This window comes from Python bivittatus, unplaced genomic scaffold, assembly GCF_059951505.1.
Source record: "Python bivittatus isolate LINGU-HERP-01145 unplaced genomic scaffold, Pbiv_v1 ctg000080_np1212, whole genome shotgun sequence".
In the NCBI taxonomy this organism is placed as follows: domain Eukaryota; kingdom Metazoa; phylum Chordata; class Lepidosauria; order Squamata; family Pythonidae; genus Python; species Python bivittatus.
The window spans coordinates 22,360,090-22,648,447 of record NW_028277035.1 but is presented as its reverse complement, the minus strand read 5'-3'; the positions used below and the strand labels follow the sequence as shown (position 1 = coordinate 22,648,447).

Below are 288,358 nucleotides of genomic sequence, written 5' to 3'. Positions count from 1 at the left end.
CACAAAGTTTGCAGCTACTAAGAAAGGCTTCTTCATGCAAATTGATTGCAAAATTACCATGGCTACCAAGCCATGGTATCTAGAGGTACATTTACATTTTCACACTCAATTACTTCTCTTATGTGAGCTACTTCTGTGAAGGGATATTGCTTTGTTTTGTTCTGTTTTACAAAGCACACCAAAAAATATAGGCAGCTACCCTGTTTGGGCAGGGGAGTGTAAGCACATCATTTTATTTTATTTTATTTTATTTTATTTTATTTTATTTTATTTTATTTTATTTTATTTTATTTTTGTAGAGGAGGAATGAAAGGATATTTATCAGTTACAACACTATTCACAGGTGGTGGTAAGAAGGACTTCTGGGCCAGCGTAAAGGCCTATTGCCTCTCTTGGAGGTAGCTAAGGGGATCACTGGTTGAGCTACTTTTCAGGTTCTAGACTTGCAGAAAGAAAGGCATGCCCATGGTCAGAGCACTCTGAATGCCATCACAGACCTTGAAAAAGAGAAAGCCAACTCAAAACGATGCCACACTCACTTCAATATGTTCTGTGAAGTCTTGGCAAACAAATGGGCCAGTGGTCTGGAAGGCCTCCAAGACTTTTATTGAAGCTAGAGCATTGAAAAGCCTAAACCTTCATACTGATGGAATAGAACAAGGGCTGGTTTTACTGAATTACCAAGAACTTGAGAGCAGGATGTACCAGCCAGTGAATCATAGCGATAAGCGGAAAGTCATTATATTCTCAATCATAAAAAGAAAACAAATGATCCTATTCATAGGGACAGTTTCCTGGAATGCTCTGAAAACCCTTTAAAGAGGAATTGGACCTAGCCACAGAAACCACCTTTATAAATTGTATTTGTTCTTGCAACATTTGACCCACAGAATTGCCATTGAGAATATGCACACATAATGGAGGCACTTAATGTCCTCATAATAACAATTTCACAATGAACCCAAATGCGTATAGGCCAAGAAATATTGATGTGGATGAGAACACTTGCCTGATCTCAGGTCTATTCTCATCAATCTTTTATTATAACAACACAAGAATTGATGGTATAATTTAAACAGGTGTATAACCAAGCAGTGAGAGTGACATTCACTGTGGTTTGAGAAACTAGATATTCCCAGTAATAAATGAAAGTTGTCACACTCACCACTCTGCTGTTTATTATTGAAATATGTAATCCTTTAATTGTAAAGAGCCGTAACTATCTGGGATATTCCATACTGTGAAATTCTAGGTGCGCTTCAGTACATACAGGCAGCCTAGAGGGGGATCTGGCTGAGAAGTGATAGGATCAACTTAGTCCTATCTACAGATTTCATATATTCCATTAGGACATGATGCACTCAGGGATTACCCATTTCAGAGTGACCTTTAATTCCATCTCTAATGTAGTAGTAACTTGACATCCAGTTCCAATAGTCACAAAAACAATGTGGCCTGTTTGTTGGGATGTCTGGTTCCAGAATGAAGGTGCATGGGGGCAGGGAGAGTATGAATTTAGCATTTCAGTGTTTACAAATCCACACATATGGAAAATTAGCACATCCAGAAGAAAACTTGGATCAAAACTTTATGAAGTTTTGGGTCTGCATAAAAGGTTAGTGACTCCCATCAGTCTTTCTGTTGCTTTCATTTTATCATGCTCTATGTAATGACTGCAGAAATGACTAGAAGCCATCATATAGACTCTTAATACAATGTAGTGATGAGATGTACTGATGAGAAAATCGTGATTTTAAATCTAATTGAGTTTTTTTGGTCAATGCACCCTCAATGAATCATTATTTTAATAATGCTTAGTTATCTTTAGTTTTGGTGATTAGTAAATTTCAATTTTCAATCTTTAATTGAAAAGAAATCTGTTTAAGACCATTAGGTCTTGTGGTTACTTAAAGATTAGCAAAGTTGTTATCACATTAGTCCTTGTACATTAGAGCCCTGGAGAAAGAACTGTTATATATACAGTCAACTTGGTTATGAGGTGGGGAGTAGACAAAGGAGGATGGTGAAAAAGATAAGACACAGAATTTCTTATAGATAATGGTTATTAACAAACCTGAATGAGATTTAATTATCTGATTCTGACCTGATTTCTCATTAATTGAGGAGAAAATGTGGTAAATCTCCTGATAACTTCTAACTCAACTGTTTTGACTATGAATTCAGGCTTTGTATTTCCATTTCTGAAGGATGGTCATCTTGAAGTCAGTCACTGAGGGATCTGGGGAGCTGAATCTTCCCCCACTGGTTTTAGGCTAGGGGGCCAGACTGAGTTCATTTCGTCCAGTATGGGGCATAATTGACTGATGCTGCCGGTTTGGAAGATGAGCAAAGGTAGGCTTCTCTGCTGCTGTGCATAATATTATTAGGTCTCAAACAATTTTGCAAGACAGGATGTGCAGGCAGGGTTGGCAATGAGTATGCAACAAAGTTTGGTCCCTATGTATATATCACTGTGCCACAATCTGTTGCTGCTCTTCCATGCATCTGTCAGTAGAATGTGATCCACAAAATGTTATGCAATAATTAATAAGCTGGACTAAAGTGTCACAATATTCTTTTTTGGTTTTATTGCAAAAAAGAAACATAGTTACTCTTCTGGAAACTATTTAAGATTGCACTAAATATGCCATTTACTCAGAACATAACATATTGATTGATTGATTGATTGTGTGCCATCAGTCATTGTTGACTCTTAGCGACTACATAGATAGTTTTTCTCCATGACAATATGTCCCTAGCCTAGTCTTTCAGGTCTTCCAATGGTGCACTCATTGCCATGATAACTGAATCCATCTACCTTGCTGCTGGGCATCTTCTTCTCTTTCCTTCCATCTTTCCCAGCATTACAGCCTTCTCTAGAGAGCCAGGTCTTTGCATAATGTATCTGAAGTAGGATAATTTGAGACTGGTCATTTGTGCCTTGAGTGAGAACTCTGGGTTGATTTGTTCGATGACCCATTGGTTCATTTTCGTGACTGTCAATGGAATTCTCAGGAATCTTCTTCAAAACCAAAGTTCAAAAGCATCAATACTTTTTCTATCCTGCTTATTTAAAGTCCAACTTTCACTGCCACAGAATGTCACAGGGAATACCATGGCTTGCATGATTCTGATCTTTGTAGTTACAGACAGATCACAGCATTTGAATATCTTTTCCAAGGCCTTCATGGCTGCTCTACCAAGTGCTAGTCTGCAGCATATTTCTTCATTGCTGGATCCTTTACTGTTGATGGTTGATCCTGAAAGGCAGTTATTCACCACTTGATACCTTCATTGTCAATTCTAAGACTGGTTGTTGTACCTGTTGTTATTAGTTTGGTTTTTGTTATATTTAATTTTAGTCCCATTTTTTCACTGTGCTCCTTGGCTTTTATTTAAGGAGCTTGCAGATCCTTTGCATTTTCAGCTATCAGGGTAGTGTCATTAGCATAGGGCAGATTATTGATGTTTCTTCCTCCACTTCTAAAACCATGCTCATCTTCTTCCAATCCAGCTTCCCTTAATACATATTCAGCATAGAGATTGACTAAATAATGGGAGGGTATACAGTCTTGTTGCATTTCTTTGCCAACCTGTCTTTGCCAGTCAGTCTGTTTCACCATGTTCTGTCTGTCCTGTGGCTTCCTGACCTGTATATAAGTTTCTCATAAGAACAATGAGGTGTTCTGGGATTCTCCTTTTTCTGAGCACATTCCACAGCTTGACATGATTGACACAATTAAAGGCCTTTCCATAATCATTGATGCACATAGTGACTTTTCTTTGGCATTCTTTGGCTTTCCCAATTATTCAGCATGCATCAGCAATGATGCATTGTGTTCCTTGGCCTTTTCCAAAGCCATCTTGAACATCTGGCATCTCTTTTTCCATGTAGGGCTTTCATCTGCATTGGATGATCCTAAGCATTATTTTGCTAGCATGTGAAATTAAGGATATTGTATGATAGTTTGCACATTCTGTTAAGTCTCCTTTTTTCGGTAATGGAATGTAGATTGACCTCTTCCAATTGGTTGGCCACTGTGTGGCATATTTGCTGGCATAGCTTGGTTAGAACCTTGACTGATTCTTCTTCTGTTGCTTGCCATATTTCAGTGGATATTCTATCAGTTCCTGTAGCCTTCTGACTTGGTAATGACCGGAGTGCTGATCTAACTTTGTCTTCTAGTACTAGAGGTTCTTGTAAGTAGGAAATGTCTTCTAAGGTATCTTGGATGTTATTTTGTATTTTCTATCCTTGTGGTTTTCTTTCTAAAAATACAGGAGTGGTTTACCATTGCCTTCTCCCATGCAGTATTAATTGATATCATGGACTGAGAATGAGATGAAAGCAATGTCTGGAGTACACTGCAGAAAAAAGTATATTGCTAGGGCATGTTTGTGCCAGAGTTAGAATAAAGTGGGGACACAGCCATAGAACTGTGCTATTAATCTAAATCAGGAGATAGAATGATAAACTAAATCTAAATCAGTCCATGAATATAATAAACTTTAGTAGTCCTTAGTTGTACAGAGACAGAAATTGGCCTGTCCACTCTTGATGAAATACAGCATGCCCAGTGATGAGATTTGCCTGACGCTGTAGTTAAACAAAATCTGACAGGTTGCAGATTCCCTCCCTGACTTAGACAGTTCAATATCTTGCATATTTACTCAATAGTAAATCTTAGTAGCTTAAATAGGGTTTGCTTATTGGCAAATTTATATAGAACTGCTATCCTTCAGATATCAAGCAATTGCTCAACAAATTCAACACAATCTAGTAAAATATTTAAAGAAATATATAGCTCAGTTGTGTCACAAATTTCACGTCAGTTGTGTCACTATATTACCTTAGTTTTGAGTAAGAACCTTTTTTGTGTGACAGACAGATGAGGATGGAAGGTTTTCAAAATATAATTGCTGTGCAGTTGGAACATGACAAATAATAAGTACAATATCCAGACCATTTAGAATATTAGTATGAGACACACACCTGTATCTGTGGTTGAAGTAGAAGGAGCTGAAAAGTCCATATGTTTTTGATGACCAACAATGTTGCAGACTCCAGTTTGTTACTTCTGTGCAAAACTACATAGGTTCAAACCAACATTCCTGAGTTTCTGTATATTACGTAGATGTAGGGTTGTTTTTTAAAAAAGAGCTTCCAAATTCATCAAGGGAGCAAAATAGGGGGCTCTTCCTTCCTCTCATCCCTAGGTTCCTTTGCCCATTCTCTAATACATTTCATAGCCCCACCTCATTAGAGAAACTGATCTAATCAATTTCAGAAAACTTACATAAATTTTCTGGCTCATATAAATAGCATATAGCTTCCCACAACAGAACCCCACAAGTAAAACTTGTAGTGCTTGGTTTTAACAACTTTGAAATCTATTGTATTTGGCAGTGCACAGAAACCGGAATTGCCTGAAAGACTTGTCATCAAAGCAGGGAGAGAGTAAACCTAGATTTTTGTGGGGAAAATAGCCTCACAGAAGAAGAAAATGAGTTGAAGTGGATCTTGTGTGTTCTGTGAGCAAGGCAGCCTGACTTGATAAAATGACTATTTTGTGTTTCATGGATGTGAATGTATGTACTGAAATGATTATTTAGCAGACACAATCTTGCCAGGTCTCTGTTCCACAAACAATCCAGGTGGGTTTAAGAGAAATAAAAAATGGATGAAGTCGCTGCTGAGCAGAATCCACATGATAAAATGGAATTGCTAATAATCAACAGTGCATGAAATAGCAGAAGTATTGGATACTTTCCCCCCTAAATTACTGTTCTTGCCTTACATTCAGTCCATACTGAGTTGCTGATAGATTTTAATTTTTTCCATTTCTGGTGCTTAGGTCTAGGGATTCACAGATTACTGATAAATTGATACATTGAGTTTACGTAGTGGTGGAATAGTTAGAAGGTTTTGATTTTCAGTGAAGTTAAATGTCACCTCAGGGATCGTGAAGACTGCAGTCATTTTTTAAATTATTATTGCACAGAGCTAATGCCAGTTATATATTAATGCAGTTTACTCTTTAGTGTAGCACTGGGTTTATAAAACAAGAAGTAAGCTGTGAGCTTGAGGTGTATGGAGAGCACTTCCCAAAGGTGATTTTCCTACCTATACTTCTAAAATCGCTCCTCACAACCTGATTAGAAGCTTGTTTTAAAGATATAAAAGCTGTACATCTAAAACTGAATGTGGCAAAGTGTACTTTTTAATCATAGAGATACATTTTTCAGAGAGCTGGAATTGGAAGTTCACTGGTAAATTCTGATTCAAGAACATCTACAAGCCTTGTGTGGATGGAACACAAATATTGTTCAATATTACATGAATAAACTTAGGCACATAGGCTTTTGCTGTCCACCTTTTCCTTCAGTGCAGCTGTGAGGAGATCTGGAGGACTTGCTTTAGCTTTCAATTAACTAGCTTGTTAGTTTATTTAAGCTGGGAACTCTAGCTTGTTTAAACTGTATTTTAAACTGTAACACATAAGTTAGACATCATGGTTTCAAGCAGCCATATTTTGTTCCTGTTCAAATGAAGAGGCAAATTGTAATTTATTGGTGGAAACCTAAATCAGTGCTAACAGTCTCCTCCTTGTAGCCCTGTTAGAGGAGGAGAAGAAAGGTAAGGCTTCTACATTTCCCTAAATTATGGTTTTGTGTTATGTCTGATGCAACAGCCCTAAATTTCCAACAATTATTGCTTTCCAAGACAAAAGAAAGCATTGGCTTTGCAATGAGCTGATATATTTATGCCTGCACATGCATTTTCCATCACCATGATGAATTCCAGTGAACTTAAGAAGGGAAACCTATACCTCTAGGAGTGCCAGAATCTGAGATGATAACAAACCTTGATGATGATGTGCTTCAGATGAAGATCAGAAAATCTATACTGACATTGCATGCATATACTACTCTTTTATCTTAAGCCTCAGTTCCTAACCACAAGGATGCCCAAATGACAGAATGTGTGTCCTGACATCATGATAGAAGCTCTGCCCTTTTGGACTTGCATTTCAACACATACAGGCAGGTAAAGGGTGGAGTTTGCATTGCAATGTCATGACACTGTCTCCCTTTGTCCCTCTGTGCACACACATCTCTTGTGAAGCTCAATCTGCAAGTCTGCTATTTGAGAGCTCAGAAAGTAACAGTATTAGTGCAATAACAATGTTATCTCATCTCCAGGCCTGCTATTCTAGTATGGCATTCCTTGACTTACTGTGTCCCTGCTTACAACATAGCTGAATAGTTTCCAGCTCTTTATTAATAGTCTGCAATGTCATTGTTTTGGGCTTTCACCTTCCAGCTTTCATGGCATTTCAGGAGGTTGTGGGTTTTATATCGATCTAGGCTTATACATGTAAAGGATAAAGCAGTTACACTTTTATGTCAATATTAGGCAGATACCTCCCAGTCTCAAGACCACAAAGAGAATGGCCAAATTTCCATTCTCTCTCTCTCTCTCCATCCCTCTCTCTCTCTCTCTCTCCTGTGATTTCTGTTTACTGCAGTACACAGAACTTCTGTGTCCATATGGCTTTATACCTATCTGTCATAAAGCAACTAGTCTTAGCTGGTCCATGTCTTGCTAAATGAATATTGAGCGAGAGAAGTGCCCATGCTAGCATATGCTATAAGTGCTATAAGCAAGTATCTGAATATGGGGAGTGTTAAAGTTCATTCTTAAGTTTGTCATGAAGCTTGACATAGTGGGCCTATTCATTGGTATCATCTTCTGAGGATGCAGCTTAATGACACAGATGTATTTTTATTTGGCATTGAATAAATAGTATGAAGAGTGTATTTTATGGAAACTTTCTTTGGCTTTCAAGGTTAGTTTGGCATAGAGAAGAAGAAATCTATTTCATTTTTTACCATGTTTGCATTTTCCCCAAACATAAACACATCCCGGCCAACTTCCTAGTTAGCTTGCAAATGTTTTCAAATGTCCTTGAAAATTTCACATGGATTTCCATGCACACAAACATATATGTATATTTTTGTCCAGGATTTTTGCATTTTTTAAAGAGTTAACTGCTTTGCCCAAAACAGAATATGTGTATAAGAAAGGATAATTGTTTTCTGGTTATCAGATCAGGTCACAAAGTCTACACAAGATTAGTTTTATTAAAATTGGAACCAAATTAATTTCAGCTCCTTCGCTAGTTCAGTACAATGGTTATTGTTCCACGAGTGCTGTGTTTCTCATTCTGTGACATCAACAGGGTTATACAAAGTCTTATTCAACACCTTTGTGTTCCTCAGCACCTATGTTTATTTCATGGGCACTTCTCTCGCTCAATATTCATTTAGCAACAGCATATTTAGGAGCTTTGTGTTATTCGGGGTTAGTACAAAATCAGCTGAACAATATGAGGAAAGATTGGTTTGCTGCCACATTTGGTAATAAGAAGACTACTAATTAGAGGTGATTTGAGGTTAAATACAACACAGGAGGTAGGGAGGCAAAAAGTAAACAACACATGTCAAGGTTGCACTGAAAACAAAATAGTTGGGCCTGGAGCATAAAAGTGGATGTTATTCTGCTCATGTTTTACCAAACTAAATAACGGTGTAACTGGATTTGCATCTTCAAAGAATAGCAGGAGTAAAATTGTAGCTATCTTGTGCAGTCTTTCACGTTGAGAGTTTAAAGGCATTTGAAGGCATGTTGAATGTTCCAACATCACCTGGAATATGCTACCAAAGACAGAGTTGATTCTCCAGTCAATAAAAACATACATGAGGATGCTTCAAATACTGTGCATTTCTATTAGAAACATATCTGATCTCTGCCTTGTCTCTTAATATCTGGGGCCTTCTGAAATTAGGTGTCTGACAATTTCTTCCCTGGTAAATGTGTTCTCTGGGCGTTATTCTTTAGATGTCACTACTATTCTTCAGGTTCCAGATAAGATAAACCTTGAATGTACTTAACTGTGTTTTATAATCCCTAGCTTCCATTTAACAAGGTCATGATTAAAAGAAAATTAATTATCAACTTACTGTGTTCTATTTAATGGGTATGTTTTTTTTTCTTTTTTCTTTTTGAACTGTTCAACAAGAATAAACTCTGTTAACCGAAACATGTGGAGGGTGCATTTCCTACATTGGTCTAAGTTCTGGTTTTGAGCATTAGGTTATTTTACAAACCTGGATATTAGCTAGTAAAAGGCAATTTTTAGGAGTGGAGTCAAGTCTTTTTTTAAAAAAAATACTTCTTGCCGAGGCTTTACAGATGTAATATCTAAATATAACCTGATGGTGCTTTTTTGCAATAAAGAAGCTGCTTCTGGAGGGGGATTAACAAGACCAGAGAAGTAGTAGGTATTAACTATGTTTATTATCCCATTTACTTCCATCAAGCTAGACCCAAGGATCTATAGAAACTTTCATTCGAATGTCTTCCCTTCCCTGATTATAGCAAATATCATATTTTACAAATCCCACCAAAAATTATATTTTCTATAAAGGATAAGACAGAGGGACTTTCCTTTCTAGTGAATTAATGCACCGCCCTCCCCATGTCTCCAGAAATGGAGCTATCTAGATTGTGGCTTCCATCCTGTGTTTGTAATGCCTGCTAACCAAACATACCCTCATGAGTTGGGTGCCCACTGTTTCTGCCCAGTGATTAGTCAATGTCTGCTCAGTGGCACGGCTGGTTTATCCCACCAGTCAGTGATCTAATGGAGAGAGGCTGACCACAATTTCCCACATACCCAGGCCATATTATTGGTCACTACTGCACAAGAGGTCACTGACTTTGCCTTCCCAAAAAGCTAAAAAAAAAAGAAAAGAAAAGATCAGCACAAGACTATTTCAGTTCTGGGCTGGTGGCAAGATAAAATCAATGTCATGTTTTCCAGAAAGAACACTGGGTTGCTGAGGTTGTCTCATGCTTACCTTGACTGCAACTTTTATGCCCAATTCTGAGAATCCAGTCTAAACTTTTCCTATAGCTTGGGCTATTGGCTTCCCTGTTTCATCATAAGGCAGATGGGTTCTTTATGTTGCTGCCTGGAAAAACAATTATGACTATTCATTGCATTAAATGAGAAGGTCTAGGCACGAATGGGAAGAAAAGTACCTTTCTTTGTTAAGAAACAGGAAGACTCAGTATTTCCTGTCCTTCTCTGTGCTTCTGGGATGGAGATACCCTATGGAATTCTAGAACTCCAAAAACAGGAGCCAGGAGGAAAACAGGAATTTACAAGAAGAAAGGAAATGAACAAAAATCCTCTCAGTATTGATCTTGGGCCAATTAAGCAGGAATTGTATATTCAGTTAGCCCTCTTAAATTCAATGGGAATAACTTAGAAGACATGTAGCTTCTTCTCATAAGATAGCAAATGCACGTGAAACTCCAGTACACTACTTTCAATAAACATTTTGGATTTTTTTCATTTTGTAATTTTTTGTAATCCAGTGCTTTGGGTTTAGAGGTGCCTAAGTATTCAACTTTCTATTCATTTTGTAAGTTACAGAAACCACATATGCACAATGTACATGTTCTTTTTAGAGGTTTATGCTACATACAATTCCACAGCAACATATTGAGGAAGTGCCTGGCATAAAACTATGTCAGAGATATGGTGCATGTGGTTAGTTTCTTCTCCAAAACCTTGTTGAAAAGATACCAAGAAAGGAAGAGAGAAAGGTGTGACTGCAATAAGATAAATTGACTCATATTTGTGTGTATGTGTTTAATGCTCTTGCTTTGGAGAATTAGGTCTGGGGCCAAGACTAGAACATAAATTATTTGATGTTATTATTCCTGCCTATTTATTACAGACTGGATTTCCACGAACAAAGATGTGACGCTAATTTTGCTCATAAAAGTGTGTGGTCTGCGTCACCTTGACATGCCTGTTCAGGAATTTGAATCCGATCTGTAGTTTTGAGACTTTGAGACTTATGGCTGTAATACAACTATCTTTATAATTTCATTGCCTCCTGAATCAATGAGAGGAATATACTGTGTGTGTGTAATCTGTCTAATCTTAAATGCATTTTAATTTATAGAGTTCAAGAAAGTAGTTTATTTTTTAACATGATCTATGCTTGCTATTCAGTCTAATTCCAGAGTTAATTGATTTTCAGTGATCAGGTTTATGTATACAATATACATAAACCTGAATATACATATGTAAATTCAGCTTGCCTTCTGCAAGTGTGTGTGTGTGTGTGCGTACACATACATACATACATATGACAGCACATTCTATATATGGATGATAGTCACTCTTATGCAGTAGTCTACCCATTGCCCTGAAGAATTTTACAGGGCAATTTTCTAGAATACCCTACAGCAAATTCTTGTGTCCTCTCTAAAGAAAGCTTTGACTTTGATTCGTCAATCTGACATTTTGATATACTCTTATGAGATACTACCTTCTCAGATCTTATGAAGGAAACACAAGACATAAAACTGTCAAATACTTGTGAAAATTTAATCATGGGAGGTGGGGTGGTAAGGGATATTGTTTCGAATGTTCTAAAGTTACATGAAGCCTGCTTTGAGGATTTTCTAGTACTCTGTCTTAACTATGGGCATTGCTTTACAAAACAGAATGTAATGGATTGGTCACAAGGGAAAAAGAAATCATATGACATCAAGTTGTGGGAGGAGTGGGGAATGCTCCTGAAAGCACTTGGAAGCTTGTTTTCATGTGGACCAAGAAAAAAAAATTAGTACGATCATCTAGAAGTCATAGCTGGTTGTAGCTATGTTGTAGAAGCTAGCTTAGGAAGGTTTATCTCTTTTGAATCAAATACACAGATCATCAGTGTAGTACTTGTGCGTCTGCTTGGTCTATATTTTAGCTCCTTAAATTTGTTCACAGCCAGATGAGTATCCAAAGACTTGTGGAACTGAGGCCAAGATGTGGGCAGCCACAAAACAAATCTTCCTAAGGAAGAGAGAGCAACCACGCAGGTACTCTTCTACTGCTTCTAAGTAGCCAATCAAGGCGTTGATTAATCCAGAATTCTCCTTTTGATAAATGAAAGTGGTGAAACTGTTTTGTTGGTACAGTATGTAAAGAGTACATTTCCACAGATCCTAGTAAGTGAGGAATTATGTACCTAGGAGGCTCTGCCAGTTAACCTAATTGCCTCTGCAGCAACAGGTAAAAGTTATTGCCAGCCATCTGGTCATCTACAGTGTGTCCATCTGCTCAGAGTGAACAACTATTTATAACAGTGAAGTGACCTTGAGCTTCCTGTCCTTTTCTCCTCTGGGCACAATTCAGTTTCTAGGAACTACTCCTGAGTTGCGATTTTTTAAAAATCAAAATGAGCGTTATTGTAGAGAAGTAATACTTTCAAACACATTTGCCTTATTTCCCCAGAAAGTTAGAGAAGGGGGGCTGTGAAATATAAAGTGTTTTAATACACAGTGCTAAAAACATCCTTAAGGCTTTTGTTACAGCTGGGAAGAAATCTAGAGCCTTACCAATGAGGGCAGATGGCATTCAGTTTTCTTCTCTTGCTTTGCTATTTATTATTCTGCTGACTTGGAGGCATGAATGGGCAATGCTTAAGGCATGTCACTGTTTGGAGACTTTCTGTTTAGATATGGCGGCTGCCAAGCTGGAAGCTGCTTGTCCTGTCTGGATTATATGTCACCACATGCCTGGCACTGAACCAAGCACACCCATTTCTTTTAATTAAGCTTCCATTTAGCTGTGGTTGAAAAAAGTCTCTGTCCCCAGTGGAACAGCTGCTAGCCTCCTCTCTTCCTTTTCTTATCATCTTTTGAGAGTTGGCATAAAAGCCAAGTACCAAAGGATGAAAGTCCTGGCAGCATCCATTAAACTATGTGAATTGAGCTTGTCCATGCTTCCTGGGCAGAGAAGGAAATCTGCACTGTGTCTTTTCTGAGAAGAATGCAGATCAATTTTAGAGGCAAGTAATTGAGAGTATCTGTCTATCTCCAGTTTCTATCTCTCCTGACAGAATCAATGGATATTAAAAAAAAATGGCTGCACAAGGGAAACTTGTCTTAAACACTATTTTCTTTCTAACCTTTTGCACCACCACTTTTTATACGTGGTTTGGTTAGTAGATCTTATAAATTAGAACTGATGCCTCAAAGCTGGGTGGAGCACCAAACAGGGCAGGGAATGAATTTAAGGGAATTCTAACATTTCTCAAGGCCAGTATGAAAACTCACATGTATTTATTTCACATGGATAGACACTGCTGTTTATGTACAACTACAAGCATGGCATAAAACCTTTCCTACCCAAAAATCCATCCATTTAGTACTCTTTGATTCTACTGTCTCTAAACCAAAGAGGCTAAAGCATATGAAGGGGTATTTAATCAGGATTAATTGATCTTGGCATTCTACTAGGCGGAATAATTGGTAGTGAAAGAGTTAAGATTCAAATCGAAAAGAGAATTTAATTCAGAGGTTTAGTATGAGTGCAACTTCTAAAAAAATACACATAATGCCTGATTGAATAATCAAAGGCACCTTTTGGAAAAGATGTTGCCTAAATGTTCACTCTGTGCTGAACTGTATTACTGTACTGAAATATCAATCACAGTAGGAATAGTACAATTGAAATGCTGGTAGTTCTTCAAGAAATAAATGACTCAGTGTGCTGCATATTAACAACAATTTTGTTAGCTGCTGTTAGAAGTCAATATTTTTCATAGGTTATAACTTTTCATGGAGGCTAGGAATATGATCCGCGCAAGGCAGATACCATTTCACACACGTCCTCTTACAAAGCAATGAAAATGATTCATATTGTCTTTGTAACAGAGCAGATTCAGATACAGTAATTACTGCTTTTTAGATTTCATAGCTTTATTCCTTCATTTGTAGTTCTGGGTTGCACAACCCATTTTACTGATGTTGAAGAAAGGTTCTGCTCAAATCTCTCCCATTTATAATATTAGGAATTCAGAGTGCTTAGCTTGGCTGGATCCTGCTACTTTCTAGAGACAAAAGCAAATTACAGAACTTTTTGTTAGTAACTATGAAGCAAGCGAAGTTGATGAGTATAATAACCTGAGATAACTTAACCTTATTTGGCATGATTTATATGCTAGAGATGAGTCATAATAATCCACACTCATCCATAATCCAAATTCAAAGGAATAATATGTGACCTTAAAAAGTAACTCCAGACTTTTGAAGAATCTCTTCAGGTACATAGATTGTCTTAGGAAAACACTCAGAGAGGCAATTCTCCCATATTTGGACAACCAAAATGCTCATGAGAGGGATTATATAGGGCATACCTTTTGTCAGCGATGATGATACAGAAAATGACAGATGCTACATACTGCCGCCTCTTCCTGAAAAGCCTGTCCCCTGCTTGAACTGAAATGCTTCACAATTTAGTTTGCAGAGTGCAGGAATACCTTTTTTTTTTTAAAGAACGGTGCTTTTTGATTTCTTTTAAACTTATCGCTCTTTCCTCTAGATTGGAACTACTAACTAAGCTGGAAATTCAGGCTAGGCTTCCTACTAAGATTGCTTTTAATTGTTCCTGTATTCTTTTCTTTCCTGTTACTAGGATAAAAATGGTCTGTGGAATGTATCTTATGGAGGAGTGTCAGGGCCAAGCAGGATTAGCACTCATTTCAGCCTGGTTTCCTTAGGTAAATGCAAGCCCTGGCAGGACCAGTCCCTTCCGAACATGTATGCTACACTGGTGCATGTATAAAAGGGCAGAGCTCGCATCACAACATTCCATCTGCCATAAGGCTGATGAGGTCACTTCCCCCCACCCCCAGGGCTCCTGTGCTGAAGAAGAGGGTGTAAAATGAGGCCACGCAAAGGCTCCAGAGCACACAGATCCTAGTACTTTTGATTGTATTGGATCAGTGCCAGCAGTCCATGAGAACTCTTCCAAGTCCTGAGGAAAATGATTCTGAAAATGACTCAGTAGATCTCCTTTCTGAGCATTTACAGGCTCACTCTCCTACAGTTAATTATGCTTTGGAATGTTAAAGGTAAAAAATAGAATATTGATCTGAAATGGGACTAGAGGAAAGCAGTCCCATAGCCTCTCTCATGTGCCCTTCATTTCCTCAGGCTTGCAGCTTCACTAAACTAGCCTAGATTAAAAAAGTAAATAACATTGAAAGCATGGAGTAAAGGCAAATAATGAAACTGTATAACAGAGGCATCTGTGTGGGGAGGACGGAGCATAAAAACAGTCAAGATGGTAGCTGTAACCACATGGTCGAAGTCCTGCCCTTTTAAAATCTGCATTAGGTGTGTGGCAGATGTAGAAAAGGGGCAAGGTTTTGATTGCATGGTTGTGGCTGCCATTTTGACTTTTTTGACCACCACCCCATGCAGATGCCGCTACTGTATATAACAAGAAATGAAGCACTGAGGGTAGGATACAGAGTAGGTAGCACAAAAAGAGGGAACTTTGCTGTTGTTCCAAATCTTATACGCTTTTACCTGGGAATTACTTCTGAGCTTATTTGCCTATGATTGAACAATATGTCACATGAAAGAGTAGACTTTGATTCTGCCATTTTTACTATTTGCTTTCAATTTAAAAGCCTTTGTAGACCTAAGGACATGTCTCCTTACTCTAGAAGGCTGCTAGTGATTCTGCTGGAAGCAAATTCTGTTCAGATTTATGAAACTTTCTTCAGTCAATAACTGTTGTAGCCATAAAGGGAAATCCATTCAAGAATGTTTGTAGAAAGTAATACTTTAAAAGCTCACATTTATGTCATGTCATTTTGATGAGTTCTGCTGGGGCATGATAGAGTTACAATCAGGAGTGGGAAGTAGTAGAAAAATAATTTGCAGAGCCTTCATTATCTCAGCACATTGAGAGTGAATGAATTTATACCTTGTATGGTATTTATTATGAGAAAGCAAGAGCAGGACTGGCTCTTGGGAGTTCTTGATAGACAAAGATTAGACAGTTTTGTGTGTTGGGTTTGAAAACACTCTTGTCCTACTCCCAACATGGTCATAATATTAGGCTAAATGATGATACTGAAGCTGATTCCTAGTTTCCAACATTTGATGCATAGCTCTGCAGAGACAAGGGTGCATTCTGGATTGCATGGATGAAAACATGTCAGGTCTTTATTTAGCCTGCTCAGTACTGAGTAAGAAACAAGGAACTAGAACCATAGAAGAGGCCAACACTTCTCAAGGCATTTTGTAAGGGCATGTTCTTTGCCACTTTCAAAGGATGACTATCCCCAAAAATTGACAAAATGCGTGACTTTTAGTTGCTAGTGGTGTTCATGAAATAGAAAGCATATTTTTTTCCTGAAGTCGGAACAAAACATTTCACTTGAAACACTTTTCCAAAATATTTCAAATTAGCTGTGTTCCATTGGAACATGTTTTGACTCTCAGAAACAAAATGGGGACCAGCTGCTTCTCTATCTTTCACCCAAGGTGCAAGAATAATGAGATATTTCTCTATCCTGAATGGTATTGATAGCCCACATTTCAGACAATTTGGCCAAGGATATGAGTTTTAAAATATTGTTGGAAACATTAACATATATGCCTCATAAAAAATAATGGGAACATAGCTCTCCTCTCTCACCAACTGAAAAATCTGGTTAGATTAGCTCCCTCTGTCCCAAAGAACAGAGGACCAATTTTCTCTAGGCACTGTTTTATTCCAGTCTGCCTGCAAACCAAATTTTCAGCAAAAGCAGAAATCATTGGTGCACATCAACGTGCAACAAACTAACCTAGTCTATATTGTAGTATTATACTTTCTATTTATATAACATTAGCAGCATGAGCAATGAGCAACACATGAGCATGAAGCAAACTGGGGAATTCACAATTTTGGGTTACTTTCCCGAAAAATGAGGCAGAGCACAACACTCATGGAACCAAATATCCCCCCACCTAAGCTCTAGCTTCCTCATAGGAAAGTGTTTTGTTTTCTAAAGCCGAAATTTACCAAGAAGATTGGCAGCGATACAGCCACATGCAGCCATCCTCTTGGGTCTGTGATGGGCTTCCTTCTTTTTCTCTTTAAAAACTCCACCCTGCCCAATTTAAACAAGTAACAACTGGTTTAAACACTGATTGGAAGATGTTTGGAAAACAGCATCCCAATCACCCAAGTCACCAAACGACAGCCTACCTGCAGTCTTGGAACAATCAGAACAGTCAGGACAATGGCACTTGAAGCAGCCAAGCTTTGCTTGATGCTTAGAAGAAAACTCTGAAAGGGCATGCTTTGTTTCATGGATTGCAATGCTCACAACAGCTCTTCGGAGATCACAATTTTGCACATCCCCAGAATTCACCCAGCTTGAACTAACAGCCTTGGTTACTTCTCTTTCTTCTTTCCTGTTACTTTCAGCCTGCTGTCCTTCATAGCTTCTCCAGTGCTTTCATTCTCAGAAGCAAAAAGCAAAGCTCATAGTGTAACAGTGTGTTGAGAAATATTAGGCCCAAGAGGCAGATAAGAAGACTTGAGCATGAAAGAACGATATAACTGGCAGCAAACAAAAGTAGAGCAGAATGAAAAAAGAGTCTATTGTATATTTAACCTCCAAAATATTGATTTTGGCTGAATCTTGGTGGCCATTCTATTTCTGAGTTGACCAAAATAAAGATGTTAAAAATCAAATAAATCAAATCTAAATAATAATAAAGCCCAAATAGAAGAAAGTTCTGGAAACTTACTAATCCTAACATGGCTTTTATGGCATTGATTTATAGTTTGTGTTCTTGTGTATTCTGTGTGCAAGTGGGAAAGATCCCTTTCCCAAGCATGTTGAGGGGGAAGAGGGAGGGTTGTAGAAGCTTCCCAAGAAGATGTGACAAATAAGAATGCTTGTAGATGAGGTCTTCTGCAGTCCATACTCTGGATCCTGATGGGCTTGTTGTATCATGCTTAAGTATTGCTATGAAACCAAAGAAGGCATATGACAATCTTATATATGAAGAATACATAAAAAATAGGACAGTGGAAAAAAACACACCTGAATGAAGATTAAAAGGCTGAGCCAGAATCTAGACAAGTAGCCTGGAAGAATACTAACATCAAGCAGAGAAATGAGAACCTTGAGTGCATTTGTTTCTTCATTCTCCATCTCAGAATGTGAAGGAAATACCGTATTTTTCCGACAATAAGACACCCCCATGTACAAGACGCCCCCCACTTTTCCAACCCAAAATTAAGAAATCAATATTTTAAAGATAGTGCAGAACACATTTTTATTTAGTATTTAGTTAACATTTACCTGATACACTCGGTAGGAGGAGGCCCAAACCGTCTCTCTGCAGCTCTATTTCCAGGCTCTTTTGCATAACTGATTATATTCAAGCACGAGTGAAACTGCTTGTCTCTGCAAACCGCCTTCCTCCGATTGGTTTGTTCAGCATCAGCTGACGTCAGTTACATCAGGCTCGTGATTGGAGGAAGTCTGTTTGAGAGACAAGCTATTTCACTCATGATTGGAGGCTAGCAATAGGAGGAAGCCTCTCTGCAGAAACAAAGTATGGTCAGTTTTGCAACCGCGCGATTCTTGGCTGACTTCCTTGAATAAGACGCCCTTCAATTTTTAGGGTAAGGATTTTAGAAAAAAGTATCGTGTTATAGTTGGAAAAATACGGTAACCTCAGTACTGAAATCAGTAAGATCCAGATATCATTCTAATCTTACAAATCCCATCACGGAAAAGATTTATGAATCCAGCCTAGTTTGTTAGAGCAAAAGCAAGTAAAATGGGATTGTCAGTCAGTCACACTAAAAAACAACAACAACCCCCCCCCTTTTGTTGTCAACATGTGACGAAATTCTAAGAATCCACTTGAATTTCTGTTGGCATAATTAAAAGTCCTCCTACAGCAAAGGACTTTAATTCAGCTCTTATTGTCACCCATCCATTTGTTTTTCCTGATCTGTGATTCGATAGTCTTATCCCTCTTGACTGCAGTATTGCTTTAGCTTTTAAAAAGCAGATCTCCTCTTTCCCCTGTGAGTGGGTGAGAAAAGCATCAAGTGTAGCTGGCCATTCATCTATCACACCTTTTATGTAGTGCCAATTCTGCAGAGTTGAGATGAAGAGGATACTCCTGACACTGCCACGAAGGCTTACAGAAGTTTATATTCTAGGAAATTCTGCAGTAATAAATAAACATTTATTTCAGGACAGGATGTGCCCATAGGCATTTCATACTTATAAATATACACTGTCTGAGACTGATTTGCTCTCATATTCTTTGTGCTTTTAGTTTATATTTCAGATGAGAAAATTGGCATAACTAAATCCTCTATGCAGTAAAGAGAAGCAATTATTTTTCTCTAAGTCATCCAAAAAATGAAACTATATATTTATATTATTTCTGTGTTTCAAATTGTTGAATATTTATTTATTTCTTCAGTTGATTGGCATGGCTGCCCAACCTGGTTGCAGTTATGACTCAGGGCAGCTAACTTCAGACTAAAAACAAATAAACAAAAGAACCAAAAATAGAAAAAAGAAAAACAAACCCCGTGGTGGCCAGCCACCATTGACCTCGTAACCCTTATGGAATGGGCACTACTCATACCCTAGGCCAAGGCCTGAGGGAAAAGCCAGATTTTCAACCCTTTACAGAAGGCCAAGGGTGTCAGGACCATCCCAAACTTGGGGGACATGCTGTTCTGCAGGACAGATGCTGCCACCGAGAAGGCTGGCTTCCTGGGTCCCATCAGATGGCTTTGTTTCGCAGAAGGGACCCAGAGCATGGCCACACCGCCCTCTCTTGAATGATGGGCAGAAGTCATCAGAGATAGCTGGTCCCTCAAATAATCTGGCTGTGTTGCATAAAGCATTTTAAAGAGGGGATAACTAGCACCTTCAATTGCCCCTAGAAGCCACTTGGGAGTTAGTGCAGCTTGCCAAGTAATGGAGTTCCAGGGACATATTGTGAGGCACCCATGACTATCCATGCCACAACTCTAAACCAGTTGTAGCTTTTGAGCAGTGTTTGAGGAAAGTCCCATGTACACGTAGTCCCCGGGTTAAGAATGCTCAGGTTAAAGATGACCCATTGTTAAGAACAGAGCCTATTGTAGCAAATTTTGAGTTAAATACACAATAATTCGAGTTGAATACATAGTGGTTCGAGTTAAATACACAATGGTTGGAGTTCATTACACAATACTACTTATACAGTATTATACAATAATACTGTTCTGGCTTACATACAAATTCAATTTAAGGACAGACCTTGGGAACAGAACTCGTTCTTGAACTGGGGACTATCTGTACAACACATTGTGATAGTCCAGATGGGAGGTGACCAAGGCATGAGTGGCTGTGAGCTGGACCTCTTGGTCCAGGAACAGGCATAGTTGGTGCACAAGATAGATTTGTGGAAGAGTGGTAAATCTGAATTGAAAGTTTTAACTGTTTAAAACATATCATCAAGAGAAGGCTTACTGCTATGTGCAAACCCACTCAATAGCCTCAGGGTAGGAGCAGGAATTGTAAGCTTCTCTTCCTGGCAAATTCAACCACTTCAACAGTTCATAGTGAGAAGGGCTGCAATCTCACATCCCAGCAATCTCAGTATAATAGACAGGCTTGTGCATGTATGTAATCATGTGTCCATCATGTGTGTACATGACTATGTGCAGGCATGCATCCAAATGCACAGCAGTGCACGTATGCATGTTCAGTCTCTGTATAAGGATTTAATAGGTATATCCTATGGTAATTGTTGAGCTTGATTTAAAAACTTTCCCAAAATATTGAAACACAGCAAATCATATATAATCCACAGTCCCTGCAAAGCACCAAAATGAAAGCAAGGATGTTAAAATACATCCTGTGTCAGTTAAAGAACCAGAGTTTGGACTCAATAAATGCTTTACCAGGGATGAAAGTTTTCTTTCAATGCTACAAGTCACCACACATCCCTCTGCAATAATGAGAAAATAAGAAAAGAAATGGGGAGAAGGTGCTGAGAAATTATTAGGGAATAGCCGGGAGTCTAAGAAGGACCCCGGGTTAATCTTAAACCCACAAGTCTATAAAAAGAAAAGAAAGTTAAAACAAACAAAGCAAGTGGCACCAAGATTTACAGGTGCTTACAGGCTTCAGAACAAGTTATAACTCAGCAGTTATATTCCCACATTGTGCTAAATCAGAATGTATAGTATTTGTTTTTGGCAGAGCACGATATGCAAATGTAGCCATTGTGTTTGATAAACCACAGGTTATGTCTGAGTGCCATGCCTGGACCAGGTATTACAATTTGTTTAAATATAACATGATAAAAGTATGTGAGCCCAGCCAATGGCTCTGAGGATGGATTCAGGATGGGGCAGAATAGAGGCATGACGATTTTGATCTGAGAGGAAAAAAAAGAAGACCTAATGGTAGTTCCTGGCTAAGTAATTTAATTATAAATGGACTGAATGCTACAAAATCTGTGTTGTGGAATTCGATGGAAACTCTTCCAGTTTATTTCCCTTACCAAGACTCTGAAATGGACAGTTTACAGTTACCTTCATGACTTAAGCGGTCCATTGCTTTGTGGTCAGATAAACATTTGCATGTCTTGTATATTCAGTTTTATAGAAGCAACTCACTTCAATTTAATAAATGAAGGAAGTGTGTGGGGTCAGTGAGGTTTTGCTTAATCTGTAACTATCTGTATCAATATTCTAATTCCTGACCATCCAGTCTCTGGCAAAATGGAAAAGGTGAATTTAGCTTTCAACACTTTCAGGTACACCACTGGACATTTATTTTAGTTTCAGCTGCTGGCTAGATGTAAGAACTCAGTTCTTCTTTGACTCATTTTCAGAGTTATTATGCACTCTTTATTTGTAGAAATCAGTCTTAATATTTGTACTCAATGCTGCAAGATATATATGTAAAATATTGGTTCACAGGTATAATTTTGAACGTTTGATCAATAAAAAGTTTACATTATGGAATAATAGTTTAAAAATAGCATGTAAAATTGGGGATGAATTGGGCCTGTCACACTATTATTACTTTGTTACTCACGCCCAATAACAAAAATAACAAATATTATTACTGATCAACTCAGTTCTAAGAAGCCATTTTTAAAACTATGCATAATTTTAAAAAAACAACAACACCCAGTTTGATTTACTCAGAATGATCCTTGGCAGTGAATTCAACTCAATTATTTGTTATTCAATCTATTTGCTCTAGATACTTTTGTTGCTTCTGAAGTTCCATAGAATTAGAGTTTATGAAGGAATTCACTGCGGTGCCTAAGTCAGTAATCTTTTCTACAGGATGTTGAAGAAATATATGACATTATTATCATTGTTTAGGTGGCCTTTTGGAATAAACCAAAGGTTGATCTAAATAATGTGAAATTTAGTTTCCGGGGTTTAAAGTGAGATTATTTTTTTTAATGTTTTGCATATATTATATAAATTAGAAAGTATTTAAATGTTCTCTAATGTACGTAATATATACAAAGCAATATTGGTTGGTTGGCTGAAATGTCACTGTAAATCATTAAGGCTGTGCCTTTGTATAAGTGACATAAAAGCCACACTCAGTGATATTCATTCAAATCCTTCCTACAGAATCCTTCCCACAGAATTTCTGGTTTCTTTTGTTTTCTTTGCATCAGATTGATTTAATGGTTTATTTTCCCATAAATAGAAAGGGTACATCTATAATAAGTCTGCCCAATTTGTATCTTACTTCCCTAACTTATATATTATGATTCAAAGGCTTGATAAACCATATAGTATTTCTACTTGTCTGAAATGGTAATAGCAGAAAGAATATCAAGAACTTTGCTAGCCACCGGACGCGTTGGACTTTTACATAGTGTACTCAGTCATAATGAAAAAATTTAGTTGAACACAATTAGAAGATACTAGTTAAGAAAGGTTGCTTTATGAAACAGTTATGTTTAATCTACTTTTGTAAAGTATCTAATAACTTGGTGTGCTAGGCATGTTACACTAAAGGAAATTTTCAGTATGAACATAGACTAGCTTTATTTAAATTTGTTTCTGAGTTGCTTATATGATTATTTATAGAATATCTCACCTTCCATTATAATAATGGAAACACTTAAAAACAATGAGGTGATTCTCAGAAGTCAAAGTGGATTAGTCAATAATATGTCTTGTCATATTGACCCTACCTTATTTTTTGACTAGGTAACTTCCTTATAGAATTTTTTTAGATGTAATATATCTTATTATCTGCAAAGCATTTCACAGCATACCACATAATATTCTGATTTACAAACTTAGTAAGCATGGGTTGGATGACAAGCCAACTAAGTAGGTGCCTAAATAGCTTGAAACAGTACAGAAAGAGTGCTCATCAATGGTTTCCCATTAAACTGGAGTGAGATGTTGAAAAGGGTGCCACAAATTTCAGTGCTGGGCCTTGTGCTCTTCAATATTATTTACTTCTGGAAGTGGAAGGAAAGCTGATGAAATCGGTAGATGATACAACATTGGATAGCTCATATCCTAGAAGACAGAAATAAAATTCAAAACAATCTTGATAGTTTAGAGAAATGAGCTGTAACAGAATGAAATTTAACAGAGGCAAATGCCAAGTTCTTCATTTAGAAAACACAAATCAAATACAGAATTAAAGAATATAAGAATACCTAGTTCCTTCAATTTCTATGATTCAATGAGTTGTGATCTAGAGTAACATTCCATTTTATTTTTAAATAATACCTTTTCATTGTGTTGGCCTTTGTTTGTTTACTGGGTCATTGCTAAAAGAGATTATTATATTCAGCTTTAAATAATAAACTTAAGGGACAAAGAATTTTCTCTTATCCTGAGGCCGTTAAGAGGGCTTGTCAGCTTCATGAAAAGAATCCCCAAAGTTTCCTTAAAACTCCACCTCTATACTGCAAAAAAATTTCACCAGCTGATTGTCTACTTACAATACAGCTGTAAAGGCAGAAGTACTCCATCAAGAAAATACGACAGCTGAAGGAAAAGCAAACAATACAGGTGAGTCAGGGTTAAACAAGGAAATTCTATGATGCCACAAAATGTAAGGATTATTTTCAAAAGTCTTCAGACACCATCTGGCAGCAGGTGTGTTTACTAGTGGTGTGTCTTGACAGTGTTTACATTTGGAGGTGTGGTAAACCTTCTTGGAGCAAGCAAGCAAGAAAGCCACACAGAGGAAAGGATAATTTTCTAGAGCTATCCAAGAACAATACGTGTGTCTGGGATTTATTGTCAGAAAAGGGAAATGGCATTGGCAAAGAATGCTGTGTTCCCACTGCAGAAGTCTGAATTATAGTCCCAGGGTCCTTTGATAGGTGGGGAATGTTCTGCAAAGGGTCTCTTCTACTGCCTCCCGCTCTAGCTGCTTCACACGAGCCCTTGCAAGAGCAGAAAGACGTGGGTGCAGATGCTGGAAATCCACACTGAGGAGGCAAAGCATGGGGGAATATGGTGAATTCAGCTTCTATCTGTTCCTTATTTTGTGACTATTGAAATTGATTCATCAGCTCTGAAGTTTGCACAGAAATGTGTATATATATTAGTGGATTTTTGTTTGTAACTGCCTCATATATACAATTTCTAGAAACCATTTTCTTAATGTATATAATTTTAAGTTTTAGATTATTTTCATTCATATATGCATTTTATACAGCCTTTCCCCTATGATACACATTTTAGTAGTGAATCATATGCCAAATTTGAAAAAGCACAAATTAGAATACTGTAATGGTTAAGTTATAATTCATGTGTGGGCTCAGAATTGTGAAAGGAGAAGAATTTACATTTAAAACTAAACTGAAGGAACTTCACCCCATCCCTGGAATATGTCCTTTCAGGCTATTTAGAAACAAGTCTCTGACTCAAATCTGTTTGCAAATAATTGAACAGGATGGCTCACTTTATGCCATGTCCAGTTTGCTTACTTAACATATCATTAGCTTTCAGAATGTCTTATTTTCACAAAAAGTTAACTTTTTTTTAACAATCACCTTTCATTAAGGTTGGATTCACAAATGAGGCCAAGCCATAACATGATTTGTTTTAGGCTTTTTTAAAAACATGTGCTTTATTGAAGTACATTAACTCAATGTTCATAGTTTGCCATGATATTGTGAGTAAACTTACAAACTTATAAAAGTATTACTTACTTGGCAATGGTTAAAACAAAGCCAGGCTTAGCACAATGTTTGAAGCCAGAATAAATCTAGGTCTGCATCAAGTACCTTATGTTTTCCATATTTGTTTGAAACATAATACATTCAGTAGAACTGAACAAATTATTGAAGATTTTTTGATTGAGGAATTACCTGAAATGTAAGATTTGATGAACAGGCAGCCTCCATGATTTTATTACTGCATGTTTACAGATCCTTGTTTGAGATGAGCCATTGCCAATGACTGAAAAAAAAATCACATAGATACTGAAGGGCTACATTTAGAGGGAAGAGATTGAACTTTGACATCCCCAGGCAGGGATCAAATTTTAAAAAAAATCAATATAGGATTAAGCACCGGTAAAGCAAGGCAGAAGGAAGACAGAACTGAGAAGAATGGCAGCAAAACAAGACAGATGCGCTGGAAATAAAGAGACTGGAGAAAGAGTTTGATGCCAATTTACAGGAAAGGAAGTGAATAGGTTCACCTCAACTTTGAAACAACAGAGCTAAGGAAATGGTCTTTTGCAACCTACAATTTTATAGGTATTGCCAGTTCACAAAGCTTTGCAGCAAGTTCCTAAAATTTCCTATCATTTATACCAGTTTCTTCTTTTTAGGTTAATTGGGCTGCTAGCAACTGCATTCCAAATTTTAAGGATGTTTTTAGTGTTTTTTTTTCAATATTGTTAGATGTGTTTGTCGCTGGAAAAGCAAGTTACAAATTTAATCAGCAATACTTTTCTCAACATAGATATGCAAGAACAAGAAAAGCATTGCCTTTTGATTTTTGTTCTGTTGACTTTTTTTTTTTTACAGGGGCAGAACCACCAAATCAATGCCAGTTTGCATAGCTTCTGTGTATCATCATTTGTCTCCAGTCTCTGGCATGGTCTATCTCTGAAGCTTTCTTTTCTGGCAGACAGTAGGATAACTTGAATATGTGGCTGGTTTTTCAAATTACATAAAGTTTTCTCATGCATAGAAGGTTAAAGGTCTCAAGTCAGTTTGATAAAACAGTGGAAACGTCAATATTCCTAGCAACCTAAAACAATGTTCCTACCCACCTTTAAAAAACACAGACCAGATTATTTCACATTACTTCTTGGTTTTCCTGCAATATCTTTCCCATTTAATAATTTATTACGTATTACTTCAGTAAATGCAGTTAGTTATATTTTTGTTGTATGTTTCTTGGTCATTTCCCCAGTTTCCCCTAAAAACTTAATTTATAATAATAAGCTATATCCGTATCAGTTCCTTATCACTGCAATGAAGATTGCATTATCCTTCTTAAGGGCTTTTAACATAATACCTAATTATATTTCCTCAGTGCAGTAACAACTATCGTTCTGAACTTTTTATTCTGCATGTCAGCATTATAATATATATATAAATAAAAAAAATTCCCCTCTCACCCCTATGGGTGGCACGTGTCTTCCTCAATCTTGGGTCTTCTACAAGAGGCCTGGGAGTTTGAGGGTTCTGCACAGTATCTTAGCTGTTCCTAGCACTGCACTCTTCTGGACAGAGAGCTCGGATGTTGTTCCTGGGATCTGCTGGAGCCACTCTCCCAGCTTAGGAGTCACGGCCCCGAGTGCTCCTACCACCGCTGGGACCACTTTGGCCTTTACTTTCCACATCCTCTCTAGTTCCTCCTTCAGGCCCTGGTACTTCTCCAGCTTCTCATGCTCCTTCTTCCTGATGTTGCTGTCACTTGGCACTGCTATATCTATCACTACCACTGTCTTCTGGTCTTTGTCTACTACCACAATGTCTGGTTGATTGGCCAGTACCTGCCTGTCCATCTGGATCTGGAAGTCCCACAGGATCTTAGCCCATGTTATTCTCCATGACTTCTATAGAATCTCCCATCTGGACTTGGGGGGGGGTTCTAGCCCATACACTGTGCAGATGTTCCTGTACCCAATGCCAGCAACTTGGTTGTGCCGTTCAGTATATGCTGCTCCTGCCTGCATCTTACACCCTGCCACTATGTATTGGACTGTCTCTGAGGCCTCTTTGCACAATCTGCACCTTGGGTCCTGTCTAGTGTGGTAGACCCCTACTTCCGTGGATCTGATGCTTAGTGCCTATTCTTGTGCTGCTATGATCAGTGCCTCAGTGCTGTCTTTTAGTCCGGCCCTTTCCAGCCACTGATAGGATTTCCCAATGTCAGCCACCTCAGCTATCTGTTGATGGTACATCCCATGCAGGGGCTTGACTTGCCATGGCATTTCCTCCACTTGAACTTCCTCCCATGTCTGCTGCTGCCTGAGGCATTCTCTCAGCAGCTCATGTTTGGGTGCCATCTTACTGATGTACTCCTGGATACTCTGGGTTTCATCTGTATATCCCCTTTCACCCCTATGAGTGGTAGGTGTCTTCCTCAATCTCTGGTCCTCTACCAGAGGCCTGGGAGTTTGAGCATTCTGTACAATATTTTAACTGTTCCTAGCACTGCACTCTTCTGGACAGAGAGCTCTGAGGTTGTTCCTGGGATCTGCTGGAGCTACTCTCCCAGCTTAGGAGTCACAGCCCTGAGTGCTCCTACCACTATTGGGACCACTTTGGCCTTGACTTTCCACATCCTCTCTAGTTTCTCTCTGGATAACGTAGTGGTTAGAGCACTGCCCTTTGACGCAGGAGACCAGGGTTCAAATCCAGGTTGGTACCTACCTTACCAGGATGGGTCCTTGGGCAAAGACCCCCTAACGCTTCAACTGCCTACCTCGAATATGAGAGTGACACAAACTAAGAGAGTCATACTAGCTTGGATGTCACCCAGATTAACAAGGTCCACACCAGATGTTGGGGAACGAGGACAATCTGACAATAAGTGGGCTACTGGAACAAATCATAATGGACAAGACAAGACAAGATTATATTTAATTTTTATTAAAAGTTTTTAATAGAACATAAAAATGAATACAAACTAATACAGAAATAAAGAAAACAAAGAGAAAAAAGGGAAAAAAGAGTACAGAAAGAAATAATAAAAGAAATAGAAAGAAGAAACTTCCAATTTCCTTTGCAGCAAATACAAGTATGATTACAAAATTATCTCTTACTCTATAATTAAAAAAGCTCACTTTTTCTGTTATCCAATGTTTTTCTCATTATGAAAATTACAATTCATAAATGCATTTTTTTCTGTTTTATCCAAAAAGTCTATAAGGGTTTTCCAGTCAGCCATAAATGTAGATACTGTATTGTTTTTCTCTCTAATCAATTTAGCCATCTCTGCAAGTTCCATCATCTTCACAATATTCAATATACATATTGAATGTTGCTGATTAATTACCTTCTGTAATGTTGCTTTATTGCATTTTGTGATGTCATCTTGTGAAAGAATGTGATATGTGTTTACAGTTTTGTCTTTAAAGTGATAGGAGGCCAAATTCAGTCTTTGGTTGGATCAGGGATGCTAGTCCTATGACACGTCCCCCACCCCAATGCCACATGCAACCTCTATGTTTGGGGCACGATCCCCCCACACACATAATCACTGGATTGTAATTTTTAATTTTGAAAGAAGAGGAGGAACTTAATCATTGGGAATATTATTAAATCATTGCAGTTGCTATTTCCCTTAGCATTTGTCCTGCATGGCTCAGGGTCCACATGTTTTTGCACTGTGTTTGTCCAGTTCTTACAGCAAAGCTATCAACGTGTGATGTGAGGAAAGGTTTTGTTTATCAGCTGGCTTGTCACACAGACTGACTCTGATTAGGGCTGAGAGGGAGTGACTGGTCTAAGGTTGCTCAGCTGGCTTCCAAGCCTATGGGGGGGCTAGAACCTGGATCTTCCCACTCCTAGTCTAGTGCCCTAACCATTACAGTACTCTGACTGTCCTATTAAATCATAGGAATAATTTCCATGAATAGAAATTTAAATTATTTTCCTCTAGCCCCACTTACTTCTTTCTCTTGGTCCTGCCCATTTTTTGAAGTATGACCCTCCTTCCAACATACTGTTGTGGGAAAGTACAATCCTTGCCCCCCCCCCCATGGCGATATATCTCTGGGCTAAATCATGTTAACTATATATTTAATTTATTTCATGAAAACAGTGCCTGGCTGTTACCAGGCATTGTTTATCTGATGTCATATTAAAGACAAGCCATAGGGTCTAAACAGCATACAGAGAGTGTTAGCTAAAGTGCCTTAGGGGACTCAGGATCTCCTCTCAGGATGTATGACTGTAGCAGGGTGGTGTGGGGATTCCCCGTTTTGGGAACCAGTGAGGTTGAGGGTGTGAGGGCCTGGAGGCGGGGGACAAAACCTGTTTCAGCCTTCAGTAAGAAGACATAGGCTTATGCCTAAATTATGTATCAGGAGCTCAGTATAGATTCCTTGAGCACACTGGTTTTCCTTGCTTCATGATCTCCTCTGCCCCATTTCTCCCATGCAGCCAAGATCCATGTTTCTCATTGTAAAGTTACAAAGGCCTGTAATTAATTTTCTTTTAAAAATGATATATTATTGACCTCATTTTATACACAGAACATGGCTGCCAATTTTGATTTTTTGTATGTTCAAATCTCCTCTATTAAAGTACTTTCTCCAGTAATGCCAATATTTGATCTTTTTTGCTTGAAAAATATTGTAAAAAAATAAGTCTAGAGTTGGATGCACTTAACAGTAGACTTAGTAAAATCAATTATGATTAGTATAAAACACATAATTAAATCTAGATCCAGCCCAGCATCATATATTTTCTCTGTTACAACTTATCTGCCTCTACTGGAATTACAAGATGCAAAATCATTGACATGATCCAACTAAATTTAGATATTTTACAGTGAAATCCATTTCATATTTACTAAGAAATAATATCTTCTACAAACTTACCTGATAAGAACCACTGAATTCACTAGGTGTGAATTCGTAGTAAACTTATATCAAATGCAATTTCCATGGGAGGCACACATTATTAATTTATTTAGGAAAGTCAACTAGAATTAATTTACTCTGCATGGTTTACATTTGAAGACAGTTTTGTATTTGCGAATTTTCGTTCTGGACATTATTTCATTCTTGTTTGTGATTTACTGAAACTGGTTAGACCCTCCCATTCTCCCTTGTGACATACTGTACAGAAGTATTATTGAGGTATTCAAATTTCCAAATTTGGCCGTTTACTGTACTGACATTTCTGTTTTCTTTCAGACAGATAATTAAAATTTGGAAGTCATATTGTTGGTTTGCTATCCTTCTTCCTCCTTTTAAAGCTGGTCATAACTTAAGCATGTTTTGCAATATGTTTTCATGACACTTACAGTCAATGGTATTTCAGTCTGCTTGAATTTTTACAGGCATAGTTTTGAACTTTCTCCTGAAACGATAACCTTTGGCCATAAATCAGTGATACCTGAGCTTTTAAACCACACTCTTCTATCATGTCTGTGGAAGCCTCATTGAAATCAGTTACTTACTCTAAATATACACACACAAAATTGCAAGAATTAATGGGTTTAAATATTTTCTATTTTTATTAGACATATTTAAGGTTGGATGTTGTGCCCCCTTTTTTTGATACTGTGGTCTTGTATGGCCCTTCTGTATAGATAATTGTCAAATTCAGCTGCTATATTATTTGAGCTGGATCTGTTTCCAGTGAATTCTGGACATGTAGCAGTCTAGAATTTGCTCTTGTCCACACAAAACAATCTGTATCATTCACCAAGTTAATGAGAAGCAATGCCGTAAACCATCTAAGAGTTGCTCACCCCAATCCTATAGCCAAAATCCTGTATGATTTGACAAAAAGCAATTTTCCAGTTGCTTGTTTGCCACTGATGCATATTTTTCAACAGTGTCTGAGAGGAGGTAAAAATCTGTAAAATGGTGGGTGCTAATCCAAGCCCTGCTCCTTCTGACCATATGTTGGCATCACACACATGTACAAAAGGGATGAGGCTTGGATTGTGACATCATACTCCATATGTTGCATATTTTGACATCCCCACCCCCCAGTAAATGCTCCTGCATATTTTCTTTCCATCTTGAATGGCTTCAGTGATAGATAGATTTTCTATACAATGTCTGTTGGAAAGTGAGCAGTCTTTCTGTGTGGAAAAGCCTAACATTTGACAAGCATTCTCCAATTAAAAATAAAGATCTGCAGGAGGGATCCTATGCCTGTTTATTTGGAAGTAAGCTCCAGAGTGCTTAGTAGAGTTTACTCCTAGATAAGCATGTTCAAGAGTCTAATCTAAGGCAGTAATCCTTGTCATACTTATTCAAGAGTAAATCCCAGGGAAGTAAATTTGATTTACTTCTGAGGAAGCATGTGCAAGATTCAGCTACAAGACCACTGAGACTAAGACTTATTAAATAGAATGGTATAGAGTAAACATGCATCATATGGGTTTGTGGCAACTGATTTGCACCTAGGCTGGACAACTGCTTGTTTTACTGAGTTACTGGCATGTAGTAGTAATTTGAAATGCATGGGTCAGCTGAATTCACTAAGCAGTAATATGTTGGTTTGGCTAAGTGTAATGTTTCAGCCCAGAGACTAGGTATGTAAACTATGGTTTATAGATCCTAGGTTTATAAACTATGGTTTACAGATCCTAGGTTTATAAACTATGGTTTACAGCTTATATATGAAAGAGGCCATAATGGTTTGTTCAAAAGCCATCTTTTAATCCTGAAACTTTGCTTCTCTGGTGATAAAAACAAAACAAAAAGGAATTATTGGTTGAATTAGAATTGCACCTTCTAATAGCAGCACAAAGATTTAGTAAAAAGTAACAAAGGTACCTCTTTGCCATAAATGGAATGCTCCATTACTAACAATCCCCTCCAGCTGAACTATTTTTGAGAGCTGCAGTGATTTCCTTTTCTTCATTACAATCACACGATTAAAAAGATGTCCAATGAGAGTGGGTGGAATGAACACACTGTTTATGTTTGGTTAATTGCATTCATAGCATATAGTTATTTCAGTATATTTTGCCTCTGAAGTGGGAATGCCTCTGGAACTTGTTATCAAGAAGCTGCAGAAGTCTAGACTGGAAATATATATGATATATACAGCACTGTGCAAAAGTTTTAGGGAGGTGTGAAAAAATGCTGTAAAGTAAGAATGCTTTTAAACATATATATATTGTAATTGTTTATGTTTATCAATTTACAAAATGCAAAGTGAGCAAACAGAAGAAAAATCTAAGTCAAATCAATATTTGGTGTGACTACCCTTTGGCTTCAAACCAGCATCAATTCTTACACTTGCACACTTTGTACACTTGCACAAAGTCAGGGAACTTGTAGGGTTAGAGTCAGCTGTATGATTAACCAATTATACCAGGAAGGTGCTAAGGATCATCAATTTCATATGTAGGTTGAAACACAGCCATTAACTGAAACAGAAACAGCTGTGTAGGAGGCTTAAAACTGGGTGAGGAACAGCCAACCTCTGCTACTAAGGTGAGGTGAGGAAGACAGTTTAATGTCACAGGTTATATACCATGGCAAGACTGAGCACAGCTACAAGACACAAGGGAGTTATACTGCATCAGCAAGGTCTCTCCCAGGCAAAAATTTCAAAGCAGACTGGGCTTTCAAGATGTGCTGTTCAAGCTCTTTTGAAGAAGCACAAAGAAATGGGCAATGTTGAGGACCATAGACACAGTGGTCAGCCAAGGAAACTTAATGCAGCAGATGGAAGACACATCATGCTTACTTCCCTTTGACATCAGAAGATGTCCAGCAGTGCCATCAGCACAGAACTGGCAGAAACCAGTGGGACCCAGGTACACCCATCTACTTTCTGGAGAAGTCTGGCCAGAAGTGGTCTTCATGGAAGAATTGTGGCCAAAAAGCCATACCTCTGATGTGGAAACAAGGCTAAGCGACTCAACTATGCATGAAAACATAGGAACTGGGGTGCAGAAAAATGGCAGCAGGTGCTCTGGACTGATGAGTAAAAATCTGAAAGATTTGGCTGTAGCAGGAGGCAGTTTGTTCGCTGAAGGGCTGGAGAGTGGTACAATGAGTGTCTGCAGGCAACAGTGAAGCATGGTGGAGGTTCCTTGCAAGTCTGGGGCTACATTTCTGCAAATGGAGTTGGAGATTTGGTCAGGATCAATGGTGTCCTCAGTGCTGAGAAATACAGGCAGATACTTGTCCATCATGCCATACCACCAGGGAGGCGTGTGATTGGCCCCAAATTTATTCTGCAGCAGCACAATGACCCCAAACATACAGCCAATGTAAGAACTATCTTCAGTGTGAAGAAGAACAAGGAGTCCTGGAAGTGATGGTTTTGCCCCCACAGAGCCCTGATCTCAACATCATCGAGTCTGTCTGGGATTACATGAAGAGACAGAAGGATTTGAGGCAGCCTACATCCACAGGAGATCTGTGGTTAGTCTCCAAGATGTTTGGAACAATCTACCTGCCGAGTTCCTTCAAACACTGTGTGCAAGTGTACCTAGAAGAATTGATGCTGTTTTGAAGGCAAAGGGTGGTCACACCAAATATTGATTTGATTTGGGTTATTCTTCTGTTTGCTCACTTTGCATTTTGTAAAATGATAAACATAAACAATTACAATATATATTTTTGAAAGCTTTCTTACTTTACAGCATTTTTTCACAGCTGCCTAAAACGTTTGTGCAGTACTGTGTGTGTATATATATATATATACACCTACATACACACACAGTATTGTATATGTGTGTATATATACATACACATACAGTATATATATACATATATAGTACTGTATGTGTGTATATATACACATACATACATATACTGTATATTGCAGGTTAATTCAACCAGTCAGCACAAACCACAGAACCTATCTAGGTGAAATTCAAACATAGAGTGACAGAATTACTGAGTTGAAAGAGACCATTTAGGCCACTGAGTCCAACTTCTTCCCCAGTACAAGAATTCAAATTAGAGCATTCCAGACAGATGTGGTTTTGATATTCTGTTCATGGTGCCTATTTACCCATATGAGCAAGGTGCCATTGTAAGTAGGATGAACATGGATTATGTGTAAAGATGGGCATGCCTACTGCATTCAATAGCCATTTATGTGATTGGAGCAGAATTCCTCTACGCTATCATTTTCTGATGGTTGGTCTAAGCTGCATTCACATACAGTCCATTAACAAAGCAGATTCTTCCAAACAGTTTGACACATGAAACAGATTAGATGGTGAATTCAACTGGTTGGCTTGCTTGTATGAATCCATTGGACTGCAAGAAAGCTAATAGATTAGGTAGTCCAACATTCGGTCTCTCTGAGGTTAGTGATATCATTAAAAGTTGTAACTATTTGATTTGAAACATAGACGTGCCCAGCTTGTAATGCTTGGAAGCAATGCGAATTAAGTGTCAATCTCACACTCTCCCCAATTTTTATGCATCTTGACCTTTAAACCAAGCTCCCACAGAAGACAGATTCATTTCTCCTAAAGGTTATGAATTGTGCCCCTAATATTTATAAGTCAGATGGATCTCAGCCACAAGTAAAGCCCATTTGGGTTTACTGTGGTTTAGTTCTAGGAAATCCTGAAAAAGAACAGGAAGGTTTATATGGTAGATTTAGTAGAAATCAACTGAACAAATCACTGTGAGTAGGAATAGTGAAATTTGCCTCCCTCCCTCTTCTGTTATTTCCCAGGAAGTTGGTTATTCAATTGCATAGCCCTTTCCTGATCATCTCTCTAACAGAAATTAGTTGAGTTTGAATATTTAGTTTTGGATAGAGATTTAATTATTCATTACACACACTTCATTTTAAGATACTTACCTTATTTGAAGAGCCAGTTTAGTCTAGTGATTAAGATCCTGGACTAGGAGTGGGGAAATTGGAGTTCTAGTTCTGCCTTTAGAAATGGGAAGCCAACAGTGTGACTTCGACCCAGTCAGTCTCTCTCAACCCTAAGAAGAAGGCAATGGCAAACCATTTCTGAAAATGTTGCCAAGAAAATTACATGGCCTTCTCTTCTCAAGTCTGACTTGAAGCAAAACAAAAACCAGAAAACCAAATCCCCTTATTTTAAGGTGTTTAACAATGCAATTTAATTCCATTTATATTTCTTCATCTGTGTACCAAGAAACACAGTTGAAAATGCAAAATATCAGAAGAAATAAAACAAATGATGGGTAAACAAGAGTGGAAACATGAACAGTTGGTCAGAAAACTGTAGAATATACTAAAGTGAACAAGTTCATTAGAAAATGATTGAAAAAACATACCAGAAAGTACATTTGTCAATTATTCAGACAATCACTTAAAAGAACAAAAGTCTGAAGAAGACAAAATTCCAGAACAGGTTTTAAGATATTGGCTGTAAAATAAAACAAAACAAAAACAAAAACAAAAACAGAAAGCTTCTACTTTCGTGAAAAAAATTAAGAATATATAAAAATTAATAATATATCAGACGAGACAAGGCTGTCCACTATCGCCTCTGTTGTTTGTTTTAACATTAGAAGTGTTGAATAGGAATATAAGAGAAGAGAAAGAAATAAAAGGAATGAAAATAAAAAAGGAAGAGTACAGATTGCAAGCTTTTGCAGATGACCTAGTATTTATACTAGAGGATCCATTGGAAACAGCATCCAAGTTAACTGAAAAGATAGAAGAATATGGAAAAGTAGCAGGTTTAAAAATAAATAAAGATAAAACAAAGATATTAACAAAGAATATGTTAGTAAGGCGAAAGAAAGAACTGGAAGAACTCTTAGAAATACAGGTCACAAACAGGGTTAAATACCTAGGGATATATATTACACCAAGTTGTAGTACATTGAAGGAGGATAGTTATGTTAAACTCAAACGACAGATCGCAACAGATTTGATAAAATGGGAGAACCTACAATTATCAATGATTGGGAGAATATCCACCATTAAGATGAATATATTGCCTAGAATATTATACTTATTCCAGACAATTCCTATTCGTCTAGGGAAAGAGTTCTTTGACGATTTAAATAAAATTGTATTGAAATACATTTGGCAGGGTAAAAAAGCAAGAATAAAGCTTAAATTACTACAAGACGCAAGAGTAAGAGGTGGGTTTGCCTTGCCTAACTGGGAATTACATTACCAGGCGACAAATTTGATGTGGGTAAAGGATTGGATAACTTTAAGAAATAATAGATTATTGACGTTAGAGGGACATGACTTGTTGTTGGGTTGGCATGCTTTCCTATGGTATAAGGGAACGAAAACACAGGGCTATTTTAGAAGGCATTATATTCGAGAGGCATTGTTTTTAAACTGGGAGAAGACAAGAAGACAATATTATTTAAAAGTTCCACGATGGATATCCACTATTGAAGCCTTCTCTTATCCAATAACATATAAAAAGGAACAAACAATTAGATATACTGAGATATTGAATGAAAAGGGTGAACTTAAAACTATGCAAGTGTTGGAAGAACAAGGTATAAAAATGAATTGGTTTTCATATTTGCAAATACAATCTAGATTTGATAAAGATTTTAAAGCAGAAGGTATTTATGATAAGCTGACTGTTCTAGATAAAATTTTGATGGGTACTGATGAAAAGGTGATTAAAAAACTTTATGGACATTTACTAGAATTTAAAATGGAGGAGGAACAGGTCAAAGAAACAATGATTGCATGGGGGAAAAATTTTGGATATGGAATTGATTTAGAGAAGTGGCAAAAACTATGGTCTCAAAACTATAAAATGACAATGTCAACTGCATATAAAGAAAACTTGTATAAGATGTTTTACAGGTGGCATTTACCCCCAGCAAGGATCGCGAGAATGTGTAAGAACAAATCCGATAAATGTTGGAAGTATCATCAGATACCCAGCTCATATTACCATATGTGGTGGACATGTTCAGAAGCCAAAAGATATTGGATTAAAATCCACACATGGTTGGAAAAAATGACAAAACAACACATAGACTTTAAACCAGAGACATTTTTACTGGGAATTATACCGGAAACATACAGTAAAGAATTGAAATATCTGATTGTAAATGTTTTGACAGCGGCTAGAATTGTATTTGCTAAGAATTGGAAGAATGAAAAAGTACCTATGCAGGAGGAAGTTATTAAGAAAATTATGGAATGTGCTGAGATGAGTAAATTGACATTTGAAATTAGAGAGCAAGAAGATAAACAATTTTATATGATATGGGATTTGTTTTATCAATGGTTGGACAAAAAGATACAGTAATGTAATAGATTAGGAAATTTTATAATAGAAACTCGATAAACTGATATAAATTACTATATATATATATATATATATATATATATATAATCAATGGACAAAAATGATACAAATCTTATAATGAAAGCTATAATTTCTCGTAATAAATGGTGTTATAGATAGACTAATCACAAATGATTAATAATTGATAACTGATAAATGTATAAATATACGTTGGATAGATAACATGAGAATCTATATAAATGGTGAGTGAAGACTATGAAAGGATGGCACAAATGACTGGTAACTGGCTGACACACAGTTTAAGATGGAAGATGGTTTTTATGTTTTTTATGTTCTTGTTTGTTTATGTATGTTTGTGTTTGCTGTAAAAAAATTTAAAAAAAAGAATATATAAAAGGATTCTATATAATTACAATATATAGATTCTATGTAGTTCAACAAAAAACAAAAAGCAGGCCATTTATCTGGTGTCTAGAAGATAGTAAGCATATTAATAATAGACTATGAAATGATTGTTATACAATATATATACAATATACGATAATACGTTGTTCTTAATGTTTATCCCACATAGTTGCAGGATTTGTTTTGCACTGTGCTTGCCTGGTTCTTAAATTGAAGCTATCAATGCATAGTGCAATATGGGCTTCTGTTTATCAGCTGGCTTGCTGCAGAGCCTGATGCTGATGGACCCAGTCTGGACTGAGAGGAACCAAAGGGCCCAAAGTCATCCAGCTGGCTTTTGTGCCCAAGGGAGGATGAAAACCTGGCTATCACTGTTCTCGGTCCAGCACCTTAACCACGACACCATGTTGGCTCTCTACCATATAGTGCAATTTAATATAAAATATAATATAACATATTGATAATAGCTACATATTAATCTGGTGCCTCAAAGATAATGAGGCGAGTGTCAGGCAAAATTTATGGGGAAGGGTGTTCCACAGTGATAAAGCTCTGTCAGAGTGACCCCACGATGTTCTCCATGCAGATCTAGCAAGCAGAAGCAGCTACCGGCTCTGTGCCTTGTTTAGTGTTGTCTCATTTAGAGTGCTGCCAGGTTTTTTTCTAGCTCTGGGCTGTTTGGGTTTTTTTAGCAGCAGCTCTGGGGGAAGGAACTCTATCAGTTCATTTCAGTCTCTTTTTGTGTGGAGTGGAGTTGAGAAGATTTTTTTGTCTGCAGATGTTCTCAACAGTAGCCCTGAACGAATACTGTTTTTTTCCCCTACTCTGCCATCGATCAGCTACAGGGAGCATTGATTGTCTCTTGATGATCTCTGCATGTTCTCAGCATTTCAAGATTGACAGAAGTGCAGGTTATTACAGGTTGGCTTCAAACTGCTTTGGAGAGTTTGAGGAAGTTATGAGTGGTTACAGTAGGAATACATCCCTCCATAAACCATTGTTGGGAAAAAAAGTGGAAACAGCATGATTCAGTTCAAATGTGAGGTCAGCATGTAGAGCTATTGCAGCCATCATCTGGTCCTTTACTTTGGCTAGAAAATCTTTTATCTTTATCGCAGAAGGAATTATTATATAATTGTACAAAGAAACTTAGCGTGGCTTACTTTTTAACTACCTATTTAAAACATTACCAGTTGCATTCCAATTTTTGTTGCATCTGATAATAATAATAATGGCATATATAATACAGATAATGTATTTTACTTCATTAAAGAACTAAGAAATGATAGTAGTTAACTTCCATAGGTTTAAGAGAAAGGAATCGATATTTTCTCCATAAAGCAGGTGAGGCGGCAAGGAGAAGCTATATTCACTCCACTGGCAGATGGTGTTCCATTGATTGACAGACATGCTGGATTTCATTCATAAACATGGTCTAGGCATAACTAAGACATAGAGTTCTAATTATGAATTAGAGTGCAACAATCTCAATTTTGTTGTTACAAGGAAAATCCATTTCTTCTTAATTATGTGTGGGTTTTGTTATCATAATATTGCTGCTGAGAACTTTCCTCTGGTTTTTGTCTGGTGCAAAGAGTAACATGCTTGCATAAACACACCTTCAAAAGAATTAGAAATAGTGCTTGAGGGATTTAGAAAATGACTTGTTTTTCTTTTTAATGCATGCTCTCTTCACCACTTACCATTTTTAATTATATGTTTCATTCCAAGGTATTAGGCTGAAATAGTTTCCAACATTAGGCTATCTTTTGCTGGAAGTATTACAACAGAACTTCTAGTTTTTTTCATTAGTGAAACTTTTAATATTTGGCATAGCATAAATTGTCTAATATTTATAATTTATGAATCTAAGTCTAGGGTACTGGTACCATTTTTAAAGAATCCACACTTTTTAATTATTAAACAGTCCCTGTTTCATGCATAAAAAAGCAAAAAATACATTTTCAAGTCAAGCTGAACTCCTTGTGATCTGGTGATTGTTCTTGTAATTTTCTTGGAAGCAATAGGGAAGTGGTTTACCTACTGCAGTACCTTTTTCTGTTTTTATATCCTAATCTGGACTATAAACCTGATATTCCCTGGAAGCTTCCCATACAAGTACCAACTAGGTCTGACCTTGCTTAGCTACTAAGCCCAGACAAGGTTGGACATACTCCTTTTCTTGGTAGCTGTAACTTGTCTTTATCTAATAATAATAATAATAATAATAATAATAATAATAATAATAATAATAATAGCAGCAACAATAACGTATTCAACTTGTATGCCGCCCAACTCCCAACTACTTGTTTTATTTTATTTATTTATTAAACTAATTTATATAGCCACCCATCTCACCCCAGGTGACTCTGGGCGGTATACAACAAAGCTAAAAACAGTCAATAAATACATTAAAAATATAAAAAGAAGAAAAGAACAGAGAATAAAAGGATGTTAAAGAAAAGGGAGCCACCTCACCAATTCCCCCATCCCTTGGGGTCCCCAGGCCTGCTGGCATAACCAAGTTCCAGGACCTCTGGAAGCTCAACAATGATGAGGCCAACCTCACCTCAGGGGGAAGAAGATTCCACAGCACAGGCGCCACAGCAGAAAAAGCCCGCCACCTGGGGCCCGCCAAATGTATCTCCCTAGGCCAGTGTTGTTCAAACTTGGCCACTTTAAGATGAGTGGACTTCAACTCCCAGAATTCCACTCATCTTAAAGTGGCCAAGTTTGGACAACACTGCCCTAGGCAACGGAAACCATAATGTGCCCTCTCTGCTGGATCTGGTAGGATGGGCAGATAAAATTGGGGAGAGGTGGTCCCTTATTGATAAGCAATTTAAATATTATGATATTAATCTGACTGTAACTTGGAAACATTTCTTTCTCTTTGGGTTTTCTACTTTTCAATATTGTTAATTAATAATATTTTGGTTTTTAAACTCAGTGGGTTTTGGGGTTTTTTGGCCAAATTGCTTTCTGTGTTTGTCCTCAGAAACTTCTTGCATAACCATTCTCACCAGAAAATTGACTTTTTTATTGTACTCTTCCATCCTAGCTCACATCAGAACTGTTTCTGATGTACTGTTCTATGCTTATACAGACAGTTTAAAATTAATTTATAAATGCCTGTATTTTGAAATTTTACACAGAGGTTATTTCTTTGGTCTTGCTGGCTGGGAACGCTGGCAATTGTAGTCTTAACACATCCAAAGAATGGCAGGGAGGGCAAAGTTGTAATAAATTTCTCAGAATTTCATCAGTGCACAGTCTTGTTCACAGACACTATCCTGAGAATGTTGCAGCCAACAGACAACATTATGGGACATAATGATATATCCCATATCATTAGTTTGATGAAGCTAAAATACATAATTAGAAGCAACAAACAGTGGCTAGTGTAATTGTCATTGATACAAGTGATCTGCTTCTTAACCAAACACCGATTTTCCAGGCAATTCAAAATAACTACAATCTACCACATATAGACATCACAACTCTTCTACCACCCATGTTATGTAAACAACAGCTTTCCTTAATACAATGAGTACGGTTTGAGTTTTATGTTGTGTCTACATTAAAAAAAAAATGAAGAGAAGTTTGGGCCTGAGTGTAGTCTGTCAACAGAAATCCTCTGTTTCTCATTGCTCTGTTTGCTTAAAAACATATGTTCTCTTGAAATGCATCATATTAAGGGCACTGGGATTTTTTTTATTTTAAATAATACGATCCATCCCTTTATTCTTGATTTCACTAAGTATATTGTTTATATGCAGTCTGGGAATGCAAAAACTCCTTAATTGTATGTAACATTTGTACTTCTTAAGGCACACACATATTCTATTCTATTGCTCCTTTATTTTGATAGAGACAATTGAAATAAAAATATGAGTCCATGTTTTGTGTAGATCTAAACTCATACACATTTCTGTATGTGATATTCCCCACTATATGTCTTTTTGTATGAGATCTCACCTAACACATATATTCTCCTTATATACATTTTAGTCAGTTTCAGAAATTAAATCAAGATTGATTTAAATCCCAGAAGCAGATACAGATAATCCTCACTTACTTACTGCAATTGGGACCAGCAAGTCTGTTGCTAAGCTATGTGGTCGTAAAGTGAAATGTCACATGACTGTACTGGTCTTATGTCGGTTCCACTGCAGTTGTTAAGTGAATCACCATGGGTTGTTAAGCAAGACATCATATGACTGTGACTTGCAACTTCCTGCTGGCTTCCCCATTGACTTTGTTTGCTGGAAGTTGGCTGTGAAGGTCGCACATGGTGATCATATGACTGCAGGACACTGTGACCATTATAAATGTGCCCTGGTTGCAAAGCACCTGAATTGTGATCACATGACCATGGGGACACTGCAACAGCTGCACGTTCGAGGACCAATCATAAACCTACTTTTTCAGCTCTGTTGTAACTTCAAAATGTCACCAAACGAGGCAGTCGGTAAGTGAGGACTACCTGTACATGCATAACCTGAAGTAAACTTTTCAATTGTGTTATATTAAAAAGTGCATCATATTCCTTTCCCATTCTAACACAGTCTCACTACAAATAGCCCTCACTTAATGACTGCCTCACATAGCAACTGTTCACAGTTATGATGGTGATGAAAAAGTAACTTTGTGACCAATACTAATTTACAACCTTTGCAGCATCACTCTCTCAATCATCTGTTTGCCAATATAGTCAGTTAGTACAGGTTCTGTGTAAAATCATAAGCACAGTCAGGGTCATGTGATTTTTCACTTAGTGACTGCTTTGCTTAACGACTGAGTTGCCAGTCCCAGTTGCAGTCACTAAACAAGGACTACCTGTACTGCCTTCAACAGTCCTTTGAGACAGGCCCCAATTGGTAAGGAACTGATTCATATTTAAAGTGAATTCCTGTAGTTTTGGTTTTTGGAAGTGTAAACCCGTTTATTTAGAAAAAGCTCTCTCTTCTTCAGTCCCTTATGTGATCTGGTTATAACATACTCTATGGACTGAGCTATATACTCTGTCATAATTGCAGTGTTTGTGGAAAATTGCTTAAAAAAATAACTTAGTGTGTGCAGTGCAGTGGCTAAAATGTTGGGTAGATGTTAAAACTTAAATTTATATTTCTGCTTATATTTATGGTTTGGGCTAAATCATTTTCATTTAAAATTTGTTTCAGGGGATCACTATGAAGCTGTAGCACTGCAATGATGTTGCTAAAGGACAAGCAGGACACAAATGGAATTAAATAAATAACTTTGCAAAGAGTATCCCTTCCGCAAGAAAGGGACCAATGGCTTAATGAAACCATCTAAAGTGAAATGCCAGGGCCTTCATAGTGGAGGTAATCATTCTTCCCAAAATAGTGAAGAGAAGTTGATAACAGTAAATTGAACTGTAATGAAATATTTATGTTGAAGAAAAAGAACTTGCTATAATGGAAGAGGTTAGGAACAATATTTTCAGTTTTAATTCTACTAACTTCTACCATCCTTCCCCATGCAATCTATTTTATTTTAAAAGTTTTAACATAATATTTCCTGAACAGCAGAGAACTGGGGGTTTAGGGTTACTCTTGTTTTGGTAATTCAGAAGCTGAATTATTGTGCTGCTTTCACCTCAGTTGGCTGTTTTCACTAGGTTCTTGCTCCAAGGCAGAAATATGCGAGGCAACTGTAATATAAATGGAGAGAGCATCATAATTTACTCCTGGAATTTTTACATTCCACTTCTGGCTGTAGTTTAACTCCTATTCCAGTCCTTCCATAAAAGGGCCTTCTACAAAATCATTGGGGAAAAAACTATGAGAGTCTTTTCTGATTTATTTGGTTTATCTTCCAAATGAATATATTCCCTTTGTGCATGCATTGAAGAGTCCTTTATAGTTAAAGAATCCTTTCTCTGCCCCAAAGATGATATCCAGTCCCTTTTATTTTACTTACTTTTGTGTGTGTATGTGCCTGTGGATGGATGGATGAAAGCTACCTAGCTAGCTAGCTAGATGATAGATAGATAGATAGATAGATAGATAGATAGATAGATAGATAGATAGATAGATAGATAGATAGATTTCAGTCAGCCCAAATCAATCCATGGCAGGATGAAGACCTCTTCATTAAAGAATATGGTTCACAGTCTAACAAGCTGGTCTGGTGTGGGTTGGTAGTGTCAGGTTCGGTCAGCACGAGGCTTCAGGGAAGCACGGGGCTGCAGGGAAGCTCGCAACCAGACCACGCGGAATCCACCAGCGGTAGCTAGCAGGGAAAAGAGGAACCGAAAGCGCCGCTAATTAACGAGCCACCTGCGGCCAGCTAAACAGGAAAACCACAGCGGAAGCTTTTAACTATGAACTGATAACAGCGCGAGCAAGCAAGGAACGGGGCCGCAGGGCAGCGAAACAAGATCGCAACGCAGCACAGAACCCGCGGGTCTGCACGTAGCAGGGAGGGACCAACCCAGCCGGAGGGGGACTGGCAATCAAGGACAATGGACTCTGACCGACCCTGCCATCATGAACAATCAAGGGGGACATTGGGGGGCCCAATAGTCCACAGCTGCAACGCGATCACGAGGCGGGAAAAAGCGCGGGCCGGGGGTAATATAACAAGTGATGCAATTGTACCAAGCCAGTCCTGGCTTTGCTTGTGACTACTACGTTACGCATGAGTAAACCTTCTTTGTGAACCACACGTGTCACGAGAGTTTCTCTGTCGAACGGGGCAAATCTCACATAAAGCCAGGACTCACCGTCAGCGCTACCCGGTACCACCGAGGAGCGTTTTCTTTCTCAATACAGGCATGACCAGCGACGAGGAATCCGTGGGTCAGCTGGAGCGCGAGGAACCCAGGCTCGCGGAAGGGCGGTCGGAGCCGCCCGGGAGCGACGGGGCAGCGGCCAGGGCCGGGCGCCCTCCATCCGAGCGGTGGTCGATGGGCGTGAACCAAGGACCAGACGGTTCAGGCGTTACGATGACCCGGGGTTCGGGGTTCCGGAACCGTGAGTGGAGCGAGAAATTCGCCCGACTAGAGGAGAGAGTCGAGCGACGCCTAGACGCCGTGGAGGCGATGCTCCAGACCCTACTACAGAGAGTGGGGCCGCCGGCGGTGAACGAGGGGGCGAGCGACAGGGGGGGCGGTCCGGCACCCCCGCCGGCACCACCCACGGCGCCCCGGTCGGAGGACCAACGGGCGGCAGATGCCCTGAGACTTCGAGGTATCACTGGGAAGTTCTCAGGGGACCCCGAACAGCTGCCGCACTTTCTGACGCACGTCAGGGGGTTCATGCAGAGGGGTGGTCACCTATTCGCTAGAGACGAGGACAGAGTATCCTACGTGGCCGAGCTGCTAGATGGCCAAGCAGCCAGCTGGGTGATCGGGCTGTACGATGCCAACGCGGCGGAACTACGGAGTTTCCCGGACTTCATGCAGGCGCTCCGGGACAGATTCGAGGACACATTGAGCGCCAAGCGGGCGGAGGATGACATCCTACAGTTCAGACAGCGGGGCAAATCGGTATCGGAGTATGCCCTGGAGTTCCGGAGGTTGGCCGAGAAGCTCACGGACTGGCCGGAGTCCCTGAAGGTGAGGTATTTTAAGAGGGGACTCAACCCAGAGATCCTGGAACTGGCACTGGGGCGGGACGACCCGCCCACAGTGAAGGATTGGATCTGGCTGGCCGGAACGGCGGAATCGGCGTGGCAGCAGATCCAACAGAGCACAAGACGACGGGACCAGACGAGGGACCAGCCGAGGGAGAGGACCCCCGAGGAGAGGCGGAGCGGTCGGCAGCAGCCCACCGGGGGGCGAGAGGCGACCAGAGCCCCGAATCTGTGCTTCCGATGCGGAGGCAGAGGCCACCGAGCGGCACAGTGCCCGACGGAGCAGGAAGGAGCCCCACCACGGCCCGAAGTCAAGCCCCCGCGTGCGAACGGGAAAAGGACCGGCGACCGACCGCGGAAGGGGGCAGTGGCGGCGGTGACCGAGAAAGGACGCGGGGGGTGGTCGACCCCGGAGACAGCATCCTCCGGAGAGGACTCGGAGCCGGCGGGAAACGAGGCGCGCTCGCACTGAACGGCGTCCCAGTGCGAGCAGGGGAGTCGAGGCACGCAGACCCAATAGGAGACGAGGACTGCCCACCATTCCGGGTGAGGATACACGTCCGGGGGGTGAGATCCGGAGGGGAGGCGCAGCTACGGGCGCTACTGGACTCGGGCTGCACCCACTGCTTGATGCACCCAGCGGTGGTCTCGGGGCTCGGGCTACAGCTGAGGCGCCTCCGGGAGCCCATTTCATTCAGCCAGCTAGATGGCACGCTGGCAGGGGGGGGGGCAGCTCAGTATTACACCGAGCCGGTCCAGATGACGATCGGGAGTCACCGGGAAGAACTGAGGTTTGTGGTGGTCCCGGTGGCCGACTACGCGGTGGTACTCGGCTTGGCGTGGCTGCGGCGGCGGAACCCACGAGTCGACTGGACGGCGGAGGCAGTGCGGTTCGGGGTCGACAGACCGGCGAGGGGCGAGAGCAGAGGGGACCGAGCCGTGGAGACGGAGGCAGCCGCAACCACCAGCGGGCAAGCGGAGGGTCCGGGACACCGGGAGACGGGGCGAGAGCAGATGGGGCCCGAGACCCGGGCGGCAACAGCAGCAGCAGCAGCGCCGGGACCCCGGAGACCCGCCACGATCCCGAGGCGAGGGGAGGCAGCGGCGACTGGCGAGGCGACCGCAAAGCGAGGGGCCGGACCCGGGGAACCCCCGACGGGCGGCGGAATCCCGAGGCAGTATCGAGACCTGGCGGCAGCGTTCGGGGAGAAGGAGTCCGACCAGCTCCCACCACACCGGTCCAATGATTGCGCCATCGAGCTAGAGCCAGGAGCGACCCTGCCTAAGCCGAAAATGTACTCCCTGTCGAAGAGGGAGATGGGGGCCCTGCGCGAGTTCATAGACAAGAACCTAGCGCGGGGATTCATCCAACCCACGAAGTCACCATTAGCGGCCCCGGTGCTATTCCGGGAGAAGAAGGATGGCTCGCTCCGTATATGCGTAGACTACCGGGGGCTGAACGTAATCAGCACGGAGTACAAATACCCCCTCCCCCTGATGAAGGACTTGATGTCGCATCTGTCGAAGGGGAGGGTGTTCACAAAACTGGACTTGCGCGAAGCCTACTTCAGAGTCAGGATCCGCGCAAAAGATGAGTGGAAGACGGCGTTCAACACCCCGCTCGGAAGCTACCAGTTTTCCGTGATGCCGTTCGGATTAAAAGGGGCCCCGGGGGTATTTATGCAGCTAATAAATGAGGTGCTGCACGACCTACTCTACCGGGGCGTCCTGGTCTACCTGGACGACATCCTCATCTACACCGAGACCCTGGCAGAGCACGTGAGCCTGGTGCGCACGGTGCTCCAGAGACTGCTGAAGGCACAGCTGTACGCAAAGCTCTCGAAATGCGAGTTCCATCGAGAGCAACTAGACTACCTCGGCTACCGAATATCCAGCCGGGGAATTGAGATGGACCCGGCGAAAGTAAGGGATGTCCTGGGCTGGGAAGCGCCGCGAACCCGGAGGCAACTCCAAAGCTTCCTAGGGTTTGCGAACTTCTATCGCCAGTTTATCCCGAACTTCGCCCAAATCGCCCTTCCCCTAACCGACCTGCTAAAAACCAAGGGCACTGGGAAACCCCCCAAGCCCAGCATGGCACTCGCGTGGACTACAGAATGCCAGGGGGCGTTTGAGGAACTAAAACGGCGGTTCACAGCGGAGCCGATCCTGCGCCATCCCGACCCAGACCGGCGGTTTATAATCCAAGTGGATGCATCAGACGTGGCAACGGGGGCAGTCCTGCTCCAACCCAGCCCGGAGGGGGCCATCCACCCGTGCGCCTACGCCTCCCGCAAATTCACCGAGACGGAGAGGAGGTGGATGGTGTGGGAGAAAGAGGCGTACGCGGTCAAGTGGGCGCTGGCCACGTGGAGGCATCTACTGGAGGGGGCAACTGAACCGTTCGAGGTGTGGACGGACCATAAGAACCTCGAGGCCCTGAAGACCCCGCGTAAGCTATCCCCCAAACAGGCACGGTGGTCCCAATACTTTGGGAGGTTCAGGTTCACACTGAAGCACATCCCCGGGAAGCGCAACTTCCTAGCAGATGGACTGTCTCGCATGCCCCAACACGCCAGCCTACGGGAGGAGATCGTGGACTCCGTCATCCCCGCCAGCAGGCTGGCTGCAAAGGCGGTGACCCGAAGCCAGACCAAGGGGGAGCGACGGGACGCGGCGCCTGAAGTAAGGCAAGGGTTCGCGGAGGCGGCGGAGCAGGACGCTTGGCTCAAGCAGAACCGAGAGGCGCTAACCGGCCAAGAGGGGTTGTGGTGGCACGAAGGAAAGCTGTACGTGCCCGAGGGTTGCCGACGGGAGGTCATAGAGAGAGCCCACGACAGCCGGAGCGCGGGGCATTACGGCTTCGTAAAGACACTCCACTTAATCCGGCGGCAGTTTTGGTGGCCCACGCTCCGGAAGGACGTGGAGGTGTACTCGGGGGGTTGCCCGGTGTGCGCGACAGCGAAAGGGGCCAAAGGCAAACCTAGAGGCCTACTCCAGTCGGTAGCGGAACCCGACGGCCCTTGGCAAGAGGTCACCATGGACTTCATAGTGGAGCTCCTGGAGAGTAAGGGGAAGACCGCCATTTGGGTGGTCACGGACCTATTCTCCAAACAAGCGCATTTTGTAGCGTGCCGGCGAGTCCCCACGGCCGAGGGGCTGGCGAGACTGTTCGTGCAACATGTCTACCGACTCCACGGCGCACCTCGACGGGTCGTCAGCGATCGGGGCGGCAACTTCATCGCGCGGTTCTGGCAGGAGTTCCTGAAGCGGGTGGGGACGAAACAAGCCCTATCCTCCGCGGCGCACCTGCAGACGGACGGAGCCACGGAACGCCTGAACGGGGGGCTCGAACAGTACCTGCGCTGCTACGTGGGGCACCAACAGGACGATTGGGCGGAGCTACTACCATTCGCGGAGGTGGCATACAACAACGCCGTCCACAAGAGTACCGGGTTCTCTCCGTTCAAAGTAGCCACCGGGAGAGATTTCGTCCCCATGCCGGAGCTGCCTCAGCCGGAATCCCAGATCAACTCCCTGGACGCCTGGTTCGCCCAAATCAACGAGACCCGGCGAGCGGCGCACGCGGCATTGCAAAGAGCCAAAGCCGACTACAAGAAACACGCGGACCGCAAGAGGCTCCTCGAGGAGAAATGGAAAGTGGGGGACCAGGTGTATCTGTCAACCAAAAACCTAAAGACGCACCAGGCATCGAAAAAACTCAGCCCGAGGTTTGTGGGGCCGTTCCCCATTATGGAGGTCATCAATCCGGTGACCGTCAGGCTGACGCTCCCGAAAAGCCTCGGGAAGATCCACCCAGTGTTCCATTGCAGCCTGCTAAAGTTGCACCAGCCGGGGAACGCCTGGCACAAGGCGGAGGGAGTGCCGCCACCCATCATGGTCGGGGGGGAGCAGCACTTCGAAATCAACCGGATACTGGACGCCCGGAGGCACAAGGGGCAGACCCAGCTCCTAGTGCAATGGAAACATTTCCCCAAGTCCCACAGCGAATGGGTGAGTAAAACCCACATAAGGGCGCCGGACCTAGTGCGGGACTTTTACAGTAAATACCCCGGGAAGCCGAAATAGAACCGAGGGGGGGGAGTTGTCTTCAGGGGGGCGGCATGTCAGGTTCGGTCAGCACGAGGCTTCAGGGAAGCACGGGGCTGCAGGGAAGCTCGCAACCAGACCACGCGGAATCCACCGGCGGTAGCTAGCGGGGAAAAGAGGAACCGAAAGCGCCGCTAATTAACGAGCCACCTGCGGCCAGCTAAACAGGAAAACCACAGCGGAAGCTTTTAACTATGAACTGATAACGGCGCGAGCAAGCAAGGAACGGGGCCGCAGGGCAGCGAAACAAGATCGCAACGCAGCACAGAACCCGCGGGTCTGCACGTAGCAGGGAGGGACCAACCCAGCCGGAGGGGGACTGGCAATCAAGGACAATGGACTCTGACCGACCCTGCCATCATGAACAATCAAGGGGGACATTGGGGGGCCCAATAGTCCACAGCTGCAACGCGATCACGAGGCGGGAAAAAGCGCGGGAAGGGGGGAATATAACAAGTGATGCAATTGTACCAAGCCAGTCCTGGCTTTGCTTGTGACTACTACGTTACGCATGAGTAAACCTTCTTTGTGAACCACACGTGTCACGAGAGTTTCTCTGTCGAACGGGGCAAATCTCACAGGTAGATAGATGATTTCCAACTTCCCAGGCCTGAGAAAGACTGGTCCAAAGTCTTCCAACTGGCTTCTGCATCTAAGGGAGGACTAACCCTGGGCCACCTTGTTCCTAGTTCAGCATATTAACAACTACACTATATTGGCTGTTGTACACAAACACACCAACATACAAAAACACACATACATTTATATATACTGTTTGAGACACCCGAAAGACAAAGAGGCAAACAGTCCATCTGAAAATTTCTTCTGCATTTTTTGAATACTCTTTCAATTAGATACCTATCATTAGTGTTGTTGCTGGTTGCACAGTCAGCCAGATATTTATACTGGATTTGGCATTTTTATCCACCTATCGAGTCTTTCCCAATGATCTGGGATAGGTAGATGTTGCTGTTTGACTGGTGTTAAAGGTATCGTTGCAGGATGTAAGCTGTTCCAAGTAAAGCTGCCTTTTACAATTGACTGATGAATGATTATTATCATCATTATTATTTTAAAAGGAGAACATTCTGGAAATTTTGTTGGGTCAAGTGGAAAAGCTTTTGCACTTACTTTGGTTATAAGATAATTGAGGGGTGTATCCAAGACCCTTGTCTTTCACTGTGCAATTATCTCTCTATTGGTCTGCAACCCAATTCTCATGCATAAATTAAATCCCCAGGAAGACCCTAGGGAATTCCTCCTATTTGGCTTTTTCAGATCAAGTAACATGGACTGCCAGGGAATCTCAGAGTTAACAGGGAATATACTTCACTCTGTTTTTTGTACTCACAATGCTACAAAGAACAATTCTAAAAAACCTTGAGAATGAAGTAGGGAATCATAAACCTCTTTTGTAGATGAAGAGAACTTTCAGGAGATTGGAAGGCAGAATGTAAAGCCTGGTAATGCCTTCATTTAGCAGAAGTGGTCAGACTGATTGACACCTCTGCATGCATAAATTCTGAGGACTAACAGACATGGAGCAATATTGGGGCCATGTTTTAAAGGCAAAAGGTCTTCAGTTGACCTCTTCCTTTTCTATGCCATTGATTATGATGATTACATGCCATCAAGTCGTTGTCAACTCTTAGCAACCACATAGTTAGATTTTCTGTATGATGATCTGTCCCTAACCTGGTCCTTCAGCTCTTCCAATGCTGTACTCATTGCTACCCTGACTCTATCCATCTTGCTGCTGGTCACCCCCTTCTTCTCTTTTTTTCTACCTTTCCCAGCACTTTCAGAGAGCTAGATCTTCACATAATGTGTCCAAAATAGGATAAATTGAGCCTGGTCATTTGTGCCTTGAGTTAGAACTCAGGGTTGATTTATTTGATAATCTAATTGCTTGTTTTCTTGACTGTCCACAGTATTCTCAGGAGTCTTCTCCTTTCAATGCCATTGCCTACTATTTCTCTGCTTCTCTTGGCTCAATTCTCATTAGGGAAGGAAAAGGAAAAGAATGGACAAGCAACTGCTATACTCTCTTCTTGCCTCATAATTGCTGCTTCTTTATCAAATGACCTGACACCTTCAGCTAAACAACAATAGCTTCATTTATTCACAATAATTACATATATAAATTACACACAGTCCTAAGTCTATAAACAATCTTGCTTCCCATCTAACTTCTGCTTCTGTTTTTTGTCTGGGTTCTTTCTTGCCATGCAAAGGTAGCTGATCCTCCTTCTTTTACTCATTGTTGAGGAGTAAACAGTGCACATTACTGTGTGAATGAGGCCAAAGGGAGAGAGTGTGCAAGCAGCCACACCAAGCAGAGCTGTACCAAAGTTAAGGTCTTTAGTGGAAGTGTGGGCATCAGCAAGTGTCCAGTGGTCTTCGGACATGCTGGCTCAGCCTGGAGGGAATAAATAAAACTCTCGAAGTTTGTAGCCCAAAACTTTAGTATTGTTTAAGCAATCCTGACACTTTGATGGGGAGATGATAAAATACATGTTAGATGATTGATCCCAAGACCCACTTTTGTAAGCTGTAGCATAGCTATCTCTCTGTGGATTTTAAAATATTTTTGCTGATTCCTTCCCCTATTCCCCAGCTCATGGCACAGTTATATGTACAACACCTAGGCCTCATAAATTGTGATTATATCAAAACTGTTAGGATATTCATAGAGCTCATAAGCTCCACTAAGGGATGATGTAAGAATTCTATGAACAACTGAACTATACTTTATGAATACTTCATGTGTTTCTGGATGTAAGTCCAAGTGACTTTTAGACTTTCCAAACCAATTAAATGTAGGGGGGAAATTATGTAAAGGATCTTTAGACTCTATCTATCAGCAGGAAAATTCTCCAGAAACAGGACAGAATGAGACCAAATTTGATCTGGTGGGAAAAGCCAGGAAGAAAAATCAGTTCTGAAAATGGGCCAGACTTGGTCAGGGCTATGAAAAAAATAATTCCAGAAAGAATCTCTGGCCCCTCTGGAGAGGTGTTGAACCATGAATTAGAATGCTGCTGACTGCTCCATTCTATGCCCTTTCCTTCCCAGTCATGTGACCCAGAGCATAGTTGCTATTAAGAGGTTGGAATGCTTTCCCTGCCTTCCAAGGAATGTTGGAAATAAATTACATTAAGGGACTTGGAACTCTTTCTCTGCCTGTCAGAAGGATAACTCTCCGTAAACTAAACAAATTGGGACCAAATTTGGCATCGTGAGAGAACCCAGCAAAAGATCAGGTTTGAAAATGGGCCAGATCTGGCTGGAGGATGAAGAGAAAAACATTCCAGAAAAAAACTTTCTCAACACAAGAAACAGGCAGGCTCAGTGTGCTGCTGACTCCTCCATTCTAAGTGTCTCAGGACAGATCATATGGAGCCTATCGTTGTCATCATCATCATCATCATCATCATCATCATCATCATCATCATCATGATGTGGACATTCCAATACTTGGAGACAGCAGAATAGAAAAGAAAGAACTGGAGAAAATCACAAAATACAAACATCTGCAAATAGAAAGAGAATGACTGTGGCAAAAGAAAGCAAAGGTAGAACCAATAATAATAGGCACCTTGGGTGCAATCCCAAAACATCTGGAGCACCACTTGAAGACCATCAGCACTGACAAAATCACCATCAGTCAATTGCAAAAGGCAGCTTTACTTGGAAGAGCTTATATCCTGTGACGATACCTGTAACACCATCAAACAATATCTGCCTATCCCAGGTCCTTGAGAAGGACTTGATAGGTGGATAAAAATCCAGTCTAAACATCTGGCTGACTGTGCAACCAACAATAATTTATTAAATTTACATGATGCCTGACTCCAGAAACTCTGGGGAGTTTACAATTGTTAAAACATTTAAAAAGCAGAGGACAATACAAAAAACACAAAAATAGCACAAGGCAAAGGAACAATGTTGGCAAAGAAAATAAACCCAGAGGGGAACAGAAAGAAAGAAAGGGGCATCAGTTGTCCTTGCCAAAGGCCTGGGCGATGAGCCAGGTCTTTAAGGCCCCTCAAAATCCCAGTAGGGTGGGAGCCGTTTGAATTTCAGGGGGAACCTCATTCCAGAGGGCAGGCACTGTTACAGGGAAGGCATGTTTCAGGGGTCCCGATAGGTAGCATTGTTTAATTGATGGAACCTGAAGCTCACCAACTGTGGCAGATCAAACTGATCAGGCGGATATTATGGGAGAGAGGCGGTCCCTCAAGTAACCAGACCATATGCCATGTAGGGCTTTATAGGTAGTGACCAGCACCTTGAATAGCATCTGGAAGCAAACTGTAACAGTATGTGGGAATGACCTTGGGAGACAGGATGAAGAGATGCTACCTAGGGAATGGTCAGATAAGAGAGTGGGAGAACTGTACTTTCAGACTTGCAAGATTGATGCCAGCCTTCCCAGGTAGACCATACAGGAAATATGACCAGATGAGCTAATTCTACTTTATTGTAAGGCTACATTAAAATAATTTTGCAAATCTAGAAGTACAAATCTCCCATCACCTTCTTTACAACCTGAGAAGCTAGGGAGGGTCCCTTCTAAGCCTCTTGCTCCACTTACTATCCAGCTATGTCCTTTTATCTGACCATTCCCTAGGCAGCATCTCTTCATCCCATCTCCCAAGGTCTTTTCCACATACCATTACACAAACTGGCAACCAGTGCAACCCACAAAGCAGAGGTGTTACATGGGCATGCTGGGAGCATGCCCATGCTGGTGCAGCTGAAGTTTCTGGGTGGTCTTCAAGGGCAGCCCCATATGGAATGTGTTGCGGTAGTCAAGCCGTAAGGTGACCATGGCATGAATAAGTGTCTGAACAGCCCTCTGATCTAGGAAAGGATGCAACTGGTGCACCAGATAAAGCTAAGCAAAAGCCTTTCTGGACGTAGCTGCCACTGCTCATTGAGTAGGAGCTGTGAGCCCAGGTAGACCCCCAAATTGCATACCATCCTTGAATGGGGAAGCACAACCCCATCCAAGGTCAAAGTTGGAATATCCCCAGATCTGGGTAGTCCAAACACCCACAGCAACCTGACTGTGGTAGGATTGTGTTGGAGACATATATGCAATCGTATACAGATGAACAGAAGGGGAGAGCAGAAATGCACATGCCACACGGAGAGATGTAGCACATACACCCACCGTGATTAGACTCTCACAGACACATACTTACAATTGCAATAAGTTCTTTCATTACCCAAAAGAAAATAGATACCTTCTATGGCCATTATTGGTAAAGGAGTTGGAAAGAATTCCAGATGCCGTGTTCTGAATGCTTTCCTTAATCTTATTTAAATTGTCTAATGCCTTGGTGGATCTGAAGATAGCCAATAAAATGTATCATAATAAATTAGTAGTCTAAATTATTTTTGTTGCTGGTATTTGATAGTAATTGATGCAATTGTATTGTCTGCAGCTACTATATATCAACATTTATGTTTGATTTATATTTAGTTTTGTGTGTGCGCGCATGTGTATATGGTTTTGGATTTTTAAAAAAATAATATGCCATGTTTATCCAACTTGAATTATTTTTAGTTTGCTATTTTTCTGGATTATTTTGTAGAATATTTTAGCCAAGTATCAGCATTTGGGAGAAAGCAGATTAATAGTTTGTCACAAGAGCCTTCTGTTTTATAATTAACAAAAAGGAGCAATGGTCAACTTTTTCTTTTCCCTTGCATCCAAGATAAACAATGCTTTTCTGCTTATCAGTAGGAATATTTACTGTGAAATGACTCTGGATCTGGTGACATTAAGACCAGATTTCTGAGGGAATATTTTGTATTCCATGAAGAATTACATTTGTTTCTAACTATTTCTATAGTTTCTATGGATAGATATAGATAAAGATGCTTGTAGCAGATAGATATAGATATCTATTTTTAGCATACATACAGAATATTTACTTACTGGCCTACATACCACTGAATTTAAATGGCTTACAGCAGTTTACAATCCAATAATCATAAAACATAAAATTATAATTAAAAACAATAAAAAATCCCAATTAAAACATACACAATAAACAAAGCCAAGACACTTTGGACATATATTCCTAAGTCCTGCTTGGAGGAGAACATGTGTTTGAACTCCTCTTCTTAATATGTCCTGTGACAATGTCTATCAAAGTCAATGATCCAGCAAATATGAATGATTGGGAAGATAGAAAATATTGAAAGCATCGTTGCGGTTATATTTAAGTGAATAATTGTAGTACTTGAATGAAAAGTATCTCTGTATCTGTTTATTTCAAATAAAGTTGTTGTCCTTTAATGTGCTGAGCTTGCAACAATCATCCTATTGTCTAGGGCTACCATATCTAGCCCATCTACAAAATTTTGAGATGAGCACCACATAGTAGCAAGTCGTTTTCTGTATTTGTTTGTTTGTTTGTTTGTTTGTTTTTGTGTTGCTATTCAGCAGTCATCTGGATTTTTGCAGTCGTGATACGGTGGCTTTACTGTTGCCATCCCACAAGGGACTCCTCCCGTTCCCTTGAAATCCCTTTCTTATCTTAATGATAGATGAATATAAAATAGATATCATTTAGTAAGCAACATATTTACAAAGGATGGATTTGGATTAAGGATAAATCTGGCCAGTTGGGCTTAAAATGAACTCATATTTACTGCATGCCCTATTTATATGAAATAAAGGCAGTGCTGAAGTTAAGATATCCCCCCAAAGAACAGTAGACAAAAAATAAAAAATAAAAACCAAAACAACAGCAACAACAACAACCAAAAAAGCCAGCCCTGTGCAGTGTCCACCTTCGTTCTTGTTAATTTAGACTTGACATAGCTGAAACCAATCCTGGAGTTCTCCCACTCCCCACAAATGTGCATGTGTATTTCCGCTCAAAGCTGCATTCCAAAAATGACAGACCCAGGGCAAGATAATGAATTAACATTCCTTGAATAATAACTATGGGTTGAAATAAATTGCCAGAAAAATAAGGTACCCCATTTGCAAAATTGAGCTTACTCTGTATACAGGTAGTCCTCATTTAGCGACCACAATTGGGACCAGCAATTTAGTCATTAAGCAAAGCGACCACAAAGTGAAACTGTGACTGTGCTTTCGATCTTACTTCAGCTTCTCTTTGCTTTACAGACCTGTGAAGGTTGTAAATGTGAGGATTGGTCATAAAATTACTTTTTCATTACCGTCATAACTGTGAACAGTTGCTAAACAAGGCAGTCACTAAACAAGGACTACCTGTATACCAATGTTTCTCTCACACACAAATCATTTTCACACATACTCTTCTTGCTTCTTCCAGCAGACACAGGAAAAAAGTGAAAATGGAATAAGGAAAAGAGGACACAATAGTTGCATTGAGAAGGGAAGGGAAGGGAATTGGGATATAAAAAGGAATGGAGATAAGGCAAGTAGCTGAGGTAACTCAAAAGAGAAGTAAATAAAAGAAATTCCTGTTTAGAAGTTAGAATTTAAAGGATTTGTTTATAAATAGAAGTGTTCTCATGTTGGCTTTCTTTCTTTCTTTCTTTCTTTCTTTCTTTCTTTCTTTCTTTCTTTCTTTCTTTCTTTCTTTCTTTCTTTCTTTCTTTCTTTCTTTCTCTTTTCATGCAAACACCATTCAAAATGTGAAAAAACAAGCAGGAGTTTAGCATAAGTAAAAGTGTCTCTTTCCCCCCACCCCATTCTTTGTTGGGAAAGAGGACAATTGGACATGAAAAAAAGAGTCCAGCTTATGGGTCTTCATGGTACATGTACAAGCACTGTGATAATGCCAGGAAATGTACAAACACATGCTAAAGCAGAGAAATAAATGGGCAAAAGAAAGTTTATTAGAATTAAAAATAATGAAAACATCATAGATAAAATAAATATCCCCACATTTTATAATATGCCAACTCTCGCTACTCTTACCACCTTGGCTAAGGTTTCTACAGTTTTCTGGTTACTGATTCAATGAAATGGAGTCTTTACAGAAGGGCAAAAACTCAAGCTTTGCTTTTGCAAATGGATACTTAGAATTCTTCTGGTTAGTAATAAAATCCAATGAAGGAGGAGTCCAGACACTAGGTAGAAAAAAAGAGGAGGGGGAATCCCAAGGCCCAAATTTGTTGTATTAGACCCTGACTTGTTTTGGAAATATTTTTCTTTCTCAATGACACTCTAAAAATAGAAACAATGCAAAAGATGACAGGAATGATTATGCAGAAGTTTCCAATATACGTGATACAATATTTATGAAAATAGACAATTCTCTTTATATATACCATGACTAATTCAATGCTTTTTATAGTAAAATGGTCTCAGCCTGTAAATGGAGTCAAACAAATGTATTTATGAGAAACAATATTCACCAACAAGATGATTACTATGCTAGGCATGAAAATAATATCTACAAAGTTTAGATTTGTAAACGTTTACATATTACATGTAAAATTTAAAAAGTAGCTCTGTGTTCCCTGAAGTTTCTAACACAAAGGAAAACATCTGAGATCTAACGTGATCTATGGCATGCATTTTTGTTGCCCAAAATATGAAGCTCAGCTAGAAGTTATCCATTCATGGAAGAGTTCTGTCAAGACCTGTCAGTCATGAAGACCCACTGTGATCTCTAGGTTGAGGCTAATGAGCCTTCAAATACCTGTTGAAGTGGGTAATATGTTCATTTCTGTTTGCAAGGCCCAGAGGCAACTTGTTGGCCACTCTGAGAGAAAAAAAAATCTGGACTAAGGTGGGCTTTAGGGGGACGCGGTGGCACAGCGGCTTAATGACGCTGAAATTTGCTGGCCAGAAATGGCTGACGCTTCAGCGGTTCGAGTCCAGCCTTCGCGTTAAACAGGGTGAGCTCCTGTTTCCTCCCCAGTTCCTGTCAACCCAACAGGTCGAAAACTCACGTGAGTAGATAAATGGGTACTCTCACTCCGGTGGGAGGAAAAATGCTGGCGGTGCCTTGGAAAAAAGGAGTCGGGAGCAGTTGCCGGTAAAACGTGAAACCGCGCTCACCCGAAAAGGACGCGAAGCAATGGAAAACCCCGCCTCCTGCACTCACCAGCTGGGCTCTGCTCTAGGAAGGAGGCTCTGGCAAACCACTTCCGAATCACTTGCCTTGAAAACTGCAAGGACTCGTCCAAGCAGTCACTGCAGAGTCAGTAATGATTGAGCGCAGATTAAAAAAAAAAAGGTGGGCTTTATTCCAGCAGGTATTCCTATATCCTTATGAATGCTGGCCTTTTTCAAATTAAAAAAAAAATGAGAGGGAGGCTATAACCAGTGCATTTAAGGTGTTGTGTGGGAGGCCAAAGCTGCATAAGTGGCTTGCCTTATATAACTTAAGTTACCCTCCTTTTCTCATGAATGGTAGAAGATTTTGCTGAGTTTCGAAAACTGAAATCAAATTCCAGAAGTCTGGTTGGCTTCTGTAGAAAGAATGCAAGAGGAGTTACTATCATGTCAGTCACCAACATACATTACAGCAACACTGCCAAGAAGGAAAACCATACAAGTGATGTGGGTTTATTTTTCAGCATCATGTGTTGTTAACCTTCAGAGCAGCTCATCTTCAATAGCCTGTTTTAGAAAGGTTTGTGTAGTGAGTCTGCAACTGGCAGATAAGGAAAAAAGGAAGAGGAGAAAACGCAGCCTATCATTATGCATTACTATTGGTGGTACTATATTTTTTATAATTAAGTTTTACTCTTTTGAGGCATTAAATAAACCCAGCAAGCACTAATACAGGCACAAAAGTGATGTCTCAAACTTAAAGTTATGGAAAGGTGAGTAAGCCCTACACAAAACATAACACATATATAAATAAACAAATGGGTGCTTATCGGATTCATTTTTGATAGGAAGTGAATATGTATGATAATGATAATAAGCTTTGCCTTAGCTCCTTTGGGCCTGTTAAATAACAAATGATTATGTCACTGAAATCATGGAAAGTAGTTTCAAGTAATAATTGAAAGTGTGTTTTAAATAAGATTTCAGATGCTATGATGATTATGGTTTTTGCAGTCACCATATTATAGGTTCATCCACAGAGCTACTTTTGTCATGTTTCTTCCAGTCCCAGAAGTGGAGGGTGGGGGGCAGGCTCCTGTCCCCCTAAATTTTGCTGCCATACAGCATGCCCATACCGTGCAGCCAGAATGGAACTGTGTTGCATTGCTGTTCGTACAGCTGTACCAGTCAATACAGTAAGGGCAATGATTGGTCATCTTCCTGACTGACTATCACTAACCATGAGAACAGCAGCCATCAATCGCTTTGCACAACGTGAGCAGGGTGGTGCTTCCATGGCCCAGGCACGCCACCCCATCAACTTATTTCTAATATTTTCCCCCAAACGAGTGTTGTCCTATCAATCTAATGACTATTAGATGGCAGCAAAGAGTTAATCTGTCTTACCTGCAACTGATAGCAGCCTAGATTTGTGCTGCCCAGATTCAGCTGCTCTAGAAGCATTCTTGGGGTTTTGATGTAAGGGTTACTATGGAGTGCGCTTGGGTACAATTTTCTTTTCTTTTTTTCCAGAATAATGTTCAGTCTGTCAATCAGTTGACCTATTGACCACCAGGTCACAATAAAGATTTTTTTTAAAAAAATGTCTTGGCTGCCATCTAGTGGTCATCTGGATTTGTGCAACTGCTGGATAATTATTGAAGAGCTGGAGCTTCAAGAGAATATGTGTAGCTCAGGGTTGAACTGTGGAGTTCTTGGGGTTCTCTAAGCCTGGTTGTTTTCTTGCAAATGTTTCATTACCCAGCTAGGTAACATCTTCAGTGCTCTGCATAGTATTACCTAGCCAGGTAATGAAACGCTTGCAAGAAAACAACCAAACTCAGAGAACCCCAAGGACTCCAGAGCTGGAGTTTGATAGAGGTTTTGCTCTCTAAGGGTAATACTTATTAGCCATTGATCCCATTACTTCCTTTAATAAATGGTGTGTGTGTAGTGTCCATCTGTTGGTGTTCTGAGTTACACCATCACAAAACCACACACAAAAAAGTGGCCATGAAAGATGGGGGTACCGGTCTGTCTCACAACCAAAACAACACTGAAGGAAGAGCTCAGAGCCCAGTGACCTGACAGAAAGGGTAGGTTGCACAGCAGATCTGCCAGAGTAATTGGAGCTGAGCAGATCACCAACCTTATCTACATCATCTCAAGCCACTTCCTCCACGCACCCTAGATTGTCCACATGGAACGTCTTATGCTGGTATAACATGGAAAATACCACTTCCACACCAGAATATCTGAAGCCATCTTTGGGCTGCCTTAGAAAGCGAATGATGATGAGATAAAGATGAACATGTCTTCCTTGGCAAATGGTAAGTGGGGCATCTTTACACCAGGGCAAGGAGGCTGTGAAGATGGACTGGGATTTCAAATATTTACTGTAGTATTATGGACACTCAGGATACACACTCAAAATCATATCTTTGAACTGTCTTCTAGTATATGAGAAGTAATCACTACTAGCAAATCAGGTTACTTAAAACAAAAATTACATTAATTTTTTTGTTTTAAATAATCTTAGTCTTCTGAACATACATGGAAGCCTAGACAGACAAGATATAGTTATTGTTTGACTATGCAATTCAATCAAGATGCAAAATGTATGTGAATGTTTGTGAAGTTCTCTTCATTGAAACATTTTCTGCATTTTGGAATTCTGAATTATCTTTTTTTTTAAAATTTGTAGACTTGGCACAAACAACTACCAAAAAAAAAAAAATTGATTGCAGTCATTCCATCTAGAGGTGGTACAACTAATTACTGAATTGAAGGGAGTAATTATGTTTTCACACTGGCACATCACATGTTGGATAACTTTATTTATGAAATAAATGAAAGAAGCACCAAACTTTGGTGTTATTTTTTCATTCAGGCTCCCCTTATATATCAGTAAGCTCTAATAACATTCAGTGGCAAATCCATGCAAACATTCAGAAAATTTGAAATAGCCCAAGTACATTTTCACAGAATTGTACATTCTGCTCTTTGAGTTTCATTTGATATTCAGCATAGATAAGCTGCCAAATTGTATGCAGAACTATTATCATATTTTATATGATTTTATAAAATATGTTATATTGCTGCATCATGTCACTGATGCTAAACCAGGTCTAGGACTCTCTCATGTAAAACAGGAGGAGCTCTTAATGGGATCTCTATGACGTAAGGACAAGTAGAATAAGATTCAGATGGTGTAATGCATACCTACCCATCAGCTCTTTCAGCAATTAGTTCTGTAAATGAATCCTTCGTATCTAAAAATAAACCCTCGTCCCAATCAAAACAAACTCACTTCACAGTGTTCTGCCTGAAAGCAGCAAATTTTGGCCCTGGCAGGTGTCCAGTGGGAGTGAGAACCATAGGTGACCCTCCCTTGCTTGTTGAGTCAAGTCGGAGACCAGCCCAAGCAGTTCAACTGATTTAGGACAAGGGAAACAAGATGAGACATGGCAACAGTATTAATTCCTTCATCTAAATAAGCTTTCAGTGGATGGTTTGCTGAGCAAGTTACATATTTTTTTCCAATACTTTTATTAAGAGTTTTAGAAGAATACAAGTGAAAAAAAGAAAAAGAAGAAAAAAAGTTGTGAGAAAATGAAACAAAACAAAAATACCCGTCCATCCTAAAAAAGTGACTTCCCACTCTCATCATAAGTATAAACAATTCCATAATCTCCTCACCTCCTTTCATTTAACCAATATAACCTCTTCGTCCCATAACCACCTCTTAACAATAGGCAAATCAAATAAGTAACCCCTTCTCCCATCCAATTCTTAGCAAAAAGTCCAAACAGAGCTCTAAAATATTACCATTAGTTAACATATGTAAAATTCAACATTCCACATCTCCACTCTTAGCTAAAACAAAATCCCATTTAAAAGGCATAAAATGTTCCCAATATCCCAATATAAACAACGTAAAAGAAAAGTCCAACATAACAAAGAGAGACTATTTCTTCTTTACAAAAGACAAGCTCCAATACATAACATTTTTACCCTAATTAACAACTTATCCCATTCTGATAAATATTCCATATCTCAACAAATTATAAGCAAATCCACAAAAGACTGAAATTTAGCATAACATAGAGAAATAGTTTCTCTTTTGAAGAAAACAAGATTAAACTTCCTTACTTTAAGTAAAAAGACAATTAAATACAAAGCCAATTTAAATACTATGAATATTAAGATACATGAAATAACAATAAAGGAAAGAACTTAAAACATCTTATTAAGCATAACAAATCCAGTGTACCACATTTTTCCAGTTAAAATATCTGCAAATCCAAAAAGAACCAGCCCGAATAACAACATGTCCCATTTTACCCATGGCTGAGCAAGTTACATATTAAAAATGGTAAGGATTTGCTCTGGCACACTAAATTGCCTGTGGCAATGGAAGGATGGAGCCCCGCTCATGTGTAGAAAGTCCACAGCATGCCTGCCAATTGGCTGGAAGAATCATGGCTTTTAGTAGGACATCCTGTCTGAAAATGAGGCCCTATTAGAATTCCTGACTGGTGCTTTGATCTTGGCTGGCTGCTTTGCTGGTTGTAGGAGTAAATCACAGTGGCAGGAAGAACTAGGGCAGTGCTTCCCTGCCATAAATCCTTCCTTAGGCAGCATTGATACTACTTCCCTGGTCTTCTGATGGATGTTGCCATGTAATTCAAAGTCTGGGTCAGACTATCAAAAGGAAGAGAAATTGGAGAGAGTCTTGATTGTGGTAGGAGGAGAAAGCAGGATATATTCTAGAGCAGTGTTTCTCAACCTTGGCAACTTTAAAAGGTGTGGACTTCAACTCCCAGAATTCCCCAGCCAGCATGCATGGCTGTGGAATTCTGGGAGTTGAAGTCCACACCTCTTAAAGTTGCCAAGGTTGAGAAACACTGTTCTAGAGGTTCTGGCCATAAGCTGTTTGGTAAAATCTAGAGAGTATGGGTGATGGTTGTGTGTGTATGTAAGGAGAACTGATGGACAGTTCTTAGCTACAGTAATTAGCCATCTGATTATGGGAAAGAGCAGCCAGCTGCGGCAAGAACTCCATATATCAGAACAAGCTTGATATATATATATATATATATATATATATATATATATATATCAAGCTTGATATATTGGGTACAGGAACATCTGCACAGTGTATGGGCTAGACCCCCCCAAGTCCAGATGGGAGATTCCACAGAAGTCATGGAGAATAACATGGGCTAAGATCCTGTGGGACTTCCAGATCCAGACGGACAGGCAGGTACTGGCCAATCAACCAGACACTGTGGTAGTAGACAAAGACCAGAAGACAGTGGTAGTGATAGATGTAGCAGTGATACATATTTTGATATATATATATATATATATATATATATATATATATATATATAAAAATTCCCCTCTCACCCCTATGGGTGGTTTGTGTCTTCCTCAATCTTGGGTCTTCTACCAGAGGCCTGGGAGTTTGAGGGTTCTGCACAGTATCTTAGCTGTTCCTAGCACTGCACTCTTCTGGACAGAGAGCTCGGATGTTGTTCCTGGGATCTGTTGGAGCCACTCTCCCAGCTTAGGAGTCATGGCCTCGAGTGCTCCAACCACCACTGGGACCACTTTGGCCTTTACTTTCCACATCCTCTCTAGTTCCTCCTTCAGGCCCTGGTACTTCTCCAGCTTCTCATGCTCCTTCTTCCTGCTGTTGCTGTCACTTGGCACTGCTACATCTATCACTACCACTGTCTTCTGGTCTTTGTCTACTACCACAGTGTCTGGTTGATTGGCCAGTACCTGCCTGTCCGTCTGGATCTGGAAGTCCCACAGGATCTTAGCCCATGTTATTCTCCATGACTTCTGTGGAATCTCCCATCTGGACTTGGGGGGGTCTAGCCCATACACTGTGCAGATGTTCCTGTACCCAATGCCAGCTACTTGGTTGTGCCGTTCAGTATATGCTGCTCCTGCCTGCATCTTACACCCTGCCACTATGTGTTGGACTGTCTCTGAGGCCTCTTTGCACAATCTGCACCTTGGGTCCTGTCTAGTGTAGTAGACCCCTACTTCTGTGGATCTGATGCTTAGTGCCTGTTCTTGTGCTGCTATGATCAGTGCCTCAGTGCTGTCTTTAGTCCGGCTCTTTCCAGCCACTGATAGGATTTTCCAGTGTCAGCCACCTCAGCTATCTGTTGACATCCCATGCAGGGGCTTGTCTTGCCATGGCATTTCCTCCACTTGAACTTCCTCCCATGTCTGCTGCTGCCTGAGGCATTCTCTCAGCAGCTCATCTTTGGGTGCCATCTTACTGATGTACTCCTGGGTGCTCCAGGTTTCATCCAGGACAGTGGCTTTGACACTCATCAGACCCCACCTGCCCTCTTTGCGGCTGGTGTACAACCTCTAGGTGTTGGACTTGGAGTGGAAACCTCCATACATTGTGAGGAGCTTCCGGGTCTTCACATTGGCAATCTCCATGTCTTCCTTTGGCCAGCTCACTATACCGGCAGAGTATTTGATGACTGGCAGGGTGTACATGTTGATGGCATGGATCTTGTTCTTCCCATTGAGCTGGCTCTTCAGGGCCTGTCTTATCCTTTGGTGGTACTTGGATGTTGCTGTCTTCCTTGCCTCCTCCTCATGGTTCCCTTGTGACTGTGGGACACCAAGATATTTATAGCTGGTCTCTATGTCTGCTATGTGGCCCACTGGTAGTTCCATTCCATCAGTCTTAACTACCTACCCTCTCTTTACTATCATCCTGCCACACTTCTCCAGTCTGAATGACATCCCAATGTCCTTGATGTAGATCCGTGTCAGGTGGATCAGTGAGTCGATATCTCGTTCACTCTTAGCATACAGCTTGATGTCATCCATGTTGAGGAGGTGACTGATGGTGATTCCACTCTTGTACTTGTACCCATATCCAGTCCTTGTGATTATCTGGCTGAGGGGGTTTAAGCCTGTGCAGAACAGCAGTGGGGACAGTGCATCACCTTGGTATATGCCGCACTTGATGGCCACTTATGTGAGCTGTCTTGAGTTGACTTCCAGTGTTGCCTTCCACAGTCCCATTGAGCTCTTGAGGAAAGTCCTTAGTGCAGCTAGGATGCCTGATAGACCTTTCCATATTGGTGCTGTTCCCTTGTGAGGGTCTTTCATGATCAGCACTGTCCTTCCTTGTGTTAGCCAGTCTGGGTTGTAGCCTGCTGCTAGAAGCTGGTTCATCTGTGCTACTAGGCATTCATGTACTGCTGTTAGTTTCTTTAGCCAGTAGGTGTGGATCATGTCTGGGCCAGATGCTGTCCAGCTTTTCATGTTCTTGACCTGCTGTTGGATGTCTGCTACTGTGATGGTGACTGGTACCTGTTCTGGGAGATTGCTGTAGTCTGCTTTCAGGTCCTGCAGCCACTTTGCACTGGTGTTATGTGTCTTCTCTTTCTTCCATATGTTCTTCCAGTACTGTTCAGTTTCTGCTGCTGGTGGCTCAGCTGTTACTGTGTGATTGCACTGCAGTTGGGAGTACACTTTGCATGGTTCTTTGGAGAACAGGGCATTTATCTTCTTGGCCTCTACTTCTCTAGGGTATCTCCTTAGTCTGGCAGCCAGTGTGTGAGCCTTTGTTTAGCAGTCTCTAGGGCTTCAGATAGAGTCAGGCCCATATAATTTTTCAGTAGCTGAGTCTTATCCTTAATCTCCACAACCTTCTGTAGTTCCACCAGCTGACTGACTTCTCTCTGAGTTGCCTTGATCTTAGCCTCCAATCTCATTTTCCAGTGGGGGTATGTACTGCTGTTCTTCTTGATCATGTAGCCAAGCATTTCCAGGATCACAGCGGCTGTAGTGTATACAAGTTCATTGGTTTGAGTTATGATGTTCAAACCTTGTGCCTTTTTCTCCCACCCTTGTGATATGAGATCTTCCCACTTTGGGGCAGGAGGAAGAGTGCTTAACACTTGTGTCTTGTTATGATAACAAACCAATCTGGTCTCAGGCTGTTTGCCTCTGACCTTACAGTATCCCTACCCTGCACCATAAAAATAGAAAGAACAACAATAAATATGGGTAATAAATAGAGCAGCTTAAGATGGTAGCTTTGGATTCATGTGCAAGTTTCTGTTCAAGTGGAGCCAGCCCCAATTATTTTGCTGCCTGAGGCAAAGGACCAGGCGCCTTTTCCTTTCTGTGTACAGGTGCCAGCTGGACTGGCAAATGAATCTGACTCTATTGACACAAAGGGACAAAGTAAGGGTGTGTATATATGGCTAGTTTTTTTTATCATAAATGCCAGCATTACACCAAAATAATGCTTTAATACATTTTCATTCTTATATCTTTCTTCTGTTAATGATTCAGTCTTTTTTTAACTCTTTCCAATGTTTTAAATAAGTAATTTAAAAATATAAAATATAATTAATAAGTGATACCCCAGGAGAGTTGCTGCCAGTCAGCAGATAATTATATGTGAGAGACAGATCTTTGATCTAACTTGGCATAAAACAGCTTCCTAGATTTCTAATAAATATATGATATCCCAAAACCACATTTTAAAAAAAACAGGGTTCCATATTTTCATCCCAGATCTTATTTTACAACAGGTTGTTATTGTGCTATCATTCCCATCACTAAACCTGTTCAGCCCTGCCCACCTCCCCATAACTGGGAATTCTTATAAATCTTCCCACACAGTTCTCTGGTGAAATCACAATATGAGGGAGTGGCCCAAATGTTTTGCTTCAAGAGATCAAAGCACTGCTGGGTCCTTCTGAACTAGTGTCTCATTTCCAGTGGTTTGTAGCTGGTGCCAGAAAGGTAAGGATGAGTTCTTTTTCAAGATCACAAGCACTTCTATATAATAGGTCTTTGATAGCAACATTGGCATGCTCAGAGAAGCAGCACCCATAATGGTGAAGCAGTCCTATATTTTTTGGAGAGGTACAGAATGTTGAGGCAAAGTTGTTAAAAAAAACAACAATGAAAAAAAAAAGAATGAAGTAGGAAATCATAAGCTTTGATTATCCACAACAAATGAGATGCCAGAATGCTGGAGCAGAAATTCAGCATATTCAGATAGTGGAGGGAATTCTATTAAGGTTGCCCTCTGCTATAAACACCTTGCACATAAAAGATAGATCCATTAGAATCTTTCTCCTTAAATATTCTAGATACTGGGATTTATTTTTAGATGTAAGACCATTCAAGATTTGTTTGATATCTACAACTTGAAATGGCAACATCCTTTCTTCCACTTTCATGACATTCTGTCATTTAATTCTGTTGTACGTATAGAACCAGCATAAGAAGATAAGAGACTGAAGAACTCTCTCAATGGCATATTGTCACAAAAATGCAAGGGTTGAAGGGAAAGTAATATTTCCAATGTTGTAAGTAGCCAACAGATGATAGTTCTGAAGCACTATAAATTCTGACATGTTCTTTAGCTTCTGTGCTTTCACTTAAGTTGGCAGAAAGTTGTTGTGAGGAAGGGTTGTGTTGTTATTGTTCATGGAATTGAAGCCTGCAGAAAGTACTCATCAGCGCGATTCAAGCAATGTGCAGTGATTGTCTTTTTGGCGGTTGAAGGCATTCCTCCAATTAAATTTCACCCCAAAGACAGGTTGTTTATGATGATGGCTTTATCTTTACCCAGACCTGGCACCAGTATCAACTCAGAGGACCACACTGCAATACTCAAAATTTGAAATAATTAAACAGAGTTCCAAAGCGCAAGAAGGAAATTTTGCTGCAGCATGACAATACGAGGCTTCACACTTCATGAGCCACTCAAGAGGCAATTTTGAAATTGGATCTCTCCATCTTACTCTGTCTACCATACAATTCAGACAGGATGCTATGTAACTTCCAACTTTTTGTAAAATTGAAGAATGCCTTTATGGGTATCTGTTTGTTTGAATAGATGGAAAGGACTGGCAAGATCTGGGTGAAGAGACAAAGTGTAGATTTTTTTCTACTACGGCCTTAAGAAGCTTGTCCGTTTTTGGCAGAAGTGTGTAGCAAATAGTAGTGGTTATGCAGAGAAGTAAATGAAGATAACAAAAGAATTCATTTCAATGATTATTTTCCTGTTTCATTTATTAAAATATCCATATTTAAACAAAAGTTATCCCTATTTAAACTAAAGTTATGGAGGCATTAATTTTCATTCAACACTCTTAGTTGATGGAAATTTGGAATAGGTTAGTTAGTTAGTTTGTAGAGACTAGCTGTGTGGTCCTGGCACCAACTTCAGAGTTATAGCTTCATAAGGAAGCATCAGAAATCCACATTTCCTCTGAAAAATATGATTAAAGAAATGGATTGGATTAGCAACAGATATAAATATGTTATTTAACTTGAATTTATTAATAGCAAATTGTTTATCCATGTATTTGGGTTTAGATAAAGGTAATGTTTAAACATCTATTATGGTCAAGAGTGGTGGATGTGTGGAGTGCATTATGTAATCAGACTTTTTACATGCAATAATGTATATAGTTTTCATTGGCTGAAAAATCTGTAAACCTTTCCTCTCAATGCCTTGGTTCTACTTTTCATTCATAAACTAATATATAAATGGAGTTTCCAGAAAACACTGGATGTTATGTAAAACTTTATTCCTGAAAATTAATTTTGGGGGGAATATTGCTGAAATGTTCTTTGTTAGACTGCTGATAACAAGAACTATTTTCTATTTTGATCTTAATTGCTGCACCTGTTCTCTTTCTATTGCCTTGCTTTGGATGTTAAAATAAGAGATCATTTTTACTTTGATGTAATCTTCCATCCTCCAATGTTGCAGCAATAGGAAATCTGGAATAAAAATACTATCTCATAAAGTGAAGAATGTGCGGTGAATATGATAATAAGCAGCATACATCCTTGCAGTCTTGGGTCATAACATGGGTTGATATGAATCTGATTTTTAAAGCTCAGGAAGCCAAGGTTAGGCAAAATAATAAACAAGTAGCCAGTATGGCTATCTACTGTATATTCTTCTTACTGTCCTAAAGAATGCTAGTTCAGATTCTGTCTATAATACTTATGGGTAGGTATTATATTTCAGGATCCAAAAAAAACCCTCCACCACTGCTCGTGGCATGTCATTCCTCTTTTATAAGTACAACACTTACCACTAAATACATCAATAAATGTAACGTTTATCAGTCAGTATTACAGACAGGATCAAACATACCTTTCTGTCCAGCAAGCAGTGGGCTTTCCAACCTGAACTATCGGATTTTACAGTATGTTGGACACAACTCTGTTGAAATGGAATGAAAAAGAAATGGAGCAGCAGTTATGACAAATGTCTTTTGTGCTCAGAAATAGTTGCTTTAGGGTTCAATCTCAGAAAAACATTCATGAGCTGAACTCTGGAAACATCACAGAAATAACAAGTAAGCTGCTGGGGAAATGGAAGATTAGAGGTAGGAATATCTTCGTGAGTGTCTACTAGAAAATAGCCAAAGAAATCATTGGGGTCATTTAATGTGGAGAAGGGCACTGTTCTCTGGTTGGATTACACAATATGCTTGCAAAATAATTAGGAAGAACACTCAGTCACTATACAAGAATGGTGCTGTCTCAGATCCATGTAATAGTGATGCCATATCTCTTTTAAATTTCCACCTTTAATCTGATGTATGTCTTTATTTATGCATTTACTATATTTTATACTACCATACTTTTGTGAGAAAAATATATCTTTGGGTGAATCTTTGGGTGAAAAAGACAAGTTTTTAGAGGCCTCAGATGAATGGGATCACCTTAATAAGATTGAAACATAAAGGAATGTGGAAGCATCCTTGAAGCTGATGTGAACCAGGCCGGTTGTAAACTCCTTATCACAAACATCCCCATAGCAACCTAGGCATCTGCCCTGAGGGAGGAGCATTTGGCACCTTGAACTAATTTGTTTCTTCTTCTCTGTGACACTATTGTTTTACTAGCAGATAACAGATAACAGAGGGGCAGAGAGTAACTTAAGAACTATTGCTTATTTAGGTATGCCTGCATCATCATATGAATATGTATGCGTATACGTTCTTTTTCCCTTCCCTTTCTTGTAGAACTGTATAAATATCAGAGCATCCATTTTGCCTGTAGGGGAGTGCCTCCCACTAACTTCTGGTGGGATCCCCCTCCAGTACGTACTGCTTAATAAACACTGCAGTGAAGCCTTGATTATTCTGCATTTGTGTCCTGTGTTTTGATTCCACACTTTACAAGGACTCATGACAACATACAGTTAAAAAATTATTATCAACAATATCTTAACCACAACATAATTCCCAAACTTGGTCAACTCATTATTAACCATGAACTCACTATTAAAATGTAAAGTCATAGTCCAAACATAGCTGTTCTTGTTGTTATTCAGCATGCTAATGACCAGATTTTAACACCTTCCATCCACCTCAAGCCCTTTGGAACAGCTGCATTGTGACACTCTTCCTAAAGATCAGGAGCAAAGACACCATCTGGTTCTCCAGTGGAAGGTGATTTGGTAGAGTTGGTGCCATAACAGGAAAACACAGGTTTCCTGGCTTCCCCTGAATCTCTGGTAGGAAGAAACCCTCAACATTCCTACCTGGGATGTGCATACTGAATGACTACAATGAGCTCACCATAGATAGTCCTGTGATAGAGAAAGAGAAGCTGTACTGAGAAAAATATACCATTCACATGCTGAGAGACATTTTTATCATATACTGTATTCCCAGATTTTAGCGTGGTATAGAAATCAGTTTCTAAATGGAACTGAACTCTGATTTCAAGCGAGCCACTCTAATGTTAGATGGCCTACAAATGTTATTTTCATCTATTCTGGAAGCTTAGAAGAGAATAACCACTTTTGGGCAGCTTGGAAATGTGATGGATGAGTATAGTTGAGTTCCTTGTTGGAAGAATCTGAACCTCCAGCCTTATGAGATTAAACAAGTTGCCAGAATGTATAAACATTTGTTGAAAATGAATATGGAAAATGAATATGTTAAAGATTGTATGCTTAAGTGGGCAAAAAATTTTGGATGCAATATAATGCTTGATCAGTGGGAGAATATGTGGAGTAAAGGATTGAGGTTTACATTTAATTACAATTTAAAAGTGAATTTTTACAAGATGATGTATTGTTGGTATTTAACACTGGATAAATTATCTAAGATGTATAAGGGAGGGTCAAATATATGCTGGAAATGTAATGAATGTGAAGGTACTGTATCATCTGTAGTGGTCTTATAATAAGGCAAAGAAATATTGGGACATGATATATAACTTGATTCAGATAATTTTAAAAATAGATGTACAATTGAAATCAGGTTTTTCTTTTATGTATGATGGATAAACAGATTGAAGGAAAACATGGAACTTTATTTCTTTATATGATAATAGCAGTGAGACTCCTACATGTGCAGAAATGGAAGGATTTACAAATACCTACAACTGAAGAATGGCTAGTGAAGTTAATGGAGCTGGTAGAGATGGCGAAATTGACTACTTTGATTAAAGAAAAGACTTTGAAAGGTTTTGTTTCTATTTGGAAACCACTTTTGGACTTTTTGCTTGAAACTGGAAGAAATGAAATTGTCATTTTGGGATTTGACAATTGATTTTTTTATAGCTATAGAAATACTTTACATTAGTTTAAATATTAGAGTAAGAGGTGAATGTATTATATACTTGTTCCTGTACCAAAGAAAGTCAGAAGTTACCCTTTTTTCTTTTTCTTTTTCTTTCTGCCTTTAAATTCTGTTTTTGTTCTGATCTTTTCTCTTTTTCAACTTTTTCTTTTCTGCTTTCTTATATTTTATTACTTGATGAGATTGAATAAAGTTCTTTGAGATTAAACAGGTGTCAGATGTTCCCAAGAGTGAATAGGCTGGCTTGACATCTGTGCAACCTTGAGCCAGAATTCAGCTGACTTGTATCATCAGGACAATCCCTAAATACTTTGTGTCAAATAGGACCTGCCCCATAGCTTGAAAGATGCATAGCAGCCTTGAACATGAACAAAGTTGGGTTTATTTCACATTAGTAGCTACTGCAACCCATAATTCACAAACAGCTACCTGCGTCTTTTCCCCAAACCACATTTCCCTCCCTTCCCCACTATCCCAAAGAATTATGGCAGAACAAGAATAAAGTTTGCCAGAGCTATCTTATATTTTATGAGTCTGTAGTCTCCATACTGCTTTCTTCCTGCACTTATTTACTTCTAAGGTATTGCTTATTCAGCTAGAACCTTTGTATGCTGTGAATTGTGCTGTAGATTTGTGGGAATAGTTTTTTTTTTTTTAGCTATTTACACACTTTGCAAGAAATGTTATGATTTGGTTGTTACTTTTACTTTTTTAAAGGTAAGATTCATATTCATGTCTTAATACTTAAAACTTCTTCGAACAATCAGAGGTTACAGAATTTGTTTTTAAGCAGTTAAATAAATAACAAAATTGTTTATTTCAAGGAAAGCTTTAAAGATAAATGATTAAAGCAGAATTCTAGAAATTATTCACCAGCAATTGTATCAAATGTGTACTGTATTGCACCTTAGTACATATCTTTGAATCAACCTGCAAAAGTGATGCTTAAGTGTTATCAGAAATGTGATAACAGAGAGTAAGCAATTTATTTTTTTAGGAGAACATTATAACCCATTACAGAGCTTCATTTCTTAAATATAAGATTTAAACAGTAACAGAAAGTAATTATTGTCATTAGATTGATTTCTTTATATTTAATCATGTTTTTTTCAGTATGCTCCTTGGCTTTCATTACTAGAACTTGCAGATCATTTGCATTTTCAGCTATTAGAATAGTACCATCAGCATAACACAGGTTATTGGTGTTCCTTTTTCCAGTTTTAAAACTCTCCCCATCTTCTACCAAACCAGTCTCCATAAATATATATTCTGTTTCACCATGTTTCAGTTGGACTGTGGCTTCCTGTCCTGTGTATTGTAGATTTCCCATGAGGACAGTGAGATGTTCTGGGATTCCTATTTTCCTAAGGACATTCCACAGCTTGATGTGATCAACCCAATCAAAGGCCTTTCTATAGTTAATGAAGCACATACTGACTTCCTTTTGGTATTCTTTGGCTTTCTTAATTATCCAACATGCATCAGCAATAATGCCTCTTATTTCTCAGCCTTTTCTAGAACCAGCAGGAATATCTGGCATTTCCCTTTCCAGGTAAGACTCTAATCTGGATTAGATAATCATAAGCATTATTTTGCTAGCATGTGAAATTAAGAATATTGTATGATAGTTTGCTCTGTTAAGTCTTCTTTCTTTAGTATCTTCCAAGCTGATCTCTACTATCATTTTCCAGATCTTCTGCAGTAGTTTGGCTAGAACCTTTACTGATTCTTCTATTGTTGCTTGCCATATTTCTGTGGATATTCCATTAATTCCTGTAGCCTTTTGACTTGCTAATGAGCAGAATGTTGACCTAAATTGTTCTAGTACTGGTGATTTTTGTAAAGAGGGAATATCTTCTAAGGTATCTTGGGTATTGAAACTCTACTGTACAGAATTTCAGTATACTCCTTCCATCTTTGTTTGATCTCCTTTGAATTAGTTACTATCTGTCTATTTGCATTGTTAGCATACTAATTCCAGATTGGTATCTCCTGAGTTTGGAGATCTTTTAGAAGACTTTCCTTGTTTCTTCATGTCTATTTCCATCTTTAGTATCTTTACAAATGTGATTGTAATACTGGTTCTTGTCTGCTCTCTGAAATTCTTTGTTACGTTCCTTTTTGAGATTTTTTTTTTTTTTTGGCTTCTCTTCTTGACAATTCCCATTATTTCTTGGAATATCTAGTATGCTTTTTTCTGTTTCTTTATTAGTGGCAGTCTCTCTTCACATTCATCCTTAGCAATTTCTTTGATTTCATTCCACAGTTCCTCAGGGTCCCCAGCAATGAAGTTTAGGACTTCAAAGCAGTTAGAAGCAATCTCTGCACAATCGGAAAACCAGCTTGGCTAAAGACCAATCAGCAGTCAGGACACCTAGCTATAAAGACAGGAGTCCACTCAGTCCCTGCTCATTTGCCTGTGATCTGCATAGTGGATCATCTTACCCCTGAAGATGCCAGCCACAGTTGCCAGCGAAACGTCAGGAAATCTGTTGTCTAGACCACAGTTACTAAACCCTGAAGCCCAATATTGCCTAACAGATAACTGGCTGTGAAAGCCTACCCCAGTATATTCTAATTGCTCTATTTGGTCATTGACTGCTTTTTACCCAAGAGGTGTTTTTGTTATATCTCTGCTGACTATGAAAGCAACATTGTTTCTTCTTTGTTTTTCAGGTCCTGAGTAATAAACAGTAGGATCTTCTGACTGACAGTGTCCAATTCCAGTTTGTTTCAATTCACTGGGCCTAAAAAGTCAATGTGTAGTTGACTCATTTCATTGTTTATTGTGCTGAGCATTGCCACGTTCATGCGCCTTACATTCTGTGTTTCCATTATAATTCTATCTCTGCAGTTCTGGATTTTCTTTTCCTGCATGGCAACATCAGCAACTAGGTATCTGGAAGGCTTTAATCTAGCTGCTTCATAAACACCATTAGTACTCTAAAAGATCCTCAGCCCTTCCTCAGTAGCATGTTGAATGCCATCTGATCATCCAACACTATATTGTAAATCATGTTATATTGTCTATCCATGTGGTTTTCTTGGTAAAATACAATAGTAATTTACCACTTCCTTCTCCTACACGGTGTGAAATATTCCTTTGCCATTGTCACTAAAATGATTGTCCTGCCTCTGTATCATATTATATCACTGCTACCTGATATAGGTGCCTGCTTGTTTTGGCTGGGCAGCTGAGATGATCTTTCTGCCTTGGGTGATCCTCCTCTCAGAATTCTTTGCTCATCCTTCCCAGGAGCCCCCCCCCCCCCAATTGGCCATAAAATGATGCAACATACTGTAGCATGACCTGAGAGGGACTCAGAATGTGTAGAGCTGGCATTTTGTTCTGTCAACAACAATGAGAAACATGGAAGGTGGATGTTCCAACAGTTTCCTGAAACTGTTAAAAAAGTATCAACACCAGGTTGTACATTTCCATTTACTGGCTTTCCATTTAAGCACAGGTACTTACTGTACATACATTTCACATACTGTTCCATTATCCTAATTAGAACTGAGTGAAAGAAATATTTTTGTGGCAAAACGCAGGATATGGTATAATTGTTTTTGAATCTTTTATGCCATTAGCTTTTAAAGCATTTACACGTTCCTTTTCATATATGCAAATTACCTTCTTTATAACATACTCTTGTAGTATACAGTTCAATAAAATCAAACTTTGGGCTGGCTGGCTATATATTTTAATAAGAACTGTAAAATCTTTTAAAAGCTTCAGACAATGCAAAAAATTATTGGTTATTAGACAATCTGTGACCCACTGGGTCATCATTTCAGAGATATTTCCTTACCTAAACAGAGAAATAGAATGACTAAGAGGCAAAAAGCAGTGGGAGTGGGAATGGGAATGATTTATGACTTGCTGCCAGCTTCCCCATTGACTTTGCTAGTGGGAAGCTGTCAGAAACCAACCCTCCTTCCTTCCTTCCTTCCTTCCTTCCTTCCTTCCTTCCTTCCTTCCTTCCTTCCTTCCTTCCTTCCTTCCTTCCTCCCTCCCTCCCCTCCCCTCCCCTCCCCTCCCCTCCCCTTCCCTCCCCTCCCCTTCCCTTCCCTTCCCTTATTTCCTTTCCTTCCTTTCTTTCCACATATAATATAGGCTTGTGCTGTTTGCCCTCCCCTCACGACCTTCAGGAGAGCCCCTGTGAAGCCTCCTCCTCCTCCTCCTCCTTGACTGACCCACGGAACTGCCTACCACTTCACTGGGGGGGTGGTAGAACAAAAGGAGCCGCAGACAGCAAGGAAAAATGCACCTCACTCCTCATTATGGCCTGTCCATAAGGGCCCCCTCCCTTGAGGGAGGAAGAGGGCTCACCCATCAACTGCTGGGGCCCTTCCCTCAATGCCCATTGCAATTAAGAGATTTCAAATTTCAGCCTTGATTCCAAAGCAGCCAAACACTGCTCCCCCATTGGGCCTTGCTGCCAGCTGATTGGGCACAGGGGCCAGAGGGAGGCGGCAAAGAGGTTGGAGATACACCCATGATGATCATGTGGCCTGGACTGACCACAGCAGTGCAGCAGCACAGCAGTGCTGAAGCAGCCACAAATTACAATCCCATCGGAGCAATGGGTCCTGGATTTTGGACAAATTCTGTAAGTTAGCCCATTTGAGGTACCTTAGTTCAAAAGTGGTTGCCCTGTGACACACTGTTTCTCCCAGTTGAAGGATATAGACACGAGAGTTTTAGTAGTATATAGATGATGAGCATTCAAGGATTTTTAGCAAAGTTTTGAAGTAAGAAACAAGAAAATGCTACATTAAGTTGGCTAAGGAATATAAAATGACGTTGGGGTATGCCATTTTAATTGCCCACCCTCCATATCATCCAGCACTGGAAACAGGTTGGCTTCTCTTTCCAGGGAAAGTGGAACTGCAAGTTTCCTTGTTCTGTGCCTGAATGAACATTGGTTTAAACCAGCCAATGTGAATCAGCCTCTGTAAAATTCCATTCCAAACTGCAGTTATGATGCTGATTGCTGAATCACATATTTGCCCACTTTTTTCTTTCTGTATCTCTTCTCTTGCTGCTCTGGGATCCTTGATCCTAGGCAAGTGAGCAGGCACGTGGGTAAGCAAGCAGGAGAATCAGAAGAGAAAGGCACTTGGGCTGCCACCACTTACCTCATTGTTCATCTCTTTTTTCCTTGCCGATTCTCCAGTTTCATAGGAGGGAGAGGAAGAACATGCAGGCCAAATTTTTAAAGAAGGAGGTAGGTATAAGGTGAACTGGTAAGTGTGCTTGACATGGGCAAAATGAAACAGTGTGGGACTTTAACCATTTGCCTTCCTGACAATGTGCATGTCTGAATCTGTTGTCTCATTTTGTTTCATGATTGGGCAATATCTATGTAGTCTTGTATCCTGGAAGATCATAAAGGAACATTTGACACTTCTAGGCAACCTCCTTCCTTAAGTAGACTCTCATCTTCCCCAGTTCTACTCCATACTGAATACATAATAGAAAACAAAATAACTTATCTGCTCTGTCTCACTGGAATCTCCTTGCCTGGCCAATGGTTTATTCTAGAGACGTCTGTAATGTGTCTCCTACGTGAAATGTTGAAGGGTGTGTCAGAATTACATGATAATACATGACAAGGTTGTGGGACACATCTTATATTCCCTCCCTTTCCCACCTCATCTTTAATCACAATCTGGCATCAAAATTATACTTCTGTGTCGACTAGACAAAATTTGGATCTGGTCCAAGCTTTCATTCAAGGGAAGCCCTAGAGTTGACCAATGTCTTGTTTAGTACAGATTGTAATCAGTGGATTAACTGGCAAGTGAGACTTACAGTGTGCATAACTAACCCTCTTTTATCAAGTTGTGTTAATATATGCGAGCCAAACTCTTCTCTCTGCAGTGTTGGCTGATTTTATTTTATTAAGTATTTACATAACACATAACAAAGCAGTCAGTTTCTTTTTAAATCTTTCTCTGTAGGAATGGAGCCAGATCTAAACACTAGCTGTTTTTGAAAAAATGCTTATATAAATATTTTAATAAAAGTAGATTAAGAGAAAGGGAAGTACCTGTTTAATAGATCCAGAAGATGTTTGTTCTAAGAGTTATTAATTTTATAATTACAATAACTTTCAGAATTATGCTACTTGACCAGACTTCCTTTCAAAGGATATTGATGGAGCATGTGTGGAAGACAGCACAACTTGAAACAAATGAAAAAAGATAGGATCCAAATTGCCATAAATTGATTCTGATAAAGAAAACATCTCTCTTCATTAAAAGGCACATGGAAAAGAGAGAGATAAGTCTTAAGATAAAAAATAGTAGTGAGACACATTAAATCCCTGAAGGCTTATATATTGGTCTTCTTTTGTACTCCTACCATACTTTTCTACTTAAAATTATTTATAACAAGTTGATGACATTTCTGTTTGAATAGATAGATGGGCCAGATGGCTATTTTTTTTTTTCCTTCTAGGAAGAAGCTTAAGTACTGATTAAATTTAAGTGTGTTGAGTGCCAAAAACAGAGGGGGGTGGGTGGGAAGGGAAGGGAAGGGAAGGGAAGGGAAGGGAAGGGAAGGGAAGGGAAGGATCTTTGGAGCAATAATACAGAGGCATCATACCAGGAAGCAGTAACTCCTGAACAGTAATGAGATGGAGCCCATATAGAATCTCATTTCAGATGGGGAAATTTGGGCCTTGGATGTCAGACAAGGCAGGATGATTGTTGGAAGGAATGACTAGAAATAAAGAGATACTGGGAATAAAGCTTTTTAGCTTTCCTCACTCTGTCCTAAGACATCTTAATCTGTAATTTGTTATCAGATATTGAGTCTTCAATTTTATTTAATAAATCATTAAAAATGAATGGGGAAGAGGTATCATATGATTTTATGTTAACCGAATGAGAGCTCTAGTGGATTGGATGAAAGCTCTATCTAATCCAACTTTGTGTTTCCAACCATAACTAGATGCTTTTAAAAAAGGTCCACAAAGTATTGCATATCCCTTCACTGAAATTTATAATTCTGTGATATGCCACCTGGGAAATTAGTACAACCATTCTGGCCAATAGCCACTCAGAAATCTCTTTGTGACAGTCAGCTGATCTATCAACTTCCATTTAAATTGATTTTCTCTGGAATATTTTATGAACAAATTCAGTTAAAGTAACATATGTTGATCTGAGAATATTTGAGGTCAGGCAACATTTTTTTTCCTATAGAGAAAGCTAATAATTTAGATCCTAAGACTTACTCTGACTAGAGGAAGCAGAGATATTAAGTTCGTTAAAAATATACTAAATGAACTTAATATCTCTGCTTCCTCTGAATGGAAGAGGAGATGAAACAGAAGAAAAAGGGTGCTTTTCAACGTCCTGCAGAATCTTATTCTTTATGAAATGTGTGGATCCTGCCCTAAGGAAGCTCCTCGTGGGCCACACCTTTCTCTGCTTGCTCCGTCTGTTTAGTAACATAATCCAACAAGACTCTTTTGAACATGAACCTTAAAAGATGAGTCATGGGAAATGTTACACTTTAATATGGTGACTCAGAAACTGTTCATTTTAATAATTTTATATGTCAGCATACTTGTTTCAGATCTTCAGAAAAAATTCATTTAAAAAATTTAGACCCTGTTCCATGCAGCATCAAGGAAGAACAAGAAAGTATCTAAAAATTCAGAAGGGAAAATCATATAGAACTTTAGGCCATTTTTTTGCCTTCTTCTATAGTGATGGAATAATATTTTATCATGAGTCAAAAAGGCACTATTTCGCTGAGTCTTTCACCAAGCTGTTAGTGTCCGGTGGACTGAGAAACACACAGGAATGAAGGAGGTTTGATCTTTGGGTTTGCCTGCTGGGTTGGCTGTTTTGAGCAAAAGCAGCACAGATAAAAAGGCATCTAGGCAGCCATGGTAGCAACCTTAGAAACTGAACTGTAATCAAAAGAGAGTCTGGCTTTTAAGGTATATTTATAGAATAACAAAACTAGGAGGGACATCAAAGGTCACTAAGTCCAAAGTGCCACGATCCAGTTTGCTCATAATTAATTTACAGAATAGGTACACATAAATAAACACAACTCCTTCAAGTTGTGTTAAATCCTAGTGAGTTCCTGGATGTGTTCATGGTGTTTAGGCAACAGGGCAGAAGTGGTTAGTCACTGCCTTTTTCAGACATGTTTTTGAAATTCTTTGGTCTAGTTTCCAGATATGTTATCTCCTGGTGGTCTCCTATTCAAGTCCTAACCAGGTTTGACCTACCTTAGCTTTTTGAGAGCAGCTAAGTGCTGCTGTCTAGCTGGTCAAGAGTATACATAGGTATGATAAATCATAACTTTTCATGTTACTATTGATTCTTGGATATCCTGTGAAATTATAAACTGTTAGCCCTGACATCTAATTGTCAAAGGCAAGCTTTCTGAAACTCTTTAATACTTTATTTTCACCAGAGTAGTAAGCTGTTAAACATGTTGGCTTATATCTCAAAGGCTACCTAAATGCAATTTACTTTGAATCATGGACATACTGAAGAAACTGGGCAAATAGACTAATGTTCTGGGCAGATGGAAACTGAGGAATATTCTCACCACACATCCTTTTACATCTTAATCCAGACACACGTTTTTTCTTGTTTGCAGTCCTTGGCACAGGACTGGCCACATTCTTCATCCTTTATGAACAACTTCTGGCATTTCAGTCTTGGGAACACCACCCTTATGTGCCTGTACACACAGATACTCATGTAAAAAAACAAACCCCACAGCACTCATCTCTTCTACCCATCAGCATTTCTTGCAAGTGCCAACCTCTTTGGTTTTTTCTGGGCTGAGCTTGTCAAGTACAATGAATAGCAGATGAACATTATTCCATGTGTGCAAATTATACCCAGGTTGTTAAGTGATGCATTGCAAAATAGATGAAGTAATGTAGCATGACTTACTCTGAGGTATCAGTTACATAACTACGCTGGTAGAATTATGTCCAAATTGAGAAATGGTATCTTCCTTTCCCAAAACGACGATTCCACAAAGTCAGGCATGGAATGTTACAACATCATTTGTATCACCCAATTCAAAATAAGGTTCAACACAACCCATATACATTTTTTAAAAAGGAAAGAAAACTGCACTACTTTTCTTGGATGTGGAAAAAGCTTTTGACAATTTGCAGTGGCCATTCCTGTTGGCAGTTCTGAATAAAATGAATCCTGGAGAAGAGTTTCAAACTTGGGTTAAAAGTATATATCAATGGTAAAAAGCAAAGATTATGGCTAATGAGCACTCTCTGCAGATTTCCAAATCAGTAAAGAATAAGGCAAGGATGTCTACAGTCTCTTTTATTATTCATCATTGGGTTAGGAATACTGGCATAAAAAGTCCAAGGTCAAATATTGAGACAAATAACAGGTCTCAAAATTCACAGAGAGGAATATAAACTTAAAAGTTATGCAGATTATGTAGTATTAACTATCACGGAACCACAAAAGGTAATAAAACTGTTAATGAAAACAGTTCATAGTTTTGGAGAATACTTTGGATATAAAATCAATGTTCAAAAAGCAAAAATAATTACAAGATTTTTAATGCAAGGAGAAATCAATCTCCTGTGAGAAAAATCTGGCTGTCAGATAGCTCACTCAGCAAAATACCTTGGTTTGTACCTGACAGGCAACAATCAAGAAATATACCAAAATAACTATGTTAAATTATGGCAAGAGATTAAAAGACACCTTGAAAGGTGGAGGAACTTAAAGTTATCTTGATTAGGATCAATTGCAATCATCACAATGAATATACTGTACTAGATAAACTCTCTATTTCACATGGCACCAATCAGAATTTCAGAGAGAACTTTTCAAGAATGGCAAGAAACTGTCAGCAAATTTATATGGAGTAGGAAAAGATCCAGAATCAAACAAAAAATCCTGCAAGATTCCAAAGAGAGAGATGGCCTTGCTCTTCCAAATTTTAAACTGTACCATAAAGCAAGCTGCCTGTCATGGATAACAGAGTGGATAAAATCCCTGAATAGTAGAATTGGCAATTTTGGAAGGAGCCAGCTTAGCCAATGGACTTCATAGATATTTATGGTATAGAGATACAAAGGAAGATAAAAATCAAAAAAGGTACATTGTTAGACAAAATTTGATAAAAGCATGGAATTCTACAAAGGAAATAACAAGCCCGACAATTTCATCTCTAGCTTCTCCCACAAATGCTCTTCATGTCAGAGGCAAGTACAGCAAAAAAATATAATTACATATACAGATATGGTTCACTCAGACTCTATGAATACATTAAAAGTACAGCAAGAACTACTTAGTGAAGGCTAGAAGATACCATGGTTGATGTACTTACAAACTGCAGGAAGGATAAAATCAGATCTCAAGAAGGAAGGAAAGATACTAAGAAAAAAGAATGTGAAACACTCATACATAATCATCACCATCTGTTAGGGCACATATATAAACTTTTACTTAGATATGATACAGAGACAGAACAAACAAACAACAAAAAAACCTGTATGATAAAATGGATGAAAAATTTTAAAGAAACGGTTACAACATAACAATGGGAAGAATTATGGACTAAATCTACAAAATTTATACCAAGTTATAACTTAAAGGAAAATTGGTACAAAATGTTCTACAGATGGTATACGACTTCATCAGTAATATCTAAGACAGACAAATCATACAGTAATAAATGTTAGAAATGCAATAGTTTTTTAAAAATACTTTTATGTAATCTGCAGCTTCTTTTTTTCTAATGTTGTACTTAATTTTGTATGAAAAAGTCAAATAATGTTATGCTTGTAATATTGATATCCTAAATTGTAATTAATACCAATAGAATGTTTCTTTCTCTTTTCTTTATTTCTAATACTCTTAAGTTATCTAAACAATAGAATGTCAATAATTTTAATTAATACTGTACAATATAATTGTACTGAAACAATATAACGTATTAAGATTTACGACAATATAATAAAAAGGGGAAAAAAACAGAACCAGCAGTATCTACCACATAACCAATATCTAAATCATTTAACAGCTCAAGTGGGAGATGTTGTCAACATTCAGAACAAAGAAATGATATCAAAAGTTGAGATTTAAAAACTGAAGTTTAAATCTTGAAAGTTCAATTCTGTCTTTCCATTTTAACATATTCATATTTATACATGCATATTAAATTTATAAAAAATCATGGATGTTTTAAGGATATTATTTTCTTTATGTCTTTATGTACCTATTTATCCTCCATTGTAAAGTTATATCTGACAAATAGTATTAATTTTTCCCACAGAAATACAGGCAGTCCTCATTTAGCAACTGCCTCGTTTAACGACCATTTGCAATTATGATGGTGATGAAAAAGTAACTTTGCAACCAATCCTTGCATTTATGACCTTTGCAGATCTGTAAAGCAAAGGAAAGCTGAAGTAAGATTGTAAGCACAGTCTCAGTTTCACTTAGCAGCCGCTTTGCTTCGCTTAACTGTTTGTTGTGCTCTCTAAACAAGGACTACCTGTAAACACAGATTTATTTGCATCACCATTTCATCTCTGTTCATAGTACTGTACAAAGTTTTGAAGATAAGAAGCCATCTGCAGCAAAGTCTTAAATATAAAATAGACTTGAGGAAGATGGCAGAACAAGGGAGAGAGATGAAAGGATAGCAAGGAAGAGCTAAATGCAATTGCACATAATTAAACTTGATTGGAGTTGGATATGAGGCTTTTGCAGAAAAATAGATTTTGAAGAGACATAGGAAGAAAAAGGGAAGACAACATGTATGTGTCCAGGGAGTGTGTTCTAGGCATAAGGAATAGTAAACAGTTAAGAAGTATAAGAGGCAGCTAAAACATGCAAGGATGGGGAGTTAAGGCCAGAAGGGTAATAAATCAATGGGGACAGAACGGATTGGACAAAGGTGGGGAGAATCTGAGAGAAAAGGTCAAGAAATTTGTGTGAAATACAAAAGAAGATGATGCTGGGGTTTAAGAGGGCTATCCAACGAGAACATGAGACAAGCACTGATGGATCAAGTCTAAGGCCCTGTTTACCTCCCACAGGCAGATGGCCAAGGAACTTGAAATCAGGGCACTGAAACAGCAAATTTTCTCTGATGCTGAAAGTGGGATATAGCCATCATCACCAGAAACCCCTGATAACTTCATCCCTTGCCACCATTTTTGTGTCATTTAAGTTTGTGATCATCATGTCTTGTGAAAGAAAAATCCATAGTTTGCTGTGAAGAGATAATTTCTATTGACAGTCTTGAATCTCCCTTGATTCACATACAGTAATTAGATAATCCTCAATTCTGGGATCATGAGACAGGGAGAAATTTTCTCCACAATAGGCATGCTTTATTTCTTCAACTCGTCCCCTTCTTTGCTGTTTTGTAAATAATCCCAAATGCAATAACAGTACCTCATTCTCTGTTTTCCTAATGATTCCTAGAATGGAATTTGAATTTTACATAATTGTCATATTCAGAACAATACTATATTTTTATTAAGTTATTCAACACAACCTTCAAAATCAGAAGTCTGATAGTACCTTTTGAGACTAACAAATAAGTTTACTTAAGATTTGTTGATGTCATTTTCATCATCTGGACCCACAGAAATGAAATACAGTTGTTAATTGATAAGGTAGTTATAATCCGTCTCGTGTAATCTGCACCTGCATAACTCCTACAGTAACCACAACCCCAAGATTAATTTCCAAAAGAATTTATGCCACCCCTCCCCCTCTCTCTTTCTCTCACATCTGAGTGACACATTAACAACCACAAAACAAACTTAAAAGATATTTTCATATCAGTGGGTGCTAAATACTAAACATGAAGCTTCAGGTAACCATATGTCGTAAATCATGCCTTTTGGTTATGACATGTTTAAGGTATGTAACCATATGAAGAATGGCAATGATACCAAAAAAGAGTAGTGTGTGTCTGCTATAATCCAATATACAACAGACTCATATCTATTAGAATTAGTGAATGTCAACCTTATATAAGTCTATGCTCCTATTACAGCTGCAGTAGTAGAAGACATTGAGAAATTCAACAGCGAATTGCAAGCGGTGATAAAAATAACATCTAGAAAGGATGTAATACTACATCTTTTCTAAATACTGTTTTTATTACCTCCTGCAATTTGCCGCAAACTTATGAGTGATTGGAATACAGCAGTTTGCTGTTGTTTCTACAGCAAGGCCTTCAAATGTATAGATTGTGTCAGAATGTCAGACACAGTAGGGTAATAGTATGCAAGAACACCTGATTATTGTCTTGAGGAAGCTTTACAACTTGAAGACTGGAGTTTAAAGAAATACAGTGGTTCGGAATAGAAGAGAGAGTGAGAGAAGGATGTGCATTGTCACCATATGAACTGGCCTGCGTAGTCCATTCACAGTTGATAGCAAAGAAGTGAAGGCGGTAAATGGTTTTATGTATTGGGCTCGGGAACAGATAAAGATAGGGAGAAAGGCAAAGACACTCGGACAAGATCATGAAGGATAAGGATATTTCAATAGCAGCAAAGATCAGAATAGTTAAAGCAATTTTCCCCAAAACACCTCTGTGGTGTTCTGCACAAAAAGCATTTCATAGACAAAAAATGATAAGTAAACATAGACGGTTAACTTACCGTGATGTACTAGAATTTTCTCAAGGGGACTGCAAAATGAAACCAAGAGCAGATTTGACAACAGAAGGATATACTTGTCAATGGTTTTCTTATGTACAATTATCAGAAAGGTTTAAAGTGGATAAAAGATTTTATGGCTTTGAACAAAGTAAGATTGAGTTAGAAATAGAATTATGATGAACGTGTTATTGCTAAAATGTATAAACTTTTGCTGAAATATGAGACAGAAGAAGTGAAAGAATGTATGATAAAATGGGCTGAAAATTTTGGCTATAATATACAAATGGACCAATGGGAAAATATGAGGTTGAAAGGTTTGAAATTTACATTATGTTCTAGCCTTAAAGAATTTTTTAAAAAAGATATATCATTGTATTTGTCACCAGAAAAATTGTCTAGAATGTATAAAGGCATTTTGAATCTTTGCTGGAAATGTGAACAACATGAAAGGACATGTTTGTTGGACATGTAAAAAAAAATAAAAATGGATAGAAATACATACATTAATTCAGAAGATTTTAAAGATGAAAGTACAACTGAAACCAGAGATTTTTCTTTTGGGACTAATGGACAGGCAACAAGAAAAAAGTCATGGAATTTTGTTTTTATATAGGACAACTGCAGTGAAACTATTATATGCTCAAAAGTGGAAAGGTTTGACACTACCCACAATGGTTGGTGAAGATGCTGAGACTTGCAGAGATGGCTAAATTAACTTCTTTGATCACAGATAAGACAATATGATAGACAATATGACTGTCTGGAAACCCATTACAGACTTTTTGCATGAAGTGAAAAAAATGCACTTATGACTTGTGGTTTTCACGCTTAGAAAAAAAAAGGATAATAGAAAAAAGTAAGAGATAACTTTGTAATTTTGCTTATATTTGCTGCAAAGGAAATCAGAAGCTTCTTCTTTCTATTTCTTTTTATTCTCTCTTTTTGCTCTTTCTTTCTTTTCTTGTTTTCTTTATTTTGTATTATTTTGTGTTAGTTTTTATGTTTTCTTTAAAGCTTTTAATAAAAATTTATATAAAAAAGAATGGGTAAAGCATTTTTTTTAAAATAATGATGTATGACACGGTTGAAAGCTACACACACTGAAAAAGAATGAAAGAAAGAAGATAGTTGGATTTGGAGGCAGTTACTAAGAGTACCATTGACTGCAAGAAGAACCAGTTATTTGGTCCAGGTGAAATAAAGATAGATTGTCCTTTGAGGCAATGCCAAGCAAACAGAAACTCACATACTTTGGGGCATGTGATGAGAGGAATGTTGAATCACATAGCAGAAGAAGGAGGCAAACTGAAACCGCCTGATCACCCTAGAGGAGAAGGAGACAGATTACAAGAACGAGGTTGTTGTCCTTGGTGTGGAAGGAGTCAATACATGGTCACAATAAGGAACAGAGTTTATGTTAAAAAGGTGCTAGAATCAGTAGAGAAGGGACGGCTTAGGGGCTTCTTAGAAAAGTAGAATCTATGCAGGTCAGTGCATAGAAAGGTCACCCCATGTTGTTATCAGATCCTACATTCCCGCAGTAAAGGCCATGTTATAATTTACACGGCTTTTGTACACCCTATATATTATTTCAGAGGGTATATAACCTGTAACCTTGTGGGCTTTGGGACTCTTCTGCATTCCTATGGTGAGGAGCTGAGCGATCACTGAAGTTGTGCATGTCAGTAAAAGAGATGATGCTTTGTTGACTTTGGCTCCTCATTTAACTGGGCGGTTTTCCATAACAAGATGATGGACTAGAAAAATCTATGACAAGTTGGAGGGAAGAAGGAGATGACTGTAAATAAAGTAGATGGATGAGATCAGGAATATCACTGAAATGTCCCTGGAACAGCTGTGGATTGTCACCAGTGAGAAATTATAGAGGGTATTTGTCCAGGCAGCCACCAAGAGTCAGCCCTGACTCAATGGAACATAAGAGATTATCCCTACAATTTGGAGATGACAGATGGTGTTGTGACAATATTCCTATTGCCAAATATGTTAGCTACTTCATGTCAAGGTAAACATGTACAAATGAAGGGAGGAATGCCACCATTTCAGCTCACATGTTTTTGGGCAAATTGGCTTTAAGTAGCAAACTGTACCGGATGAGGAAGAGTTCCCATCTTCAGTTCCCATCCCTTTGCAGTGCAAAGAGCAAGATTAATGGAAAAGGGCAAAAGCAAGATGACAGAGGATAGTTTAATTTCACAATCCAAGATTATAATAAATCACATCCACATTCTTATATTCCCTTACTGTTTTCTCCCAACCTCATCCTGACTCCATGTCATTAAGTCCGCTGGCTCCATTTCATTGTTCCCTCAGCCTTTGGAACCCTTTCATAGAATGGAAAGAAAAAATCTATCTGACCAGTAGCAACTATACATAAAGTATTTTTGGTTTGATAGAAGATTTAATAAGAAAACTTTCAAAATTGATTTCCTTGCAGTCCAAGAAAAATACAGCACGAAACATTTCTTTTCATATAACTTGATTAAGCAAGTTGCTTTTCTAATATTAGCAAGGGTTCCTTCCTCACAGCTGTTTGACATCAATAATTTGGGTTAGCAGTTTCTCAAGGTCAAGCTCCAGCCATTTTGTCATCATGGGCAAAATAAATTTTCCAGTGGAAACACAAGATCAAAATGTTATAAACAGTTACTTGTTCTCCAATTTGTGAGATCTTCAAAAAGTTATCTGCAGCAGGGCCAGCCCAAGATATGGGGACAAGATGGCAACTCCTTCTTTTACTTCAAAAACAGGTCCATGGACTGATAACAGAATCTTGAGTGTTGATGATGTGACAGTCCGCAGCTCCACCATACCTACAAGCAACAACTAATTTAGAAGATGTCAGAGCAAGTTACTGGCCATCTTCCTCTGGACTTCAGTGCCTCATCACAGATGATGAGGCATTGGGGTCCAGAGGAAGATGGTCAGTAACTTGCTCTGTACATCTTCTAAATTAGCTGTCTCATTTTCCAGCATCCTCTGCCTCAGTCAGGAGGCTTATTTTCTGAATGATAGGGCTGACTTCCTATCTTCACCAGAGAAAAGCTTCCTTTCTAGCTGAATATATTTCCTTTTCATGTTGCTTCTACAGGAACATAAACTAATTTCTTAGAGAGAACCTACCAGAAAACTTCTTATAAGTGTCTGCCTCTCAATCTCTATTCAGAAGGCTACCTAGCAAAAAAAGGAGAAGGAGAAGGGACATACATGGGGCAGTTACCTTCTAGGAGCAAGGTACACCTTGTCTGTTTCTTTTAAGCATCATGTACACTATCTAGAAGTTCTGAGCAACAGAATAAATGATGAATTGGGTTGTTTCCATTAACAGTAAAATCAGCTGATCAACGCTGCCAGTAATGTGACCAGGAAACAAAACGGAGGTAACAGTATGGTTAGAAGATCTTTGGAGTTTGCAAAAATACAAATGTAGTTTTGTAAAATAATGGAAAAAGATAGTCTACCATCTCTGCTACTTAAAATGCCAGATCATTTGGGCCTGAGCATGCTTATTAGCAAAACAACATTGAGCAAAGGACCAGTTCCATATCTTAATGACCCTTGAACAGGTTATGCACGAACATCTGCAGGAATCGGGTTGGGATTAAAAATAAAATGATGGGCACCTTTGTACAGCAGAAGTCTGTTTACATGTAAAGCATGTAAAATGATAGTGGTCCCTATCATTCAATTCCTCAGTGACTGTCTGGCAGTGGCAGTCAATCCCCACCTTCTTATTCACAGCCTTACTCAGTAGCAGTGATCTTGTTACTGCTGGGTAAGCAATATATGTGCGGGAAAGTGCTGGGGGAAAGGGACCATTGTAAATATTGTGAAGTTGAAAGATTCCGAAGCGCTGAGTCTCTCTTGGTGGACTTTATGCCAGCTGTCAAGACAGGAAAAATGCCTGGTTGCCCCACCTATACAATTTGTGACTAGGTGGCATCAAATCTAGGCAACTGTGGCTGCTCGTAAGAAAGTTTACATGAATAGGACCTAATTAATGCTTGGATGGGGGACCACCAGGAATTCCCACAATTATAATCTAGAATGGGAAGTCAAAAAAGTATTCTAGAAGAAGAAGCAACAAACATCTTACACAGATGTGTCCATGTAGTCCATGTATTTGTGTGCTCTATTCCAAGGAGACTTTCCCTTTAAAGAAAATGAATACTATAAAGATATCACAAATCTTGAGTGTTCTTTCATCTGAAGGAGTCAAATCTTTTAGCATACCATTAGGATTTATCATCATTCAAGGAAGTGAAATGTGGAACAGTATGTATAAACTATGGCCTAATTTAAAAATACAAGGGAGCAGGAAAAGGGGAGACAGATTTAATGAGATTTATAATAACTGCAATAAAAGATCACATCCACTTGCTGAAATTTACAATATTTAGATAATTATAGTTTTAAAATGTCTTTGCCTTTTATTGAAGTGATTAGATTCTTCTACCATGCTACGTTCTTATAAAATATTCAAGATAGGTTACCATTATAAAAGGATCAAATATAAAATTATAAGAATAAAACACAATGAAAATACAAAATCCAATTACAATAAGATATTCAATAAAAACATCAATTCATATAGCCGTAACAGCTGGGCCAGCATTTGTTATGTCCCTTCCCTCAAACTTAATAATTATACTGCCTTTCAAAACGGAATCAGCAATTTCTGCTGCTGGTAAACTAGTTCAGAAAGCTTCCATCTCTTTTAGCCACTGTTTCTCAACCTTGGCAACTTTAACAATATGGACTTCAACTCCCAGAATTCCCTAGCCAGCTATCCACACATCTTAAAGTTCCCAAGGTTGAGAAACACTGGTCTTAGCAGTTATCAATAGCTATGTGCTTAGTCTGTATTACTACCCCTTACTGCCTCAGATCAGATTGGCCCCAGAATTACATGCCTTCCAGAAAGTGCTTAAGACTAGGGATGTGGGTTGGGAAGTTTGTGAATCCTTGGCAATTTGTCATTACTTTGAGAGTTTTTAAAAATTCTCAGCTACCATTTATTTCTTCTTTTTAATTATATGTTGTAGGGTTTTTAATGCGTATTTAAATTCTGTTTGCTGGGCAGAGTTGCTTTGGTGAGAAGGGTGGCCATATAATGGAAATAAATAAATAAATAAATAAATAAATAAATAAATAAGTCTTTAAAATGTAGTAGAGTCCAACAACATGGACTCTGTTTTAATCTCATCAGCAAGAGAGAGAGAGAAAATATTTTAGTCAAGTAGCAAAATGATCATCAGTTTCCTATACCAGCCAGATCTTTGTGGAGCAATAATAGATTACATTAGGAAGACTTTTTTATACCACATTATGTTTATACATTGGAATGATACATATTTGTAAGAATAATTCCAGGATATAAATTGATGCATGGAAAATAGATGGAAGTATGAGTGAAAAATTGGTATCTGGAAGATGTTGAGGAAGAGTAGATGTCTTCAGGTCATACCTTTAACAATCCTCAGTTCCTAATCTAGTGTCCTTTAGCAAGCCAAGCCATTTAGGCTAGGACTGGGGTTACATATCACACTAAGCCATAATTTGCTTAATATGGTTTACTATTAAACTATAATTAGTTGCATTTAAATATACTAGCCATAAACTATTGTTTACAAAGCACATGGGCTGGATTAACATACCAGATGAAATTGAAAGCAAGCAAACCACAGTCACAAGTTTGATAAGACCTAATACTATTTCAGTCTGGAACAAATCAAGCTGTTTCAGAAAACTGTCCTCAAAGTGGTGGCTATAGCTGAGAATTCTGGAAGTTGGGGCTATCTGGATGTTGTCTATCTGGAGGCTGTCAAAGTTGAGAATACCTGCAATAAGCCATGGCTTGTTTAGTCATGGTTTGTCATATAAAACATAATGCCTTAAATCTATGATTTATGAAGTACAATAACTGGTTCGCACATAGTGCTAAGCCGTAAGGTGCCTTGTTGTAGGAACATAGTCAATAGCTTTAACTAATTATTTCCCACCCTTGTGCCAGCAATGTCTTACACGTGGAGTCCTTGGGGTTCTCTGAGCTTGATTGTTTTCTTGCAAGCGTTTCATTACCCGGCTAGGTAACATCTTCAGTGCTCACCCCATTCCATTCTAGCACTGAAGATGTCACCTAGCCGGGTAATGAAATGTTTGCAAGAAAACAACCAAGCTCAGAGAACCCCAAGGACTCCACAGTTCAACCCTGAGCTACACATATTCACTTCTATTAATGTCTTACATTGAGGGAAAGTGGGGGAAAGAAGGAATAAAGACATGGCCCAGATGGGGTCATCCTTTACAGGCTTTCCTTGGACTGATGCTCTTGGGATATAGTGGACTTTAATTTATAGCCAACCACCTTCAACTTCAGTTAAGGTATTTCAGACAGCACACACTATGCATATGGAAGCCCCAATCCCGAACCCATTCCTTCAAGATTTCAGTCTGACTTTCTATGTTATCAGGTTTTTTTGGTTGTAGTCTGGGAAATTGAAAGCATAAGTTCAAAGCATGTTACAAAATTAAAACAACTCCTCCCCAAAAGCTTTGTTTGCAATATTGCTCTTCCTTCTTCAATTGTCCTCTTACTATTAATGTTTTCTAATCCCCTTTTTATCATTCTTATTTATTTATTCAGTAAAAAAAAATGTTAACATTTGGCTCAAAGATCATTCCTAATATGTAGCTGTTACATGCAATACTAGATTTTATAAGAGAGGAATCAGCTACTCTTGACTTTTTCATTTCCTTTTTTGGATGCAAATATATTGAGGGCATTATTTTAATACATAATTTTATACTCTCTCTATATTTCACATAATGTATAACATACATTTAATAGTGCACTTTATGTTTAAAAATTTAACTTGCAACTTGTTTTTTGCTTTTTAAAGAGCACAGCATTCCCCCACCCCATTTTCCTTTAGAAACAATTATCTGTTAGATGCCTGACTGTCTTTGAATAAACAAGCTGTAAATTAGCTTGGTACCAGGCAAAGAAAGTTGCCAAGACAGAGACCCTGAATTTCAAATGGGAACAAAGAGATAAGAAAGACTGACAGGATGTTTCCTTAGTAACAAGAAAAAGGAAGTTAAACTTAGATTCACCTGTTGAGGACCCCCCTTTACCCCTCCCCTAGACCATCCCAAAAATCCTTTGTATGGGCAAGAGAGGATGCACTATCTGATTTGAATTTTTTTACACCTGTACCTTTCTATAAAGCCTCTGATGTTTGCTTTGCAAGGTGTGGTTTCAATCAGCATTCATTGCCGCGGTGTTGATTGAGCTCACCCAGTTGTGTATTGGCCAAAATACATCTGTTAACTTTTACAGAAGTCTCGTCTCAAGTTTTTGTTTGGCTCTCTGAAACTTGGGTAATATTGAGTGCCTTACAATATTTCTGCACATCTACACATTTCCTCCAGGCCTGAAACATAAGAAAAATAATTTAATCTTAAATTCCAGCTTTGCCTGATACAATATGATAGTAATTAAAAGTGCTGGACAGGTGGTCAGTGATTAAAAAAAGCATTTTGTGAGCATGTTTCTCAGTCTAAACATGGAGGCCACAATCCAGAGATCGTACACTGGTAGGCAAGAGACACACCTTGATTTATTTGTCAGAGGTTTTATGAAATGGTTTGCAATAACTAGAGGCTATTTCCAGAAGCATGCAATGGCTGAAATGAACCACTTCATGGCAGATTCTGTGTGTCTGTGGATTCCTCTGAAAGAACTAGAATTAAGCTGGGATCACATGAAGGCTTATGGTATGATTTGGCACTTTAGAGTATAAAACAGTCATACATTTCATTTTATAAAAGAATAGGTTGAAGAGAGGAAGGAACTAGAATGGAAAGTTAGGGAATGCCAGGTCTACTTACTAATTACAGGAATCAGGGATTTTTCAAGATCAGTGCTTTGGAAAAACTATATAATTAAGGTCTACCATATCTGAATTGTGAAAATCCAGATGACCGCTAGATGACAAGAAGCAAATACAAAAACCTCTAACTCATTGCTACCATCAACTGCCTGTCTGGCATTTTCCTGTCTAGGCCTACTAGCAGCAGAAGAAATTAGAGCCCTATAGGGTGGCAACATTGACTCAGCTGATGTATGTAATTGGTTAAATCGTTGGGCCTGGTTTGCTGTAGTTTATATAATGTGCTGTCCCAATTCTAAGAGATTACTTGGGTGCGTGGGAAGACTTTATGGTGCTGTTATTATACAATGCATCTTCCACTACATGCAGGATTTAATTTGGGTTATTTTTAAGCAGTTCACTCCTACAACTAACCTTGGAGTGTAAGAAAAGGCTGGAATCCTGCATTTCTGCAGGTGAAAACATACAACTGACACACTGCAGAGAGAAATTAGAGGCATGTGCATGGAGACCTTACAGGAAAGAGCACTGAAGAAGGAGTGGTTTAACAAAAGGACTCACCACATTAGATTTGTAATGGTTAGGTGGGAGGGGATGGACAGGAGATATAAATAAATAAAGTAGGTGTAGTGGACACATTTGGTGACCCCTCTGATAGTCAAGTTCACATACAGAAACTCTAAATAAGATGTACTAGATTTAGCAGAGAAAGATCTTTGCAGATCCATGAAAGTGTTCTCCCTTCTCCCAGCTCCATCAGGTCACAGTTGTGTCTCCACTCTGACCCAGTAGCTTCAGTGAGTAAGTCTCATTTAGCTAAGATTGCCTTCCAACCTTCTCCTCAAAAAGACTAATTTGATTTATTTTGACTGAGAATTCATTGTTCCCCAAACTGATTAATCATATACTTCATTAGTATTTTTAGCCTTTTACTGTTTAGAACAGGAGAAGCTTTCAAGTAAACAGTTTTCTTGATTATACTGTCCATGTACAAACAGTAATTCTTTCCAGGGATTAGAGGATGTCCCTGGTTGCATTCCTTTATTGTCCTCATTCACTCTGGCCTTAATTCTACTTCTCCAGAATTCCAATTGAAGTAGGAAAATTTAGAAAATTGTAGCATGCATAGTTTCTAGCAGCCTTCCATTCAACCAACTCATCTGCGTCTTTCTCTGGGTTATTAATCACTGCAAGTACGGTGTCTTGGTGGGCTTCACAGGATTTGTACCTATGTTGTGTTGGCGGGGTGTTTAATTGATGTGCACTTGCACCACACTAAAAAGAAACTTGATGCAAATTGTTTTATTCCAGTGACTGTATTCAGTCACTGTGGGAAGGTTTACATGTGCACGTGTACTATCACAGAGATAGAAAGATAATGTTGAGAAGGGAAAGAAGGATAAGAGAAAAAAAGGAACTAAGTACATTGTAAACTACTCGTGCCCAATGCTCCATATACAACTGAAGAACAAACTAAGGAACAATTAAGCATTACTAATGCATTGTTTCTACTTCAGAAATGAAACCTGATGATTTAGAATTTCCTCAGATTAGGAAATCATTTGGATATGGGTAATTTCATAATCCTCCTTGGTCACAGTTCTAGTGCTCAGTTACTGAATTCAGTCACTGTGGGGAAGCTTCATTACCATAGTGGAGAATATATGTAGCTTAGGGTTGAATTGTTGGGTTCTTGGTGTTCTCTGAATTTGCTTCTTTTCCTGTGGATGTTTCATTACCAAGCCACATAACATGATGATGAGAAACCCATGATATCATTACCTCAGTTCACCTCCATAGATATGGTGAGATATTTTTAATGTCCCAGATACCGCATTTTATCAGCTTTTGTAGCATATTATGCCAAAGCATGCTAGATTAGCATGCAGTCTAATTATCTGTTGTGCTAATATTCACGATATCATCTATACATTGTTTTTGTTCTTCCACCCATCAAGAACAGTGTCTGGCTGCTTCAAGGCTGCCTTTACGGCTTCTGATCTCCAGGTACAAAGAATGTCATACCATCCCTGTTCTACCACAAGCTGCTGAAAGAGATAGACTTGCATATTTGGATTTAGCTGGGTCTAAAATGCTGACCATTCCCCAGCTGAAACTATAGTTGAGTCTGTTCATGCCTTGTGAGATTGAGGAGTTTTCATCGTGTCTTCTGACACTGTCTGTACCATCTCAGAAGCAACCAACAGATTGGCTGGTGTGGGTCTTCCGGGCTGTGTGGCCGTGTTCTGGACGTTCCAGTGTTCTGGAACTTCTAGAACACGGCCACACAGCCCGGAAGACCCACACCAGCCATTGTATGCCAGCCGTGAAAGCCTTTGACAAAGCCAACAGATTATTACAACTACATGGCATCACTGTAGCCACACAAACTAACAAAAGCCCTCCAAAACTTCTTAAGTAAACCAAAGGAGCCAGTAGCCCAAGAAGGAAAAACAGGAGTCATCTACAACATACAGTGTAAGGATTGTAACAGCCACTATGTAGGACAGACAGGCAGAAGGCTGGCAGAGGGCATCCATGAACACCAACTAGCAGTCAGAAGACATGATGAAAACTCCTTAATCTCACAACACATGGACAGACTCAACCATAGTTTCAGCTGGGAAATTGTCAGCATTTTAGACCAAGCTAAATCCAAAAATGCAAGGGAATTCCTGGAAGCTTGATATTCAGACAAGTCAGCCATCAACAGGCACATAAACAACATTTACACACCATTCAAAAGAGACAATAAAAAGGAAACAAAAAGACTAGAACACCTCCTTGCCAGCAGTCAACACCCAGATAAGCAGCGATTAACACCAGGATTAACACCAGACAAACAATCAAGCAGTAAACAGCAGCCTAATCTAGGAACTACCAAGAAAAATCAACACCCCCACCAACACTGACAGGGCAAGCTACTGTATATAAACAGAGAGCAAACCCCACTCTCTTCTAGCACTGAAGATGTTACCTAGTTGGGTAACGAAACATCTGCAAGAAAACAACCAAGCTCAGATGTCCTAAATGTCGAGACACATCACTCCTACAGAACCAGCTAAAGTGTTTTAAATCTTATTCTGAATAACCTTTTGATTCGTTCCCAGATTTCTGATAACAGTCAGCAGGAAAACTTCCATCTGGATATATTGTAAAAAAGAAGAATTAATTCCCCAACTCAGTAGTTTGGAACACTCCATTATGCAACCCCTTGTGCCCAGCGATGACCCCAGAGCATTCAGACCTTCCAGCAATGACTGCAACAAATGCCATTGTTAACTTTAGCATTGTATTGTGTAGGCAGGCAGCACCTTGCTTATCTGGCAACATCTGAGATGCTGTAGCTTCCTGTTTCCTACCACCAGTTAAAGTGTTTCTCTGAAAACCTATATGCTTGTCATAATGTATGCTTGTCATACCCAATCCCAGGATTTATCTTTTCATTTCTCATTAAGAATTCTGGATTTCTTTTAAAACGTTTCTTTTCCATATTAGTATAAGCTCTCCCTTGCTCGCTCTTGCTCTCTCAAAAAAACAAAACAAAACAAAAAAAGGCAAAAAGCTGCAATATAATAATTTCTACAATGTGCTATTTTTTTTTTTAAAGAAAAGCAGCATTGGTGGAGAATAAATGAAATAAAATCGTGGTATTGGTAGGCCCACAGCATCAGATCATGCTGTATTTATTGTACAAAGAAGCATTTACAGGTGCAATCAGCAAAGCTTTCAGATGCCTACAGTGTGGATTGGGCCAGCTCTTTCTATGACAACAACAATCACAACAAAAGTGTTTTAAAAAGTAATTTCTTGTTATAGTTCTATTTATCAGGTCTCAGATTTTATGAACCAGAGCACTGAACAAAATGTACAGAATCTTTCTAACAAAGGCTGATGAGACAATTAATATATGTAAAAGCAAAGGCTTGGTTGTTATGGCAGATTTTGGGGGTGGTGGTGTTTTCCTTCCTCTTTTCAGCAGTTCCTTGCACTAATCTATAAACCATTATTTTAGCCATGAAATATCAGCTAGGATTACTATCATTTCTGCCACATTAATTGCATACTAAGATTGGTGCGACGAAAGGAAGTGTAACAATGGTGTAGCGAATGGGGTGGGGGTGGAGAATTCCATTCCAAGAAGTCCAGTCACTGAAAGACTTAAAGGAAAACAGGACCTGTCAATTCAGAGACATTGGCAGAGATCTGCAAAAATCAACCATTGAAAAGCTAATCAGAAGGGGCAGGTCCATCCTGCTTTTGCCTTTGTTCCCATCAGAGGTCTTCCCTTGGCTAGAAGCCAAGAGAGTAAAGAAGCCCCAACTCCTAGAAATCTGGGCTGGAGATGAGGGGATTACACAAGCAAGGGATCAAGGTAGCTAGATGACATGATGATTTGATTTCATTTATGGACTATATTTTGAGTTGAGGTGCTTTGTGTGTGTTTGCAGAAGATTCTGGGCTGAGGGAGCAGTTGGCTGAAATAAACTTCTACAGAAGTCAATGTTCATTTCTTCTCCTTTTATTTTCCTTTCTCTTTTTGCACCTTTCAGCTCCCTCTGTCCTCGGTATGTATAACAAAAACTTGAATAATTGATTTTTTCAGGGGGGAAAGGGAGCCACCTTTAGCACATATCCTTCCCATTCAATTAAGCTATTTAAGAAAGGAGAATTACCACTTGCCTCTCCCTGAGTAAACCACTTACATAAGAGAGGTTCTTTAGAGCTAAGAGGCTGGTGGCACCACTACTGGGGCTGCTCTTCTTGGAAGTTCTGGGAAGGGCTCCGTAGGATTGTGGATTTAGGGATTTAGTTTAGGGACTCCCTCATAGGAGCAAGTGAGGCCCAATCCACTAAATCCTGTGTGTGCATGTGTGTGTCCTGTTACAAGTGAAAACTAAGACTAAGGCATTTTCCCACTACCAACTTAAAGTCTATCTATCTATCCTTGAATAATCAGAAAACACCTATTTTTGAATTGGCAGGGCATGTTTGTGTTGTGGCTAGATCTAAGTGGAGACATGTCCTGTAGCAAACTAAGCCCTGAGGAATGAACTAGCAGATATCGTTGCAAACAAAGAAGCATTCTGAATGTCTCAGACCTGAAACTTTTTGGTTAGTCCCATGTGAGAAGAATATGCAAAAATGTCAATAGTCATGTTGAGTTATGTATGCAGTTCTGTGTAATACAGCCTCTCTATCTGACTCTGTCATCATAAAGTAAAGACAATTTCAAGTTCAACTTGACTCTTGGTCACATCCATGCAGTCTTCTTGGTGTGCTACAGAAGTGCTTTGTTTTTGCCTTCTTTTGGCATGTTTCTGGGGTTATTGCCTGCTGAGGCATCTCAAATGAGCCATATTATCCCTTTGTACAGTTGTACCTAAGAGCCCCACGCTGTGAGAAGCATATGATTTGACCTGGGTTTCACCAGTGAGTAAATTATAAATAAAAAAGGGACTATATCTACACATCTCAGTTCATTAGTGCCACTGCTTCTTTAATTCAGTATCTCCATCTTATTATTTGTAAAATCAGAGGCAGGATACATCTGAATACTAATTGCTAGAAAATAGCAGCAGGATAGGGTTCTATTGCTTTCTTGTCCCTTATGAGAGCTTCCTGTAGGCATCTGGCTGAAAACTATGGAAATAATCTTGGGAGAAATCGCCTTTTTGTCTGATCCAGCATAGCTCTTCTTAATAAACTTGTACATGTGTATGTACTCCAGGCTTCTCTTATCACAGCTTATCTCTATCTTGGTCTGTCCAGTTTCCATAAGTGTTAAGCCCAAGGAAGCTTCGGTTGTGAATATCCCTTTCCAGCAACTATAGTTCTAAGGGAGTATGAAAAATAGTCTGGAGATCTTGCAGAAGGACTCCTTTAGGTTTCCAGCCCTGGCAACAATGACAGACAGTCCTGGCAGGGACCTCCAAATTTTCTGAAATAGATGAAAGAATAAAACTAAATCTGCTGAGAACTAAAACAACACGGTTGCCTTTAGAGGGTCAAACCGTGAGTGATGATGAAAGTAGCAGCCAAAAATATGACAGTGTGTTTTTATCCAGAGTTGAGATTGAGACAGAAAGGTGGTTGCTAAAAAAGGAACAAGTCTTTAATTTTATCTTTGCTGGAAAACTCATGAAAGAACTCACCTCTTGTGAATGTATTTGACTTAGTTACCTTTTCATCAACTGTTCTTGATTTTCTCTTATATCTTGCCTCATGAACAGAAGATGGAATATGCCTTCTTTTCATGCACGTAGAGCTGCATAGTTTCTACAGACTCTACATACACACATACACCAAACTACAAATCTCATGGGACTGTGAGATAATATAGATGCTTGAGGCCTCAAACACAAACATTACAAATCATACCTTTAGAAAGTTTGGAATAAACAGGTTTTGTCCAAGAGCTCTTTAAGAAAGCTTGTGAATAATGAATCAAGCTGTGGAAGGCTGCTCATCCCTAAAAATATGTGACACTGCAAGGCAAAATTACTTGTTACATGTAGTTCTGTCATTCTTTCTTCTAAGGGCATTCTGCTCCTGTGAGATAAAATAATGGCAGATGGCTTCAGATTGAGCAGAAGAATGGAAACATTGAGGTAGCTGCTGTTTATATCTTTTTCTTTGCACTGATTTATTTACTCAAAATTATGTTCTCCTGACTTTTTTCAGCAACCAATATACTTTATTTTATTTATTTATCAAATTTGTCACCGCCCATCTTGTTAAACGACTCTGAAGTTACTTGGAGAAAATATACTGAAAATACAAGTATTTAGACCAGCAAGTGCTTGGGAAGCATAAGATTAAATTGTATCTCCCCCTTCTTTGTCCACCAGTCTTTTAACTTAGTCTGAAAGTAGATCCTCAAGGTTAATTGTGATTTATATTCCATGACAAGGGGTCTTGAAGTCTGCAATACCATGGTCCTCTAAAATGCTAAGTGAATTTGTGTGACCCCCTTCATGAATAAAACTGAATAATAACAGAGTAACTCAATGAAACTGTTGTGATTGGCAGATAGTTTTGAGTGGTGGCTAGGTCTGTGCTTTTCTTCATACTTTATCTAAGCCAGCCTGCTGTGGGCTTTGCCCAGACAAAGCAGGAGTTTTGATAGTGTTCTCACTTTATATGAACAAACCTGATTATCTTGGGGGAAAAAACCCTGTAACCCTAAGTTGCACATGATCATGACCTAGTCAGATAACCCACTTTTTAAGAATCATTAATTTCAAAACATCCCATCTAATATTTCAAAAGTGAGAAAAGGAAGAGACTAAATTGATACCAGGTAAGCAGGCTTACTTCTTAGATTTCTATCCTGCCTTTAGTTCAAGAGCAAAAAGTAGTATATGCTACACTCTTTCTTCTTCTTTTTCTCTACAGTGACAACCTTGTGGAGTAGGTTGAACTGAGAAAATGACTGGCTTAAGATCACCCAGTGTGATTCCACTGAACCACTAACACTACACCGGCTGTCATGTTATGTTACCTCAGCAACTGATCATAAAAATATACAAGTCTTTTGTCAGAAGGTGAAGTCCAACCCACAAACAGCTGTGAAGGCACTCTTCCATTTAGAACAAATAATTACAATATACTGGGCAGGGCTTATAGACATCTTTTTTATTACTCTAATCCTGTTTGAAAGACTACAGGTATGTTGTGCCAATGGGACATGTGGATTCCATAGCAGCCAACCTATAACAGAGATCTGAATGTACATCAACTTTCTAGTGTATGCGTAAGCAGTTTTTAAGTACTACATCATTAGGAAATAACAAAAATATTTCTTCTGGAACAATTAAGTCTTAGTTTCTTTACTCTGAACCAGTCATAATTCCATATATCCTATTTGAATAATATTTCTTTCCATTGGAATACATAATTAACTTATTTGCAGAAGTTGCAAGCCTGAAGATTTTATGACCCCTGAGTTCCCTTATATTTTATGGCTTACTGACTGAATATTTGCCAAAGGTTTTTCAAATGCTTTTGCAGTTGTGCAAGAAAGGGCAGTAGGGGTAGAACTCTCCCATCCGGTATGTTTCACTAAGTCCTGGTAGAGCTTGTCAGTCCTCAGAGAAGTGGAGTGAGTGGAATTTTGATTGCTTCCATTCCTTTGACCTATTGCCTTCCTTGTCAAGCTGGAGATGGACACAACACTCTGCTGTCATCAGTATTTTAAGCCTTATTTTGCCAAGAATTAAACATCCCAAAGATAGTTTCAAGGCATCGCTAATCCAATTGCTTTATAGTCATATGTTAAGGCATGTGACTTAGCAATTATTGAGCATAAGAAGCTTGAGGATTGCTTGGTTTCAACATGCAGAAATATCAGGAGCACTGATAAAGGCTTCTGTGTGTGTGTGTTTTCTGAATCAACCTGCATCCATGTTTGACAATCTTTTCAGACACCCCCATGCTTCATCATATGGTCTCATGCAGTGGTCCAGATCCTCATCATTTTGTAATTGCCCCAAATCTTCGAGGATCATAAGATCTTCATAAGAATACAGTGATCTCATTCCCCACCCCAAGATCTCATGCATTCTCACTCAAAATTTTGTGAGACCTCACCTGAAACCCTGGCCTCCAATAAGATGTAGTGATTTCATGAAATTTGAAGCATTTTAAAATGTAATGGGTATGTGTGTGTTGGAGATGATATATAGTGGGATAATGGATGCTTTGGCACCTACAAGTGCTCTGCTGAGGTTAACATAGGTTCCCTTTTAAAGAATCTTGAAGGAGTGTTCTTAGGCAACTTGATTGATTAGATCTCTTTTAAAAAGTATGGAAATAAATTTCCCTACTCTAATCAAAATCTATCAAAACGCTTATTTCTTAAAGAAATGAAACTTTAATTTTGGGTTTTGATGACTGATATATTTTGTAATTATAGAAATACTTTGTAATCGTTTTTTTATATGTTTTATTGATATAGATCTATTTTGTATCATTTTAAAATTAGTGCAAGAGATGAATGTATCATATGGCTATGCCTGTACCAGAGAGTCAGAAGTTATATCTTTTTTTCTTTTCCTACTTTTTCTCTTCTTGTATTTCTTTTCTGATCTCTGATCTCTGATCTCTTTTTATTCTTTTCTTTCCCTTAATTTTCCTATATTTTATTCTTTATTGAAATTTCATAAAGTTTACAAATCAAAACACTTATTTCTTGTTCAGCTTTTTGTGGGCTAAGAAAGCATTTGTCAGTCCTCTTATTTTTTGTAAACCCCCTTATTCTTTGTGAGGGCTATCATATCTTGCTTAATCTTTTTGCTAATAAAAACTCTGGTCCTTCTTGACTTCTTTATTATACATTTTCTCTTCCTTTTTGAATGTGCTCCATTTTGTCTATATACACTTTTTCGATGGGCTACAGGAAGTGCAAAGAAGCACAACAGTGATGTTTCCTGCATATGTTTGAGATCATTCAGCTGCAGGGACATCTTAAAATGAGCAAGACTGGGAAAATTTGAGCAATGTGGCACCCCAAAACACAACACCCCACCCTTTTTTGGAAAGATATGCCTCCTTCAAGTTTGCTTCAGACTCACTACAAATCAGTTTTGCCTATTGCCCTTGCTACTATTAGACTTCCCCTTCTCCACCCACAAGTGAGCAAATGAATGAAAATGTGGTTTTGAGAAGGGAAAGAAAGAAAGAAAGAAAGAAAGAAAGAAAGAAAGAAAGAAAGAAAGAAAGAAAGAAAGAAAGAAAGAAAGAAAGAAAGAAAGAAAGAAAGAAAAAGAATAACTGGCTGCAAGCCTCACAAAGAGCCATTTCTCCTACTCAGATCCAAAAGGGCAAGATACTTCTTGCTACTGTCAGATTTTATCCTCTTGTATGCAGAGGATTCACAGCAAAGGTAGCATTAAGCTGATCCTATGAGAATATTGATCTTCCTATCTGCTTCTATGGGATCAGACTTAGAATCTAGGCCGTACTAGGTATTATGATCACCACATTGCTCTGTGAATCACCCATTCTCTAAATTAAAACATGGCATGTTTAGATGAAATGGCCAAATAAATGGTAGGCAAATGTCATAATGTGCTATTCAGCACAATTTCCCCATAATGTCCAGAACATGTTGTTCTGTGCTAGCTTGCTTTAATTCTTCATGCCTGATGCTGCACTTTTTAATTTGCAAAACTGTGAAATCATTGTTTGACATAGCTTTTTAAAAAAGTTTACTGGTATAAGATTTTTAAAAAGTTACTTAAGTATTATATGAGACGATGCTGGTGTTCATTTGGCAAGTGTCTTTTAGGGACCATAACAGAAAGATTGCCAATGTTATCTCTCTCTTATATAAGAAAAACTCATGAGAGAAACTGTGGTCAGGCTTGAATTTCCTGTTTCAACTTTATCTTATTACACCATTCCTCCCTGAAAACGGAATGCTTTTGACTAGGCAGAATATGGTGCACTTGAGCACTGGTTATCCCACATTTCCAGACTGCATGCTGAAGAGATTTAAACAACCAATGTTGGCAGAGGAAAGAAATGAATTTCCCTTCTTTTTTCAGACCTGAAGTGATAGAAGCATCCTTGTACTGTGTCTCAGAAGAAATTAAGAAATTGTGGGATAGGTGTGTCCTGCAATGAGAAAGAAAGAGAGGTTTCTGCTGAACAGCAATGAACCTGGATTTTGTTCAGAATTTATCTGTGAGAAACACCATGCAAGAATTGGAGCAAATAAATTTTTAGAGTAGAACAACAACCTTCTATATTCTAGCACTTCAGGAAATAATCAGCACAATAAGGCAAGTTGGTGGTGAAGACACCGCTTGTGTGCAGTGTGGAAATTTGTAAGATGGCTTTCAAAACAGAACTGTAGAATATTCATGATGTCTGTCTCATTCAAGTCCCAGTAGTAGCTGGTATGATGATTGTGTGGCCCTGCTTAGCAAATAATGTTTACTTGTGTCAAAGGCTTAGAACATTTAAGATGTATACCTAGAATGCTCTGAGAAAGCTACTCTAATACCCTCACACACGATTCATTCATACATACATTTACTCTGCTGTCCACTAAAACTCTGTTCAGAGAATCATTGGTACCTCTCACCATTACAACTTAATCTGCTAAGGACAGGAAGTTAAGGGTACTGGTTATGCCATGTGATAGCATGGATAGATCAATACCTGTTTGAGCATGTATTTTCTAAACACAGTTTCAAGTTCAATGATCTTTTAAGCTGGCTTTAAGGAGAAAGTCTGTAATGCAGCTGATACAGGCCTTTGAGATGTCCTCCAGGGCCAATTCATTTGTTTTAAGGCTCTGAGCCTCCAGAGAAGCATTAAATATGTGGATTAGTAAATCAGTGTAAATATTACAATGCCAATTAGTGTCTAGTAACCTCATTTCAAGAAAACCAGATTGTAAGTTAACACCACAATCCTTGAATTCTCACTGCTCAAACTGAGATGTATAGCAAGATTTGCTTGCAATCCTAAACCTTTTCCTCATTTGTGTTTTGCTGCCCTCCTCTTCTCTACAAAGATAGAATTAATATAAGGCAAGATGATAAAGTCTGGCATTCATTAGTTTCATTGTGAATATGTAAGAGGAAATGAAACTCAAAATGCAGAAATATCCTAATTAAAATTTACCGCATGTAACCAATTTCTGTACTTCTACTTAGTTGTTTGACGACTTTATGTTGAACTGACTACAATTCAACATACTGTAAAACATAAAGAACATTAATTTCTTGGGGTGCATGTTACCCAACAGATTACTTAAGGTATGCTGTACGCAAATACATTCAGAAAGTCCCAACGTTATTTTTTCAAATAGTGTGTGTGGGATTTAGAGAAGAAAATTGATGAGAAGGGAAAGGGTTAAACATGGACCCCCATTTCATCTCATTTTTTTTTAAAAAAATATTGGAATACATGTTTGTATGGAACATGTAGTTGCTCCTGATTATCAAAGGCTTTATACAGTGTTGATGTCCATTATGCATCTTTAGTTTACTTATGGTATCATTTCAAAGGATGCAAATCAACACAGCAGCATCTACTTCTGAGTAAATTTATTTAGGAGAAAATAATTAAAATGACTGGTCAGTTCTTTAATAGCCATCAATTTTGCATTACACAGCTACCTCTACTGCTAGTTGAAGAAATGACATTCATTGCATACATCTACTATTAATTGTTTCAATTAGTATTATTTTTTTTCTTGGATTATTTTTCTCCTTTAAAAGGGCAGGGAAGCAAGTAACTAAATTAATCCTTGAAAATGGTTAAAGTCATTACTACCTTCTGAAAAATGTGGAGTAAATTATTAACAATACCTTATTCCTTTCTTTGTATATTATTCATATAAATAAAACATGATTCCAGTTTGGATAAGGTTTTAAAATTATTATTAATTAATCTCTGAATGAGCTCCACCATCCCCCTAACATAAACAGAAAATTTCTGTAGATCCTTAAGAGGCTAACAGAGAGGTAGGCTTCCATCATGACACTTGCCCTCTGGAACACCATCCCACTCTACGTTTGTATAGCCCCATCCTGGCCCTGTTTAAGTGAGCCCTTAAAACCTGGCTTGGTCCCTAGGACCTGTGTTAGAATGGGTGGTAGACCTTTTGTGAGATGTTTTGGGTGTTTTAATTATGATTGTTTTTTTTTCTGGGACTTTCTTTTGGATTATATACTCTGTATCTTTATAATTTTTACTTATTTGTCATACTTGTCATATTGTAAGCTGCCCAGAGCCATACAGATTGGGATGGCTGATGAATCAATCAATCAATCAATCAATCAATCAATCAATCAAATAAATAAAGACTGACTTTCCAATCCCAGGTGTTCCCCAGAGATGTGGATATGAATCCCCCAAATTCCCTGGACAACACGGGCCTAGCTGAGAATTCTGGGTCCACACATATAGTATGAAAGACACTTAGAAGAGGAAGCCAAAAATCAAGAAATACATTTTGAAGAACATTTCTTCCTTAGGTTTCCTAGTATTGCTGTTTTCAGTTCAAGCAATATTGTCATCCACTTTTTCTCTTGGGTTAATTATGGAATCACCATCAGGACAAATCCTTTGGTGCTTGAAAATGGGCAGGATGGGGAATTCTGTTTCCCACTGGAGATATCTAGCCTGTTGTTTTAATATGTAGACTTCCCTAGATTCCTGCTTTTTGGCCTCCAACATGCCTATATACTAAGGTTTTCTCCCAGATGTAACCATATTAGATATAGCCCACTGTTAGGAAACACTGGGAAGCATTATGAAATGGTCTTAAGGGTGATACACAAAGCAGGAGACTTCAGTTTCATATACTTAACAGGCATATCTGCAGATCAGACTAAGATACATCTATTCAGCAGGTTTCCTGAGGCAGCTTGCCAGCAGTTTCCAGAAACCACAAACTGAAATATGGTATGATAGTCATCCCCGTGTCTACAGCAATGACAGTTACTGTTTGTCTTCCTTTCTTTGCTAGGTTTTCTTTTTGACAATAGTGAACACCGCTTGTTGCATATGAGTGTTCTGAACCCCAACACGTCCAAAGAAAGTTTGGACTGGGGAGGAAGTGATAGCACAGTGGTGAAGCAGGCACAGGCATCCAGCAGCTCCCAGTTTCACACACTGTCATCTTTGCTTAAACTGCATATTAGGTAATAGGAATGTGATTTTTTTCCCTGAGTCATCAGTCTTGGAGAGCTGCTGTTGAAGGAAAAGACAGTCCAGGACTTAGCAACCTCACGGAGGATAGCTTCACAGATTTCTATGTAGGTCAACGATATGACACAGCAAAGACTACCCATTTTTTTTAAAGTTGCTCTCTTTAACAATCCAATCCTATGTGCGTGTTTACTCCAAAGGAAATCCCACCCATATTTATGGAGCTTATTCACACATATATCTGCATGGGAACACCCTGACCCAACTCTTTGGAATGGGATAACTATCAAAATTAAAACCAACAATTGTTTCTGTCCCAGACCAAGTTGATACCACTGGATCTACATCTGTGTACATTCTCAGACTGAATGCTCATTTATTTATTTATTTAATTAATTAATTAAATAATTAAATAATTAATTAAATTTTTCAACCACCCATCTCCCCCCAATGGGGGAACTCTGGGCGACTCACAACAAACATTAAAAACATAAATATATATAAATACATAAAACATCAGTTAATAGCTTATACCTATGAAACAAGGTTGTATCCAACTTGTGGATACCTGTAACTCACTTAAAAGAATCACCGTCTACCTGGCTCCCAGAGATGATGTGGGAAAGTTTTAATGGTTAAATTGGACAGTGGTTTCCAATTGGTAATGCAATTTATGATGCATCCTCCATACTTCCAGGCATTTTACATTACCTATTTGATTAAAGCACCATATCAAATTCACTCTGTGTTATACATGTATGTGATCAACTTTTCAAATATTTATTGAATGAGTATTATTTACAAAGATGGCTTCTGGAAATGTTGGGGTTTACCTTATTCAGTTGAAACTCTTCCATAATTTCATTCAGAACTTCTACATACCTTTTACTTAAACCTGTGTGGTGCAGAAGTTAAGGCATCAGCTTGGCACCATGGAGACCCTGTATTCTGGAAGCTTACCAGGTGAGCCAATAACCTCTCTCAGCTGGACTTACCTCACTGGAAAAACAGGAGGAAGGAGTGCCGTGTACACCCTCTTGAGCTCCTGAATAAAAAGTGGGATATACATCTAACAGAATAATAGTTAGCCTCTCTTGTCTATTTGCAGTATGACAGGTCCTTTTGCAATATATTTTTTCCACACTTTCCTAAGTAGGAAAGTTTGTACCTTTTCTAGGCAAACACATTAAACTCAGACAAAAAACTACAAATGGGAATGTTACAAGAAATGTTTTGTAATTATTACTTATTATGAACTGTGATTTTACCAATAGAGGCAAATATGGGTAGCTCAGGGTTGAACTGTGGAGTCCTTGGGGTTCTCTGAGCTTGGTTCTTTTCTTGCAAACATTTCATTACCCGGCTAGGTAACATCTTCAGTGCTAACATTACCTAGCCAGGTAATGAAACATTTGCAAGAAAAGAACCAAGCTCAGAGAACCCCAAGGACTCCACTGTGATTTTAGTCACAGCCTAATTAAGTACATTTGATAGAAAATTAAGCTGCTTCTTAAAACATTGTATAAAAGTAAGCATCAGTATTACAATCTACTATTTCATCTCATTCACACTGTATTTCAGTGAATGGCTATAAACTGTATTTATAGTGTGTATGTATATACATCTATCCAATATTAAATTAACTTCTGAGATAAAAATATTTTTAAAGTTTTGCCTAGAAGTAAAATTTGAGTGCTTACAATTTTACTGGTGTGAAATGAAGATAATAAATATTTTCTAGTTGTGCCTAGAAGTAAATGTTAAGCCCTTATAATTTTACTGGTATGAAATTCTCCTTCAGTATTGCTCAGCTACCCTTTCCTGTCTCTACAATAAAACAGGAATAAAGCTACAGCTGTAATGTAATTGTATAAAGCACTGATATTCTTTAACAGCATTTAAGGACTAATTCGTTCCCTTCTCAATTCCTTATTCAGAACCAATAGATTCAGGAACTTTAGCTAGGATGAGAGGTTATGGTGAGATGTGTGTTGAGGAGAACAAAAAGATACATTCAGACAAGAAAAAAGGTTGGGGTTGAATAGTACTGGTTAGATCTGAAAATAGAACATTTGCATAACAACTAGGAAGTTGGACTATATAGAGTTATATTAAGCTGAGACAGTATCATGCTAGAGAGTCCACTGTAATTTGATGATCAAAAGATGGGGACAATATAACTTTCAAACAATGTACAGATTAGACACACTTTTTTTTAGCCCCCCCCCCCCCTTTATTTTAGCAGCCAAACCAACAAAGAATCCTGTGGCACTTTAAAAATTATCAAATGTGTAACTGCCTGCCCCTTGTTGTTTTATTTTTATTGGAAGGCTGGCTGCTTGAACAGTTTTGTTCGCACCACCACACATACTGTTTAGCGGCCTTAAACTAATTTAGAATACAGAATTGTCCCTGGATCAGAATAAGGATTTTGTAGTCCTGCTTAGGAACCCAGTGGTGGGCTTGGGGAATCCCACAACCCTCCCTCATTGTTGCTTCCCAGCAGTGGTTATTCAGAAGCGTTGATGAGCTAAGAATTTTGCTTGCTTTTTTGTTAGGAATTTATCAGAATCTATGAATTGATAAATAAAATGGGCAGAATTTAAGATTAAAAAACTTAAAGAGTGGGAGAAACTGATAGCTTTATCTATTTAGGCTTTAAGAAATCCTTGTGTGTTCAACCGTGCTTGACATTAAATTACTGGTGTCCCAGCTCTTCTGTCTGACAGGTTCCTTATATCTATCCCCTACTTGGCAAGCAAGATAGCACAGGATGGTTCTTTCTGTGCTAACTGTGTTGAAACTGGCTGGTGCAGATGAATGAGAGTTCTGTTTAGCTTGCTCTTCTGGTAAGAACTTATATTTCAGACTTCTTTATAAATAGGCTGGAAGGCATATGATTTTTTTTTTTTTAAAGAAAGCAAGAGTTTGGTTCAACTTTAGAGGCCGGTTGCTTCTGATATTGGAAATAGGATTTAACTACAATCACAACTGCTCGATAACTTGACTAGATAACTTTTTTTTCCTTTAATCAAACAACCAAAACTCACCTTTTATCTCACAGTGGACCATATATAATAGCAATTGCCCTCTAAGTAGTCCCACCAGTTGAAGGGGACAAAGTGGAAACACTACATTGTAATTGCATGTGAACAGACACTAACTGTCCTTCCCAAATCAAAATAAGGATATTGTCGCAGTGGGTGGGATCAGCCCAAGACAACTAGATAAAGTTTGGAAACGGATGTCAAACATGCAGCTCCAGTGTCGGAGGGGCTCCAAAGTCGCAGCAAGAATGGCCGGAAGCGCTCTTACGGTGGGGCGCGGGGGGCAGCCAAGAACGCTTGACACTGCACGTGGGACTGGGGCTCCACTCGACCCTATGCTGCCGGGTGGGGCTTTGCTGCGTCTGTGGAAGGTGCCTGCCTGGGCGCTCCCAGCACCTGAGGCTCGACGACGCACCGCAAAGGGCACCAAGTTCTAGATCAGCTCTCGCCCGCGTTTCCCGCTAAAACGCCTCAGTTCCCCAGTGTCCCTCACCCCATTCCCGGGCCTCTTCCTTATCTTCCTGCCTGTTTCTCCAGGGAGCCCGCGCGGCTTCCCGAGCCAGACGCCAGACTAGAAGCAGAAGCCAGCAACAGGATCGGCGGTTTCCCAGCGGTCAGACCGAGGCTAATTGTAGTTGGGCTATTGAGGAAACGGAGTTGGTAATCGGTAGCAACGGCGCAGAACGGAGGCTTTCAGGGCACCCGGCGAAGAGCAGTAACGTAGCAGCACGGCCGCAAGGCGCACCGCACTGGTCGGCTGTAGCTGCCACCGCCGAGCGGTCCCCACGCCGTGTGTGTGTGTGTGTGTGTGTGTGTGTGTCTTTTGGCAGCCTATTGGCTGAAGGTAGCTTGACGTCACAACTGAGAGTTCCTATAAACTCCCTAAACATAACGGGCTTCAGAGAAGTTCCAGCCGGCAAGGGTTACTTCGAGGCGCGCGGGAGGTGATCAAAGAGAGGCGAGCCGAGGACAGGACTCGAGAAACGCCGTTCGGGCTGCTGGCTGCATGAGGCGCACAATCTCGTCAACCCCCCGGTTCGCTTGCCAAGCCTGGCTGTTCTCCTCCAGCTTGCCAGTAGCAATTGGGAGCAGAGTTCCCGCAAAGGTTAAGTGGACGGGGACTTTGGAGCTGTCACGCCGAAAGAAAGCTAAGAGCGGCAGCGCCTTTGCGAGGCGCCAGCGGATTTGCTCGTACACCGGATCGGCCGCAGCGGCGAAAAAGAGCGAGGCTGTTTCGGCGGTGCCCTAGCATAATGGTGACACTTAGCCCCGTCGGTTCGGTGCACCTCACGCTGAGCGCCAATAGCAGTAACAGGCAGAGCCCGGGCAATTCGACCGCGTCCGAAGAAGGCTGGGTGGTGGGCATGTCCATTCTCATGTCCTTGATCGTGCTGGCCATCGTCTTTGGCAACGTGTTGGTGATCACGGCCATCGCCAAGTTCCAGAGGCTGCAGACGGTCACTAATTATTTCATCACTTCTTTGGCATGTGCGGATCTCCTGATGGGCCTCGGGGTGGTCCCCTTTGGAGCCAGCCACATCATTCAGCGCACCTGGAAGTTTGGGAGTTTCTGGTGTGAGTTTTGGATCTCGATTGACATCCTCTGTGTGACAGCCAGCATTGAGACACTGTGTGTCATTGCTGTGGACAGGTACTTTGCCATCACTTCTCCTTTCAAGTATCAAAGCCTCTTGACCAAAAATAAAGCCAGGATGGTCATCCTCTTGGTTTGGGTCATTTCAATCCTGACTTCCTTCTTACCTATCCAGATGCAGTGGTACAGAGCCAAAGGGCTAGAAGCTGAGACTTGCTATTTGGATAAGAACTGTTGCGACTTCTTCATCAACCAGGAGTACGCCATTACTTCCTCTGTCATCTCCTTCTATTTACCTTTGGTGGTCATGGTTTTTGTCTATGCCAGAGTCTTCCAGGTTGCTCAGAAGCAGCTAAAAAAAATAGACAAATGCGAAGGGCGATTCCATCAGCAAAATTCCAATCAGGAGCGAAGTGCCGGAAAGGGAGGTCATAGGAGAACATCCAAGTTTTGCTTGAAAGAGCACAAAGCTCTCAAAACACTGGGCATTATCATGGGTACCTTCACTCTGTGTTGGCTCCCATTTTTCATTGTCCACATTGTGCGTGTTATTGAAGAGGCCTTGATTTCCAAAGATGTGTACATCTTTTTGAACTGGGTGGGATATGTCAATTCTGCCTTCAACCCCTTAATTTACTGCCGAAGCCCAGACTTCAGGTATGCTTTCCAGGAGATCCTCTGTTTCCGGAGGTCTGCCCTGAAAATGTATGTCAACGGACATTCCCATAGCAATGGGAAGAGTGACTGCAATGGGGATCACAATGGCTATAATGCAGGCGAGCACAAGACTAGCCAATGGCTGTGTGAAGAAGGACGTCCCCCTACTGGGGAAGAGTTTGTGCATTGTAAAGGTACTGTGTTGCATGATAGCATTAAGTCCCACCAGACTGAGCATAGCAGATAATGACTACCTGTTATCATGACTGTTGTGGTTGCCATAGGGCCCGAGCAAGGACTAGGATGTAGTGACTCTATCAACGGCTCTTGGTGAACAAACTTTTACCCCAAGTGTGGAAAGAGTCTTGTACTGTTTTATTAGTGGGCTACAGAAAATACTTAAGGTAGGGCATATTTGGATTTGAATATACCATATGAGAGCCACCAAAGCTTTAAACACTACATGAACTACCCCCAAAGGAGTTTTATTTTTATTTTTATTATGTAGTACAATACTCATCTACCTCATAGCATAGCAATAACATTGAACTGAACAGCTGCTCCTTAAAGGGAAATCCCTGAAGTCAAGCAGGAATTTGGTGCTACTGACAGCTTACTCTTTCTCATCCACAGATGAGGCAAGAAGTTGGATGGGTTATACAGTTTTTAGGAACCATGCAAAGTCAAATGTTTACTTTTTCATATCGTCCATATTAGTGATTGGGTTGTGCTTTGCTGCAATTGATATTCCAAGTTCGTTATGCATAGAAAGTCTACTGTTTAGGACCAGTTCCAGTATCATCTCTACTAATCTTTACTAATATTACCAGATCTTTGTTCATATTTGGATAATCTTCATATCTTTTAATGTCTTCATTTTAGAGTTCTTGCTAATGTTGCTTCATTCTTCATTGTCTAGTGACAGTTTTCAAATCTTAGATGCTTATCACATTACACAGAGGCTATCCCTAACATTGCTTGGCAAAATTAATCCATCTTCACTATCCATTCATTACATTTTCCTCATGATTGTAGCTTGTGGATATCCTGTACTTGTTCTCACTGATCATATTTTAGAATCTTGTCTGCTTAAAATCTGATTATGGAAAGTCATTAATCAGAACTTTTTTTTTTTTTTTTACTGTTGTTGACATAATCCAGATCATGACAGCAAGAGACCTGGGTGGAGTGACCTGTTCAGCCTAATTCGTATTATAATATAAAACAACTTTTCATTTCAAGTGGTAGAGGAATTAAATCACTGACTGTGCTGATGGTTTCATTTGTCCTTCTCTGACTTCTAGTCCAGTAATGTCAGGAAGGTAAAGGCATTTATTGCTCTGCTGGTTTTAGATCACCAAGTAGCTTGCAAGTAGTTCCCATTTAAGATTCTCTTTGCAAACTACTTATGGTTATGGAGTGATTTTAAAGGCATTTCTCTATTTAAAGTCACCAAGACAATCAATGTTCTTTCTCTTTCCATTTTGCTAAAATACAGCCCACAAGAATCTGCATGAAATGAGTTCCAGAATAAAACTGGGATTGATCAGGCTCCTTATATTATTTTTGGTGGATAAATTTGTACTTGGTGTGCTTGATTACTACTTTGTCCCTTCCTGGAGATGTTGATCATTAGCATTTTAGGTTCATTGACCTGTTTAGCTGTTTCCCCTTATTCTGTCAAGTTTTGTTCTCTTTCTGTCTATAAAGACAGCTTTTACCTTGTACGGCTCTTTCAGGGAGCTGGCTACATAAATCATTCCATCATGCATTGTATATAATTGTGCAAAAATAAAACAGTGTTGTTGCCTTTTCAGCCAATTTGCTCTATTACTGAAGCCCATAAAAAGATAGTTGCCACTCTCTATGACAATTAAACTACAGTAATCCTCATCCATCTGATCGAAAGTGTTTATGTTCTTCTTTTAAGAAGATCCTGCCCCCAAATCTCAAATAGAATATTGCCAAATGAATCTGAAAACATTATTCTAAACTTCTTTTGCCTTCCTATTTGAAACTGAGGCTTCCTGCGTAGGCTTAGACATGGCTTGGGTGTGCAATTCAGATTATATGGTATGTATGAGGGAGATGTGTATATGTCATATGTGCACATGTGCATTAACTGAACCGCCAGATATTTTCCTGCCTGCCACATGAATGTCTGTATACTGAGCCCCACCCCACCCCACCCCACCTCCCATTGCAGAATGCGATGCAGCTACCTGTTGTGGAGGAGCCTATGTTGGCAATAACAAAGTTTGTTTGCAGCGTCTTTGGCACAGAGCTCCCTCATCTGGTAATCAGACTATTTAAAGACTAGTTATCATTATTTTATTTAAATATGTGGGGGAAGGGGAAACAGTGTACAGTAAAGGCATGTTTTCTTGAATTAAAAAGGCTCCTTGCAACTAAGTTGATGATTCATTACGTTTGTATTTCAAAGGAATCAGCATTTCTAGACAGGCTTCAGAAACAGTCTAGAAATGCTCTTCAACAGTGTGCAGTTCTGTGTATTTTGAGTACCTGGTTAGGAAGACTTTTCTCCAGAGGAAGGAAGAGAGGAAGGGTGGTCTAGTGGACAAGGTGCTGGATTAAGACTAGGAAGATCCAGGTTCAAGTCTTCCCCCTGTCCCCACCAACATGGATGTTCACTGGGTGACTTCGGGCTAGTTATTCTCTCTCAGTCCCAACTACTTCACAAAGTTGTGTGTGGGGGTGGGGGGTGGGGAGGGGAGATTGGAGGATGGGCTGAGTTCCTGGAGGAAAGGTGAGATACAAATCTAATTAAAAAAAAATAAGAGGAGGGGCAGTGACAAAATGCAACTGAATTTTGGAAAAGTGCCTAGAGAAATGCTTCTGTCCAGCCACCATGTGAGTGGTTCCTCCAACTTTCAAATACAATTTGCTTATTACTTTTCATGTAGCAATCCCTGTCATGTAGCTGACCAAACTGAAATCAGGATTATGTTTTGCCTCTTCCCTAATTAAACAGTCTGCTCACTAGATTTTTCCAGCAAGTCTCTTTCCTTTTCTTCTGGATTTGCTTCAGGTTCAGTTGCCAGTTCTCGGGGGCTGTCACATGGAAAGTTGATATTCAGACATGAGTCAACAGGTGCAGGAAGAGGAAAATAGGGGGGTGTGAGATGAGTGGAAGGCATGGGCTAGTTCCTGTGGATGGCTGCAGAGAGAAAAACTACGCAGTAATAATCTTTGGCTCTAATTCAAAACAAAAATGATTTTTAGATATCTTTATTGAAGTTTGAGGTATGGGCCATGCCCCCATATTTTCATTTTTTTTGAGAGCTTGATTGAAACAGATATATGGCAGTATTGAACACAAGCTCAATGGAAATTACAGCATAACCTGCATCCTTTGCAAAATTTTGTACATTTCCATTCTTATTTGATGACCTATATGATTATTCTTAGTAGTGGCAGTATTAATATTACTATGAGCCTTTGCATAAGGCTATGAATTACTATGTTATTCCTTTGCATAATCTGGACTGCTGAGCTGAAGATCTTTGTAATTTTTTTTGGAGCTGAGAGCTATTTTAAACTCCCCAGAGCATTTCAACTTTTTTCCCACTCTTGTGAGCATAAGGAAAATTTAAAAGAGCATAATGGTTGTTCTCATTTTTGTACATAATGAAAACCTCCAAGTTCTGCAGTAATAATTTGTCCAACCACATGTTTTAACAAAGTTAGTTAAGAGTCAACTCTCAAGGTTTACTACATCCATTCTCTGCACTCTTCTGACATGGCTGTGAGAAAGCAATTGGAAGACTTCTGTTTTGATTAACTGTGGACTAGTACTACATCTAGACACTAAACCAGGGTGAATCTTGAATTTTGTTTTGCTGAAACAAGCAGTTGAACTATCCATTTTTTGAAGTTAACTTGTTTCAATTAGTTGTAGTTAAGGTTAAAGGCAGAAGGAGTGGTTAATCAAGAGTACAAGTTGCCATCTCCTTGTCACTGCATGGGAAGAGCAGAGTTGGGAACAGTTCATACCTAAAGCTAACTGCTGCTTTTTGGAGTCATGAAAAGCCATTGATACTGTGACATATGGGTCAACTCAATGGATCCTATGAAAGTGGAGGTTAATAACATTTAGCTGAAAGTGAAAAGAGACAGGAAGAATCAAATGCAGGAGGAGGGGGTTGTCCACAATGTCTAGATGAGGCAGAGCAGAGTAGCAGTGCTTTAGAAATTATGGATATTACAGAATTGTTGTTTCTGTATGACATGGGTAATAATAAACCTGCTTAGTATCAGAATTTGGCCATAACCCCAACCTTGATCATCTAAGAGGCAAGGACTACTTTTTTTTTAGGTTTTAAATCATGCCATGTGAGCTTTGAAGGGACGTTTCTCCATTAGCTCAATGATTCTTTAAATGGTATGGGAACTTTTTATGTGCATCTCTCCCCCTTAAGGTGAAATATATTTAGTTTGGCTACTTTGTTATCAGAGATACAGTATCCTGTTGGGGCAGAACTGTTGTTTTGGTTATGCTATCTGGAAAAAAAATGGTCTAGATTTCTTTGCTTGAAATAGCTACTGATCAGTAACGGTGCATGTCATGTTCCAGGCAGCTGGATTAGAAGATTCAGATTAGTCCTCAAGGATTTTAATAAGAAATTTCCTAGAATAGTATGTTGATGAGAAAAACATTAGAGAAGAAAAAAAGAAAATTACTTAGAAGCTCTTAAACAAAGATAGCTACACTGATCCATGAGAAAAACATCCAACATCCACAGCTGAGTGATAATTTTTGGTTGGCCCTACTGAGAATGTCATTCAGCTGAAGATTTTGGGCTGATAAAATTCTAATCTATCCTAGCATCCATAAAAGGTAGAGAAAGTACAAATGCTTTTATAGGTAGAGCATCTTATTATCTGAAGGATTGTTATCTCAAACAAGAGTCTGTTAAAGACTTTTTAAAGCATTTTTAATTAAATAACAAAAGGTAGATCAAGTGGTCAGTTTGCATTTAGTATGAAATTGGTATTTGATACCTTTTATTTGTTTGTGATGTTGTTTACAAGCAATCTGCTTCTCAATGAAAGGAAACAAGTAAAAAAAAAAAACCTGTGCTAGTTTCCAACAGAGCTATTCAAGATGATAGAGGACTGTTAAAGTGATGGCAATTGTATGCATTATGATAGCTGAAATGATCCTCTGTTCAAGAGCTGTTTGTGATCAAAATGTATTGGAAAAGTCTCTCTTTGTTTTGTACATATTAAAGCACTGATGGCACTTTCTGTGATTTTACACTCCAGTTTTTGCTTCACCAACACCACAGTGGGCATAACTAGATAAAAAAAGATGTCCCTTTTTGTTGTACTTTCTGACTGGGGAAAGTCATGTCCTGTGTTTGAAAGCGCAAAACAAGGCTGTTGCCTAATTGTCTCCTTTGCTGAATTAGTTCAAGATTTACTAAGTCTATCAAAGATGTGATTTGTAGAATATGCAGCATTTCAATAGAAGAGAATATCTGTAGCTCAGGGTTGAACTGTGGAGTCCTTGGTGTTCTCTGAGCTTGGTTGTTTGCTTGCAGACGTTTCATTATCTGACTAGGTAACATCTTCAGTGCTAAAAGGGGATGGGGTTTGCTCTCGGTTTATATACAGTAGCTTGCCCTGTCAATGTTGGAGGGGGTGTTGTTTCCTCCTTGGTAGTTTCTTGATTAGGCTTAATCAAGGTTCCTTGATTAGGGAAACTGTCAGCATCTTAGACCAAGCTAAATCCAAAAACTGGAGGGAATTCCTGGAGCTTGTTATTCAGACAAGTCAGCCATCAACAGGCACATAGAGATAAACAACATTTATATACCATTCAAAAGAAACAACAAAAAGCTAAATAAGGAAACAAAAAGATCAGAACACCTCCTCACCAGCAATCAACATGCAGATAAGCAGGGATTAACACCAGGATTAACACCAGACAAACAATCAAGCAGTCAACAATACCCTAATCAAGGTAGTGTATATATGGAATTGGATGTAAGAGGAAGGACATGTTCCTGCAAATTATGGAGGGGAAACTCTAGTGGGATGGGAAAGGAATTAACAACTTGCCCTTCCACTAAGAAATAGTTATTCAGTATGCCTAAAGAGATAGATGTAGCATACTTTTCTTTCTGAAAAAGGCAAGAACATTCATAGTAAAGTACATGTATCATATCTTTTAATTTATTTGGTGTTTGAAATTTCAGTGGAATCCTGTAATGGCTGTATATTATAAAGGATGTGTTAATATGTTCAGTATTAATATGTGCAGAATCGGGCACTTGTTCAAGTAAGAGAATTGTATAAAATAATTAAAGCATGTGGGCAAAAGAGGGACAGGGCTTTTTTTTTTTTTTGGTTTATTTGTTTAAAATATCCTTTTACTGATTGTTTAAAAATATATTTTGAGTGTTATTTCTTTGACCATCAAGTACTACTATAAATATGTATCTACTTGTGGACATGATACTTCCCATCATGGATAGTTTGCAGCTATACCGTATATTTTTTTTAAAAATGGAATTAACTAAAGAAAAAATATAGCAGAATAAAATATATAATGTAATCTCAGAATTAATAATCGTAATAGCAATAAAAAAGAAAGGAAAAGGAAAGTAAAAAAGAGCTAGGAAATTATGTTATAAGAAAACTTCCCCCTCCCTCCCCAAATGGACCATATTGCTTTAAAGTTTTACTCTTTGTTGAAAAAAATAATAACTTAAATGTTGACAAACATCACATATCAGCAACCCATTGCTGCAAAACTGGTGTATGCTTCCCTTTTCAGTTTTGTATGGGAATTCATTTATGCAGCCCCCCTGCCCAAAACTCCCACAATTCTTCATGTCTTTGTAGATTCCAAATACCAAAGGTGCTGCTCTAGCAAGCAAAAGTGTGGGTTGTTCGAATTGACAAAAAAACAGAAGTGTGAAAAGAGAAAAAGCTACAATAACACCACTCCTACAACTTCCTTATAAATGACATGCAGCTTGACTTGAGGGTTAGGTTTTGGAGCATAAATTGAAGAACTTTTGCCTCATAGCCACTTGTTAGATACAATCTAGGATATCTTTTTTGATGCTAGTGAAACCAGTCATCATGCCTAATCACCAGATTTCATTTTTCTTATCATAGATTGGTCCGTCTCTCTCTCTCTCTCCCCCTCTTTCTCTCTTTGTCCATTATGACATCATAAACTGGTCCAGTGCAATTTCATCTCAAGGCAAAGCTTGTTATCAGGGCAATATGTGGAATAATGACACTGGAAAGGTACATAATTGAGAAAAGTCAGCAAGTCTACAAAAATATTTTCTCCTCAGAAAAACATTAACAGGCTGTCCCAGAACAGAGAAACCTCACAAAAGAGAGATTTGGAGACTTGGGATAATCAGATGCTGTTTGTTCATGAAGACTGTTTTACATAGTATGTGGACTTAGATAAAGGAGTCTGGTATACAGAGTAGCAGATACACTGAAGCACAAGCACGTTCACTTTGCATCAGGCTTTCATATTGTCCTAAAGACAACTTCAGGTCCCAGGTGGCAACAATACCACCATCGCTTGGATTTTATCATATTTAATAATTGTATTTTATGCTGCACTATTTATGTTTTTATTGGTTTTAACTGTTTGGTTGCGAACTGCCCAGAGTCCCTCCTTGTGGGGGAGTTGGGCGGTGATATAAATTTGATTTATAAATAAATATAAATAAAAATAAGCATATTTTCAAGTAAAACTGTCAGCATTAGGGCTTGTATATTATAACAAGGTGGTATACATGGTTTTTCTCCATGCTTCATTTTATTTTCCATAACAACTTTATAATGTAAGTTAGATTGAAAGAGTGTGACAAGTCATCCACTGAGCTTTTTGGTGAGTACAGCTTTGAACTTTAATCTCCCTAATCTTATCTGACACTACTGTCTGTCTTAGCTATATATTCCTGCAAAATGCTGAATTATGAGATCCATGGAGCCTACTTAGAATAGATAACATTTGTTGTAATTTTATGTAAGCTCTTGGGCAACTGAGGTTCTTGAATATCAGCAAATTCCAAACTACTAGCAGTAATTCTATACCTGGGTATTTGAAAGTAGTCCCATAGAATAACTGCTGGGATTGGACTGCTCATTGTGTTAAGAGATATAAGGAAGTGCCATAAAATTGAAACCCACCACAGCAGGAAGCACATAGGCATACTCTACATACCAAACAGACTATTAGTATCTTAATCACATGATGCTAACAATCCCATGATCTAAACTGCAGAAAAATATGAATTGCTGCAAGTAAGGCAGACATTCTCTATAATGTCTAGCATTTGATGAGTTAGATAATTAATGGGATGTGATTATTTTCTTGATGAGCCTACCCCATTAGCTTATGTACCATAATCATTAGTGCAATATGGACTATAGATTGAAAATGTAGTGGATAAAGTTATTGTTAGGCACCTTAGGAGCCATCCATATTATACTATCATAAATCAAGAAGAATGAAATCTTTATCTTCAGTTCTTGACAAATGCATGAGATTGGGGTATACAGGGCTGCCACAACCTCATGTGCAAAATTGTGTACCATACAGGCACATTACATGAGGGATGCACCATGCTGCTGGATACACATGGAGACCTAAGAGTTCCCAGCACCAGAAATGCATCTCACTGAACTGTGATAATTGGGTTTTTTTGGGGGGGATGCTAAATAAAATTCTAAACAAGGGTGCACTGTATGCCAGCAGCGATCCTACCAGTGGTATAGTTGTACAGTAATGACAAGAATTGTCTTATGAATATGCATAGAACCTCATGAATATGTATTCATGGTATGTGATCTGTTTATCCCTTCTCTTGGACGTCTTTCTCATCATTTTGCCAGCCAATATTACTGTGATATGTGAGCCTTGTGAAGATAGTTGGATGTATGGAAAGAGGACATAACCATCTGGGAGAAGCCACAATGACATTATATACATCATGACATCATGATGTATATGATACAAATTACATATTTTGTATCAGTCTCACCACAATACAAATGAAATACATGACATATTTTGCATCATTTGCACAATAACGTCAAGTTGCACACATCACTTATCCCTCCTATCCCCATGAAGATGCCCATAAAAAGGGATAGATTTACCTCCAAAGAGTGGGATATGTGGTTACTGTAATTGGTCATAACTGCCACCTTGATGTGCGTGTGTATTCTCCAGCATATAGGTTCTTACCACATGAGTGAAACCCTTTAAAGCTATAACTCGTATGTTTAAAGTCTGTGCTTATGAGGGATACAGTCACAGCCCTCTATTAGAAGGTTTACATAGTATCTGAAAGCTGACCCTCCCTGTCTCTATTCCATATTGCCTCTGATGAAGTGGAGTTGATGAAAATGCCCATGGGAGGGTTTTATTGTGCTCATGCATTTCACAAATGGTTGAATTGTATGGGCAGAGAAAACTGGATTAGAGAGGCATTTGATCCATTTCAATAACACTTATCTTACGTTTAAGTCCTCCTCACCCCTACCCCCATCTTCCACTCCTTCCCCAGAGCTGTGGTTAGAACAACACAATCCAGTGAATGATTGTAGGTAGAAGAAAGGCCTGACCCATGCTGGATTCTTTGTCTTTCTGTGATTTCATAATTGGGTCCATAACTATGTGAAACTATTTTACAAGAATTGAGCTTTCTTACTGTGGATAGCTTCCAAAACTTCCTGAGTCATACTTTACTGAAATTACCATTTCAGGAGCACTTCATTCTTCCCTCAGTTATTTCAATACCAATACAATATACTGAACTGTTATGCTATCTCTGCAAGTTCATGCCCTCATGATAGTGTGTGAAAATATTCCAGACCATATGGGAAAGTTAAGAAATCTTTTAGGAGATATGCATCAGCAACAGGCAAGCTGGTGCTGTCAGCATATTACCTGCTAACCTTTTATTTTGCTGCAGATCAACATCAAGGTGAAGTCTGTTGTGCTAATTCTGAAAAGAAAAGACTCAGCCCACAAAAGCTACTCTTTAGAGTCCAGATGAATCTTGTGTGTAATCTTACTGATTTTTAGTTGTAATCCATGAAGAATTTCTGTCCTGGTTTTATGGATCTAAATTTAGGGATGTAAGAACCATGGGCTTGCAATAGGCATTGGCTTGTACTTTACCATCCCAGTCAAGGATGTAGACTGTGCTCTCATTCCTTGACTGGACTGCTGTGTGTGGTCTGTGTCTGATCTATATATCCTCACATGTGTGAGTGAAGTGTCCTAAATCTGCTCTCACAGGCCAGTCCATCTTCCATGCCAAGACTACTAAATGACTGAGAAATTCACTGCACAACTTGAAACCATATTGCCACAATTAGTCTTTGGCAGCTTAAAGCAGCCAAGATCTTTGGAACTGTAAAGTTTGTATCTCTTCTCAAAAGCTATTCAGAATAAAATAGTTAACTGTTTAAGGCTGGTAATAGTTGATTTACTTTCTTCTTTTTTAAAAGGGAAAAGGGTTTTATGGGAGCTGATATATAGAAGTCTCTCAATATACCAAATATCTTATACCTGATCTACACTGTGTCGGGTCTACCCAGGCACTGATGTTCCTACCAAAGTGGACTTAAAATACTCTGAGTAATATTAGTGTGGAAATTTCTAGTCAGAAGAGTACTTGCTGGAATGATAGGTGTTGTCATCAAAGCATGTGAAGAGCAGCAGCTGGAAAAGGTTGTAGCTATTCCCAAATAGAGATGTTGACAATTGTTGTGATTTTGCTGCTCCAATAGATGAGTGGCAGAGTTACCTTTGTAAGCTAGCTACTAGTGTCTTATCTTTAAATCTCCTGTTTCAATGGACAATAAGTTTCCTCTTGCCTGTTGCTCATCAGTTCTGTAGTTTACCCTTTTTCTTAGCTTAATGGCATCACTAGAATTTTGTTCATTGCAGTAGATAGGACTGGAGGAGTGGGGAACAGTCCCAGGAAGAGAATGGGCAAATGGAGCTTGGAATGCCTTGACAGCAAATACACAGGGATGCTTAAAGATATCATTCTATAGAGATGGGAAGCTGACCACAGAACAAGCATTTTGTCTGCAGGACACCGGGATGGTGGACTGCATCTCCTTTGTCACACACAGTAAGATAGGAGTATACTGTTTTTAACCTATATTTTGCCAGGATCATTAAGTGAAATAAGCTATCTTCAGGTGTTCCAGAGAATATGTGTAGATGGAAAGTATATGAGTGCAGTCCCCCCTCTCCCACATCTTTATTTTCTCTTTCTCAGGCCTCTCTGTGTTGAACAAGGAGGAATGAGATAATGTTCTGTTCACATTTACTTGAAGATACATATAATCCCCATTCAGAGAGTTATTCTCATTGTCAAGCAAATACAAGTGCCATTTTCTCATTCAGTGTGTGGGAAATTCAGGAAACTAAGTGCTGGTGAGGGATCTAATGAAAGATGTAGGCCTCCAATACACTTTTTTCTCTTCTGGAATGCCAGTGAAGAGGGCTATAATGAGCATTATGATAGGAATTTGAAAGACATTAGCTGTAATATCAGTGGCATCCACAGGTATTCATCAGAATAAAGACAGTGGTGTCACATTGCAAGCTCTGCTTCTTTTGGACATGCACATGATGATACAGAGGCATGTGTAGAAAAGAGGTGGGATTCCCAACATCAGCCTGACTCCCCTTGCCCTTTTCTGGACTCTGCTATGCAGGATTATATGTGGGAGTAAGTCCCATGGATAGTAGGAGGCCTGAGTAAATGTTCATAAAATTGCACATTTACTTAATTAAAATCATGGTGAAAGCAAACTAAAATAGTGGATTGATCCTACACTTTCCTAATGAATTAATCCATCAGTTCAATTAAAACATTATTACAGAACAGAGCACTTAAATTATATCCTTTCAAGTAAAAGACAATTACATTGAATAGTTTTACAGTATTGCTGGAAATCAGCAAAAATATACAGTAAAAACTCCATTCATACTTACCCTTGTTATGGAAATTATATTTATCAGTACATATGGTGGATGGAGGGACAAAATTTTAAGATATTTCCATTCTTATATCTGATTACATAAAATCCATGGACACAGTTTGATAATAATTTACTGAAGGTCCAATTTATTTGACATGTGTATTTATATTCCCTCTAGGGTTTGGGTTGTGGTTTTAAAATGAATTTTACTATTCATATGCCTTACCATACTTTTTCCCAGCTTGTCTGACCAAGAAAGGCTAATTGCTTTCATATAAAATATAGTTCAGTGGTTGGTGAGTGTGCCAAAGTGTTCTGGAGTTTACAGAAGAATTTTCCTTACTAGAATCTGATTATTACCTCATGGAGCAAACTTGAGCCCTTCCCAGAAAATCAACAGATTGTACAACATGGTGAAAAGGCAGTTGCTACTTGTTTGTTTGGAGGATTCCAGACATTTTTCTTTGGTAGCAAAAAAAAAAAAAAAAGCCTTGATGCAGCCTTCAGAAATCTCTGCCAGATGTGTCCATCTCAAATATAGTTGTTTAGGGAGGTGTGTACCTACAGGTATGTGTTTGCTCTAAGGATTATTCACTGGCAACCCAGCCCTGTCACAATGGAGTCATTTCACATTCTTAATGGCACTTGAAAGCAGCTTGAGAAGTGCAAGAGTGAAAGGTATGCTTATGACCTGGAGCCTCCTTGCACATTTCAGTTCTCCCCCTTCTAAAAATGAAAACAGCACCACAGTTTTTTTTAATTAGGTAGGATCAAACCCATAACATTGATAACATTCTATTGTCTTTTGTTCCTGCTGATTTTCAGCAGAGTTTTCTAGGGCCAGAGGGTAGGAAAAGGGCACTTAGCAGCTCTTAAGATCAGGCTGTAAGCAGATTTTATTCTTAAACATGGATTTTGAAAGCCAGTGGGATCCTTCCAATGGATAGAATTTTGGAACTCAACAGAGGAGACCTCAATTCAGATCCAAATTTCTGATTTACACTTTGATTCTATGTCATTGCCCTCAACAGGAGAAGAATTCTGTGCCATCAAAATGTATATTCCAAATATTTAGATTTTAAAGCAGAATTGTTAAGAAGCACAAGGAGAAGCTGGCTTGAAGAATAGACTCTCTCATATGGAAAGAATAAGAAGTGTTGTTTTAAATGGCAGAATTTTTTGCATATTACATTTGTGTTTTGGAGTGTCCAGATAAAGAATTGGACTGTAAACTAGAAAAACATCTTGTGAAAATAACATTTAAATAAAAATAATAAAGAGATGTAAAATAATAGGGACACGAGAAGCCCCGTCCTAGTAGCGCTTTCTGACTCAATTTTATCATATATGTCAATTCCTCTTAATTTATGGGTATCACCTTATAAGGAAATGCTTCATTTTGTACTAGGTGGGAAGTACAGGAAAATCCTATAAAAGTTGTACTATATGTCCCTCCTTGTCAGTTAATTCATGAACAATCATGAAATCAGTTCATCTAAATCCTGTGGCAGTCTCTGTTTTCACTGACTGTTGAACTGTTGAACTGCCTACTACCAACTGGACTAGTGGAATATCAATCTTTTTTCCCAACTTCTCTGTCAATTAATATTGATGGAAGCATTAAGTAAAGCAAGATTTGCAAGCGATATGCATTTCCACAAAAATTATGATGCATCTTTTTTTTAAAAAAAGTAGGCGATGCATGATGGAATGCTGTACTGCATGTTCAGCTGGACGCTGGAGGAATTATCTAAATTTTAGTTACAGTATTGGAAAAAATTACTACATGAACAGGCACAGCACTCTGCATATGTAGGTTAGCGATACTTTTTTTTACTGGCCATATTGCATTATTATATATTTATTTATTATTTAGCATGCGTGGAAGTTAATATTGTCTGTGCATACATCCTTCCTTCCTTCTTTCACAGGACGTAACAATGAAAACAGAAAATCTCTACTTAATTGTAATTTCCCATTTCACCCAAATGAGAAACCATGTTAATGAGCTTCAGATCAAAAACTCTGAAATCTGTTGTCCAAAGCGGGTAACCAGAGCATTCAGATTCAGACAAAACAGGAAGCTATAGTTAATTGAAGATTTCCTGCTTTCAGTGGTTTTGGTTTTTGGTTTTGTTTTTTTTTTTGTACTGCAAAAAGCGATGAAGACTACATGTGCAGATCAGAACATCCAAACGTGGGTGTTGTCCTAGCATCTCTTTGATGCATGGCAACCCAAAATATTTTGGAAATAGTGTCAAGATGATTGAATAGATGATATAGTATTGTATTATGGCACTAAAGCCTCTTTAGTGCCTCTTCTAAAATTAATGTTCTCTTATTGTGGATTGAATAACTGCTCTGATACGTGATACATTGTTCAGTGTGGACTATCATTCCATATCCAGTATATAATGTGTGGCGCTGGACTTCAGGATAAGCAGAACTCTGTGTGTGTGTATAAACTTTTAAAAGAGAAGGTAAAAACCAATACAAACTAATATAAAGTAAGGAAGAAAAAAGACAACGAAAGCAAAGAGAAAGCAAAAAGTGCAAAAAAGGAAAAAAGTTAAAGAAAAATAGAAAAGAAAGAAAAAAATACAAAGAAGTGGCTTCTGATATTCTTCACAGCAGTTATAAGTACAATTATATTTTAACCTCTCTCTCTAAAGTTACATCATGATACTCTTTCTATAATCTATCCTGTCTAATCATCAAAGCCATAAATCACAAGTTCATTTTTTTTCATTTTTATGCAAAAAGTCCATAAGAAGTTTTCAGTCACCAATACATGTAAATAGTGTCTTTTCTCTAATCAAAAGAAGTTAGTTTATCCATCTCAGCAAGATCTGTGAATTTCACCAACCATTCTTCCATAGTGGGTAGTGTCAAATCTTTCTATCACTGTGCATATAATAATCTTGCTGCAGTAATCATATACTGAAATAATCTTTCATGACTTTTTTCTGTTTATCAATCAGTCCTAAAAGGAAAAGTTCTGGCTTCAATTGACTATTAGTCTTTAAAATCCTCTGTATCAGCAGAACTGTATGTTTCCTCTAGAAAGGTGCTTGCCAAATACAATTTTCTATGTTATATTAATTGAATTAAAACAAATTAACTTGCGTACCTTTTTAATAGGCTGAAATATTTGTTGATGAGTTGATTAAAAACTTTGCAAACAGAGTATTATATAAAATCAGGCTAGGTGCAAACTACATTCTGATTCTGAGCTAATAAAAGAGAGCAGGGATATTTTAAGTGTCTTGCTTTGCAGACATTTATTAACAATTGGTTAGGTAGAGCTGCAGTGAAATACAAAAAGAGATGTGTAACTGAACTGTAACCTTATTTGTTCCAGGCATAAATCTGTTAGATTTCTGCTTATTAACAAAGGTTCTACATTGATTATTATACTTCCTTCCTATGTGAAATACTTTTACATTTCCAATTAATAAGTACTTCCATTTGGGGATATCATATTTATGAAATTCCTTAATCATTTTAGATATAGAGAAACATAATGACAGCAACTTCCAAAGGGGTTTAAAATTGCTACTTGTATATACAATCCAGAAAAAAAGCAAGAGAGAAAACAGGATATGCTGTATTTTAAAACAATTAAAAGATTGCTGTCTAGCACTAAGTTACAATGTGATTTGGTTAACCCAGCCATTGTGACTATATGGCTTGTTCAATAAACCACAATTTGGAAAAATCCTAGCCTAAACCAATGTTCAGTATCAGTTTGATGGTCAGTAATAGCAGGACAAGGAAGTTTATGTTTAAATAGGCTTTATTAGGAAGACTTTCATCTTTCATGAATGTTAAATGAGTAAAATATGTATGCCAGTGATTCATTATTCCTATATTTCAGTTACATTTAGGATTAGGGCAGTCTATCAAAGTGCAGGCTTAGATTTCCTAATTGGAAGTTGGCTATTTGGTCTGTCCTCTCAAAAGTAATGATTAAGGAAGAGATGCTGCAGTAGATTGCCTGCTGCTCAGTCTTGTTACTTTTCTCACCTTCTGCCCTCCTGTTTCACATTTGTTTTCTGTGTGAGGCATTTGGAGTTTTGCCTTCTTTGGCAACCTAGGTATAATGGTAGACAAAAGGAACAGGATGTACCCATAGAAGAGAATATCTGTAGCTCAGGGTTGAACTGTGGAGTCCTGGGTATTCTAAACTGAGCTTGGTTATTTTCTTGCAGATGTTTTGTTACCCAACTAGGTCACATCTTCACTGAAGATGTTGCCTAGTTGGGTAATGAAACATCTGCCAGGAAATAACCAAGCTCAGAGAACACCAAAGACTCTATGGAACAGGATGCATTTGAAGAAGCTGTGGTTGCTTCACTGGCATTTTCAAAATGACACCAGAGTGCAACTGATGACAAGTCTAGGCAGAGTTTTGATTATTCTGATGATCTTAGCGCTGTAAATTCATTATCCTGAAAATGGTATGTGTGAGAGAAATCTAGTTCAGATCTGTCTTCCACTTACCTAGCCTAAACATTTGGCATATTTAACCAGAATTCAAAAAAAAATGCAGCTCTTCATTTGGAAGCAGCCTGAGATTCAGCAAAAGCTCTCCCAGTTTGAAAGAACAGTTCCAACACAATGCATCTTTGCAGAGCAAAATCACTTCAGATCTGTCTGATTATTACTGGACTAAGTCAGTATAAGAATGTTTCAGGACCATAGGTTTTTGGATTTATTTTCTCTTTCTCCAGGATGCTTCTTGTTTCTGAGTTCTGTTGTTTGCTGTTGTAAATAAAAAATAAGTACATGAAAGATAGTATGGAGAATTGCTGCTGTCACCTTGCACACCTCCAGACAATGCTGATATCTGTTTTCTGCATCAGAATTATATTCATGCTAATGGAATAGATCCAGAACTGAACAGAGCAAAACCCTTGACCCATAGAAATACAGCCAAATCATGAGTCCAAATTGTGACTGCACAGGCAGCTTGGAGATCCTCTACTGAAATGTCCTTGGGTTACCCAAAATAATGCCACTTAGACTGCTAACATCAGAATCACTTGTAAGCTGGTTTTTTGTGGCCATTCCTTCCTTCTGCATCTGACTTGTTTGCAAAACACTCATTGACAATTGTAGTCAGATCTCCCTTATCGTGTCAGGTGATATTGAACTGTATAGCCCTGTGCGGTAGCAATGAGGACCTGGGAGTGGGTGCAAAATGCAAGTCTGTTATACTTTATAGCTGAAGAACTGTGTAATTACAGTCAGGAACTGGGCTCATGAACTGGTGTGGAGCTGCTGTAGTCTGGAGAGCAGTAGTGAGTATCACAGGAAGCAACATGGTTTCTCAGCAGCGCTAAGTTGACTTTGGCGTGGACAGGCAAAAAATGAAATCTTAACATAGATCACCCCAGAGCAAACACCAATTATTAAAACTGCCAATTTTGAAACAAGCAGACTTTCTAGTGCTCACTGCTGTAACATCCAACAGATTTCATTCATATGCCACTTCTGGAAATTTGGGAGACAGAGTTCTGACACAAGTATGGGTATGGATCATGTATGCATTCAGTTTTCTCCAGGCAGCCCATGAAGAGATAGGAAGAACTTTGGATCAGGCTAAATGTTATCTAATCCAGCTCTTTGCTTGTATGGTGGTTTAAAACTGGCCAAGGGGAAGTACCCAAGGAAGACATGAGCACACCAGCCAGCTTCTCAGAATATAATTCCTCTGCTTCTAATTCTATAGGCAATTCAGATCACTAACCATTGATCATCCATCACATGCAGATATTCCTTCAGGAAAGAAAAAACATCCAGATCCATAAGCAGAGTTCTTGTGCATACACAAGCAGCAAGTTACATTTCACACAGCATTCCTCTACCCCCACTAATTTATGTCCTGCTTAAGAACGAGAAAGTAGGCCATGCATGCCTATTCATTTTTTACTATTTCAGAGTTGGTTTGTAAACTGGAATCTTCCTATAGATTTCTGGATGATCTGTAGTAAGTCCTCAGGGTTTCAGTATCCCAGTTAGTAGCAGCAACAATAAAATGGCTCTCCCCATCCTTAACTGTATGGCTAAAACAGCAATAGTTGTGGACAGGGGAAATTACCAGAAGCGTGTTTTTACATGGAGAGACTCTGATTATTTTCCATTCTAGACTCCTATTCTCAGAATTCCTAAAGTCTAAATATGTAAATAGTTGCATCAAATTATGTTGGTAGATCTCAAGATTCTAGTAAAAATCAAAGTAGATTTTTATTATTGATTTATATTCCACCTTTCATTGGGAGCCCCAGCTGACATATTTCATGCTCTCTCCCCTGTTTTTTGCCCATAGTAACAATCCTATGAAGTAATTTGGGCTGAGACAGAGTGACTGGCCTAAAGTGACTTAGTAGACTTTCAGGAATAAATCCTCCCACTCTTAGTGTATCATCCTAAGAAGTACGCTATGTGAATACCACACTTTGCAATACCAAAGACTAAGTTCTCCTCTAATGTTCAGTTTGTGTGTATGTGGTGTGTGTGGGGGGGATCTATTTGATCAAGAAGGGAAGTAGCAGTCAACAGATTGTTTGCCATGACATTTCTGGGGGAAACTATTGTGGTATTGAGTTTCTTGCAGAAAACTGTCAGCTCCCTGCTTCCTTTTCAACAGCAGTTCAAGCACAAGCTTGCTGTGAATATAGGTTTCACTTTCCTCAGCTTTTGACTAGTAGTGGAAGAAAGTTGAGCCATCTTCTACAATGATCAAGTATGTTTTTTGTGGCTACTCCAGCTGAGACACATTGCCAATGTGCTCCTGGCTATCAATTTTGTCAGCTCTGAAAAGGCATTACACATGGCCAGTTCTAATCACAAGATTAGGATGAAGAATCATAGAATTAGAAGGGATCCTATGGGAACATCTCAACCATTTGCCCCCACCCCAAATATTTCATAATTCCTAATATTCTACACAAATGTATAGTATTTGACCATACTGAAAAAAATTCTTAAAGGTTGCTGTACTGATGGCATGGATGCTCTGAAGGCATTTATTGGAATCTGTAGAGAGAAGGAGAGGATTTTGAAACTTGCATTTGGTAAACAGTTATCATGTGTCATGTAGAGCCATCAGATTTTGGGTGTGAAAATCCAAACGATCAGTAGATGACAGCAAAGAACTAACATTTTTCTTTATCTCTTTGTTGCCATCTAAAGTCATGTGGAACTTTGCATCTGCTCTTCCTATTTTATTCTGTTTGATGGAAGTGGAAAATGGGAAAGCAGCTTTAAATTTAGAGATGTAAAATCCACAGAATGTTATTTGGAGAAGAGTACCATATCAAAGATTATTCTGTATTTCTTCCCACCATTGTAATGGTGGTAAATTTTTCTTTATTTTCTTTTCATAAGATAAAGCAAATCTAACTGAGGTGGGTTGTTGTTGATTTATTTAGTTATGAAGCAGCCAAAGAATTTGTGCAAATATCTTGCCTTTTATTATAGAAACCTCACTCCAGTCATCTATAACCTCTCTATCTTTGCCTGTTTCAGTTAAACCTGAAGCAAAAGCATCATGCAGAAATTATTCCCATGGGCTTTTTCAGATCAGGAAGTTGGGGCAGCCAAGGAAGCTGAGAAGAATGGAGAGATCAGGAAAACATCAGAATAACACTAGCATAATCTGCAGTAGATTCAAAGCACCTTTAAATACATTCAAATCCTCTACAGAAATTAGGTTGATAAAAATAGTTTGAGAAGATGGTAACAAAACAGGAACAAGGGGAAAAAATCAGGAAATTGAAAAAAATATTGCAACACAGGCTTTTGGAAAAGAAAGAAGATGAAGAAAGTGCTATTTGCTAAGTTCTTTCTTAAAGGACAAGAACATTACCATTCTTATAAGAATATCTTATTTTGGTCTGAGACTGTAATAAACATTCTGTTCTATAAGTGTATCTTCCATTGAACAGTAAATGCTGGAGATTGCTGTGTGGATTCACAATTACCAACAGAGGAAAATCTCATTATGTTAATGTTCTGTGGCAGAGATACTGCAATTTCTCAACAAAATGGTATTTTATTATTAGCTCTTGCAATTTCTTTCTGAAGCTGCAGAGTCTACTGACTAGCCTAGCATGAATACGTTGAGTTTCGGTGCATTTGGCTCTCCTGTTGTGGTGGCATATTAGTCAGATTCCGCAAATGGATTGGCATGAGTGAGGGAGAGCCTGTTAAAGCTAGAACCACATGTTTTCTCAGCTAAAAGAGTGGCAAACACAATGGTTACCAGGAGGCCACAATATTTTGCTGATGCCTGTGGAAAACAGGCCGTTAGCAGAAACTCAGCTGGGCACCGGACTGGTAACTGAATCTTACTTCAATGGGTAGTGGGACAGCAGCGTCTGTTTCAGTGGAAACTGGGACAACCTCCTACAAGGGCACTAGAACAGCTTCACAACACCGATGACCAGAAGCTTAACTTAGGAGCATAAAGCAGGGCACATGACACACACAGCTCCATTCTCTGGGCTTTGCTGCTCCTCTGCAGTCACCTCCTCTGATGCCTCAAACGGCCATTTCTCTGGCTGATAGTAGGGATGGAGGAACTGTACCCTTTGAGATCTTTCTTTTCTTATCAGGTTAGCTGTTTTCTTTCTTTGGCAGACTAGTTTTTTATCTCACAGCTAAGCTCCACTTGAGCCAGACAGTCTGTCCTTAACTATTAGTCTTTTATTTCTCTTCCACTTTTAGTATAACAGGTCTATTTTGTGCAGCATTTCGCTAACAAGGTTTAAGAACATCCATATTTACACACAAAAAGCTCTCTGATTTTGAGAAGCAGACAGACACGAGGCAAGCCTTCCATCAGGGACTCCAGGATCGTTAAATACTATGAGTGTACACAGTGAAGTACAATCACCAGTATGATGATAGCATATTTGTTAGATTTAATCCTATCTATGCAGGAGCTTAACAAAACCTAGACAGTACTCCGTCCTCCAATTTTTCCCCACAATAATTACAGTAGTAGAATTCAGAGAATGACACTGATTAGTGCAAGATACTTATTGATGAACTCTAGCTGCATTCAGAGACAATCCATGTTTATCTAGTTTAGCATCATTAGTGCATAGAAGGAGATAAGTTAAATTTATATCTCAGATAGACTTGGGTTGTAGGGAGTAGTTTGTGAGAAGCTTCCATCATTGTTGAATGGGTTGGTAAGTTTTATTTTAAACAAAAACCTCAACCTAGCTCTTTTAATTGATTTGTGTTTTATGTCTTATCTTTTGTTCACTGTCCATCATTTTATTGGTAGATAGTATAGACCACTGTTTCTCAATCTTGGCAACTTGAAGATGTGTGGACTTCAACTCATGCTGGCTGGGGAATTCTGGGAGTTGAGGTCCACACATCATCAAGCTGCCAAAGTTGAGAAACACTAGTATAGACATTTGTTAAATAAATAAATGTTAAAAAGCATGTTGACATGCACATGCTTGAAAGTAGCAACAAACTAACCCTTACTTTTCCTTCCCACTTTTGAATAAATGTGAATGGCATTTAACCCATTTTAATCCCCATGTAGTGTTGATCAACTGCTGTCCCCATTCCAACAGTAACGACCCCCAAGTAGGCTAAAGAAACCCATGAAGTCACCCTATGAGCTTTCACAGCTGAGGGCATACTTGAACTGGAGTCTCCCCAGCGGTAGTCCAACACCTTAATTAGGCTGCGCCACCCTGCTGTGATAGATACATCAGGTGTGATGGAAATATAAGTGCTTCTATACACACAGTATGCAGACATCAAGGAAACTCTAGAAAAAAATGTTTCCCTGGTGGGTTTCAACTGCGTGTCATCAATTCTTGGGAGTGTACATTCCTCCCTCATCCTTTATTGCTTACCCCACCAAATAGGCGGTAAACCAAAAGTAACCCAATTAAAACAAAAGGCAGTTTTGAGCCTTAGTGTCCCCTTGGACTCGATAGTTTCCTGGAGATATAGATGAAAGTCTAGCCAGGAGGATTTTTTTTTTTTAAGAAATCTGCAGCATTGGATTCCTTTTTTAAGATGAGACCTCTTACCATAATTATCTACATGTCAATTATCTCTATGATGGTAATCTCATTAATAGAATTATATTAATTTGCTTTTAGGGACAAGGTCTGGAATCCACAGCTGTCACAGAATATTTATCAATAACCTTAATAATTGTGCCTTAAAGTGCAAAGAAAGGTGATTTTAAATCCACTCTAGAAACTTACTGAACACCATAACATTTATGATGTATGATATGGAGAAATCTTTCTATGTTCTCAGAAGTTATGCAGTGAGCTGTCTGCTCATATTGCTTTTAAGATAACTGTATCAAATGGTACTTTTGAGGGGGGCAAACATTTACATATCAAAAGTACAAAGCAACTTTTTGCATTTGCCTCCATGACTACTTCTGAGTAAGAAAAATCATAAGTGGTGTAATCTACTATTATAAAAATAAAACTTCCAAAATAAGTTTTACTTGGAAGTCAGCATTCTTGCCCCTTGAATGCCATAACTGATAGCCTATGACAGTATTCCTGGGGATACAGTAAGGGTACCATGGATTGCCATCCATCCTTTCAGGGGGTGGACGCCCCTGGGATTAGGGTGATTTCAAAATCAAGTTATGAAAACAAAGAATCATTAAGGTGTGACCAAATTGTGAATGGCCATGAAATCCATTTTACCTTAGAAGCTAGGCAGCAGCACTTGAATATCAATGTATCTGTTAGAATTGAGCTGAAGAGTCAATAGAATCTATAAACCCTTGAAATCAGTGAACTTCTAACAAATATCTAATGAAAAAGGTGGAAATATTAGGAGTAGCTTGCTAGGATGTATACTACATCCTCACATGTGATATAAACATAATCCAAACTTCTAACCCACTCATAAAATTAGAAGGGAAAACACAGAACCTAATAATATCTGAACAGGAATGAAAACTGAGAACAACTGTGGTGGTTATTGGTCATGTTTGTACATGTCTTGGCTTCACCTGAATTAATTGTCCAGGCAATCTCACCTTTAATCAGAATGCCACTTACATAATGCACTCATTTCCAAAGCTTTCTTTATGCTTACTGTGGTTGTTTGCCCACTTCATTCTCATATATACAGCTGTTTGGTGCATACTCAGAATGAGATTAGTCTAAGCTACCCATTTGTGCTACAGGATCTTCTCAATACTTTCTCTTCTTGTGCTCCAAAGCTGTGACATGCCTCAATGATAAGTTAATCTTCTGAGAATCACCACTGGCTGGGAGCAGAGTCAAGCTGGACCTTCTCTTGACTTCATGCCGGGAATGTTCATAAGCAGCAGCTTTGTTTGTGATTGAATCTTCTCCAGAGAGATCTTGTTGAGCTTCTCAGCCTTAGGCTTTGCTGCACGCTTGCTCATGTGAAGTTTGTGTTTTTACTGGACTTTTGTGTGTGTGTGCCTGGCAGTTGTTGGTGAAAACAGTGACCTCACAGAGACAAACTTGGCGGCAGTGTGCCTTGTTTTGCCAGTGTCTTCTGTTCATGGACACCTTTGCAACTGAACTACAAGCAAGCATTATCCACATTATTCATTAGTGTGACCCAATTTGACCTGACTGTGTTTTGCTCCATCCAAAAGTAAGAGGGAGCCCAGACCATTATTAATTATGGTAAATTTATGTTCTGTTTCCCCCACCCCTCGAGGACACCTTTTTTCCTAGGACAGCCAGTCCTTTCCTGCTTTTCTGGAGATGTTTCAACTGTTGCTAATAGTGGCAAACCATGAAAATAAAAATAAAATTATTTCATTGGCTTTACTTCTGTGCCTGGTGCTGCAAAACCACAGAGATGGAGGAGTAGAATGAAGACCTGTTTGCTGTGATTAGTGAATGCAGCTTGTGGATGTAGACAGGAGAAAGGAAGGCAGAAGGAAGTGAGTAGGCTTTGAGTAAGCTTTACTTAAAATTCATTTAGTAATCTGGCCTCAGGCAAAGGAGGTACCCAAGCAAAGAAGGTTGTTTTCTTGCCAATTAGTTTCTTTTTTATGTCAGCTTCAATGCTAACCAAAGTTCCTATTATAGTTTCATATTCAAGTAACAAAAGCATTCTTTACTTAAAATCATATCCTCTTTTTAGGTGGTCTATATGGTTCCATGACCCTTTGAGCCTCATCATGGCTATGTTCAGATGTCACATAAAATTGGAATTGCCCTAATGTTTGGTTGGTATCTCTTGCAAGTAACAGTGGCAACTAAACAAATCATAGAAGTTCCTTCCATGGCTTGTTCAGTGGTATGTCCAAACTGGGACCTCTGTCTTGTTCCAATTCTAATAAGTTAAGAAAAAATAAAACAAAACAAAATAGTGTTAGAGTTAGACTTGTTTGCAGTTATTGTCTTGTCTGGGGCTCCTGAAAACCTGAAGTTGGAATTGCTCATACTGTTAAAGAGATAGGCACATCAGTGCACATTTATATACCTCAGTGATTGAACAAAATTATGGATAATCCAACTTCTGCTTGTAAACACTGAGCAAAAAGACCACATTCATCCATGACAAAGTAGTGGGTAAAGAGGCAGACCTGCATGTATTACCAAGATCTGGAAATTGCAGTCCTGGGTTTGGGTCCTGCATCAGCGGCAACACTGATGAAGGGTGGTGGTGGTGGAAGTTGTGGTGATGGAGGTGATCTTTAAAAATAGTTCAGCCCAGACCAGGTACCTTGTTTTGGGGCTGGCAGGATGTGAATGTCTTTGTGTTGAAATAAGCTCGAGGGACCAGTAGGGGCTGCTGCTTGTGTACTATCCACACTTATGCTTGGCAGGATCCCTTCCTGAGCTGTTGCACTTGGTTGCCAAGCTAATATTTGAATTCCCTTGGTTGCTGGTACTGGGGGATTTCAGTCTCCCTGCTCTGGGGTGGGGTTTGGCTCAGGATTCTATGGCCTCCATGGCAAACTTGGAATTGTCTCAGGTAATCTCAGGCCCAACATACACTGGCAGACATACACTGGACGTGTTTTTGCTTCCTAACAGTTGCTATATGATCTGAAGGTGTAGGACATTACTTTAGGTCTTTGCCATGGTCAGATAATTCCTGAGTCAGATGGGATTTATTACTACCTGAGACCTCCACAAAGTGGGAGAATCAGTTAAAGTTCATGACAGGTGTCTGATGGAGCCAGACAAAGTATGAATGTTTCTTTTTAAGAATACAGCTCCTGATACAGTGTGTTGTGCTGTTTTCTAGTTGCATAGATACATTTCTCTCTGTCCCACTCTCAGCTTTCTCTATTAAGTGGTGGGCTCTTATTTTTCTTGGACTCTCCCAAATACTTTTGCTTCACTAGTAACATCAGCCTAGCTATATATTATGTTCTTCTGAGCAATTCCCTATATCAACCGCAGACTGAGCTGGTTCTGCTTTTTGGAAAGATGGGTCCTGTCCATGGGTCTATTTTGGGTTCCCATTGTAGAAAATATTTTGTCTTGTTTGCGGATGATTTTATAACTTGGTGTGGATTTCACAATCCCCATTCTGGACTACTCATTATAGTAACCAGCAGATAAACTCTTGATGGACTCTGCTCACAAAAATCTATGTTTTTGTTGTTGGCTTTTCAGGTATGACATGATTTTATGTGGCCAGGCAAATATTTATGGCTATCTTCATCACATACACTTCAGTAGCTCAAGTTAAAATAAAGTTTAAAAAAACCCAAATACAATACAAACCAATATCCCAATATACAGTGGACCCATAGCTGAGGCTGGGTATAACAAGCATTCTCTCTCACAAGCAAAGGGGTTCGCCATCCATCTTGGTCTACTGGACAGACGAAAAACCAGGTCTTCATGGCTCTACAGTAGGCTAAGAGGGTCTGTTTCACCCATCATGACCACCTCTCCCCTCTTTCATATCAGAGGATAGTGAGCCAAGTATAGGTGCTTGGCAACACTTCTCTCCCTGCTGAGTGGGCTTCATACTTCTGTCCCCCAAAGTCCTGCCTTGACCACACAACTAGTGAAATCTGTAGTCTGACAGTAGGAACAGTAACATCACTTTATAACATCTCTCTCTCTATACACACATACAGCTGTGGTTATGTGTTCAAGAATGTCATGTGCCTGCCAATCTTGGCTCATAATTTCCCATACAGGAGATTTGTGTGCATACACAGAATGGATATAGTTGTTTTTAGTTATTGGATATATTTTGTTATCTGTTTTTATTCCAAAAAAGGAGCTTCTTCATTGTCCTATTTAAAATTTTTCTGGATCTCTGGTTTGGCAGCTTTTTTTTCACACTTAGCCAAAAATTCTTTCCTCTCCCAAATCCAGTATTTACTATTTTCATTTTACAGGACATAGAATTTTAGGTGGATCTCTGCTATGCCGAAGAAGAAGAAACTTTTTCTTGTTGATACAACTTCAGTCTGATCAGCAGTTTTAGATTTATTTTTATTTCCCTTTTCAATCTGCTGATTATTGATTTTTTCTCCTGAGTACTGATTTGATCCCCCCCCCTTTTGTTATGCTTTTGATTTCAAACATTTCTATTGGGTGTGCAAGAGCTAACAGGTCTGTAAGTTAAATATCACAATGCTCAATCCATCACTTGATTAAAGTGGTACGATACCTTGTTATCAAGCCTGAACTGCAGCTGTGCTGTAAATCTGGCACCCAATCCTTCTATGGGAATTTTTAAAATACAGTTTATTGCCAGTTGCCTGTATCCTTAGTGTTGTTTCTCTGAGGTCTCTTTACCTTGCCAAAACTGGGGATCAAGCTATGTTTGATAGGAAACTAAAATTCTTATTTTTCCTGACTTTTAAAAATGTATTTTAAACTTAAATACTGTGGGAGGTTGCAGCCTAGAATGGAATTTCTCTGTAGGGTTAGGCCTGTTTGGCATCATTTTTCATGTGATCTAGCAACCTGCTGTAGCTTTTTTTTTTAATCCATGACATTTGGAAAGTCACTGCACATTACTGGTGGAAAGTGGAGTCTGAAAGGAGTGCACCAGAGAAGGAGAAGATTTTATCAATATTTGCTCGCATAGAGGCAAGAACAGAATTAGAACCATTTTATTGCCTCATAATGGGTAGGTGGTAGCAGAACATTTCTATGTTGTTACTAAATTCCATGTCCATACTTTCATGTTTCTGCATTAATCTATACCTGTTTTAAATCTGCAGAAAAAAGCTCACATTTAAAATAGGAGAAGCCCAGACCTACGGTTTGTTACTTCAGTGCTATCAGCTAGCCTCTTTCTTCCACATAAGGATTTTGTTTGCTTTTCTTGCCTGCTCCTGAGTCTGTTTTTCACCTTATTGACAGATATTCTGTTGCTTATGAATAACTACTTAGACTACTTTTTTTAATCTAAGACAAACAGCAGTTATCTGTCCAAGAAAGCAACTTGTTTTCTTTCCTTTTTTTTTTGTTTTGGTCCTCACTTCCTGGGTTTGAAAATGTAATTCTCTTAAAGGAGCAGGCAATCTTGTTTTGGAGGGGCAGGCTGCATTCTCAAAATAATCCGGGAGTAGGGGATTTTTAAGAACCTAAAAGCTTGGGGGCAGAATGTTAATTTCAGACCCCTCTCACTATTTTTCAGGGCATCCTAAATCAATATATCTATTTTTTTCTCCACCGATGGAAAAAAACAACAACAACTCATAATTTTAAAATAACTCTGGAGACTTTTCTAGAACTGATTAGTTTACGGGTTGGAATGAAAACTGCTGATTCTCCTGACTGTTTCAACCATAAGTTGTATAGAGTCTGTTCCCTGCCTGGGTTGGGGGGCACTTGGTCCCATTGTCTTCTAAAAAGCTTCCTGAGAGCCCTGGGTACTATTAGGGAGGGAGGCTATGGCAGCCAATGTGGTGTGGTGGTGAAGGGGTTGGATGGAGACTGAAGAGACCCAGATTCAAGTCCCGCCTCAGCCTGGTGACTTTGGGCCAGTCACTCTCCCTCAAAGCAACCTACTTCACAGGGTTGTTGTTGTGGGGAAATTAGAGAAGAGAGCACCATGTATGCTGCGTAGAATGCCTGGAGGAAACTGAGGTTACATACCAGCTAAATAAAATAACTAGCTATCTGATATCCTCTTTCCTCTTTCCTTCTTCTCCAATAGCCACTCCTGCTTTTGTCAAAGCTATGAATTGCTAGAGTCAAAGCTATAATTTGAAAGCAATGCAAAATTAGGGCTAGAGTTGTGTGTGGTTCTGGAGTTCACAGGTTGCCAAACCCTGAGGAAAAGGGCACACACAGTTCCTTTTTTGTGACTGCAATGGAAAAAGAGGGTGAAAATATTTCAGTTTAGAAAATTACAGTAACTGCAACAGCAGCAGCCGTAAAAACAAAACAAAACTAAAACAACAGGTTTGAACCATTAGATTAGTGTTTCTCAACCTTGGCAGTTTTCAGATGTGTGGACTTCAAATCCCAGAATTCCCCAGCTGGCTGGGGAATTCTGGGATTTGAAGTCCACACATCTGAAAACTGCCAAGGTTGAGAAACACTGCATTAGATCCTTTGGGGTGAAATCATGAACCATTTGTAGGTGAGACCAGATTTTGACACGTTAGCAGTATGCAGTATGTTAATCTAAATTGGTTCCTGTGTGCACGTTCCCCAACATAGGTCATGCTTTGCACAATACGGATTACACGATCTTTGCATATTTTGCAAGCGTGTAGGGCTAGGCCTCCTTCACACGATGTCTCATGAACAGACGAAAGCCAGGCTGGGCCCCCAGACAAGGCTGGGTCTTGCACTTATCTGTCCTCTGCTTGGTTTTTCCAGCCGTCCGTGCTCTGAGGTGCGGCTTTCCTGTCCTTTTAGTTTTAGTTGTTCCCAGTTTATGCTGTTTTAACTCTCAGTACAGAGAGCTACTTAAGGCCTTTTCTTCCTCTTTCTTTAATGGGATGGAGAAGGGCGAGGAGTATAAAATTAATATTGCTCTGTCTTTGAGAAATATTAAATTCCTCCATCAGGGCTTATTTTCTGTAGCAAGGCACAGCCGTGTCATTGTTTCCCTTAATTCCTTAGTATTCTCCATCTGAGGTTATATCTTACATATGTGTCACACAAAGATTCGGCTCTTTCTACCCAGACTTTTCTGAGCTATGTGCAAGTCCAAGCTCATGGCTGGGCGTGGTGTTGAACATGTTGCAGTTTGCCAGTATTATAGTCAGTGTTCAGGGATGAAAAGGAGAGTCTTATCAGATGTTATTTTGGCTGCCTCATGGCCCCCCCCCAAAAAAAAGAAAAGAAAAGGGCCACCCTACTGACAAATAAGCAATACACCTAACTTGTTTCTGAGAAAAACTCACCTGCAGACAGATAATCAATGTGAGTAATGCTGCTGGAATGCAACAGGGGATCAGCTGGTGAATGCAAGCAGGTTCATCAATAAAGTGCCAGTCTTCAGAAGAGATTCCTAGCAGTGCTGAAATTTACAGATATTGTAAATGCTGCTCACAGCCAGCTTCTCCTCTGTTTGTCTCTCTCTGCTTATTATCTGTTTTGTTTATTGTTTATTAAACAATTGGTTAGCCACATTTCCAAAGTGTGTCAGAGAAAAATATGCCAAGACCAATGCAGTTGATGTCCCATTGCTCTGCTCTCTGCTTCTTCTAAAGCCAGAATAAACTGTTCCATGCAAATCTATTAGCCAACTGCAAAAGGAGGTGGATTTTACACCCTCTCTGGAAAGCCAATTGAGAAAGGGCATTATGAACCACAGAGGAAGCTCCTTCCAGGTCTGTTAAACACATAGCTTCTCTTCTTTTTATGATGTAGAGGTAATAGCAGCTTTCCAAACATCTTAAGCCAATTGCAGGGGTGATACTTTCTGTACTAGCTGGGTGAACTGAGGGAAATTAGTCAGCCAAGCACTGAATAGCTGGTAACTCACGATGTTCCCTGGAAATTTCTCCTGTAATTAAAGGGTGAAATGGTTATTTCCAAGATTCATGTCTGAAACATTTCATGCTGGATGAGTGCTCTAATAATAATTACAAGAGCAAATGTGGCAGTGTACAAATGGATTTTGGGAACTGGACTCTTGAACTCATTCTCAACACAGTCTGTTTATCTGCCTATGTTTCTTTGTTTTTTCAGTTCTGCTAATCACCTTAGATTGGCTTGTGGCTGTTGAGGTGATCAGCCCAACTATTTATAAGCATCCTTAGCCAGGATCTAGCCCCCAACTCTCTGCCTTTCTTCATCTGAGTGCTGATAGCTGTTTCCTTCCAGTCAATTAATTCAAACTCTTGTTTTACAACCAAGCTGTCCAAGATGGACAAGTGACTTTGGCTATAAGACATTCACTTCCAAGGAAGCAGGATTTTTTTAAAAGGGAAAACCTAAAAGACTTATGTTCTGCATTCACATTTTCTTGGCTTATGTGAAAGCCAAATAGTGGTACATTTCTCTCTGCCAGACTGAATGTTAGACAAGAGCCTTAAGTAACAGGTATTGAGGCAGAAAAGCTGATTGAGCAATGATAAATTAAGGAAACTTCAAACATGAAGCTTCTCATAGGACAGCTGCAGCTTTCACGCAAACTCTGTAAACACAGAGCATGTGATTTTGTGCCCTATTTGAACAAACTGAACCTAGGCTAATACTTATTCCAAAGGCTGTAACTTTTCTTTTCAATTCACTGCTCACTATCCATTTCCCCACTTCCTTCCATATGTTGACTATGGAGAGTTTTTTTTAAATGCCTAACGTCATTCTTCTGATGGTGATTTTAGTCTTTTGTTTGCTCTGCAAAAGCCCAGCCCTAGGGGAAGCGTTTCTGGATGATCACAAGAGGCTGAAAAATCATGTGCTGAACCCAGTAATAAGCATCACTGCATACATTGTCAACATTCCAGCTATCTTCACCTCAGGCAGCTTGCATTACAAAAGAGGAGCAACAGCAAGGCGAGATGGACAAGACGCAGCTGAAAGGTTAACCTCTTCCCCCCCAATTATTTAGCTTTTAGTCAGGGTTTTGGAATGTTTGTCCCTTTGTTGGGATTGCCCACATTAAGTCTTTAATTAAATAGAAAGGTGAGGTGCAAATAGAATAAATGAATAAATACATATTCACAGCCATAGGGTGTCTGCAGAGCCACCTGACTTGCAGATCCTGAGTTGGAGGAAGAACTTCTCCTCCATCATCCAGTTCAGTGCATTGCTGAAGGGTCCATCTGGCAGAAGCTGCTGCTAGCCAGGACAGGTCAATTCAATGTCAGCCCTCCCTTGCTGGCTGGGATGGTGGAGGTCCAGCCTGCCGGCTGTGCTAATCCAGTACCTAAGGATGCTGCTTCCTGGCACTCTGGATAGCAGCAAGACCCACACTGTGTAATGGGTTGTGGCTTCCACGTCTTATGGTGCTTCAGTTCAAAAGCGTGGACAACCAAGGCTCCCGCTACTTCTTGCTAACAGTCGGATCATTATGTTTCCTATAGGAATGCATCTAGAATTTGTGACTAATGGTCCACTTATCCTATGCACTTATAAATATATATACTCCCCCAAGATGACTCCAAGTCCCAGTGGTTTCACAGAGTTCTCTATGCAGTGTTCTTGGCAGCAATTCCCAAGTGTTTGTTGCCACATTCTGGGATGTTTTTCCAACTTCCCATTCTAGTCTACAGCACCCTAAGATTTCCTGATGGTCTCCCATCCAAATATTAATCAGATATGACCCTGCTTAGCTTTTTCATTTTTTCAAGATCAGCCAAGACTGCTAGGGGCTGTCAGCTGCTCTGAATAAACTACCCACTCTTGTCTTCCTAAAACATGTTTACCGTACCTTGTTTCAACAGGACTTCCTGTAAGTCAGGAATGAAGAGCTGCTGCTTCTGTAGAGGTGTTGAGCCACAGTACAGCAATATCTGAAAGTGACAAGTTTCTCACTTCTGTTCTAAGTGAATATATGTAGAATTGTTATCATAGACTTCCCAGACTTCACTTTTGCTAAGATGGCAAACTTCCAGAGTTACCTGCATGCAATATATATTCTGTGAGAGAAATAATCACCAGGTTTAGCAAATATGTACCTATTGTCACCTCTGTAATATTTCATCATGTGTCCTGCAAGTTGTACCATGAAAAAGATTTCCTTGGATTTACTGTACATTCTTAGGCCTGATTTGAACCAAATGCCTCCTGTGTTGTGTATTTGTCTTGTTAAATTGATTTCAGTATTTTAAGCCTGTGTAATTATATAACATTAGGAAACTTGATTCTTAAATGTTGAGTCACGTTTATGTGAAACCCTCTGTGATCGCCAACACTTTTAGCTGGTCTACTGTGCTGCATTTTGATTTGGGATCTCAGTTATTTAGAAAGCATCCTGGTGTTTTCTGGCAGTTGCTAGAACATCTGTGTTGTCTTGTCTGTTGAATGTTGTCTATGAATTAATTGTGTCTTTCTAAACCTACATCTGCAATTACATTGAGGCAGCACTTCTGCTTCATGGAAATTACTTATTAAAAGCAGGAAACCTGCATTTTTAAATGATGATTATGATGAAGGAATAATTTTGGATAACCTTCTACTAAAAACCCCAGAATTCCCAGTCAACGTGGTCAGTGTTAGCTGAAAATTTTGAAAATAGTAGTAGTTCAACATGTCTGGATGGTGCCTGTTGGGAAGAGCTGGTTTAGAGAAAAGGTAGCTCATAAATAATAATGTAAATCAGAGGAGAAGTTTATAAAAGGTATTCAAATAATTGGGTTCCACCCAGTTACTAAATATTGCAATAGCTGAAAACCTTCATAAAACCAGTTATATCATCAAAATAGTGACCTGGATTAAATAAATGACCTAGTTTAAACTAGGCATTGCATAGTTTGGATTTCAATATTTCAGGCCACCATACTGCTGTTGGCAAACTGAAATATTTCTTGGGAAAAAAAGCCCTCTGTCTCTCCCTTTTCCCACCTTTTATTCATAGGCATTAAGATTTCTTTTTCTCTCTTAAAGAGAACCCAGTTGATCGAGAATCACATTCTGAGCAGAGTGGCATCATCTGAGACATCATCTGGGACTAGATGAATCCAGTTCAGGAGACTGATGTTCTCCTTTTTAGTACAAATCATAACAAATCACCCCCAAAGGATGTGGCGAGTTTTGAAATGTTTGTGCAAATGGCTCCTGCTTTTTGCTCAGCCCTATTATTAAATTGGTTGCCAAAAAAGCCTAGGGATGCTATGGTGCAACTGGGCTAATAAATGTGGGTGTTACATGTGCTCCACCCAGGAAATCCAGGTCAGGACTTGTCTTTGTTTACATTTTAGAATTCAGATTCTCGGCTCTGCTGGTGGGGTTACGGCAGGCTGCTTTCAGTTAGTTGCATGAGAGATGGTACCTGGCATTCTAAAATCCAACCAGTAGTGTCCTTTCCTGTGATTTCCAAAAGACAACTTCGTCAAGTTTGGCAGATCACAACTGAGTTCTTTATGAGCATACTGTATTGTTCTCATGCAGCTGTGGAAAAAGCTGCATAAAAATAGAAAACCTATTGACCTGCTTTTTACATGGATTATGAGGAACAATATGAATGATTACTGAGTTGAAATGAGCTATTTCAAAAATTAAACACTGTGGTCCCCCTTAAAGTACTGCACTGGAAGCATACTTGATGTGGATATTTTTATACACTTCCTATCTATGTAATTTCCTCAGTATAACTTAGACCAGCCCCAAGACAAGACATTTGAGTTTTTACATGGAACTCCCCTATATGGATCTGTTTTAATGGACTATGCATATAGTCAATGCATAGAACCAATAAGATAGCTAGAGTTACAGTTGCACTTGTAGAAAAAGCTGTTTTGTGCTTGACTATATAGAAAGTCCTCTTTCCTTAATACTGCCATTAATGGTGAGGGATTTAGGCATACGAAGTAGAATTGCGCCACCAGGAGGTAGCATCTTTGTAGGTACTAAGTAATTCGTGACCTCAAGAGTGCAGGAAGAAAATGATGGTGCTTGGGATGAATCTGGGAACCAGCTGCTATTAAAACCTAAGAAACGCAGTGAGGCAGAAGGTGCAGAGATCTATAGAGTCCACGCAAGAGAATCACAAAAGCCTAATGGATCAACAACACAATGAAATGCTCTTTACTAAATATTAAGATCCATGGATATGTTATGCCACATAATGGCTAGGGACAGGCAAATCATTCTTTTTCTTCAGATTTCTTATCAGTACTCATCTGTTATTCCATTCCATCTTGTTCAGCATTAGTCTGCATATTTACTTGACTTTTTACAAAAAAATCAAAATATGTCTCAACATATTTTCATGACCTCTGTGTGTGTGTGTGTATATGTCCTTTGCAGGGTGTTTCAAATGTGCAAGAAAAAAATTAAAGATGTGGTTCACTGATTTCTTACATTAGTTTAAATGCTGTGATTTGGGATGCAGGTAGTCCTCGACTTACGAGCACAATTGAGACCAGAATTTCTATCGCTAAACGATGCAGTCGTTAAGTGAGTCGTGTCTGATTTTACAACCTTTTTTTCCCATGGTTGTTAAGCAAATCATGTGGTGGTTAAATGAATCCAGCTTCCCCCACTGATTTTGTTTATTGGAAGCCCCCTGGGAAAATCGCAAATGGCGATCACATGACCCCGGGATGCTGTAACGATCATAAATACATGCGATTGCCAAGCACCTAAATTTTGATCATGTGACTGCGATGGTCATAAGTGTGAGGACTAGTCATAAGTCACTTTTTTTAGCACCATCATAATTTCAAACGGTCATTAAACAAATGATCATAAGTCAAGGACTACCTGTAGTTCATACCAAATTATTAAATTCTGGATATATTTCTTGCAACAACATCCCACAAGTGAGTCTATTGGAGAAAAAATAATCTTACTTATAAAACAGTAATAATCTCACTTCTTTATCAGTCTGTTGATACATGCAATATTATAGTCATTTATTTCACTCTAGTAATACAAGGAAAGATTGAAATACATCTAAATATGAACACTTGACCCTAAAATGGGCATACTTGTGCATGAGATATGCTATTGTAAATTAGAATTTGGAATAATTCAGATATCATGGCATGAGAAATTGTGTACTTCACATGAGAGTTTTAAAGAAGCAGAGCAAAGTCATTTTGATCAGGACTCTTTCCCCTGTTTTAATAAGGTATATAATTTCGGCAAGCAAAATGAAGTGTGATAAAATGGAGGAAGCAGAATGAATGCCTTTTGTTCCAGTGAGGAGGGAAAAAATTAAATTAATTAAATTAATGGAACAACTCAGAGCATTCATACCTCAATAATTGCCATTTTGAATTCTGATAAAGAGAGCTTATTTAGATACAGAAGGCAATAGGCCATGGTTGGCAGATGACATTGTTTTGGAGGCTCCTTCTGCACACAGGGATTCACTGGTCTGAGTCTGGTGCTGTGCTGTGTGTTCCTGCAGAACTGCTCAGTGTGGGGAGGTCTTTAGCTGAGCTGATGAAGTTCTGGCTCAGCTTCTGCTTCAGAAGAAATGCTGCCCAATTAATTTTGCCGTGTTTCCTTTGGAGCGGCAGGATGGGCGGTTTCTCATTTGCAGTTACTCCCACCTTGTGCTGGCTCCAGGGATTTCCCCTCTTCTGAAGGCAAATCATCCTTGCACCTTGCTACCATTTGCTCGTCCTGCCTGGCAGTGATGGAAGCGTTGCAGAGCAGGGCAAGCACAATGGGGAGGGTCTGGGTGCAAGACAAGCATGTGGCTGCATTGAAGAGCTTTGAATTGATTGCTGCGGTGGGGTGTGGACCATTCCCTGGGGGGAAGCAAATGGTTTTGGAAGTCAGGTTGAAGGGCAGAGGCAGAGAGGGAATAAAATGAGCCGAAGAATAGCCCCACATATTGTTCTCCTGCTTTATTTTGTGGCTTTTTTCACCATAGTTTTTGCTAAGAGTAACTATTCCATGGAAAATACTTAGAGAGCCAGAGAAGATAGCCTTGTTCTGCTTGAAGGAAGTACAAGTATGATGGGTTCTTTGAAGAGAAGATACTTTGGGTTGTTTATTTCAGACCCATAATCAACATATGAGAATGAGAGAGAAGGGGTATTTAGGTGTTACAGATGCTGCTACAAGACCAAGTAATTATTACGTTTAATAATAACTGTCACTGAGGGTGGGGAATGATACTGTAATAGTAATAATCATAGTAGTAGTGGTAATAATAATGATGATGATGTTTTGATGTATATCTCAACTTTCATCCAAAGACAAATAATGCTTAGGGTGACTAACAATAAAAAGGAATACAAAGAATATATTAATTAAAAACACAATAAAAGCATAATTTAATAATGCTAATATAACAAACAGATAAAAAAATACAGGCACTGGACTGAAGCTATATGCCTTGACTTTGAAACAAAGTGGAACCCAGTCAGAATCCTAGAGAGTGTTTTTCCACAATTTGGGAGTGACATCAGACACTGGATTTTCCCACACGCCTGAGAAGAATGTTACCTATAGAGATCTCCTTAATATCTGCTTATCTTCTCTGTATCATTCCAGTTTGGGTATATGTGCTGCCAAAGTGAGTGCAAGACCTCCTTAATATCTGAGGAGGCTCCTATCAAGGCTTTCCTCAAGTAGTTAACAATCCCTGGGCTGTTTAGACTTGACTTGTTAAAGCCAACAGCTTAAGCAAAGCCCACAGGGCAGTTGGCAACCAGAACAGATCTTTCAGTAGAGATGTAATCTTGATCTTGATCCTGTAATGTCAACATAATTAACTCATTTGCTTAGCCTTCCTACTGTAGAAAAGTCTCTCGGATACTGCTCATATTATCCACATTCCACAGCTAGAGAACACGGACAAGGCATTAATTTAGCCTGTGATGGGGCAATCCTGCATTTGCCAATGGAATGGGAATGGGAAAGGGAAAGGTTTACCCCATTGATTCTTTACCCTGAATTGACCTTCTACCATCATCTGCACTTAATGCTTACAAACCCCTGCCATTGTATTAGTGTTAGGCAGGATGGATAAAAATGAAACATTTAAAAAATAATCATAAATCATACATTTTTTTAAAAAAAATCCTTTTCACATATTTACATGCATTCGTACACATCACACTATTCTCTTTCAGGGTAAGCAATGATATGCAAAGTGCAGAAAATGAGTAAAAGATAGTAAGACAAAGGAATTGAAGTGTGATAAGAAAAAAGAGAAGGAATTATAGCTGACTCTAGCAAACCATTCAGTGTCTATCCTTGCAAATCATCAGTACATTCATCATATTATGTGTGTCATAACCAGGTTCAAAATGAAAATGGAACTTAGTGCGATTATCTTATCTTGAAAGTAAACAGACAGCCTTCTTGTGCAATGATAAAAGATTTTTTTAATATGAAGAACAAAGTAGGAGGGAAAGGATAGAAATCTTTGCTAGTCATCAATCTGAAAACGCTTAAATAATGAACTTTCAGGAAGACACTTCCATTGTTGATTGCTACCGGGAACAAGAAACTGGAAGTCGGCACTGGGACTAGGATTTAAATCAGCCTTCTACATGCCAGTGCCTTCTGGTGTCATGGACTTATAGCTTTCATAATTCCCTGGCAGCTTATCCAATGCCACCAACGTGGAGAAGGTTGATCTAGGTATTGCCATCCTATATCTTGCCTGGATCATGTACTGAGCCTCTGGCTGATTATTTATCTCCAACTACAATTGATTAAACTCTGAAATGAATAAGCATGACTGTACCAATCAGTTAACATAGGCAATTGCTTTCTGTATCATGGAGAAATTCTATTTTGTGTAACGATTACCATTCCTCACTGCTGAAAGTCCTGGATAGATACAATTTTATTGAGAACTGTTTGGAGATTTTTTTTCCCCTAATGGGAAGCTTACGATGCAAATATTTTAAACAAACAAATAAGCAAGCCCAATCTTACGTAACTTTACATTGAAGTAATTTCTACTTGTTTCATATAACTGCACAGACAAGGATCCCAAGTCCACCATGTACCACTCACAGAATTTAACTGATCTGGGTGATAGAATCCTAGATGCGAAACAGACCTGGGAGGTTATCTGGTCTAACCCACTGTTTAATGCAGGGTTTACCATTCAGGAAGCTCAACTACATTCCCAAAGGATGTCCAAGCTCTGCTTAACTGCTTCAGGTGGAGGACAGTCCATCACCTTCCAAAACAGTCTGTTCAGTTGCTAAATAACATTGTCTGTGAGGACATTTTGCCTGTTTGTGACCTTGTACACTATGGTTTGAACTGTTGTTTTAAACTTTGTACACAGCCCAAAGTCACTGCCTTGAGATGGGCAGCCATATAAAATGTATGTATGTATGTATGTATGTATGTATGTATGTATGTATGAAGTTAGTTTTGTTAATTTTCCCCCCAGTTTCCTTCCTGCATTCTAGCCCTGCCTTCTGGTGCAGTAAACGTTTCTGCTCCTTCTTCAGCACAACTGTCTTTCAGATAGTGGAAGGCTGCAGTGGGGGAACAGCATCTGAAGAAAGTCTCATGCTGCTTGTGAAAAAAAAAGAAAGTGGGGAAATGGGGAAGTAAACACAATCCCTTCTTTGGGCTGAGTGGAAATCACCCTGCAAAGCATAAAATAAAGCAACCCCTAATTTATACCAACCCACATACTTCCCTAGCTGACCCACCCTCTTGACTGTGGATGGTTGTGAAGAGAAGAGGATGAATTGCCTCTCTGGAGAAAACAAAAGAAATGAGTTTGCATTGCAGCTCAGGGCTACATCAAGCAGGGAACCATGGCTGGTGTCTCAAAACACATATCAATTCCTACATTTTCAATCACAAATGCACCTTAACGATAGTTTTCTGGTGTCATCTTAGCTACTTTGAGCAGAAAACAAAAGCCATAGAAAATATCTTTAGTAGAGCTTATTTGATAAACAAAATAACTGCCTTCGGATTGCTGAAAGCTGAATATATTAGAATAACTCTTTGCCGTCGTGTTGGTTGCATCAACACAAATGGGTTAGGTAACGATTTTCTTTTTTACAGTTCATCAGAAAAGTCTACGTGTATTGGTGTATTTGCATGCAGCAGAGCTCAGGGAGAGGCAACAAGTATGCAGGTAGAGTAGACAACTCATTTTCGTGCCACTCACTCACTACGATGGTAGTGGTGGGATCTTATCATCAGATTAGATCCTCAATCACAGGGCTTCCCCCATGGTGATTGCATCCATCTTGGCTCTTTTTTAACTTCAGCGATCTTGCATCTGGATAAGAAAGGTACCATTTCCCATCCCACTCCATGGCAATTTGATGTGTCCATGCAACAATAGCATGGAGAATCCCATTTGTCACGCTGCTCCCAACCACTGAAATTGGAAGGTCTCTTTCCAGTATTTCTCATTGTGGGTGAGGCTGGGGGGCAGTGCCACATGGGAAGTACTAACTTAGTTGTGGGGTGAGTGAGAGCAGATGAATGAATGCCAGAGGGAAAGTGGCAGCTGGCTGAGTGTGAAAAACCAGTTGAAAAGTGTACTGATGATGAGAGAATGCTTTGATTTATGGATTATTTTTGAAGTTCCTATACTTCTGAAACCATATCCACACAGCAAGGTCCTTTAGCTTGGGGCAAAGAAAGGGGGGATCCAGATAAAGCCTTTAGTTACTGTGTGATTCTGTCCCCACAACAGGCAATTAGCAATTCCTGGGAATCTGTTAAAATATAGATGCTGAATGTTATTAACACTGTGCTTGTTAGCCACTGGAAAAGAGCTAAGTGCCAGAGTATAAGACAAAGAGTTTATGAGCTCCACATTTTGGAACATGACCATTGATAACAACTTTAAAAAGGCTTGCAGACATTTGCCAACCCATTTCTTCCTTGATGCAGGATCTTTCTACATTTTGAGTAAGATGGTTTCTATGGGAATGTGAAAAACATTAAAATAAGTCCCGAAAACTGTGGCCTTTGGATATTGTTGAATTCCAGTTCCCATCAACCCCAGCTATCAACTTTCCAATTCAGGAAAGGTGGGGGTATAGTCCAACAACATCTGGAGTGCTGTAAATTCATCATCCTTGCATTAGAGTCAGTACTGTGCTTATGGCAAATGATAGCGATGACACCATGTAATGTCCAGTGTTTTAGCCAATCAGCTATACCTTTCAGAGGATACACCATTCCATTTCTCCTACCCACAAGTTTCTAGCCTTCCCACTCACATCCAGCTTTCAGTATTCCATGATTATCAAACATGCCCAACCACTGAGCTGTTTCTGGAATCCCCACCATTATTTTGGGATGAAGTTCTAGAGATTTTTTTTCTACTTCTGCAAAATTGTATTCTCCCTGAGTTACCTCCTTCTTCCTTCTCAATGTCTTGCTTTTTTGCTTCAAATAGTCACTGTAAGGCAGCATTTCAGTAATAACTTAGTAAAATGCCTGGTAAACAGAAGCAAATAAGTTTACTTTGGTCTATGATTCTTCGTGGTTGCATTTTGTAATGGAGTCCTGTAATTATGCTTGCAGTTCCATGCATTTCATTCCAGTCATGCCCAAGAATTTAAGTACTGGATTGCAATTACGAAACCTGCATTTTACCAATCTGCTCTGTAAACTTTAGACTGAGTCCTTTTGGTAGGCCAATTCTTCTGGAAGCATCAGTTCTGCATAGGAAATCTCCTTTTGTTCTCTTCAGAACCTTTTGAAATTCCATTTCCAGCATGCTCATCGGAAATTACTTCTTTTGATTCTATTGTGTAAATGTAAAGTTTTGATTAATGGCTGTTTCCTTTTCCCAACTGTCCTTAAAATGGCCTTGTATGGGATATAGATATCCCTCTTGATAACTATCAAAGAAGTTGTGAAAAGAAATTTACATGTGTACGTTCCATACACATGCATACTTACTAACACTTAAATGCATCTTGTTGCAAACATACTGTTCAAGATTTATCACATTTGCAAATAGTTGTTCATAACTTTCTCAAGATGGAAATTATTCTGGCTTGAGAGATCCCATTTCTTGTTACTTTTAGATTAATCAGCAATGGTTTTGAATGTGGTATCATCAGTAATGTAAGAAAAGATGAGAGATGGGAAAGGTTTATGAAAATGTCCACTGTAGTTATCTGTTTTGCAGATAAAAAGTACCTCTAATTTCCAAGCTCCTGTTTGCTTTGCACTAGGGTCCTGCATGGAGAAAGAGAAAGGCTGACTCTAAGGATATCAGATATTTATAACAACTAGTAATTGTTAAAGGGCAGTGCCATCAGTCATTTTAAAGACTGTCTTAGTTTTCCTGCAATCTTGATTCTGGAGATTAGCCACAAAGAAGAGAAAATAAGGAAGCAGAATACATAGGACATTAGAATACTATAGAGCAGTGCTTCTCAACCTTGGGAACTTTAAGATGTGTGGACTTCGGCTCCCAGAATTCCCCAGCCAGCATTGCTGTAGAGCAAACTGAATATCCTTTGTAGCAAAATAACGGTTCAGCTCCATAGAGTTTAGTTTAATTATACCCTTTCATGTTAGAAAAAAGTAGATCTGTAAATTACAAATTTAAACTCTGTACTGTAAAACCATTGACTGTGGCCCTGCAAAAAGCAAGCCAGCTAGATGAGCAGAGGAAAAAGTGTTTATTTGCAGTGCATAGAAAAATGGAATAGTTGCTTCATTAGTTTAATGTTTTCTCCCGAGTCACTATCTAAATATCCTCTTTTATTCCCAAGTCAGGGAGTAATCCACTGAAAGAGTCATTCATCCAAATGTCTAGTCTATTAGCATCATACTGGGTTTTTTGAAACAACATTCAGATTTAGGACTAAAATGCTTTCTCTATAGGAGGCTGATAAATCCTTCAGATTTCAAAGGTAGCCATTAAAGCAGTGAAAGCTACAGCTACAGCAATGAGTTCAGGAGGTGGCCTTGAGTAATATGCTCCAAATAGCTTCAAAGGTTTTTTTAAAAAACAGTACATATGATTGTTGATGGCAGGAACATACTTAATGCACTGTGGGGTCCTTAGTGCTCTCTGAGCTTGGTTGCCTGCTTGCAGACATTTCATTACCCGGCTAGGTAGCATCATCAGTACTAGTGAGTGTGGGGTTTGCTCCCTGTTTTTATACAGTAGCTTGCCCTGCCAGTGTTGGTGGGGGTGTGGTTTTCTCCTTGGTAGTTCCTTGATTAGGGTATTGTTTTCTGCTTGATTGTTTGTTTGGTGTTATCCCTGCTTATCTGTTACGTTTGCATATCTAAGTACATTCACATTAAAAAAATGAACTATTAACATTTGAGAAAGATAACATTTGGAAAGAAGTCAGCCATTTGAATTGGCACAAATGGCCTTCACTTGCAAATACAATGAATAAGTTGGTTTTATGGGGTTTGCATTCTTCAGGTTTTCTGGAAATCAAATAACACATTCTGTAACATGAGGTTGAGACATTTATTCTTTTTTCATTCAGCAGGAAATTCAATGGCTGGATTCACTCATCTCACAAAGATAAAAGCCACAGTCTATAAGCCATAATTCATTAAAGCAGCCACGACTGTTTCCAGGGTCACACGGATCAAGCAGAAACTTCCCCTCAGCAGCCATATGCTCCTGGAAAACAATATGGCTAGTTTAAGGAGTCAGAAAATAACACTGCTAGTTTAGTGCTGCATTTTCACTGCTGTGTGTTCCAGCACACCTCTACTGAATCAAATCTGAAGCAATGGACTTCCTTCATTAACATTTGTTTTTTCTTTATCATGGAACTCTTGTCAGTTCCTTGAGACAGTCTGTTCAGAATGCAGCTAAATGAATAACTGCCCTTTGCACAAGAGTTTTCTCCCCAAAATAGGCAGTTCTTGTTGAGAACAGTGTTTGCTGAATGCCACTTTGGTAGTGTTGCAGTAGACCTGAGTTTCTGTAAAATGCTTGCATAGAAAGAGTCATTTCGCTGAATGCAATTAGCTCAGTAGATTCTCGGGCACTTTTATGGCTAGGCAAGATATATGCCCCATGTCATTCCATTAACAGCTGAAGTCTGGTATCCAATCATTTAGATCACAATGTCTCCCTTTCACAGATATTTTCACATTACTTCCTACACAAGGACTCATCGCGGAGAGATGCAATGATTTCCCAAGTGATAGAAATAGAGTTAACACAATATGCTGCAGATCAAGCACTGACCTTGTCCGTCAGCACCTGTTTCAATTAGCTGAATGCCAGCAGTGATTGACTTTCATAAAATAAGCTCACCAGGGGCTTCATCTTGCTGTTTTCACCTGATGTTATAAACACTGGGTTGCTTTTCTCTAAGAGAAGAGCTTAGAGATCCTCTTAAGCAATCTGCGACCGCAAACGGTCTCAGGGAAGTTGATGGCAAGCTGCTGTAGATAAAAGTCAGATGCTTATAAATCTTGAAGAGTTAATTCTAAGGTCACTAAAGACCCTCAGATCACTCATATTTGTGGATTAAAGAACATGAGTCTTTGTAACAAAGTGGAGAAATCAAACAAGTCAAAGAAGAAGATGAAGGTGTGCCAGCTGACAGTGGCCTGCTGAAATGTCAGAACAAATGGGCTAGTAGCATGAAGAGGGCAAGGCAGGCTCTCTGATCAGAGGCTGAGGTAGGAAAAGGGACTTCAGAGTAGATTGCCTGACCTGTGAGGGGTCTTTGACTGATTATAGCATTGGGCTGTTCCTCACTTGCTCACAGCAGGAAGATGCCCTAGTAACTGCTTTTTTTCTTCCATGTCTTCATGACATTGCCCTCAACTCATTCCCAGCCCCTACCTGAGGCAGCTTAAAGTCCCCCCGCCTCTTTCTGTGTGGATGGATGGATGGATGGATGGATGGATGGATGGATGGATAGATAGATAGATAGATAGATAGATAGATAGATAGATAGATAGATAGATAGATGAGAGAGAGGGAGGGAGGGAGGGAGGGAGGTGGGTGGGCGTGTTTTACTTTTCAGGTAGTCTGTTCCCTCTTTTTCTGACTTAATTTTTGCTTTGGCTAGTATCTGGCATCTTTCCCTGACCATTGGATCAGTGGTTGGGATCTGCCCAGCTCTTACTGGCCCCACAGGCTGTTACAGGCACACGTCTTCTACTGTAGTCATAGGGCAGCGTCCTTCAAGGCCATTTTGGCTTCAGCTGCTGGCCAGACTAGACCGCTGGCTTCTGCAGAATCATCTGTCCAAGCAATGCCCAACTGGCATTTTTTGTAGTGCTTGTCTACATTAGATTCTATCTAATATGCAGTACAAGATTTGGAAGTAGTTTATTATCACTATTGAAATGTTTTCAGGCAGGCTAGGAAACTCTGTGAACATCTTTGTAATCTTTGATCTCTTACCTGGTCTACTTTCATTCACCTTAGTCTCTACATCAGGTTCAAAACAAGGTAGGATATTGCTTGGTCTGAAAATCCCGCCCCCCAAATCTCATAAATGCATCATCATCATCATCATCGTCATCATCATCATCATCATCATCATCATCACCATCATCGTTAAAAAACAACAAGAGGCAAATAACACAATTTGTGCATATCTGTCTACGCAAAATGTCTTCCTCCAAAGTGCCTCCAGAGTGCTCTTCTCAAAGTAGATGGAAGAGTATTTAGAATTATGTATGTTGGAGAAAGTTCCCTTGATACTGACTAGCCTGACTGAATATAAAAGTCTGGCTTCAGTTATCCTGCTGCAATGTGTTCAGCTGCAAATCCAGCATGAGGAGCAACTGAAATGGACGGATCAGTCTTTGGGGATGGGGGTAGAGGTTGATGAGAAAAAAAGGTGAACAATATATAAATGTGATAAATGAATAAATGAATAAATAATGATTCATTATCATGATGGACCTCAGAATCCAGAAAAAGCTGTTCTGCAAGAAAAGCCTATGGCCTGGATTTATATAAAAAGGGCAACAAGTAATTAAAGTATTGGGATGGTTTCCAGAAATGAGGGTTTGATTCTCTGGTCCTTCCCTTAATTTATTTTGAATCAGACTCTAACTTTGCCAAAACTCAAGTTAATTCAAAAGGGATTTAGTGTGAGTGTGTGTCCTTTTTTTTTTTTTAGTGGGCCATTCTCTGTTGATGAGATGGACAAGAGGTTAATAATAATCAAATAATCATAAAGAAATTATGAGATCTAATAATATGGAACCCTTTTTTTTTGGACTACCTAACACTGAAATCTCTTAGTTACAGGAGCTTAAGGTGTTTTTCACATGGTTGGTAATAAACTCGTGTGTTACAGTAATTATGGTGCTAACATCTTTACCATATTTGAACCAAGTTCAATAAATGACATTCCCCATGTTTGTTTTGGGTTGACAGTTTCCTGAGCCATCTATTTCCCAGATTTAATTTTAAAATAGATGTTTAATGTTTACAGTAGTGAGCATTGCACGATGTTCAGTATATTGCTAGTTCTGCTTCATGAGTTACAGTTGTGTTTAGAGCACAAGGTCCAGAGGCAGATGCATTTTGCAAAACTGTGAAGGAAGATAGGATTCCTTTAAGGCTTCTGGGAAAAAAAAATTACCTCTTAAAATGTATGGAGTGACCCCTAGCCTCAATGCAAATAAGATTCAGGGTTTTGAGTAGCAGGTGAGCACACATGTGCATACACACACAGAGAGACATAAGCAACTTTTTATTCCTCATCAGAAATAACAGATGGGTGGCAACCTATAGCCACTCACTACATGCAGTTCTCATATGCAGAAAGTACAATCCATAGGAAGCAACAACAGCTAGCCAACCAGCACAGTCAGTTAGGCTACATGAAATGAGACCCTGTTTTTTCCCTAACATTAGCAGAGGGAAATTTGGGGTTGGTCTCTGCCAGCTGATTAACTGGATCAGATGGCCATTGTGAAAAACTCCCATTAGGAAGATGAAGAAGAGAAGTCCTAGTTTGGTACTGACTTCTCAGTTCTGTGGAGGATTAATAAAAGAGGACAGTGGTTTATACTGTGATCTTACTTCATTTGGAAAGTTAAAAATGGCTTATGCTGTTTTTGACTAATAACAAGCAGAGTCGCTATCTGGCTTTCAGTACAGGCTGTTCTGGGTTTTGTTTTACAACAATCTGTCTGAGCTGGCTTCAAGAGCACTATAATATTTAGGAAATACTGAGGTGGGTGAACATCTGCCTGCTGATGTGATGGCAAAGGATCACTAGCAGGAATAAAAGAGGAAGCATTTTGCAAGAAAATTAAATGTGACAATTGACACTTAATGACTGGATGTGTAGCCCCAACAGGAGAATGAAACTATTAGCCTCTATTCAAGAGCCACAGCAGTGACGTACAATACTCAGAGCACAATGCTCATCAGTTGCTGAAAGTGCAGCATTTCATCCTCTTGACATTATTAGTTCAAGGAATTGCTTTGCATCTTGTTCTCAGTCTTATTGTATCGTGGATGGGAGGAAGATAGGAGGTGATCCAGCATTTTCAGCAGTCATGATTTAGTTTGACAAAATGTCAAAGAAAGAGTTTTTTTGAAACACTCTGTGGTTACTTAAGCAAAATCCACTCATTAGTTTGCAAGCATTTTAGAAATTATTCTTTAATTGGCTCTCCTAGGCTTCCCTTCCACTACAGCACAACAATATGGTTGCAATTTTCCTTCACTAAGAGAGGAGGATTAATAACCCTAACTTGAAATCTGTGTTTATATATGTGCATTAATGCTTTAGTTGTGAAACCAGACCAAAATAATAATAATAACAACAACAACAACAACAACAATAATAATACAATTAAAATGGCTGTGGGCATATACATGCTGCACATAAGCATATGCTCTTCTCTCCCAGCTCCAAGAATGCCACTGGACTTTGCTGATGATCTGACTGTAATGCAGTTATCTCACCAGGCTGTTCTTTGGGTTATGGATCTGAAACTCCATTGTTTTACATTTAGGAAGAATGTGATACCATTCCCACCCCAGAGGGTGTCCATATATTGAATGTGGCTATTCTACATCTATTCCATTTTGCCCATAAACAATGCCAAATAATACAATTTTATCATGGTCTGCTCTGCTAACAGAGAATAATAATCATTAAAAAAATCTAGGAGTCCTATTATCACACCATCTTATGATTCATTTGCTTTTATTTTCTATCTTATTCCTCTCACCCAGCTCTGGAGCCCCCCCCTCAAGCTGTTTCATATGTGGAGAAAAAGTTTGAATTTGGAGCTACCTGAAGTCTATGAGAACTAGTTATGTGAATTAAAAAGATTTAACTATTGTAACTTGCCACTTGCCTTACTTTGATGTACAGTGGTACCTCTACTTACGAACTTAATCCGTTCTGTGACTCTGATCGCAAGTTGAGTTGGTCGCAAGTCGAAGTAAATTTTCCCACAAGATTCAATGTAATTACTGTTAATCCGTTCCGATGTCCGCAGACCACGTGTCAGGGGCGGAAAAACAGCTGCTGACCATGCGGCAGGGTGGAAAAATGGCCACGGACCACATGTCAGGGGCGGAAAAATGGCCACGGACCACGTGGAACGGGCGGAAAAATGGCCGCGGACCACGTGGAATGGGCGGAAAATGGCTGCGGACCATGCGGCAGGGCAGAAAAATGGCCGTGGACCACGTGGCACGGGCAGAAAAATGGCCGCGGACCACGTGGAACGGGCGGAAAATGGCCGCGGACCATGCGGCAGGGCGGAAAAACGGCCGCGGACCATGTGGCACGGGCAGAAAAATGGCCGCGGACCACGTGGAACGGGCGGAAAATGGCTCGTAAGTCGAGGCAAGTTCGTAAGTAGAGGTAAATTTTTGGGGCCGGAGCTGGTCGTATCTCGAAAAATTCGTAAGTAGGGGCGTTCGTAAGTAGAGGTACCACTGTATATATCTGTAATTTTATTCCTTATTGCATAAAACTATGCCTCTCATGACATGTAGGGGACCCAGAATTCCTATAAAATTTAAGTAACATTCTCAACGATGCCAGTTAATACCACCCTTATTGTCTCCCTCTTCCACATAAGTATACAGGGTCAGCTTGTTATAATAACAGGAGTTTGTCACTCTTGTATAGCAAAGCAACAACCCTGCATTTTTAGGAGGGGACTATCACTACAATAGTAACAAAACTGTTCTTCCCACTAACCAACTTTAAACTTTAGACAGCAAATTTCTGAGCAGCAGCTGTTCTCCTGCCTCCATGTCTCCATTTCTTACGTGTACACTCCTGTGGATTTTTGCTTAAGGCCTTGTGCAATATAACTTCTTGCTGTAGCCAAGACAGTGACTATGGACAGTCACACATCTCTTCCATGAATACTGCTTAGTATTATGCTTCTGCCTTTCAAAGAAGACTTATAGAAGTGTTTCATGGAATGGCTAATATATTTTGGACTATGAGTTCTCTGACTGTTGACATACCATTACAATTTTACCAGAGTCCGAAGAATTCCTATTCCTTGAGAGAGAAATTCCAGGAGGATAGACATGGTTGTTAGAGCAAACCAAAGAACGGAGTAGATCAAGGTTGCTGAACTAGAACTCCCAACATCCCCCATCACAAGTCATATTAATGACTACTGGGGGTTGTAGCTCAGCAGTTCTATTGTGACATAAGCCCTTGTGGATGCAAGTTAATCATCAACTAATGCCACAATTAATATTTTAATCTTTAGGGATGCTTTCTCTTTGGATAGCAGCCCATCAACAAGAGAAATATGGTAGCTGTTATTTTCTACTATCTTATATTTATTAGACATTTGAGATAAGCTTTAAAATTTATTGGTGTGAGAGAGTTGGGGAAAGGAAATTCCTTCTCCAGATCTAAGATGCAGATTGTTTCCTGATCTATAAAACAGCAGTTTTCCCATTCCAACAGTCATGTTTTCTCTGACATACTAGTGGCAGTGTTCTAATGTGCTCTATAATTAGGCTTAAATGAAAGTAGTTAAAAAGAAACTCTTGAATTACTCCAAAATTCTATTCTAACTGAAATGAGAGTTAATGTAAATTAGCGTAAATGAGATTAGCAGTGCAAAGTAAGCAGAAAAAGCAGATGTTGTGGTGAGTGAAAATAAAAAAAATATTATACAACTGCCCATACATTTTTCCAGAAGCTGGGAAACAGTTTTCCACATCTTATTTACACTAAGTAATATAAGAGGTAGGGCCCTTTCTGAAAGAATGGGTCTGAAACTTGGGGTCCTCCTAGACTCAGAACTGCTACCAGAAGCACATAGTTGCTAAAGAAGCCAGGTTTCACAGGATCTTCTCAATGGTGTTACCCCATTTTGAGTCACCACATGATGGGCCCCAAAATAGGACCATGAGCAAGGCTTGCAGGCTGATCCAAGTGGGCAGACTGGCTACCGGAGGCAGAATTTTCTTCTAAGAACAAGAAGAGCAATACTGTATGCTTCTTTGGGTGCAATCCAGCCAGCATGATCTAAAGTGGAGTCTCATTCATTTTCACCTCTAACTTCCAGCTTAATTTGAAGCCCCGTTTTTTTCTCTCACCTCATGCAAGAGGAATCATTTTTCTTAAGAATTTTTATGTATGTACTTTTAAGTTCATCTCATCCTTAGATGTTCTTTCTGTTCATTTAATTACATCTAAATTAAGAAGAGAATTTTTCTCCTTACATTTTTTTGCAAATATATTTTACATATAATCAGTGTTGTATATTCACCAGTCTCTGTACTATTAGTGGCATTAATTAGATATCATTATAGTATTTTCTTTACAATAAGCAAAGATTTGGAGGACATACAGGCATGTGTACAGTAGTTCATCTTTGTCTTCTCAATCAGGAATTAGGCTGTTGCATCAAAATCTTGGCAGAATAGTACAACCTGGAATATGAATTACAATGTGTGGTAGAAAGAGAAAATGAATGCGGTGGTGTGATCCACAGAATGTTTGTTAATATTGCGTATTTTTGGAGAAAAGTGAATAATCATATTGGATGGAAAGAAAACCTACAGAGGATCACTTGTAAGAAGAGAGCCATGTTAGTTTACAGTACCCAAAGACTCTTTCTGAATTTTAGGATCTAGAAACTAAAAGAGCTGTCTGATGGGGATGCAAAAGGTAAGACTGTTGGCCAAGATGGCCATGGTCAGGAAGCTGAATGCAAAACAAGCTATAGGGATGGGTGAGATAATGGGCAGAATGCCTAGAGGTTAGAGTTAAAATGGTGGGGCAGAATTGATTGACAGAAAAGATTCTGGTTTGACAGGCATATGAGTTTGCTGAGGTGGGCAGGCAATAGTGTCCTTTAGTCATATTTCCTAGTATACAGCTTTGTCCATACCAAGGTGCCAGGATAATTTTAACTTCCCCTGATATTTGCCTTTATATGAATTGTTTTTATTCTGTATTTCCTTTATCTTTTTTAAAAACCTGTTTATCTTATGTCTTTACAATACTATAAATCACTTTGGAATACTTAAAATAAGAAACACTGTATAAGTATTTTTAATAATTAATGAAAACACTTTATATGTTTACTCTTTTTTTCCACAATCTGATCATTTTTAGAGGTGGGGGGCACATAATCAAAGCTTCCAGGAGCTTTGTCCTGGGGTTTCAGGTTCTGCATCTCTGATTCATATAGTGAATAAAATGCGAAGTAATGTAGGAATAGAAAAAAGATTATCATCAGCCTATTGCTTTAAAGCAGAAGGAATGTGATGCTTGGGCAAATGTTCATGTACAGTATATTTCGACAATCAGTTGAGATACAGTACAATCACTTGAATGCAGGCAGTCCCAACTGTGTTTTCATTCTTATTTCAAAAATATGAATTCCCCTGTGCATGTTTTTTTCCTTCTCTGCTTTTGCATTCTAGATCAACATTTTCATTCTCTCCTTCACAACCCCAAGTTTATAGAGGAGAGGTCAATGGTGTGTCACCTCTGACTTAGATCCCATCAGTATATTGGTAAAGTTAGGGCATTTTGTTCCCATATGTATCACTTTTGACTTATTTACATGGAACTGCATTTCTTATTTGTTACATTTAACACATCTGTTATTTTCTTGACTATTAACCTTGAAGTAGCTACCAAGGGTTTTTTAAATTAATTTTATTAATTTTTAAAAATTACATAAAAGTGCTTTAACATAAAAGTGAAAAAGTACAACAAAAAAAAGTTAATATATCGTTACAGTAGTACACAATTCCAATTCTATATGTGCTTATCTAATACAAATGTTATTCAAGTACATATATATTCTAATAGAGTTATATAACAAACCTGTGTTTTTTTTTTAAACCCAATGTATTTTGTATAAAGTAGCTGCCAAGGTTGAAAAATGCTGGTGTAAGGGCTACAGCTGGTGAGGCAGGAATCAATGCTGTTTAGATCAGACAGAACCTATGTGTGTTCGTGGAACAGGTAGATTCCAGTCTCCAAGCTGGAAAAAGAAGAGTCAAAGGTCAATTGGCTTGAAAGGGCAGACATAAGATTTAAACTTTAGGGTTGACAGACTTCTATATTGTGTGATTTTATGTTCTGCATCAAAGCAGATCTTCTCCTTATATGTGACTTCTTTCTTCTCTGCAATAAAGCACCTAAACTAGCAGCATTGAGTCACTGAAATTTCTGCTATTATTTAGACTTGAATGCAGAGTTATGTTTCTAAGAACAGCGATTTCTAGCCACGCTGTTCTAAAGTATGACAGAGAGTAATATCTGGACCTCTTCTAAAATTCCCTGAATAAGATCGGCCAATTGTACAATATAAATGTGAATGAGTAAAGACAAGGAGAGAAGCTTAATTATCAGCATCCTTCACTATTGAATCTGCTCACCAATGCTTCTGGGAGTTGTAGTTCAGCAACATCTGGATGATTACAAATTCCCTCCCCAGAGTTAAGGCAATGAGCTAGAATTTGATGACCAAACATTTCCTTTTGCTTTGATGAATTTGGTTTTTCATTGTACTTAGGATTAGTTTCTCATGTCCTGCAGGCTTCCTTTTTCCAATAGTTTATACAAAGTTTTATTTGATTTCATCAAAATCAAAGTTACCTTGTAAGTGAGAAGACACATATTGAGAGTCAGTAGAGTGTAGTTGATAAGCTGTTGGACTGAGACTGGGGAGATCCAGGTTTAAATCTGCCCTCAGCCATAGAATCCCCCTGGTGATTTGGGGCCAGTCATTGTTTCTGAATCCAACTATTCTTCACAGTTGGTTTGGAAAAAATGGAAGGAAGGAGTTCCACATATGTTACCTTAAGCTCCAGAAGGAAAAGAGAGACATCAGTATAATGAATAAAATAACCATTTGTTTTATCCAGTTATTTATCATGTTTCTAGGGCCACCCAACTCCATAATGTTTGGCAGGATACAATATTAAAATCAGTTTAAAATAATATATTGGGAAAGAATGATAAACAATGGAGTCCTTGGCGCTCTCTGGGCTTGGTTGTTTGCTTGCAGATGTTTCATTACCTGACTGGGTAACATCACCAGTGTTAGTGAGTGTGGGGTTTGCTCCCTGTTTATATACAGTAGTTTGCCCTGCCAGTGTTGGTGGGAGTGTGGTTTTCTCCTTGGTAGTTCCTTGATTAGGATATTGTTTTATGCTTGATTGTTTGTCTGGTGTTAATCCTTGCTTATCTGAGTGTTGGCTGCTGAAGAGAATGTGTTCTGGTCTTTTTGTTTCCTTCTTAGCTTTTTTATTGTCTCTTTTGAATGGTGTGTAAATGTGATTTATCTGTATGCGTCTCCTCTTCTCTTCTCTTCTCTTCTCTTCTCTTCTCTTCTCTTCTCTTCTCTTCTCTTCTCTTCTCTTCTCTTCTCTTCTCTTCTCTTCTCTTGGAATAATAAACAATTTTAAGTAAGATCTTCAAAAGCTAAGCTCTGTGTGGTAGCTAAGGTGTTGGAGGAAGAGCAGAAAAACCCAGATTCAAGTTCATCCTCAGCTGTAGAAGCTCATTAGGTGGCTGAGTCAGTCCCTCTTTCTCAGTTCAACCTGACTTCACAGGATTTTTCGGGGGGGGGGAGAGAAATGGGAGGGGGAGTGCTATAAAAGAAATGTAGGAATCTGAGAAATAATTAACAATTGTGATACAGCATTTCTGAGAATTATCCCGTCACAAGCTAACTAAAAATTGTTCCCTTCTACCCACAGAGATTCCTGGGTGCCCTGGAATGGTTGAAAGTTGAATGGGCAAAGAATATCTCACCCTTTGCAACTTGCAGAAGCTTGTGAAGAGATGAGTCCAAGTTCAGCCATATTTCTATCAGGATGGGAGAACTACACATTCCTTCAAAGAGGGATAAAGGAATGAGCGGGCGGAGTAAGCCAAGACTCCAGATTGTGAACCATGAGGAATCTGTAGTGAATGAATCTTTCTGGGGACCCAACTAAAAGAAACCAAATTCATCATGTGAAACTACTGCTTGAGATTGGATTGGTGGAACCTTTATAGTGCAATAGTGAAAAGGCTTTCATGGAGCTGAATAATATGAGTTTTCAGAAGCAGGGGAAGAGTTAAAACACTCTTTCACATCTCCACTTATCACCACAGGAAATCTCAAGGAACAGAAAGCTTGGGAATATGCTTTCCCATATTATTCTTAGTCTACTAATAAAAAGGACACGTAACATCAGGCTTTTTAGCGAAACTAGTGGAATGTTAGGATTGGAACCAGATCTTGGTGCAGCCCATGATAATCACAAGTTTAGGAAAACAGAAACAAAGCTCTGGAACTCATAAACAAGGAAGCACTATTAAAATGGCTTTACAATGCATTTTCAAACTAGTTTCTATTCTTGCAAGTCTTTAGAGAGCTATGTTGTACGACATAGTTTCAAAAACATTACTCAACATTTATGAACTTTTTAACCAACTTTTACTCAGTATCTGACAGAATCAACTTCTCCCTCAGTTTTCAGCGATAAAAACTTCTGTCCACTTTCCTCTAATGGATAACTGAAAGGACACGAATAGAAGACAGCTCTTCTCTCTTTCTCTTCCTTTCTATATGTATAAATGTTATCTCTTTCTCATCTCTTTCTCTCTACTTTTAAAGAACCAAACACCCTTTATATAGATCTTTTAATGTAAGTTTCCTTTCCTTTCCTTTCCTTTTCTTTCCTCCCCCCCCCCCCCCCCCCCATGAGCCCTAGAACTATCAGGGGGGACTGAATTCTTCTTTTGGATACTGAGAGATCTGGACTTTTTTGCTTGACTTGCTCCAGCTGATGAACCCTTCCAAATCTCTGACGAAAAGGGGAAAAATTGAATATAAAGTGGAGTGAAACAGTCGATCATCAGGGAAAGGCTTAGGTGAGAAGTGCAAATTGGCTGATGGTATGATTTCAAGACAGAAGAAAATCTTCAGTGTTGTGGTTTTCTAGCAAGCCTTCATTAACTAACATTAAGAATTTAGAGATGTAAAAATAAAGTGTTTCAGCCTTGAAAGTAATACTCAGCTTTAAAATGGAGAAGAAAAGTCTCTTACTCTTGATTATTGTACTAAAATCTTTGTCCCATGAGATGAAAGCTGGGAACTCACTGTCAGTCTCTTCTCTGCCAGCCAGCTCAATATGTGGTGCAGTTGATCAATGAAATAAGCAGCCAGGACTCCCCGTTTGTCCACAGCTGCACTTTTTGCAACTGAGGGCCCCCTGCCAATCACTGGCCATGGGTGGCTTATCTGTGATTTAAAAAATGCCTGGTGCTCCCCTATGAATGAGTCAAGTTTATGGAACTAGTATGCTATCTCTTCTACATGGATTTCATGTTCAGTGTTGTTGTGCAGAATACTTCACCTCTTCTGACTAAAGAGAAGGAGATTCCTGTCCTGTAAACTCCAAGAAAGTTATCCATCTTCACAGAGGCTTTGGTTGACCAGTGATTGTACTGCAGTTTGCACTCAAGGATAGCGTGCACATGTGAACCTCTATGCATGAGTGCTTTAGAGCCTGGATCTTTAAGTATCATGTGAGAGGAGGGAAAGAAAAAGATCTGGACTTTGCCTGGCTTTTTTGTTTTGTTTTGTTTTTTTTTTGCTGTGAAATTGAGACACAATGGGCTTCCATCGGTGTTGCTCTCAAGTTATGAAATGTATTTATTTATTTATTAGATGATTGTATTGTAAGAGCAACTTGCAGAGTTTGTCTGGCTTCCTAGAGTTCCTCTTTAAGGAGAGGCAGTGATGAAACCCATAGAGAGACACTGGCTCAACCAAAATAAAAATGAACATACTGCATGACAGTGTCCAGAATCTACAGAAATCCATCCAGGTGTACCATTTACTGTTTTCTTTTTTGCTGTATAGATCTAGACACACATTCAGAGGACAGCTTACTGAAAGGTAACGATGGCCAACATGCTCCACCTATTGGCTCTTTTTCCCTTGCTGCTTCATTAGTGATGCCATGATAGCAATGCGTACAGTCGGTAGGTCTTAGACTGCACTATAGAAACCAGGGCACCTTCACTGCAGTATTGATCTATACATATTTCTACAGCTGAGGCTTTCTGCTGTGGCTTGCTGGTACACATTTCCTGCCCTTTATAAAGTAGCTAGACAAGCCAACATTTTCATTGGCCATCTTCATCAGGCATGCCGGCACTTGACTATTAACCCTTTGGGCCAAATAATCCGCAAATGGGACTATATTCCTGTTTGTGGATTATATAATACATGTGATTATGCTGTTCAGGAGGGGACATAATACTCCTGTCTTTTTCCAACTTTAAGCATGCTCTTTAACAAGGGACAGGAAAGCAAAAAGACTTCCCACTCCCTCCCAGTGATTTTCTTGCAGATCACCGAGAAACTGGCCACATTTAGTTTAATTATTGGGAGGCAGTGAAAGCCTAGTCCACCACCTTCTCCAGTGCCTGGCTCCTGCAGGAGAGAAATGAGGGCCTTTCCCCACCCCCAGGAATTAGATTGATGGATTCATGAGAGCGAGAGGGGAAGAAAGAAGTCACAGGAATCCACCACTGATGACTGGCTGCCAGCTATGATGAGGTCCACCTTAGCAAATCAGTCAAGCTGAGTGGTGAGGGAACCCTATTATTGACCTCTGGAACCCAGGATACATTTTCAAATACAGCTTCTCATATGCTGGTGGGTGGGAAATGGGAGTGGGTATTCCCATTACTCTGGGAACTGCATATTTTCTAGGAAAGAGCCACAAACCGTTTGTGGAAAACCTACCCAGATAAGAAGCAGCCTGTTGGGATGTGGAGCTTTTCGTTCAAGGCCAGAGTGCACAGGAAAGAGTTAAACGGCTGCCCTGTCCTGGTGCTGCAGTTCTGATACAAGCAGGGCTCATAAATAGCTGTGGCTTTTTAGAAATAAATAAGAAACCACTGGTATTCCTATTAAATGGAACTCTTGCATCACATCTAGATTGGCTCTGGATATTTCTCTTGTAGGGAAAGGATTGACTAAACACATAATCCTCTTTACAATAATTGAGTGTTTGTTTGTGGTGCAAACTAAGAAACAGCAACAACAACAGGTTAAATGAGGAGCAACTCTGGCTAAAAGTATTTATTATTAAAGAATCTGAACAATTACAAAACATGTGTCATGGCCATTATAGGCTACATTGAGAAATTAAACCAAGAAGGTTTTCTTTATTTTAACCACCAGATCTGGATAAACATATCACTATTTTAGACCCTTATATTCCTAATCTTTAGGAAGTGATTCTTGCTTTTCACCTTCTAATAATAGTGGATGATACATTGGTTAGATAGCATACCTTGGAATTTATCATACAAGTTTAAAATGAATCCATGTCCTTGAAAATTGGGCCTGCTAATCACATTGTTGTTCCTGTCCTTTCAAACCATCTGTTTTTAAGATATTTGTGCCTTACTTGGGCTGAGGAAAGTTTTTATTTTTATCTAGAAAATTTAAATCCCCAGATGTTTTATACAATATTGTCATCTTGTCATCAGCATAAGGCTAATGTCCTAAAGACATTATCTCTTAAAGGTCACACGCATCTCTTCTGAATCCCGAAAGGCCTTGCTTTCGGTGCTTTCGGTGCATAATCTACCTCAAAGTGTAGGATAAGATGTTATCTGCAGTTTTGGAGCCAGGCTTGAGTGAATCTTTATTGCTTTTAGAAGGGGCTTTGATTAATTGGGATTGGACTCGGTTCCATCATCAGCCGCCTACATTAACCTGAAACAGTAATGGAGGGGCAAAATACTATCATCTCTTGGAAGTCACAGATCTGTAAACTGCTTAACGAAATGTAATATAGGAATAAAATTTCCATAACTGTCAAGTCACAATTCATGCTTACACAAGTGCAGGCCATGAATCTCTGATGCTGGTGGTTACACCTGCAAGTATAACATTAGTTTACCTTTTATTCTTTTCAACCTCAAAAGTAGGCATTAAAATGGTTCTTTATTTTTTTTTTTAGAAAAAAGGGATCAATTAGTAGCATTTGTATATGTTCTTCAGGATCCATTACAGCTCTGCTACTTCTCACAATTTCCAATGTATTTTGACAATTACCATTATTACCTATGCATTAGCCACCTATTAACAATGTAAATGAAAACGTAATGCATGGTTATCACTGATATGGTAACTTTTTCTGAGGCACACACAAAATACAGAAAGAAGATGTCACAACACACATAAAAGAATACGGGTAGCTTGTCATAAGCAATCTAACTTGTCCAAGAGCTGCTGCCAATAGCTACAGTATGTGTTTTGAAACTCCTTGCAAATGGGTTCCTGAATTCCAGCTTTGCAGAAGTCCAGATAACTTGGAAACGTCTACACTTTTCCAAAGCAAACACTCAGGCATAGAATTATAGCCTCTGTGGCACATTTGGAAGAAGAATACATGAGAACATGTAGTTCACCCAGGGTGGAATGGGGAAATCAAGCTTCCAGATGTTTCATGGGATGTTGTCATGCCATCCTTGGCATGAAGACAAGTTTTGCATAGGAGAGAATCACCTGCCAAAGAACAGGAAAGAGTCAGACAAGCAACTCACAATGACCAGGATCAGCAGTGGTCGTTAGTTCAATGGTACAGAAAAGTATGATGAAAAAATGAAAGGAATGAGGCACATCTTGGAGCCACACTTGACTCATGTCATGCAGAAACTGTAAACCCTCAACTAACTGTTTTGCTGCCAGACCAGATGCAATGCATGTAAAAAATTTAAGGAATTGAGATCATGAGCCATAACTGCCATTCCACCAAGCAACTCTAACTGTTCCTAGCTAGTCTTTTAGCACTCTCCATACAATGCTCTCAAAGATTTTTAGTAAAAAAAAAAAAATGCAGCCTTAGCAGCTTTGTTTAGTCAAATCGACAATATCAACAAACATGTTAGAGATTGGGTTTGCCAAAGTCAGCCAGCAACTGTCATGCAATAGATACTGATCAATGTAGTGACTGCTGTCATGCTCACCCTATTCAGAGACTTCAGGAAGAAACAAAGAAACAGGCAGGAGAGCAAAGGGCGAGTGTTCTCCAAATGTCACTGTCATGTCATCTTCAGCAGGGAGACAGGGGTTGGAATTGCACAGGAACCTGGGGGCACACGTTCTTGTTCAAGACATGAAGAATGGTGAGCAGTGCCAAATTTGGAGCTTGAATGCTCAACCCCACTTTTCCCAGCACACCCTGAGAAAAATGCCTGCATTTGTAGATGTTGTGGGTTTCTGAGTTAAAAAGCTTGGTAGCTTCCATTACAGTTTGAAACTGTAAGACCAAAAGAGGGTTGATTTCCAAAACAGAAATCATCTAAATCCCCTGATGCTTTTCTGCCTCTTTATTTAAAGATTTCCTATAAATCCCAAAGGTCAGAAGTCCAAAACTTCTCCATAGAGCCTGGAAACAGTGGGTTTTAAGCTGCTTTAAGCACATGACTACAATAAAACTGCCAGCTTCATCCTTTCATGGCTTGATGTGCAAATGTAAAATATTGCTATTTAAATGGTCTTGATGAGAGCATGTAAAATTAGTTTATGTATGCAGCTTTTCTTCAGCTGACAAAGCCAACACTGCTTGCAGACATGCCGCCCATGTGTGGCTTTTTTATTAATATATTTAATCTTTTCAAAAGAAAAACAGCTGGTATTCACATGCAGGAAATGTGCTCATCATTCACTGTAGTCTCTTCTTGCCTCTTTGTTAGTTTAACCGGTTCTGTGCCTTTGCATCTGCAACTGTACATACAAGGTTGGGGGGGGGGGATACACAATCTAATGCCCCCCTCATTTCTAAACTCGTGTGTCTACTCAGCTTATTTTACAAACATTAAGAAATCAGAAAAAAACAAAAACAAAAAACTAAGACCTGCACTCTGAAACTTGCAAAGTTTTGACCCAGGGTAATAAACTGCACATCTAGTTATTTTACACTACAAGCAAAAGAAACTAGGGAGCATTTTAGGGGACAGTTTTTTCTTTCAGTGTGATTATATGTTTAGGTCTTAGAAGTGTGAGGCACTTCAGTGGTGGCAATACTATTCAGGGAGTGTCAATCCTTGAAGTGCAGCAGCCGAAGACACTTCCAGCTTCACTTTGATGGCATTCCCAGGGAAGAGAACACGTCTTCTGTGAGTATAATACATGCACAGTTAAATCATGAAGGTCCTCAAAGCAAACATGGTGAAGCTCCAGCCAGACATGGCTATCTCAGCACTTTCAAATTATTAGCCCTGCTCTAAAAGACAGAGAGAAAGAGAGCAACTGTTTCATGGATATCAGAATCTCGTGTGTGTAATAAAAAGGTTTCAATGAAGAAATGTAGTCACATGAGCAAAGTGAAAGTTGAGTGAGTGAAAGCATTCTAGTCTGGTAGGAAAACTCAGTCTACAAAAAGAAAGGCTTTTGAAAGATTTGAAAGACAGATCACTCAGATATTGCTGTTCAGCCATAGTCCCTATCAATAATAATCTAAAAAAGAAAAAAGAAACAAAAGCAGATTTACTACGGTGGCCAAAGGAACTTATTGCTTTCATTGGAATGACTAAAGCATTGGCACCATCTTGTGGCAAGCTCCGCCTCATTCGGATGTGCACGCAATGTTGTGATGCACATAGAAAAGGCCCAGGACTTGCACTGTGTCAGCCCCACTAGGCAGAAAGGGCCAGAAATGAACTCCATGGCAAGACTAGAGCTTCACTTTATTGAGATTGGCTATCATAGCGGAATCTGGTAAGTCTCCTTCTTATAACCTGCATCAGTGTTTCTCAACCTCAGCAACTTTAAGATGTGTGGACTTCAACTCCTAGAATTCCCCCAGCCAGCTGAAGTCCACCCATCTTAAAATTGCTGAGGTTGAGAGACACTGGCCTAGTAAATAAAGGGGGCATTTGCCTGAGCCACCTTCAAATACTACCTTAGATTATATAGATGTTATACAGACCTCTTCCCTCCCCATTCTCTGTCTGAAACCTTCCACTGCTTCTGCTGTTGTGTTTTCCTGCAGCTGTCTCTCCCCCCCACCCTTTTTTTTCACTCCTCACTGTTAGCCCTGTGGCTATCTGGAAGAGACTGCAAGCTTGACCACATGTAAAAATGTCTGGTAAAAACTGACATTGGGTTTATATTAAGAGAGATGATCAAGCACCAATGTGGCAGGTTGGCTATTTGTATTAGCCATGTGTCGTTATCATTGCAAAAATCGGTGCTTAACAATAAATGAAACATGGGGAAAACCGTATTTAATTCACCCTTTTTCTTGAAATATGCCGTACAAAAGTGAGTTCTGGGAGTGAGCCTTATTAAAAAGAACAAGGAAACAATGATAAGGCTGGGCTTCTAAACATGTCCTGGTATCAAACTGCTTTGCTTTCCCAGCACCCAGTCCACAAGTGGTTGCTCCTAGCATGGATAATAAAATGAACAGGATGATGTCAGAGCTCAGGAAGTTTCCATAATATTATGAACAAGTAACATCCTTCCTTCTTCATAACATGAAATACAAAACAAACATACTGTATATGCTATCTCAGATGCAAATGGCATTACGCTCAAGATATTTTACTGCCAAACATTTTGCAGTCTAAAGATCACTTGCTATAAATTTCAGGAAATCTAGATTAGCAATTCTATTTCTTACATGTAAGTAAATCTTTTTTGGTCAAGCTTGACTGCTGATGACTAAATGGGCATATATTTAAGTTGCTTTCTTACTTATAAGAGTGAGTGCTTTGGACAAGATTCGTTTTTGCAGGACATGTTTCATGGAGTCTAAAGGACTCTGTTTCTTCCTCCAATCCATCTATTCACCTAGGTTTGTCAGTTTTAAAATAGCAGACAGTTTTAGAACAGTAGAAATATATTCTGTAGCATTCTTGCACTAAACAGTCTTCACCTAAAATCAACTTTTTTGACTTTGAAATATGTTGGGTCTCCTGGACTCCTTTGTCATGTTGGACATAATGGTGTTGCCTTGCTATTACTGTTGGGATTAAATTAATGCTCAGATCTTTTATGTACAATCCTTTCCTTTGCTGGTGGAATTCAGCAGTAAAGAACAGAAGATGAACCATAAGATGTGCAGCTTTATGATGTTGACCATAGTATCTTGCTGAGCTAAGTGGAAGAGTTTAAAATTGACAATTGTTGGTCTATAGTTTTGTCTGGAGGAGGAGGAAAAGGAAGAGGAGGAGGAGTGGGAGGAGGACAATGAGGAGGAGAGTTGATCAACTCTTATGAGTGGCAGAAATGAAGAGGACAATTGGTGTCATTACTGAGCCTTGCCTTCATAAACTCCATGTCCATCCCAGGTTCATTACGTTCATTCAATATCTTCTTTGTAGCTAGAAGGATCTTCCAAAAGAAAAAGAGAGAGAGAGAAAAGGAATGAAGAAGAAAAACGCATAGGTGGTTAATAGAACAGCAGAGTGGATGTGCTCAGATTAGGAAGGGCTGGATTCAGATAGGCATTCATCCTGAAATTCATATGGCCTAGCTGGTCATCATACCACAGCCTAAATTGCTGATCAAGCATTCAGATAGATAAAATGAGGAAGCCAATAGATGCTTTTCCCAAACTCGTTCCCTCTAGATATGTCAGATTTAGAGCAAGGATGGAAGGGAAATAGGAAAGTTGAAGCCTGACATGACTGAGGGCTTCAAGTTAAACAAGATTAGTAGAAATACAAGGCTGATATACTTCATTACTGAGGGCTGGCATTTCGGTGCTCCTCCATCTCCATCTCCACCATTACCTAAAATGACAAACTCTAGCAGATGACTTTTGCTTCAGCAATAATGGTGTGACTGCAGATTAGTTTTAAAAGGTACAGGACAGGTTGAGTTACACTTTGAACAACTCAACATTATCCATCACTTTAGGTAACCATCTCATCCTGTCTAATGGAAGGAATGCCAGACGGATCTACTGTATACTGGGACCAAATCATGTTGCCAATTTCTAAATAATCTGGACTTGAGAGTGAAGTAGCAGTGAAGTTTGCAGATAATATGCATTTGTTGGTAATGATGAAATCCCAAATAAACTGTCAGGCACTCTAAAAAAACTTCCCACATCGGATGACTGGCCTGAATAATATTTGAAGGGTTTTAGAATCACCAAGAACAAAATGATACATATTGGGATTAAAACAAACAAATAATTCCAGCAGCTTTTCATATATGCTATAGGGTTTCCAGGAAATAATTCTTTCAATCATAACAGGCTGTTTATGGGAATGTAAGTGCAGTTTGCCATAATACTAAAAAAAAAGAACACGTTCTCTGTTAAGGATTATTAAGAAAGTAAAATAGCAAATATGATACTGCCACCCACTGAAAATCTACTGAACTCTCACTTTTAGAACATTGTATCCATTTCTGTTGCTTTTTTTCTAGAAGGTATTATGAAAAGGTAGAAAAAATGCAGAAAATTGGAAGTTAATGTATCTCGCCTAGGAAGAAATAGTATAAGATCTGGGACATTTTTACTTTAGACCTGAGAAGACAAAAGGGGACATGATAGTTATGTACAGATTTATGGGCAGTGTGGAGAGAGTAAATAGTGAATATGGCATGGTTTCACAGAATAGCTTAATTCAGGGTCATTCAATTCTGAATTCAAGAATTCAGAACCAGGCACATAATTTATGAACTTTATTGCCCAAAGATGTTGAAACAACCATTAGTTTAAGAAGTGTACCATACTGATTTTTTCCCAATCATTTTCTACAGTGTTTATATATTACCTTCAATATTAATATGCTTTTCAAGACTGGTTGCTGGGGAAACAAGACTTATGCTATTGTACTGATGTCTTGCTTGGACTTTTTTCCCATCTGCTTGGCCACAAAATTCTGGATTAGATAGGCCTTTGGTTTCATCAAACACAGTTTTTCTTATGTCCATAAGTGACCAATTTGCATAGATGTCCTCCGTGTGGAATGGGGGAAGGGGGGAGGGAATTATGATACCATCATGCAAATGCTGTGACTTGTGCTTGCACCACAATATCTAATGCAAGTATGTGAGTCCCTGCATTCATGTGTTGATGTCATTGCATGGGTCTTATTGTATTACTGCCATTGTGGTTTATTATGGATGCCATTGCCAGTCCAACACACTGAGCTGGTTTCTCTACCATGTTTATAGCTGTATGTTTTTTATTCCACTTCACCAGTCATTCCCATTCCATTTCTCCTCTAGACTGATTTTCTGCTTTTCAGCTCAACAGTTAATCCAAAACATACTGGAATGAACACATTTAGATCTTATTAGGCTATTTTCTGGCATCTGCCTGTCTGTCTGTCTGTCTGTCTGTCTGTCTGTCTGTCTGTCTATCTATCTATCTATCTATCTATCTATCTATCTATCTATCTATCTATCTATCTATCTATCTATCTGATTTATGTCCCACCTTTATTTGTAAACCTAAAGCATACATAATGTTCCACCCTCCTGTTTTCCCCACGGCAAAAAATGTGTGAGGTGGGTTGGACTGACAGAGAGTAATTGGCCCAAAGCAACCAAACCAGCTTCCCTTCTTCCAAAGGAAATCCTTTTTAATTCTGAGGGCTTTCTTCTCAACTTTCTTTCCTCGGAATCTCTTGATAGTCCTTTCTTGTATAGGAGTGTTGTCAATATTCTCAATTATTTATGCAAGTATTTTTAATATTATTACTAACTTAAAGAATATACAAAATACCAAAATACCCCCTCCCCCCAAAAAACCCAACTAATAAGCAGTGACTGACAATAGCGGATAAAACAAAAAGGAACAGGAAAAGAAAAAATAAATTTTTATACAATCTAATATATAGTGCCTTCAAGTCATTCTTAATTTCTGGAAATTATATGGACAAGTCCCTGCAGTTTTCTTGGCAAGATAATCCAAAGTGGTTTGCCACTGCCTCCTTTCTAGGACGGAGAGAGAATGACTGGCTCAAGGTCACCCAGCTGACTTTGTGCCTAAAGCAGGACTAGAACTCACAGTCTCCTGGTTTCTAGTCTGGTGCCTTATCCGCTACCAAACTGGCTCTCCATATCACATATATACCAAATATTAAACATGGCACAACAATATCTAATTTAAAAGCAGAAAGTCAGACCCTATTGTTGAAAAATATGATCTATGCCAAACATCATTTTTTGAATGGTGGAAAAGATTGCCTTTTCAAAAAAAAAAAAGATAAATTACACATCTCCTGAATCCAGTCCTTAATATCCAAAATACTAATGTTTTCCAATTTCTCAAAATAATTATCTTGGTCATTTCCTTTGCCTGTTAGAGCAGATATATATTAGAGAAAGATAAATTCATATGACGCTATACATGCACACATCACTTTTAAGGAAGAAGAAGAGGGGACACTCCTCTCCCAAAGCTAATCAAAGCGGCTCATTTCTGCAAATGTTATTGATGATGTTGTTGGGATTGTTTTCAGTGGAACATTTCCTATGCAAGCTGCAACCAGACTGTTGAAGTCCAGATTTGGTGGGGTGGGATTTTCAAGTAACATTGCAGAGTCTTGAGCCAACTTGACTAAGAATCTGAGATAAAATCCTACAGGTTTTGTTTGCCAGGGCCAGGACCAGGGGCCAGCCAAAGACATTTGGGAGTTGACAAGATGGCTTTCCTCTTCACTTTACATAGAGAAGCCACCTGCATTGATGATTGGCTATTCAACACTGATTATAGGTGCATATCCTTGATTGCATCTGAGAGCTGGAGGATAGTTGACAGGGTGCAGGCATATATCATTTTGCCCATCCAACCAAATTAATATTTGGAAGCTCAATAATAGCACCCACTCAGCATACATATGCCAAAGGAAACAGTTTCCTCACTCTACCTAATGGTAGGGCCAGCCAACCCTGGCCAGGTGTTATTACTGTGTGGGTCTTTCTGAAGAAGGTCTGGAAGAGGTTGTCCATGGCTTTGCAGTTCTGTGATAGCAATGTTTATTTGATTTATCTTTTTACTCCATGTGATAGACCACCCCCAAATGAAGACTCTGACCAAGTTATAAAATCCCATAAACAGTAATAGAGTTAAAAATTTAACTGTTCCCACAACATCACACCCAATCTGCCACATGTTGGAGATAGTACAAGCTTCCATCTCATCCCCAAATGCCTCCAGAACAGCCACATTTTTAAGGCTATTTGGAAACTTAATAAAGGGGGAATGGTATGAATATGCTGGGGGAAGTTATTCCAGAGAAAGAGCCTCATCCCAACTGAAAATACTCCAGATAATCTACTTCATCTAGAATTCTCTCCAGCTGCAGCCCTGTTGTATTCTAAACAATCTTTCCTTTTGGAGATAGTTTGATAGTTGTCCAAAATAGCCAGGTTGAGTGATGGCCTCTTAAGGAGGGGGTCACTACCCCCTCTTTCAAGAAAAGTGGCATAATCCCATAATCACCTAAATATGCATCAACCAAACCTAGCTTCCCATCCGTTCCCTTGTGGCTTTCATTCATCAGGTAGTACAAGTAAGTAAAGCACAGGTGTTGGCACTAACATTACAGAAAACTCTGTCCACTTCCTCAGGACTCTCAGGCTCAAACCAAGCCAAGATGAGTTTGCAAGATGAAGTCTTTACTGACTCAGCTGGATTTGTCTAGGCACTGTCCAACTCCATTTTCTCTCTGGATGCTGTGCAAATTCATTACAGTAGCTCAGGAGTCAATTTTCCAAGCTAGTTTTCCATAAACAATGCTGCTGGATGGTTATCAACAGATGTGATAATGGCAGAGAATTAAGAGAGCTTTACTAGGCTGACTGCCATATTGTAAGCTCAAAAATAAGGTCTTATCTATGTTTACTCATATTCACTCTGTTTTTTGTCAATCTTGTTCTGGATGTCACTTCATCTCCAGGAGCACCTCAGTAAACCAAAGAGCTCCCTTGGATCATCAGACAAGAAAGGCTGCTGAGGGGCAATCCTGTGGAACACTATAGCCAACCTAGTGCTTCAATGTTCAACAAAGCCCTTAAGAGAACTGCCCACCAGGGCTTCAAGAAAAGCCCAAAGTGTCTTTGAAAACCCAGAAGATGCATGATGGACTTAGGATAGATCAACTGAATTGATCTGTCCTCCCTGTGGAGGTTCATTGTGCTGGTCAACTCCATGGAAACCAGAGAATAATCTGACCCTGACAAGAACATGTCACAGGTGTTCCAAAGACAAACCCAAATCTAATGTGTGCCCCCCCCCCATGTGGATTAAGTGTGTGGTCCATGGTTGTCATGGTGGTCATGAACTTATGTGTCACCTCCAACCTCCACCTCCTCAAAGCAGCCCTATAGGGGACTTCACTATCAGCTGTGGTGAGGTCCAACAGCTTGGGCAGGGATAAAGTTGTGAAGCCAGTACAACAGCAATAAACCCAACTTGTCACTTGAACCCAACTTTACAAACAAGGCCTCACATCTGACTATATGTGGAATAGATTCTCTGAGCACCTACAGAATCTCCCAAAAGACAACAACCACTCCTCCTTTCTTGCCATGGGATCATGGCTGATACCAGCACCTCAGAATGGATGGAGACATCTCAGAGATAGGAATATCCCCTTACTTTCCAGGCCAGGTCTTCACTAGTATGAGTTGGAGTCCATTATTCACCAAAGCTCACTACCTCTCTTCCAAGACAAGGTCAGGAGGCTGGAAGCAAGGCTGGGGTTGGCCTGCCCCCTGTCATTATCTCTTCCTGCCCGTCACTATCGCAATATTTTCCCCCTTCTCTATACCCTCTTCAACCCTATCCAACCCTCCTCTCTCAACCCAACTCACGGAGACACCTATCTCATCCCATCTGTTTCCAATCTTCCCATTTCCATCAGCACCCAAAATACACCATGTCCATTTGCAGCCTTTTCCACCTACCTACTCCACCTTCCAATCCCAACCTCCAGATGCTGTTCTCACCCAAGGCTAAGCACCCCCTGCAACCCAGAGAGAAGTGCTCCATTACCTCCCTCCACCTCTCCCTTGGGACTTGGTTCACATATCTGAAAGACAGCCAACATTCTTTCTCCTTTCCAGATCAATCCAGGAAAGCAATTGAATTTCTAATTCATTGTATGATATAAATAATGGATTAGATGAAAGCGAACAAAAGGAAACTTAATCTAGGTAAGACCAAGCTGCTTCTGACCAGTAAAAAGTCAAGGATTTTGGGCTCAAAATGTTTTGTAGTAAGACCTAGTCCTACGTATCATGAGCTCACTCTTAGAATACATAGTCCTGAAATGAGGAGGCCTTAAAGTGTCTGTGAACTTCTGTTGACTTCAATGTTAACTATCATGGACTGAAAATCTCACTTTTTTCTTTCTCTTTCAAACCTGGGAAGCAAATCTTTTTGCTTCAAATGATTGTTTACAACATCATCGTCACTCTCTTTCCTATTAATAATCTGTGACTCATAAACAGTTAGCCAGGGCCCAATGAATTAAATACTTAAATATATATGATAGCACTGATTATGAAAGAATGTTAAGCATAAACTCATTATCTTGTCCCCATGGAAACTAAAGCTTCTTTTTAAAAATTGCAGCATCTTAGCTAGTGATCTATTATGAAGAATAATTTTTTCTCCTTCATCTATTTTGTTGAATAACTTAGTTCAATTTCCTGTTGGAGAAATGAATAGAAACCAGCTGGATGTGTGCCATCTGCACATTTGACAGTGGCAGAAAAGGACTAAGAAAAGAAAGGGTGTTAACAAAAATAAAAATTATAGTAATTAAGACCTGGAAAACAAGAGTAAGACATTATCAATGTGTGACAAAAATGGTTGTATATTGATGCCAGCCCTGGGCAAACTATCAAATGGGAGCAGCAGAGAGAAACCCGGATTTGTTCCTGCTAGAAGACATTATTTAACAGCTTCACTTCTGATTCCTGTTGCAGCACTACTTTTTCAGTGAAGGAGCATGTAAAATGGAGCCAATTCTTGAACAACTCTAGATCTTAATCAAGTTTATATTATCTATTGCTCAGCTCTTGGGCAGTAACAATGAATCAAATGGATTGGTTTCTTATCTTTGAAGAACTGCAATGCCATTTCATTTGCATGACATATTTCTGGTTTGTTCTTGTAAATGCTATTTCCTAGCACATAAACAAAAATACAAGCAAATATGCTGTCTTGAAGGATTATCAAGGAAGGTGATCAGTCTAAAGAGTCATTATGATGACTGAGGTCAATTTCTGAGTTCCTGAGTTCATTTTTTCTGTGTCAAAAAGGAAAATATGTGAGAATAATTCCCACTACCACATCATTGCATTTAAATTAGCACTTTTGCCTTTCTGGCTCATAGCAACCATGAACATGATTTAGATTTAGGCTTTATCATGAAGGAAGAGGATTAAACTCTCTTCCTTGCATTCTACCACAATCAATATTGCACTTTCTGTGGATGAAAGAAAAAGAGTTGAAAATATGGAGCCATATATATAAATAACTTACAAAGTCCAAATGAACAGTTGTGGTGTTTCTTCTTTTTATATACTACAGAGAAGGGAATCCTATGTCTACATTTGAGCAGCCAATGGGATCCAAAAATCCATTTGATCTCTGTATACTGTATATTAATAGGGATTTCAGTTGTCTGTCAGAGAGTCTTTGTTGCCAACCCTTGAGATCTGCAGAAGAACAAAACATCTTTAGAAAACAACTGTGAGGAGAAGACAACTTTCTCAACCCCTGTTGGTTTGAGCATGCTCAGTCCACAACTGAAGTTGACTAGAGAGTTAAGAAAATTAGAAGCAGTCAGAAAACAAGCAGTTGCTATTCTGAAGAGGGAACGTTTTACACTGTCACATTTTGTGGTACCTCTCATTTGCTCTACCTCTAGCAATGAATTGAGGAAAGAGTCAGGCATGCAGCTAGTATAGCTTGCCTTAAGATATCACTTTTTCAAAGTATGCTACCTTCTTAGTGACATTTAATAGTGCAATAAGTGCATATTAAATTCTATTTAATTTTCACAAAGCATAGACAAATGGACCAGTCATGAAACTATACATACAAAATGAAATATATAGTTTGGGCTTTACCAAATGGTTGATAGATGCCCCTCTTTTTTATGTAGGATATAATCTACATATAATCTATTATTTGCATAGAACTTCAGCTTTTGGGGACATTATGTAAAGCAAGGATAATCCTGGACTAGAACATTTCCCCCTAAATTCTAGCTGTTTAGATGGAGAGGTAATTTTGTACAAGGGATTATTTAACCATGTGAGCTTCTATTGGCAGTCTGTCAGATCATGTTAAGAAAGAGGTTTGCTATTAAGGATTCAAAAGTGTCTGTGACTCACATGACACTGGTTCAGAAGTGAGCTGAATTATATTTTCCCAAAGTGAAGAAGAACGCAATTCACTTATGAACCAGTTTAGATCTGCCGGTTTCTAACAAAAGAAGACCTTGCTATATAGCAGAACATCTTTGTTATAGGAATTGACAGAAATAGTATACTGTTTTCTAATAGGGCTTGCAAAGTTCAAATGGAAATGCATCAACATTCTGATTATTAGAGAAAGATCAATTACTACATTTATTAGTGACTGGAAATCCCTTATAGACTTTTTGCTGAAAAAAAAATGAACTGATGATTTAGGTATTTGATTATTAGAAAGGGTAGATTATGGAAAGAAGGAAACTTTGATGTACCTTAGAGAGAAAGGGTAGATTTTAAAAAAAATATCCTTCCTTTATTATTTTTATAAATAACTCAAGGCAGCAAACATACTGTACTTAACACTCCTCCTCCTATTTTCCCCACAACAACTGTGTGAGGTGGGTTGAGCTGAGAGAGAGCAACTGGCCCAAAGTCACCCAGCTGGCTTTCATGCCCAAGGCAGGACTAGAACTCCCAGTCTCCTGCTTTCTAGCCTGGTGCCTTAACCACTAGACCAAACTGGCTCTGGTAGAATATAAATATGTTTATAACTGCTGTTAAGAAGATTGGAAGCCACTCCTTTATTATTCTTTCTTTTTCTTTTTCCTTCTTTTGTGTCTCTTTTTTATTTCTTTTTCACTTTTCTATTGCTTTTCTCTATTTCTCTTATCTTTAACTTAATATGCAATTCTGTTTAAATTAGAAAAAATATCAGCAATAAAAATGCAAAGAGGTTAAATTGATTGACTGATTATGTACCATCAAGTTGGTATCACTTCTTACTATCCACATAGCTAGAGCTTCTCCAGTATGATCTGTCCCAGACCTGGCCATTCAGCTCTTCCAATGGTGCAACCATCACCACTGTAATTTAGTCCATCCACTTTGCTGTTGGTTGTCCTCTTCTCTTTCCTTCTACCTTTCCCAGCATTATTGGCTTCTCAAGAGAGCTAGTCTTTGCATAATGTGCCCAAAATAAGATAATTTGAGCCTGGTTATTTGTGTCTTGAGTGAGAATTCTGGATTGATTTGTCCTATGATCCATTTGTTTGCTTTCTTGGTTGTCCAAGTTATTCTCAGGATTCTTCTCCACACCAAAGTTCAAAAACATCAATACTCTTTCTCTCCTGCTTCTTCAAAGTCCAAATATATTGAACATTTAAGACTAAATCACTAATTTATAAAATTGCTCTGCAGAGATATGAAAGAAAAACATGATGATGCTGCTATCTGTTCAATCATGTCCAATTCTTGGCGATCCTATGGACCAGTTCCCTCCACATATTCCAATCTTGTATGGCTTCTTTTAGTTGTTTTATGCTCTGGCTGGTGTTGGCTTTGATGGTGTCTAGCCACTGTGTTTTTTGGTGGCCTTTTCCTTTTACCGCTGACTGTTATGAGCATCATTGCCTTTTCCAGTGAGTTTGATCATAATCACCAAAATAAATAAGGTGGAATTTTGTGATTTTTGTCCTCCAATGATATGTCTGGTTTTATATGCTCCAATACTTGCTTGTTTGTCACCTTTGCTGACCAAGGAATGCACAGAAGCCTTCTGCAACACTACAGCTTGAACAAGTAGATTTTCTTCTTGTCTAGTTTTTCATGGTCCAACTTCCACAACCATAGGTAACTATGGGAAACATGATAGTGTGTACTAATCTACATTTAGTTGCTAGGCTGATGTCCTTGCTTCTCTGTACTCGCTTCATGCTCATCATTGCTGTGTGATTCAATACTTTATTTCTGGACTGCATTCACTGCTTTGATCAATCTGTGAAACTAGGAAAGTGAATTCTTGCACACATTCGATCTCTTCACAATCAATGGTTATTTTGACATTTCCATCCCTCGCAGTGGTCATGAGCTTGGTTTTGTTGATGCTCAGGAAGAGGCCAAATTTCTCACTTCCTTCTTTAATTCTTTTGATCAGATGTTTCAGGCCTTCTTTGGTTTCTGAGAGGAGAGGTGTCATCAGGATATTGAAGATTGTTGATGTTCCTTCCTCCAATCTTTATTCTGATTTTAATTCTTCAAGTTCCAACTTCCTCATGATCACTTCAGCATACAGGTTGAATAAGAAAGGTGAAAGAATGCAACCTTGCACTACTTCTTTCTTTTTCTTGAACCAATCAGTGTCTCCATATGGTGTTTGCACAGTGGCTTCTTGATTTGTATACAGCGACTGTATCAACCTGACCAGATATGGTGGCACCCTTAGGTTTTCTAGGGCTATCCACAGCCTTCATGACTGACACAATTAAAATCTTTCTTGTAGTCAATAAAGCAGATGTAAATGTTCTTTTGATATTTTGATATTTTGATAGGGACGCGGTGGCACAAGGGCTTAATGACGCTGGAGTTTGCTGGTCAGACATGGTCGGCACTCCAGTGGTTCGGGCCCAGCTCCGGGGGATGGGGTGAGCTCCTGTCCCTTGTCCTAGCTCCTGCCCACCCAGCAGTTCGAAAGCTATTCCATCTGCGAGTAGATAAATGGGGACTCCCATTTAGATGGGAGGAACCGGCGGTGCTGCGCAGGGGAGCAAAATACTGGTGCTGGCTGAACTCCGAATGCAACCGGCATGAGCGACGATTGATGCAAGCGGCGAGAAAGATCTATGGAGGAGGAAAAAGCCCGGATGACCCCCTAGTGACCCCTGCTGGTCACATAGTGTAATAGATATAGCACTAATTGTAAGATTTGTAAGATTTGTCACTGTTAGGTTTATATATATGCTTTGTGAGCTGCCCAGAGTTCCCCATTGGAGGGAGATGGGCAGAGAATAAATCGAATGTATAAATAAAAAATAAAATAAATATTCTTGAGATTTTCCCATAATCCAGCGTAGATTTGCAATATAGTCACAAGTGCCATGACCCCTTCTGAAGCCAGCTTGAATATCTGGTTATTCCCTTTGTATGGTCAGTGCCAGGCATTGTTGTGTGATCTTAAGGAGAATCTTGCCACCGTAAGGGATGAGGGCAACTATGCAGTAACTGGAGCAATCCTTGGAGTCACCCTTTTTTTGGCAACGGAATGAACACTGATCGTTTCCAATCCTGTGGCCATGTGTACATTTCCCAAATTTTCTGGCACAAGGCTATGATGGTTGTGGGTGGTACAGGCCGCAGCCATTCTAAGGGATGCTATCCACACCTGGGGCCTCGTCGTTTGACAGTTGGTTCATTGCCCGCAAGACCTCTTCCTGAAGAATGGCTGGTTCTATTTCTGCTACCCTTTCCTCATCATCCTAAGAAGGCTGGGCCTCTTTGTGGCTGGCATACAGCTCTTCTGTATATTCTCACCATCTGTTCTTAACATCTTGTTGGGCAGACAGTTCTTTCCCTTGCTTGTTTTTGATGATGCTTTTATGAGCAGTAAATGGTGTTCGAATCCTTTTGACTTGTGCAAATGCATTCCTGGTGTGGCCCTTCATGCAGTCCTCTGCTAGTTGCTTGTGATGCTGGTCCCAATAAACTTCATTGCCTTTCTTTGCTGCTCTTTGGAAATCTGCATTCAATCTCCTTGCTTCCTCCTGTTTGCCTGCTCCTTTGGTTGCTTTTCTTCACTCAGCTATTCTGATGGTTTCATCTGAGAGCCACTTGCACTTTTTCTCTGGTTCCTTGTATGGTATGTGTTCAACTGCTGTTTCAGTGATTGAATTTCTTGCCACAGTTCGCTGGGCATCTTCTCAGCAGTGTCCAGCATTTCAAACCTATTTTTCACCTCAATTACCTATGTGGAAGGGATTTTGGTGATGTCAAACTTCTTTGGTGGTGCTGTCTTTTTGATGTTGCATAATTTGGCTCTGATCTTAGCCACCAACAATTCATGATCTGAACCGCAGTCAGCACCTGGATATGTCTTGACAGCAAGGACTGCGAAAAACATACTCAACTATAAAATAAAGTAATATAAAATAACCCATAGATAAATTTTTATATCGCATAATTTGTTTCTAGTCACACTGAATAATACTTGTCGTGCTTTACTATCTATGTTTTAATAATACAAACTTGGAAACCAAATTTGTCAACTTTAAAAATGACTTTATAGCCTCTGAGAAGAAATAAAATACAAGATTTGCCTGATTTACCATGGAACTTAGTAAAAATGGAGCTACTGTGAATGCAAGTGACAAATTTTATCATAAAATCAGGAGTACAGGAGCACATGGCCCAGTTTCATTTGCTCCTGAATGGCAAGGACAAAGTCTTTACACTGGTATCTTCCTTCCAGTAAGGCTGAAGACAGCACATTAAAATATGATAAGGTAAAAGCCCTATGATACTTTGCAGTGGCAAGATTGTACAGGTATTTAGCTGGGACAAAAAGTTTATTGAGGTTCCCCTTCTCAAACCAAGGAAAGCGCCTAGCATGATCTTGCTGCAAATTGATGTCCATTATTTGCTGCTTGGCAGCTTCATTAGCTTTGAGAAAACCTAAAGAACAAAGGGCTGCTATAGACAAGCCAATATATTGTAATTTTGCCTTGAAGGTCTTCCAACTTGTGTGCAATAGTATCAACAGGGCCAGGCCCTTGGGGAATAATGTCAGTAGGTGAACTTACTTATCCAAATTCATCCTCCTATGGAACTAAGGCCTTTCTCCAGTCAAAGGGTAGCATTGAGGACACATTGAGGGACCTGAAAGATAGCTCTAAAGAACAAGATTGAACTTGTAAATGTAGGCCTGTGCACCATAAAACATTTTTGCAACTGCCTTACCCTGAAAAACCCTAACTGCAGAGGGGTTATGCAAACCCTCATTTTGGAAAAAGAACTGAGAACTATGGCCACACACATCTGGGAAGACTCTGTAGCATCTATGATCTGTGCCAACTAGGAATGTGAGTTCTGGAACACGACATCCAGATATCTAAATATTTTAACTTGCTCTACTTTATGTCCATTGATCTGCTAGTTGTATTTAATTAAACACTTAGATAAGACTGCGACATTGATCTCTGAATAATTTATCATGAGCTTTTCTTTTTTTTTCAGAACAATAGGAACCAAAGCTCAGAGGGCCCTTTTCACTCCTACAACTGAAAGTGAAAGAATGTCTGCAGAGTTGGCATGTAGCAAGGTAGGATTCTCTCTCTTAGTCATCATTGGAGGTTGGAAGCTAGGATTAGAAACTGTTTGGACCAATACATTGATATAGAAGTTAAACAGAAAGTGGATTAATATACAGCCCTGCTTCACCCCTTTGTTTGAAAAAAATGGGCATGTGAGATGGCACAGGAGACAGGATACACCCTCAAGCAGGTGATTTGAAATATATAGAGAGAATTCTATATGCCTGTGTGGGTGCTGTAAATTGCACAGGGGGAGAATGGAGAAATTAACTGGCCACAGGGCCCTTTTTGTCCTCTCCTAAAACTGCAGGAAGGCAGCCCTGACTTCTTTCAGAGGAAGGAGTCCTTCAAAGCAGACCATCCCTCTAGCAACGTAACACTGGCCATCCTCTTGTCTTTCAAGTTACAGTAGTCATCTCTCCTCTTCTAGAAGACAAGCTGCATCAGCAAACTCCCTCTTTCAAATCAAGCAGGTACTATTAGTATGATGTCCTGTTAGCAGTCTCTGCCTTCAAGCAGGAAACATTGGACAGAAGGTCACAGTGGGCCATCTGCCCATTGATACTACCATTTGAGTTCCCAGTGCTCAATCTCTTTTCTGAAGTTCAGGTAGCAGGAGGAAACAGCACCCAATCATTCTTTCTCACTAAAGCAAATTGCAGTCATGCAGACATCATTTCTTTTTCTTTCTTCTTTTTTTATTCCACTCCATCCCATGTTCTCTCTATCAATTTCCTGATTCCAAGGCTCAGTTTCTGCAGTATGGATCTTATTGGGCTGGTATATACTTCTTTTGTAATTTATAACCCTTTCCTGGCAGAACCAGGAGCAAATGGACACCATTTACTTCAAGTGAGCGCACATAGGCATGCATCCAGTAGTCTCTCTCAATAATGCAGAGAAGCAGCCTCAGGAGCAAGGAGGAAAGTTGATAGGCAGGTACTCCAGCTATCATTAGGTTCATACCTTTGAGGGCCATAGGATGCCCTGGTACCAAAATGGGTAGAAATAAGCAAGGTGGGAAAGGAATATTGGCAGCAAGCCAATACTAAGCAAAGCTTGATGGAGAAACTGACATGACTACTCCGGTCCCTTTGAACAGTTAATGACATTCCTGTTTACTGATCACATCAAAAGGCTTTCTAGAAGCTCTGAGAAATTCTCTTTTTCCTATTTTAAATCTGGGACTGACAACTTCAGCTTTGCATTTGCTTTTAGGTTCAGAAGTAAGAGGGCTCTCATTTGCAATGCTTCCTGGTTTCATGTTCAACACCAGATATGGAAAGAAATATTGAACTGGAAAGTGTTTATTGAACCAGCAATGATTTTCAAATGTCTTTCACACAGTTGTATTAACAGGTGTAGCCCATCCTTATTTTACTGCTTCAAGGAGAAGAGGGAACAGGAGGATAATAAATTAGATGGAACATAATGGTTATTAAAAAAAAAAAAGAACCATTATAACATGGAAGAGCAGGCCACCTTAATTATGGAGCCCAGAATTCCTTTCTCACTACACACTGTTTGAGTGTGCCATGTTGCGTGAACACAGCAAATGTGTTTTCTTTACTCAGGTTTAGCGTGTTGCATGGGCCCAGGCAGAGTCCTGCAGATAGCTCTCACTCATTATTTGAATGTATATTTTGATTTGAAGGTGTTAGAAAGGATTGTTTCCATTGTGGCAAATGCTGTTTCCAGCCTCAACTAGAAGTATTTTGCAGATTCACTTTTACTTCTGTCATGAAAACCTCATTGTAGTACCATTGTAGGGCTGCAGCATTATAAGGAACACACATTCAGTTAATCAAGACATAAATTACCTCTTGAAATCCCCCATCAAGTTTGTGGGCAGACAATTCGGAAGGACAGACCTCTGAATTTGTCCAGGATGGAAAAAGAAATTAATCAACTACTTCTCAAGAGCAAGACTCACTTTTAGCAATCACAGTAGTACCACTAATGTACAAAACCGATAAAAGGAGTTCCTTCGTGATGTTTTTTCTTTGAATTGTATGAAGCCAGGGATGCTGCAGATTGCTACAGTGGGGACCATACAATGAAAGACAAGACATTTCCAAAAATTCTTTGCCTAGGAGAAGATAAATTCTCCTTCAAGTTGACCATGATTGCTGATGGCTATATGGACATATTAATACAGCTTTCTTTGGAACAATATGAAGTGATCTGCCTTTGTTTTCTTCAAGATTTCTGATTGTGCGTAGGTTTTCAAGTTCAGTCAAGTTGGCTTAGTTACCTTATCACTAAATACATTAAGTACAAGAACATCACATTCCACCTAGGAGAATTAACTGAAATTCTCTTTGAAATAATTTGTAACGAACATTCTCTTTTATCAAAGTGAATGTGAACTAATATGAAAAAAAAATCAGGAGAATTTTTCTGCCTTGTCACTAATTTCAGTTTCCATGATTTCCTTTTAATTTAGTTGTTGATGGTGGATGGATATAAACATTACTGAAAAATCAACATGTATAACCAATAATAGTCATATTCTCCTTTCTTCAACAATGTTGGTAGATACCCAAGTGAGGGAACAGGTTCTCCCGGAGAAGAACAGATACCTCCTCTCTCATTCCTGCCTGCCTATACGCAGATCCAGCAGCATTTTGATGTGTATATCAAAATGGGCAAGATGATGGGTGGAGTGTTGCCCTTCTTGTATGTGCATCAGTGTCTCATGCACAGGTTCAGAAGGAGTGGGAGCCTGCATTGTTATGCTCTGCCTCCATTTTTGCAAATGGTGATTCCCTTTCTCCCCCACAGACGCTGCTGTGCAACTCATCAAACCAAATGGACTTTTATCTATCACGATATAAATAAAACTCTAGTATGGTCTGGTATAATCTTTAAAATGTGAAGATGACATTTTAGAGCAAGGGAGGAAAATCAGTTACTTCAGATTACTGTGCTGCACAAGGCTGTTAAAATAAAGAGCCATTAGGTTTAGGGATGTCTTTTCTTTAAGAAGCCCAATATACCTTGGGATCATAATCTGCATGAATCCTTGCAGTTTTATCATCTTTATATTTTACTTCAGTGAGACTGTGGGTGCAAGAAAGGTTGTGGATGCATTTTTGTGTATGAGGAAGAAGCAGTCTCTGAATATATTATGTTTCACCTGGAGATGTCAGACATTTTATGACAAAGATATTTCAAAGTGCTATAGCTAATAGAAAACCAAGCCATTTCCATCTCTCTATACGTTTTCCTACAGAGAGGGAAAAAAGTCAATTTCCCCTCCCTTCTGGGTGTGTATTATTTTCTTTCTGTCTCCATAAGTCTAACACCAGCCCTTGTGGAGCAGGGTGGGTGGGAAAAGACTCATATTTGCATATTGTCACCTCTCAGCTTTTGGGCTTGGTGCCATGACTTTGTTACCATGGAAATTAAATGGGAATGAAGCAATAACTTCCTCCTGAATTCTGCAGACAAGCACTCTGAGAAGAAAGTTTAGCTCTTATGAAACCTTGGGAAACATAATGGAATAGAAAAGTCGAGATTTTTGATGCTAAATTAAATTAATTGCAACATAATCTAGAGAAGTATATACTTGGCTGCTGGGATGGTGCCTTTCATAACAAATAACACACCTGCTTTGTTTTATTTGGTATCTACTTGGCATGCAAATGAGCAGAAAATCTTTTTCCAAGGAGATGGGACAAGCTAATTCATTTTGCTTTGGCTTAACTGAATTTCTCCCATTAGTTCCACTGCCTGTTTATGCATTTCTCTCTCCTTTACTGTCCTGCTCAGTTGGGGGTATTGATGTCCAAATTAGATGATGGCTCATGTCAGAACATATAAAGGAAGATATAGCTGCCTGATACAGAACTTCCCATTCCAGAGCTTCGGCTGGTCCTGGCTGAGATTTTTGGCTTGGGTTCAGGACCATGGCTAGCGATCACACCATTGGGATAAGAACAAAAGGTTAAAAGTAAATTAACAATGGATCTTACAGCCTGGTTAGAAGAGTTTCCATGCAAAACTTCACCACCATCACTACCATCAAATTATTCTGCAGCTGGATTTTTCAAAGCTATGGCATTTATAACATACATGAATGGGAATTATGAATTATGTATGAAGTATTTTACATCTGATGGGCCCTTTGAAAGTGGAAGGCAGTTACTGATATAATTTGGTCCTCTGGTTCTTTGTCCAGCACCCATCAGTTTCTTAGTGTTATATTGATGAAAATAAATGACTGCCATAAAATGAACTGTAAAAACCTGAAAGGGTACAATAATGGCAGAAAACAATTCCTTTTTGTCTTTCAACTTTAAAAGCAGATGACTTTATAACACATATAGGACTGCTATTTAAGAACAGTCATCCAAGTAGATAGCTAGTTGGATCCTACTTTTTTTCCTTAGTCACATTAACTTTCCATCAACTCTTATTTCAATCCTCCCATTATCTGTGTGAAGGTAGATCTTCCTCAAGTCAAGTTCAACTCATGGTGACCACATGGACATGCCTATGTAATTTCTTGCAGGATATAGAAATGGTTTGTCTTTGCCTTCTTCTGGGATATTTTTTCAACTTCTCAATTTAGCCTACAGTCCTGGTAATCTCTTCAAATCTCCCATCCAAGTATCATCTGGCCTTCTAACCCTGCTTAGTTTCTGAGCCCAGACAAGATCAGCCAAGTGCTGCTTATGTGAGTGTGCAAAATTATCACACAAAGATACACATCTCCCCTCCTTAATGTATATAATGCCTTGACTCTTTTCATGATGTGTACCACTGAAACTAAATTTTGAGTAAGTGCATGTCATAACATCCAACAATATTGGCCCAGTTGACAAGCTTTCTTGTTCTTTGCTGACAAATGTGGCAATTTTGTTAGAACAGTATGAAAAAAGCTGATCCCATCAAACTTCTACAGCAAATGTAAAGTAGTTTATCCAAAACAGCTTCCCAAGGTTCACTACTTCACCAGATTCAATAGAAATGATTGACTTTTGCTCTGTGCTTCATCATGAGTAGCTCTGCAAAGACTCCAGAGCAGAAGACTCCAAAGCAGAACTCTGTCTCAAGCTTTGTCATACTCCTGCCTCTAAGGTAGAAGTAAAGAAAGATTTGCTTCCTCCCCATTCTTCCTCCCTCCCTTTCTTTAACAGAATCCACTCCTTTTGAGGTCAATAGAAGTTACCTCCTACAGTACCTGAACAAGCATAGGTTAGCAGTCTGATTACGGGCATGACTGGGAACCGGAAGGTTTTTGGAATCAAATGTTTCATAGCTCCTCATGGCAGGCATCTGACTTTCCCTCAGCACAACTCATTTTTCTGCTTTCTGAATAGTGAACTGCAGTATTGGAAAGACTCACTCTTAGAGGCTTCTTGGGGATGGGGAACCAGATTTTCCTCTCCAAGGCCAGATCTCTTTCCATCTGCATTCAAAGTAGAAAATCTAAAGAAGCCTATGGGCCCTGGGACATTCTCTAAAGGACCACAGGGATTCAGTTTTAATTTTGTGATTTCTTCCAGCCATTGTACTATCACATCCACCAGAGTCTAGACTTCATTAAAAGCTGTGTTGAAAGCATGGGCAGTTGAAGAATTTTTTTTTTTTCAGGGAGTGGACAAAGCTGTAGTCAAAGGTGATTGTCTTCATGCAGGTAGCATTCACTGCTGCAACATATTGCTCTATTTTTCCTGTATGTGTGCTGTTTAATCTTTGAGGTAAGATCACTTTTTCCATAAATCTGGCAGTTTCATGACTTGCCAGGAAAAGGATTCCAGGTTCTAAACTAGGGACATGGGGATTAACCTTGTTATAAATTATACCTTAGTGCAACTAGCTTAGGACGGTTTCAGTTGACTAACAGCAGCTCTCCAGGTTTTCCTAGATTACTTGGAGCAGCCAGAGATCAGAAGTGGGTTCTTCCATCTACAAAGCAGAGGCTCAACCCTTCACTGTATCTTAGGAACCCCAGACCTGGGGTCAGTATGTTTCTGGAAGCCCTGTTGTGCTTTTTGACTGTTATGGCTGCTGTTTTATTGCCTGGGCTGTTATGTTTTGTTATTATATTTTTAATTGTTTAAACTGTATATGTGATAAGCTGCCCAGAGTCTTTTGGAGGGAACAGCTGTAATAAAGCTATTAAATAGTATCAGTAGTTATAGTAGTAGTAGTAATACTGATGATAATCAGTCAGAGGAGAGTTGATGTGGAGTCAGTGTGATCTTTTCCAGTAGGGATGGGGTGAAATGGATATACTTGGCCCAGTTTGAAGTGCTCTTTGCTTCTAACCTGTCAATCAGCCATGTTTTTTATCAGCTTCCATAATTCACCTTTTCCATTACTTGAACGCCAACATTGCAATATAGACAGGATAGGTAGATGAATAAATAAAACTTTATTGGGGCCAGAAGCCAGCAAAGTTGCAATATATTCTCTTGGAAATTTTCAAATAAGGTTGTTGATTGTGCTGCCTACTGTACTTTGCTTGTACGTAAATAAAGCAAATATACATCATTTGTAGGAAAAAGTGAGCATACATCATAAACATTGGCATCTATCAATATTACCTGGTTTGCACATGCCTAGGAACGTACAAGGCCTGGCTTTTATCACACATTCCTAGTTTACAAGCAAACTCATGTTATAAAATAATATGAATATTTTTTATTACGGTCACTGACCAGAATTGCAAACAAAAACACATTAAAAATAAAAATAAAGTAAAAAACAAAACAAGATAAAATATTACAATTGGTGGTGGGTTCGTCAGTGGATAATAAAAGTCTGCCTAATTTTACAGGCAGTATAACAAAATTTAGCTACCTTCAAGGACAGTGAATCATACTGAGCTGATAACAAAAACTGCACATAAAAAAGATCAGAATTTCCCAGGTGTTTTACCAGGTAAGGCATTATAAGGTGGGTCCTTGAGCCCTTATAGAGGTACAGTATAAGAGGTCATGAGCTGTAGTTTCAACAGCCCCTTGTCTACAGGGGCACAGCCTCAGCTTATAGGGGACTTTTTTGCATCGGCCCTCTCCCCTCTGCTGTGGGGAGAGCATTGAAGCGTGCTAATGTTAGTGCTCTTCAGAAGTTGGAAACAGTTATGTGGTGTAAGTATCTCTCTGGTTTGTAAAAAGGGGCTTGACTGCTGAGAAAAACATTCTTAGGTAGAACAGACTGGTCCTGTTGGGCTTCTAGGTCTCCGATATGTTGTTTAAATGCGCTGAGTGCATGATCATAACCCATATTTAGGAATGCCTCCCTGGAAAAGCCGACATGATGATGTTTTTGTGAGATTGACCTGAACCATATTGATCTGTAATTGTCCTCAATAAGAGAAGAACCCAAACCTGTGGGAAAGAACATTGTAAAATAACTGGATCATTCATTACTGACTTCCTTGTATCATATTCCTTATTCTTTTTTTTTTTTTAATATTCTTTGCATGCAAAAAGAAAAGAAAAGAAAAACTACAAATGCTGTCATAGCCATACAAAATAACTTTATTCAGCCTAATTTTAAAATAAATCATTAAATCTTCACCAGCTTCTCCACCAAACATTACATAGCTTGCCAAGGTATAAAAGATCATTCATAATGAACATAGAAATAGCAGTTGTGAGAGAGAAACTGATATGTGTACTTTTATGACAGGTTCCTAAGGACTCTAGGCTGAGGAGAATGAAATCAGTACTCAGTTGTACACAGAATATTCGGGAAGTAGCTTCTACCCAAAGCAGCTAGAAGGGCAGGATGTATTGTTTGTTATTTATAAGGGGAGAAATCTGCACAAAAGCCTTTTAGCAAAGCCACGAACAAGAAAAAGAAAACTCTCTGTTATAATGGGATTTTGGATTACAATAAACAGTTTTAGTACAGCCTCAGGATCCATGCCTCTTTAACTTTTCTTGTGGCCATATTGTGTTTTAATCACATAAGAAATCTGCAGATATATCACCTTCTTGAACCCTCTCTGTTGTGCAGTTACACCCTCGTAACCATGCATAACCTGGGTGATATCACATTTCTTGTCCAAGTGCTAACTGGAGATCTTCAAGTTCTCTGTTGTTTTTTTCATTGTTCCTTATATCCAAATTGCCCAGCTGGGTAGCAGTCTGTAACTAACCTTGGTTCACCTCAGAAAGCTAAACAGGATCAGACATGATTAATACTTGGATGTGATAAGAAACTTACAAGACTTCTTTGAATGAGACTTTATATTAGAGTGGACTTGGATTGTACTGCATCGCAGACAGAGGATATCTTTTTCTCTGACAGCATTAGTAAGAAGAAAAAGCAAGCTATAAGAAGAATGTACAACACATTTACTGCCATTCCACAACCACTTCTTTACTATTTGAAAAAATACAGATTATTGTTTTGTTCAACACTGAAGTCAGAGTTCCTGGAAGAACTATGGAATTCTATGCGTTAAGGCAAACTCTTGAAGTATTTATATTATATATACAAAAGTTCTGTAGATGTACACATAAATACATGTATGTATGTGTGTGTGCATATGCACAGATACACTGGTGGTATTACAAACTGAAAACTGTGTTTCAAAATTACTAAAATCTTCTAGCTATTCCAGAAGCTATGGTTGAAAGAAGAAAAGCAGGCTTCTTTATCCTGATGAATTATAAGCCTGTTTTTTCCCTAAGTCTTTTATTTAAAAATTGCTCTGAGGTAAAAGAGGTTCAGAAGATAAAAAGCATTCTAGCTGATTCCATACATCACATGAATCTTTAACGAAGACTTTGTTTATCTTCTGCTCTAATACAGTTGCTTAGAGAATGTAAACATTTTGATCTGCTTCTGAGCATGAACAAGAGGACTGTTAGGACAAAATGTATTACCTGACATGCTAAATATCTTAGCTGGGCCCAGACATTGTGTAATTGTGGTTAATTCCCTTGTGCTTGGGATTTCCTATTTGCAAATGAATAGACTAACATGTTTTTCAGTGACATATGAGTTTTGATTTCCTCCAAAGTACTCATGTGCACAGAAATATATTTTATTGTATTTTTAGAAAGCATATGTATGATATTTTTACACTTATATCCATCTTGTATTTCAAAAATAGAAATGAAAATATCCATCAGTTTTCCTTCACCTGGAGCCTACAAAGCTCATAGTTGTTGGAAAATATGGGGTTTCAACCAAGCCAACAAGCACAAAGGGGGGGGGGGCGGCTTCGCTGCGGCCTAGCTTTGCTGCTTTGTGTGGGAGGGGCTTGGAGCCCGCCTTTTTTCCTGTTTCCTTCATTTTCCTTCTCTTCTCCTCATGGCTCTCCACGAGGTAGGAATGAATCCTCTCTCCTCCTCAGGGTTTTTGTAGTAACATTTCAGAACCCCAACATTGGGTTATGGGCCCAGCGTATCAGCCCAGGAGGTTTCTTTGGTCTTATAGCCAAGAAACTGCTTGCACATTAAAAAAAAAAAGGGCTCAGTTCAGATATTTTTTTCTCTCCTTTTAATGGAGAGGGAGGAGGGGCTTTCCCCCATCCCAAAGTTGAATGAAGACAATTTTTCAGCTTGGCTATACAGACTAAAGCTACGATTGGACTTTCAGGACAGTCTAGATTGTTTAGATTCCCTTCAACCACAACCAGTGGATTCTGAGGAAGCCAAGAGATTATGGGAACAGAAGAACAAAAGGGCCATGATTTTAATTTCTAGTTCACTACCTGATCACAGACTGGCAGAAATAAAAGATCTTCCCACTGCCAAAGAAATGATTGAGAACCTGAGGACATTATATTTAGAAAATGATGATCAGAAGATTATTTCGTTACTGAAGGAACTGATTGCATCTAGTTTTTTAGAAGATGAGGATATTAACAAGCATTTATTGAGAATGCAGTCTATCTTTGAAAGGCTGAGCACAATTCAAAATCTCATGAATGAAAGACTAAAAATGGCTTTTCTACTAAGCTCATTACCTGACAAATATTACCCTTTTGTAGCAGCGCAGAATTTACAAGGGATGAATTTGTCTCAATTGTTTGAAGCAATTAGAAGTGTAGTGAGGAGACAGAAAAATTGTTTTTATTTTCATAAAAAGTCAACAAAAGTTACCTGGCAGAAAAAGGGAAATGTGAGCAGAAGCCATTGATTGCTCATCAGCAGAACAATAAACCCATTGTTTGTCATTCCTGCAACAAGCCAGGGCACAAAGCTAGATTTTGTAAAAGCAGAGACAAAAAGGATTTTTCAAAAGGAAGGAATTCCAAAGAAAAATTAGCTCTGTGTACAGTTTTCAGAGCAGAAAATGCTCTTGGAGCTAATTCTAATGAAACCAAAAGTCAATGGAACTTAGATTCAGGTGCAAGCCAACATCTTTGTGGGAACAGAGATAACTTTAGTGAACTGAATGAATAGCCACAAGGGAACATTGCTCTTGCTGATGGGAATTCCATCTCAATAAGAAGAAAAGGAAAAATACCCTTGAGATGTTTTAATGAAGAAAAAACAAAGACCTCATAGTGACAGATGCATATTATGTACCACAATTGACAACCAATTTGCTGAGTGTGTGGTCATTAAACAGAAAAGGTTTCAATGTAATGTTTAAAGCCAATAGAACATGTGAAGTAACCAGTGGTAGCCAGATTTATGTTACAGGCTTTGAGAAAAATGGAGTGTACCAGGTGAACTGTGAACAGCCACCACCAGATGTCAGCCTCTCCTGCCAACAGCAGCAGAGAAAGAAGGACATCAGTGCCACCATATGGCACAAGTGGTTTGCCCACAGGGACTCTGATGCAATTTTTAGAATGAAGAAGGAAAATATGGTAAGAGACCTTGAACTAAGCAATCGCGAAAAATACCAGTCAAAGTGTGTAGTGTGCATCAGAGGAAAGGCAACAAGGCCTGCCATACCCAAACAAAGGGAAAGGTGTGCAACTAAACCACTTGAACTTATCCAGACTGATTTATGTGGACCTCTTCAAGCATCAACAGGTGGAAACGAATACATAATATGTTTTATAGATGATTTTTCCAGGTATTGTATAACCTACCTGATGAAGGAAAAGTCCCAAACTGGGGATATACTGAAGACATATGTTGCTATGGTAAGGAATAAATTCAACCAGACCCCTCAAGCCCTTCAAAGCGACAGAGGCAGTGAGTTCATTTCTAACACCATGCAGACATACCTGACACAACTAGGCATAGAGCACAGATTAACCACTCCTTACACGCCAGAGAGTAATGGAGTCGCAGAACGAAAAAACAGATAATTGATGGACATGGTAAGGTGTATGCTGTTAGAGGCAGATCTACCTGACAAATACTGGGCAGATGCTGTTATCGAGCTACATACTTACAAAATAGATTGCCAACCAGAGCCAATAAGGTAACGCCTTTTGAGCTTTGGGTGAAAACCAAGTGTCAAACATTTAAGAGTGTTTGGATCTAACGCCTATGCCCACTTACCAAAAGAGAGGAGATCCAAACTAGACCCTAGAGATGAAGAAAGGGTCATGATTGGCTACGCTCCAGGAAGCAAGGGATACAGAATCCTGAACCCAAAGACGGGAAGAGTAAGCATATGCAGAGTGGTATACTTTGATGAGAGGGAGAGAGGCTGCTGCACTCAGGTGGATAATGACCGTGGAGAAACCAGCAGCAGCAGTTACCAGCCTGAAATGTTCAGCCTGACACCAGAAGATACAACCACACCAACCCAGAGGGAGATGGAAGTCCAGGAAGAGACTCCACCAGAGAGAGATGATGAGGCCGAGGATGCAGAAGAGAGTGAACCACCAGTCGTTGCTACTGAACCTGCTCTGAGACGCTCATCACGAGTCGACCCAACAAAGGAGTTCCAGCTGACAGACTTACCTACCTCACAAGGTTGTCGCTACCAAGTGAACCCGCATCGTGGAATGAGGTGCTGCAAACGCCAGCAGGTGAGGCAAGTAAGTGGAAAAGGGCAGCACAAGAGGAGCTAGATGCTTTGTACAAAAACAAAACATGGACTTTAACTAAACTACCAAAAGGCAAGAAGGCCATAGGTTGTAAGTGGGTGTTCAAGGCAAAACAAGACGAGAATGGCGAAGTACAAAGGTACAAGGCCAGATTGGTAGCAAAAGGCTACTCACAGAAATATGGACAGGACTATGAAGAATGTTTGCTCCTGTTGTGAAACACAGCACAATTAGAATGCTTCTAAGTCTAGTAGCATCCAGGAACATGAACGTTGAACACTTAGATGTTAAAACTGCATTTTTACATGGGAGATAGAAGAACTTTACATGACACAGCCTCCAGGCTTCATTAATCCCAATACCAAGCATCTTATTTGCAAGCTTCAGAAGGGGATTTATGGCCTGAAGCAAGCAGCCAGAGCGCGGAACAAGAAGTTAAACCAAATACTTCTTGACCAGGGTTTCGTTCAAGGAAAAGCTGATCCCTGCCTATACACAAGACACAGAAATGGGATGGATGTGTATATACTTTGTTATGTGGATGATTTAATGATTTGCCACAATAACAAGAGGGACTTTAACAATATTGTTTCTCAACTAAATAGAGAAGTAGAAGTGAAGCGTCTGGGCAATGCCAGCTACTACTTAGGAATACAGATCGAGAGAGAAGAAGATGGGAGCTTTCTTCTAAGTCAGAACCAAAAGATTCTAGAACTGTTGGAAAGCTTAGGATTGCAAAATGCCAATCCTGCACCTACACTGATGGAGACAGCTTTCCACAAGCAACAAGAACCCAGCGATCTCCTACCAGAGAACAATAAATATAGAAGTGCCATAGGAAAATTGTTGTATCTAGCCACCACCACTAGACCAGACATTGCAGCTGCAGTGGGCATTCTATGCAGAAGGACAAGCACGCCCACACAGAGAGACTGGACTGGTGTCAGGAGGGTGGGAAGGTACCTAAAGGGGACCATGCACCTAAAACTAAAACTGCCAGCCACTAAGAATCCTAGACTAGTGGGATTCACAGATGCAGACTGGGCAGAAAACATTGCTAACCGTAAGTCCACTAGTGGCTATGTATTTTTCTGCGGGGGTGGAACAGTGAGCTGGGGAAGTCACAAGCAAAGCACAATAGCACAGTCTTCTGCAGAAGCAGAGTATGTGGCAGCAACAGATGCATGTAATGAGACTGTGTGGCTTAGATTATTGCTTGCAGCATGGGTATAGATGAACCAACCCCTATACAAATCTTTGAAGACAATCAGAGTTGCATCAGACTTTCACAGTCAGAGAAAGTAGGTGGGAGAACTAAGCACATTGATGTAAAGTATCATGTGGTGAGAGAGTTGCAACAAGAAGGGTTAATCAAACTAAACTACTATCCCACAGGAAACATGACAGCGGACATCTTCATGAAGCCGTTGTCAAGAACAAGTTATCAGAAACTAAAAGAAAAACTAAATATTGTGGGACACAGAGACATGCAAGGTTGAAAAGAAGGGGCATTGGAAAATATGGGGTTTCAACTAAGCCTGTCTCACACAAGCACAAAGGGAGGGGCGGCTTCGCTGCAGCCTAGCTTTGCTGCTTTGTGTGGGAGGGGCTTGGAGCCCGCCTTTTTTCCTGTTTCCTTCATTTTCCTTCTCTCCTCCTCATGGCTCTCCATGAGGTAGGAATGAATCCTCTCTCCTCCTCATGGTTTTTGTAGTAACATTTCAGAACCCCAACAATAGTCAGTAGTTGGGTGGGAACTATGAAAAATATAAACCAGCATACCTGGAGGTAGTTTAGGAAAGAGAGATGTAGATAATAGTACAACTATAGAAAGGGTAACAGAAGCAGCAGCAATCACATGTATCTTCTTTATAGAACCCTAAAATATCTTCCAGAACAGTATGATCTTATCTCCATCCATCATCTAAAAGTAATTAGGGAGAAAGAAAATAAGTCCCATATGGAGAATCATCCAAGGTCTTCCTCCTTGGGCCACCAACATTATTTCTGAGTTCCAAAAGTCCAATCGATTGCCTGTAGTTTGAGGGAGGGTTGTTCATTGGGAGTATCCCAACCAAAGCTGAAATTGTAGGATCAGTTATGGTTGGTCCTGGGTATTTACTCAGCAAGCATCAAGAGTACCAGGAAGGCTCCTTTCAGGGTGAACAAAGATTTTTCACCTAGTTCCATCTTTATTCCAAGAAATGGAATAAAGTTGCTTCTGCTTTCAAGAGAGATTTAATTTTATTCTAATTTGTATCTTGCTGAGTTGCTGAATATGGAAGGTCAATAAAAGTTTCATGACAAAGTGAAAAATATTTGGGTGAATGTCCACATCTTCCCATCATGAGGTGCCTTGGGGACAGTGAAATCTCAGGGGGAAGATCTGCACTCAGCTTCTCTTTATAAATAAGTTCCTCTCTTGTTCTGCTTTCTCATTGTTAAGTACCCAGAAAGGTCCCAGTTTATTTGTTGACACAACAGTAAGCATTCATGGTAAGCCAAGAAATGGATTTTCAGTGGACATCTGCCAGGAGATGACTACTTGGAAGTTGCCTTGAGGGCCCCAGGAGGTTCCAAAGTTGTTTTTCCAGCCTGCTGTTTCCATACATGGCACAGGAAATCAAAAGGAAGAAGCAGTGGGTTAGAAAGTGCATTTGCTCTTGAGTTTATTGAGTCTGAATATTTTTATAATTATACTCCTCAGATTGTATATAGCAGCCTTCCCCAATGTGGTACCTTCTAGATTTATATGAAATAGCGGCTGAATTCTAGGAGCTACATTCCCAAACAAGTGGAGAGGACCAGGTTGGGAAAGACTGTTCTAAATTAAGCAAACTTTCTGCAGTTTTCAATGCCCCCTCTATACCACATCATGGAAGAAAATTGTGATATCAATAAGATAAAAGCAAAGAGGCATTTATTATCTGATGATGTTTTTTCTCCAGGCTCTTCCTTGTTTAGAAGTGTCCAATGAAATTACATGAAAACCTCAGGGTTGCAGATTCCAGAAATCTAAATGACAAGACCTCCAAAAGGTTAATTTGCTCAGGGGGAACCTAGCTGTTCTGGTATTTCTTGAATGTCTCTCCCATACATTTCATATCACACACCTCAAAATACAGGTCTCCCAGGGAAGTTAGTCATTTGACTATTGCTATCCTGGTTCCAGCTCTCTAGGACTAGGAATAAGCAAATATGCTTTTTTTGCTTTTCTTATCTCAAAATTATTTTCATCAGTAGTTATCCATGTGGTTTCTTAATAGGTTTTATTTTATAGCACTTTCCACTCTAAGCCCTTGACATAAATTTTGTTGATGTTTTTAATGGTGCTTTGCTAGAGTGTTGGTGCTGAGGCTGAGAACAAATGTCTAAAGCCCTCCAAGGAGATCATAGCTGAGAGGAAATGCCAACTTCCCAAATTACTATTTATTCTGCAATCATCCCATGATGCACTAGCCCACAGCATTAACTCCACCAAGCATAGGAGGAGGATATGCTACAACTGAAGGTGGGGTTCATGAGTATATGACTTTTATCTTTTATGGTTGCTATATTTTTTATTCTCTCGACCCCCTTCTCTGTATATGTGTGTGTGTAATATGGGGGGGGGGGGCGTTCTTTGCAGATATCATTTTATTTTATAATGAGATTGTTAGCTGCCCAGAGCCTTTGGGAATGGTCAGCATGCTAAGTAAGTAAGTCAGCAAATAAGTAAATACATTTCTGATATCTGAACTCCCTGGGTTGGTTTGAAAAGGGTTTAATTAAAGCCCAAAGATGCTAGAAATTCAAATATTATGATTTTAACTCAGGCTCACTTGAAAGCTCAGTGAGCACAATAGGATTTTGAAGTAGTTTAGGCTAGATTCAGTGAGAGATCAGAAGTCCATAGTAATTGATTTTACTGCATCTTGCAGGCAGAAAAGACAGAAAAATAGCATAACCGAGTCCTGTGCAAATTTGCTGGCTCCCTAACCAAAGTCGAGAATTGGTTTTCACATGTGTGCATGTTTGCTTGGTTTCTCTACATCTGTATCGAGGATAACTAGCTGCTGAATGAAATGACTTTAAAAAATGTATTTAGGCAGTGCCATATGCAATGAAAATGCTGTTTATGGTGTATAAGGGTGACGCTCCATCCTTATACACCATAGTTAAATAATCACTTACAGTAACTTGCAACCATCGTGTGAGGAACTAGCCAACGTACTAGCCATTTCTGAGAACTTGGCCAGTGTTTGAAAATGCATTATCTGAGAGTCAGATCCTTAGGAAATCCAGAATACTTGGGAGAGTCTAAAGTTTCCCACAATCTGGGTGCTGTCCAGTTATGTTAATTTTAACTTGCAGCATTCTTAGCAATGGTTGCCTGGCTGGGGAACTCTTGGAGTGGATGATCACACTTCTGGAGAACTGTAGTGCAGGGCATCCTTAATTTCATTTTTAAAACATCAATTATCACAATTGTTTTAAAACTAATCAGTTTAAATTTATGACAGCAAACTGTGAGTTACTTTTGAATCTGCACTTCAGAGTGTGTGCAGATTAAAGAGGACATACATTCATCTTCCTCCAGTCACCCTAAACACCACTGAACCCTTGCAGTTTGAGAAACGTTCAGATAGGAATCAGTGAAGAGTACGTGCTCTGAAAATGTACAGTTTGGGGCAGAGATTGCAGTATTCTGTCATTGCAAGTAAGGTCCCTGAGTGCTAAAGTTATTACCACTTCTTACTGTATATTGCAATCAGGCAAAGCAATGGTCATTTTGCTCTAGTCTAGAGCTCTTGTAATGTCCTATGAGAGATGAAAGCAGGTTATTCAGTCATAATATTAATGCCAGCAGGTATGGGCTTAATAATATTTCTACTTGAAAAAAATGATATGTGGCAGTTTTGAAATCTAATTTCCTGCAAGGCTCTTTCTCTGTCGTGGCTGCGTGCACGTTTTTTGTCACTGGCCCAGGAAAAGGATGACGCATCTTTATTTTGGACCTGACACCAATTTTGAGCTTCAGCTCTTTTGTGATTATCCCATAGCATTGATGTACAAGACCCATATATGAAAGGGCTGCACTATCTTTGCACATGTCACAAGCCATACCTCAAAAATCAGTAGGACCAGGGTCCACCTGGGGAGGAGATTTCTAGAGCTTGAAAGGTGGAATAGGTTCCTCAAAAATCTGAAGACTTAAGCCACCCATTTTGCCCCTTAAACTCCAAATTCTTAAAAAGTATTTAAAAAGTCCGCCTCAGAAGGACTATTCTGAGAGGGTAGGATGGTAGGCCATCTATACCCTCTCAAATATATCCCCATCTGGGATATATTTTTGCACTTCTGTCCTACAGCATAGATGGTGTTTTCTCTCACAAGAGACCTAAGCATGCAGGGCTGCTAAAGCCAGGAGTTCTGTTTATGACAACATTTGGTCTTTACTTTCCTTTAAAAATATTTTTCTAGAGACTGAGGACTTGGAACTATGCACTCATTATATTACTCCATTCAAGTAAGACACAGATTCTTCAGAAATGGGATTTTTTATTAAAAAGATAATCCGGTGATTCCTCATTTACAAATTGACAGAATGTTCCATAAGGCAGAAAACAACAAATTCAATCAAGTTTTCCTGTTAAATGCTAGCTCTGAAGAACACCACATTCAATCATTAGAAGTTGTTGAATCAATATGAATAATCTGAAGTGGTTCCAGCAGCAGGGGCAGGTTCTGTTTACAGAAGGATGAATATTGATGTACCCATTGGAAAAGAAGTTCATTTCACACTCCTAAATCTTCTCTGTGTGAAGGAAAAAATAATGATCACTATAAAAATAGTTTGGATCAGCTTAATAGTTGACTTCTAAGGAAAAGCAGCTTTTTATATGAGATCAGCAGTCCGTACTCCAGAGGCTTGGGACTAGGACATCAATTAACCATCCCTAGTAGGGTGGATGGGCATTGTAGTCCAATCAGACTGGGGAAGATTGTGCTAAACCTTTTTTTAAAAAAATGCCAAAAATATGGCTCTTTGGAGGGTTAATTGCAGGCTTCTTGGAACTGGCCAGAACAGGACAACTGCTAGAGTTCAGCACTTGCCTTCAGCTATGGGGCAGGAAAGAACCTGGTCAAGAAATTAAAAGAGCCTTTCCCAACCTAATGTTTTTCAGCTGTGCTGGATTACAAATCCCATCTTCTGAACCTAGCAGAGACAAGTATTCCAATATAAGTGAAAGGTACAAGCTTGAGGAAAGTTGCACTAAGAGAATCTCACCAACCCATTACTATCCACTATTCTCCATTCAGACCTCTTTGTTTCAGGTCATGGAGCTCTGGTGAAGTTTATGCTTGGTGGAATCACAATATTTATTAGGTTGGCTGCCAGCCACTATGTTGTTGTTATGGGAAAGATGTTGTGAAACCCATGGGTGAATATGAGCTTGCAGGTGTGTGTACGTTCATAGGTGACATTGGTGAGGCAGAATAGTACTGAAGAGGTGAAACCATGGGTGATTATTAGGGCTATTGCTCATGCTAGGCTTCATGGGGTTTGGGTTATGATTGCTGCAATTACTAAACCTATATGGCTAATTGATGAATACACAATGAGGGATTTTAGGTCTGTGTTGTAAACATGTAAGGTTAACTAGGATTGCTCCCCATAAGGATAAGACTAATGCTTCTCTCACATGAAATTACTTTCGATTTATGGAACATTCAGCACCATGGAATCCTGGAGTGGCTGATTAAATCAGCTTCAATTCATGTGACTTGTTCAACAGATCATGGCAAGCCTGCAGCCAGGGGACCTAGGAGAAGACCCCCATTGCCTCATTTTAAAAATTTTTGTTACCTGATATGGCTCTGGCTGGCTCAAACCAGCATAGCTTCCAATTCTTCAGCCAGCCCCTCCAAGACTTTTGGCCTACCTACAGGCTAGCATTGGGCTTACAATTCAGATGGCCGAGGGAGCAGTAGGACACACTTGTTCCATTTTTTAGGGGTTGCTAATTTTCCTGACTGTGATTACAGAATGTTCTTATGAAGAATCAAAGTCTCTTGGTAGAACTCAGTTTGCTGAGAAAGAAAGCTTCTGCTTAAAGGGAAATGCTTTGGAGACATACAACCCACTGGCTACCCTCCTGCTGTGGTAGCAGCAATACAATCACCCATTTTATTCAGCGGTGTACAATAGTTGGCTTCAGAGGACCTGGAAAATTCTTCTATACTTCTATTACCACTCTCTTTACAAGGAGCCTTCCTAAAATAATTGCCCCAGAGAGCCAAGTTTCAGAAGGCTGGTTATCTTGAAGTCTTGCAGATTTGTGCAGCATTAGAAAAATCTATAAAAGCTTATTTTCACCAGGGATGTATCAGTGATGATTTTAAAATATTGGTTCCGATGCACCAACAGATACAGACATGCATGTACATGCACATGCCCAGAAGCATCATGGAATGACTAAACAGGAGACTGGAGATGGAGAGCGTTGCTTTAAAACTCTTCAGTGCTCATTGTCTGTAATGAGGGCAATTAAAAAAAATCAGCATTGTAATAAATGCCTTTTAATAAAAGGTTCTATCCGATTGCAGGCAACTCAGTGCAAATCCAAATGAAACACTCTGTGGAGTATATTCTTGAGGCTTGCTCTTCTTCCCCAGCTGCTTTTATTTTTCCTAAATGCTTCCAACAGCAATGGCCAATTTTGAGGCTATTAAGAATAAAGATGAGGAAAGCTCTCCTGTCTCCCATCAGCTCAGCTTTAGTAAATGGCTGTGATTAGAAAATCATTCACTTTGCTAAAGACATGTGCTCCCTGCTTTTTGTTCTTCAAGCAAAGTACTCTTTCTCTCCCTCTCTGCATTTATTTATTTATTTATTTGGCAATATCAAAGTGGACAGAGAAAAAGTCATATTGGGGAACAGACAATGACTGTGTTATATTAAAGAGAACAATCGAATAAGGGGCAGAAGCAGCCTCAAAGGAGACATCACAGCAGGAGGATGATATCAGAGGTGGAGGTAGAACAACAGGTTAAAACTCAAATAAGTTCCTAGATCAAATTGCAGCAAGCAAAACATTTGAAAAGCATTTTTTATTATTACTTTGCTATTATAGTCCATAATGATCCACATGTTACAACTGTACCCTGGACCCAGGGCCTGAAATGTCATTGTTCACCAGATGTGATGAGTTCATCACTCTCTCCTCTTTCCTTTGTGTAGTCTAGCCTCACCTAATTTGGTGGCTCTGACAGGATTGGACTACCACTCCTATCATCCTAGACAAGGCCATCGCTCTTGCTGAGGAGAGGTGATGGAACTATAGCCAACCCAATAACTATGTTAACTATGAATATGGAGCTGTGGATCAATCTAAGTGCATCTGATTTCTTCCAAGCTAGTCATAAAATCTTGCTCTCTTCACAAAATCCAGGCTTTCAAATGGAAAAGTCCCTTGTTTTAGAATGGACACCTGCCACATCCTTCTGCACAGATGGGAAATTTTCCAAATGGTACAGTTGTGGATACAAAATCTATGTGTCCTTCAACTCATTTGTTTATTTCTTTGTTTGTTAGATTTACAGTATATTCTATCTTTTTCCCAAGAATTCAAGGCAGGGCAGATGATATTCTTTTTCTCCATTTTTTCCAGCAACCATAACAACTCTGTGAGGTAGTTAGATCTGAGAAAGAATGATTGGCCCTAAATAACTCAGTAAGTTTCCATAGCAAAGGCTAGAATTGAATCTGGATCTTCTCAGTCCTAGCCCCCACACCTTAATCCCTACATCCCATTGCCTCTGATTTATAGGATTAAGTTATGGCTATTAGAACATAGCAAAAAGTATTATATATACCAGACTCAATTCCAGCAAGAGAATAAGATACAATTAACAGGTATTTAATATGTATTTATTCATCTTCTCCATGGCAAACCTGACTTTCCATCCTGAGGCAAGCTTTACCCATTCTGTGAGAGACATTTTTTAGCCTTACTTTTAACCAAAATGCTAAAGAAAATAATACAGCCAGCATGTTTTTGAGGAATAGTGGCTGATGGGAACAGCCAATAAACTTAAATCACATCTTAAAAACATGCTGATGAATCTTTTCTTCCCTACTGTAAAAGATTTCCTTTGGAGAAAAAGGTTCTGCAAAATCTCTTCCTAACCCTTAGCAGGCCTTAGTCACAGGACGCACAGTAGACATGAAAGTGAAGCTTTTATGTATCGTCTTGATAATGCCAATTAAATATTTTCCAGAGTAATCTCTAAGTCCCTTTCCTGTTCAGAAATTGGCATTTGGAAGCTTCTCCAGTGGTTCCCTAACATATGAATGCTGGAGCTGGCATGTATTTTTTCCTGTGACCTTGCCTATAAGCTTTCCCCTGCCTTACGTTCTCCTCTCTTCCTTTCAATACTAATAGCCTGGAAAAACTCAAATATTTCCTGATGCAGTATGAAATTGCCAGTAGCATGATTTTTTTTTTTAATATACAGTATAATTTTAATTAAAGATTTTTATTAGTAAAAACTAAAATAAACTAAACTTAGAAAAAGAAAGGAAAATAGAGAGGAAAAAGTGCAAGGAAAAAGAAAGAAGAAAGGAAAAGACAAAGAGTATGCTAAAGAAAAAGAAAAGAAATATATAAAGAAGTGACTTCCAATCTCCATCACAAGTATAGACAAAATTGGTAACTCTTCACCCCTTATAACAAACAAATTACAAACAAATATCTCTTCATCCTATAACCCACCCCTTATCTATAAGTAAATTCATAAAACATCAATTTTTCAATCCTGGTGTCAGCAAAAAGTCTGTAAAGGGTTGCCAGACCTTTATAAAAGCATGTCTTATTTTAACCTTGATCAAATAAACCAACTTTACATTCCTTCCTTGTACTTCTGACAGTCTTAGTCTTTAATTCATTCAGATATTGTCATAGGATTTGATTTCTCTTGCACAGACTTCTTCGAGGCTTTAGCAAGCCTCTTTTGTAAATCCAGTAAAAAAGCATTATCCAGTAAAAAAGCATCATTCTCTTGGTTTGTCATTTGTTTTTTCCCTTTAATTTTTAAAACTTCAGCCAGTTTCTTTTGTATATCCAGTAAAAAGTCCTTTTCTGGGTCATTCTCTTGGCCTGTCATTTGTATTTCCACTTTGGGAACCTTCTCTGTCTTATAAGCCATATTTCTTTTAATCAAATATTTCTAATTTTACTATTTCTATATCAGACAAAGTTTGTTCCACATCTGTCATTCCTTCATTAACATATTTTGGACATAGTCTATCCATAGAAGCAGGCATCATTATTGACACTGTTGATATTGTGGCTACTAATTTCTGGCTCCATTCTTCAAAGATCTCCTTTAATATTTCCAATGTTATAGTGTTTGTGTCATTTCGTAAATCCCAGTATTTTTTCTTTCTGCCTGGAATCTTTAGTCCCCTCTAGTGTCCAATTTCTAAAATCATAACATCTCTAATCTGTGTTATGATTTACAGTAGTTAAAATAATTTTGGTTTCCACAAGAAGCTGTTTAGTTTTTATAGTTAATTCCAAAATCTTATAGTAAAAGTTTCAATATTCCAAATTTAACTGGACCCTTAATCTGTTTATAATTTTCTTAGATCAAAACCTTATTTACCTTTTTGCTGTTTATTTCAAATTCTTAAACTTATACTGTAGTTAATTTTTGTTTTTGTACATAACTGAAGATACACATACCAGGTGACTTTTCAAACTTGTCATTCTGAAGATCTCTAATAACTTTGATATGGTTAAATAGGCAATTTCTGAAACTGATTAGAAAGTGAGGTTAGCAAACTTAGCGCCCTTTAAAAGGCTCTATCTTGATTGCAAGCAAAATGACCGATCCCTTCGGCTCCCGGTACTCAAACCTGCTGGAGACCGCCGTCCTGAGGTCTCCTCGCAAGGAGTGACCATCCGGAGCACATTCTTGTCTGGAGAGGTTCGAAGAAACTGGTCTATTCACCGGTTCTTTGATCTTTGCTGTGGTCGTCATCTCCACTTTCTCGGAGACGTCTTCATTTCACCATGCCTTCCCTGGAAGTCACCAGTAGCATGGAATTTTAACTGCCTGGGCAGGTTATTTATTTCCCTTCCACTAATGCCCTGCATTTAGGTATACTTTTAAAGCAGGGATAACTACAGTCGCCAAATGAAAATATATATAATATATATTTATATATATATATATAAAATAATAAAAATGAAAAATATATAGAGTTGCTATGCAATAATTTAAACTACAATAGCAGTGGATTGCACAGTGGAATTCTATTTTTTTCCCATTACATATGGATGATAAACTTTTTGTTTGCTAAACAATATCAAGGACAAGTCTTTGTCTAACAATAACATACACAATATGTTCTTATTTAAAAATGATGAATAAACATGGTATGATTTTAATGACCTAGGAACTACTCTGGGAACAGAACAGCAAGTTCCAATAACTCCATTGACTATTGGAAGAATCTCAGAATATAAAAGAAAGTCCTGTTGGATCAGAGACAAGGGTTGTTTAGTTCAGCATTCAGTGTTGTTCATGGTCTACCAAGAATCCCACTGTAAACCCATACGCATGCCAAGAGTTTATTTCTTTTCATTCATTGCTCTTCCTCCCAAAGGAAGCTGGAACAGAGTGTAAGTGTGATAGTATCTATAAATGTGATAGCAACCTTGTCCTCTGAGTCCCCATCAACTAATACTGTGTCTAATACTGAATCAATATTGATATCAATCATATTGCCATTGGGACATGTAGCACTGAGAGTCTTGTCTTCCATGAAGTTACCCAATCTTTTTTTAAAGCTGTCCATATAGGCAGCTGCTATTACATCTTCCAGCATACTCCATAATTCAATTATACTATTTTTCCACTGTTACATTCCTATATAGTTATTATAGTTCAGCCAATGTCTGTAACTCCAGTAAGTTTATGCCCTCCCATTTTAAAGGGAGAATGGGATACATCTTTGCACAACCACAGTCATGTCTGGCCCCACCATGTGAGAGTAGAAGAAGATAGATAAGGCAGGAATGTGTATTTGAAATGTGGTGCATGAGTAAAGTAAGCCTTTTATGGAGGATGAGTGCCTTTGGGTTTCTGTTCTAGGCAGCAAACTCTAGACACTGACTAACATGACTAAGTGCTCTTTGTGTAGCAGCACTTTATAGTCTAGAAAGAAATCTTGGATCACTCTCTGGAGATGGCCATCTAACATGAATGCAAGTGTCAGGGTCTCCTTTGCTGGCTTGTGATTTTGATGAACATTTCAATTGTTCATCCAAGTACAAGAGAGTATCAACATGCTGTTGTGATTAGAACAACCTTCCTCACTTGAGAACTTCCCAGATACTAGACTTCAGCTTCCATAATTCCCTGGCCAGGATGGCCATTTCTGAGAATGCTGGGAATTATAATCCAGCTTTGGGAGTCTGCCAGGGCTGGGGAAAGCTGGGCTAAAGACCTAGATTCAGACAGGAAAACCCAACTTCAAATCCTCCCACATCTACAAAATTCACTAATGAATTTAGTCTTTATATCTTAATCTAGTTTAGGGAGTGAGTTGTATATATTTTTGGAGCTACTTGAAGGATAGGTGGGTGATAAACATAATGAATAAGCGAGAGAGAAAGAGAGAGACAGAGAACAGTCTGGACCAGAAGTGTATATGATCTCAAGTTCCCTCCATATTTTCACTCATCCAACATGTTATCTCTTTGTTATCTAAAAAGGCTATTTTCTCTGTGTAGCTGGTCAAAGTATGATCAGATTTTTAGGCCCCAAAGCATATTTCATCACAGATTGTAATAAGCAATGGCTCATAGGAGGCGTGAAGAATCATTGCTACTTAGCTTATAGGCAATACTGTCATCAGTGTGGCACAAATCATTAAAGAAATGCCCTAGATGAAGACTCCAGGTAAGTCAGAAAGAAGGATAAAAGGCTGTTAATATTTCTTCTAATAAATATTAAATAACCAGAGTCAATGTTCTCATCATCCTGCAAAATATCTATATTTTTTTCACTACTTCATTGCAATTTGTGATGTGGAATAGTTTGGTCAAAATACTTTGTACATTGGACAGTTGACCTCTTGTGAAAAGCAGTAATCTCAGAAGTTATGACTTTCCCTAACCAAGCCAAGTAAACTTGTCTTATTTCTTGTTGTGCTGCAGCACTGATCCCTAGCCAGGCAGTTTTATTAGGTATTTGTGTGCAATAATGAAAAATAAGAGTATGGTTCAAATCCCCAAATTTATAGCCATGCATTTTTGGCACATCTTTTCATGTAATATACAAGAGATTTTGCTAAGTCACATTCCTCTGTCACAAATAGAACTGAATCATAAAGTGCTAATTATATAGACTCTTCCACAAGTCAGAAGGCAACATGTTGACTTAATCCAGCATCTGCATCAAGGGTCTGGCTTGTGTCCCACTGATCCAGCAATGTTTACCATTCTAATGTCCACACCCCATTTAAGGCTTCATGCAGCTATGTGTGAATAATTAAAACTAGTTTGGAAGGACTATCTAACTTTATTATTCCAATTATTCCCCCACCTCCCAATAATCTTTGAAATCAGAGAAGTGAAAGGCAGGTTAACATGTTTGCATCTCCTGGATGGATATGCTAATAATGAGTCTCTACTCGATTGGAGAGTAAGAATTTTAGGATCCAGGGAGCTGGACAGTGGAGTGAGCATCTGTCATGATGGTTAATAATGACAGAATCTTTGGCTGCTTCTGGAAGCCCCATAAGTTCTCTTATTGCTTATACTGGCTGTGATTTCTGATTCATAAGACCAATGCATGTGAAGGGCCCCAGGTTGGGGAAAATGGTTTGCTATTCCCTAGAGAACCCTATGCCTTGCTACATGGGGATGCGATGACAGGGAAAGGATATTTAAACTGTAGGTTCCAAAGCCCTTATATGCAGTGCTTTATTAACCAAAGCCATCCTAATTTATCTGTTTTAAATTCATACATGCTTTGTTCTTATTATTGCCATATAGCAGATGCTCTGTAGCTAATTACTAAGCTATGATTAATCCTAGAAATGACATGAAATGGCAAGATAATTTCAGCTGCAGCCGTGAGTCTGCTTGAGCTGGAAAATAGTGCAATTGCCTGCCTTGAGATTAATAGGGTGTAAATCATGTCATTGTGTTTTATATTGCAGACCACCCTAAAATTAGAAAAGGGAGTAGAGTGATATAAACATGCTTTAAATAACATGAACAAAACAAGGTGATGGTTCTCTAACCTGAGCCAGAAATTGCACATCTGATGTGGCTTTTAAGCTGCCTTAGTCCCATCAAAGCCCAGCAGCACAGCATTAGCTTTCTCGTGTAGTGTTTGTCTTAAAGCATCAGCATATTGGAGGGAGGCAGGGAAACCTTTGAAAATTAATCATGGATTCATATATGTTAATGTGAAAGCTTTTTGTAAACGTTTTGTGGGGAAAAAAAAAGCAAGAGACCTACATTTATTTCATCTTTTCATTTCCATGTGTGTTTACAGAGCCTATGCACTCTACTAGTTTCTACTAACCTCAAAACCAAAATGTGGAACTGTTAAAAATGGAAACTAAGATGTATAAAAATAGATTTAAAAAAATAATTTTCAATTACTCCTAAAAAAGTTCTATGCTCCTTAACTCAGATCAGCTTGTTGTGTATGGGATGTTAGTATGGCTTGGAAATTCTTCCTAAGACAAGGATAGTGATCACTCTAAAGAGTCAAAAAAGACAATGGGTGTCCAAAGATTCAGGTCCTGAATGTCCAGATTAGTCTAAACCTTGTCCATATCAATGTCTCAAAGTCACAATATTCTTCTTCCTGTCATATTTCAACAAAGCAAGAAAATTGCATGTGTTGCTATACCCAATGTTCTGTAATAAATGCTGGCTGAAGCCCATGATGGATGGGCTGATAATTGTCATCCAGGAAGCTTCTGGATTTTAGAAGCTCTGCTCTGTGGATAACTGCTATGAGACCTTCTAGCTGAAATTCAGCTCTGGGGAGCTGTTGGTTTCATTGCTGCTGTACTGGCCTCCACATACCATCACACCTCTCTGCTGTGCAGCAACACAACCATGTCTGAACTTGATTCCATGATTGGATTGGCCATTGAATCTCCAAGGTGTGTAGTCCTTGGGGACTTCAGTCTGACCCTCTCCCCCCTGCCCCCGCCCCTGCAAGAATGTGGAGTCTGATGCAGTTCAGGAGTTCATGGCCACCATTATAACCATGGACCTGGTCTGAGTCATCCAAGGCCCAACAGACTTTATGGGTTGAACATTAGATCTAGTTTTGCATTGGCTTGCCAGTGCTGGCCCCCCTCTTCTCTCAGAGAGGCAGAACCTATTAGATTGATCAACCCCAGTTTGAGCAAGGTCTTAGTCTTGGTTAGGAATGGCCAGGTGACAAAAGCCTTGGAATTGGATTGCTCCTAAACAGCTTTCACTGTTTGACAATACTTGACAAACCAAGCTTCTTAATTGTCTGAAGAGCTGTGGGAGATGAAATGACAGAAGGGAGGCCTAGGCTGCTGATGGAGCAAAACAAAAAATGAATCTTCACAAGCACACATAAGAGCCCATGTTAGGGATTATACCATGACAATAAGGATGGTAAAATGCAGATACCTGTTCAGTGAGTCATTTTAAGATGCTCTGTTTGCTGCTAGAATGGGCCACAAGACCATCTACTGGGTCACTGTGAAAATATTTTAGGCATTCTGGCAAATAAAGTTCCTTGGATTCATTCCAAATTGGATTCTGACTGAGCAGATCTAATCAAGGCATGGTCTTGTTGAACAACTGGGAAGAGTTTGATTCTGTAATTCCTGAGGAAGCATACAGGGTCTTGGGACTGTAAACCCAGCCACCTGTTGTTTAGATCCATGTCCTTCCTGATTGGTGAAGGTTGCCTGGAAGCCGACGTGGTCGAGTCTATGAGGTAGATTTAGCTTCTTTGAAGGAGAGGGTGGTTCTGTTATCCTTAAATGAGGCAGTAGTTCACCCCTTCCTTAAGTACCCTTCACTGGTTGGACTTCCCCATTCAGGACTGGTATGCAGTTTCTCCAAATTCTAAGACTCTTGATATGCCATATAATACCCCTGCTCTGTGAGTTGCACTGGTTACCAATAAGCTCCTGGTGCAATTCAAAGTGCTGATTGCTACTTATCAAGCTCTCCATGGCATAGGGACTGTTTATTTGAGAGGCTACCTGTCATTTCTGCCTATCTTGTGCAATCCAACAGGCTTGACCTGCTCTGAGGCCCATCCATGAAACAATGCTATCTGATGGGACCCAGGAAGTGGGCCTTCTTTGTCATGGTCCTGCCCTCTGGAATACAGCCCCCACCTTGCTCTCCTTTAGAGGAACCTTTAAGATCTGGCCTTTTCCCCAGGCTTTGGACTAGGATGGGTGGGTGGGTTCCTTGATGATGTGATTGTGTTAGGAGAACATGGGGTTTTCCCTCTGGATTAACCATAATCTTTTGTTGATTGGCTTATTTTCCTATACACCACCCAGAAGTCTGGAGTCAGATGGCCTTATAAATCTGTTTAATGAATAGATGAATAATAAATGATTGATACAACTACATTCCAAGGCTTATTTCCTGCTAGCTCTATAACAGCAGCATTTATCATTTAGAAATTGTCAGCACTACCATCTCTCCCCATGCCTTTGCTTGTGAAGTTTTACAAATCACTCCAGGATGCCAATTTTGATCCTGATATGGATACAAAAAAGTGACAAATACTGTTTAATGGCCTGCTTATAGCCTGGTTCTGAAACAGCAGTGAGAACATCCTTGTGAATAAAAAGAGCAAGAAGTAGGAATTCACCCAATTGGAAAGAACTTAATCTATTTAGCACGATCATCAGAAAGAAAGAGAACTATAGAAGTGTTCACCAGGATCCCCTGGGGTTAGAACCTGGAAATGAGGCACCCTGATGGAAGGCTGCTCATTTGGCAATGGACATGATCTGATGGAAACTATCACCCAAAGTGAATGGAAGATGGAAAATGGGTTCTGCCTTCAAGCATTTTTGGTCCACGTGCTTGGTTCCACCCTCCCCCCCCCCACCGGTTTTACCACATACCAAGATATATATATGTAATGTACTTTGATGGCTTGTGTAAAGCAAGGTTATTGTCTAACAACACTCTGATAAGTGGCTGTTCTAACATATTTTTCCTTCAGTACTGAAAAAGAAGTTATATGTTAATCAAATAATCTCTACTAAACATATCCTCTGTGGCTTTTGTTTTTTGTTCAAAAAATCTAATATGACAGCAGAAACTAGAAAGTGTAATTAAAAGTGAGTTGGTGATTGACAGCTGGGAAACTGATAGTGTCTCTTGGGCTACATGAGTAGCTGCTTAAGTAGCCATGAATCTGATGACTGCTAGGTTATTAAATTGGAATAGGATTGTGGCAGGATGAGCTGCCGTGATATAGCCCCCCTCTTTCCCACCCCCTCAGGCTCAGCACTGTAAATGTCAAGAGGAAAGAGTGTTTTTCTTGGTGGTCCAGCAAGTATGTCAGTAGTTGGAAAAAAATCCCAAATCCTTAAACTGTTTGCAGCCTGGCTCACATATTTTTTGGAAGTGTGTAAGAGCCAGAGGAGGCAGGCAGTGAGGAGTGCGGGTGGGGGGGCGTTCTTTCAGGGTCAAAGGAGATACTGATGGTAAGAAGAGCATCTAAACAAGCACAGGAACAAAAGGATCCACAGCTACAGGGCAGAAGATCAGGGGACATCTGTAGCCAACTGATGAGGTTTCAGTGAAAAGTAGTGGGCGGAACAGACTGTCTGAAAGGGAACCACATCAGTGCTGGAAAGGAAAATCATGAAACAAGGTAGCCCTGGATGTTGCAGGACAAAAAAAGAAAAAAGAGAAAAAAGGAGGGGCAGTTAGGTGCTGGCAAGGAAGTTTGGGTTAAAAGGGAGTGTGTGTTCTCCCCCACTCCCCCCTTTTGGATAATACAAGGCTTTTCTTCTTTGGAAAGGAAAACAAAGTTCACTAAGGAGGGAGTTTGCATCCCAAGCCTGCAATTAGATAAGCAACTATGGGAGAAAGGAGGAGGTGAACTTTTTAGGAACCTTTAGAAAAAGGCTTGAAAAGGCATGTTGGATATTTTGGTTCAGTTAAGCTTATACCTAGATATTCATATGTGGATTGCCTTAGAATAGGAGTGGAATGTTGTATATGAACACAGACTTTGCCAGCTGTTGATTGTAATCCATTGTAAACAGTAATAAATGCCACTTTGATTAACATCTTAGGTCTCTCTGCATGTATTGGTTGATTCCTACCCTTACCCTCCCTCTGACAATGGCATGGCAAAGTGAATCTGCTGATGAATAGAAGAGGGCCAGAGGCCTCCCCAGCTTCCATCTGGAGATGCTCAGGCACCACTTCCTTAATGAGATCTTTGCTGTGGCAATCACTTTCTCTCTTGCACCACTTTTACTGACTTCATGGCAAGCCAAAGGCATTTTGTATGGACTAAATGCCTGCTTTTGAAGGACTGACAAAGATAGCTTTGGATATGATTGAGATGAGCAGATGGCAACCCCAGAGGTCGGATTCTTAGAAAAGCTGGTGGCTTCAACATGCGTCAGTTTGCCATATCAGGTACTAATCCCATAGACAAATATTACAAGTTGGAAGAATAGGGCCATATGATGTATTTCATTTGGCAGAAAACAGAATTCTGATCAGGATGCCTTTCTTTAGTGACAGAAATTATTCGGATTTGTATCTCTCTCTCTGTCTGTGATGTGATATATATGCACATACAGTACACACATACATATATGTGCTAGTTTGATATAGTGGTTAAAGGTATCAGGCTAGAAATGGACAGACTGTGAATTCTAGTCCCAGTTTAGGCATGAAGTCAGCTGGGTGACCTTTGGCCAGTTTCTCTCTCTCAGCCCTAAGAAGAAGAAGGCAATGGCAAGCCACTTCTGAAACTCTTGCCAAAAAAACTTTTCCATGTAGTCTCCAGAAGTGAAGATGGACTCAAAGGTGCTCTTTCTCTCTCTTTCTCTATTTCAGGTACACAGTCATAAAGCACAGAATTGGAAAGACATCTTGGGAAAAAAAGGGGGAGCTGGGTTTGAAGTCAGAATCTGAGATTTACAACTAATGCTAGAGACCAGGTTGTGCCCTGTTTTACAACAGGACAAACAAATGGGCAGGACTGAACAAAAACTTAATTGGTTTCAGTTTCAGTTAATTACTTAGGTACTATTAATATATTTCCTTCCCATGCACTTAATACTTTTCATCTTCTGTTACATTAAGAATGACATCAACAACTGAAAGGACTTTTGGGGGGCTAGATACAGTCTTGGGGACTCAAGTTGTATAGCCCTCTTTATATCTTTCCTGGGCACAGGAATCAAGATAGAGCTGGACCCTAATTTCCAGATTCTCCACATCAACTTTCATTCTTATGTCTGTTTTTAAGGAAGATAACACACTGTTCTGCTTTGCATGGTCATCCTCACTTTGGAAATGCATAAAGATGGGGAATTGTCATGCCATAACTACTTTAAAAAAACAGAGCACCAAAAAGTCAGCTCAGTACAGTGGCTTTCTTTTATTTGGCCATGCAGCAGAAAATCTCAGTATGATAGGCCAAGGGAAAAGGGAAAATGATGTTTACAGGTAGTCCCCAGTTTAAGAACGGGTTCTATTCCCAAGGTCTGTCCTTAAGTCGAATTTGTATGTAAGCAGAACAGTATTATTGTATAATGCTGTATAAGTCATATTGTGTATTTAACTTGAATCACTGTGTATTTAACTCAAATTTTGCTGCAATTAGGCACCATTCTTAACTATGGGTCATCCATAAACCCGGCATTTTTAACCCAGGGACAACCTGTACAGTAGTTTCTGGCACTGGCCACTTGCTTTGGTTCTGTAGTTAATTTTTAGTATTTTCTTAGGAGTCAAGGTCTCCCAACTATGTGAAGGGAAAGGTGAGGGAGGGTCTTGCTTCCCCTAGTCAAAATGAAACTATGTTTTAGCTAAAGGACTAATAGAGTGAAATTCAACACATACACACACACACACACAGACTCAAGGTTCATTCCTGGCAGAATGAGAGTGGGAATCAAATTGATTTCAGGTACCTGAAGGGGTGTCTCATTCAGAAGGACAAGACCTTCTGCCCCAAAAGGCAGGAGATGAGATTTTTGGCTTTAATTTACAGGAGGACAGATTCCAGTTGGATTTAGGGAAAACCTCCTAATAGTAAGAAAAGTTTGACTGCAGAACCAGTTCTTAAGGGAAGGTCCTAGGCTTCCCTTTGGTGATGTTTTCACACAGAAGTTGGATGACATTTTTTGGAAATGGTTTAATTTGGATTCCTGCCCTGAACAGGCAGCTGGATTTGACTTGATGGCCTAAATACTAAATGGGGTGACAACAATCTTACCCAGTCCTGGAGGTGGCTGGCACCTTAATGACACTCCCTGAGTGACTGCCAATTTCATATCTATCCTTGGGTCTATTTATTTTCTATTTATTAAGATTATTGTATATTGTAATTTTACTTGATTTTAACTGTTTTGTAAACCGCCCAGAGTAATTTCAATGAGATGGGTGGTGACAAATTTGATAAATGAATGAATGAATGAATGAATGAATGAATGAATGAATGGCCTCTTCCACAACACTATGATCCTACAGCCAAATATGCTATAATGGAAAATATGTGCCTATAAGGGGACAGAAAGGGGGACAAAATTCCTCAAAAAATGAATTTACCTCCCTCCCTCCCTCCCTCCCTCCCTCTCTCTCTCTCTGTATAACTTGAAGTTTTTGAGGTGCCTTTGTTTTGTTTTTGTATGGACCTGTTTTGGGTTGGAAGTTTTGTTAATAACTATTTTTAGATCGTGTGTTAAAGTGAAGGAAAAAGATTTGTCTTTATAAGTTATGCCTATATAATTGAACAGAATCTCTTTTCTATAGGAAACGTATTATCCTGAACGAAGCAAGGCCAAAATTGTTTAATTTTTTCTGGTTAGGGAAAGAGAAAGAAAGAAAGAAATTTTTCTGATTAGGGAAAGTGAATTCTATTAAAACCCTGTTCAGAAGTGGCTCAGATGCACAACAGGAAAAACTGAACTAGCTGTAATGATCAGTCAAATAGACACACAGGCACAGACACACCGGCTGCCCCAATGCCTTGAGAATTGTACTCAAAATACATCTAGAGGGTGTGAATTGGGGGAAGATCTCTGCAAATTTTAACTAAGTAATTTTCAATCAGACATTGCCTCTAACAAATGTCAGAGTTGTTCTTTATCTTAAAAGAGCAGTTTGGGGTGTGAATGAAGGCATTTCTGATCCGGAAATTGGAACTGATACATGAGAGTGACTTTCCCCGCTAAAGAATGTTAATCTTGGCACTAGCGTCTCTAGAATTAAGTAGGAAACATTATCAAGCTTGACAGAATTTAAAGGTCATGCTGGCCATTCAATTCAAGTAGTTCCCAGTTAGGAAGGATTTGAATCAGACCTCTTGACTCTTCTGCAATGCGCAAACCAGGAATAGACAACTCATTCTACTTTGCCACCTCTTCAGTGGCCATGCCCCCCTTGACCCTTGATGATTGCCAAAGAAGTTGTCCATCCTTTGTGTAAACAAGCTTCCTTCATTTGGACACTTATTAATTCACAGAAGAGACTGGCATGATTATCATTCACATTGAGCTACAACAAATGCAGTTAGGAGTAACGTCTCTGGAGTTCAGTTGCATCTGCTGTTTGAAACTAGTAGAAAAAGAATCCAGCATTGATACCTGCCCTGAACTTGAACCTTTGAAGCCAGAGAAACCACACTGATTGAACCACCCCTGATAAACTGGTGAATATATTGCAGAACAATGAAATCCATTCAAGCTACAAGTCCATGCATTCTGGGCTGGGAGTGGCTCCCACTGAATTTCATGGGATGAGTCTATCATCCACCTTACTGTTCTTTGACATTAGTAGGACTGAACTTTGAAGGAAGAGATGCCCAGAAGTCTACAAGAAGCCTTTTTGAACGTTTTAGGCACATGAGAGAAAGCCAAAGTTGAATATCACAATGTGGGTAAAAGCTCTGGGTAGCTTTTAATTAGCTGGATGTACTTATCAGCAGTTCATCTCGATGACTGAATATGGACAATCACTCCAGATCTTTCTCAAACAACATTTTGCTCTGTTGTATCCTTCACTTTGTAAAAACAAACAAACCAGCACCTAAGTACAGAGATGGCACAACTGGACCAGCTATCCACAGATAGCATGTTGGAGGAGAAGATGCTCTCATATTTCAAGCTTGCCCCATCATCCAAATTGTTCTTCCCTCACTCTGATGTGGTTCACAGTTTGGAGTAATGCAATGATCTACAAAGGCTGCAACTTTCCAGTTTGTACCACTTGTTCAACCCAACCTGAACCATGCACCAGAACAATGTAAAGATTTATTTCAGGAAAAGTCAGTAATGACGCCAATGGGCAGACAGACACCTCTCCTCTGGAGTCAGTCTGATGATCTTGTAGATCTCTTTCTGAACTAAAAGAAAGGGAGAGCTCTCTGGAGATGGGGTTTTGGCCAAAGCTCCCTGTTTTGCTTCTAGAGTTTGGACACTGATTTCAGGGTTGTTGGGTTTTTTTTTTTTTCCATTCCTGGATTGTCTCATGACAGGCTTCATGTTTAGAAGTTGCATTCTCCTCCACCCACTGTTTAACATTATTAAGTGGTGTTGCAAGAATCATTGGCACTTAGGCTGCTTCCTATCACTCCTGTAAAAGAAGAATCTTGTTGCCAAGTTTCCAGCCCTTGCTTCCTGCTTTGTGACAAGGAGGATCCCCAAGGAACTCCAGGGAGCATAAAAGAGCAGGATAGGATGAATTCAGGCCAACAATAGCACTGAGAGAAAAATTAAGCAGTCCTCTAGGCTAAAACCTGTCTTGTGTCAGAAAGTCTTCTCCTTCAAGCAGTCCATACATCATTAGGGATCTTCTGAAGAATATGATAGACTCTTTCAAGATGACCAAGTTCTGTGCTGACAAAATTTCTCCCAAATGTTAACTATAGGTGAAATCCAGATGCATGAGAAGAGTTCTGCTTGTGTCCCTGAGGCTTTCCAGTATGCACTTTCTTCTGCAGCCATTTGTGGGCTTCAGAAGCTGCTTCTGAAACATGGAAGAAAACATGGAAGACTATCCAGAAAGCTGCAGAAGATGACTTCTGAATAGCAACTGGGAAAAAGAGGGGCCTAGCAAAAATTAGGCATGCTCTTGCAGCCACAAAACAGCACTCCTTGAGGGTCTTTCTAAATTCTGCTCTGTCACTCTAATAAAGCCTTTAGGGGAATTCTTTTTATTTCCTTTCTGGTAACCTTTTAAATATTTGGAAATGCCAGTTTGTCAAGTGCTAATTGAAAAGATCTACCATGTGAATGACATGGATGCCTGTTTCTTCTTGCTTTCTTCATATTTAAGTACTATCAGACTCAATACAAATGTGCCATGTCCTGTAGAATTATTGCTCCTAACCCTGTTTACTTCTGGCAACATTAGCAGATTTATTACTCTTCTGACATGCTAATGAATCCTTTGGCCAGTTTTTCTAATTCCAGAATCCTTAAACATTCCAGCTTTCTCCTTGTACATTTTTTTCTTCTTAGTCTTTCCAATCTATTCAGGTTCTCCCTGAACTGGCTATATTATTTATTCAAATATGATTTTACAACCATCAAATGGAATTGCAGCTATTCACTGTATTTCACAATAGTTGCCAGACTTATCTTCATGTAGATATGTAAATAATTAGGTTGGGAAAGATTCCTTGTAAAAATACTTAAAAGTAGGTCCCCTCTTCATAAGATATGGAGCGCTATGTAAAGCTGTTATCCAGATCCCCAGGTTGTAATTGGACAGGAGGCAGGCCTTTTCTGCCATGGCATCCACACTGTGGAACATCATCCCCCCACCCCACCCCAAGGTAGATTGGCCCCATCCTTGGTAGCTTTCCAGAAATCCCTCAAAACATGGCTACGCCAACCGGCTTGGGGATCTCAGGGAAATGGTAATTGGTTGAGATGGCTATGTTGTCTAACACCGAAGATGCTCTCTTCTAGTCTTTTTTAATAATTGATTTTCTAATTATTATTATGGGGTGTTTTAATGCTTGCTTTATGGTTTGTTTTTATTGTACACTGCCCAGAGTCATGTTCTGTGAGATGGGTGACTATATAAATGTGAGGAATAAATAAAATTATTCATTAAGATTGGGGTGGACAACCAAGCCTTTGAGCCACATGTAGACCTCAGAGTGGTTCAGACTTGTACCCAGTAGAAATCCAACAAACATTTTTAAAAATGAAATCTGGTGCCCTTAAAAAGTTGCCTTCTCATGCTTTATCAGTTATAAAGTCATTGGTCTCTTTTCTAACTCGACTAAATCACTGTTGAGGAAATGAGAAAAGAAGTTCCAGTATTCTGACTCATCTACTATATATTGCCAGGATTGGTTTGGGGAAGATATCATACACAATTCATCCCATGCTAGGCACAATTGGACACTTTTTCTATATTCATTTGCAGAGGTCTCTACATGGGATGGTCAAAAAAAGTAAAAATGGGGGCTATGAGGGTGAGATCAAAGCTTTGCCTATTTGTTTCACATGTGTAATGCACCTAAAAAATCAGCAGTTTTGATTGCACCATCATAGTTGCCATCATGCCAGAGTTTTTGAGCAGCCCATTTGTTATCTGTTTATTTTCTAGCATCTTGGACAGAATTTAAATTGCAGCTGCTGATTTTATTAGCTCAGATGTCTAATTATCTGTTGCATCTAGTTTTAATGTGGGTAGAACAACTTCTAGGACTGTCACTCGAGAAGCATGTGATGTTTATGGGAAGGAATACCTTATAAAACCAGCCTGTGGAATGCATTTCTGGAACGTTGTGAGGGTAACAGCATTTTCCCAAAGTAAGAACTGCTGTGAAGTCATAGGTCATCTGGCAGTTTGCCCAAGCGACCCCAGATTTTTCACCTGTCCTTCTGATCATTTTCTCCCTGCCCTCCATCCCCTTCTTGCTTTTTTTTACACTTACTCGAATAAAGAAGATAGGACTATGCAATCAAAGACGTCTGTAAAAAATACCCATCATCTTGACTTTTTGGACCTCTTCCTGCGTAGTCCCATGAAGTTACTTTGCAAAGTAATGTGACCCAACCTCCTTCAAGTCAAGCTAATGGCAATATGGACACATCTACGTAGCTATTTTGGGAACACTAAAAAGTAGTTTACCTATTACCTTCTGGTTTGGGATAATGTTGATTTTTTGGATTTTTGGATTTTTTTGACTTTATCTTCATAAAATTTCTTGGTGGTCTCCCATCCAAGTACTAATTAGGTCTGAACGTGCTTAACTTTATGAGATTGGGCAACATCCTCTACAAAGTTTTATGTTTGCTTGCAGGATCTTCAAAAATATAAAAGGTAGGTAGCTACAGCCTAGGAGTCTTTGTAACTGGGCTTTTCTGCTGGGGGGTGGGGGTGAGGGGAAGGCAAGGTAAGAAGTGGTAGAGAACATATTGGGAGCTTGAAAGGATGGCAGGAGTGATGTCACCAGAGTTTGCCTTTGGGGAGATGGGTGTTTTATGAGTGGCCACATAGTGTATATATTCCACAGCACTGAATTATGTTCCTGAAATTCACATGTGCCCATTAGCCTACCCCAAATGTTGGGCCTCTCCAGCATAATATACAGTTGCATTCATTTGTACAACATCTTTTATCCAATGAGCTTTAGTGAATGATCACGACCACAGTATTTATTTCCTTCCATAACTTTTAATGGTAGTTCTACCTTTAATGGGTTAACTTTAATTCTGCATTTTTATTTTATAGGTTTTTTTACGCTCCTAAGCTACTGTAATTATAAGAGGAAAAATGGGTGAAGCTTACAGTTCCACTATAGTATTTCCAGAGGATAAATCTGCAGCAGTTGGCAAAACTCTTTTATTCTTCACATGACAGTGTTATGTTCATTCCATTTGCTATCCTTCAGCTCCTGAGATCATCCAGATTTTCCAGCCTTCAACTATCTTCCTTTTCCAGTCTTCATTTGTATGGACCCAGCAACTTGGTGTTTACCAGAAACTTCAGCAGTTCATTTTTCATCACTAGTAATTCATAAGAGAAATCATAATACCAGATACTGTACTAGGAAGGGGATAAACTCCCACTCCATACAAGACAGTGTTTTTAAAAATTTAATATCAGAAAGAGATTATAGTGACAACTGGAAAAAGTTTCCATGGACTACCCAAGGCTGATATGGATGTCTTTTGAATGAATGGCTTCTCTACCAGTATATTCAAATCACTGGGGTAGCTCTTGCATATAAAGATCATCTCTGGGCACCAAGGTCTTGGTTCCCACTAAGAAGATAACTAAGATTTGTCAAGGAGGGAAAGGAAATTGTGCCACATGGGACACTTTGAAATGGGAGAGTCATCCCCTTATTGATTTTTCCCAGGCTGTGCCATGAATTAAAGGGGGCATACAAGGTTAACGTTCTTGAGTCACATTCTTAGCTCGTGTGCATGTTCACTTACTTTACTGGAGTGTGAGAATTTCCAGCTACCAAAAGTATATTTAAAGAGAGCAAAAACTATCGTCCTAATTTACTAAGGCATGCTTACTAGAAAGTTATCCCCACAGATTTCAGTGAGGTTGATTCTCAGGCAAACACACTTAGCTTTGGACTTGTATCTTAGCACAGAGCACACCAGTTAAACAATACTGAAAGGATCTTTGGGTCTAACCACCACTCTTTCTGCCTCTGTTAGTGCAAAAGGGTTAGTCAGGAAAGCAATGAACCTCAGTAAAATCTCTAATTTCAGGAAAAATATCTCAGTAAGATCTCTAATCAGCCACCAAAATGGGCTTCTATACTGAAACTGAAGAATGCTTCATTTTATTTATATATTTTTTTCTTTTAAAGCTCAACATGGCATACACAGGGTTCACTGAGACAGAGTGATTGGCCCAAAGACACCCAGTGAGATCTGTGGTCAAGCAGTGACTTGAAACTGGATCTCCCTGCTTTAAGTCCAACCGCTACATTCCACCAGCTCTCCGGAAAAAAATCTTGTTTGAATCAATGTTGCCCTCATTCCAGATATTGGCACTTGCAAATGCAGCCACTTAAGAAAGTACTTCTGTTACTGCCAAACTGAAATGTTCAAGAACTGTGAGAAAGGGTCTCAAGAGTAGATCTTTTCTTTGAAAGAAGAGCAATACAAACCAAGAAAAGAAGCCAAACAAAGCTCCTGACGCATATTTAAGTGCCCCATAGATTTTCCCACAGATTGTTGACATTAACCCACTCAGAACTCCAAAGAAGTAAAATAAACAGCCATATACTTGTATGTCCAAATAAAGATTTGGGCTTTGGGGGCTTGGCAGACCGGCCTGGCATTACTACGGAGAACTGCAGGCAGGCGCTGTCTTAACTCGTCTTTCTGATGTAGGCAGAAACCAGCCCAGAGCAGAAAAACAAAATGCCTTTTCTCCTCTTATTTCCAGCTGCCATTCCAGCCATTGTCCAGACAAGTCAAAGCGGGCAGAAATTCAGTGAATGAGTAAATCCAAGGGTTCTATACAAGGGAGGAGAGGTATGTGCATGCGTGTTTGAGAAAGTGATTGTGCATGCTGGCATGAAGTCTTTTGAAGTGGTTCAGTATTTTTTCAAAGAACAAATGTTATTCAAATAATATATTCTGGCTTAAGTCATACTATACCATTACATCATTTAAGTTTGCCATGGATTATTTTTAAATTCTCCCTTAAACAATCAAGCCTAATTCTTTTGGTTTTTTAGAAGCAAGTTCTTTTTATTTTGGTGGATTTCTTTTTTCAAAAGAGAGTAGGAAAACAAATCTCAGCTTGTGTGCATAACATTAGGAAATTTGATTTGTATAGGATTTAGAGAAATGTACAGAAAAATGTCGACGGGAGAATGTTTCTCAACATGTCCAGCCACAGATATGTCTTAAAAGTTCAGGCAGCTTAGAAGCCGTTATCAATTTCTTAACAGATTCTTGATCTTAATAAGGACTGAAAGGGCTGAAGGAACTGAAAATATTGTCTTTATTGCCCTCTAATGGTGAGATGAGCTATGGTACAAGTAAAAAGGAAACACTGAAAGCTGTTTAGCCAGTGATAACACCCAGGATCATATATAAACATAGGAAGAAGCTGTTGTACAGAATCAGACCATTAGCTCGTGTGGCTTAGCATTAGGTCTAGAAGAAGTTCAGTGGGTCTCTCAGATATTCCGCAGATTTGCTATTGGAGGCATTTTTCATGCAAGGTAATAAAGACTGTGCTTGGAGCCCTCTGCATACCTAACATGTTGTCTAACTTTGAGCCATGACCCTCTCATACTTAGTTATTTAGGTGCTGCAACATTTGTTCTGAAGTCATTGCAAATGGCTGCAGCAATGCTTTGTAGAGAATGGAAGAATTTCGAATTATTATCCTGCTTCAGGACGGCTGTTGGCATAACCGAGAAGATGTTCATAAACAATCCTTGTTAGTTTTATGAATACTTCTCCAGTTTTTTTGTGACATGTCCTTCACCACTTTGATTCATACCTTTTTGCAAAATTCAACATTCAGACATAAATCAGGCCAGTGGAAGTCCCCCGGGGTCTCACCAGTAGACAGAGAGACACAAAGCTTGCAACTGGTTTGTGTTTCTTCCTTAATGTTCAAAACAGGATCTGGCACGATCATTATTTGTTGCATGGGGAGTCAGCTCTGCTCTAAAATGCTGAGACATCCAATTCATCCCAGAGTGGAAATGAATGGACAAGCTCCACTAGAATATTCTTGAAAAAAACAAAATAAGGTGAAGTTGTGTCTGCTTTGCATTTCTGCATAGCAGGATCTAAAAGGAATGCCATAAGGCAAGACATTTCAAGAATGCTTCATGAAGAAAAGTGATCTAAAGCAGAGGGGCATAGTCTGCTGTTCCCTAAAGCCTTTGAGCCCCAGAATTGCTCCAAATTTCCCACCTGATCATAATTTTCAAGGAAAAACAATTCAGGGACTGGGGAGTTATCCTACTATTGTAACTGCAGTTAATTCATTTAATTTTAAACTGAATTAAATCAGATGTAATCCTGGCTACACTCCTTTTATGGATCTTGTTTCTGGCATGCTATTCAGAGGACAGATATACTCTTTGTACTCTGACTTAAAAGGAAGCACAGTCCAACCACACAACATCAAAAATGAGCCATCTCAATTCCATTTCCCATTTTTAACCCTGGTCAGATCAAAATATTTCCTCTCCCAGAAGCCCTGGACAACTGGCTTTGACTTCTCATTTGGAACCGAGAACACCTAGAACTGAACATACTTGGTGGGGCTATCGGATATTCTATAAAACTGTAGCATCTCAAAGCCAGCACAACATAAGGCATCCTTAGAAGTTTAATTTCCTTTCTTTTTTCTTTTAAAAAGCACACTTCTATTCTGAAAAACAGCTTGAAAACAAATGTTTGATTTTTGGTTGTGAGGACAATAAATGGTTTACAGGCCAAAAAAAAAAAAAGTGTCTTTATTTCCTGACCTTTGTCTAAAGAGATCAAGTCAAGTCATCATGCACAGAGGTCATCTCATTTGTAGCTTGTTAACAACCCTTCATAACCCTGTGAGGTAGGCTGGTCAGAGAGCAAGTGGCTGACTCAAAGTAATCCAACGAGTTACGTGTCAAATAGAGCCATGGTGGTGTTGTAAGCATGCTCTTCCCAAGGGTATGTGACTGAGAGAAAGACTCTGAAAATACTGAAGTTTTGCAGTCACCCACCAGCAGTATGGAGGCCTAGTACACCTGGCCAAGCGTGCTTTCCCAAGAGGCTTCCAGTCATGCCCCTCCTTCTCTGGATATACAGGAGCCATTTCCTCTCTTCCTCAGGATCAGTGGAGATCTGGCAATGCAACCCACTAAGAAGGAAGGAGACCCCTGTGCAGGACTCAGCCGTATTTAGGATATGGTATTCTGGGTTCCATCCTTTCCAAAGGAGACTTCTGGGATCTAATTTAGTTTATTTGCAGTGTGAGACAGATATGAGTGAGAAACCAGAGTAAATATAAATACTGATAAGTCGCTGAGTTGTACTTGGCACTTGGTGACTTTGTGCATGCTCTTGCATTATTTTGACAATAACACAGAAGCAATTTGTTGTGATGCTTTTTTTTTTACTTCATAGTCTAGCTTACAGCCCTGGGATTTCATCATGGCTTCCCACCGAAGTATGGATCTGGCCCTCCTCAGCTTTTTGAGAGGAGCCGTGGATGGGTGGATTCTGCCCCCTAGCTGGTCTAAGCACAGATAACTGATGAAATACACAGGAGCGAAGAATCACATTTGCCACAAGAGCATTTTCTCACACTCTCATTTTCTCTTTTACTCCGTCTGTCAGAGGCTTTCTGTTCATCTGTCTTGAAAGGCACCTTGCCTTTTGGCACTGAGGATGAACGGGGGCAAGTTGAATATTCTCTTGGTGCTTGTCTCTGAGAATCAGCCTCATTCTTAGCGCAGACAACCTGCACCCCCATATCTTTCCAGCTCCCACTTTGTGCATTCATTATCTTGCTTTAACTGCCTCTTTTACATCCTCTTATTTCTTAAATAAGGCCCATGCACGTGAGTAAAGTCTTCTTTACATGTTGCTGCCTCTGATAAAATACAAAAAGGAGCTTCCTTTTTCATTCAGAACACATGAGCTGATGGCAAGTGTACATCTGCTTACAACAGTCCACAGGATTTCTATTCATTCAGAAACACAAGAACTGGAAGCACCAGATGCTGATTCTCTTCTTTTCTCAGCAGAGGGGCAAGATGATGAATGTCATTTCTTCAGAGCTGTAGTTCTATAAGGAGACGTATCATACATCATGTCTTCCTTCACTTAACCATCGGGCCCGATACGCTGTCCACCCTCTTGGGCTCTTATTTGTTTGGGAAGCAGTAAATATTTCAGCCAGCTTGGCCTGGATCTTGCCTTGCCAACTGCAGTCATCCAACTCAGTGGCAGCAGCCAAGGCCAAGAAAAAATAACTGGCTGCATCTTGTTCATCCTGAGGATAAAAGGAAAGAGATAAAAAGCAAAGCATTGAAGCTACTTCTAGTCAACGCTGAAAGCAAGGTAGGGATCAAAGGAAAAAGGGTCCGTTGCCTAAGAACTTTAGAAGAACCTTTCAACAATTAATCAGTACAGACTGGTACTTTAAGTGGCCTTTTCCAACTCTATGATGTTATGATTCTAAGAGACTTCCCCCCACACACACAAGCCCCCCCCCTTTAAAAACAGAGAAATCTTGAAACTAGCATATCACTGTGCCTCAAGCAATTTTTTTCAGTTTGGGCTATAATGAGGCAGATGTGGCAAGCAGCACTCCCACTTTACCACTTACCCAGAGGAAATGAGTGAGGATTTGACTGCTGGGAATAACAATTAATATATATGAAGTTTCCAAGACACATGGTGGAACTGCTGAAAATCAGAAGATAGATCCAAAGCAAGGGTGTTTAAAAAGGGAGTGGCAACTGCAGGACAAATAAGGAGGGCATCAAAAGTAGAGGACAACAGGATGACATCTCATCAATCACAGTTGTACAGCCTGCATCCCAAGCCACATGGAGTCCTTCCAAGCTGTGTGTGAAGCTTCAGAACCCTTCCAAAGCACAGCTGAACAGATTTGGACTGAAAAGGTCAGGCAACCATTAGATGGCAGGAAAGAGATTCAGAAAATTCTAGGCTTCTGCTGAGATCTAGTGATTCCTTGGATATTTGCATTCTAGATTTGGTTACTGTACTCCAGAGTGCAACCAAGTGGTTATTTTAATTTGAAAGAAGATGAGGGGATTATTAAATATATAAGAAAGGATCATAGTAGCTCAACTGAAATAAAATTTAGTTTTTGTCCTAGTTTTGGAGCATATCCTTCTGATTTGTCATTCAAAGGCCAAAATCTGACTATCAGCCTGAAATAGATAGTACATCTCTTTTGAAAACCAAGGGTATTAACTAAACCAAGTGACTTGGAGGTCCAGAAGATGGAATAGTTGCTGACACTGGAGCAAAAAATGCAAGTGAGCATTCAATATTCTCACAAGATGCTTCATTTTTCAATGCAAAGTAAATCTAATCAGAGCATCTTTACTAAAATGCAACAGGTCAGACATCACAGATGCTGTCTTTCACCTTTAATTTGTGCAGAGTGAGATCTCCCAGTCGGCAGTAAACCTTGGAATAATATACGGCTTCTTGAACCCCTTGCAATTCTGGTGAATGCAAAGAGAGTGTCCTCAAGTAACAATCTTCAGCCATCTCATACATTTGCAGAAAATAATATACAGTTGCCAGCCGATGAAAGGCAACCAGTTCTTGCAAATGATCTCCTGGAACAAGAAAAGTGTCATTTTAACCTATCAAAATGGCATGAATGACTATTTGGTGATTGTGAAGGCTGCAGCATTTGTAACTCTCCCCTTCCTCCTACAGCCCCAAAAGATCATGTACTCCAATCCTAGAGCAGCACCATTACAATTGTTTTCTGCCTAGTTTCTAGGATTTGTGAAGACTGCACCATGTACCCTTGCCACCATTTTTTTCTTCTCCCGGAAGTTAATGTGCAATGCCAACCTTGCATGTTGTTACAATGATAACAACCATAGCAATAAATGCATAAGATTGTTATTTATGCATATTCTTATGTCTTAAAATCAGTGGCAATTCAGTCAGAGAGAGAAGAAATGCCAATTTCATGTGGAAGGCATTAAACACTCCATGTACTGCAATCTTGAAAAATGTGCATACATTGTTTCTATAGACATTCATAGCATGAAATGGAAAAATCGAAGGATGGATTCCTTGCTTGAAACATGATAATATAGACTATTAAATTTCACTGAGTTGAAACTGGACATGCCACCTTCATACAGAAATGTTCTACTCTGAGAAAGAATACTGTACATGTTGTCCCATGGTGAGTTACATAACAAAATGAAGACTGAGAAAATGACAAGGATAATTGAAACAATCCATTTGATAGGAACACATTCCAGTTGCTTTCAGCTAAGTATTTCTAGGCTACTGGCTGCAACATCAACATCAACAATATTGTATCTTACAAACAACCAATGTCTTGTATAATTCTGATTGAGCCATCTTTGGCTGGGACATTAAAAGGCTTTGTCTGAGGAAGGATAAATTTATTTGGTAATTCTTCCTTAGTAGCTGTAAATTCACCAAATCAGTGAAGAGCTATTTCTTTGATTTTAAATGAAGTCAAGCATACTAAATGTCTACTTACCTTTGTGATGAGATTTTGTGCCTTTTTACACATTTACTGATGTCAACTTGAATATTTTAAATTGACTTGTGTAGCAGCAACTTCTAAGAGATGTGGGGTACTCACAGATCATTGACAACTTTCAGAACATGGCTTAGATATTCCAGTGTAATAAATCCTGATTCCTTCCTACCTACATCCACGCTGAGTCTGACCGCTAAGGTAGCAAATTCCAAAGCATTTTCATAATTGTGGAGCCCAATTTGCAGTTCAGCTAGCTTGTTGAATACTCTCAACTCCGTCTGCACGTCTCTCAGTTTCCTGGCCAAAGGTATAGCTCCTCCCTGGCAAAAACATCAAACAATTTGTTATGTGGCTTCATAACTTCCTACCATCCATCTTCCCCCTGCAGCCAACAACATGTCCTTGCTGTAAATTAGCCCCTCAGAGAGGTCATGCAAAGCAAAGAAGACATGACCTCGCATTCAGTCACTCTGATAATAATATTCCATAGCTTCTTATAACTGAAATGAACATGCCTCACAGTTTTCAGGTTTATCATTTTACAATAGGTAATAAGAGTAAACATAACTTTGGTCGACTCTTATTTTACCTTCTCCTGAACTTTAGATGAACCTGAGATCATTTTGGTTTTTGTTTGCTTGTTTTCTGTAACTGGATGCCTGCCCATTTGGCTTTTGCCTAGAAACTGATTTGGTCTATTTAATTCAGCTAAATTAAAACCTTCTGTCACTATAAATTCAATACAGTTTGCACATACTGTTTAATATGAAAGAAAAAGTTACTGTTGGATCAATCAGCCCATTATAGAATTGATAACTTTCAGGGAGTGGGTAATTTTTTTAAAAAAATGTTCATTTCTTACTTTTAAAGATGAAAGGCCTAGACATTTTCTCTTTTCTTTCTTTTTTTAAAAAACAACTTTGTTAGTGCTTCAAACACTTAAAAAGAGATGGTAAGGTTTTTGTTATTAAGAGAAGGGGAAAAACACACAAGAAAGAGAACTCCTGGCTACTTCATAGTTAAGACAATTAAATAAGGTTTTTAGAATGCATCCTTTAGCTTAGCATGGGAGAGACACTTCTTGCAAGGACCACCAGCAAGCTGTCAAATGTCACAGTTGCACTGGACTGCATTTTTGACCCTAGCAATCAGCAGCAGCTCTCCAGGTTTCTAAGAAGGTGTTTTTCCAGTATTACCTGAAGGTATCAGGGATTGAATCAGTGACCTTTTGCAGTCAAAGCATATGCTCTATCACGAAGGCGTGAATGAGATAAAAGGATGACAGCAAGAAAATTCCTCATCAACATCTTGCTTCCACAGTTGACAGCCACAACATAATCGGTGGTCCTCTGACCTTCACCTCCATGCTTAACTATAGCCTCAGATTCCAGTACGCTTAGCTTCAGCCAGCAACATTGGCATGTAGGCATAGAAGGAATCACTGGCGTGGGTTGGCGTTTTTTTCCCCATGATCTCTGTCTGACACAAACCTCATTTTCCACTTTCTAGTTCTGCACAGTTTCTTTCCATTAGAAATTTCCAAGGTTAGAAACACCCAGTACTGGCAACCTCTAGAGATGTTGATACAAATAAATCCTGTAGTTTGTACCCTGTAATATTCCACTGCCTGATGCCTGTTCTTGGTCCCATTGAAGAAGACATCTCCTGCCTCTTCATACAATCCCATGGCCAGGTGCAGCTCTTTGGGTTTCAAGGCTGTCTCTACGGATGCCTGGAAAGGGGAATCAGTGAGGTTAGCAGCTGAGGCAATAGCATCATGGAAACAGGGTGAAGGCTTGTTTGCTCCAAAGAACTCAAGACATTTCAGTTTAGCTGTGCGCATTGTAAGATTCTTATACATAACAAAATACAGAAGAACTTCATGACAGCTTTTTACTTCAGTTTACAGAGACCTTGTAATTCTGAAGGAAAAGGGGGGAAACAGGTATGCAAAAGATTCAAAAATCTCTCCATAGGATGAGATCCCCATTGCTCAGGGATTTTATACCCCCTTATTTTACTTCATAACATTCAGTTCTCTCTTTTTTTTGTAGTTTGATGTATATCACTTTAATGCTGTTCTATTCAACCCCCTCTTACTTTTTAGCACTCAAATCTCTGAACCCATCATGCTACAAATCTAAATGTCGCTTATAAATCTAAATTCTATGCCCACAAATAGAGCTGTTTCTAATACCACAATTTAGAATAACTCACGATATTAAATCAATGAACATAATGAATAATGAAGGTCATAGACTTTCAGGATAAAATATTAGGATGACCATTTATCAGTGTGCAATATGCAATTGTATTTTTTGTGTAAAGCTATGAGCATAAAACCTGCACATGTGCAATGCAGAAGGTCTTCTTGTCAGCCAAGATCCAATCTATATCTATTAACTAGAGGGATATTTACTGCCATGGTTAGTGCTGCTTTTATTGTTAGACACTGACTCAGCATCCTCATGTGCTAGACACCGATGAAAATTCATATTTTTTAAAGATGTCAAGGCAATTATTTTTCCCCCAGCAGTCAAGAGATGTATGTTTTTCAATGATTGAAATCACAGTTTTGCAATAAACTTCGACAAAGTGGTTAAGTAAAAAGCTACAAACTCTAAAAAGGGCCAAGTTTCATGCCAGCAGGATACAAACTTATAAAATAACATTTTTAGGTACCTGTAAATACATTTCCACAAGTTCATTCTCTTGCATTTGATAGTAGAGCCTACCAGCCTGCAGCCAGGCCTGGGCTGTTTTAACAGTTTCCTCCAGGTCAATAAATATTCTGAGGCTCTGCTTGGTACAGTCCAATGCCTGTTTCAAAGATCTGTTGGATTCACATGCATTATTACAAATATTTCATTATTACAAGGAAACTAGGGAAACTCATGCATGCTCAAAACAAACCACCCCATTTTGACCCACTATAAAACATCATTTTCAAGAAACCGTGCTGTGACCTTCACATAGGTTGAATTCTTTCCCCCTTTAAAGCAGATGGACCTTTAAATAAGCCCTTGTTCTAAAGATATCACATTTGATGCAAGGACAACTGGGACTGCCACTGATGTTTTCATGATAAAACTGTGTCACACTGTGTGGTATATGTTTCACCTACTGCCATACTGGAGACTGACTATGGAATGAGTCTCAGGCTGATTCATGCCCTGTTCACTACACATGACACATATGAAATGTGCATCTATGAACACCACTACCCTGGGATGTGTTGCCCTCATATTGCAGTGTATGGGTTATCTGTGCATAGAACATCACTGGTTCAAACTTTAGCTGAAACATTTTAATTACTATTTTTTTTCCCCTGACCTACCTACTTTACCTCTTTTTTTAAAAAAAATAAGTTCACTGGTGCACTATGTTATCATTTTTCCTGTCACGTGAAGTAGAAGGATTTTACCCCAGCTTCTAAATAGCCCAAGTAAACGAGGACTGCCAGGGACTAAACTTGGGCTGCAGGGGAATGGGAGGGAGGGAGAGTGGGCGGGAGGGAAGAAGGAAGGAAGGAAGGAAGGAAGGAAGGAAGGAAGGAAGGAAGGAAGGAAGGAAGGAAGGAAGGAAGGAAGGAAGGAAGGTAGGTAGGTCACCATTCCAACAGTACCACCATTAGCTGGCTCTGAGCTTCTTTAGAATTCACTGCAGATGAAAAGGTGGACAGATTCCCAATATCCCATGAGAAAAAAACAATCACTATATCCCAAGCTGCTAATAATTTTCCCCAATCTGATATGAAGAGTACTCATATCATCTCTGGAGTGTGAAAGTTCCTTAAACAGGAAGAGGCATCGCACAGCCTGTTATTAGAGGGCATGCCTACATGCACACTCCTAATACTGGTTCTTCTTTCTATGATTTCTACTACCACCAAACATTAATGCTAGTTATTGAATGGTACACAGAAAAAAGAAGGCATATCATCTATGGAAAGCAAATATGAAGGAAGAGGGCAGGATCTGTAGCAAGAGGGCATAATGAGAATGAATTGAAAGGTGACCATAGATACATTGGAGCTGTTATTTTATATGAAGTCCATTCCACTATGCATCCTTACTTCTCCAATGCACCCTGTCATCTTGAACAATGGGGCTCTAAGAACAAGCACAGGCTTTTTACATTCCTTGCCTCTGAGTAAACCCTGGCCTTGCACAGGAAGGCCAGCATCCAGGTTCAGGAGCATCCCAGCGTCCGTTGCAGGTACTGCAGCAGCAGTTTGCAAGTCCAACGTTAAATGATGCCTTTAAAAATAGTATACTTTTTTGGAACCTCCTCCAGAGTGTCATCCTCAGCTTAACTTGCCACCTACACCAAATGCCAAAATCAGCTTAAGCACCAGAATGTGCACAGCTGTCTTTGTGTGTGAGTGTGTGTGCATTTATGTATTATAACATTTCTATATTGCCCCTCCACATTAGTTTCAGGGCAATATACAAATTTTCAAAAAAAAAAAAACTACATACACAAACTGTACATACAAAATATTTAACTTTAAACAATAAAAGCCACAACCGCAACTGTAAGCTGCAAGAAACACATCCAAACGATTTAAAAAGTAATAAGGAAAAAGGTTATTTGCCTTTTGTTATAATGCCAAAAAGATCATGTTATGAAGAGACAGTTTCCAAGATTTCGGACAGCTAGAGAAAGCCCAAGCAGGTGAGTTCATGGGCAGGTTAATAGAGCAGCCAGCTTCCTTCAGGTATTTGCGTTCTTACTAATGGAGTTAAGCACAACGCCCTCAAGAAAGATGAGAATCCAAGCAGAAAACAATCTATTCTCCTTAGTTTATTTGGCGTATTCATTTCCCTCTTCCTCAAAAGATTTCAAGCAGCATCACTTTTGATTTATTATCTTCCATTCATATCAACCCTTGTGCAGTATACATTCAGGAAGGCACATCTATTCATCCAAAGGGGCATGATCATATGCCACCGATCTCTTTGTACTTATTTGTTTATGTGGCCCATGAGCGTTTGAAGCTAGAGAATTCTGATGGTTGCCTTCATTGTAAGATATGGGCGCTGCTATTCATTCTGCTTTTTAGATGCCTTTCCTCAAAGGTTAGGCTCCAGATTACAGAGCAACTACCAGGCAGCACTGCAGATGAATCAGTGACAATCTTCAGGGATCAAGAGGGTAGACGCATCTTTGGACCCTTGGGGCACCTCCATCTCTGAAACCCATTTGCTGTTTGCATCCAAAGTCAATAATGGCTACGTTACTGAAGTGTACCCTTTTCTTCTAGTGAATTTATCAAGATTACTCACCTCTCATTCTATCTCCAAGCAGTTCAGAACAGGATATGCTTAAAACCTTGCCCTCTGACTTCCTGCAAATGAAAGACTTCTAACACTCCCTCTCCCCTTTTGTACTCCCTTCAGCACTGCCTAGTTCAGAAGAAACATATTGCTTTTGAGAAAGGGAGCAAAATGCCTTTGAAGTAGGTAATCAGAAGCAACTTCAGTGTTGATAACTATGCAGTGGAAAGAAGGAATAATCTTGAGGAACAGGAGGAAGAGCCACTATCAAGACAATGGTTGGATAAAAGAAATCTGGGTCCGGGGCAGATCTGTAACTGGAGTAAGCATTTCAGACAAGACCCTTCCTAGTTCTCACGCAGATGGGAGGGGGGGAAGCACATTCCGACTTGCAAGATTCTGTTACTATAAATTTGTAATAAACGTAGTATTAGCATACATAACTTTGGTTTCCTAATCTGGTCTACCTTGGAGGGCTGACAAGGTATTTTGATGCAATCACCAGTCAGGTACAATGGAAAGTTTAGAACTTAATATTGTTTTTACTGAGTTTTCTCCTTTTTTATTATTTCTTTTTCAATTTTTTCTCTTTTTTTTTCCTTTTCCTTTTTCTTTCTTTTATATGATTATGTGCATTTATTTCTGGAACAATGACAAATAGTTGTGACATCAATATTAATGTATAGAATTTTATAGAGATTCAAAGTCTTTTCTTAAGATGATATAATGAACCTAGTTCTATACATTTAATTAACAGATTAACGAAATTATGAATTTTAAATGTTATGATAATTATAAATCCTTGTTTATTTGCTGATATTTTTTCCTTCATCCACCATAACTTTTCCTACCTTTTTTCCCCTTTTATGTAGCTATTTATTATGTTCTTTAAATGTTTTAAATAAATTATTTATTAAAAGAAAAAAGAAAAGGGAGCAACCTGTCTTTTAAGCAAGTGAATCACTGTGGCAAACCCAGCTTGAAATTTCTGGTGATTTATATCATTCTCTCCTGTGCATGCACACACTTCTCTTTGGATCCTGGTTATTCTATGTAGGTCCAATGTGTTTCTTTGAGCCATTTGTAATAAGGCACACAAATACAACTACATCTATTAACAAATAAGGTCTGAGTTGAATTCACAGTAAATATATTGACATTCTGCATCTGAGTGCAGAATTGTTTCTATCCCTTTCTTTTAAGCAGAGGAAGTCTGTGTACATATTTTCTTTTTGGCCCTTTCCCTACATTCAAGATCTCTCTCTCTCTCTCTCTCTCTCTCTCTCTCTCATCTGTATTTATCTGGCAAGTGAACATGTTGTACAACTGATGAAGTGACTTCTGACCTACCAAGACAAAACATGCTCCTCTTTAAAGTGCAACAGATGTTAATCTGTGCCGATTTTCCCAGAGAACAAGACAGCTAAACACAGGAGAATGTGTCTTTCTTCCTAAATGATAAATGTAATCTAATAATATCAATAAATTAGTATTATTTATTGTATTAAGATATTTCTTATTTCTTTCCTAAATGTTCAAATCATCTGACATTAAAAACAACGGCAAAGAACACATTAAAAACCAATGAATCTTTTTGAAAAGAGCACATGATTTGCTTTGTGATCCAGTGTTCAATGCATTATAGACAGTAGAACTCATGCCATTTGGGCTTAAAGACAACAATATTGTAGAATTTCATGATTTAAATATTATTGTTTTTCACTTAAAAATGATAAAAGGAAATTGCTTAATAACAAAATCCAATGAAACTGAAATATTGTTCAAAATATTGTAACATCTCTAGTCCTAGTCGTCGTTTCAAAGCTGACTTACCTGGGTGTATGCAAACTCTGGTAGAGTTGGCTGAGGACCTGTAGAAGATGTCCTTCTTTTTCTCTGTCCTGGAGTTGCTGAGCTAGGAGGACCTGGTGCTCATGGTATACAATGCAGGCTCTGGTATCAGGATGCACTTTACTATAGAAATGGCAGAGGGACTCAGTGACATGAAGTTGACCTACATAGCATCAGGTAAGATACAGATTTTTTTAAAAAGTTGCCAAGTAAATAACACACTTTACTCCTTTGAACAACTTCCCCTAAAAATAAGTACTCACTTATCACATTTTGAGTCTTCAAGGCAATGGCCAAGGCCAACTCATAAAAGACTATGCCTTCTTCTGCCTTACACCTCTCCAGCTTGGACTGAGCCAACCATAACAAAATGTGCACCAGTTCAATCTGTGTATCATCACCATCCTGGAGTTCAAAATACACCTTAATGGCCTGGAGAAAATAGTATTCCCCTAAGTAGTAAGCCCCCAAAGATGTGACCAGGCAACCAAAGTTGGCTAAGGCAATGGCTTGATTCCGCTGATTTCCATTTTCCCGGGCTTTATTCAAGGCCCATAAGTAGTTCTCTGCTGCCTTCTGCATCTGCCCTTCTCTTTTAAGGGCAATGGCTAAAAGGTTGTGAACCACCCCATCCTGTGTGACACTGTCTGTCTGCCGCAGAGAACACAGGAGGTACCACATAATCTCTGATGCCTTTTCCGGCTGACTGTTCAAAATAAACAGCCACCCCAGAGAAAGGGATGATTCAAATGCTTCTTCTTCAGCCATCACTTTGCCAAGGGTAACTGCCTGGTTGGAATAATGCACAGCCCTTTGTAGCATGCCATGCTTGAGGTACAATTTGGATAAAAGTGCACACAAGGCTTTTTCAGTCGATACAGCCCCAGCTTCATGGGAAAAGGCCAACCCGCAATGCAGATAGAAGCAAGCCAAAGCTGAGATGCTGTGGCTGCTTTTCCCTTGGACTTTCAAGAGTTTCGAGGTGTTTGCAAGGATGAATCCAGCTCTCCAGATGGGTGTCAGGCCACCTTTTATATTGCTGGGGGAAAACATCCTGGCAGATGCCAAAGCTACATGGGGCAAGTACTTTTTTTCATATAGGTTGGCAAGAACAGGCATTGTATCTAGAGGAGGTACATTGGTAATCTGGCTGGTGAAATGTGCATTCAGGAACTGCAAGCGTTCTGCAAAAGGAAGGACCTCATCATACTTGCCCAGCTGCAAGAAGAGCCTGACAACGAGGAAGCAGGACCGAACTTCCATTGCAGTGTTGCCTACAGCAATGGCTTCTCTCAGGATGTACATCACAACCTCTAGTTCAGTCTCAGAACTGAAGCAGTGTCCAGACAAGCAGACCAGAAGTGTCATCCCTTTCCCAATCACAGATAAGAACTTTTGCTTCATCTTTTGCTTTAGATAAATGGCAGCAAGGTTTACATGCAATGATGTAAGTAGAGGTAGATCTTCAAACCCCTTGTCCATAGTATTCATGGCTTCCTCAAAATAGACTCGTGCTTGGGAGAACTTGGCCTTCCTGACACAGAGACGGCCCAAAAGATAACATATCCGAATATGAGCCCAAGCAAGGTGACCCTTCTTGGCCCAGTTCCTGGATGTTTCCAAATATATGACTAGCTCCTCCTCATTGGTGAAACCATAGAAGGTAGAACTGAGGAAGGAAAAAGAGAGGTCATACAGACTTTGGAAATGAGCCACATAGCTATCTTGATTGAGGAAGGTCAATATAGGATCAAACACATCAGAGTCTTCCATGTGCCCAGCATTTAGATCAATAAAGAACTTGGGGTCATCAAGGTCATCTGGTCCTGGCAAAGGCAAGTGTTCACAGGTGGAAGGTGAAGATTCACCTCCTGGAGTGGACTGTTCAGAATCAGTATGAGTAGATAAACTATCATAAGATTGCTTCCCCCAACCTTCAAACATCCAGCCATCTTTATGTCCATGTACAACAGCATCTGAAAAAGATGAATAAACCACAAAGCAATGCTTCTCTTTATGGTGACACATTTCAGGGGGGGAAAAAAGCACCCCACTTTCCCTTTCATCCATACTCACCTGATGGTGTTTGTGGGTACATCACAATAGGTTCAAAGCCATCTGTGTAAACAAGAAAAAGGAGAGAAATATGCAAAAGGAATCCACTACAAGTTCAAAGGTCAAACTTCAAACCTGGCACTATAACAAAAATCTTAAGTTGCTTCATCCAAAAGATACAAAGTAAAAAATGAAGTCTAATCTAAGTTTGGGAAATATGCTCCAAGGAAAGAACAAGATGAGCACAAGGAATACAAAGCCACATGAGTGCACTACAATGAAGGGAGAGTATAAATTCTGAATTAGATCAACTTGTTCATTTTCTACATTTAAAATGTCATTAAAAACAATAGAAATTCTGTTCATTCACATTATTTAACTGGCCTTTGATGTAGCAGAGTATAACTGTTAATACAGATTAACAGGTGATAAATAAAATTGAGTGGGGTGTAGGGCATGAAGCCTGAGGAGCAGCAAGGAGGTGTACAAGCGCATCTACAGGATCACACTGGGGAAGTAGGACTTAGTGTTATAGATGAACCAAACTGATGGCCTTGATTATATCTTCCTTATCATACCTCCTCCTCCTCCTGCTAGAATGTACTACTAGCAAATAAAGTACATACAGATCATCAACATGACCTCGAACTATCTCCTGAGTATTTTTCAAAAGTGATATTCTGTCAGAAGATGAATGGTATATAAAATGGGGAGAAATAAAAAACTTGGGAACAACAAGGAATAGACATTAGAAAGAGGCAGTATCAAGAGATATGGAGACATACCGAGTCTATATACAGAGGTGATGTCTGTCTGTGCCCATTCATTAAGAAGATTACTGTAATATACCTCATTGCCATTACACGGAGCCTGGAGAAAGGCAGAAATTTCTTCTTCACTAAAAAACACTGGGCTCTTTTTCCTGTGTTGGGGATAAAAAGGCGGAGAACTGCCAGTCAGAGCTGAATATCTGTAATGTTGCAAGAGCCCACTTACCTATTTCTTGCTATAAAATGCAGAAACAAAAAGAAAGAAAAATCCAGATAATGCAGTCTAGTGTTAGACTAGGAAAATCCAAGCACAAATCCCCACTCATCCCTGAAACTAAGCAATGACCTTGCGCCAGTTAATATTGCTTAATGAAACCAACCCCCGAGGGTTATTGCTGAAAAAAAGTAGTGGAAGGATAAATGGGTACACTGAATGGTGAAAATGTGTAATAAGCAAAGTACTTCATTAACATCCTGAGTGATGTTTTTAAAAAGGCCCTTGAAAACATGTCAGATATGTCCTCTCCTGTGGACCAAGTCCATTCTTTTTCTCCCTATTGCAAGGAGATGTCACTTAACAGTAAACACAGGATGGATTCAAATACACACACACTAAAGTCATTCAAAACCCTTTCTCCGGTAGTGATGCTAGCAAAGACGTTTTAATAAAAGCAACCAAAGGAAAAATATATTGGGAATATACATGGAGAGAGACAAGTACTATATTATATATATCTGTTCAGAATGACATTTATACAGATGAAGGTAGTGATTAGGAAAAACATTGTTAACACAGTTATTAAGTGGTGACTAGATGTGAGTACATTTATCTTTTATTGTAGCATTTCTCAAAGGTCTTTATTGTTGTGTCACTTTTTCAGAGATTTTCTCATACTTATAAAAACCACTGATCTTATGAAAAATATCTTTTAGTTTCCCAGAGTTCTGCAGTAGCAACAGAAATTGAATTGATTTCTTATATTAATATATATACCAGGAGGAATACAGACAATAAACCAACAGAAGGATCCTTTGTCCCATCACTTTACTGGTTGGTGAATTTTCCATATTTTTTCAGAAACTTTCAACCAAAGGACTGAGTAATTGGGGACTGCCACCCCTGATATAATAGGTGCCAATTTGCATACAATTCCACCAACACACAAGTGTGTGGAGGTGGTGACAATGGCAGAGTTTATGTACTTGCATCAGATGATGTGACCCAAGTACTGAGTAGTATCCTTTGCACAATCATATCATGACACACATCATTTTGACTTCATGTATTATTACAGATGTTGCTGTGCGAACACAGACTATAGATTACAACTAAATAGTCCAGTTTTATCAGACCTATGAACAATTTGCATTCATGAATTGCTGAAATAAATTTGAAGGCACAAAAAGTTCCAATGGAATTCATCAAATCCAAAATTATCTTCACATTTTTAATTTTTTTTAAAGAAAACTTGTCATGTTTAGTTTTATACACAAATGTCAAGATTCCCTTGCTATTAAATGAAGCAGATATACAGCATTCTTCAAATATTTTTAGTAGACAACTGATGATACCTAGATATTTTATATAAAACGTAAGCTTTTGGTTTCAGTCATTTAGCCTGCAATCCCAATGGTCGTTTATCTAGAAGTAAATCTCATTGGAAGATACGTAAGTTTGGGCATTTACAATCCATAAAGACTAGCAAAAAAGTATAATACAAAGGAAGACTCCTTTCAGGGTATTAGCAAAGTTAAGGTCTTGTGGAAGACAATAACGACACCTTGTGGCCACCACAATTTCACACATGTCCACAATGTTTTTACATAGGAGGCATAAAAACAAGAAGACATTAACACAAACATAAATTTGCACTTGGTAGAAATACATTTTCCATTATCTCCAGCACTCATACCTCACATAAGTTTTATTTATCTGCTTGTTTGTTTAAATTTATCAGCTGCCCAACTCCAGTGGAAGTAATAGGAAATAAAATCATAATATCTATTCAGTAAATTATGATTCAAGAAACCCTGCCTTAGCATGAAGCATGAGTCTGGTCTATTGTAAATCTATCCAGGCAGTGGATAAGAAAGTCTACTTTTCCAATAATTTAATCTGTCTTAAAAGCAGCCCCCAAGTCCTAGAGGGAGAAGAGAATTACTGCAGATGAACAGCCTCTCACAATATCCTGGTGCTTTGCATGAGCTAGGGCAGAAGTGGAAGCAGAGACACTTTTTCCTCCCCCCCCCCACTCCCCCCATGCTTCTCAGCACCTCCAATGGGAAACCTCTCATGCACTTTTCTATGTCTAGTAATTACAATGTATTAGCAATAGCCAAGCAACAGCATTGAAGCTTATAGCATAACAAAAAGGGCTCCTGTAGTTGAATTCTACTCATAGATATCTCTCTTAAAACTCTTGACGTGTCCTCCCTTGGGGTGATGTTCCAAGGACTTTACAGCTGTCACATGAAAGACATATCTTACCAGCTCAGGTAAAACTGAGCTAAATGCCAAAACTAAATATTAGTGCATTTATCTAAATTACTTTACACATCAGTGCAAGATAACTGAGGAAGAGTGTCCTTTAGCTCAGCACAATTATTGGTTTGCATTCTGAATTGTTTACGAGTCCTTACCTTACTTTAGATAAAAGCATCTCATCTCTCTCTCTCATTTGCTTGTTTTCCATTGACTGGACAAAGAACTATACTTGAAATTTTACAGAAGAGAATGAAGGATGACTATTTAATAGGCACATGGCCAACTTAAGCTGATCTTGCAAAGTCAAGTATGGCAGTATTTGAATTAGAGGCAATCAAGAATTTATTTTATTATTTTATTTTATTTTTTGTCTTCAAGTCATTTTTGACTCTTGGCAATTGCCCAGACTAGTCCCTGCAGTTTTCTTGGCAAGATTTTTCAGAAGTGGTTTGCCATTGCCCTCTTCCTAGGGCTGAGAGAGAGTGACTGGCCCAAGGTCACCCAGCTGGCTTCGTGCCTAAGGCAAGTCTAGAACTCATGGTCTCCCAATTGCTAGTCTGGTGCCTTAACCACTACACCAAACTGGCTCAACCAAGAAATACCAGGGCTGTAATCTAGACTGGGAAGTAAACAAAGAAAAACAAACAAAAATGTCTTAAAGAAGGCAATGGCAAACTATTTCTGCATTATGTTTATGTAAAAGTGCATGTAAGTGTCCATGAAGCCATTAGGAGCTGAACTCAGTTTTAGAGTGTCTTTACCTTTATAACAAATTGCTTGCACTACTGTTTTTCACTTGTCAGTTCCTGTCTGTCCCCCATTTTTGTCAAATTAAATTCTACTTAGAATTTTACATAACTATCAACAAAAATGTTTTTAAAAGGGACTTGTCACATATGCTTAGGCAACATTCCTGGAAATAAGCACAACTGAATATAACAGCACTCACTTTTGTAAAAATATTGTATTATTGTTGTCTCATATGATAGTTCCCTAAGATAGGTTTGCCGGCTTGTTTTGCTTTTTTCTGCACACCTATCAGAAAAAAACAAAAACAAAAACAAAAAAACAGATCTTCTTCAGTGTCCATAAAACGATTTCCATATTCTACATCTTGTATCCAAGTATCCAAATTACTCCTTGATGTATTTTTGCCTGCCTATAGCTGCTTACCACTGTCAGAGCACCATGGCAAGCTCTGCCAACAGAAATCTATACCAGTGTTGTGAAAAAGATATTCCAAAGCTATTAAAAAGTTATAAACCTTTGGGGAAAACAAACATAAACTATCCAAAACTAACTGAATTGACCACATCATAGGAAGTATTCATGATTAATTGTTTCCCCTCTTACGCTATACTCATTGATGTACAGCAATGCTGCTCCGTCAGTTTTTCCTGATGAATCTTCAGGCTTATGAGCTTGTGCAACTTATGCACAGAGGCTGTTGCAATTAAAGGATACAATTTTTGCATACTTTGCATTTTTTGCCTATTACTTGAGGCATCCTGAAACAAAGATTCTGCTTGGATTTATAGATTGTTAGTTTTGGCTCAGCAAGTGTTAACTAGCCATAAAGGTCTGTAAAACACTGTTTAGATAGTATCTCAAGATATGAACTCAGCCACCTGGGACTTCTTCAACAAACAATGGTGAATAAACGGAATATGTAAATCCTGTATCTGAAACGGAAACCTCTTTTAATATTGTGCGAATGTTTACCAGAATGTTTGTTCTTATTATATCATGATAATATTTACCACAATTTCTGACAGGCTTATTTATAGCTGATATAAGAACATCTGGGAGAAAAAAAGCATATGTTTTAAGAAAATGTCGACTATTCTAAAGGAGAGCTTGATGAGGTTGTTGGAAATGGCTACAGGGCTTGTAGATGCAGGAACCACAATAACAAAAAACCCTACAAAACTTAAAACTTAAATCCTGATTGCTTGGTGCCACATAGCTTTGGAAGCAGGGAAAACTTACAATCTGTGGAGAAACAGAAGAACCCAGCATGCCTCTGGCTGCTTCAGCTACAACAGTAAAGAAAGAATTGAGGACAGGGTGAAAGCCTCTATCTTATAATTCCTATCACATGGTTTGAACAATCCTTTTATGTATGTATGTATGTATGTATGTATGTATGTATGTATGTATGTATGTATGTATTGGGGCTCCTATGCATGTTTTTCTCATCTTATATATAAAAGCTTAGATCATGCAGCGATTCAGCTAGATCATTTATGGCCATGAGTTCTACCTTGGTTCCTACCTTTTTTTATTTATTTACACACACACACACACACACACACACACAAAATACTTACATTGATTCATAACTCTCAAGCTGCACAGATTTGGTTTGGACAAAGCCAATTGTCCCACTAGTTGTGGATTTCCCTATAAACCACTGAAGACCTGGAATGAGAAAGCCGATCACTTCTAGGACATCTCCTTTGCAATAACTTAACTCATCCCATCCTTTCCCTCTGTGATCTTCAATGGCTGTGCACCTCCCTTGGCCTGAAAAATAGAACGAAACAGCTCTTGCGTCAGAGGGCTGAACAATGGCATCATTGTCTCACAGCAGCACCATGGCTAGAGGCAGTGGAAGGCGTGCGTACAATTGAAGCCAGATAACAAGAACTCTTTGTGTCCATGACATTTTTGTTTTTTTTCAGTAGCTCAGGCTTCACCTGCAACCCCAGCCTGTTCTTTCAAACTCCAAGCAGTTATTTATTCTACAGATGTATAAGAAGCCCTGAAGACATTTCATTTCACTTTTTTTTAGGGGGGTGGGAAACCGTTATTAGGGAAAATATTTGCCCTGTGTCATGCATTTTTGCTACTTTTTTCCTAATCTCCTGCCTTCTTTGGTTCTTCCCTGCTTCTTTAAAATACAGCTCCCATCATATAATATCTTCTTGGGATGATCTCTTGGTCTCATATAGCTAATTAGTGACTTTTTCCAAATGCCACTGAAGGCAATTTAATTTACACTGAGAGTAAGCTGGTCTAAATTGAAGCTTGTTGCCAATCAGGAAGGCAAATGAAGACTGTTCAAGGCAAGGCTTCCTGAACAAGTAAACACTTTTCACTGATTGCTGGAAAATCCCTGGGGAAAAAAGAAACAGCACTTTAAACGTTGACAAAGTGTTCACAAAATTCCCCACTTTCCCAGCAAGCCATACTACAATAAACGCAACAGGGATGGTCTTTCTGAAAACCCAGGTAAACCCAAAGCTCCTCAGAAAATCAGAGCTTTGGAACTGGAGGGGATTTTTCTCAACATTTTTAGACTCCAAACTAATATGTTCTTAAGATAACTAAGTAGAAGGGAAAATGTTTTCCAAGGGTTCCATTTGTTAGTTTAAATAAGACAAACATCATACTTGGCAGTAATTTTTCTGCCTTTTAATGAACCAGATCACTCGGAGATGGGCAACCACCATACTCATGCTAGGCTGCATAGGTTAAGGGTAGGGGCCATACATGCAAACATACACTGACAGGCTTCCTCTGACTCCCCCATCAAACACACCCACCAACCCTTTCTTTACAAACATACAGTCCCCCCCCCCTCAATTTCCCATACTGAAATCCTTTTTCCAGCAAAGATCAGTGGTGAAAATTGACAATTCCTCTCATATATTTTTCTCCCTCCTGCTGGTTTACAGTCACTTTCCCATTCCATTCAACAACAGCACTGCTTACGATGAGAACAAATGGAAGCCAGAAAATTTTGGGTTCAAATACACACAGTGATACAAAGAATTTTAAAGATTAATATTCAGTTGAAAGCAGAACTTTTCTTGTTGGGACTAGTGGATAGACAATTAGAAAAAAGTTATAGAATATTGCTTTTATGTATGATTACTGCTGCGAGATTATCATATACACAAAAGTGGAAAGATTTTGAAATTCCCACAATGGTGGAATGGCTGGTGAATTAACAGAGATGGCAAAATTGACTTGTTTGATTAGAGAAAGATCAGTAACTACATTTATTAGTGGCTGGAAACCCCGTGTGGACTTTTTGCTGAAAAAAGAAAAAAATGAACTTGTGATTTATGGGTTTGATTATTAGAAAGGGTAGACTATGGAAAGAAGGAAATTATGTTGTAACCTTAGAGAGAGAGGTTAAAATATAAATGTATTTGTAACTGCTGTTAAGAAGATCAGAAGCCACTTCTTTATAACTTTCTTTTCCTTTCTCTTCCTTATTTCTTTCGTTGCACTTTTTAAAATCATATTAATTTTCTTTCCTTTCCTTACTTTTTTCTTTCATAATCTGTATTGCTTTTATTCTTTTAAAACAGTGTATGGACTACACCCACCCAAGTCCAGATGGGAGATTCTACAGAAGGTTGTGGAGAATAACAGGGCTAAGATCCTGTGGGACTTCCAGATCCAGACGGACAGGCAGGTACTAGCCAATCAATCAGACATCGTGGTAGTAGACAAAGACCAGAAGACAGTGGTAGTGATAGATGTAGCAGTGCCAAGTGACAGCAACAGCAGGAAGTAGTATGAGAAGCTGGAGAAGTACCACAGCCTGAAGGAGGAACTAGAGAGGATGTGGAAAGTCAAGGCCAAAGTGGTCCCAGTGGTGGTAGGAGCACTTGGGGTTGTGACTCCTAAGCTGGGAGGGTGGCTTCAACAGATCCCAGGAACAACCTCAGAGCTCTCTGTCCAAAAGAGTGCAGTGCTAGGAACAGCTAAGATATTGCACAGAACCCTCAAACTCCCAGGCCTCTGATTGAGGAAGACACAAACCACCTATAGGGGTGAATGGGGAATATATACACATACATACATACATATAAACAATGAGAACAAATGGTACCATTCCAGGCTACTTGAAAGTCCTATGAATGTGGCTCACAAACAGCAAGTGAAATACAAAGGGCAGTAGTCAATTAATGATTTTTATGCAAATTGATCTTGAGTTTTATTACACTCACCAATCTGTGAAGAATCAGGCCCACTGATTTCTTGGGATATGCCACAACTGATTGGATAATTCTTCAAAAACCACCTGCAAATACAAAGAGCTGTGGACAAGTTGCTTCTTTCAGGGAAATATGTGGTTGGTGTCCAAGGTAGGAGACAATTAGGTATTAGATCTGTTCTATGCTGTAAGTTTTACTTCTTTGCATGCCATCTCTTTTATAAATCACTCATGGAATCCATGCCCCAAAGGTATGGTAATGGCAATAGCCTAGATGCTTTTCTAAAAAAAGTTAAGAGTATTACACATGGATAACACAAATCAAGATTCTAGAGATAAAGTATAGATGCAATTATCAGGCCCACTCATGAGTGTTCTCAAAATATCTGACTTGTACTATTGGAGATGGAGACAGCTGAACTTGAACTTCAATTTAGTACTAGAGCAGATGCTTTGCAGGCAAAGGTTACATATCCAGCTCCTAGACTTAAAAAAAGAATCAGGTAGCTGATGATAGGAATAATTGTCAGAGAGCTATTGCCAGTCAGAGAAGTCAGTGCAAAACTAGAGAAGACTGTCTAGCCATAAGGCAATGTTCTACAGAAGGAATATTGATCTGACCTTCCAATATAGTTTGTACATACTTTTTGACAGACTTGATTTAAAAAAGCAGAAAAGGGAAACCTTTCTGTTTTAAAAAGCTTGTCAGCACTGTTGAATCTGGTACACTGTATTTTCATTTGGAGAATATGACAGGTATGACAGGTTGTGTAACTGAAGAGCCAGAAAATTCCCATCAAACATAATCTTTGTATACAAACCAAAGTTGCAAACTACTCTGGTGAAAACATTACTGCAAACGTTATAATTGAATTAGAGGTTGAAAACACAACTTTAAGCACACATTACAAACAGCAGCCCATTTTAATCTCAAAGTTACAAAATGACACTTTGCTTAAAGTAGTACAAGTGAACCCAGCATATAGTCAGAGTGCCTCAACAGGCCAACAGACAACCTACTTACTGGTAAAAGGGATGGGACAATGGTTCTATAGTTGTGACATGGACCAGGCCCCTCTGATCAGTCAACAGTGATGTCCCTTCCCACTTGGTTTCATGCCCAATGTCTTTCACATGGACTAACTCATTCTTGAGAAGCTTTAAATCCTCTTCTTCTTCCTCTGCAAGGACAGTGAGTGTTGCTGTGGCAAAAAAGTTGCCTTTGGACAGAAAAAGGAGAAGAGAAAGAAACATCATGACTCTTGTCATGCAAACAATGTGGCAGTATCTACTTTCCTAAGAATGCTTGCACACTTCTCTAGAAGTTCTATTCCAGGAAATTTCAATTTCCATGTAATATCAGGATGAGGTTGGCAGGGTAACAGAAACAGATTTTTTTTCCTGTCATGGTGCTGCAATTGTGAAACTACTTGCTGCCACAGGATTCCCTTCAAAAAGATCACAGACGCTTTCTTCTTTGCGAAAATATTTCAATGTCACTTTAAACACATCTACTTAATGGTTCAGGTCCCCTTTCCCCACTGCAGTCTATTATGGAGGGAGATTCAGTTTTTTTAAATAGTTTAAAATGTTTTTTTTACGTGTAAAAAAGAAATAAAAAAAGAAAACACACACATTATGTACAGAAAATATCTGCAATGGGGAAGGATCAGAAACACCTTGCTTTGGCTGAAGGAAGTTATTTATATACACTTAAACCCTCCCCCCCGCCCCCCCTTTGCCTAGTCATAGCTCAAGATTAGTACCAGACAGTTCTTTGCTGTTGGGGAGGTCCCCTGATAGTCAAAGTAAACGTGCAGGTACTACTTGTTGCCAGAATAAATTTAGAGGTTTTTGAACATGTACAGACTCATTTTAAAACCCTTTATTTTCTTTCATATCTTTCTCCCATATCCTTCTTTCTCCTCCTACTAGAGACTTGCTTTACAGAGATGCAGCATCACAGTATAAGTATTTTTGGATTCTGATGCAGGGTTCTTACCTTCCTGGAGCAGAAGACCCAGATACATGGTGGCCATGCAGTCTTCATCGACAGTAACAGTGATCTCAGTATCGTCTACTTGAGCATAGTTCAACCAGTGCTCAGGAGTGAAGAGAAGGTGCTCCAGGCAGCAACCCACATACCCTATTTCACCATACCAAAGAAAAAATGAGAATGTATCATGTGCTCTCCCCAAAAGCCAAAGCAGCAGTGCTTGTTTGAGGCCTACATTTGACCCAAATTGTCAGCCATTCTATAGGGTCACATTGCTTGGCCTTAGGGTTGAAGTTGATGACCATTTGTTTTTCAGATCCCTTCTCAGCAAAAAGATGTAAACATATTTAACAGTGAAATCCAAATCAATATAATACAATCATTCAGTTCAAAACAATATAGCATTATTTAAAAATGTATAACTAGCCAATTCATTAACCAATCAACAAATCCATTATATTTTCAGCTTCTGTTGTTAGCTGGTGGCCATTTTCATTCTGACCCCTCAATCTTCTAATCCCGCCTTTTAGCTTTTCACAATTCATGGCACATTCACCTTCCCAAGTTTCCTATGAATAGAAATAATCTTTTTTAAAAAGGCAGGGAATCCCTGCTTCTAGGTTTCTTATTCTTGTATATCTCACTGTACTCAGTGCACTACAACAACATCACAATGCACTCACTCTTGCCTTGCTTCCCCAGCTGTTGGCCTTTTGGGAAGAACAGCATGTTAAACTAGTCCTTGCAAAGAAAATTAGGAGCGCTCCATGTTTTCCATTGTAGTTCTGCCTTAACACTGTGTCCGATATATTTTATGGTGCCACAACTGCCTTTCTGATAGAATGCCAGTCATCCCTCAGTGTGATGTGATTTACCGAGTGCCAAGTAAGTTGAAAACTTCCAGATTTCTTCCACAGTTCTGAAGGAAAGCAGAAAACGATCCTCCTGTGCCTGGATGCACACCAGCCTGGCTGACAGCTCCTGCAAAAAGACAAAAAGGCAGAAAATGGGAGATGTCATCAAAGGTTAGCATATGCCTTATCAAACTCTTTACAAATTATAGGCATGACATTTGGAACCTGGAACTTTAGACGAGGTGTAAGCTACAACGGGGACAATGAAATCCAATCAGGAATTCAGGATTCATTCTTAATTCTTGGGGTCTGCAATAAGGTATGGAGTGAAGAGTGATCTGATTAATGTGCTAGCCAGCTATATCTTCCAAAATATGACATTCCATTCTCTTTTTCCATAATTCCTGCTCAAAACACAGCATTTTACAGTCAGTCCACTGAGTATGCTTTTTGCAACCGTTTTTTGCCCAAACAGCTTATATTTCCTTCCTGGGTCTCCTCCAAGGGATTTTGCTACAACTAGAGATCAGCACTGCAGGAATGAGTGGGCTATACATATTTAGGATGCTGATAAATCCATCCTGAACATTTTGTGGCATTTTAAGTTGGGCTAAAACCCCTAGGTTAACATTTGCACAGGTATGAAGTGCGCTACAAAACTTTGGGTCTAATGCAGCTTTAGCCTACTTATCACATAGCAGTGTTTAAATAATTTTGAGGGAGGGAGGAAAAGGATGTGTGTGTGTGTGTGTGTATGTGTGTATGTGTGTGTTTGCGCACAGCTTTTGATTTTATAGGTCACAGACTTGTTGATAGTTTTGATTTCCACATTTTATTGCAATCGCAGTGCCATATAGCAATGAATAATAAATGGAGATGGCAATGTTTTAATCACTGGCTGGGCTATGCAGCCATCTAAGCAATATGAGCAGATGCCATGCAGCTGTACAACAGCACATGCTTTGCGTGTAGTTCAGTCTTCAGTATTTCCAATTAAAGGTATTCCAGACAGTAAGACTGCAAAGTTTCTACTTAAGATCCTGAGGAACTCTTGTTCCATTACTGGCAGGAGGACCAGCGATCTGATTCAGTTATTTCAAAAAGTTACAGAGATACAGTTTCCTTTGAAAACAATAGCAACAACTACTTTACCTTGAAGATGGCACAAACATCTTTATCGTCATTTTCCAGGGCCCATAATTTCTTTCTTGCTGCTTCTTGTAGCTGCAGACTGAGATCCTGTGCAGAGCGACTCTTGACAGAAAATGAGAGAGAAATTGCTTCAAGAAAAAGAAAGAGAAAAGGAGGAAATTAAATGAGAGAAAATACTATATTTAAATCTTTCATACTTCTATCACTCTGAACGGACAAGGCCTCTACAATGGTCATCTTTGGAAAGTCTATTAAAAACGATATAGCTATAGCTGCATAAGAGAAATCTCCACCACACTGGTTTAAACAATGCAGGAGAACAGAGCAAGCTATTCTCCTTTAGAGATTCTTTCAGAAAAATGTTTGGTTGGTATCCAAGATAAAAGACAGTTCCTGAAGATTATGAAAGTTATAGTCTAAGACATTTGGAAGACATCAAATTGGTTATCCTTGCACTAAGTGACATATTTACAGTTGGAAAGCTACTTCATGTCTCAAACAGTAAACATCTGCAGTTAGAAACTGTGATGCATTTAGAACAAAAGCAATGGAATAATAAGTGGGTTTCTTGATGGTTCTGGGAAGGGATGGTAAGAATGTTTGAATTATGTCTGTTGCTTTTGGTCTTCCATTGTCAGAGAAGTCTCACATACAATGACTTGAAACAGAAAATGTTGCATAAGCTGTCTCACAGGGAACAGGTGGTATCTGGCAAGTCTAAGAGGAATTTATGGAATAAGATGCTTGCCAAATTCTGTCTAATATAGCAAAGTCTCCTTTGCTATCTCTCCCAAAACTAACTTACAAAGGCATCACTGTAATTCCTACTGAGGCCACTCAGCCTTGCTTTTTTTTCTCCATCCAGTTACTGTTACTGCAACCAATTAAAAGGGATTAACGTAATTCTGAAATCGGTTGTTGCACCCTCAAGAGTTATGTTGGAGCACCTCATTCTCATATATATATATAATCCCCTCTCACCCCTATGGGTTGTAGGTCTTCCTCAATTTCAGGTCCTCTACCAGAGACCTGGGAGTTTGAGCGTTCTGTACAATATCTTAGCTGTTCCTAGCACTGCATTCTTCTGCACAGAGAGCTCTGAGGTTGTTCCTGGGATCTGTTGGAGCCACTCTCCCAGCTTAAGTGTCACAGCCCCAAGTGCTCCTACCACCACTGGGTCCACTTTGGCCTTTACTTTCCACATCCTCTCCAGTTCCTCCTTTAGATTCTGGTACTTCTCCAGCTTCTCATACTCCTTCTTCCTGATGTTGCTGTAACTTAGCACCACTACATCTATCACCAATGCTGTCTTCTGGTCCTTGTCTACTACCACAGTGTCTGGTTGATTGGCCAGCACCTGCCTGTCCATCTGGAAGTCCCACAGGATCTTAGCCCTGTTATTCTCCACAACCTTCTGTGGACTCTCCCATCTGGACTTGGGAGGGTCTAGTCCATACATTGTGCAGATGTTCCTGTACACAATGCCAGCTACTTGGTTGTGCCATTCTGTGTATGCTGTTCCTGCCTGCATCTTACACCCTGCTGTCTCTGAGGCCTCTCTGCACAGTCTGCACCTGGGGTCCTTGAGTCATATCAATTCTAGGTTCTCTATAAATTCCACAAGAGACAAGAGAACCTAGAATAAATAGATAGATAGATAGATAGATAGATAGATAGATAGATAGATAGATAGATAGATAGATAGATACTGTAGATAGATGATAGATAGATAGATAGATAGATAGATAGATAGATAGATAGATAGATAGATAGATAGATAGATAGATAGATAGATAGATAGATAGATAGATAGATAGATAATTCAGAAACTTTTCCATCATGGAGAATTTTTGTGCCACATAACTTTTCTTTAGCTGAATCCATAAGAAATTATTGCAAGGAAATCAGTGGTTATCTGAGAATGTTTGAGAGTGGGAGCTAGTTCTTTTCATTTATAAACCATATACTTGTAATTAAACCTAAATAGGTTCTACACACACACACACACACACACACACACACACACACACACCTTGAACACTGTTTCGCTGCTGGCAAGGTGTCAACTGATATAAGAAATTGGCATATCATTTGATCAATGTTGATGCCTTTTGCACTGATATCTGGAATTACAGATTAGCTGACACAAATTTTATTCTCCTTCACTCCTTCCATTTTCATAGCTTAATCTTTTGAACTGCTAATAGCAATATGATGTAAAGTCATTAGTGCTCATTTCAGAGAAATGAAATTGAGTGATCCTTCCTTCCTTCCTTCCTTCCTTCCTTCCTTCCTTCCTTCCTTCCTTCCTTCCTTCCTTCCTTCCTTCCTTCCTTCCTTCCTTCCTTCCTTCCTTCCTTCCTTCCTTCCTTCCTTCCTTCCTTCCTTCCTTCCTTCCTTCCTTCCTTCCTTCCTTCCTTCCTTCCTGAACATAAAATAGCAATTAGACAAAAACTTACCATTTGGGAACCCTTCCCCTACAGCCAGTGACACGGACTCAGTTTCCAGAGTGCCCTCTCCTATCTGTGCAGGATGAATTCCTGGATCCAGTTCTCTGGGGTTACCTGATAAGTCACCATGCAGGCAGAAGGACTACTGTCAACTTTTTTAGAGGAAATAAAGTAAGGCTGTAATGAAGGGGGATTCAGGAATATAAAATTTGCTGCCAGATACTGACAGATGAATGGACAATCAAGTCTAAGGATGATGGTTAAGTAACAGCAGCTCCCCAGTGACTCAGACTTAAATCTTTTCCAGCCTTACAGTCTAAGCTGGGGACTGAACATAGGACCTTATATTCCCAAAGTAAATCTATCCTATCCTTTAGCATTGGGGTAGCATTGGTATAACCTATACCAAGGCCGAAAAGCTAAAGGATTGACATTCCAATCCTCACCCCACCCCCCAGATGACCACTTTTAACTTTGCTCTTCTCATCGATTCCCAGACTTTTCTCCACATATTACTTTGAAAACCCTAGACTTGACATTCAAATATGCTTCATCAGATGAATGGAATAACGTATGCAATTTTGTAAGTACATAAAACAGGGTGGGAGAGAGAATGGAAGTGGCGATAATAGGCAAGATTGTTTTAAGGACTTAAAGACAAAATGGTAGTGCCACCACTTTATTTATGATCATGATTTAAGGAATGTTGTTTCTAACTCTCCTGGACCTTAAAACAATCTTGCCTATTCTCACTACTACTTCCCTCCTGCTCCTCCCACCCAACTAAAAATATCTCATTCATGAGTATTTCATCTGATGCAGTGGATGACCCATGAAAGTTTACGTGATAATAAAATTAGTTAATCTTTAAAGAGCCACAAGATTTGGACTTTATGCTGCAAAAGACTATTATGGCTACCTCTTCAGTAACTAGATCAGAACTTAGATGTCAATTTCCTATTTTTATGGATGTTGTAATGTTGTCTTGAAAGACTAAATAAATCAAAATATTTATGGGGCTTGAGAGCAATTATATATTTGTGTATTAAAGTACTTAATGCAGTTGAAAATGCACTTTTAAATATACATTTTGAGGCTATTCCTAGATTTATCCAAAACTAAAATGTGGGTAAAAACTTATGGAAGAGATGTAACTCCAAACACATTTACAGATCCTTTGCCCCCTTGCCTGCGCCGCTGAGTAATTACAGAAGCTATATATTGTCCAACACTTGGAGTAAAATATATAGGACATTTATTTTCTATTTATTTAGTTTAAGTTTATTAATCTATTTTGGAATAAAATATCTAGGAAAGAAATGGAGCACCAAAAGTTATTTTGATGTTTTATGACAATTTTTATAACCTGCCTTGAACAAAGTTTAGGGGTGGACTCAAAATGTTACTGACAAACCATAGCAGGATATGTTATTAAAGAAGCCCTAATTGAACAAGAGATCTCTGAGCTTGTTTTACTATATAATAATAGCTACTTTAAGATGTATGGACTTCAACTCCCAGAATTCCCCAGTCCCCAGTAAACTGAGATATCTGTAATAGCTATAAACTGAAAAATCCAGCTAGGTTCATACATCAAACATAGCCATAAAGCTCCTAGAATGAGGAAATTTAGGCAGTAATTATGTTAATGAATACCAAGGCCCATTTAAAAAAAAAATCAGAATGCAGATTTCCACCTGTTCCAGCAGACTAACAAGATTTAAAAGTCTGGAATACATCAATAGTTGACACAGGCTTCAAAGCTGCCAAGATATATGGGTTGTAAACAATGGCAGGTTCACTTAAATGTTGCCTTCTTCATTGTCAGCTGTGCTAATCTATCTATAACATAAACTGTGGTTTGATTTACACTAGGTTATAAACTATATTAGAGTTCCAAATAAAAAATAATAATGGTTCTTTTGAGGTTCAGTCAGCAGACTTTATTTTTTAAAAAAAGAGAGAATGAGGTCTCCCACTGCATTTTGTTTTTTCTTTGAGTTTCTCTATGCAGGGTTGCATTTTTATCTCCCAACAAGCACCTCAAATAGCCCAAAGGCAGATCCTGAAACAGGGACAATGTCACCACGGCTGGGGTGGGTGAGTATCCTTCACCTTTATTTGCTATAAATGAGAGAACTTTTTCTCAGAAACAGAAAAAGTGCGCAGCAAGACTTCTGTATGCACAATTTTGGAAAACACAGACATGACCAACAATATAAGAATGGTTGTTAAAACTGATGGAAATGGCAGAAAATGATAAACTGACTTGTTTATTAAAAGAAAATTCAAATAATTATTACCTTAAAAAATGGAAACCATTGATGGACTATTTGCAAAATGCAGGCGGGGTGAAGCTTACATGGGGATTTGAAGACTAGATTATAAATGTAATGGGATATGTTTTGACAAAGAATTATTCCTACTTAATGCATTAAAAACTAGCACTTATGACACTCTTATTATTCTTAAGACCAGAGATAGATTGGAAGCTATTTTTCATGTCTTTTTTCTTTTTCTTTTACTTTATCTCACTTTTTCTTTTCCTTTTCTTTATAATTTGTATTTTCAATTTTCTTTTTCATTTCTAACTTTTAACTGTAATATTAAAATCTCAATAAAATACTATTAAAAAAAAAGAAAAAGTGACAAGCCAGATGTTATATGGTAAGCATATTTTCTAGAGTTATGTCCAAATAACACTAGCATTTCTTATACTAATCTCATCCTGTATGATGGGTGCAGGCATTTTGCTAATTGAAGTCACTCTGCACCAAGGACCCTGAGAAATGATGGCTCCTAGAATGTGAATAGTTACAATTTAGCCACAGCAACAACATTTTCACAGTGTGAAATGGCCCTAACATGCCACTGAACTTTGTTTAACTCAAGAATGAGGAACCTTTCTTTGCCATCAGAGGTAGAGACACCTGGGAGCATATTGTGAGATTAGGGTAACAATGGTCTGGCTCAAGACTCAAAGTCTACTGGACTATCCTTTTCGCTTACATACATACACCCATGCCCCATTCATATTATACTCCACCAGATAGCTCTTTCTTTACCACTGCTATAGCAGTGAAAAAGGAACTGTTCCTTCAGGAACCGTCTCTTCAAGGCACTTCAAGCACCTTTATGGGCAGTTGCATTTATTCCTCCTTCTCCCTGATGGGAAATTGAAGGCCTGAAACCTCCATGCCATGCAGTGGCACCTTGAATTGGAAGCTTCCAACAGGAACAATTTGTTTCTCCCTTCTTTGTCTTCTATGAGACAGAAATTCAAGGATCTTGGGGACTCTTGCCTCCTTTCTGCAGAAGTAATAAACTAGCCAGATTCAGGGCTAATATGTATGCCAATGTGTGTCTTGACCTTTTCTAAAGATTGTCTTTTCTTTGGAGACCCAATTATCTCTGAAATAGATCCTGAAGTTCATTCTATAGTACATGCCTTATCTACAGGTCCAGCTTTACCATAATGCAAAAGTAATCCCTTGCATAACACTCACCGACCCAGCCATACCCATACTTTCAGAGGGGACAATAAGATTAGCTTTTTAAAAAGTGTACCTGATGCCATCTTCTTCTCTTGGAAGCATTTTTCTGGGGATTCAGCTTGAGACTGCTGCAGACTTGACCAACTGGCCAGGAGTATAGATTGGATAGATGAAGATGATTTTGACTCTGCACCTGGAAAATGCATGGAGCAAATGAGATACAGGATAAACCAATATTGCTAATTCTAAATGGTGTATTTCGCTGGGACAGAGATGAAGAAAACAAAGAAATCAGGTCCTTGTGACAATGGTTCTGATCTGTCTCTTTTGCAACTGTGCTCGGCTGAAAGTACAGAAATACATCTCTGTCGACTATGGTTGGTTATTTTAGTTTAAACTGTCTAGAAATGGGGAACTAAGTGTTTAAATAGATGAACTGAAACTAGTTCCACTATTTACATAAATCATGCTGACTTTTGGCATCTTATTTTAAAAGAATAGCTTCTTGTGAGATTTCTGTAGGAACAGGACTGTGGAGCATCGTGAGAGTCAGTTTACTCTTTGGCTATCAATACAAACTGACAGAGATTTAGGGAGCAAATGGGGCATTTTGCTGTTTTGCACTGATATCAGCCTAATGGATGATTCTCATCTCTCTCTCGCTGGGGTACTTTACACTTCATCAGGAATAACTTAGAACTAAGTGTGTATTTGGTCACCTAATGCGAAGAGAGGACTCCTTGGAAAAGACCCTGATGCTGGGAAAGACTGAAGGCAAAAGGAGAAGAGGACGGCAGAGAATGAGATGGTTAGATAGCATCACTGAAGCAATGAGCATGAAACTGAGCAAACTCAGGGAGGCAGTGAAGGATAGGAAGGCCTGGCACGATATGGGTCATGGGGTCACGAAGAGTCGGACACGACTTAACGACTGAACAACAACAACAACAACAACAACAAAAGTGTGTATTCCCTGGAAAGAGTGGGCAACCTGTACGCTCCAGATAGTTTTCACTGTATCTAGAGATGCCCTTGAGTCAAGCTTCGTTTCTTATGATTGTACCCAAGCATTTTTTTCCCTGAAGTTATGGAACTAATTTCCCACTGCCTTCTTCCAGGGTATTTTTTAAACTACTTGATCCAGGCAATATCCCTGGAATACCCAGGTAACCCCCAATCTAAGTACTAACTCTGCTTAATTTATGCAATCACTAAGGTCAATTAGATGTTGCCAGTTGCTGTTCCTCTAATCCTTCATCCCTGGTCATACTGATTGTAATTTATAAAAATTGCAGCCCAAAAGATCTGGAAAATAACAGAATGGATTATCCATGATCTATGGAAAAAATCCAGCATTCAAAGTAATACAGAATTTCTGCATTTAGTGTTTGAAGAGATGGCTCCTGCTAAGTACAAACTACTACTACAGACCCTGACAAAATGACCTTTTCAGTTCAGGAGCTACAGCGCTACGGCTCTTGGCTGCATTGCTCAGATAATAGAAAAATCTGAGTAACATACAAAAGGGTTCCCACCATAGCTTAATTTCAACCACGCTTCTAAAAACTACGGCATTGCAAGCATGGGAAGGAACTTTGTCAGAGTTCTACTACATTTCCCAGAAATGCAGATGTTGCTGTCAAACTGCTGCAAACTAGACTGCACAATAAAAAGGCAGCATAATTATGACTATGCATTTGTGAACTTGTCATAATTGGAACAATAATGTAATTCAACACTCCCTCATTGCTTTGAGTGAAATAAAAGACAGAATTCAAAGAATTGTACTTCTATTTGGATTTCATTTAAAATCACAGATTAATAACTCTTATTTAAAGTCCCTGTTCCTCCCAGTGCAGAAACTATTAGATAAGCCTAGCAAAGCCAATGTTGTTCCTGTTGGTTAATATGAATTGTTAATGGATTATTCTCATTCACAGCTACTATTATGGCTAGGATAAAAATCACTGCTCAAGATTTTCTCAGGTCATCAAGACCAGCTTTATTAAACAACAAGGTAGGGAAAGCTTGCAGAATAGGGCTTCTAGAATTCTTTCCAACCCCTTGTAATAGCTTCACTCTGGGTCACGTGACTGGGAGTGAGAAGGGAAGAGGCTTGGCGTGAAAGAGTCAGTTACATTCAAAGCCGCTACACAACTGCTTCTCCCATAGGTATGCATTGGAGGCATTTTTTTTCCTCTGCAGCCCCTAATGATCTGGCCCATGCTCGTTCTCTCTCTCCCCCCCCCCCACTTCCCCACACCAAATTTGGTCCCATTTTGTCCTGGTTTCAAAGAGTTATTCTGCTGATAAAGTCCCAGTACAATACTACTGTTATAACATTTTATTCTAGCTAGTCTTGCAGAAAGTTGGAAAGAAATTATGTAAAGGGATTTGGGACTTTCTCTGTCAGCAGAATAGCAGCAGTATGATTGTGCTGCAGCTATGAAAATAGAAAATCAGTTGCCGTTTTGTAAATCTATAGCATGAGTCCCAGCCCTACAGCATTCTGTGTGAGGGTTGGAATGTCTCATTTAAAAGGGATATTACAAAACTGGGGAGGAGATGCAAAAAATCAAGAGAAAAGCATATTCAACATGAATAAAAAGGGAAGGCATAATAAGAGATTTACAAATGTGTGACTCATGCCCAGAAAGCCAGAAAGGACAGAAAAACAATTGCATACACATTGGCTCTGGGGCACCTCATTGATACAATGCAACAAATCCAATTTCTTCCACTTGTGAGTTCTTAGTCATATATGTATTAAAACACACACGCGCACACACATGCATACACATATACACACATACATACATACACACATATATATATCATTATCAAGTACCTCCATTGAAGCATGGAAGCAGGAAAGATAGAAGTGAGAAATGCAACCTATTTTCCACGAGGGAAGCCATAAACATTTGGCTCCACGGCCATAAATGACACAAATCGTCTTTCCTGTTTATGGCGGTGTTTCCAGGCCCCTCAACCCATTAGCTGCTGATAACAAGGCAGGAAACAATGGGAAAAAGAGAGTGGGTTAGATTCATTTTTTCTGTCGCATTGCCAGCTACTCATGAAGAGCTGTCACAAAAGACTGAGAAGCAAACAAAAAGGCAGGAAGTTATCATGCTTTGCTAAGAGTGGGGTTGTAGGCAGCTCACCTGTTGACCACACTGAAAATTTCCTCTGTAAAGGGAGGCCAAAGCAGCAGCCCATGTGTCCACCAGCCCATCTAACCCCCAAGCCAGCAGTGTCCCTTTAGCAGACCCAGGAGAAGACCAGCGCAGACCTCAGCTCTTTCAAGGTGCTCAGCTGTGGCAAAGCAGTCTCTCCAAGCACAAGGCGTCTGTTGATGGCCATTGCATTTGGAAGGTGGGAGGTATGGCTGGGCCAGTCTCCCAACGGGCAGGGAATGCTCAGAATAACTTCTCCGTCTCAATGGTTTGTTCCTCCCCGCACCACATACACACACGCCTTTTCTGATTGTATCTCAAATGCCAGACAACACATTCTCAGCATTCTGAGCTTTGGTGGGCGGTGGTGAAAAACTCAGAAGCTTCTTATCCAGTTGGTTTGGATTCCCCTTTGGAAACCTCATACCTTTGAGTGGCATAGTTTGCACATTATACAAATGAGAACTGCTGTTTATGCAAATCATACCCACTGCCACTCTCACTCATAAGTATCTTCTGGCTGTTTAATCGAAAACAATTAATGAAAAGACACAATACCATATCTAGCTTTCTCATAATTAAAGAGATACTCCTCTCTTTATTCTGTACCAGGAGCACACTTCATATTCTGTTTTCTAAAACCAGAGTGACTTAATGTAGGCCACTATGTCTCACACCACTAGCTAGACTACCTCCAAAGGTCAGCATATCAGTTTAAATGAGAATGGGTGTACTAAATGGAAAAATGTTTATTTCAGGTACTTTGAAACTGGGCAGCTTACACTCAGAATTATGAATGAGGGTTTATATAAAGTACCCTATTGCCCTTTGCCAACCCCAGAAATATGATTCTGATCATCATTGGAACTGTGAGCAGACAATCTTACTCACAGTGGGGGGCGGGGGGGGGGGGAAGCAGCCTTGCCCAAAAAGGAGACACTCATAACTGGGACAATGAATTGAAAACCCATTCTTTATCAGAAGTTGAAATAAAAGTATTTGCCTATTTGTTTCCCTGCTCAGGAATGGGGAAACCACAGCTAAGCTGTTAGACAAAGGACAGTGAACAGTAACCACACTAGTAAGAGATCTTTACTCTAAATGTATTTGCCATAGATATTAAGCCAAGTCCGGCACTAACCATGGCTAAGGTACTCATCCAGATGTGCAGGTTGAGGGAGGAAAATAGAAAAATGTAATGGATGGGATCAAAGAGATCAGGGGAAAGTCTTTGGAAGAGCTACAGATAGCAGCATCTGCATGAACTCTCTGCTTTCCTTAGAATCAACCTGTACATGACACTGCAGTGGATGTAGAAAAGGGGTGCCACAACACTGTGACTCTGTTTTTGTCAATCTGACCCCATTTGCCATCCCCCATAGATGCCACTAGCTATAGATAATTTCCAGAGACAGGTCAAGATGCCAGGAGTTTTCCATACATTCACCAATGATTAGGCCTGATTTGATATGTAGCCCAAATATGATTAGAGTCACTGCAGAAGAGTCAGGAAAATGACTGGACCTGTCTAGCTCATCCTAGCATCCTTATTTCAGATACCCACAGGGAGTGTAAAAAAAAAAAAAAGATATGGAGGCAGATGTTATGGTTGGAGTGAATTCATACTGAAATCCCTCCTTCCTCCAATTTTTATGTGCAGAGCCCAAAAGAAGAAATTAACCCCTGATCCATCACCACCACCATCACCACTACCACCATCCCATCTGGAATTGAAAAACATATGGTGACTTGAATAAGATATACATAAGAGGCCAGGTGGGGAGGGGGAGGTTTATGACAAAAGCAGTGCTAGACCATCATGATGCAAGTTCCTTTCATTGTATTCATGCACCAGGATACTGCATATAAACCTTGCATCATGATGGCATAATTGTTTTGATAAAAGCCTCTGATCCTGCAAACAAATTGTGATTAAGGTGTACATTAATTCATGGTCTCATCACATTAGGCTAGTTATGCACAAGCTTAGGTCAGGTCACTGTGCAATAGAGAGAAGATTGGATCCTATAATTTTTATCTCCAAACATGAGAGGAAATTGATATGTGTGGGGCTTTATTTGCTTCATGGGAAATGTATTTTTCTTACTATTCTTTCTTCATTTATGAGAGGCTAGAATTTGGCTCTTTATTTAATGTAAAATAGATTTTCAGACTTAAGATGAATGCACTGGATTCTCTACACAAAGTCAGAAGTCCGGAAGCATTTTACAGCAAATGTTGCCTTCCAACTTTAGCCCTTCCGCTACTTCTTCTATCTTTTATCTTTCACAAAAATTCATTAAAAAGAAAAACAATATAATGCCTTTATAATTTTCATTCCTGATCTTTGGCCTTCAGGTGCTTTGTTGTACTAAGAATATTGGAAATGTAGACCCATTTCTACTCTTTCCTTATTATAGTTATAGAAAAAGAGAAATTGCTGGAAATTTATAATGTCTTATTAGCCCCTAAGTCTGGCATGTTAAATTTGTCTTGGATAGCTGAGTAAGGGTGCTAAAAAACCAATTTTAATATGAATTAAAGCCCCACCACCACCACCACCACAAGCTCTGCTAAGCTGCCTTATCATAGCTGGGGTGGGAATATATATATCCAGCAGGGTCATTCCAAGGCATGGAGATCATCCCAGCTGCCCAGCTAAAGCAAGCAGGCATCTATATTGGGCAGCAGTGATAGAGGATGATGCTGGAGGTGAATGATTACTTTAGTGACAAGAGCAAAGGCATTATTTCATATTGCATGGGAAAAGACAACGGTAAACTACTCCTGCATTTTACCAAAACCCCCACATGGATAGAGAAGATAAAACGATTGACAATATAGTGCTGGATAATGGGCCCCTCAAATTTGATGGCACTCACACGCTACTGAAGAAATGCTGAGGATCTTTTGGAGTAGTAAGCTAGATTAAAGCTTTCCAGATGTCTAATTGCTGATCTTGCCATGAAGGAAAAGAAAATCCAAAACTGCAAAGACAGAATTACAGTGGGAACATGGTACATAAGAAGCTGAACACAGTGCAACATGAAATGAATCAATTATATATTGACATCTTTGGCATCAGCGAATTGAAAAGGATTGGACTTGGAGACTTTCAGTCAGAAGATCATACTGTTTACTACTCAGGACACAAAAAACAAAGAAGGAATGGTGTTGCATTCATAAGCAGGAAGAATACAGCAAAGACGGTACTTGGGTACCATGTAATCAATGGCTGAATAATATCAATTAGACTTTGCAGACAACCTGTTAATATAACGGTTATCCAAGTTTATGTTTCAACCACTGATGCAGATGAAAAGGTTGACATGTTTTATGGTCAAGCTCAATCTGAAATCAACAGAACTTGCAAATAAGATATGCTGCTTGTGGTTGGAGACTGGAATGCCAAAGCTGGAAATAGTAAGGAGGAAAACATAGTGGGAATGCATGGCCTAAAAAAAGAAAGAAAAAATGAAGCATGAGAACAACTTATCATATCTCATCCAATGCAAAATCTGTAAAGATCAGTGTATCTGTTCCTACCACTAATTTTTACATGCTGGAAGGGGGATAGTAGTTAAAACCTCATTGGAAGACAACTTATGATTTTTCCAGTGACAGATAATTACAGTAAGCTGATACTACTCAGGCATGCCAGTTGGTGGCAACATATCATAATTACCTTTTATTGGAAAACCATTGGAAAAAGAGGTCTACAAGTTATAAGCAATCATCTTTCCAGCTCATAACACTTGTGATGGGCCCAAAGTCAACCAGTGAGGTCCATCAAATGGAAATTTGAACAACACTGGTCCAAGTTCAACACCTTAATCACGCCTCTGGAAATACAAATCCTATGAAGGCAGCTTACATATAACATTACCCCATAACATCTCAATTATTAAAATCAATCTATGATATCACAATACAATATCTGTTTATTCAGAATAAATTTATTCAATAAAAAGAAAAGATCATTCCCCGTTCCAATTCACCATTCCTCACTTTGGTTTCCACTAAAAGTGTGAGGAACACACTTCATCATCATCATCATCATCATCATCATCATCATCATCATCATCATCATCCATGAATCATACTGCACATCCAACACATCATAGATTATACCTAAATAAATATATTTTAATTCCACTAATTCTGTGAATAAAAGTTACTATGTAGAGTACTGAAAGTATATTGGAATAATAAGGCTACAACAATGAACTTACCTAGAAGTAACTTCTGATCAGAATTGCACAGAATTGGGCTGTACAGATTTTACTGAGATGTCTCCTCTACACTATCTTGCAAAGGTTCTTCACTGACATGCCTGTTGGTAACTATCAGTGGCAGGCTAGTTCTGATTTTTATGTTTTGTTACTGAGGCCAATGTGTAGAATAATCTGAAATGCTAGATGAGGACTGGAGAAACTCTGATTGACTTAGCTCCAAAACTCAAGGTGGGTGGCCTTAAACATAACTTAGTAACCCTTCTCAGTCTCACCTGCCTGCTTCAAATGGTTGTTTGAAAGGGAAAAGGTGCACTTTATTTCCTGGAGGAACAGGTAGGATTCAGTTGTAAGCAGACTGTTTTGAGAAGTTGTGTCTTTGTGTGTTGCTAATAATTGATTGTGCAATGAGTTCAGGCAAAAAGTAGAGTTTTATGTGGAATTGTACAAGTTCTTCCTTCTGCGGGGAGCATTTCCCAAGGAAATTTCATGGAGCTTGGAAAGAGCTGCCCAAAGAAGTATACTGCAACCTTAAAAAAAAAAATGCAACACCCCAACTGCCTGTGCCACTGACAGAAGTGCTTCCAGATAAGATTTTTATTGCACAATTGTCCTGCCTCATTCACAGAATTCTAGGGAGCATCCAGATGCTGCTGGCCAACTTCTCTTTTCACTGCCTCTTCCATCATTTCAGATGGAAAATAAGATGACTACAGTTGTAAAACAATGCCTTTGGGTAGATGATTCCAGAAACCTTCCCAACAGGAAGTATTCACAACAATCCCTTTCTTTCTCAAGTCCTGGGATCCAGTGGAAATAGTACTGGGGTGCTCTCAGCAGACTTCTTGAACGTGGCATCCTTCCCCATCCCTACCTCTTCCAGACCAGCCAGCTACAGAACCTCGGAACTGGACTACCATATCTGGGCTGCAAAAATCCAAACCGCCACTACAGAGCAACAAAGAGTTACGGATTCCTGTATCTTTTTGCTGACATTTGGGGTCGTCCGGGTGCCTGCAGCCCAGGTTTGGTACTCGCGGCCAGGTTGGGAGCTCTGTCCGGGTTGGCTGAGGGCCAGCGCATAAGGAGGAGTGAGCCTGGAATACTCGGGACCGTCGCTACCTTGTGCTCAGGAAGGGACTCGCTCTTTTCGCAAAACAGCAGGGCGCAACCACCGTTACTGACCTGTCGTTTCATCTGGAGACATTCACTTCGGGGTCCGACCCACTCTCTTCTCTTCCCCTCCCCACAGTGCCCCAGTCGCGCGGTTCAGAGGGGACACCGGGGAAGAGGGGACTCAAACTTCAGAAATCTGGACGAGCTTCCCCGCGCAAAAGCGGCGGCGACAAGGAGGCGGGCGCGCCTCCGCCGCTCCTCCCTCCCTCCCTCGCCCGCCCGCCAGCCAAAGCGAAAGCCTTGTCTTCTCCGGGGCTTATCAGTCCGCCGCGAGGGAGCTCCGTTTCCCAGCAGTGCCTTTGAACGGTGAGGTCAGAGTTGCCCGGGAGCCAAACCGTAAACAGCCCCGAAGGCGAGGCTCGCTCCGACGGGACCTGTGCAGTCAGCGCGGCTTGCGTCCCTTCTGTCGCGCGCTCTGCTCCCCACGGTGGGATGCAAGGGGAGCTTGCCAGAGCCCGCCGGTGAAACAGGCCACCAACTTGTTTACAGTCAGGCTGCCAGCGGCTGGATCGAGAGAGTGCCCGATTGGTTTGCTAAAACTAGCTCTGCTGGTCCGGCCACCTGCGCAAGCCGACCATTTCCAGTGTCCCTCTCTGCCCTTGAAAGCGAGAAGCTTCCCCGCTAGTTAAACATCAACTGAGATTACAGAGCTGGCACTGATCTGGAAAGAAAGTAAAGGAGGGCAGATGCGTGTTTGTGCGCGAGAGAGAAAGGGCTGCAAGGAGCGTTACAGGTAACAGAGTAGGTCCTTGTGTACACAGGCATATTTGAAATTATATGCATCCTCTCACTTGCTATTGTTGTAATATCAATGCTGTAATATAAATTGCATTTAGATAAAGGCCTCACCATAAGACATTGGGCATTTTAAAGTAACATTTAGCAGTTTACAAAACCTACTGGAATTATTATAAGTTTCCACCATTTCTTTCTGTTGTCTTCTTTTTTACCCTCTCAATACCCTTGCAAGGCAGAATAAGCTGAAATAGTGACTGGTTTGCTGTTCCCTTCTTCAGGGACATTTGTTTTTCAACTTTCCAGGCATGGAATTTCCTGGAGATCTCCTGCCCAACTATTAAACAAATTTGACCAACTTCTGAGATCAGACAAAGCCATCCCAAACAACGTCATTCTCCCTGAATTGGTCCCCTCTTCTTTTACCCTAAAGTATGCTATCTCAATACTGTGAATCTAATCATCACAATTACAAAATGCCCAAATGCCCTCTCGATGCATACAAGTTACAAACAATACTTACTTTATAAATGAAACAGTCTCACCATTAGAAACCTTCTATGCTAAGCAATATGGGTGCCCAAAGTGTTTTCTGCTTTCCAGAGTCCGTGTAATATAATGCCAGCAAAACTGGAGCAAGCCTAGGTGTTTGTCTATGGCTCACCTACCGTTTTGACCTTTGGCAAATATACTTACAAGAGGAATGTAAAGAATGCGGCAGCAAATGCATCGTATCTGTCCCATAATTGTCAGTAACTTGGTTTTTTGGCTGCTCAGAAAAGTAAGCAGGGGAGGGAGAGGAAATAGGAAAATTATTCCTTGATTGTTTAAAGGGGAAAGGGATTTCCTTAGGAAGCCAGGACACAAGAAAGTTCTGTGTTCTGAGGAGACGGCATCTTATTGAACTGGACAAAGATTGCTGGGACACTTTAAAGACTCAATTCATTGGGTGAATCCATATCCCAGCTTGTTTGAAACTTGCACACAGTTTGCTTCATTGACTATTAAAACATTGGTGTGTGTGTGTGTACAGAATTATGCCTGCTGGCAAGGCTGGGTTTGAGTGCAAGCACACAGTGCTACCATTCGTTGCAGGCACGTGCATACAGAATTAGACAATTGTATTTGCCTTCCCGCTCCTCCCAATTTGTCCTTAATAGTAGGATTGATTTTGCTTGTTTTTTTTCCTTTTAAATTGTTCAATAAAATTATTTATACACACACATACATACATACACTTATACACACACACACACACACACACACAGAGGCCTAAATCTTTTCTAATCTCCTGGTGAAAAAGAGTAAAAAAGGTGCAGTAAAGGTTCAGACTACTGGTGCTCTGCAACATGAAGGGCCCATAAATACAATCCTGCATAAGTTAGTAGTTTTTCTCCTCTCCTACTCTTCCTTCTTTCTCCAAAGACTCATTGAAGAAAGAAGGAAAAAGGAAGAGAAAAAGGCGGTAGTGATTCTGCCAGAGAAGAGGTAGGGATCAGCAGAGAGAAAGAGTGTTGGCAGAGAGAAAGATGAGAGGGAAAGAAACAGAGGTAGGAGAAGCATTAGGAAATACCACTTTGACTCTGAAGGATCTTTTGCCTAGGATCCCTCAGCTCATGGCATTGCCAATAGAATTATTATTGTTTCTTCTCTATTAATGGGGCAGAATGCCAATAGAAGTGAATATGTGTAGCTTGGGGTTGAACTGTGGAGTCCTTGGGGTTCTCTGAGCTTGGTAAATAAAATAAAACAAAACAAAACCCCCACCCCCACCAACACTGGCAGGACATGCCACAGTATATAAACAGAGAGGAAACCCCACCCCCTTCTAGCACTGAAGATGTTACCTAGCTGGGTAATGAAACGTTTGCAAGAAAACAGCCAAGCTCAGAGAGCCCCAGGGACTCCACAGTTCAAACCTGAGCTACACATATTCACCTCTATTGGTACCACATATGGGTGTCAAATGCTTCAGAAAACACGCAGATGGGAGAAATTGGCATGCAGGCAAACCTCCACCAAGGAACAGCTATACTTTCTACATGAATGCCTAAGACAGCATACCCTGCCCACCAGCGTCAGATACAAACTTCCAGCACAGCTGGATGGAAAATAGCGCAACAAAGCGGCCATAAAATGTTACGACTAATGATCATGGACGCACACCTCAGACTCAGCAAATACCAGCATATCACAGACAACCTCAAGGAGCAACTGGAACAAACCATGACCCCAAAGCATACAAATATACTGACAACCAGCATCAAGAACACATCCCAAAGACAAGCTGAGAAAAGAAAAACAGAACTGCAAACTAAACTGCTCAAACTAAACCTCAGAAACAAAGAGGTACCTGAACCAGAATGGGTAATCAACATGTCCAGCCGACCACTATCCACTGCAGAACACAACCTCCTCCAGAAAGGCCTCAACTATAACATAGACAATGCTAATCAGCTAGAATTCTGTGCAGCCTTAGAAGCAGCATTTAAAACTACAGGATCCAAGAAAACATAAGGCAGACAATCATACCACAGATCAGAAGAACACAGTATCAGCACCAACTGAAAGCGGAGGACAGAGCAGCCCTCAATAGCCTAAGGAAGGACCAAACCATCATCATCCTCCTAGCAGACAAAGGCCGAACCACAGTTATCATGGATAAATCACAATACTTTCAAAAAGGTATTAGAGGACAAAGAAACCTACATCCCAGTTAACACCAACCCAATACAGAAACTAGACAACCTAATCAAGAGAACACTTAGCAACCTAACCAAGAAAGGCCAGATCACAAAAGAACGGTGGTGGATGAAAAGCAGTGGACCCATCCTCCCATGTTTCTATGGACGACCAAAAATACACAAGCCTGACATACCTCTCCGACTAACAGTATCTTTACCAGGGACTCCAACATCCAACATAGTGAAAGAACTGACAAAAAAGCTTGGACATTGCACAGAGAAGAGTGAATATTCTATCAACTCCTCACTACAGTGCCTCCAGAAAATCAAAGATGAAGATGAAATTATGGTCTCATTTGATGTCACAGCCCTCTTTACATCCATAAACCCAGAACTAGTGAAAGAATCCATATCAGCAGTACTACACAACACATCCGACCTAACCAAATACACCCAGATTGAAATACCCAGAATCATGGACCTCATCAATCTCTGCCTCACTACCTATTTTCAGTTTGATGGACAAATATACCAACAAATCAAAGGCACACCCATGGGATCACCACTGTCAGGATTCATAGCAAAGACTGTGATGCAATCCCTAGAAACTATAGCACTTCCACACATACAACCTAAAGTATGGATCCAATATGTAGATGACACCTTTGTTATAATAACAAAGGAACAACTAGAGAAGACACATGAAACCATCAACAACATCTTCAAAGGAATAAAATTCATCAGAGGGGAAGAATACAACAACACGCTACCCTTCCTGGATATCTTTATCAGCAGAGGAAACAACAGCAAATTAGAAACCCAAGTCTATCAGAAGACAACCCACACTAATCAAGGACTCCATTACCAAAGTAACAACCCAACCTCCCACAAGAGGAGCTGTGTAAGAACATTATTCAAATGAGCACAAATTCATTGCAGCAACCCGGAACAGCAGAAAAAGGAAACAGACCACAACATCTTCCAACAAAATGGATATCCATGCAACTTTATCAAAAAGTGCCTGACCACTCAACCTATTACAACACAACCTACACAAGCTATGAAAAGGATCACACTGCCATACATCAAAAATGTCTCAGAAATGCCAACAGACTACTACAACCACATGGGATCTCCGTAGCACACAAACCAACTAAAGCCCTCCAAAACATCTTAAGCAAACCAAAAGACCCAGTATCCCAAGAAGAAAAAACAGGAGTCATCTACAACATACAGTGTAAGGACTGTAACAAACACTATGTAGACAGACAAGCAGAACGCTTGCAGAGGGCATCCACGAGCACCAACTAGCAGTCAGAAGACATGATGAAAACTCCTTAATCTCACAACACATGGACAGACTTAACCATAGTTTCAACTGGAAAACTGTCAGCATTTTAGACCAAGCTAAATCCAAAAATGCAAGGGAATTCTTGGAAGCTTGGTATTCAGACAAGGCATCCATCAACAGGCACATAGAGATAAATCACATGTATACACCATTCAAAAGAAGCAACAAAAAGCTAAAAAAGGAAACAAAAAGACCAGAACACCTCCTCACCAGCAATCATCACCCAGATAAGCGGAGATTAACACCAAGATTATCACCAGACATACAATCAAGCAGTAAACAATACCCTAATCAAGGAACTACCAGAGGGAAAAAATAAAACAAAACAAACCCCCCACCCCCACCAACACTGGCAGGGCATGCCACAGTATATAAACAGAGAGTAAACCCCATCCCATTCTAGCACTGAAGATGTTACCTAGCCAGGTAACAAAATGTTTGCAAGAAAACAACCAAGCTCAGGGGCAGAATGCTTGCAGGCAAGGCTTATCTTCTGAAATTTTCCTGCCTCATTCATGGGATAGTATGATGTTCAAGGTGACATCATCTTCTGTTTGTGATCTTCCTGCATGTTCCCTGTTACTTGAATTTACTTTTTTTCAATTAAAAGAAGCAAAAGAAAGATTGAGTCACTGCAGTGATTGAGCCTTCTGGCTAGCAACCATTCATCTGGGAGCCCCCTTAACAGAAAGTAAGAAGGATTAGACTTAGTTGAAATTACTTCTCAGCAAACAGGGTTAGGAGGACAGTGCTCCATGGTCTTCCCAAAGTGCTGACAGATATAACTTCTACCCATGTAGACACAGAAGCATTCTCTAAACCATTTCCACAAAGCAGGAACATTCTACTGGTTGAGTCCAGTATTTTTTTCACAACTAAGCCAGAGGTCTATTGGACACTTAATGAAATACCCAGATTAATTATGTAAAACAAATGGCTTAGGGAAAGTTATTAGAAACTTAGAACAACCTACTATTTTTTTTTCAGTATTATATGAATTGGATATTTCATAGCACATGTGGATAAGGGTATAGGGATAAATGAAGTTTTCCCAGTGAAAAGAAGTAACAAGTGGGATTGACTGGCCATATTTAATTCCTCCCCACTAGGGGGAAACTCAGAAATAAAGATCTGTGTGGGACTTTCCATATAGTTTGCACTAAAGCTGGCAGCAGGGAAAGGGTTAAGACCTTGGATCTCTGAGATCTCAAAAGCTAAACCTGGTTAGTACTTGGACAAGAGGCCATCTGAAAATATCAGGACTATAAGCTATACTGGGATAGTTAAAAAAAAAAAAAAATCCTGGATGAAGGCAAAGGCCTGTTCTGAATCGAACTGAAAAAACTACATATAAGTGCCTGTATAGATCACCAAGAATTGAGTTTGACTTGAACAAGTTTTTACTTAAAATAAGCAGTTTAAATGAAAAAAAAAATCATGCATTCATCCTTGAAGTAAGATTAATAGCATCCTGCACACACACACACACACACACACACACACACACATTCACAGAGGGATTCTTCCCTGCAGTATAGATATTGTAATTCGAAGTCACACAAGGCAAAAGTCTCATACTGTACTGAGATATTGCAAAGATAAAACAACGCAAGGAGAGATATCAGTTAGAAATTGAGGGAAACAAGAACTGGGAGGCTTTGTTACCAGTGCAGTGATGGGAGCTTCAGTAAGTGACAATGGCTTCAAACACTTCCCGATTTTTTTCTCTTTTTACCCGAGCAAAGCTTCAGAAGAGAAGATCGCTACTTCTTTTATATATGCAGCAACTCTTATTCACTCTTGTTGTTTGGCAGGATTACAAAGTAATCATAGCACCTGCTTTCAAAACGTTTTAGAATCTTACCTTGAATTTTTCTGGTTTCTCCCTGAAACTTGAAATGGTGGTCTAGTTTTAGCTTAATTTTTCAGACAAGTGAAAAGTTATATTTTCCTGTGGCTTCAGCATGTTCAGTTCTAGTACTGAATCATGTCCTGGTACCACCCATTATTACCATGCAGATGTGGTCATGCATCTCAAATCCCAGGTTCTTATTCTCAGAATCCAACTGCAGAACAGGTGGCTCCAATGCTGCAGGCCTCTCTTCTTTGGAAACCCAAAAACATCTGTCAAAAATTGCACATTCCCTCTTCATCTTCAAAGGGTATCAGCCCATGCCAGCCTCGCAAGCACACAGGAAAGAAAACCCCATGCAGACTTGCCTTCAGTGGGAGCCTGAATGCCCATCCCCTTCCTTCTAGCAATTGGATGGATTTCAATTCTTTCAGTGCTACTTCCTCCCACCTGGTCTTCATTCCATGGATGGCCCAACAGGTCAGTATGGCACTTCTCCAATTAGAAATCCTCCTTCTCGCTCTCTAAAGGAAAGGGCATCTTGTAGGCAAGGAGCTGCTTCTGACAGGTTGATTTCTCATTGCTCAAATGGCAGCTACCAAGTGGTGGTCAGTTTGGTTCACCTTCATTTGCTCTTCACCTTGTAGTTGCTATTTTCACTCTTGGGCTATTTTGTTTTGCTATTAAGCCTTGCTAGAAATACCCCTATCTTGCATCTTCAATAGTGCTAAGTACCCTGAAGTCCATAAATAATGCAGGATAATCAATGGCCTTTGGATGCAGGTAGAGTGCAGGCATCAACCTGCATAGCAGGATGTTACAGGCCTTCCTTAAGATAGGACCTGGCTGTAATCCAGATGACAATGCCATGGAGACTGGAAGCTTCAGATAACTGGTGGTGGTCTTTGGGAGACTGGATGTCACTATCTCAAATCCAGTCTGTAACAAGTGAATCTCTAAAAGACATTAAGCACCAAAAGCTATTCATTGTCACTTTGATAGAGGTGGGAATGCAGGAGCATTATGTTTATGGTGCTAGAATGTTTCTAACTATAAGCATTATGTTGTTTGCACTATTTACATTTACCTAGAATGGTATGGTGCTACTTCCTTTAGAGCTCCAACGCTACTTGAGGGAACATAAAATTTATCTCATACTGAAACCACTATTCCATCAACAAAGGCTGTTTCAGGCAGATTTTTTTCCTATTCCTACCTGGAGATGTTAGAGGTTGAACCTGGAAACTTCTGCATGCAAAACACAAATTCCACTATTGAACTACAATATCAGTCCTAAATACAAAGATGAAAGTTGTTGTTAGCATTTATAGAACTGGAGGAAGTCTGTAAGAGAAATCTTGCAACAAGAGTTGGCTATCTTAAACTGGAATAGGGCAGCCTGTATTTGGGCAATGGAACAAGAATTCAAGAAAATGAAATGTAACAATTAAAAAAACTTTGAGCAATGGAGGTGAGGTGGTCTGGACACCTGAGCATTCTTACCACAGGAGAAAAGCATCTGAAAAAAAGCTCTACTTACAACCCTGGGTGGGTTTTTCTGCCCCTATTCCTTAATTTAATAAGTCTTCTATGAAGATCTAGGCCTACTTTAACTTAGTTCAGCTATTGTGTGTGTGTGTGTGTGTGTGTGTGTGTTGTGCCTTCGAGTCAGTGTTGACTCCTGGCAACTGCCTGGACTGGTCTCTGCAGTTTTCTTGGCAAGGTTTTTCAGAAGAGGTTTGCCATTGCCTGCTTCCTAAGGCTGAGAGAGAGTGACTGGCCCAAGGTCCCCCAGCTGGCTTTATGCCTCAGGCAGGATTAGAACTCATGGTCTCCTGGTTTCTAGCCTGGTGCCTTATCCACTATACCAAACTGCTTCTCTACAGTTATCTTATTCCACAATACTCACTTTCTTGTATTTATTCAAATTAAAATGATTTAGTCATTGTTACTCCAGTGTTGTATTTGTACTATTAAAAGGGGAAACTGGTGCCATTTATTTAAATGTTTTGTTTTGGGGAAGAGAGATCATCCACATTCCAAATGTGGGGAGCATTTGCCCATTTAAGAACAGGTACCCAATGTAACTCTTTTATATGGGGAATGGTTACACTCTGGAACTCAGGTAGAAGGCATGGGAGAGTAAAGATACAAGAAGAGAAGTGGCAGGCTTCCAGCTGTGGCTACGTAAGCCATATCCAATGTTTTTGTGGTCTCAGGCTTCAGGTTGTACAACTCTGCTATTAACAACAACTAATTACATTTAAATATGAATGAATGAAATAGATTTAATTTTTATCCTAAGCTATTCAAAGCTGAAGTGTGTCCTTCGGTTGAAAAAAAAAAAAGCACACCTTGGGTTTACAGTTATGGATGGGTTGCACAGATTGCAACAGAGGGTAAAATAAACTCTCTGGACAACACCCATTTACTCATGCACCATGATGAGTACCTATGCATGTTTACTTAGATGTTAGTCCCATCTAAGATCTGTAAAAATCAAAGTGGAAAATGAAAAAAAAGTGATTGAATAAAATCAATAAGCATTTATGTCTTAAGTTTTTGTAATATGAGAAACACGTTGCTTAAAACCAAATCTAACACCTAATTTTTTGAGATCCGCATGTAATGCAATTTTACTAAAATATTTTAATATCTGAAAATCTTCCATTTAAAAAGAAAATACTTAAATATCCATATAATATCGTCGTCTCTTTCAATTAGTCTTGGAAACATCTAAGACACAGCAGCCAGCTTTAACATTCTCTTTAACATAAAGTAAGAATAAAGGGAATAATAATAATAACATAATAACATAAAGAATAAAAGGAATAATATCAAATGCACATTAACGTTTGAAAGGTTATATTCTTAAATGTTCTCTTCTTTTACTTACTTGAGGCGGTGCTCTGCATCTAGGTATTTCCAGTAGTAGGCTTATCTGTCTATACAACCAGTTGAGTTTTACAAGTAAGAACTCTCCATTGTTTGCAAATTCAAAAGGTATTTCTCACATCTGGTATGCCAATGAGCAAAACATATTGAAAAAAATAGCCTAAAACTTTGAGAATCAATCAGTATATTGTGTCCTCGTGCCTACAGACTAGAGGAAAAAACTAATTCTGCTCTGCACTAAAAGAAGAATGGCATAAACATATTGTAAACATCTATGAATGCAGGGAACAGAATTGCTTTACAACTTTTTATCTAGTTGCAGGCAACTCCTCCCTTCAGAAACCTCAACAGGAATTCTGATAAAGCACAGAGCACTAACCTCATTAAAATCACTTAATGATCCTTCATCGCAGTCACCATTCTGAGATCTATTGGCAAGCAATCAAAGGCCCCATTGTTACACAATATGCAAGATACGCAACTTGGGAGTGGGGGCATTTCTGGGAAACTTGGAGGAGCACAACCTAAAGACCTTTGCAACTTGTTCTTTTCTTACTTGCACAGCTAATAAACAGCAATAGAAAAAGCTTTCAATTTCACTTCTCAGTTTTTGCAAAGAACTAACAAGGCATTTCAAAAAACATTCTGGGGGTTTGTTACCAGCTGACCATTTTGAGGTATAGTTTGATGATACTATTGTTATGATTTTAAAAGGTTTATAAGTTGAAAATATGGTCAAAGTTGGTAAACTGCTATGGAGAAAGAGCTAATAACGCAATTATTATTTGCTTTGTTTCTTCTTTTCTGAGTGGCAGGAAATTCATGGCAGCCTTCCCTTCAGTACATCATTTCCTTTGGAGCAAAGAGCAGCAAAGATTATGATTAAAAAATATGCAGTAAGTGAGAGGGGTGGGAAGAAAGTTTTTATCTTGAAATGTTCAGATTGAAAAGCTACAGTAGAATTGCTGCTTTAATCCCTGGACATTTTATTTCCAATATAATATCAACCTATGTTCCAGATTTTGTTATTTCAAGGCACAAGTCAATCTGGGCCAAAGATCTAGAGCACCATTTGATATCCATCATCTGAAATACAAGACTGTCACACAGTGAGGCCAGAGTTCAGAGTAAGAAGGGCACTGAGTAAATCACTGAGTTTAAAGACCTAAATTCAGGGACTTCAGTGGCATAGGATATCTTCTCATTTCATGAGGCACCTGAAACAAAACAGTTCACTTCCATGGTAACCTTAACTTATATGGCCAATACTTTATTCAAAATTGTTATTGTTTCCATTTCATAGGAAAATCAGTGCCCATATAATCAGGAGTGATTGTGTGAATGATCAAATCCATGGATATAAATCCAGCTTTCAAAGAGGATAACTGGCATGCAAAATTGTGCATTTGCATTGCAAAATGGATGACAATGCTATTACAAATATGACACTCAAAATGAAGGGAAGGGTTAATGTCACCCTTTACCTAATAAAAGTTTCTACTAATCTTTTATTATTATTATTTTTTGCCTTCCTTCTTGTTAGCTAGCACAAAAACATTGAATATTTACAAGGAACAATGGTTGGAAAAAAAATCCAATGTTTCTATAGTCAGTAGATGGCAGCAGTTACTTATGCCAAATATTTTTAGTCCCTACAAACAACCTTGGGGCAAACAAAATCACTGTATCTGAGCTCAAAGAAATATAATAAAGACAAGTCTACCTGAGACACTTTCTGACCTCAGTATTTAACAGAACTAACAAGGACTGTCTAAAAAATAGAATAAAATTTAAGAGATTCAGCCACCTGACAGTTAGAAATTGAGGAAAACAAGAAAAAGAAGCATCCTCATTCTTATGCTGACAAAAGAGTTCCACAGAGCAGTTGAACATATGAGTAGGTTGTGGCAAATTAAGCTCCTACTTCTGCAGAAAAAGAAAAGATGCTACTGCTTCCCGTCTAGATTTTGCAAGCTAGGTTGCTCCAATTTCTCACTTGTTCTCTACCCCCATCTCTACCTGGTGTCTTTAAAAAAAAAAAATCTTGTCCACTAGTTTCAAATCTGTCATTTCAAATAGTCATGCCCACTGCCCACAAATTATTTCAGGGAAACTGTAGCACAAGTTTTAAAAAAGGCTTAATAAAATAAAACAAAACAAACAAGAACTCCCAACTGTTCCCCAAAATATAAAGAACACCCAAATTCCTGGACCCACCCATACTTGTGACATGGGTGTATCCACTTGAGAAAATGTTCACTCCCGCTCCCCTCCCCACCATTATTAAACCTCTAGCTATCAAGCGTGTCCAACTCCTATTTTAGAAACTCAGATCTGACTTGCAAAGGTTGAGTACCTTTCATGTAATAGTGCTGGTGCCGTATAACCCTGTTCCAGCTATGTTTACACATTGCACAAACAAGCATGATTTTTTGAAAAAGAGTTGACTGGATTCACCTATTCTGCTAAGCTATAAGCCAAAAGGCTAGGGAGCTACACAACACCTTACAGACCTTTTGTTTTGGGTAGGCTCTGGGACCCCTCTAAAATCATATGACCAAATTGTGAATGTTTTTCTGTTGTTATGAAACAAAAATATGTAAGAGTTCTAGAATTCATTTTCCATAATTCCCATAAGCCAAAGCAAACAAGTATTATTAACTCTGTACTATAAATTAAAAGTTAGGGAAATAATCCTCTAATATCCTGAAATGAAATTTGTCTCAAAACTAGAAGGAACCACTTTGATTCTCAGCTTCCAGCAAAATGATGTGAGAAATATATGGGGACAATGGAATTTGTGATAAACTCAGTCCAATAACAATAGAGAAGAAAATCAAAGTTTGCCAAAACTGGGATATGACAGCATGTCTATGGGTTCTTTAACAGAGTCTTTGCAAATAACACAGTCAAGAGTTAAGGAGTCTTCTGAAAAGAAGATGGTTTCCCAGTGCAGGTTGAGTCTAGAAGTATGAGTTAATCATTCTCATGGCTTCCTGCCTTGTTAGATTTGGGTGCTTCAACCAACAGGGTTTGGCATTTCATTGTACTGTCTTTAGAAATAGGTTCCTGCCAAAGAAAAACCAAGGTTTTCTGTCTTCCATAGGGATAAACCAGGGATGCTTTCAAATGAGACTCCCATTGTGCAGATGCTTTACATTATTCAAAACGTTTTACAAAAGGTTCAGTCATAATCAACTTGCATTTATCAACTGTTTTTTTCCCCACTGATTTGTCATTTTCTTTTCTTTCCACAAAGAAACTTGTTTTGGAGAGAGAAATAATAATAGCTGCCCCATGTATTGTGAGTAGTGTCTAGAAGAAACAAAGGGTCACTACTGTTTTTCAAAGAAAGTGTTTTGTGTGACAGTCAAGAGCTTACCTTCACAACTTCATTTAGATCAACAGCCTGCGTTTTGTCCTTGAGACAGCTTTCTTCATAAACGTACTCACATGTATAATGTACGTCGGCTTTTATGTTTCACAGAATCGATGGCAGTGGATCGGACAGAAGAGGGATGGGTAACCTGCAGCTTTAGTCAACTGCAAACTTAGCTTCAAAAACTTTTTATAAGAGATCTAGAGAAAAGCTATTTCTTTCTTCCCCACAGCCTGTTGCTTAGGAGAGAGAAAAGAGGGTACTGAAAAGAGAATGAAGAAGAAGAAAAGAAAGGTTTTACAAAGAGAAAAAAAGAAGACAACAAAGAAAGAAGGTGTTCTCATCTTCTGTTAGCTCTGGCCCATCTACTGATGGATGCAGCCCATTTTACCGTATAAGTGCCTTATAGACTACCCTAAGGGTATATAGACTTCAACAGAAAAAAAAGCCTGCCTATCCTTGAGATGGGACATAATACACAGATTTGCAGTGTGTGTTGGGCTTAATGCTTGTTCATGGAGACATGAGTTTTGCCATATTAGTTGTTTCAAACCTCCTCCTGTAGCCTGGGTTTATACATCAAACTAATCTATAACATAGCTTGGCTTAGTGTGTTGTGTGAACTTAGCCACTGTGAATTTTAAACCGTGGTTCATGAACTAGTGTTTTGTGTGAACCAAGCCATTTGTGGTTTGATGAGCAAACATAGATATAAGAAACCTGTAATGTGGAAATCCAGCCTTTGTGTTGCATTCTGGCTGGTGCCCACACAGCATGTTTAACTGGAGCAAATAAATAATGTATGCATTATTATGTATGCACACATTATGATCAACCTAGTTATTTTAAATATTGGCTCAGTTTTTATGGCTAGTTTGTTGTGTGAAGTCAGGCCCATTTGATTCATTTATGGTTTAATGCATTATATGAACCCAGAAAATTGGTTAATTCAGAAACCGGGTAAAGCATATTCATGGAATATTAGAATTGTAGAATGTAAGGCAGGGTTCCTCAACCTCAGCAACTTTAAGATGGGTGGACTTCAACTCCCAGAATTGGCTGGGGAATTCTGGGAGTTGAAGTCCACCCATCTTAAAGTTGCTGAGGTTGAGGAACCCTGATGTAAGGGACATGGGGGATCATCCACTATTAGAGCAACAGATGGCTATCCAGCCTCTACACCTCCAAGGAAAGGAGAGACTACCACCTCCTAAGGAAGTCTCTTCCATTGCTGAATGGTCTTATCATTAGGAAATCTTGATGCTCCATCAAAATCAATTTCCTTATAATTAAACCCATTGTTTCTTGTCCTGTCATGTGGAACAGCTCTGAATAGTTCTGCCCCATCTTCTGCATGACAGTCTTTCAGGTACTTGAGCAGAACTATCATGTCTCTCCACGGCTTTCTCTTCTCCAGGCTAAACATACCAAATGCCTCTAATGGTTCTTCACAGGTTGTTCATGATTGTTTAACCAACTCTGTATCCATCTAATTATAGCATAGCTCATCTCTTATTTTATCATTCTCTCTGCTAGGATCTGATGTGAGACTTCATGCTTTGCTGAAGTCAAGTTACACTATGTCCACTGCATTTCTGTGGTCAGCAAAAAAGAATATCAGGTTGGCTTGGCATGACTTGTATACATTGCCAAGCAATGTATTGTTTTATAAAAACTCACAAACTGATTCTTTAATAATCTGTTCCAGAATGTTGTCCAATATTAACATCAACCTCACTAGTGTGTTGTTACCCAGGTCCTTCTCTGTCCCCCCTGCACTCCCCGGCCACTTTTTTGGAGATGGGAATAACATTTGCCTTTTTCCAGTCCTCAGGATCTATGCCCGTCTTGCAAGATTTCTCAGAGATTACAGAATGGGTCTCTAGATGACCTCTACAAGCTCCTTCAAGATCTTTGATTCTAGAGGTTGAAACTCATTCAAAGTAACCAAGTGCTCTCCAACTTTTACTTTACTTAGATTGGATTGCCATTCTCTTCTTCTGTCATTTTTTCTGCTTACATTCATTTGAACACAGCTCCTGTATCTGTTGAAGTGCTGTGGCCTCCCCATCATCTATTACTATCCTACCATCTTGTCCAAACAGCAGATCCATCACTTCCTTTTTCTTCCTTTCACTACTTCTGGCATCCCTTGCAAGCCTAGGTTCTTTTGTGCTTTAGCTTTTCTGACTTTCTTGGATATTACATATTAATAGTTGGTGGTACGCCTCCTTGGTACATTCATCTTTCATTTCCCATACGTGCTACTTTTCACTTAGGTCGGATGACAGCTTCCCAAGCATCCACAGTGTTTTCCTATACTTCATAGGCATATAGGTTGAGTAAATACAGCTCATATGAATTATATTCCTTTTCTACTTCTATGTTGACACTTAATATTTCCTCACATTCTAGCTTCAGAATTGTAAATGATGCTTTTAACTCAGGGATGAACAAGGGTCTACTGCAGCATCACTTTCCCTTAGAGATCACATCCAAATACTTATGCACGGGGATATTTCTTCCATTTTGTATAGCCAAGCAAAGTCTTAATCAATGCTTATGATTGATGATCTTCATATTAATGTATATTATATTTATTTGCTGTTTTAGCACTTTGTAATTATCAACTCAGCTGAAAATGCCAGACAGCAATCATCACTTGGATTATATGAGTCCTTTAAACCCCACTGCCCTGGTAAAAAGACTATATAAAAACTGTCCAAATGTATCATTTGCACTATTCATTTCAGGTGAATTGGCTAACAGGATACATACATTGGAATGAAAAAGGAGCATGATGTGCATAAAAAAAAGATGTATGAGTATAGGATGTAGGTGGAGTGAGTACCATGTGTGCAACTAGACTTTCCTTTGTTGGTTTCACCACAGAAATCTTCACTACTAAAAAGACAAGCTGAAAATGATGTCAGGTTCAGCCCAAAGAACACCCCGAGACAGTGCAGATACAGTTTTGTTGCGTTTATTAGCTTCCACCTCAAGACAGAAATATCTCCAGACTGAATCTAACTTCCCCAGCCAGCAAGCCAAAACACCGTGAATTCCTTAGGGTGGTGCCAGTCTCATCTTCCTAAACTTCCCACGCTCCTGTTGGGGGCTAAGGGAATGCTTATCTCCTTGAGCAGAGCCTTCATCCAACCATTCCTTCACAGTATTGTTGCTCAATTAAAAATTAAAATTTAAAAATCTAAAGCAAAGTCACCTATTGTATGAAATAGTAAAATATTTATTTGCTTGTTAAATTGATGTCCCACCTTTCAGCCAAAGATTTATTTTGTTATTATAAATCTTGATACTTTATGTTATTTCAATACAATGACATGTATATAGTTTAATTACATTCTTGATATTCTGTTATTTAGATACCTTAGAGTATTGGAAGTAAAGAAGAAAAGAAAAAAAAGTATATATACTATCAATATTAATTACAGTTTAGGATATCAATGTTACAAGCATTATAATTATTTTTTTCAATCAAAGTTAAATATAACATTGCAAAGGAAGAGATGAAAAAAGAACACACTGTGACATACATCAATGTATTTGTTGTATAATAAAGGTTTTTGTCTTAAGCTAAATTACCTGATATTGAAATCTCCACTGTATTGTTACTTGGTATATAAGTGTGTATATACCAAGTATATATAAAGATTATTATTTTTATGTGCCATCGTAACAATCGATTACTTATTGATTGCTGTACATATTAACTGTTTTTGAAGATAAAGTTTAGAGCAGAAAGAGCTAGAACTTTGCGCTCTATAGTCCACATTATAAGCTATTCATTGATAAGGTAATTAGTTCTTGTTAGACATGGATCTTCCTTATAAATTTGATACTCTCAGAGATTGTAAATTGATCAGCAGATCTTTGAGCTTGGTATTTATATCCTAATCTTACCTATAGCTGTAGTTGAGATTCTATTTTGCCTAACCCTGCAGCCTCATGAATAATGCATTATGCAGAAGTAAGTTTTGTTGAACTCAGTGGGATGTATCGGATCCTATCCCAAGGAAACTTTCTTTGGCTGGCCCATGGAGCTTACTTAGATTTGGGTAAGCATGTTTCAAATCAGGTTTCAGCATTTTAATTCCCTGGTGTCCTTATTTTCTCCTTTTAATTGGGCGGCTTGTTTGTTCCAGGATGCAGAAGTTGTTTTTAGCATCTATCTTTCAGCCCACTTTCCGTTGTTCACTTTGTTGACAAGATGCCTGCAGTTTCCTGCTCTTCCTGTTATAAGAAGGCTACATTCTTCTGAACACAGTATTGCTCTGAGAATCTTTTATAGATTCAGTATAATGCATATTCCTTATAATTAGCTAAGCAAAACTATCGTAATTTTCTCTTAAAGCGGAGCTCATGCATTGATTATATGGTTTCCATTGGCAGTCTGGCTTAAGTTTCTGTATAAAGTATTTGCATGGCAACAAAATTCTATTGAGAGGCTATATAAATAAATTATTGTTTGATGATCATCTTAATACTGACAGACTGAAAACATCTGGAACATCTTTCTTTCCTGTCATTTCACTATTTTATTTTGTTTTAACTTATATAGTAAGACATTTAAAGGATCAGAATAAATAACTACATCAAAGAAAAAGAGAAGATAAAAAGAGATATGGTGGATAAAGAATAAAACATTAATAGTTTACAATTTTCATAAAATTCATTATTTCATCAATTAATTAAATATATAGAACTAAGTTTGTTATGTGATCTTAAGAAATAACTAGAATTTTGGGAGTTGAAGTCCATGCATCTTAAGGTTGCCAGGCTTGAAAAACACTGCTTTACAAGTTGAGATAAGCAGAAAAACAGGGCCCCTGTCATGGAGGGGTTTGGCAATGGATGGGAAGATAGGGCCCTCTGGCAACGGATGAAAAGACAAGGCAAGGCAAATAGACCCAGACTCTTAAAAACTTCAAGAGATGGAGAACCAGCAACCACTGTGGGTAGACTGTTTCACTGTTGTTCAGATCTTTCTATCAGGAACGATTGAAGGAGAGCTCTGTTAGTCTATGGTAACCAATAATCAGGAGGATGTAGCACTTTTTATAATCAGGAGGAGGTAGCACTTTTTATAACCAGGAGGAGGTAGCACTTTTTCAGACAGTATAAGCCTTCATGAACTGCAGCTTCGTGAATCAGACTCCTGATCTGTGTCAGGACGTTTCTTCTGATATTTACAAGGTAGGTGCAACTTATACCCATTATGTCTAGTTCACGTTTTGGGCAATGGAAAAACAGTTCCTAACCATCTTTCCTATGTACTTTTATGTATTTTATATTTCCTCCCTGATGTTTCCCTATTGAAAGACATCTTGTTCCTCTTACTTTTCCAACTTGTCCAAATTAGAATGTAATCTCGTTCTGTCATCCAGGGTGCTGCCCAGACTTCCCAATTTTACGTAATCTGCAAATTTGATAGATAGCCCATCAATCCCTATATCTAGGTCATTAATAAAATGTTAAATAATACTAGCCCCATAACAGATTCCTCCCAGATCCCGTACGTTATTGCCTTCCAACTTGATATAGAACCATTAATGCTGACTCTGAGTGCGGTTAACCACCCAGCTACATACCTTCCTTACTGTAGTGCCATCAAAACCACACTTTAACAGGGATATAATCATAGGCCTCTATGATTCCTTCCAAATCTATAATTCTAGGGATGCTGAGGATTATGAACGCTGTAGCCCTAACAAGCTGGCAGGCATCAGCTTGGAGAAGGCTAAAATAATATTTTATTAGCAAAGTTTTGAATGGAATGAGAGCCATGATGCATCTGTTTTACAGAAAAATCTAGCCTAGTCCAACAAAGCAAAACAAAAATAACGGTTTGGGGTAGTTCCTAATCTGCAACCCCTGAATCCTTCATTTAGATCAGTCTGCAATAATCATCCACTAGCAAAATATATAATGGATAATAGCTGCATAATGTCTTGATCACTTCCTGATACAAATAGTACTCTTTATCTTCAGATTGATTTCCTTAACATCAATCTATTAGTTATAAAACAATTGCTCACATAAAAACTTCAGAAAAGCCTGGATGAAACAGACTGAGGCTACATCTATGGCAGTACAGCATCCTGTTTCCAGAGGCAACCAGGCCTCCAGAAATACTGTCTTGATTTACTCACTAGCCTAATTGTTCTCTATAGCAAACTAAGCCTCCAATGTCAGCCATAAAGCAACAACACTGGTCCCATTTCTCCAGAAAGCCTATCCATCAGCCCCCTTGGTATTGTTTGGCCTTCTTTCTGCAAATCAATTCTCTTGGATGCGGGGAGGGAGGGGGGAATTAGCTGTCCCTCCCTGCCTTTTTGGAATGCAAGCCTCTTTCCCAGCATTACCTCCTTCTTAAAAGCCATGTTTAGCTTTGATCCCAAAGTTGTACACCCAGGTGTAACAATAAACAAATCATGAACCATCTCTGAACGCCTTATCTTTTTAAAAAGTCATCTAACTATTGGCCATTACTCTATCTGGTGGCCCATGATTCAGAAGATAGCTAAGAGGAT

At 39.3% G+C, this 288,358-nt stretch overlaps 2 protein-coding genes and 1 long non-coding RNA gene across 21 annotated transcripts; 2 read left to right on the top strand and 1 right to left on the bottom strand.

Annotated features, from left to right (window-relative positions):
* Positions 1–42,911: 42,911 nt before the first annotated feature.
* Positions 42,912–74,782, top strand: LOC148216639 (uncharacterized). Its single transcript, XR_015795052.1, has 3 exons — positions 42,912–43,069; positions 73,589–73,632; positions 74,347–74,782. It is a non-coding gene; the product is annotated as an uncharacterized LOC148216639 (long non-coding RNA).
* A 36,429-nt stretch (positions 74,783–111,211) lies between these two features.
* ADRB2 (adrenoceptor beta 2) lies at positions 111,212–249,853 on the top strand. Of its 7 annotated transcripts, none has more exons than XM_088133666.1 (4): positions 111,212–112,811; positions 187,514–187,590; positions 227,180–227,268; positions 249,747–249,853. In XM_088133666.1, exons 1-3 carry the CDS (start codon positions 111,620–111,622, stop codon positions 227,237–227,239), a joined length of 1,329 nt encoding a protein of 442 aa, XP_087989792.1. In that variant the 5' UTR covers positions 111,212–111,619; the 3' UTR covers positions 227,240–227,268; positions 249,747–249,853. The 7 variants fall into 7 exon arrangements, 5 of the variants coding, with proteins under 5 accessions (XP_087989792.1, XP_087989791.1, XP_087989794.1 ...); XM_088133665.1 differs by lacking the exon at positions 249,747–249,853 and adding an exon at positions 239,574–239,692; XR_015794737.1 differs by lacking the exon at positions 227,180–227,268 and having other exon boundaries at positions 111,213–112,811; positions 187,506–187,590; positions 249,747–249,764.
* Positions 225,246–278,854, bottom strand: SH3TC2 (SH3 domain and tetratricopeptide repeats 2). 13 transcript variants are annotated; one of them, XM_025169502.2, is made up of 19 exons: positions 278,430–278,705; positions 266,386–266,490; positions 260,398–260,517; positions 256,840–256,944; positions 254,381–254,508; positions 253,250–253,355; positions 252,381–252,524; positions 251,403–251,598; positions 250,392–250,465; positions 247,755–247,950; positions 242,955–243,091; positions 242,191–242,232; positions 240,378–242,090; positions 240,097–240,277; positions 235,667–235,817; positions 234,594–234,716; positions 233,154–233,304; positions 231,871–232,067; positions 225,251–230,743 (listed from the first exon to the last, which is right to left on the bottom strand). In XM_025169502.2, exons 3-19 carry the CDS (start codon positions 260,405–260,407, stop codon positions 230,552–230,554), a joined length of 3,846 nt encoding a protein of 1,281 aa, XP_025025270.2. In that variant the 5' UTR covers positions 260,408–260,517; positions 266,386–266,490; positions 278,430–278,705; the 3' UTR covers positions 225,251–230,551. The 13 variants fall into 13 exon arrangements, with proteins under 13 accessions (XP_087989790.1, XP_087989784.1, XP_025025262.2 ...); XM_025169497.2 differs by lacking the exon at positions 278,430–278,705 and adding an exon at positions 268,921–269,693; XM_088133664.1 differs by lacking the exons at positions 266,386–266,490; positions 278,430–278,705 and adding an exon at positions 263,492–264,351 and having other exon boundaries at positions 225,246–230,743.
* Between the last annotated feature and the right edge of the window lie 9,504 nt (positions 278,855–288,358).

Coding starts and splice junctions, on each gene's coding strand:
- ADRB2 (XM_088133666.1), top strand. CDS start 111,620: ATGGTGACACTTAGCCCCGTCGGTTCGGTGCACCTCACGCTGAGCGCC. Junction 112,812..187,513: donor AGAGTTTGTGCATTGTAAAG/GTACTGTGTTGC, acceptor TCAGAACAATAG/GAACCAAAGCTCAGAGGGCC. Junction 187,591..227,179: donor CAGAGTTGGCATGTAGCAAG/GTAGGATTCTCT, acceptor TCTTATTTCCAG/CTGCCATTCCAGCCATTGTC.
- SH3TC2 (XM_088133664.1), bottom strand. CDS start 263,546: ATGGGCTGCTGCTTTGGCCTCCCTTTACAGAGGAAATTTTCAGTGTGG. Junction 252,525..253,249: donor TTCAACTTACTTGGCACTCG/GTAAATCACATC, acceptor ATGGTGAAATAG/GGTATGTGGGTTGCTGCCTG. Junction 240,278..240,377: donor GAAGACTCAAAATGTGATAA/GTGAGTACTTAT, acceptor GATGCTATGTAG/GTCAACTTCATGTCACTGAG.